At 33.4% G+C, this 251,559-nt stretch overlaps 13 protein-coding genes and 1 non-coding gene across 35 annotated transcripts in view; 5 read left to right on the top strand and 9 right to left on the bottom strand.

Moving 5' to 3' along the window:
- LOC126776474 (eukaryotic translation initiation factor 2-alpha kinase 3-like) overlaps positions 1–21,568 on the top strand; it is a 22,019-nt gene extending 451 nt beyond the window's left edge. Inside the window, exons 2-15 of one of the 3 annotated variants that reach the window (XM_050499017.1) lie at positions 342–459; positions 1,551–1,701; positions 5,466–5,643; positions 7,059–7,221; positions 7,787–7,930; positions 8,557–8,743; positions 14,628–15,093; positions 15,540–15,680; positions 16,148–16,330; positions 17,233–17,518; positions 18,756–18,923; positions 19,637–19,850; positions 20,575–20,768; positions 21,341–21,568. In XM_050499017.1, the coding sequence (XP_050354974.1) occupies positions 342–459; positions 1,551–1,701; positions 5,466–5,643; positions 7,059–7,221; positions 7,787–7,930; positions 8,557–8,743; positions 14,628–15,093; positions 15,540–15,680; positions 16,148–16,330; positions 17,233–17,518; positions 18,756–18,923; positions 19,637–19,850; positions 20,575–20,768; positions 21,341–21,478 (2,731 nt within the window). In that variant the 3' untranslated portion in view covers positions 21,479–21,568. The remainder of the gene's footprint in view (positions 1–341; positions 460–1,550; positions 1,702–5,465; positions 5,644–7,058; positions 7,222–7,786; positions 7,931–8,556; positions 8,744–14,627; positions 15,094–15,539; positions 15,681–16,147; positions 16,331–17,232; positions 17,519–18,755; positions 18,924–19,636; positions 19,851–20,574; positions 20,769–21,340) is intronic. The other 2 variants (XM_050499018.1, XM_050499019.1) reach the window with 2 other exon arrangements.
- Positions 21,569–23,487: 1,919 nt separating this feature from the next.
- LOC126776496 (nischarin) lies at positions 23,488–35,181 on the bottom strand. 2 transcript variants are annotated; one of them, XM_050499066.1, is made up of 5 exons: positions 34,616–35,181; positions 34,200–34,446; positions 33,489–33,607; positions 29,327–29,858; positions 23,488–25,970 (listed from the first exon to the last, which is right to left on the bottom strand). In XM_050499066.1, exons 1-5 carry the CDS (start codon positions 35,054–35,056, stop codon positions 25,936–25,938), a joined length of 1,374 nt encoding a protein of 457 aa, XP_050355023.1. In that variant the 5' UTR covers positions 35,057–35,181; the 3' UTR covers positions 23,488–25,935. The 2 variants fall into 2 exon arrangements, with proteins under 2 accessions (XP_050355023.1, XP_050355022.1); XM_050499065.1 differs by lacking the exon at positions 23,488–25,970 and having other exon boundaries at positions 26,968–29,858.
- A 1,244-nt stretch (positions 35,182–36,425) lies between these two features.
- On the bottom strand, positions 36,426–58,166 carry LOC126776476 (FHIP family protein GJ17503). 3 transcript variants are annotated; one of them, XM_050499023.1, is made up of 17 exons: positions 57,879–58,166; positions 56,723–56,893; positions 55,504–55,688; positions 49,595–49,664; positions 49,428–49,512; positions 48,523–48,631; positions 47,966–48,126; positions 47,516–47,646; positions 46,567–46,653; positions 44,535–44,702; positions 43,998–44,351; positions 43,876–43,902; positions 43,001–43,529; positions 42,553–42,731; positions 42,131–42,272; positions 40,446–40,565; positions 36,426–39,459 (listed from the first exon to the last, which is right to left on the bottom strand). In XM_050499023.1, the coding sequence occupies exons 2-17, from the start codon at positions 56,867–56,869 to the stop codon at positions 39,215–39,217; spliced, it is 2,739 nt and encodes a 912-aa protein (XP_050354980.1). In that variant the 5' UTR covers positions 56,870–56,893; positions 57,879–58,166; the 3' UTR covers positions 36,426–39,214. The 3 variants fall into 3 exon arrangements, with proteins under 3 accessions (XP_050354980.1, XP_050354979.1, XP_050354981.1); XM_050499022.1 differs by having other exon boundaries at positions 44,535–44,723; XM_050499024.1 differs by lacking the exon at positions 43,876–43,902 and having other exon boundaries at positions 44,535–44,723.
- Positions 58,167–62,152: 3,986 nt separating this feature from the next.
- LOC126776605 (uncharacterized) lies at positions 62,153–64,180 on the top strand. The gene is made up of 2 exons (XM_050499253.1): positions 62,153–62,240; positions 62,874–64,180. Exons 1-2 carry the CDS (start codon positions 62,153–62,155, stop codon positions 64,178–64,180), a joined length of 1,395 nt encoding a protein of 464 aa, XP_050355210.1.
- A 177-nt stretch (positions 64,181–64,357) lies between these two features.
- Positions 64,358–75,286, bottom strand: LOC126776487 (calcium-binding protein P-like). Its single transcript, XM_050499051.1, has 3 exons — positions 75,265–75,286; positions 73,183–73,241; positions 64,358–66,432 (listed from the first exon to the last, which is right to left on the bottom strand). Exons 2-3 carry the CDS (start codon positions 73,205–73,207, stop codon positions 64,739–64,741), a joined length of 1,719 nt encoding a protein of 572 aa, XP_050355008.1. The 5' UTR covers positions 73,208–73,241; positions 75,265–75,286; the 3' UTR covers positions 64,358–64,738.
- Positions 75,287–94,533: 19,247 nt separating this feature from the next.
- Positions 94,534–208,464, bottom strand: LOC126776465 (tight junction protein ZO-2-like). Of its 13 annotated transcripts, XR_007669954.1 has the most exons (29): positions 208,173–208,464; positions 179,735–179,786; positions 150,367–150,508; positions 116,261–116,436; positions 115,861–116,048; positions 115,460–115,729; positions 114,815–114,979; positions 114,380–114,446; positions 114,152–114,302; positions 113,668–113,800; positions 113,151–113,294; positions 112,648–112,820; positions 112,222–112,393; positions 111,762–111,978; positions 110,678–110,858; positions 108,583–108,807; positions 108,119–108,278; positions 107,644–107,750; positions 107,042–107,170; positions 106,556–106,671; positions 106,198–106,293; positions 102,600–102,926; positions 101,537–101,693; positions 101,023–101,139; positions 100,514–100,616; positions 100,020–100,095; positions 96,693–99,154; positions 96,151–96,231; positions 95,308–95,572 (listed from the first exon to the last, which is right to left on the bottom strand). XR_007669954.1 is itself a non-coding variant. In XM_050498986.1 (28 exons), the coding sequence occupies exons 1-28, from the start codon at positions 208,462–208,464 to the stop codon at positions 95,349–95,351; spliced, it is 6,795 nt and encodes a 2,264-aa protein (XP_050354943.1). In that variant the 3' UTR covers positions 94,534–95,348. The 13 variants fall into 13 exon arrangements, 12 of the variants coding, with proteins under 12 accessions (XP_050354943.1, XP_050354942.1, XP_050354941.1 ...); XM_050498986.1 differs by lacking the exon at positions 96,151–96,231 and having other exon boundaries at positions 94,534–95,572; positions 100,514–100,613; positions 101,023–101,115; XM_050498985.1 differs by lacking the exon at positions 96,151–96,231 and having other exon boundaries at positions 94,534–95,572; positions 101,023–101,115.
- LOC126776515 (uncharacterized) lies at positions 126,890–127,835 on the bottom strand. Its single transcript, XM_050499107.1, has one exon. It carries the CDS (start codon positions 127,830–127,832, stop codon positions 127,029–127,031), a length of 804 nt encoding a protein of 267 aa, XP_050355064.1. The 5' UTR covers positions 127,833–127,835; the 3' UTR covers positions 126,890–127,028.
- On the bottom strand, positions 127,875–129,915 carry LOC126776509 (PIN2/TERF1-interacting telomerase inhibitor 1). Its single transcript, XM_050499094.1, has 2 exons — positions 129,524–129,915; positions 127,875–129,238 (listed from the first exon to the last, which is right to left on the bottom strand). The coding sequence occupies exons 1-2, from the start codon at positions 129,801–129,803 to the stop codon at positions 128,460–128,462; spliced, it is 1,059 nt and encodes a 352-aa protein (XP_050355051.1). The 5' UTR covers positions 129,804–129,915; the 3' UTR covers positions 127,875–128,459.
- Positions 147,597–150,560, top strand: LOC126776531 (thioredoxin domain-containing protein 12-like). 2 transcript variants are annotated; one of them, XM_050499126.1, is made up of 3 exons: positions 147,597–148,039; positions 148,989–149,161; positions 150,167–150,560. In XM_050499126.1, the coding sequence occupies exons 1-2, from the start codon at positions 147,711–147,713 to the stop codon at positions 149,143–149,145; spliced, it is 486 nt and encodes a 161-aa protein (XP_050355083.1). In that variant the 5' UTR covers positions 147,597–147,710; the 3' UTR covers positions 149,146–149,161; positions 150,167–150,560. The 2 variants fall into 2 exon arrangements, with proteins under 2 accessions (XP_050355083.1, XP_050355084.1); XM_050499127.1 differs by having other exon boundaries at positions 148,989–149,139.
- Positions 191,682–191,816, top strand: LOC126776635 (U4 spliceosomal RNA). Its single transcript, XR_007669967.1, has one exon. It is a non-coding gene; the product is annotated as a U4 spliceosomal RNA (small nuclear RNA).
- Positions 208,465–209,317: 853 nt separating the features above from the next.
- On the top strand, positions 209,318–215,295 carry LOC126776483 (another transcription unit protein). Its single transcript, XM_050499047.1, has 11 exons — positions 209,318–209,509; positions 209,781–209,877; positions 210,236–210,841; positions 210,930–211,030; positions 211,382–211,546; positions 211,665–211,843; positions 212,288–212,502; positions 212,751–212,913; positions 213,166–213,381; positions 214,024–214,180; positions 215,004–215,295. The coding sequence occupies exons 1-11, from the start codon at positions 209,479–209,481 to the stop codon at positions 215,186–215,188; spliced, it is 2,115 nt and encodes a 704-aa protein (XP_050355004.1). The 5' UTR covers positions 209,318–209,478; the 3' UTR covers positions 215,189–215,295.
- A 1,233-nt stretch (positions 215,296–216,528) lies between these two features.
- On the bottom strand, positions 216,529–219,511 carry LOC126776514 (uncharacterized). 4 transcript variants are annotated; one of them, XM_050499103.1, is made up of 3 exons: positions 219,411–219,511; positions 217,116–217,580; positions 216,529–216,818 (listed from the first exon to the last, which is right to left on the bottom strand). In XM_050499103.1, exons 1-3 carry the CDS (start codon positions 219,505–219,507, stop codon positions 216,541–216,543), a joined length of 840 nt encoding a protein of 279 aa, XP_050355060.1. In that variant the 5' UTR covers positions 219,508–219,511; the 3' UTR covers positions 216,529–216,540. The 4 variants fall into 4 exon arrangements, with proteins under 4 accessions (XP_050355060.1, XP_050355063.1, XP_050355061.1 ...); XM_050499106.1 differs by lacking the exon at positions 219,411–219,511 and adding an exon at positions 218,562–218,646; XM_050499104.1 differs by lacking the exon at positions 219,411–219,511 and adding an exon at positions 218,328–218,455.
- Positions 219,512–222,915: 3,404 nt separating this feature from the next.
- On the bottom strand, positions 222,916–227,241 carry LOC126776606 (trypsin CFT-1-like). Its single transcript, XM_050499254.1, has 5 exons — positions 227,202–227,241; positions 226,918–227,089; positions 225,902–226,170; positions 223,501–223,634; positions 222,916–223,065 (listed from the first exon to the last, which is right to left on the bottom strand). Exons 1-5 carry the CDS (start codon positions 227,239–227,241, stop codon positions 222,916–222,918), a joined length of 765 nt encoding a protein of 254 aa, XP_050355211.1.
- Positions 227,242–231,308: 4,067 nt separating this feature from the next.
- Positions 231,309–242,788, bottom strand: LOC126776478 (uncharacterized). The gene is made up of 12 exons (XM_050499026.1): positions 242,650–242,788; positions 237,244–237,561; positions 236,730–237,086; positions 236,275–236,541; positions 235,746–236,003; positions 235,456–235,636; positions 235,121–235,299; positions 234,512–234,649; positions 233,148–233,318; positions 232,407–232,517; positions 231,896–232,105; positions 231,309–231,552 (listed from the first exon to the last, which is right to left on the bottom strand). The coding sequence occupies exons 1-12, from the start codon at positions 242,696–242,698 to the stop codon at positions 231,356–231,358; spliced, it is 2,436 nt and encodes an 811-aa protein (XP_050354983.1). The 5' UTR covers positions 242,699–242,788; the 3' UTR covers positions 231,309–231,355.
- Positions 242,789–251,559: the final 8,771 nt, after the last annotated feature.

The following is a 251,559-nucleotide window of genomic DNA, read 5'->3' on the forward strand; positions in this document are numbered from 1 at the left end:
ATAGACTGTAGCTCTAGATAGTTCTAGAATTAATGCGCTTAAAAACTGCTAATCCAATTAATCACGACCTTGCTAGTTTATCTCGAAAGTTAAAACCTACACAAATCTTGTGTCACAAAAAAGTCGGTTATGTAAACAAATATACCCATACTTTTAATACTTTCACCCTTTAAATTAATATATAAGTTTAATTTACAATCATTATTATAGAAGAACTGTTAAATCCAAAAATCAACAATTTATCTGATTTATTCACACGCATATTTTGTGATTATTTAAATTATGATATACTTCTGAATTCCTGTATTACAGTCATTCAATAAAGCAATTAATATTTTCAGCTTAATAATAGTCAGCACTTTGGATGGACGCCTTACAGCGTTTTCTTCAGATAATGGCATCAAAGCATGGTCTTTGGACACTCAGCCACTGTTATCTTCTAATTTACATCATGTTGAAGTGAGTAATGTTTTATTGGTTTCATGCCTGTAGCCTGGTTATAAATCAGATTTTTATGAAGGCAAGTCTGAATGTGTCATGACAATTTTATGCAAGGTTTTCTTTTTAAACACGCTAAATAAGCGATGCTCAACCTTTTCTTTATACAAAGTCATGTTAGTCATGGTGTCATGGGCCGCAAACAAAAAACTACTATTTATGGATTTATTGCATATATTTTAACATTTTTTTATCATTTTATAATGTTTAAAACACATTGCATTTTGTGTCCGTGGTCACAAGCAGTTGCATAATTCAAATGATTTAGGTGTTAAAAAAAACCTTTGAAATTTAAAATAGTTGATAATAAAGTAAAAGCAAGCGGGAAAACTAGAAAAGCCCAGCAGGCCGCAGGCTTAGTACTGCTGCTCTAAATAATTACTAGAATTCACAATATTTTCTTTTATAATTATATCTAGTGTTTTGTTATTTCCTTATTATTGTAAAGTATCAGAATATTGTACACTTTAGAAATATATAAATTCATGTTTTGAATAATTAATATTTGTTATGAACAATATCTGTTTTTGTTTTATTCCCTAAATTCATCTTTGTGCAATAATTTGAGGCTGTCAACTATTTTAGAGGAAAATAAAGTTTGAGAGAAGCATTTATGAGAAACATGTCAGATACTACTTTTTTCATCATTACATTTATTTTGACCATATGCACGGTTTTTAATTAATTAGCAGCGATAATGATACTATACTGCATTTCCCCAGATTTGAGCTGTCTCTTAATAAGCCGGAAATATAGACTTAGCTATGTTTTACAACTTAATGCCATAACTGATTATAGTTACTGTAAATCACAAACTTTTTGTTACATAACAAGCATTCATATTCAATATTTAACCCCCTTAGCAGATGACTTTTGAAAAATCTTTGGGCTGTGTGTTGTATGTTAATCAGTAATTTTAAAATGTTATTAAGCAGATTATAAAAACAGACAATAGTTCGCAGAATATTTATGTGATCTGATAATTTTTTCCGTAAAGTAAATACTTAAATTAGAGAAGTAAAAAAAACTAATAAAAAATCCATCTGTCGCAGCTCACCTCAGGCGGCAAATGGGTTCGGCTAGTTCCTTCCCTACGTGGGACTCTGTTCAGTATGAGCGGAGATGCCATAGAGCCTTTGCCATTTGATTCCGAGCAACTACTGTCATCATCATTCAAATACTCGGATGACCTGGTGATAGCTGGTAAGTTGGCTTTAGGCATTTTTGTATGAATTTAACTTTTCATCATCAAACGCTTGCCTTTATACCATTGATTTGAAGTTGGCACTATTTATTGTATGACATTCCAAGAATAATAATTTGACAGACTTTGGCTGGTTTAACCTTCGTTAGGAATGCTTTTGATACTGTATTGGTTTCCGTCACAAGTCGAGGATTGTAATGTTAAGTCACGATGCAGTTAGTTAATATAATTTTGTTAAATAAACACTATTTTAGTAAATAAGTCTATAATAAAATATTGTTACTGCTTCGAGATGAACTACCATAATAATTATTATTTTTAAATAGCTAGGCAGAGTGGCAAGTCCACCTGATGGTATGTAGAACTGGTGGTAGGGTTTTGTGCAAGCTCGTCTGGGTAGGTACCACCGTGAGATATTCTACCGCAATAAGCAATACTTGGTATTGTTGTATTTCCTATTACTGCCCATCGAAATTGGCACTGTAAGAAATATTAACCTTCTCTTACATTGCCAATGCACCAACGACCTTATGAACTAATATGTTATGTCCCTTGTGCCGGTAATTACACTGGCTCATTCATTCTTCAAACCGAAACACAATATTGGGTATTGCTGTTTGGGGGTAGAGTAAGTGTTGAATGAGTGGTTTGCACAAAGCCCTACAATTTAGTAAATTTTATTAAAATATTACGTTTTTTTAATATAATAAACTTACTATATAAATAATCTATAATTTTTATACTAAACTAGGTAATTGTTTTATATTAAAATTAACAATCAAAATAGGTAATTATTATGCGTCATATATTTACTTTGATATATCTTATCCATTAAACATACTCATAGATTAAATTATTGTACGTATATTTTAATTTACAATTGATATGCATACATTGCAATGTATTGCATTAATTGCGTTATCCATCACTTTATTTGGTATACTTATTAGGTCAGGGTATTTTCTTTTTCCGAACCATTAGCTTTGTGCAAGCCCGTCAGGGTATACCACCCACTCATCATAGTATATTCGAACGTCAAACAGCTAGCTAATACTTAGTATAGTTTGTTCCGGTTTGAAGGGTTAGTGAGCCAGTGTAACAGGCACAAGGGACATAACATTTCGGTTTCCAAGATTGCTGGCGCATTGAATTAATATTTCTAGCAGTGCCAATGTCTATGATCCAAGTCTACCTACCTATTTTATATAATAAAAATATACTGTCAATAAGTATGTGTGATGTTTGTACATTTAAAAAACGAATTTCAATTACATCTTAAGCGAAGCGTCGTGATACATAAAGATTCTGATATCGCTGGATAATATTAATTGTGATTCATTTAATTTTAATATATCTTTTATTTATACATAAGAAATGTTCTATAGCGAAAAGTTTGTGCAGTTTCTTTTATTATTTAGATATAATTATTTAATTTTTTATGAATATTTTGTTCAACACAGATAAAACATGTGTAAAACTAATTTTGGTGCAGTACAATTATATACATTATCTTATCTGTATTATAACTTATCAATTAAAAAATACAAACAAACATCGAGTGTAGTAGTTACTAATAATAAAAATAATTTTAATAGATTAATTTTATTATAAGGTTTATTGTTTTTATTTTTGTTTCGCACTCAAGTTTTTTCTCTTTAATGTTAATAATTATCTTTTAAACGACATATTACATTTTTTTATCGAAATTTCGAAATCTTTATTTCGACTGGCAATAAATAATTATGAATTTGTTATTGAAAATAATCTCATAAGTAAAGCCTGTGTTGCATAAAAATTAACATAAATTATTTTGGTTGTAGTTAGTCATACACATTTTTATATTTTTTATTTTACAAATAGTAACCATTAAGTTTGTTTGTTCTCTTATCAGTTCGCTGTATAATCTGCAACGAACCCGTGGTTATGCTTGAAGATTCAAAAAAACTTGTAAAAGTCTGTTTGAATTGAAATATTTTCGATTTTAAAAAAACAAGTTACATTTTTGACATAGTTTTTACGCACTTAAACTTAAACTCAGCGTCTCAAAAATGTCCGCATAAAATGAGCGCACAATACAAAATTGTGCGCTCATTTCAAATAGTCTCGCTTCGCCCGCGTCACTGCTCGAAGAGCGTGCCTCTTTAAAAATGTCGAAGTGTTCGTTGGTAAATTGTAACAATATTACAACAAGAACGTTAAAAAAATTATGGGATATCGTATTATCGGTAAGTAAAAGTGTTTATTGATTTGTTTTTGTTGTTTTTATGACTTAATATACAATGCAATGTGTGATTTTGATTTAATTTGTCTCAAAACTTCACTAATCGGACCAAGTATAATACGGCAAATTTCAATGACCGTATTGTAAGTGTAAGAACTATGCATAACAGCCTCCTTTAATTTAGTCGTACAATACAAATGACCCTGTTCTTAGTCAATATAGTCGATTTTTTTTATTATGCTTAATTTTTTAATTAATATAAGCTTTTTGTGTTAAAGTTTTTGACAAATATTTATACATTATATATTATAATATAGTTTTTAATTTAGAAATTTTAAAAATTAGTCGTATTATATAGTAAAAAGCTATTACTAAAGTTTATAGACGTTCGTTTACATTATATCGCAGAGAAAACAGCAGAAAACCTAAAATCGAATTCAAAAAGACGACTCTACAATAAACTAAATTTATTCCAAGTAAATTAATGTGTTTCCTGCTGTTGCCAACCAGTTTGCCATGACAGTTTAAAAAATAATTATATTTTTAAAGTTTTAACCGTGATCCGTGGTAGATACACCATGAAACTTGAAAAAATTGCAGTTTCCCGGACTAAAAATATTTACGCTGGGATAAAAGTATAATACGTGTTTAAATTTAATAAACTTAAAAACTAATTCAATATCGTATAAAAATAACCAGTAACCAGTAACATAATAATAAATAAATAACCTGTGAATGTCCCACTGCTGGGCTAAGGCCTCCTCTACCTTTTTGAGGAGAAGGTTAGGTATAAAAATAAATAGTATAAATAATATTCGTCTCCACTCCACATCTCTGTTGGTGACAGTTTCGAGTGTTACTTTTGTTAGTGACCGTGTATCTAGGGTTTTTTTATATATCAATGATTTTAAATTACATAATAATAATGTCCTCCAGACCGATTTCGGCCACGGCGGCCAACCTCAAGAGAGAGAGAGAATATTACAGTGCACAAGTGTGTGCATAAACACAGGTGCACTCTTTATTCCCTAACTCTCATAATCCGATGGGACGGAAATCCGACACGACCGGAAAGAGTTCCGGCGCAGGACCAACTGCTTTACTTGCTTTCCGAGGCACGAGAGTGTACACACTTCCAACTTCCAGACTCCGGGCTGCTACTGAGAATTTTCTGACAGAAAAACCCAGTAAATTTTTATTGGCCCGACCTGGGAATTGAACCCAGGACCTCCGGGTCTTCGGCCTTACATCGAGCCACTAGACCAACTAGGCAGTTATTATTATTTATTATTAAATTACATAAAGGGTAGTTGTTTAGGTAGCAGCGTCGTGCTGATGTTGAAAGGAATAGTTAATATTTTTGGTCCATATGCTTAAAAGTTATATGTAATGTATGTAAATTATATGTTGTTGTATTATATACTCGCAACTAACCTGAACGTTACGAAATACAATTTTAAATAATAGTCATTATGGTTAGGCTCATGGACCGGTTATTTTAAACAAAAATAAAATTATGATTTTTCTATTGCTCACTGTTAGGTGCCCGAGAGACCCTATGGGTGGGTTTGGACGCTCACACCGGCACCGTCATATACGAGTGTTCCTCCAGTGGGTGTAACAGTGAACAGCAAACGGCAACCGCTGGACGGGACATCATCGTGTTGAGGCGACACTCCAACACAGTGAGAGCGTTGGACCCGCGTTCCGGAACCGAGAAGTGAGTTATATAACTTCTTATTTCGATAACCACTATTTCGTAGCAATAGGGTTCATTTTGCATCGTTGTCTAATATTATAAATATAAATGCGTCTGATAACATGACAGATGTTTTCACAACTGAAAGGTTTTTGGTGACATTTGGTAAGTAGCAAGCTTGAACTCCAAATACGGTCAAAGACTAATTTTCCTCGCACCTGACCCTCACACGCGAAACGAGTCATCAAATAAAGAGTTAAGTAATCGAGGACTTAAGTGTACGTTACACCTTATTTAAGTCCTCGAGTGTGATTATTGAGTTTCAACAACAACAACAGAAGAAGACCGTAATGATGACATGATATATTACCTAAACTCTCCATTGCTCCAAAATTATACAGCATAAATGATGTTGAAATATTGTAACAAATATACACGGTTGTCCTATTTCATAACTCTCATAATCAATATTATTATTATCAATATTATATAATAACCGAGATGGCCCAGTGGTAAGAACGCGTAAATCTTAACCGATGATCGTAGGTTCAAACCCGGGCAAGCACCACCGAATTTTCATGTGCTTAATTTGTGATTATAATTCATCTCGTGCTTGACGGTGAAGGAAAACATCGTGAGGAAACCTGCATGTGTCTAATTTCACTGAAATTCTGCCACACGTGTATTCCACCAATCCACATTGGAGCAGCGTGGTGGAATAAGCTCCAAACCTTCTCCTCGAAAAAAAGGAGGCCCAGCAGTGGGACATTCACAGGCTGTTACTAAAAAAAAAATTAATATCATAATCTCAAGGGATGGCAATCAGACACGAATAGCTAGAAATTAGCCAAAGAACCAACGTCTCGATGTGACTCCCGAGGCACGGCACGAGATAAAAACTCAAGCTGCTTCTAAAAAATCTTGACAGGAAACCCGACAAAATCTCTCTAAATTAGGATCTTATGCAGTTCAATAAAGCTACATACCAAGCAAGCTAACTGTAAATGTGAAGATGCAATAATTTATTTTAACAACAAAATATCAATATTTATTTTTATTCTTGACACACCCATAAATCCTGTCAGATTGTTTAGGTACTGCTTATATATCGATAAACAAACATATATAAGAAAAACTCACACACACACATCAAACATAATAAAAAAAGTAAAACAAAATAATACACAGGTAAGCTCTCAATAAACAAAGAAAAACAAAGTGTATTTAATATTGTAAGTATATAATATTTAATAATAATAATTTATTATTAATATATAGATATTAAATTTATAATTTTTTTTTAAGAGCTTTCCTGTGTATTATTTTGTTTTTTTAAATATTTTCACGAGTGTTAGGCTACGATTAAGATTATACTCATACTATAAAGACTATTTATGTATACTATATCAAATAAGAGAGTGAACGGTGTTTTGTAGATGGAACTTCAGCGTGGCGGAGCACCAGCTGGCGCTGAGCCGGCGCGAGTGCGTGGGCGGCGCGGGCGCGGCGCGGCGCGCGCTGGCCGTGGGCGTGTCGCTGTCCGACGGGGAGGTGTGCGTGCGCGCCCGCGACTCGCACGCGCCGCTGTGGCAGCACAAGGTACCGCCTGGTACCGACTGGTACTGACTGATACTGACTGATACTGACAATCTATACTCATATCATAAACGCGAAAGTAACTCCTGTCTAACTCCTAAACCATAAGCACGCCCCCCCCCCCCGTCCAACACGCTGGGGAAAATTAGTTTTTATTAAAAACGACAATGACAACAAAAATTCTGATACATCGGTATTTAAAACTGATTTTTTTATATGTATTGTGCGCTATCAAATTATTCGTCCAATTTATTAGTGTGGAGGTGAAAGAAAGAAATTGCTTTAAATTTAAAATACATAACCATTTTACTGCCTCGTTGGTCTAGTGGCTAGATAAAAGGCCGCTGACCCGGAGGTCCTGGGTTCAATTCCCAGATCGGGTCAATAAAAAGTTATTGGGTTCTTCTGTCAGAAAATTCTCAGTAGCAACCCGGGGTCTGGCAGTTGGAAGTGTGGACACTCCCGTGCCTCGGAAAGCACGAAAAGCCGTTGTTCCTGCGCCTTAACTCTTTCCAGTTGTGTAGGATTACTGTCCCGGAAAAGATTAAATTCATTTTAAAATGTTTAGCTCGAAGCGCCCGTTGCCGGCATGTGGAGGCTCCAGGACGGTTCGCTTGAGAACATGGACGTTTTGTGGGAGGCCGCGCGAGCTTTGACCGACACGAATACACAAAATGCACCCTCGTTATATCTGGGAGTTCATAACACACAGGTAAAATATAACATTTTTAAAGTTACAAAGACACACGTTTACAAGTTATAAATATCACTTTTGAATAGTAGTATAGATTTTGATTTATAAATGACTGCCTTATTAGTCTAGTGAACTTTATGTACTTTCTGTGTTTTTAATCATTTACTGTATAATGGCGTATGTTACAACTCGTTGACGATAGATGGCGCTGATTTAATATGATACATTCCTGAATCGCGCTGTCTACATATTCTCTATGTATAGTATGGAAAAACAATCGAAAAGTGGTTAAAAGAATTATAGTCGTGTTCGCTTCTTTTGTAGAATGTGTCACGTAGTATAATTCATCAAATGCATCATATAACAGATAATAAAAAAATCATTAAATAATATATATTATACTATAGGTTGGCGGACGTGCATATGGGCCACCCGATGGTAAGTGGTCACCAATGCGCCACTAACCTTGGGAACTAAGATGTTATATCCCTTGTGTCTGTTATTACACTGGCTCACTCACGATTAAAACCGGAACACAACAATACCAAGTACTGTAGAAGTAGCTTTTTTGCGGTAGAATATCTGATGAGTGGGTGGTACCTACCCATAATAATAAACATTAAAAATATATATATATATTTCAGCTTTACATTCAAGAGAGTGTTTTGTACGCGCAAAAAATTGAAACATCCGTTTCAACTAAGCCGGTGCCGTGGAAGTTGAAACAGTCAATGCCTCTCATTGCTGATGGCAGCACCGCTCTGTCACAACCAGTCGAAGATCCCAGAACTCTAGCTGTGATTACTTTGCATGGAAATTCGGGCAAGACGGGTAAGTTGGGAAGTAGTTAATAGTAATAATGTCATCCAGACGGATTTCGGCCACGGCGGCCAATCTCAAGAGAGATTAGCCAACTGCGCAGGAGATATTATAGTGCACAAGTGTGTGTGCAAACACAGGTGCACTCTCTATTCCCTAACTCTCATAATCCGATGGGACGGCAATCCGACACGACCGGAAAGAGTTCAGGCGCAGGACCAACATCTTTACGTGCTTTCTGAGGCACGGGAGTGAACACACTTCCAACTTCCAGACTCCGGGCTGTTACTGAGAAATTTCTGACTGAAAAATCCAACAACTTTTTAGTGGCCCGACCTGGGAATTGAACCCAGGACCTCCGGGTCTGCGGCCTTACATCAAGCCACTAGACCAACGAGGCAGTCAAAGTAATAGTATTACGCTACTAAATGAGAAATTTAAATTTGACACCTAGCTTATGCTGAATTCGTTTTGTTGTACCTTATACTTGCTTATGCTATCACACATAGATATATAGATATCACGGTTATCATCGGACTTGAAATAATATTTTTTATTAAATACCTAAATATTTCTAAGGGATTACAGACATACATATATACATAAAATACGAGTTCTTAAATTTTTTTCTGGAGCGACCGATCGACGCGTGACGTCACATCGCCCAACGTCGCTCACTCGCCCATACAGTTTCGCCTAAATTTTCGCGTTATTCTTGATTTTATTTATATTTCGGTTTGTATAAAAAAATATAGCGTACTAATTTAACAAATAGAATAGCGCGTTGACTTCTAAAATGACACCTTTTGACCGCGATGACTTCTAAAATGACACCTTTTGACCGCGATGACTTCTAAAATGACACCTTTTGACCGCGATGACTTCTAAAATGACACCTTTTGACCGCGATGACTTCTAAAATGACACCTTTTGACCGCGATGACTTCTAAAATGACACCTTTTGACCGCGATGACTTCTAAAATGGTCATCCCCTCATTTTGAGAATACCGCCTCGCTACCAAATCCAGTATCAGGACGTTAGGTTCCGCGGTCTATTGGAAGGTGAAGCCAAATTAGCCTCTAAAAGCTTTGTATGCTCAACAAGGTAAGTCAGTACTTCACGTCAGCTTCTCGCCTAAAATTCTACAAGGCGAAAACTCAGCTCCACGTGGAGTACTGCTCTCATCTCTGGGCGGGAGAGATGTTATCACTCTGCATCTTCTATCGCATCGCATCTTTTACGGAAAATGCTCTGAGGAACTGTTTAGATTAATCCCATTCGCTGAATTTCACCACCGAACATCGTGTCTATATTCTAAATTCCATCCATACCATCTCGATGTCTGGAAATCCACTACTACAGCGCTATTTTAAAGCATTTCCTGCCATCTGCGGAACCATATTACCCGGTGACTTTTCCGAACCGTTATGACATAGAAACCTTCAAGAAAATCCCAAGCCTACTCATTCCTTTAAGGCCGACAACGCACCTGCAAGCACTCTGATGTTGCTGTTCTTGGACAGTGGTAATCACTTTCTATAAGGAAAGCCACCCGCTTGTTTGTCCCCTTTTACATAAAAAAGGTTTCTTCCAGTAACAGATTATTTCATTAAAAGGCTCCTCACATCGCTATGAGCGCTACCAATGACATAGTATGTTTACATCCTTCACATTCGAGATTGTTAATTTTATATGCACTTTCATTAGAGGAAAATTTACAATAATATGCCGTGGCTTTCTATCGTAACTATCGCACCCCGAACTGTGTACGTAAAATTAAAATGTAAGAAATGTATATTATATTCTAAATCGATATTATTTTCTATCGAAAGCGGAATTCACTAGTTAGTATCTAAATGAAGAATACGGGCTTATTGCCGATCACAGTTATGATCAACTGCATTAACAAAATATTAAAACAAACAATAATAATAAGCTCACTAATATATTTCGAGTGATTTGTGAAAGAATCCGCAATCATAAGATCGACTTTCGGTAGATTGTTTGTTAGTCTACGTGAAAATACTGCTCTTATTTTAGCATAAAATAATATATTAATAATTGTTCTATTATTATTATAAGTAAAAGAACGTATTTGAGGCGTCAAATCACAAAGAAGGGTGAAATAAATACAAAATTATCAACGCGCGTATCGCAAAACAGTCGCCCGCTATAACGAATCGGCGTTGTGACGTCACAGTCAAAACTCGGACGGAGCAAGAATTATACGAGAGCACCTAAATTGATTTGCTTATAAAAAAAAGTTTACATGAGATAATCATAATTTTTTCATATATAATCAATCAATCAATCAATCAACAGCCAATCGTTGTCCACTGCTGAACATAGGCCTCTCCCAAGGTGCGCCAAAGCTCCCTGTCCTCCGCCTTCCGCATCCAGTTGGTGCCCGCCACCTTCTTAAGGTCGTCGGTCCACCTGGCTGGAGGGCGCCCTACGCTGCGCTTGCCGATTCGCGGTCTCCACTCTAGGACTCGTCTGCTCCAACGGCCATCGGTCCTACGACATACGTGACCAGCCCACTGCCACTTCAGCCTGCTAATTTTGCAAGCTATGTCGGTGACTCCGGTTCTTTTCCGGATAATCTCATTTCTGATCTTATCCTTCAAAGATACTCCGAGCATAGCTCGCTCCATAGCACGCTGAGCGACTTTGAATTTGTGGACTAGTCCCGCAGTTAGTGTCCACGTTTCGGCACCGTATGTCATGGCAGGTAAGACGCATTGGTTGAAGACTTTCGTCTTCAAACATTGCGGTATAGACGACTTGAGGACTTGACGAAGGTTGCCAAATGCTGCCCATCCCAAGCGAATTCTTCGATCGGCTTCCTTCTCGAAGTTGTTCCTACCGATTTGTATAATCTGTCCTAGGTAGGTATATTCACTAACAACTTCGAGAGGTTTGCCCTCGACGTATATCGGTCCCGGCACGACATGCCTATTGAACATGACCTTGGTCTTGTCCAAGTTCATGCCGAGACCGACACACCGGGAAGACTCGCCTAGGCTACGCAGCATTTCGGTGAGTTGTTCCAGCGACTCTGCTATGATGACGATATCGTCGGCAAATCGAAGGTGTGAGATGTACTCGCCGTTTACATTGACTCCATACCTAGTCCAATCCAGCGTTTTGAAAACGTCTTCCAACGCGTTGGTGAACAGTTTCGGGGATATTACATCCCCCTGTCTCACCCCTCTGCGCAATTGGATCGCCTTCGTCTTACAGTCCTGGATGTGGACAGTCATTGTAGCGGCGTTGTACAGACATCTCAGTACCTCGATATATCTCCAATCGATATGACATCTCTGCAATGAGTCGAGCACTGCCCAGGTTTCGATGGAGTCGAAGGCTTTCTCGTAGTCCACAAATGCCATACACAGCGGCTGATTGTACTCTTCGGTCTTCTGCACAATCTGCCGAACAGTATGGATGTGGTCCACGGTGCTGTAGCCTGATCGAAAGCCGGCTTGCTCTGGGGGCTGGAACTCGTCAAGTCGTCTGGCGAGACGGTTCGTGACGACTCTTGAGAACAGCTTATACACGTGACTCAGGAGGGAGATTGGTCTGTAGTTTTTCAAGAGGGTTTTATCACCTTTCTTGAAAAACAGTACCACCTCACTCCCGCTCCACGTTTCCGGGGTCTTGCCATGTTGGATGACGGAATTAAAGAGGCTTGCTAGCTCTTTCAGGACCGGAGTCCCGCCTGCCTTAAGCAACTCTGTTGTGATTCCGTCATCTCCCGGAGATTTGTTGTTTTTAAGCTGTTCTAGAGCCGCCCTAATCTCTCCTTGGTCAACGACCGGGAGCTCCTCGGAGTAATGGCGCATAAGAGGGGCGCGCTGGTCATCAATACTGATTCCCATGGGTTTATCCGATCTTGAAGAGAACAACTGCCCATAAAACCTCTCTACTTCTCCGATAATCTCAGGCCTAGAGGTAACGACCCCACCATTTTCAGTTTTAAGTTTTGTCAGACGCGGCCTCCCAAACTTGCGAGCGAACACTTTCGATCCCCGATTTTGCTCAATCGCAGCCTTGATGGCACGGGTATTGGAGCGTCGGAGATCGCGTCGCGTCAGCGTTTTTATTGTTCGGTTTAAGGCCTTATCTGACAAAAACGATGGTAGTTCTCGTCGTTTTCTCATGAGCTCGAGTGTCTCAGCAGAGAGTTTTGGTGCGTTGTCTCTTCTCTGTGGCGGAAAACACTTGCGGGATGTGTTTTGCAGTATTTTGACCAGCGTGTCGGTTCTCTCATCAATGCTGCTTATGGTTTCCAACGCGGTGAATTGATTTTGAAGTTCCATTTGGAACTTTTCGGAGCCTTGAGCAGCTTGGAGCATGGTAGGTCGGAGAGTAGACCTCATCATTCTCGATCTTTCGGCTTTTAAGTTGATATTTAGAGTGCCTCGAACCAAGCGGTGATCACTTCCGGTATTAAACCTGTTGATCACTGAAACATCTCTAAATATGTGCCTTTTATTCGAGATGATAAAGTCTATCTCGTTCCTTGTCACGTTATCGGGGCTTCGCCAGGTCCACCTCCTCTGAGGCTTCTTTTGAAAGAAAGAATTCATCAAAAAAAGCCCCTGCGCTTCGAGGAAGTTTACCAACATTTGCCCCCTGTGATTTCTGCAGCCCAAGCCGTAAGGTCCGACTTTCGATTCACCGCTATCTTGTACTCCCACTTTAGCATTAAAGTCTCCCATAACAACATTGTAGTGGGCCCTCGAGGTGTCGTTGAGGGCCTTTGCGATGTCCTCGTACATCGCTTCGACCACATCATCAGAGTATGTCGAAGTTGGCGCATATACCTGTACAACCTTCAGGGAGTACCTGTCGGAAAGTTTTAGGACAAGGTACGCTACCCGGTTCGACACACTACTGATTTCCACAATGCTGCTAATGAGATCCTTTTTGACTAGAAAACCGACACCACCCTGGGAGAGGTTATCACCTTCGCGGAAGTAGAGTAAGTTACCGGACTCTAGAGTTATCGTGTCCTCCCCCTGTCTTCGGACTTCAGATAACCCCAGTATATGCCAGTTTATATGACTTAACTCTACTTCTAATTCGGCGAGGTGATGGTCCAGCCTCATCGAGCGTCCATTATACGTTGCCATTTTCAGTCGTTTTATACGGTAGCCTGCCGTGAACCGGTGATTCTTAGCACCCCCTGCCCTGCCGATACCGCGACCGCTACCTTGGTCGGGCCTAGCGGGCTTGCCGGTAACTGGGGGCCTTTTTTTGGGCGCATCTGCCATTTAGGGAGGTGGTTTGCCCATACTCGCCGCGCTGGGCAGGCGTGTTGGCGAGCGCAGTAGGGGGTAAGATGTTTATGGGAGGGGGGACGCTGCTGCCCATCCCCCGTTTTCCCCGTCCCTCAGTCGCCTCTTACGACACCCACGGGATGAGATTGGGGGAGTACTATTCTAAGCCGGTACTCCACGGCTATATATTATATATATTATATATTATATATAATATATATATATATAATATACTATATATTATATATACGGCTGTATTATATATTCATATATAATACAGTACAAATTTTATAATCGTGTAAAGATTATTATAGTACAAAAAAAAAAAAATTTACATCTACCTAATTGGTTTCGGTAGAATATGTGGATAAGAGATTATTTGTTATACACATCCTGAAATACGCGTTCGAAAACACCCGGTGGGGGTGAACCGATTCATCAATAAAAACATTACAAAGGAGGCGTCAGACAAACGGTCAGCTGTAGAAAATACTATAACAATATTATATTCATTCAGAAAACCCCTATTTAATAATGTTGTAATTTTTGATACACATTAACTGTTTGAATGTTCGTTATCAAAATATTTATAATAATATTTTTTTACAGAAAACCACGGCTTCTTCCTCTACCTCCAGGACACATGCGATCAGGCCGTCCAAGTAAACGAAGACTCCATAGAGGGACCGGAGATAGTTCTACCCAACAATAGTGATGACCAGCCCAACCACCACCACGTGCACGTTCACGTCTACTCTCTATGGTTCTGGTGGAAGGAGGTTCTATTGATAGCGATAAGTTCCGCCCTACTCATGAACCTAATGATCTGGCCGAGATTTTTCGCCCCGAAACTCAGGCCTCCGACACCGTTACCGATGAACCAGGAATATATAGTCGTGGAACGTCACTACGAGAGACCGCCATCGAATAATAATACTGAGTATTCGGGGAGATATGAAAACGATTTCACCCCTCTGCAGTGTCTCGGTAAGGGTGGCTTCGGTGTCGTTTTCGAGGCGAGGAACAACATCGATCATTGCTCGTATGCTGTGAAGAGAATCACTTTGCCGAAACGGTTTGTTGTCTTTATTGAATCATAGCTATTTAACTGCCTTTTTTATTACATGACTCATACAAAAATATCAAAGCTCATTAATATAAAACCTAATATTATTATAGTTTACCTTTTAGATTTAACTATACAGTTTGAGTACACCACTTCGTTTCACCACTGAATTTTCATGTGTTTAATTTTGATCATAATTCGTCTCGTGTTATACGGTGAAGGAAAACATCGGGAGGAAACCTGCACGTGTCTGATTTCACCGAAATTCTGCCACACGTGCATTCCACCCGCACTGGAGCAGCGTTGTGGAATAAGCTCCAATCCTTCTCAAAAAGGGAGAGGAGGCCCTCAGCCCAGCAGAGGGACATTCACAGGCCGCTACTGCTCACTACCTTAAGTTTGTTAATATATTTCGTCCAACCTGTCTATACGCTTGTGCGTGGCTGCGCGTGCAGCGAGTCGCGGCGCGAGCGCGTGCTGCGCGAGGTGCGCGCGCTGGCCAAGCTGGAGCACGAGCACATCGTGCGGTACTTCAACGCCTGGCTCGAGGAGCCGCCCGCGCGCTGGCAGGAGCAGCGCGACGCCTACTGGATGAGGCGAGTCTGCGCTGCCGACTGCGGCGCTGGCCGTCCGTCGACGAGAGCCAGGCGCACGTCGATATGCATAATATTATATAAACATAAAATTAGTGAATTCACATTCATACCTACACCTCCGGGTGAATCGAAAATCGAATTTTCGTCATTTTTTCGATCTCATGAATTATAGTAAAAAATTGATCCACTGCTATTCTATATTGTTACATACTAGTTGTACCATTACGTCTAATTTTGATTTTTAATAAATATAAAAAGTATACTGTGTGTGTGTGTGTGTGTGTGTGTGTGTGTTAACTATACTGTGTGTATCACTTCAAACATTAGAACACACCAATATACAAAGTATTATTGTTTGGTCGTATAATAAATGGGGAGGTGGTGACCCACTTAGATGGGTCTAAACAGATTTCCATCAGTAATAAAGTGGGTAACTTGCTTACTAAAACTTTTGTTTTGTGTTATAGGGAACTGGGTGGGATGTCAGTAGCGATGTCTGAAGACTACACCTCACCCACGCCCCTGTCCCCCGCGCCCGAGAAGTCCCCCGCAAAGCGAGAAAGTGTCATGTTGAACTTGCAAAAGTCCATCGATGATTGTGTTGACGCACTCGACTACGAGAAAAAGCTCTCCGAACCCAGAAGACATAGGTAAGAGCTCTTATTGAGATACTTTTTTTTATTATGTACTTTATAGTTATTTCACTGGTGGTAGGGCTTTGTGCAAGCTCGTCTGGGTAGATACCACCCACTCATCAGATATTCTACCGCAAAACAGCAGTACTTGGCGCACTGATGTATGATTTCTTACAATGCCAATGTCTATGGGCGTTGGTGACCACTTACCATCAGGTGGCCCATATACTCGTTCGCCTTCCTATTCTATATATATATAGCTACTTATTGCCTGCAGCTTCGCTCGCGTGATAGGCAGAAGGTAAAAAGAGGTGAGAAAGTATTAGATACCCTATGTTTTTTCTTAGAGTTCAACCTTGCTCCATACTAAATTTAATCAAAATCAGTCAAGTGATTCAGCCGTGTAAGACAGTACAGCGTAACAGATAAACAGAGCTATTTCGCATTAATAATATTAGTATATAAAATATATAGTTCTCGTCAAATAACTTTGTGTAATATTCCGGTGGCCTAGTGCTAAAAGGGCCAAAGTATATATTTAAGTAAAATGTAAACCATGTTTTGCCAATTTACCAATTCATTGTGGTATGTAGCGAATAATGCCTACCCAACATTAAGATCCGGTATTATCTTCAAGTTAAATTCTACTGACACAAAAAGCCATTAAATCTTAATATATGTACTAGGGATAAATATAAGTTTCCAGGCTAGCTCGCAAATATATTTATGTATGTCGTTGAAAAATGTGTAGCCAAAAATAAATAAATCTAATATTAATAATGTTACTTATTTGGCATTTGTATTTAAAATTCATATATTTACTGTTTTTATTTTTAAAATATTTGAAAGTTACTAAACTTGGTAGTGCCTGTTCTCTCATGAAATGAGAATTGACTTGCAGTAATTAATTTTTTAAGATCGTTAAGTTGCAACGATTCGTTCAGCATCATCTTCGACGAAAACGCCTCCAAGGACCCGCACTTGACCACCGAGACCCCTAAGCTCAGTGACGTCACACCCAGCACCCTCTCCAAGCACAACGGCAGTGGGGACAACGATGACTCCTTCATTGTGTTCGCGAATACAGCCGACCCCTCCACAGGACTCTCGGAGGCTAGAAAGGAAGTATCTAACAAGGTACTTGAGAAGATTAAGGAATGCGACACGTTTCAAGATAGCCAAAGTTATAATAAGAAAAAAAAGGTAAGTTCAAATGTATAAACAGTCCACATACATTAAACATATTTAAGATTCATTTTTTTTAATAAATTAAGAAATATTAATAAGAAATATATATAACTATAGTTATATATATTTTATTACATATATGTATCCCCAATTTATAACTTACACACAAGTTCATATTTAGTCAATTCGGATACGTCTGATACACATTCAAGCGAAGAAAATGATTAAAAATAAGAATATTTTTATTATTCTTCTAAAAATATGAAACTTTGTATATTGTTTATACCTATGTTATACATAGGTATATATATTATTATGTATATATAGATATATACATAAATTAATTGCCGTGGAGTACCGGCTTAGAATAGTACTCCCCAATCTCATCCCGTGGGTGTCGTAAGAGGCGACTGGGGGACGAGGAAAAGGGGGGATGGGCAGCAGCGCCCCCCCATAAACATTTTACCCCTCCACTGCGTTTGCCAACACACCTGCCCAACGTGGCGAGACCATACTCGCCCATGAAAATCCTCGTCAATGGTAGATACATAAATAAAAATTTGTCATTTGTTCATTAAACAAATATGAACTTATTTCAACTTCATTTAGTACTTTCCTTCAACGTGACATTAGGATATCATATGTATTTTATATTATATATATAGTCAGAGATTTTCACTTATGGCCTTACAGTACAGTACCAGCCTGTTAATGTCCCACTGCTGGGCTAAGACCTCCTCTCCCTTTTGAGAAGAAGGTTTGGGAGCTTATTCCACCACGCTGCTCCAATGCGGGTTGGTGGAATACACATGTGACATAATTTCCATGAAATTCGACACATGCAGGTTTCCTCACGATGTCTTTATTTTTTGAATTAAGCACTTGAAAATTCAGTGGTGCTTGCCCAGGTTTGAACCCACGATCATCGGTTAAAATTCACCACTAACCACTAGGCCATCTTGTCATCTACATGGCTTTACTTATAAATATTGTTGTGCGGATGATTGACGACGATGTCTTTATCTTTCGAATGTCAAAACAATAATGACATAAAGAGGGAAATCAATGTCTTACTAAACAGTCGCTAGGCAACGTTTATAAGTAAGGTCGTTCAATTTGTATATGAATAAAATTACTAAGTATACTATTAGTATTTGCTTACTTGCTATGGGCTTAATGCGTCATCAAGGCATAATCAGCTTGCATTGCTATAAAGTTTTAGCATTTGATAATAAACAAATGTCCATTTCAGAAGAGTCACACCCGACACTGGTCGCTGGATATGTGCGTTCGTACACCAGACGAAAGCACAGCTGGCGACTCCAAGATGTACCTCTACATACAGATGCAGCTGTGCAGGAGGGATAGCCTGCACGACTGGTTGAGGAACAACCGCACCTGGGAATCTAGGAGGGACCAGGTAAAAGACAATTTTTTTTTTAATTGCATTGTGGTTTATATAATACCAATATGTATAGGAGAGTTGAGTCTTTAAACAGTATTAGACACGTACCTTATACAATGCCATGCTGAAACCAATAACAATAAAGTGGCCTATTTACTTATATATATACTACATAATAATCGATATGATCTAAATATATGGATAATCACACAAGACGATATTCAGTACACTATGTAAATATCGTAAAAAGTATACATATATCGTAAAAAGTATTGAGCCGAATACTATTGGGCGTAAGGCTAAATGCTATTAGACTATTCATATTCAAACTTAGATAGTCAGAATATCGCCTGGTGTACCGTAACAGCCTGTGAATGTCCCACTGCTGGGCTAAAGGCCTCCTCTCCCTTTTTTTGAGGAGAAGGTTTGGAGCTTATTCCACCACGCTGCCCCAGTGCGGGTTGGTGGAATATACATGTGGCAGAATTTCAGTGAAATTAGACACATGCAGGTTTCCTCACGATGTTTTCCTTCACCGTAAAGCACGAGATGAATTATAATCACAAATTAAGCACATGAAAATTCAGTGGTGCTTGCCCGGGTTTGAACCCACAATTGTCGGTTAAAATTCACGCGTTCTTACCACTAGGCCATCCCGGCTTTTCGCCTGGTGTAATATACTTATAAATCGTAACGACGGTGCAACGTCAGACATTATATCGTCCCAGGTGAAGACGCTGTTCAGTCAGATAGTGTCAGCGGTGGAGTACGTGCACCTGGCTGGACTGATCCACCGTGACCTGAAGCCCAGTAACATTTTCTTCGCACCGGACGGGAAGGTGAAGGTTGGGGACTTCGGGCTCGTGACCGCCATGTCGGACAACTCGAGCGACGGGCCCGCCGAGCAGCTCGACGTGCACGCTCGCCACACGCACAGGGTCGGTCAGTATCTCACGACTGATTGACGCTCATGCATATATAGTACAAATAAAAGACGACGAGCCGGTTGGCGTGGTTGGTAGATACTTGCCTTTCACGCCGAAGGTTGTGGGTTCGATTCCCACCCAGGACAGACATTTGTGTGTATGAACATGTCTGTTTGTCCTGAGTCTGGGTGTAATTATCTATAAAATATAAGTATGTATTTATAAAATAAAAGTAGTATATGTAGTATATCAGTTGTCTGGTTTCCATAGCACAAGCTCTGCTTAGTTTGGGATCAGATGGCCGTGTGTGAATCATGTCCCAAGACATTATTATTATTAAAAGAATATATTTTTATTAGTGGTAGGGTTTTATGGAGCCAACCAGATATTAATATAGTCAATCACAATCGCAGAACGATTATAAGGAACAAACGAACTTTAATTATTATAATATATTTGAAATTTATATTACTAGTATTTTAAATACATATATTTATTTAAGCAATACGCAAAAAAATACGATTGTATTCATTTTTAATGTATCACAGTAACAGCCTGTGAATGTCCCACTGCTGGGCTAAGGCCTCCTCTCCCTTTTTGAGGAGAAGTTATGGAGCTTATTTTTAATGTATATCTTATTGTTATTAAAAGTCAGTCATTAAATAATATAAAATAAAAGTGAAATAAAATTAATATGTTTCAAATTTTATGGTAACAAAAAATAATATTTCTCTCCTCAGGGACACATTTATACATGTCTCCGGAACAATTACTTGGTCAACCGTACAGCTACAAGGTGGATATATACTCGCTAGGACTGGTTCTGTTCGAGTTGTTACATCCATTTGGTACGGAGTCAGAGAGGGTTGCTTGCCTCATGCGAGCCAGGAATGGACACTATCCACATAACTTCCAGCAAAATTATCCTAATGAGGTAGTTTTTTAAATAATTCACTAATTTCTAACATAATGTATATCGATAATACAAAACATATTGAGTTTAATTTTAAGCTATTCAAAGAGTTTGTAGTAAGTGGTGTGACATCATTAGTGAAAGTACTGGTAGGTGGATTTTGCACATATTTTAATATGGTTTAAATGATGAGTGAGCTAGTGTAGTAATGACTTTCCAAAAGTTGGGTACACATATCACATAAGCCTGCGTTCACAGTGTATGTCAAAAAATAATATTTAAAAATGTTAAAAAATAGAGGTAAAAAAGTTATGGTCGAATAGAAAAGAGTGGCAAATGCAAATTAAAATAAATAATAGTTATCGCGTTTCTCTCTAATTTACAAAATAATGTCTGAACTGTCCATATAATTTTCAGTTCATAATAAATCTAATGGAGATAGACTATAAACTCAACAATATATTATTAAACAACTCATATAAAGTTACTAAAAAATGTATTGTTGTGTTATTTTTATGGACTAAAAAATTTAATCAAATGTTGTAAAGCACAAGTTATAAGTGAATTAATTTATCTATGAAAACAATTTCCAGACGGAGGTGCTCAAGCTGATGCTGTCGGCCGAGCCCAAGCTGCGGCCCACGGCCAGCGGGGTGCGGGCGCGCGCGCCGCTGTACCAACACACCGACCAGCGCTGGCACTTCACGCTGCCCACCCTCGTCGCCTGTTGACTGCTGGACTCACCTCTATCTAAATCACTACACTTTTTTGTACTAAGTGTAAAAAATATATTACATATTATATTTGGGTTTTAACCGGGATCATACTTTTTTATTATTTTTCTCAATGTTTAGACAGTCGCTCCCGTTGTGGTCACGGGTTAGCTCAGTGAGTGAGGTTAAAATACCGAATATAATGTTAGTGAATTTAAAAGTGTACAATTTATAAAAGACATTAAAATAATCTCAGTTTGTATAAAATATCAATATGATAAAAGTTCTTTTACGTTTGAACTTTGATTTTTCTTTTTTTAATTGATTTATGAATTTTCATGTGCATCTATAAAAACATGCTTTAACCATAATAAAGTGAAATTTATTAATGGTTATTAAAATAAACACATTTTTTTTATGACAGACAATATGAATTACTGACGCAGTACTAATAACAATTTTTTTTATGAATATAATAATAATTAATTTTGATGCACTAATCAAAAACCGTTAACTTAAGTATCATACATTGTTTATGATGTTAATTATGTTGTTTTTACTATGAAAGAGACGTAATAACTATTGAATATTGCCGATGGCTGAGATTTTATTTTTCTCATACCAAAACAATCTACACTCATCACATCATTAGCTATTTAATGTTCAAATCATTGTTTAATATTAATTTCATTATATATAAAGTGCCTTCGCGATGCCGCTTAAATCATCTGTCAAAGATGCAGAGGCCTATATGATATATACACCCATTCCATATTAAAAGTTTTTTTCTAATGTTAGATATGCATTTATAAAATTTATGCACTGTACCTCAACCGTGTTTATTGTTTAATAATTATTATATTTTATATAAAATATTTTCCACCAACTCCCACTGAAGCAGAGTGGTGGAAGAAGCTCCTAACCTTCCCCTCAAAAAAGGGAGAGGAGGCCTTAGCCCAGCAGTGGAACATTCTCAGGCAATTACGGATATAAAATATTTAGAACCAAATAGCAACTTCATATATAAAGAAAAAAATATTTTACATATAGAGTTCAGTTTAAATCCCATACAAGAAAACAAATAAAATAGTAAACAATTAAATAAATATTTTAATTGATTTTTTAGTTTATACTATTAATACATATTGTAGGATTAAGTGTAGTTGAGTCCTACTGCTACTAGTACAAAATTAAAGAAAAATAGTTTTTAATCCGCACATATTGCAGATAAAATACATGAGGCAAGATATCTAAATTAAACAGACGTGTAAAATGTTTTGTTTACTAAATTATAGTTTGTTTTATTTCTGTTTAGACTAACAATATTGAACAATTGGTAAAGCGGGACTCGACTGTACACTATAAGCATTTTATATGCATGAGGTTTGTGGAACTCATTGACAGTCAAATATTTTTAAGTGATATTAAATAATGTAATGATAAAAGCCAGTGATATTTATAAATTTTTATTTGGAGGCTTCTCGTTGCGTTATTTGATTGTTAAAGCAATAATATTAAGTATTAATTGTGGAAAAGACTGGAATTGGTGTCGGAAGGGTTTTGTATTTTTATTAAAATATTTACTATATAAACTTAAGGAATTATTGAAAAACTATTTTCATTATAAAAACGTAAACATTTTATTTGAATAATTTATTGTCTTGAATGTGTTTCAGATCATCTGAGTATTTCATTTTCATGAGAAAATCTTAACTTAACTAGTAGTTATTAAATTATCCAAAAATTATATACAAAAATTAAGATATATTATATATCAACATTATTATTCATTGAAATTTTTTAAGTATAAGGTGAAATGATGCAAATTTATTTCTACGTAGTCCAGTAGAAACTATTTTTTCTATGTTATAATGATTTATGTGTTATAATAATAGGTTATATAATAATTCATAATAAATAGTGTTAACAAAATGTTTTATACTTTTATTTTTATATAATAGATCCCAAAATAAAGTTAAAATATTACAAATACATGTGGTATTGTTGTTGACTTATTGATAAAAAAAAAACACCATAGTTATTTCTCTTTCCCCTTGGACCGCTTAGTGCATTACATATGTGGGCATATTTATTTTTAAAATAATAAATCCGGGCCATGAATAGGAGTGCATAACCAAAAATACGCCGGCGCCTAGTACTTTACTACAGTCCGCTTCGTGGCTACGACATATCGGTGGTATACGGTCGCTTTATCGTAATACGAGGTATTATTTAACTTTTTATAACTATACTTGGGGTGACAATTTGCCAAGACATATATAAGAAAGTGTCAATTGAAACAGGAAAATAATTCCCCGTCGAAAACATCTATTGCTATGTTTTTTTTAACATCTACAGGCTCATAGGTGCCCGTGCCTTTTATAAAATTTATTATTAAGAGATATAATATATGCTTACAATATTTTAACTACTATAACGCTACCGCAGCAGCCAGTTTTCTTTACCTTCGAAGCTCTTCTGTTGGATGGTGACACGTACTGACCATAATTATTATTTTTTTCAGGTAAGTTGGTTGTAATATTTTAGTTTAATATCTTTAGTTTTATTTCTTAACCATTCATCATCACTTAAACATTAGTTAATAAATAAAGAATATTAGTTTAATTTTCCTATTATTGGGTTGCGGACCCCGCACCTTGTAGAAACAGTGAGAGCACAGCCTCAGCGTCAGTGCTGTCGCGTTTTTGAATAGCCATTTCTGTGATTCGTGGATGGTCATGAAGCGTTTGCCATATCCCTGGTCCATCAGGAGTTTCTTTTCTTCCTGCGTACGGACAGTTCTTTCTTGCGAATGCGAGAAAGGGTGCTCTTAAGTCCTCTCTCTCCATTATGGTATGGAGTGTATAGTGTAGGTTCTGAAGAGGTCCCACTCTGTGCTCAATTTGTCATCCTGAATTAATGGCGGTATGACTATGCGGTGCGAAACTCAATTTGTTTTCTATGTCCCATTCTTGTACGGCCGCTAGGGTGGATTCCACTGCAATCTCTAACCCGCTGGTTTGATGGTTTGAGAAAACGAGGATCACGTCAACCGCAAATGCCTGACAGTAGACTGCCATGGTTGGCATCTTTTGTAACAGCGAGTCCAGGATGAGGTTCCAGAAATTTGGTCCGCCGATAGAATCCTGGACAAAACCTTTCGTGGTTCTTCTCACTAGTCGCTCTGGTGTAGTTTAATAAGACCCTCCGGTCTTGTAAATATGAAGTCACCAAGGCTTATCAGTTCCGCAAGCAATTTTTTGCACCATCTGCTTTTTAAGGGCTAGCCACAATGCATTGTCGAAGGCGCCCTCTATACCGAGCGATACCAAAAGTACTTTTTTTTTATTTAAATTCCTTCCGGATATGTCCGATCAGGTCGTAGAGAGCGTCTTCCATTCCAAGCTGAATGAATCCATACTGGCTCGGGTGTAAAGACGGGAGTAGATGCCATTGGATCCTACCCACCATCAGTTTCTCTACAATCTTACCGAGGATTGACAACAGTCCTATCGGCCTGTAGGATTTTGGGTGGGTGTAGTCATCTTTGCCGGGTTTTGCGGAGGATGCACACGTGGGCGACCTTCCACTGATAGCGTAAGGCATTTATTTGTTAACGCCAGGAATACCTCCCTGTCGCAGTTTATGGCCGCAGTGCATATATCGGACGTCAAGCCATCCGGGTCTGGAGCTTTCTTCGGATTGAGGCTCGATAGCACCATCTCCAACTCCGCGGTTGTAAATGGTGGATCGTCGGCCGATAGACCTTGAATCTCCGCAGGAATTTTGTTCTCAGTGGTCGATCTTATGGAACCTGAACTTTTCTGTTTCGGTCATTCGGAGTCATCTGGGTAGAACGTCCTTGCTAAGAGTTCAGCTGACTGGTCGGGCGACAGTGTTTCCCCGGCTGTATCCCTCAGGAGCAAGTCGTTCCGCCTTTTCGACGTTTTCCTTATGACCGTATACGCCGTCCCAGACACTTTCGAGGTCCTGGGTCGAACAAAACTCCTTCCAGCTTTTTGTGACTGCTTCGATCGCACTCTCTTGGTAGTTGTCCCTTCCCTATATGTATTCTTGGACTGTGAGTTGTCTCCGACTGGGTGCAACATTGCGGATACGGCGGTTTTTCCTTAGCACGTCCTTTTTTTGGGGTCTTCAAGGACGGCGGACCACCATGGGGGTAGACCCCCATGGTGGATCGCCTTTCTACACCTTTGCTTTCGGGATCGTGCTTTCGCAGGACCCATGGATTATTGATGTATAGGTGGTAAACATCTCCTCCAGTTCTTCTGGCCTTGTGAGGTCCGAGACGAGTTCCAGGGTGATTTCACTGTCAGCGAGGTTGGTCTTGGATTTGGTGGAGAAGTCGGACCACTTTGCCTTCTTGGTGTTGTATTTACGCGTAGAGATAGGCCGCAGGGGTTCTAGGGCCTTCTCCAGGCTCAGGCCGAAATTAATGGCGTTGTGGTCTGATGTTATGAGACTTCTATCCACTCTCCAGTCTTCCATTCTGCCGAACAGAGGGCTGGTCAGCGTCACTATCTATTGCTAAGTTACAGCATCGTCAGTCATCTCCAGACATAACAGGAGATGCTAACGTAACAATGAAGTCACAGAGATTAAAGCGTAAGCAGGGAGATTACTTGGAATATATCTTGAATAAATTGGAAAATATGTTCTCCATTTAGACAGCCGTACAGGACGCGAAGTATGAATCACTTCTAAATACCTTCAACACAATCAGAGATCATGAGCAACTAATACGAAGAGCTTAAAATTAAATATGACTCACTTGTGCTAGAAAATCTAGAAAACAAAGGACAAATCAGAAATTTGGAGGAAAAGAAGAAGTCGCACTAATGTTTAGAAATATTCAGAAAACCGAAAAAATTCAGGAATTACAAGACTATTTAAAGTCACTTGGAATAGTGCTTAAAGTCGAGGTCGACCCTCATGAAATTCGATCCATCCACAAGAGATTTTTAAGAAATGAGAAATTTAAACATTAATTTTGGAATTTACAACGGTAATCATCAAGGATAAAATATTGAGCTCGGCAAAACGGCTCGCGAAGGACTTATATAAATACGAATAATGGCAACAGACTGAACTCCATTATATGTCGGACTTCCTTACACCAAGCATGAAAAAACGTTAAAATCGGTTACAAATTCTCCAGGTACTACTTTCTACATAAGAAAAGAAACGAGCCCTCAATTCTTTAAAAAACGATAAACGCTAGGGGTCTTTCGAGCGTTTGCAAACTACATAAGCGACTCGTGCTCATTATTACTGTTTGTTTTTCTTTTATTTATTAATCTATTGTTTGTATAGACATTGCACACACACACACATATACATGACGAACTCAGTACTTATTCTAATTATTTAACTTAATCACAAAACACTCTCAATCAATAATACCTAGCCTGGGCAACCTAGCTTTGGCTCCTGCCTTCCCACACACAAATGTACTTATTATTAAGGTTTATAAAAAAAATTAAACATAAATATAAATAAATTTATTGTATTAATACAATCGTTAAATAATACTTAAATACAGAATACTATTGCAAAACGATATCATCAGTTACACGGAGGTAAAAAATTTGCGCCAATATTATTTTAACTATGAGTTTAGTCAATGGTACTTATTATTATGTAAATTTTTTAATTAATTTGACACAACTCAAATACCTTCCCTTATGAATGCGCAAGAAAGCTAGCTTTAAAAGAATGACCACATCCGCTCTGTCAAGAGCGAAACCACAGATACAAAAATCAGTATATTTTTTTTCTAAATTCAAAAAGAGTGTACAAATAATCCTTTACTTTTATTTGAAATTACACTTAAATAAGGAGTAGAAACGACAACATTCAATTTTCACATTGTTATGTTGTATTTTTTCCAAAATTAAGCTATTTATAGTCTTCCAATCAGATAAATTTTTTTTTTATTTTTTTTTTTTTTATAGAATAGGAAGGCGGACGAGCATATGGGCCACCTGATGGTAAGTGGTCACCAACGCTCTTAGACATTGGCATTGTAAGAAATGTCAACCATCGCTTACATATCCAATGCGCCACCAACCTTGGGAACTAAGATTTTATGTCCCTTGTGCCTGTAATTACACTGGCTCACTCACCCTTCAAACCGGAACACAACAATATCAAGTATTGCTGTTTTGCGGTAGAATATCTGATGAGTGGGTGGTACCTACCCAGACGAGCTTGCACAAAGCCCTACCACCAGTAGAATAAACCACGATGACGTTGAATGAACGATGACGGTCGAGCACTATAATAATCTGTGGTGCCTTTATGGGTTTGTGAAAAAAGAGTTGATGTAGTAGATAATACAGCAGAGCTATTCGGAAATCATATATTTACGCCTTCGATTGGAAAAGGATAAGGAAAAAGGGATAGCAAGTATTTCAGTCTTGTCAAATTGTTTTTAAAAGAAGTAAATGATTAAATAAAAAAATAAACACAAACAATGTATTAGTTTTAGTAAGCCGTCACACAACTAAAGTGTTATTCGTCTTGAATAGATGCAGCTTTACTATAAACGTTGATTAGCGACTGTTCAGTTAAAAACGGATTGATCTCTTTCCGTTATTATTGATTTTACATTCGAAAGAACAAGACAGCATTGTTTAACTAATCAGTCAATAAGCAACGTTTCTAAGACCGTTAGTTTCAGGTATATAAGTATCACATATAAAGCTTATTATTATCACATCGAAGGGTCGAAACGACATGACATCATGACACTAAAATACATTTAATATCATAACTGATAGAACTCCCAAGAGATGTGAGGTTAAGGAAAATGTTGCATGTGAAACTTTTGTATATTATTTATTATATACCATATTACCACTTACTACTATTATATAAATCGTTTCCAAATTCAATATTACATAGCAAATATGTATAACAAGACAAAAGGTATTATAAATATTACCGTTGGTCCTTGAAACCGAATTCCGACAACGGAGGTTAAGCTTAGGGGCTAGCCAACAACGCAAGACAGTGCGCACGCGTACTACTGAGAAATCACACGCAGGGCCGGTTTTACGTGTTGTCCTAGGCACGGGAGTGTATCGCTCCCAATTTCTTTACATCGCGTTAAAAACTGACCCAGGATTTCGAACGGCCAGGCAAGCGCAACCAAAGCGCCTTAGATACACAGCGGAAATTCCCTGCCTACGTACGAAGCGCTTTAAATCTACATTCATCATTCGTACTGCGAAACTGTGGAATGCTTTGCCTGAGTCTGTATTTCCTGATAGGCACAACGTCTTCAAATCCAGAGTAAACAGGTTTCTTATAGGCAAGCGTGCTACATCTTAGACCGTGTTGATCCTTAACATCAGGCAAGTCAACGGTCAAACGCTGGCCTATTAAGAGTAAAAAAAAAAAGATTTCAACACGACGATTCGGGATTTGCAGCATAATAAGCCACAAGAACCAACAAGGCATCTGCCTTGTTATCATCTACCGGCCATATAACTAAATCATCTAATTAATAAAATTAATACGACATGCATCATTTTCCAAATATTAAAATTAAGGCAATTATAATTAACCAGAATTTCAACACTCACTGTCTCTAACCACCAAACTACAAACTATTCTAAATATTTTCACTGAGCACCCATTTATGGAATGTCCTACATTATTACAAGTTAATTTAAATCAATATTTCTTATTAATAATACGTGTTACTATGTAACATCGATGTTATATAATTTAATAAAATACCTTTCACTTGCGATTAATTTATAAAATGACTCAGATACCGTCAACTTCTATTGAAACTATGACTCGAGTTATTATTTTGCAAGAAGCTTGGAGTCTTACCTTCTTTAACTATTCTTAAAGCCTGTAAGACCCTGGCCGTGTCCAATTCTTTTTCTGAAGCTTTCTCGTTGTCTAAACATATTTCTGACATACGAGCATTAAACTGCTCTATGACTTTAACTCTATAATCTATGGATGACGCTACAGGATTAGCCGTTAACCACAGATATTCTAAGCACGGTAGATTACATATATATTGTACTTCTTCAACATCGTCTATTAGATTACAGCCAAGATCTAAACTCTCGAGTGAATAAAGCTTAGAAAAACCTTGAAGAGATTCAATTTTATTTTGCGATAGATCAATTTTCACTATATTGCCTATTTTCGCGTGCCAGTTCGAACACATTGAGAAGCGATTCATAGATAAGTTGAGGACTTGTAAATCGTGAAGACACGATATATCACAAAGCTCGGTCAGTTTGTTTGAAGACAAATTCAGACGCTGCAGCTTCGGAACTAATCTGATTGCCCAGTCGACATTGTCAATGTTGTTGCTTGCAAAGTTTATAACAGTCAATTTCTTCCAAGTCTGCAATAAAAAAAAATATATCAGAAATTATAGTTTCTAGTATAACTATAAGCAGCCGTTTACTATAGATACACAGACGTATTGACCTAACATTCTAAGAAAGTAATTAATTCAAGTTTAAAAATAGTATTTAAATAAAAAAGGGAAGATGTGATATGGACTGGCCCACAATTGGCAGTGCCTTCCGCCCGGGGTTGCGTGTTCGATTCCTACCACGAGTCTGGATGTATTTTGTATACATATTTTATTTATTATGTATATAAGTATGTATGTATTTAAAAATATATATGTAAATATGTATATCAGTCGGTTGTTATCTATTAAGTTGCCTATAGGAACAGACGAAAGTGTGTGTATTATTATTAAAAAACAACAACTGCTAGTTTGGTAGAAATAGACGACTTGCCTCGTCTTATTTCTATCATTAATTACAATAACATAATTTATGTAATCTATCTGCATTTCAAAGTGCTACAATTATTTTAAAATTAAAAGACATAATATACATTATATTATGTCTTTTAATTATTACCCTACCTCCTATCCTCACTAATATTATAAATGCGAAAATGCGTTTGTTTGACTAAACTAGGTTAGAACGCGTGAATCTTAACCGATCGTGGGTTCAAACCCGGGCAAGCACCACTGAATTTTCATGTGCTTAATTTGAGTTTATAATTCATCTCGTGCTTGACGGTGAAGGAAAACATCGTGAGGAAACCTGCATGTGTCTAATTTCATTGAAATTCTGCCACATGTGTATTCTACCAACCCGCATTGGAGCAGCGTGGTGGAATAAGCTCCAAAACCTTCTCCTCAAAAGGGAGAGGAGGCCTTGGCCCAGCAGTGGGATATTAACAGGCTGTTACTGTTACGATTATCGTTTTAACTACTCAACCAAACATCATATTCTTTTTTTTTATTATAGGTAAGCGGACGAGCAAATCGGCCACCTGATGGTAAGTGGTCACCAACGCCCATAGACATTAGCATTGTAAGAAATGTTAGCCATCGCTTACATCGGCAATGCGCCACCAACATCGGGAACTAACATGTTATGTCCCTTGTTCCTGTAATTACACTGGCTCACTAACCCTTCAATTGTATTCCAGATACAAAAATACCAAGTATTGCCGTTTTGCGATAGAATATCTGTTTAGTTAGGTAACCCAGACGCGCTTGCTCAAAGTCCTACCACCAGTAAATTTACATACTATATTTTGCATACACGTTGTTATAGGTACAGAAAAATACATAATATACCTAACAAGCCCCCCCCCCAATTCTCGCGCACGTGCGGAAACTAGTAATATAAAAGTAAGAATATAAACAAACCATATTTATTACGTACTTATTCACCTATGAGTAATGAAGACTGGTTTTTTTATACAGATCTGAACAATCATCTAAATATATTTAGAAATGTTATCTTTAATTAAATATAATTACAAAATAAATACCAAACTTATTTACATTACCATCAAAAGCTGTTTGTTGAACAATTAAAATAGCAACACACGTTAAAGCAACACATCACACAAGCATAGAATCAACTTTTTAATGGAAGTGTATTTGGTGGAATTCTGGTTATAATTTGGTGCTGATTATTACTTTGTAATATGAAATGGTAGTTCCACATTTAAGTAAATATTTGGACACAAGTAAGGCGAAAGGCTGGTTGGTTAGTCGCCCGAATACAAACAATGGATTGAAAATTAAAAACACATCTACTTCAGATTTACTTCTTCAACGTAATAATTGAACAAAATTTAATTATAAAATACGAGTAAAGTAAATATTAGTTAATATATTTAACTTGTAACCCATTAAATGGTGATATAACCTAATTAATAATGAAAACATTTGTTATCTGAGTCATTGAATTGAAATGACTAAGCAGATGTCCGATAAACTCGTTAACTGGGATATTAATGTTTATTTTATTATTTATTATTCATCTATTTAATATAATATAAGCTATATGTATAGTACTAGTTAACGCCAACGGCTTAGACCACGTGACCTTATTTTGTTCCCCCGATAGTGGATATATTAATCACTCGAGAAGCAACTATTTTCATTAATTGCACTGTCAGACATATTTTCCTTTTGTAAAATAAGCTTTTTATATGTTTTATAATGATGATACTCTTAAGATTTTGAAAAACTAAAGTATTACATTTTTGTTGCTCATGCTGGGCATAAACACTATGAAGAATGGGCGTTCCCCTTCCGTGATGATCGCTTGTGTAACAAACAAATAAATAAGCCAATTGGCACTTCCGCATTTATAATATAATGGGATATGCTAGTATATAAATATATAGTCTAGTTGCGTAGACCAGTGGTTCTAAAGATCTTGTCCGAGGAATACTACTATTCCTCCTTGAAGCCACTAATGTTACTCGACAAATACAAATAAATACACAAAAAAAAGAACTTAAGAACATTCGTTTTTCATGGTGAAACGTTAATGATACAATATATTTTATTGAAATAACAATTTGAAGCTGGATATTAATATTTTTTACTTGTCCATAATGGACATTATAATATTTTTTTTGCAGTCAATATGCTATTTTTTGCATTGCATCCTTTCCAGTCAAAAAGTTTGGCTACCCCAGTTTTATATCTCACGATCTATCGCAAGTGTTCCGCGCAACAAATTATACCAATTTAACGTTACACGATTGATAACGGTTAAGAGGCAACGGCGCGGACGTATTTTGTTGACACAACTGTTCAGCCTAGTTAGTTACACATAGGAAGATTCATTTAAAGTAGAATGAGTTTAAAAACAACGGTGACGTAGAAATTTAATACCTAATAAATTTATATTCAATTCGGGTGCAACGTTAAATCGAAACGTTTATGATGCTAAATGTTTCACTTTTGTTAGGTCACATGCTTTTTAATCTTTACCTATCAGCTATAATAGGCCGACAATATTACAAGAGTTTTATCAATATTTATTCATACAATGATATAGTTTAAATAATAATTAATCATATAAAATGTATCTATCAGTATGAATACATAGGTTTGTTATGAGGCAATATAATAATACTAATAATAATCTTGGGACATTATTCACACATGGCCATCAGATCCCAAACTAAGCAGAGCTTGTGCTATGGAAACCAGACAACTGATATACTACATATAATAATTTTCTTTTGTAAATACATACTCATATAGATAATTACACCTAGGCTCAGGACAAACAGACATGTTCATGCACACAAATGTCTGTCCTGGGTGGGAATCGAACCCATAACTTTCTTTTGTAAATACATACATACTCATATAGATAATTACACCCAGACTCAGGAGAAACAGACATGTTCATGCACACAAATGTCAGTCCTGAGTGGGAATCGAACCCACAACCTTCGGCGTGAAAGGCAAGTATCTACCAACCACACCAACCGGCAAATATGTATGTACTATCTGTAATATGCAAGTCCATCAACAACCAAATCTCTCCTAAGTATTTCTAAGTTTATTTTATCTAGGTCACAGGCTACATCTATGTCGGGTTTCATATTAATTATTTCAGTGGTTTAGTTGAAAGGTACAAGGCAGACAGAGATTACTTTTCATTTAATGTAAAGCATATTGTTTACATACCACAGTGTCAGCGAGGCTTGACTGATCCTTGTGTAGAACATCAACGAGCAGAAACTCATTCAAAGTCACAACGCTGGCTATATGTACGGATAGACTAATGAGTGATTCACGCAGGCTCCCTGAAAGAAAATACTTCATGAATAATCCATTTTAGCTGATATTACAGATTCTTTTTTATACCAACAATTCCTATTTGATATAATGAGCTTTATATCGAAAGTATGCAATGTTTAAACACATTTTAAAGTATGTTTATCATGAATGAAAGTTCCATTAAAAGCAAATTGGTACCTTTTGTATGCATCCAAGAAAAACAAACAACACTTATTATAAAATAAATACTCATTATAAATGAGATAACTTTTGTTAGTATAATAGTATGATTAATATTAACTATTATAACATACTTATTGTATTTTTTATTAATAATACTAGATAATTAGTTCAATAAATAAAAAAATACTTTTTTTTACCATAGAGAATTTTGACCTTAGACTATGATTTAAAGGTGTTTGTTAAACTATTTAGACTAGGTTATCATATTGACTTATATTAATATTAACTATTTATGTAAGTGTATAACTTTATTGAGTGAAACATAAAATTAGCCACTCAATGACATCTCTCTTTTACCTGTATCTTTCAAATTCTAATACATTCATCATGTCATACCCATATTCATAAATAAAACTGACAAAAACATTATCTTACCGACACTCTGTATACATCCCATGGGTACACCTAGGACCTTTAAATCGACCAATGATTTAAACGGTATGAGATCAAAGTATAGTTCATTAGGTATTATGTTACTCGTTCCCAATTTCTCGTAGCTCCCTTCGATGCTAAGTGATCTCACTTGAGAACAGAAGTCCAGAATGTGGCTGAAGTCAAACATTTGGTCCTCTTTCTCTGTCGGTGGGCATGCCATTTTAAATCTTTCACTCACTGCATGTAGCTGAAATAACAGACGGAATTTTAATTGATATTAAATTTGGTGCTTCCATTACTGTATGTTAACTTTTAGTATATTTATTTTTTCTGCCAATAAACATACATATGTATGATTACAATGAAACACTTTTATAGTTAATAAAATTTAAAATTGAATAAAGAAAGAAATTTACCTCAAGTACACTGAATTTATGTGATTTCTCATTTTCCAACAACTTGTCGCCTTCTAAGAAAAGTTTTTTAGCCAAATCTTGTAAAAGGAAAAATATATCATACAAATGGAAGTCTAAGAAATGCGCGAACTCTGATGGCATTGTGAGCAACAAATAATTAAAGACATTTTTAAGGTAATCGTTTAACGCTTCACGTCTTTGTTCAACAAATTTTGGTGTTTTGTTGCGTATAACTTTTTTCGGTGGCAATAAATCTTTAGCCACGCCGTGGTCATTCACTAACTTCTCGTGGAGTTCCACAAAGTCATTATACCGATGTAAAACATCCCATTTCACAGACCCCACTTTAACACCGATTTTGTAAAACGTAACATTATCCTTCGATAAAGCTTCCACGACATTCACTGTACTGTCGTTTCGATAGTTTACAAATGACGACATTTTTAAGTATACGAAAATTGGTTTAAGTTCGCATTTCAAGTGATATAACAACGGAAATCGACCGTGAAGTTTTATTTGATGCGCTTCAACAGAAATAGTACAGAAACCAGTCACTTAAATCAACACTAAAATGTAAATGAGCAAAATGACATTTGACATTTCTAACAATATGCTTTTGACGTTTATATTCAATTCAGTATCGAAACGTTTGGTATAAATATAATATTATTTTAATTGTAGTCTATATAAATAACATAATTTATTTACGTTCAAGCCTTAAGTAAATTCTTGTAATTTAATCCAAGGCTTTTAATAAAGTTTTATGAAAGCTTTTTCTAATAAATTATACGCAATACTCATTGTATCATATGTAAATTTATATTTTAGCGTAAGTTACTTTTTAATTTTTTCCTAAAACTAAAAAATTATATTAGATTTAAAAAATATATTAACCACATTTTCCGATATATTTTTTATTGCGGCGCTTTGCAAGGTTCAGCTTTCAGTGTTAAAAATATAAAAAAAAGTAAATAAGAATGAATAAAAAAAAGAAATAAATGAAACATTTTATTTCATCGGTCCCTTAAAAATAAAATAATATATAATTTGCAAATACGGTGTCAATAGTTTTCAGGAGCAACATTTTTTACTTACCACAGACGAATGGTAAGTGAAGTGACACAAACTCATGCACACAGATGTAATAATAATAATATCCTGGGACATTTTTCAGACACGGCCATCTGTATCCAAATTAGGCTTGTACAGAGCTTGTACTATAGAAAACAGACAACTGATGTACTAGTTTTCTTTTGTAAATACATACATATATAAATAATTACACCCAGACTCAGGACAAACAGACATGTTCATGCAAACAAATATCTGTCCTTGGTGGGAATCGAACCCACAACATTCGGCGTGAAAGGCAAGCATCCACCAACCAGGCCAACCGGCTCGTCTATGATGTAACTTATGCTGCTTTATTTAGTTGAACACACTTATAATTACGTTCTTTCTTTAATGGAGCGTAAAATGCATTTTTATGAGAAAATTACTTAATTTTATCCTAACTAATATTATAAATACAAAAATTTGTTTATTACGGCAAACGACGTAGGGTATCTAATACATGCTGTCCGTGCTCAGTCACACACGAAAGTGAAAATAAGAAAATTTAATGTCAAGTTCAGTTATTTATGTAAATTCTTTTTTTTATTTTTATAATGCAATGCTTACTGCATTTCGATTAAGTAGTAGAACGAAATGGATTTTTAATAAACATATTATTAGTTATTTGTCATAAGATCATACTCACATAAAGTTGTGAGAATGATGAATATAAAGGAAATAGAAATAAAAAGCCGAATATCTATTCACAACTTTATTTAAGTATATTGAAGATTTTTACAACTAAAATTGTGCAAATAAAATTTACAAAAATCTCTATATTTACAGGTGACATTGATTTATAGAGATGATCTGATACATATTGTAGATTTACCATTTTATGGTTTTACAGATTCATTCAGCTTTAACTTTTCGTTGGAATATAATTAGTTAAATAAATTAAATTCTGTTAATGAAAACATCGTAGGTAGTATTATTATTAAATAACCCATTTCATTTACAACATAATTGATGAATGATTTTGAGGATAATGGAGAATTCCATTATGATGATGATATATATTATATTCCTAAAACATTTCGAGTTATCGTCGATAAATAACATAAGACAAACCTTAAAGTTAATGATATTACGGACACTAATGGTCCACATATACTATTGTAAGTAGAATAAGCTGAACAACATATCTACAATATGACCTGAATCTATGGCAACTTCAGTTGATCTTTATACAAAATCTAGTCGTACTATTTTATGAGAATTTTGAATAAATAACTGGGTCGTATTAAAATAAATAACATCTAATATCATATTTAAAATTGCTTATAAAAACATCTCAACTCAACATGGTATTTTGCTGTCTGTACTGTTTTCGACATGGTCGAAAACAACCGTCTCACCCACGTCAACCCACGATCATCGGTCTTAACCGATGATCGTGGGTTCAAACCCGGGCAAGCACCACTGAATTTTCATGTGCTTAATTTGTGTTTATAATTCATCTCGTGCTTAACGGTGAAGGAAAACATCGTGAGGAAACCTGCATGTGTCTAATTTCATTGAAATTCTGCCACATGTGTATTCTACCAACCCGCATTGGAGCAGCGTGGTGGAATAAGCTCCAAACCTTCTCCTCAAAAGGGAGAGGAGGCCTTAGCCCAGCAGTGGGACATTAACAGGCTGTTACTGTACTGTTACTGTTTTCGAATAATTACAATGTTACTATTATCTAGTAAAAGATTTTCAGTTTTTTATTTTTTAATATTCCTTGTTTTTTAACGTTATATGTCCAAGAGGATCAGGATTGGCACCTGTGTTTTTCTTGTCTGTCCTGTCCTTATTGTCAAATACACTAGCTAAATTGATATGGTCTTCAAATTGGAAAAACGTACTATGTACTTAGTGATATAGACCAGTTTTAAATGAGATAGTACCGAAAAAAATTTAGTACGTTGATTTGTTTAATTTTTCAGCCAGTTGTCGCATTTAAATGTAATTATGAATATTGGTGAGTCTGAGTGTGTTGCCAGTTCGCCTGAAAATCTCCCCATCATATTCAAATATTTTGTACAAATTTTAGTGTTGTATGGTAATAGAGAATTATTTTAAAAAATCGCAAAATACCCAATATGGTAGACAATTTGAAGTAAAATATAAATAATTCTGTAATAACCTTTCAGTGTTTTTTTTTTAAAACAAAATTAAAGATAGTTAAAAACATTATCCTTTTTTTTGTTTTATTTATTTTTTTGTTACAAAACTGTTTGAAATATAATTGACCACGTGATTTGATTTCTACATATATTACTTATATAAAATAAGTACCTGTATAAAATTTAGTTATATTAAAAATATGTCCATTAAAAAAGCTTTGAAATTTAAATATTGTAATTGATACTGGATATGTGTAGCAAAATAATTTATATCGAATTGCTTCATCCCATGGACGGATAAGGACGTTTCCGAACTATAAAGATATTTATTCAAATATTTGCGCATTAAATTCTATTAATGAAGAACATGATATTCGTGAATTTTAAAATTCTATAAAAATGTTATGACACATTTTCTTAAATTGTTATTAAAAATACGAATTCAAAACAAAATAAAACATCATTAATCATACACATTAAAAAGTAATAATCGTTGCACGAATATAACAATATTAAATTATAAAATAATTACATATTAAGTCGAAAATTAAAAATTAAAATCCTAATAAAATTAACACAGCAATGTTATTGTTCTAGAAAAAAATAAAATTGTCCTAAATTCAGAAATAAAATCTATGAAATTATATATAATTATAATTAATGCGAGTTCAGTGTTAAAAAAAAAAACATTTTTTTTTTGTAAAGTTATAAAGCATAAAAAACAACATTATAAAACTTATTCAGATTCCAACATTTTCTGATTTGATCGCTTTTTTTTTTTTAAACGCGTATCGAGTTAATGATGTACTCTCCACAGCCTTGCGTGACACTTCAAACAACGCATCTTACTTTAAATACTAATTTAAAAAATATTTTTAATTTGTATAAAATAAATTATATTCCAATTTAATTTTTGAACATTATAAAATCACAGTTCAAAATTACGATCATGGCATTCGATGATTAAAAATACGATTGCAACTACACTTAAAACTTATATAAAGTTAGGTACTTAGAATTAAGTATGTGATATTTAGGTACATCTAAGGCATCTAGTCTAAGATTAATTTTAAAATAAGAATTCTTTTTATAAGAAAATTAAATTTGAACGTTATTTTTTAAGGCCAAGGTAGAGTATATTCTTAATTATAAAAAAGGCTTAAAGTCAGTGTTACACTGTAATCTAACAAAGAAATAGAGTAAATGACACTTACCGAACGTATAATTGTACTAAATTTCGCCTTGGCCATAGACAAAAATACTATACAAAAATATGATTGCTTATTTACATTAAAAGTTTTAAGGCATTTCATACGAATGTGTCAGTTATGACTTTATTATTTTTTAATCTGCCTTCAGAGGCGTAAGCTAACAGTCATAATGCCACGGATCGTATATAGGTGTCGTTTTCGTAGCAATCAGCTGACAATCGTAAGGCTTGTTCCTCACATAGCGCGGACAGTTCCTTGAGCCACTCGTCTAATATCACTGCGTTTACGACGGAACGGAGTGTGATGGACTGGTTCCAGTAGGCTTCTTGTGTGAAGATCGGGAGCCTTTGTGCGGGGGAAGAGTGTACTGAGTTTTGTAGGCTGTGAGGGTTGTTTTGTGTCGGTGATACTGGAATATAATAATTTTAAATAAAGTAATACGATGACTGAATCGCAACGTAAGTGTAGTACGTGCTTAGTTTGATAAGTCTTTGTTTGGATTATCAATTAATAATTAAATAAGCAAAAATATAGTCTTGTGCAAAAAGGTTGTGATATTATATTATTATTATGAGCCCCTGGCTATTAATAATAGAATCTGTACATTTTAAATATTTTGTTTTCCTTCTACTGCAGTCTATTAAATCATTACATATGGTGAATGTATCTCATTTGGAACGCAGTCACTTCTTTTAGTTTTCCCTAACCTTCAATAGTCTTAGATTAAGAAAACCTGGAATTGAATATAAGTAGCGAGTTAGTAACGCTGTGGGAACCTATTGTCTATACAATCCTAAATAAACGTGAAAGTGAGTTTGTTTGTTACGCTTTGGCGTTTTAAGTACTTAACCGATCATCATGAAATTTTTCATACACATAACCAGGGGTACAGAAAAGGTGATAGTGTATCTAACACCTCGCCCCCACCCCTCACACGCGGACGTAACCACGAGCGGATACTAGTTACACGTAAATTTACAATCAAATAAACTAACAATAACCGCTTTCCGTACGTACATTATAAATAAGCACATTATATAAAAAGCTATACGCTACACGAATTAAATATTAATATTAAATGAGTTTATTAAAAATTTTAAAAACCTAAATGAAACAAAATATATTAACGTAAATATAAATGGTTTCCTTAATTCAATATCCTAGAACCCCAATTTTTTAATTGGTGGTAGGGCTTTGTGCAAGTCCGTCTGATATTCTACCGCAAAACGGCAATTTTTTGTATTGTTTTGTTCCGGTTTGAAGAGTGAGTGAGCCAATACACAAAGGACATAACTTAATCTTAGTTTTTAAGATTGGTTAAAAGAAAAAAAACCTCACATAACTTATAAAAGACGTACAATGTCTTATATATTATTCGTTTATTTACATACTCACATGATGTTTTCCTGTTAAACATATTCGATATACTGGACGAGAAACTACGACGCTTGGCCTCCACTCGTCTGAAGGGGGAATCGTCCCCTCTCAGTGCGGGTGAGTTCGGTCGCGGTTGACCTGAAAATATAATTTTATTACGTATGAATTATATTATCACATTATTAATTATTATTTAACTGATCGCAACAAAAGCCGAGACGGCCCAGTGGTAAGAACGCGTGAATCTTAACCGATGATAGTGGGTTCAAACCCGGGCAAACACCACTGTATTTTCATGTGCTTAATTTGTGATTATAATTCATCTCGTGCTTTACGGTGAAGGAAAACATCGTGAGTAAACCTGCATGTGTTTAATTTCACTGAAATCTGCCACATGTGTATTCCACCAACCCGCATTGGAGCAGCGTGGTGGAATAAGCTCCAAAACCTTCTCCTCAAAAAGAGTAGAGGAGGCCTTTAGCCCAGCAGTGGGACATTCACAGGCGGTTACGGTGATCACAATAGATAATAATAACACTTGTAATATTGGTATTTTTCTCCTTGTTAATTGCTGATATGCTAACATGAATAGCTGTCACATTTAGAATCATGACTTCGCATAATCTGTCCTCATCCTAATAATAAGGCGTCGTTACATTAAATTTTTTTTTAGTAATTATCTTCTTATAAATTTCAATTTGCTTGAATATAATCTGTCAACCTGCTTGTACGTATCAAGCTTGGTGTTGCCAACCCAATTCTTTGATTTTCTTATTATTTAAAATATAAATATAAATCAAATTTATTTTCACGTTAAAGTGTAATATTAATTATTATTTAACTGATCACAACAAAAGCCGAGACGGCCCAGTGGTAAGAACGCGTGAATCTTAACCGATGATAGTGGGTTCAAACCCGGGCAAACACCACTGTATTTTCATGTGCTTAATTTGTGATTATAATTCATCTCGTGCTTTACGGTGAAGGAAAACATCGTGAGTAAACCTGCATGTGTTTAATTTCACTGAAATCTGCCACATGTGTATTCCACCAACCCGCATTGGAGCAGCGTGGTGGAATAAGCTCCAAAACCTTCTCCTCAAAAAGAGTAGAGGAGGCCTTTAGCCCAGCAGTGGGACATTCACAGGCGGTTACGGTGATCACAATAGATAATAATAACACTTGTAATATTGGTATTTTTCTCCTTGTTAATTGCTGATATGCTAACATGAATAGCTGTCACATTTAGAATCATGACTTCGCATAATCTGTCCTCATCCTAATAATAAGGCGTCGTTACATTAAATTTTTTTTTAGTAATTATCTTCTTATAAATTTCAATTTGCTTGAATATAATCTGTCAACCTGCTTGTACGTATCAAGCTTGGTGTTGCCAACCCAATTCTTTGATTTTCTTATTATTTAAAATATAAATATAAATCAAATTTATTTTCACGTTAAAGTGTAATTATTAATGGATTTTTTATGGTTTTTTAAGGAATTTATGAGGTTTAACTTTAACACTTTGATTATTGTCATTTCCGCATGTCTAACACTTATAAACCCTACATGTCCCCGCATTTTTATAACTTAAAACTGCTCCTGCGCAGCCGCTTATTACTCACTTCAGTCCGGCCAACCTAGTTTGCGCCTACATTAAGAGTATTGGAATAAAACGTGTTCCGATTCTTATTTGTACTCACTATCGTCGTTTGTCTGCGCCCGCGATTTGACCAAGGTCATTTCCCGTTGTATGAGGAAAACTCTTGCCTTGTCGACCAACTCGCTCGTGTTGTCCAACCCGTTCGTCAATTCGTCGATTTCTTCCTTTAACCTACTGAGAATCTGAAAAAAAATTTTACATGATTTTTTATTAAAATTGATTAAATTTATATATTAATGGTGAAATATTGTGGTGCACAATTGACTAAACAAACACACGGTATATTTTATCATTTTCATAGTAGAATTTAGTGGAAAATTAGGTACTAGGTAGTCACTGGTTTGAACTCTTGGTTGGATTGTTGCTTTCCAGCTTTATGCTCAATTAAAAGGTATAATAGGAACCTATACATACTATTTATTACATACCTTATAAAAGACAGAATGTATTCCGAATCCTTACCTGAAATAATGAAGGCACATTCGGCTGTAACATGAAGCCAGGACACAACAATAACGCCGTCAACAACGGTGTCGGCAAAGAGGCAAGTTTACTCAGTATGCTGGATACCCGACAAGTGACTGCTACTTCGGTTTCGAGGAAGTTGGCGGCTTTTTTTAGAAGACTATGCAGAAGGGGGCCTTGAACAAAAGGTAATTAATTTAATTATTTTATTATTTTTTTACCCTTTTGTGTCTGTCACATTTATACTGTATGAGTAATTTACGATAACTAAAATGTTTTATCCTTTGTGCCAGGATTTACACTGGTTCACTCACCGTTCAAACTGGAATATGGTAAGCAATACAAAATATTGCGGTTTTGCGGTGGCCACATAACGCTTTACGAGCAAGAAATTTAAAATATGAAGTACATTATTTTGTATCTAAAATCAATAAAACTGTCTTACCGATAATTGAATCAGCACTCGCACGCCAATTCCTCACAGACGACATATCGTCGTATTCCCTCGTAACTGTACTCTTAACAAAACTCTTTCTGAACGAATCCTCTGCAAAACCTTCGTCCTCGTTTTCATCAATTCTGTACATAAAACTATCATACCCACTACTTTCACCGAAGGAAGTTAAACTATCTGCATCTTTTGTTTCGCTACATTGCTGTTCTACAACTTTACTATTTTCAGCGACTTCATTCAATGAGTTCAAGCTATGCGGTTCCTTGTCGGAAGTATCGCTATTTTTGAGAGTATTGTAACCGCTCGTGCATAATGAGACGAGGCTGTCCTGATCTCGCAAGGCGGTTTGAGCATCTATCTCTTTCGTTTCTTTAGTTGAGTTGTTGTTTGTTTCACGTTTTGGTGGGATTGCGTCGTATTTGTAGCTCCAGTTCGCGCACGCTATCGAACGCGATACGATTTCGAAACGCGCGTCACAAAGATATGCATGATAGTTGTTATAGAGTGTTTCGTTTGGGTTCTGAAATTAATGTAAAAATTTAAATCGTATTTTATAAGATTTAAATATTATATCACAAAATGTTAAAAAAAGTAAATAAAAAAAATATATATGTTAAAAAAATTACTTTATTATAATATATTCAGAATACATGTCGCTACCGTTAATGAGAAAGGTCGTATGTACATGTACATTAGGAAACAACAAAAATTATTTTGAAACAACAAAAACAATTGTTTCCTTATGTTTTATTAGCATTATTTTCATTATTTCTCCCCCCTTTCCAGTTTAGTATGGTACTTAATGGAATTACTTACGACCTTTTACACTGACAGTAGCAATATTTTAGATGATAAGGTCGTGTTACCTTCGGAATAAAAGTATCACATCCGGGCTATTATTGAAAAATAAAAAACTTTAGATTAACAAATTGACATAATTATAATAATTTGTAATTTCAAGAATTTTGTCGTATCTCAGAGAACTTACCCCATAATCAAAATTAACTTCGTGGACTAGATTGTTCATGGCGATATCACCTTGGACTCCATTCATTCTTCTATTATCATCATCTCTCTTAAAATCCAACACCCTTCTTCCAGTCAGAGCCAATTCATCCACCCACTCCCTGGTCTTCTCTACGGGTCTCGTACAGCACCTAGGACGTAGTCCTATGAAGGCCACAGCTGAATCTCTGTAGGGTTCGGAGTTAGACAACTTCTGTCTGTACATCGCCATCAAATGGTTGCCATTCAGGATGTATTTGTAGACTAGTTCTATCATAACGTCTTCGCAGTTAAGGTCGATGAGGGTTTCGATAAGGGATAACGTTACTAAGGATAACTGAAAAAATTATAAGGAGATTATAGGCGACGACAATCATTTTTACTTTTCTTATGTTAAATAATTTGTCTGTACCTTCCATTCATCAAAATATTTTACCATGAAAAATGCTTCAGCGTTTGAAAAACATCATTTATTCGAATTGGTTAACCATTCACAAGATAAGTATTATTTTTTACTCACTTGATCATTTCCTTCCAATCTCCCGAGTAGCACATCAATAACTTTGACACCATCGTACTCATAAGCGAACAGGAAGTGTAGTATCACTCGCAACAGTCCACCGGAAGTGACGCAGCGCAGTAACAGCTCGAGGTAGGACATGGCCGTCGCCTGCTCGCCCACACCGCTCTGTAAGGGCCCCGCTCTCTTCTATCGTGGTTCGTGTCACGAGTAGATGGCGGTCGAGTGACAGTTATTGGGACTTGGATGAATTAATCGTTCAGGATATTACAGGAGTCTGGTAGTAAATTAACAGGTCGAAGTGTGGTGTCGGTTAAACTAAGGCTGTTGACCTTAAACTGTTTATATCGAGTTATTTTCCTTAGATGGTTAATCATTGTTACTATATTTCAAGCGTGATGTTATAATGGCTCATTCAATCAGTGCGTGTTAAAATTGTGTTAGAAGAATAATTTATTTTTTAATTTTGTTACGATCATTCTTCAAAATATTTAATCTTACAATATTTTATATAGAACATTCAACTTATTCGAGTTTAGATAACAAACGGCATGTACATATATGCAACAATACATACATATGCGTGTGTATGTATCTCGTTTAACTTTATGGATATTTTTTAACAAAAAAAGCATTATACAAGATGGTAATTCTTTAAAGACACCTTTAACCATATAAGCGGTATCATACGGCTGTTTCATGGAAGCGAAAATGACAAATGAAAAAGGACTCTAGGATGATTGGCAAAAGGTTCACAATACACTGTCACTAAACCGTGAAACGAGTAAATGTATGAATAACAAAGAACATTCTCTATACCGAGTTAAACCATTATTGGTTTAGTTTATTATTTAATTTACTTTAATTTAAAGCGCTTTGATAATCCCATTTTCACTGTATGATAACTGTAAAAGTATATTTTTACTAGCGACGGAGCAATTTCAGTTAAATTGGTACGAGTAATAGAATAAAAAATATACATTAATTACAATATAAATTTATGATTGCATTGAATCATAATTTTTTTTTTTTAATTTTAAAAATATAATGATCTACAAGAATTTAAGGCCGAGTCTAATGACACTTAAATAGTACAATCTACTGTCACTGTCAACGATTCGACCAATCAAAACAGTCTACTACGATTGATAATTTAACTACGATTGCAGTTGAAATTCATTCATTGTTTATAATTCATCTCGTGCTTGACGGTGAAGGAAAACATCGTGAGGAAACCTGCATGAATAAGCTCCAAACCTTCTCCTCAAAAGGGAGAAGAGGCCTTAGTCCAGCAGTGGGATATTAACAGGCTGTTACTGTACTGTTACTGCACTTGAAATTGAGAGGATCTTCAAAATACACTGTAATGTCGCTAGTGTGTAAAAGCGTATAGAATAATCCTGTGACATAAATAAAAAAAAAAAAAAAACTTTATAGAGAATGTTCATTGATCGTCCAGTACCACATGTCACGAAGCCCATATGAATTTAGCTTACAATAAATTAAAAAATGAAAAATATTTCTTTTCCTCATTACCGATATATTTTTTATGAATAATATTTTAAAACTCAATAAGAGATAGAATTTGCAAATCTGAAAAAAGTCAATAATATCTTTAATTATCTTTTATTATTGGGAATAGAGCAAGATTATCAGAGGCCACTGTTTGGCATTTTACCACCATTTGTACATACGGTTAATTTTATTATTTCTTGTATTTTACTTTTACTCATTTGGTGAACAATAATATCTTATTCAAATATTCTTTTATAAATAAGAGAATAAATACTCTTATTTATTTATTTTTTTAAATCTGCAAATTATATCTCCAATTATTACTACAATACAAGTTCTCTTGACTTGTTGCTGTTTTTTTTTTACATTTTAATATTATTAAGATCTTTAAATTAACCTTATACAGGTTAAAAAAACACAATATATATGTATATATAATTATTGACATGCAAATTTACAAACAACAAACAATGACGCAGGCATTCAAAACAAAACCTTGCCCAATTGCAAACTATACCTGCAACAGTGCTGGGCCCATCACCGGTACCAGAAACCCCTGGTAGAGTAGATCCAGTAGATGTTTCTTGATAGACGGGTGAGCCACCTGTCGGATCAATATGAGTATTTATATTTCAATAACATACATATTACCTTGAAGATTATTTTCGATAGAACCTACATTCCGAATGTTCTAATATTATAAATTCGAAAGTAAAGTTTAAGACTAAACCACTAAACCGATTTTGATGAAAATTTTGTATGAAGTAAGCTTGAACCCCAAGGATATATAGGCTACTTTTTGATCTAATTCTCGCCCCTCTTCTTCTACACGCACGCGGGCGATGCATCTCGTTATTTGTAAATGATAGAAATTTGCTTGTAAGTGTTTCCTTGAGTAAAGTATTAGTAACTTGAATTTTTTGAATGTATACGTAAATCTTATTTAATTTAGAAGCGTTAATATTTATCATAAAAAAATCTACCAACGGTTTGAATAGTATGTACTTAAGGCCTGAAAAGAATGGACGAATGATATTTAGTAGTTTTTTTTTTATTTACAAATGCATGCATATTATATGCCTAATAAGTATGTTATTTCATACGAAGAACATGTTTAACTCAATTATGTACAATCAGACTATATTCATACACTCGAGTACTTGTTTTGTATTAGAAATATTTAGTAAAGTTACTATTGATATAATTTTTATTTGAATCTTTTTTTTCGATTACCTTATTATGATTTTAGTAACGCCAAGAGGAGTTATTTTTAATATAAGTAAGAAGAGTATTTATTCAAATTTGCAACAGATTAAACTACTATACAATAATACTGTAATGTGGTTTGCAATATTTGGTCTACTGGTACGAGGTATTCTAGATGAAAAAAAAAAAACATTTTTACAACAATATAAATTTACTAAACTGCGGATCAGTATTGCAATATATTTTAAAGTGCAATGTACCTGAGCGACTGCATTGCAGAACTCAAGCGAGTCGATGAAGAGAGTCAGTTTGTGCACGCGGTTCACGTCGTCCGGAGTGAGGCGCGCCACGCCCAGCGAGCGCGGCAGCAGAGAGTACAGCCCGCTCAGACCTGCGGGCGCGTTCGGGGATGTTCACTTGCCAACACTCGGCTATATATTATGACCGCGTTCTTTCAACACTAAAAATACCCTTAAGGCGGTTTAGAAAACTAAGCCATTCTCTAGGCAGTGCAACAAAAACGCCAGCTGTGATAAAGTTTATCCATGAGTAAATATTTTTTGGAAGCAACAGTTTCAATATAGAACAGTCTAGAGTTTACAGTTCTCATAATAAATAAGTGTAATTCATCACCATCTATCTTTTTGGCCAAGAAACGTTTGACGGAAACATTATAAAATAAAATTATTTCTACTAGATTTATACATTACCTGTGGCCAGTATTGGACATGCGTTACCCGCAAGCAAGCAATGTGCTAGGGGTGGACATTTTGCGGACATCTTAGCACAGAGCAGAAACGCATCACGCGCCACCGACCCAGCTGAACCTTCTATATGCACAGATGACAGCAGAAGACGACCAATGATAAATCTGTAAAATAGCGCTTTTTATAATTTTTTTATTAGATATTTCATTCTTTGGCAAGAATCTACTTAAAATTTATTACTACATTAATATATGGAACAAAAATGTTCCAACAATAAGCAAATGTATTACAATGAAATAATCTAAGCTGCTCAATTTAATCTGATGAATTCAGATTTTATCACAACTTTATCCTTTATGCTCTTTTTCTTTTAGCACATTTGGACCAGGAGTGCATTTATGTTAGATTGCACTCTCAAACAATTATATAGCATCCGATGATTAACTCGCCATCGCGATTTTGAGGTTCAATAGCAAGGGACTTTTGCTCTAGTGTTGTACCAATTAAAGTTAAGAATTTTGTAAATGGAAACATACTTGTTAAATCAATAAAACACTTACTCTGCTTGAGAACCGTTTTTTGTGTGCGTCATTAGAAAGAAGAGATCTATGAATTTCATATTCTGCATTAGCACCACACATAGTTGGTTTAGTACAGCCACTAATTGACCTAAAACAACACACGTTTAAGATTTTATATACAAACTAACGGCCTTACTTATATAAACTTGCAAACACTGATTCGCTCTCTCTGTCATTGGCGACTTGACATTCGAAAGAAAAAGACAGCATGCTTTTACTAATCACTCAAAAACTTTTATAAGTTAGGCTATATAATTATATATTAAATAATAAGAAAGAGAGAGGGAGAGAGAGAAAAACAGGGTAGAAAAATAGAATTTTAGGCTTATATGTATTCTTATCAATCAAACGTAAGTGTAAATATAAATTCATGAAGGTGTAGCACAAATAATAAAATCACATTAATATATTAGAATATAAGTCTCAGTGTGTGGATTTAAATAAATTATAATGGTAGCTGTGCCCCACGGTTTTAATCGCGTTAAATTTATATAATACATACAACAATTCTAAGCATAGTTACATTAATTGACGCAAAACAACGCAATTAATCCTTACAATAAAGACAAAATGGAACTCAGGAATAATTACGTTTTTAATTTTAACCATTTAAATATTTTACTTCAGACAAACAGACAACAATAAAAATAATGGTTGCTTTGGTTTTAGTAACTTACAAACCTTTAACAAAAAGCACAACTTTAACAATAATCATAGTTATTTATTAATCATAGACACACTTTCTTTTATTTTATACGTATATCATATTCTCTATGCCTTATGTTATTTAAAAAAGATCGCCCTCATCAGACGACCGTAGTTGCCATATTTTATTAATTTAAAATTTAATTGCTATAAATGTTGATACGTCATCATTTACTTACTTTCCAGATTAGGTGGTGGCAACTGGTTTCTAAATCCACTGAGAAGTTTTAACAACGGTCGAAGAAATGGTTCAGCTGCTATTACCTTTAAGAAAATGTCACATATACTTTTATATATATTTATCTGTTAGATGTATTAATAACGTTACTATTTCTATTTTATTTACCTGCGAACCATAATGGCCGACAAGGTTACCAAATAATTTTAACTGTTCCAGTCGCACTGCATTTTCGTATCTAAAACAAACAAACAATTTAAAAAATAAATAGATAAACTACTTATGACAAATCAAATTAAAATAATCTTTATTTAAGGAATCCTTTACAAGCCTTTTTGAATCAACTAATAAGATTAAAGGATTAAATGCAAAGCTTTTACTAATTAGGAATGTAAATTATTTAGAAACAAAAAAAAAAAAACATATATTAACTAAATGTATATACTATGACAATATGAAATATGTCAGTACTTTACTTATATAATACAGATTTATCATCTATAAAAATATATACATATTAAACAATAAAAACATGCTTCTACTTTTGTTTAGTTTAAGAGTTAATAGGCTTTGTCTACAATAATATTTAGTTATAAAATTTCTATCTCTAAATAACTTATCAAAAATATTAATCTATTTCGATATTTTCCATTATAAGGAACGAATATAGTCGAATTAATTTAGACACCTTATATTAAAAATGAAAAGATTATTATTTATCACACTATTTGCATCTCCCATGCAATTACGGTTGGAAAATATAAGTCTGAAATTTTCATTTTTTTTTTTGTGAAAGTATATAAAATTATGTTATTTTATAATAATTAATTTACTTGCATATCATATATATTTAATAAAGGTACGGATTTGTTCATTCAACATAACTTTAATATGGAATTTCATTAGAAATAAAAAATATTTTGCGCCATTCATAAGCTTTATACAAATGTACTTTAACAAAAAGCTTTTACTGACCATAGCAGTCGACTTCACGCTCGTTTAATTTACCGTTCCCGTAATTCTCAATGTCCAGATTCTATTCTAAATCTCTATTACAAATTTCATAAACGCTCGACTTAGTAACGTGTGACGTTTTGAGTTGACAAACAGACATATTTACTTTCGCATTTATAGCATTAGCTTGACTTAACTGCCTCGTTGGTCTAGTGGCTTGATGTAAGGGCGCAAGCCGGGAAGTCCAGGGTTTAATTCTCAGGTCGGGCCAATAAAATTTTTTTGGGTTTTTCTGTCAGGAAATTGTCAGTAGCATCGCCTGAACTATTGTCGTGTCGGATTGCCGACCCATCGGATTATGAGAGCTAGGGAAGAGAGATTGCACCTGTGTTAGCGCACACACTTGTGCACTATAATATCTCCTGCGCAATTGGCTAATCTCTCTTGAGATTGTTGACCGAAATCGGTCTGGAGGACATTATTATTAGCTTAACACTGATAAATTTATTATTTCATTATCTGCCACTGCGCTTTTTATTTGTTATAATATTTCGAGTGATTAAATATAGCTAAGCGATTAATTGATAAAATTCCGATATGATCAAGGATACGTATAATATTGATTCGACAGTATGAAGTGGTTTATCATAAAGTAAATATTAATCGAATAAATAATATTACAAAAAGTAAATCATATTAATCTTTGCGTCAGCAAATCATCGTACTAACATTAGAAATTGGTATAATTTTTTTGTACTTTCCAGATCTACGCAAAATTTACTAATCCAACAGAACATGAAACTTTCACATAATTATAGTTTCAGGACGAACATTAGCTATATACAATGTAAAAAGTAGCGTATGTATAATCACTACGTTGTATATTTTGAGATAAAACTAGTGATGTTTAGGTGGGCGAAAATTCTGTCGATAAGGACGCTTTTTGCGTGAGCGTTACCAAAAGTATATATACCAAGAACTATGTAGATAGTAAAAATTTACATGGGAAGGGTTTAGTAGTGTCAGCAGCGTACATATTTTTGCATTACATAAGTAGTAGATAATTAATTTTATTTATCATTTTTATACTTTCTAAATTCGTAATATTGAATTGTCTTTGCTATATATGTGTCTACATATAGTAACAGCCTGTTAATGTCCCACTGCTGGGCCAAGGCCTCCTCTCCCTTTTTGAGGAGAAGTTTTGAAGCTTATTCCACCACGCTGCTCCAATGCGCATTGGTGGAAAGCACATGTGGCAGAATTTCAGTGAAATTAGACACATGCAGGTTTCCTCACGATGTTATCCTTCACCGTCAAGCACGAGATGAATTATAACCACAAATTAAGTAAATGAAAATTCAGTGGTTTTGAGCGGGTTTGAATCCACGATCATCGGTTAAGATTCACGCGTTCTTACCACTGGGCCATCACGGCTTCATAACATAGCATACAAATAACCTAAATAAATGTAGTTAGTATTCATAGTGTTTATTGTAGTTTTCCTTATCGAGTCGTGTGTGTACGACATTGTTGTCACTTCGCTATTAGTCTGCGTGTAATGTGAGACGTGAGCAAAATAACTCAATAACAAAAAACGCCTGTCATCAAGAATCAGTTCCAAGAAAATCTTTAATCAACATGGAATTACAACACAAATCGACGGTTAAAAATCTAAACGGTTCGAAAAAAGAAATAAATTACTAATTATTCAGTTTACGTTTTTAAAAAAAATATTATTGTACTTTAAATTACACACAAATTTAATAATATTATAACTGTCTCGTTGGTCTAGTGGCTAGACATTGAGCCGCAGATCCTGAATTACTGAGACTATCTGTCTTCTGGAAGTTATTGTGTAGAATCCCGTGCCACGAAAAGCTGACATGCACCTGAACTCTTTCCGGTCGAGTTAGATTTGGCGTCCCATCAGACATGAGAGTCAGAGAATAGAGATTGCACCTGTGTTTGCGCACATATTTGTGCACTATAATATGTCCTACGCATTAAGCTAAGACTAGCTTATTGCCTAGATTGGCCACCGTGGCCAAAATTTGTCAGAAGGACATTATAATCAATGTTATATAACACAAATCAAACGTTCCGAATTCAAACAATCGTTATAAATAATAAACATATATATTTTAATATTAACCCTTAATTATTTAATAGTGAATATATTATCGCACGAGTTTGCTATCAAGGGCATATCGTTAATGATGCGTGAGATGATAATTTCAGTAACGATAGCCTATTTATTTCTAGGACGCCTAACCAATTATAATTATGCAAAGTCTGCTTCGTTTGATAACAGGTTTTATTATCAGTCAGCCAACATATACTGTATTTCATTCATTGAATGATTCATACAGGAAGCCATTATATCATAAGTTGAATTAAACAAAGAAACATAAGCGATAATTAGTTTTATTAGGTATTTATTATAGAGTGTAGTAAGGGAACAACAGTTTAGTGTCCGGGGCTAGAGAGTCTCTGTACCCCGAGAAGCCCATAGGAATTGGAGACGGACTAACCGTCGAGGCGTCACGGTTGTATACGCAAGAAATCCCATGACGCTTCTTGAAAAGACGGAGTGTGTCGGCAAGTCCCACATATTCCCCCATTTCACGTGGGTCAAACGCATAAATAGATTTTTACAGCGTGAAAAAAGAAACCAACCGTTTCTGTAGAACAAAACGGAAACTAAACGCAGCATGACAGGAAGTGATATGCGACTTTCGACTATAATCATTATAACATTTATACACTACACGTATCAAGATAGCATAACATCTTCTTTTCCAACATGCGGTTTAAATAAATTTATTACTCATAGAAAAAAAAAAACATTACGTACATTTTTCTTAGAATCAGTTAAATAAGATTATAATTTTGTTACTATTATTTGCCTCTTTTACTTTTATATATATCTACGTATTTTATTACTGGCTTTCAAATAATTTTAGCATTCTATTAAACATCTGCGCTCTTCATACAGTATTTTTTCTGACCATAATTAGTCCGGGACTTAGTTAACTGTAATTCTAATTAGTGTTTATGAATGAGGATTTATACAATAGCACTGGATTTCAAATGAAGAATATGCATGATCCCTGATTGCGCAGTGGTTAGAAGATGCTAATTTTAACCGATTATTCCGTGTTTAAGCCCGGAACCTTAACCTTAAACCAAAAATTTGTCATGTGCTTAATTTGTGTTTATAATTCATCTCGTGCTCAGCGGTGAAGGAATACATAGTGAGGAAACCTCCATGTGCGGACGAAAATCTGTCACGTGTATTTTGGACCAAGGTGGTGGAGTAAACTCCTTAAAATGGAGAGAAAGCGTGAGCCAGCTGTGGGATATTTACACGTTTGCACCTTAATTATTTATTTAGCAAGGAAACGAAGAGATTGTGCGTCATACTAGCACATCTGTTTAAAGTCGATAATTGTTTCACATCACATTTTGCAAATATTATGAAATTAAGTGATTATTTTTTCTGAGTGTTTATTTCGACTTTTAGTCGCTAATAGGGAGGCGATACACTCCTCATATCGTACTTGTTTTAGATATAACTTAATACTTAAAAAAGTATCATTGGACTCGATAATTTTTAAGTATCGAATCGGTAGACCTAATCACCGCTAGACCTAAACTAGACATTAGACCTCAGTATGTTGAAAAAAAAAACGTAAGAGAAAAGCAAGTAATGCGTTATTCGTAATTTATTTAATACTAATAGTCCCGCTATTTCAAACGCGTTTCATTTGGATTATTCATGCCTGTTTCGTACCCCATATTAGCATAGTGAATAGTAGACTACGATTAATGCTCAGTTATCTCCTGTCATTGCTGTGTCATAAATGTAACTTATAGATGCGAAACTGTGTTCGTTTGTTAACGTTCGGTAACGATGAATCGACGTGTTTTTTTTTATATATCGATATCTTATGTCAGTGACGTGTGGTACTTATTTAGAAATATCACACGTAAAATAGAACGAAATAATCTATGTTTATTGCGAATATACTATAATAGCAGAAATAAAAAATACTGTAATCTTTTTGGTACTTTTAGAGACAATTGCGAAATTGATATCGTTCAATTAAAATATAATGTAATTATTATTATGAGGAAAATATTTCATGCAAACATTTTAAGAAGGAAAAGTTATGGTATTTTATATTATGTAATATATGCTTAATTCTATAAAATGGGTAAAAAAGTTACAAAGTTAAAATTATCCGTGCTGAATGCTCAATCACTAAATACAGGAAGAGACGAATTATCACACACTATAAAATATTTTGATCCAGACATAATTTCTATCACGGAAACATGGCTATCTGAGAATGTCACGCTAAAAAATTACAATATCCCAGGCTATAATTTTTTTCATGAACCACGATCAGGTTCGCAATCTAGAGGAGGAGTAGGCGCATATATACGTTCAAATTTGAGAGTAAAAGTATTGCCAGAAGATTCTTCGGCACTTGAGCAACAGTGGTTTGAAATTAAGATTAAAGGATGCATAATTGCTGTAGGAGTCATCTACCGACCTCCCAAATTTAGTTTTAGCACATTTTTATCTACGCTAGATGACAATCTATCATTTTTAACACCAAAATATGAATACGTATTTATAACTGGTGACATAAACATTGATTTAAATTCGCATGGTGTACTATATGATATGCATAAACTTTTACTGCACTGAATGTAGCGTTTGTGTTGGCAGCATATGTACAAGGCGTAGACTGAAAAGCAGCCTAGCTGAGACTACGACCTTTTCACCTAATTATGATATTGTTAACTCATTTTTTTTAAGGTTTTGTACCTTAATTTTTTTTGTCTTTGTTTCTTTTTGGTGAATAAAGTTATTTATTATTATTATTATTAAATATTAATTGTTTTTTTTTAAAGTACAGATCGAATTTGTTAGTTTATCTTTCATATTTTACAAAGATTTCAAAATATTCATATCTTTTTCATACTCTTCTATTTGTTTTATTTCAAATACAAGGTTTAAAGTAGTAATCTTTAATCTTTTATATACATATATACGAAACGCCACCTAAACACGCAGACAAAAATTAGTAATATAATAAAATGACACTCACTTGCCAGTACATATTGCCCATTCATACAGTTTGTCCAGTAAGTTTTCACTGAGCAAATATTCAAGGCATGATGCTGGACTCGACATACGGTTGATCTCCCGCGCTCTTGCTTCCAACACCAAGAGCGTGGTCAACTGTTCGAGATGATTCACAACACCAAGGACATCATCGTGTAAATGTTGAGGCTGAAAGTAATATAGAATTGTTATGTTCTAAAGCCGGCGGATGCAGAGATTTCTTATGTGTTTTCCATGGGAAAGCCCACCCAGCTAAAGATAATATAATTTTACTCTAACCTAAAATGTCAAACTGCTCAGGAGAATTGAATCTGTAATTCCAGGCCTAGTTTCAATAATTTAAGCACAAGCAACTTAGTGGAGTAAACATATAGATCGCAAAACGCAATTGCACGACCTAGTCCGGGCATAATTATCTTGTGATTCATCGTAAAAAATGGTGTTTCATGGAAATTTTACATAAAACTCTACAACATATCCCAGCAATGGGATATAGTAATGGTTATATGTGTGTTGTTTATGATATTAATAATTACGACAGAGGAACTAATTAATTTATAATTAACATTGAATATATAACACTTACAGGATAAGTCATTATCGCATAATTAAATATTTATTACTTCACTCATAAGCAATTGCTACTTTACACATTACACATTACTTTACAAATTTTAATGAACATTTTATTTGTAGATAAAAGTACTTTTGTTTTAAACCATATCATACAACATACCACAGATATGTTGTAGAGCCTTTTGTGTTAATTTCTATTGCTTCCATTGAATTTAGTACTTAAAAAAAGAAAGGTCATAAAAATTATTAATACCAAAAAATACTTTAATGTTAGTTTATTTAGAACTGCTATGATCCAGTAATTAGAATGTGTGAATTTTTATTAATGGTTACGGGTTCAAACCTAGTTTGTATTTATATTTTTACTCATGCTAGGGGGTGGAGGAAAACATTTTGAGAAAACCTGCATGATTCTAATTTCATGGCATGAGTATATGGTGCACAAACATGGTGGAATAGGCTTCAAACCTTCTCCACAAAGGGAAAAGCTTTAGCCCAGCAGTGGGACATTCACAAGCTGTTACTTTATTTTTTTTTAAGAGGAGGAACATTTGTTATTTAATGGCATAATGTTATTAAATAAGATAATTACATATTATTTAAAAAAAATGTCAAAAAAAAATTACCTGTGATTTTATGATAATATCATGCGCCTGTTGCCAGTGTTTGCAAAATGAACTATAGCACGCTTGAGGCTCATAGTCGTGACGGGGGTCTAGAGAACGTGACAACTGGCGTGCAAGTGTGAGTGATGTTGTCCGAAGCCAACTCATCTTGCTTAATTATTTCATCGTATCCTATAATTATAAGTCATGTCCAGAAATAAGTTTTAGTATAACCAGATGCTTTTACATTAAAATACGTTTTTTTTTTTGTTGATTATTGATAATTCATATTTATCATAATTTAAATGGTAGTTACATTTAAACGTAGATAAATTTGAATTATCTAGCAAAAAATATTATTTAGCAAACTAATATATTAATATAATTAAGGAAAACATTGTATTCAAAATTCATAATTATTGTAAATATAAATTATGTATTTGTTCATATATTTCACTTATAAATATAGAATGTATTTTTCGTAAAGAATTTAAAATGGTATTATATTACTTATTTTTAATTTGCATATTTGTTTTCGTTTTGAGAGATAATCGCGTCATTATTTTAACAAAAATGGAAGCCTTGCAAGATATATTTGTATATAAAATTTAACATTTTTTATTCAATTAAGATGCACAAAACATATATGAAAAAAAATGTATGAAAAATGCTTAATACTTGTTTTTTTAACTTTAAGATGTTATATTTATTTGTAAATGATTAGGTAGTCTTACAATAGCTTGACTAGATAGGAACTTTCACTATCTGTCAAAGCAAGAACTCCACAATTATGTGTACATTGTATTGTTGGTGCATCTGATAAAACCTGTGTGAAAAACATGCAGAATAATAGAACAGTGAAACCTCATTTGTTACAAATTTTATTTATTTTTTGTTTTTATTAATTGACTTAGGTACCAATATATGGTTCATAAAATAATTTAGTTTTTGATAATAACTTATATTTTTGATCGATTTATATTGTAGTTTCATTTAAAATGATGTAGAAAAAATGATTCGTCCTATGAGTAACGTGTCATCAATATCGTAAGGACATTCTTAGACCTTGACATTACAAAATTTCTCAATTTACAGTCGTTCTTCTCGTCGACACAGAAAGTATGTATTTAATAATATAATATATAAATATTAGGATTTGAAACATGAGTGCACGTACGTTATGGGAGAATGCTTGGTCGGAAATAGATGCAGCAGCCACAAAATAAACCACAAGATCAAAGAGTTACATGATACGCAGTACTCATATAAAAGATTTTTATAGAATGCACTCAACAATAACACCTTTATAACACTTTTACACTACTACAACACTATATGTTCTACTATTATTGATGTTTTGTATTGCTTTTAACTTAAAACTAGTAGATCCTCATAAAAAAACCATTACGAATTTTCGACTGAGAAAAAAAGGCAAAACAACCGTACTTGAGGTTGAGCATGACAAATGACATCACTCAGCAATGACAACTGACAACTTTTATATATAGTTGCCACTTGCAAATAATCTAAGGTTCAATGTCGCTAGTGTCAATAAGAAAAACTTTCTTTAATCTTAACTTTGAAAATGAATTTTAAATATGTAATGTCAATGATGATTATTTAATTATTTTAAAACTTAAAGTTAATTTTAATTATTAAAAATAAAATTTGTTTTTAAACATTTAGTACATAAGTTAGTTTTTAGGTTTGTTTTGTCTTTTGTATCCATTTTAATATATTACGATATTATTAGTTGGTAAATAGATTATTATGATGTGAAGTGAAATTTATTATTAAAAAAAAATGTTGTAATAATTACGTAATTTTAAATCCAAAGAATATATAAACTTTTTACGGAACAATCATAACTGTCGACAAATTTAAATAATTATATCCTTTGCAGCTTATTACTTACATCTGGGCAAAAAAAGTGACGTATTCATCATTTTTAATGTATAAATTATATCGGATAACATTTTGATGTTTGTGTTATTAATATTAATGCTATTTTGCTAAAAGAATACATAACATATAGTATATTTCGGCATACTAAAAAAAATGAAAACTTCTCAATTTAAACCCCCGTCTGTTGAACAAAATAGAAATTCAAAGAGTTTAACCGAAAAATTGACTCCACTAGATTTGGATATTTTTATGCCTTGGATTTGCTTGCAATTTCAAATTCCTATAGTAGTTATAAGACAGAGATGTAATCAAGGTTTACATTATAATTAGTTTGTTTTACTGCTGATATAATTAATTGTAGTAAAAAATATCCATATTTTTTATTATATTACAGAAGACCATTTGCCACATAGCTCGAAAAGAACAAGTTCAACGAGAACAAATTCAAAAGTGAGGTTAGAAAGTTCTGATGTGGTCCACAGCTCGAAAAATAGCTTTTTCGGCAGCGTATCAATGAATAATAATGGACCACAAATCCCTGTAACGACTTACTATAACCATAAAGGTCAATTGGTGGAGCTAGCTTTTATAAATTGTCCAATAGAAATAAACAGAAAAGTTATTAAGGTTATTAAGCTATGTTTGCCTTTTCATACATCGTTGAATAGTCTTAAAATAAAACGAGGTGGTCTCACACACGCGGTGCTTTATGAAATAAGTAAGCTTCTTCCCCATTCAAATATCACTGATGTTTGTTTAGACGACAATTATTTACCAGAAGGAAGTTATTATTTATTGTTAGAAAAACTAAATAGTATTCGAAATCTTTCATTGCGAAGGTGTCGTATTAATGACGAAGTATGTAAAGGTATCTCTAAAATGTTAAGTTTTGGATATCCAGCTTCTAAAACACTACTTACTTTAGATTTAGCCTCGAATTATATTAAAGATGTAGGTGCTAAGTATCTAGGAATGATGTTAAGACAAAACCGTACTTTATTATATTTAAACATATCTGATAATAAAATAACCGACGTCGGTGCAAACTATATACTGACTCATATGATTTTATTTCCTTTAACTAAAGATGAAAAAGTTGCAAAAAATTACAATCTCCTCAAATATTTTATTGAGAGATTAAAAGTATATAATAGATGTAAGGACGAAATCATTAAACGGTTAAAAGAAGAGGAAGATAAAGAAAACCAAAGGTATTTGAGACGGTATACAAAGTTTCAACGTGAACATGATACAGACAAAATTAAGAAACTTATCTTTCCATTTGAGGATTCTTCTATAAATCAACAAGCGGAGCAAATGACTACAGAAATAGTTGGTGAATTTAAATATGTTTTTGATGATAAATATGTTGTACGTGAAAATGAGCAGATGTACGAGATTGGTAATTTAAGAATAAATTACCTTAATATCGCTTACAATAATTTAGGTTATTTCTCAATTCGAAAACTATACGATGTATTAAAATATCAAAACAAAATAAACAAACCAGATGGGTGTAAAGGGTTACTGAAAATTGTCTTAGAAGGTAATAATATACCCGAATCTTGTGACGAACTGAATGCTATTGAATTATTTTTGAAAAAGGCAATTAAAGATAACGTACCCTTTCCTGATTTAAATAAACTTGGTTTTAAAAAAAAGAAGGAAAAAATATCAATATAAAGTTTTTTTTGTTCATTTTGACTTAAGTTTTTACTTCTTATTTAATATTAAGTACCAATAAAATTTTTTTTTTAATATTACATAAATTATTTAATTTAAATGATCATATTATCCTAAGCAGGTGTTTTTTTAGTTAGTTACAAAAACAGCCTGAGTTATGAACGTTGCTTGCTAGCTAATGTTTAGTTAATCACTAATTTCTATTTTTCGGTCATTATTGATTTGACATTCGAAAGAAGTTGATAATTTTTTGACTATTCACTCCCAAAATAATATCTATAGGAAAGCCGTAAAAGAAAAAATATGATTATTATCTCTTCAGTAGAAAAACCTTTAAAATAATTAGTTTCCTTATATAATTAAAATACTTTTAATTATAAAGATACAATCAATTAAAAGCTTAAACTTAATTTGAAATAATTTTTTTGTTGGCTGTTTTAAAATAAGTAAGTTAAATTTCGTTTATAATTTCTCATAGGTGTAATTGTTATTATTTTCTTTACGGCGCCATTACGACGTAAATTAGGCCTTTTTTATTGTTTTATTAAAATTGAAAGTCATATAACAGTAATTTATATTAAAACAATAAATATTATATAACTATATAATACTTAGTACATTATTTTGACGTATGATTTTTGTTTTTTAGAAGAAAGCCATTTTTTTATCGATATACTTTGTATGATAAGAACACTTAAATAAATAATGTTTCATATGTAAGGCCGTATTTGACCACATGAAAACTCAGTGATGCAGGCTTTAACCCGAATTTGAGTTCGGTTAAAATACACACGTTATATTTCGGATAAGATTGGGATGTTCTATCCATTCATCCATTTTGGGCTTTATTATGTTATTATACGAGTAGGCATGAATTGTTAAGTTTGTAATAGTCTAGTGACTTAAAATTTATTTAAAAAAAAACAAGTAGATGTGTTTTGACAATATCGTAGCTTAAGTAAGATTTTTATCAGATTAGCAAAAAGGAAATTCGCACCACTAATCACTACCCTTTACCTCTTTTTTATAGAATAGCGGACGAGCATATAAACCACCTGATGGTAAGTGGTCACTAACGCCCATAGACATTGGCATTGTACGAAATGTTAACCATCGCGTACATCGCCAATGCGCCACCAACCTTGGGAACTAAGACATTATGCCAGTAATTACACTGGCTCACTCACCCTTTAAACCGGAACACAACAATACCAAGTACTGCTGTTTTGCGGTAGAATATCTGATGAGTTTGTGGTACCTACTCAGACGAGCTTGCACAACGCTCTACCACCAGTAAAACCTCTAAACTTTACCTCTCAAAACGTTTGTTCCATGATGCTTCTGTTTTACAATTTTATTTTATTATACCTAGTAAGGCGAATTCCTGGCGTTTTAAGTCAGAAAAACTGATGCTATTACAATATGATATAAATTTGAAACGGGTGAAATTACGATGCGCTGTTACGTTTATAATAATATTAAAACCATAACTAAAACCAAAACACACAGTGTCTTCTGGTATAAGTTCTATGTGTATTGTATACAAAAAATGTCTCCTAATTTATTACTATAGTTTTAATTCAATATTTTTTCTTTTTCTAGGGGGTGTAAAATATTATGCTCTTTCGAACAATCCTCTTTGGCATATCATATAATTTTATGTAATTTTTACTTTGACTTTAATTACTTGTCATTACTATATTTTAATATATTTTCGACAAGGTTGATTATTTTGATAATGAAAATACATTGTTTCTAGTATTTTTATATATTGTTTGAAACAATTCTTACTATATTTTATTATTTTTACGCTTTATTTGTTTTAAATATAATTAGTTTTTTTTTTTTAAATTTGTATAAAATATGAAATCTCCGAAATCAGCGAAGAGTTTACGGTCAATTAGATCGGCTCGTTCTGGAAAATCTGAAAACTTTTTCCAGGACGATGTTGGTGATTTGGATAATATATTAATTATGGCGTGTGCAAAGTTTAATTGTCCATATGCAGTAAGTGTGAAAAAGGAAATTAGACAAGGTGCGATGTTAATAATTCTATATATGAAATTTTATTTATATGTTATGTAATAATATGTTGCAAATGGTTTAAGTACTGCTACTATTAGTTAATCGTTTCAGATTGGATTTTGTAACGGAGAAATGTACCTAAGGTACCTAAGGTTCAAAAAGTATTTAGGTATAGACCTATATACTTTGTGTTTCGTTGTTTATTATTCTAATTTTTGAATGTATAATATACGCCACAAACATTGGGAACCAAGATGTTATGTCTCTGAAGTTTCCCTGGCTCTCATACACTTCCAAATAAGAACACAATATTGAGTTTTGCTATTTTGCGGCAGAATATTTGACGAGTGGGTTTTGGCAATCAAACTCAGACGGGCTTGCACGAAACTACTATCTAGTAAATAAATATATAATAGTAAATATTTAAATTTTATCTTTCAATATATATTTCAGCGAAACAATTAGCTAGTTAATCAATATCATACATCATTGTATTAAATATAATAAGAAACTGTATAAAAATAAATTAAAAATTATTTATAATAAATTTAACTTTTAGATGATTATTACAAGGCGTTGAAACAAGCGGATATTAAAAATAAACCTAAACGAATTAGTTTAATGCCAGAACAAAAGTTACCTGAATCAACTGATGACATTCCTGCACATTCAAATCATACAGCATCGTTAACCGCTTCGTCTTCGTCCTACATAAATAAAATTACTACGACATTTGTATATGACAACTATAATACTTTAACAGAAATAAAAATAACTAAAGTGTCACAGTTACCTCAAATTCTGCTAAAGATAATAGGCTTATTAATACCATTTTACAAGAATTTAGTGCGGCTAAGTATCACCAACAGCAGGATTGATATGTACGTTGTACACGAATTGGGCAAAATACTAAACGTGTCAACAATTACAGAAATATGTCTAGATGGATCACCTTTAGCAAGTGACGATTATAGTATGCTGTTGGGAAGCCGTCTTAGAAATCTATCATTATGTAGATGTAAGGTGAATGATGTTGCTTGCGAAATAATCGCTTCAAAGCTACACCACGCGGCTGATGCTGATAATTTATTGCTTTTAAATCTATCCTCAAACCACATAACAGATGAGGGAGCGAAATATTTCGGAGGTGCGTTGAGAACTAATAGACATTTGCGGTATTTAAATTTGGCCGATAACCACATCACCGACGATGGTGCCTGTTACTTATTAGACGTGTTAATTGAATTTCCTCTAACACATGACGAAATATTAAATATGCGTCGAAGGCGTTTAGATTATTTAAAATATAGAAATACTTTGTATACAAAATACTTAGAGGAACATTGTAGGGCATCACATGATCAAATCAGTCAAAAATTCTCGATGAAAAGAAAAAAAACATCAACGACAACATTAAAAAGTAAATTTAGTACCCGAAAAGAAAAAGAAAGGCCAAGCAGCGCGAGCACAACCGAAGACTTTATTAAAACAAAGGCTGAAATGATGATTGCCGAAATTTTAGGTCCCTTTCAAGATCCGTTTCACTCACATTATACAAAAAATGTTAAAGGTTACATTCACAGTTTTGGCAATATGACGCTTGCTTCATTAAATTTGGCATATAATAATTTATCATATATAACAATCAAAAAATTATATCAAGTAATAGTTTATCAAAATTCAGTGAGAAGTTCGGTACTGAGTGGTCTCGTTAAAGTTGTTGTTGATGGTAACAATATGCCAATAAGTTGCACAGAAATTACAGATATTGAAGATATAATGACGAAAAATGTGTCGGGACAAACTGGTAAAAATTTAGAGGCAATTCGTCGGAAAAGTCGGGCTATAAAAATAGACGAAGAGTAATATGTTTATTTTAAATAAAAATATATAAATATGTTGCTTGAAATGTATTTCTTTATTTAGCTTTTTTGTTTTATTTACAAAATAAAATGCTTTATTAATACTTTACATACTAAATAGTAAATAAACGACAATGAAATATTAATCAAATAAACTTTTTGTACTTTATGAACACTTATTGTTGTAAAGTAAAATATACGTTTATGCGAATTCAAAATATACGTTACAATGTTCAATTCATAGCCATTCTTCTAAAGGTACAGTTTTAAGTAAAGTGAATAAAAATAGACATATATATACTGCCCCGGATTTTTGCCTAGGCTTACAAGGCACCAGCCCCAAAAATGTCAAAGTGCTCAGGCGCTTTGGGTCTCTAAGTCCAGGCCTTTATATATATATTATAGACTAAGCGATACAGAATTTTTACACCAACATTCACATTTGTCAACGTTTTCTCTTATAGTTTTTCAAACATGCATAATTAATTAATAATATTAGTGGCATTTTGGAAACATAAACTAATGAATAAGTCTAAGTCTTTCAGTATTTAGATCCAAGTGTTCAGTTTCTAGGTGGGAGGTATTCTCTATTAGGTTGAGGACTTGGATAATTATTATCGCTTGGTCCTTGAGGTCTTCCAGTACCAGGTGGGAAGCTAGGTCCAGAAGGTTTTCCTGACGGATAACCTTGGTTATTACCTGATCCAGGATAACCAGTTGTGCTTTGAGATCCTGGATAGTTTGTTGAGCTCGGACCTTGGGATCCCTGTGTAGGATATGTTCCTGGATATGAGCCGGAGGGACCAGAGGGTTTTCCTGTAGGGTACGATCCTGGGCTGGTAGGGAAAGATCCAGGTTGTTGTGATCCTGGACCGCTAGGATAATACGATGTTTGTTGAGATCCAGGGCCACTAGGACGAGTTCCAGGTTGTTGTGCTCCAGGTCTGTTAGGGTAAGAACCCGGTTGCTGAGCACCAGGACTGCTAGGATAAGATCCAGGTCGTTGCGCACCCGGGCTGCCAGGGTATGTACCCGATGGTTGTGTTCCAGGACCGCTAGGATAATAGCCGGGCTGTTGTGGTGCTTGACTGCTAGGATAAGATCCTGGTCGTTGAGTTCCAGGGCCGCCAGGATAAGATCCTGGATAACTTGTCTTTTGAGATCCTTGAGTTCCAGGGAAACCCGCTGATGGACGCTGTGGACCTGTGCTGCCGGGGTAACCAGATACTGGCCCTTGCGGACCTGAGCTACCTGGATAGCTTGATGACGGCCCATGTGTTCCTGTACTACCGGGATAAGAACCTTGAGGTCCTGTGCTTCCTGGATAGGTTGTTGATGGACCTTGTGGTCCAGAACTGCCAGGGTAGGAGCCTTGAGGGCCTTGAGGGATTCCACCATGATCAGGGTATTGGGATCCCATTATGGAATAATCATATAGATTTGCATTCAATCCATAAAAACTTGGGGCAGAGTTACAGTCAAATTGATTCCACCAGACGCAGACGAAATACTCTTGAGAAAATATTGTTCCATTAGGACATAGAAAGTCGTAAGTTATATTATTGGCACAAACATGAAAAACTTGGCATCGAGTTTCGACATCGGCGTAATAGCCTGGATAAGGCTGAGCGTCACACCTGAACGATGTTTCGGGGACGATTGAAAGAATAGGATAATCTCTATCGGGCTCACCGGGTATGGCTGAATAATCTCCGCCTTCAGTACCACTATTATCATCTGTGCCAAAATTGGATGTGCCTGGTCTGGAGCCGGTCGTACCTTGTCCAAATCCTGGTCGTCCAGTATTTTGTCCTTGTCCTGGATAGTTTTGTCCTGGATAATTCGAACCTTGCCCTGCGTTGTTTTGTCCAGGATAATTTGAACCCTGTCCTGGGTACTTTTGTCCAGGATAACTTGAACCCTGACCTGGAACGCCAGAAGGACCCGTTGGTCCACCTGGACTTTGTCCTGGATAAGACTGGCCAGGATAGGTAGTTGATGGCCGATTGTAGCCTTGATTATTTGAAGGATAGCTTGAAGGCCCAGATGGGAAACTTGGTGTTGTTCCCGAACCGACTCCGGAATATTCATTTTGCTGGGGCGTATTCGGGTATGATGGAGAGGCTTGTGTCCCAGGATATCCACTTGTCAGCCCTGGTTGGTAACCGGGGACACTAGATGGCGTCGAGGGACTGTATGGTTTATTTGGTTTGTTATATTCATATCCACTTTGAGCAACTGCTATTGACAGTAACACTGAAAAATAAAAGTAAATTTTTACTTTAATGTAAACATTTTAATATAAAGGGTGAAAATTAAATGAAATATGAAAATTTGTTGAAATATATTCTGAAACATGTATTCATTCTAAATGCAATAGGTATCGAAATAGCGTAGAAGAGAAGGCGCGATTTCTTCCTTTTCAGAAGGAAGATTATTTTGACGATAATCATAAATAAATGCAGTCACTTTACTGTTTAGAGAAAAACAGTGTAAACGTGATTCGTTACATCAAAACAAAGTCTATGCATCTGTTGCAACATCAGGTTATATACAATAACAAAATTTAAAAGTGCGTACGATTTCAAGGTCTGCTTAAGGTCAATTGCAATGTTGTTAGAAAATGCTTAAGCTTATTTCAACATAAGCTAAATGGACTAAGTATTTATTAACGTTTTATCTAATTTCCTCCCCCTGGCACAATGGACCGCAGATGACATCGCGTGGGACCGGCCGGCTTCGGCGCTTGCGCAAGCCACGTATAATGGGGAAATTGCCGTAATCGTAATGAACGTCTTTCGGAAACCGCCCAGTACATAGTTACCATATCAAAGTAATAAAAAAAATCATTTTACCAAAAAAAACCAGTTGACCTATTAAAATATTTTTAGTAATAAAAAACTATTAAATTCTAATTTGTTCCTTGTGAATACGGGTAACAGCTATCGAAGTTGCTATAGTTTACGTATATATAATATGTAAGTAATCAAGGAATATGTCTATCATTAAAATAAATGCATGATTCGAGCGATACTCGTTGTACTTCAAATAAATTGAGTATCACTTGACAAAAGTCATTGTAAATTATTTTCCTACATCATAGTCGTTAAGTATGCAATATGCAATGTAATTTGACAGATATTATTAAATAACCAAACCAAGAAAAGGCCTTAAACTTATCGTAATAAGAATTTTCAGTTAAACCTCCTTATTGCAGGTATAATATATTAATAGGATATTTTTTTTAAATATTTATATTGGAATAAAATTTTCTTTAGATTTTCCATAGTTTACATTTTGTTTTCGGTTTTTTTATTCACCTAGATTTTTAATTAGCATGTACCAACTAACATATTTTTCAAATGAAATTGAAATTCCTTAAGTGTATTTTTGGTTTAGTGAGGATAAAATTAAAAAAAATAAAGAAGAAAGAAAAGAAAGAAGTGGAATCTATTTGATACTTATTTCGAAGATATCATAGTTTATATATATACTCATAGATAGGAAACAACTTAGTAATAAATCTTAGAAACAATAAATAAATGGCTTTCGACATCATATTAAAAAAAAAAACATTTAATGGCTTTATAATTCCAAAATCAGAGTCTAATCCAACGATCCATTCTGCGGTACTAGTTCTTGAATACAAACGCATCTAGAATGGTTTTTAAGAATGCTATAATTTTCTTTAAATACAGGATTAAATTAAAGAATAGCAGTTACGTATAATAGGGAAAAGTAGCCTTATTAATTTATATTTTTTTTGTATAATTATCGGGTCATTAGTTAAACAATGTCGCGTCTCCTTTTTTCGAATGTCGAATCAATAATTTAAGAAAGCGAGATATAAATATTTAACGAAACAGCCGCTAAGCATCGTTTATAAGTAAGGCTTTAAATATTTAGTTAAATCATTGTGTTATTTTCATGAAAATTATATATTATTTACCAAAAGCGAGCTATATAATTTTTTATATTATGTTTAAAATCGATTATTTTGTATAAACGTTACCTAATTGATTATCATGCATAATTTTTAATCTTTCTATTAATTTTATTTAATTCATGCGTAAGATGTCAGTAAACAGTTTGAAATTGACATGATGACTATAATTGTTTTGTATATTTGCTAGCGAGTGAATAGATTTAGAATAGGGAAGTCTAAATAGTTTCTCAGGATGATACTCGTGCTGTGAGCTCACGATATCGAACAATACACTAGGAAACTTAAGAGTTGGATAAATCGGGTCCACATTTATTTCTGACTGGAAAATGATTTGATCGTATTCTTGAGAAACTGAGCGTTTGTTTGTGTAACTAATTGAAATTATTCTTTGGAGAATAATTCTATAACCCAGTTTAAGCTAAGAAGTCAGGAATTCATTAATAAACGTAATTGTATGCTTTAAATATATTTCTTAGACTAGTACAGCATACTGAAATACGCTAGTAGTAATAATAATAAGACTCTTGTTCAGTAGAACTAGTCTTAATACATACTAGAGTGAAAAATATTTACAGAAAATTTGCATTTCAATTCGCATATTTCATGGTAACACAATTTTATTTTTCTTTACGACCGGAGGAATAATTATATTAAGTCATAAAAATGTATGATATAAATTGATGTCAAGAATCCACATACATATCTATGATTAAAATGATATGATGCTCAATAATGGGGTATTCCCATCTATCTTGCTGCTATAATGTACTGTAATTTTAAGTACATTTTAACTTAGTACTTACTTAGTTTAATTACACATTTAGATTTAACGTTGATAAACAGTTAAGTTGTTCGAGGCGAAAAATATTCATGATAAATAATTTTTTTTTAATATAAATTTTAAATAAAAATCTCAAACAATTAGTTAGTCAGTGTCATGTGTTATATAGAGTTTCGGATTCTAGCAGACATTTAATAAAACAGATATGATATGAATTTGTGGGGCTGGGTTTTGAAACTTTGGGTCCATGGTCGTTCGATACAAAAAAAAAAAACAAAAAAGATGTTTCTAAGAAACTGGTCCACACTTCTGGTGACCCAAGAGCTGGCGCTTCATCATCATCATCATCATCATGATGATGATGATGAGAAAGAGCTGGCGCTTATTTAGTCCAAAGGCTGAGTTTAGCGGTGCAGACAATAGTACCAGCGTCTTGGGTACAATGCCACAGGACAATCTTTTCTACGGCGTGTTTTTTTTTAAATTTCTAATGTGTATTTTGTTCTTCTTATTTTAATTTTGTATTTTACAAAAATGTATGTACATAGTTTCAACAAATAAATAATAATACATAACACAGATAGTAAATGTAAGCAATTAAAAGCATGAGAAAGAGTAACTCACTACTGAGTTTTTTTTTTGATAGTTCTTCTCGGTATAATCTACATTCCAAACCGGTGATACATTTAATTCAACACTCTTACAGGACGATTCAAAAGTTCCCTTATAAGCCTACATGAATAAAGAATTATATGATTTGATTTGCAATTTAAATCCATTACAACTGCTTTTATTCAAAATAGCCGGTTATACACAAAAGATTGTCAGATGCTTCATTCATTTGCGTATGCATATCTTGTTTGTTAGTTCGTTTTCAAAAAGCGTGAATGCCGATGTTTCTTAAGACGGCCACCGTTTGTTTAGAACAAAGAAGACGTACTCGAAGCTAATGTTATACTCATTCTACATATTGTTTACGTTGTCTGAAAGCAATATTACACAAATTTAATTTTTTACAATGACTTTAGTATTACGAACTTATTGATGATCAAATTAGAAGTCATCACCGATTAGGAAAAGGAAACCTCAGACTTAGCAGCGAACCTTCTTATTACAAAATCGTTTACAAATTTCAATATAATATTTACTCTGGACAATTTTTACTGGTATTTTTACTTTTACTGGTGGTAGGGCTTTGTGCAAGCTCGACTGGGTAGGTACCACCCACTCATCAGATATTCTACCGCAAAACAGCAATACTTGATATTGTTGTGTTCCGGTTTGAAGGGTGAGTGAGCCAGTGTAATTACAGGCACAAGGGACATAAAATCTTAGGTCCCAAGGTTGGTGGCGCATTGGCTATAAGCGATGGTTGACATTTCTTAAAATGCCAATGTCTAAGGGCGTTTGGTGACCACTTACCATCAGGTGGCCCATATGCTCGTCCACCTTCCTATTCTATAAAAAAAAAAAAAATTCCATTAGTTCTCAATATATCCTCTATAATTTCACTATTCGTATTTAAGCGTCCCTTTAGTTTATTTTTTAATTGAGCATATGATAGGCCGTTTGGCATTTTGAACGTTTTCTGTGATCGTATTACATTGCCCGACGAAAGGGTTACCCATGTGTAGTGGAATAACAGGCGTAACACTAGACTGTAACCTTACACCGTGTTACATAGTTTACCGATTTTATATAACGAAAATACTGCTATAAATGTAATTTTTTAACAAATATATTAATTAAGTTTGTAAGCGACACTTGTACTAATAGTTTATTTATATACATCCTATATTTACTCTATATCTCCTTGATATGAGTATATCCTCTATGAGATTTATGTCTCGATGGCTGTTCTTAAAGGAGATTAGACACCTGACACTAAGGTGAACTTGTGCGTGTGTGCACAAATATAGATGTGATCTTTATTTCCTCAGTGTCATAGTTACAGAGGACCGAAATGAGTTATTGCGGACTAACGGTTTTATGTGCAGTCTAAGGCACGGGTTGGTTTGACTATCAACTTCCCAACTCCGCGATGTTATTTTGAATTTCTTGGTAGAAAAACCCAATTATTTATATTTCTTTGACTTGTTTAATCTTTAAGCTCAAGATCATATAATCTAGTCTCTAAAACGTTGTAGTTGACTGTAATTATAAAATTCCTGAATTACTTTTATAAAAAGTTTATAGGCACTAAGTACGGACTTGTCAATAATTTCAACCAAAGGCGTTAATTAATTGCTAATATGATCAAGTATAGCTATTGATATATACACATTGCTTTTATAAAAACAAAAGATATTGATTGACTAATTATAAAGATACAATTAGAAATTATGAGATCTAGGTTTAAATAATTTATTTAATACAAAACAGTTTAATCCAACATTAAGATATTATTTTTCTGCGGTGTGCACTAGACGGCAATTATTTTATTGAACTGTATATCTGTAACGCTTTCCTCATAGGGTGACACCTGGATTTCGGTTTTGTCAGTATAACATGAAACTGTTTTAGAGTAAGTCATCCTATAAATCTCATTGCTGGCCAAAAGCCTCCTTTTAGGAAGAAGGTTTAGAGCTTATACCATGACGTTGCTCCAGTGTGGGTTTGTGGATAGATGCTGGATTTGATCAGAAATACCCTAATTTGTTCACGATATTTTCGAACATTATCGAGCAAAAGATGAGTTACATATAGAAATTATGCACATAAAAACTCAGTAGCGCTTATCCAGATTTGAACCTGGAACACATGTTAGGATTTATGTACGTGTACTATCTAATAAGCTATCTTGCCAGTTTTGTAAATTAATTAATATATTTAAGCTTTAATACCTAAGTTTTAATATGTAAAATTTAAAAATTTATACAAACACTTCTCCATCGTAATCTTAACAAAACAGCTTAAAAATCATTTAGATTAAAAGATTACCACAAACAAACGAAATTCATTTAAGTTGAAACTTGAAAGCAAATGTGCAAGCATTTTTGTCTAATGAAGATTATAATCACAATGACTTAGTAAGTGAATTAAGCTCAAGGTTACGTTGCCAAAATTAAGTAACATTTAACAATACATTCAACTTGATCAGCATTTTCAAAGACTTTACTTAAATTTAAAGTAAGGGCCTTTGTTATTAGAAGAGACTTTTTTTTATTTCACCACCTTGCTCCAATGTGCGATTCACATGAGCCATCTTTTATTCACCAATTGTAGATTTCTTTACAATTAATTTACGTAATGAAAAAAAACACATATTACGCACAATTCAGAGGTGCCCGGATTCGAATTCACAATATTCAGTTGAGATTCAAGTGTTCTAACCACTAAGTCATCTCGAATCGCATTTCTTTAACAAATTGTATTTGTGAATTGTAATTGTGTTACTTCTAAGTAACTTTTGTTGAATCCTAATGGAAAGGTTAGAAATCTGCAATTATGCTCATCACACATGTTTTAATTGCCAATTATGTTATGTAAATAAATAAAGAGAACATGTCCAATAACATGCATCCTATATAATACATAATATAATGTACGACATATTTATATGCACAGAATGTTATAAAAAAATTGCTTCACACGTGAAAAAATGTCGGTTTTTTTTAAAGATTTATCTTAAAAGAATATCGTGTATATCACTGTCTTAATTATTTATTTTAATAGGTACTTTCAATGAGTAAATTAGAATTGAATATTGTAAGTTTTAAGGTTAATTGAACCGAGTTGAATAAAGAGGAATTCTTATAAGGTCTGGCTTCCAATTCAAGCAGCCTATTTTCTCAAACTCAAAATAGAATGAAATTGAAAATCGGTTTTCATACAAAGGGACTTAATGTGTAATAAACGAATTATATTGTACAGGATACTGATTTACTGATTAAAGAAGACAATTAGATTTATAAAATGAAAAGGTTTGTTATGCGTTATTATTTTTTATAATTTTAAAATACTAACTTTAAAAGATGTTAAATAAGTACAGAGCATAGAACCTCTCTTTATTGTTCCGTCTTAAGTTCCTATTCCAAAACACACGGGAATTTTCACAAGTCCGAAATTCGGGTCTAGCCCATAATTCATAATTCTATGAATCATCATAATCATAATGAATTATGTGTGACATGCCAAATTCTAAATGAAATTCAATGCCGTGTGTACTATTTTATATATTCTATCATTGCGGTATAAGGTACTTGTAGTTTCATTTAAGGAATAAAATTTGTATCGGTTGTGATGTGGCATATAATATATATAATATTTTTTAACTTACTGCAAAACGTTGACAAACGTAGCATGTTGTTGGTGTCACTCGTAGATTCTAAACTAAATCTGCAATATATAAACAAACATATTTTGATTACTGTAATTTGAATGAAGGTTTGATCATTACACTAACATTTATACTTGTTAACTGTATAATGGTGGTAGAGCTTTGTGCAAGCTCGTCTGTGTAGGTACCACCCACTCATCAGATATTCTACCGAAAAACAGCTGTACTTGGTATTGTTGTGTTCCGGTTCGAAGGGTGAGCGAGCCAGTGTAATTACAGGCACAAGGGACATAACATCTTAGTTTCCAAGGTTGGTGGCGCATTGGTGATGTAAGCGATGGTTAACATTTCTTACAATGCCAATGTCTATAGGCGTTGGTGACCACTTACCATCAGGTGGCCCATATGCTCGTCCGCCTTCCTATTCTATAAAAAAATTAAAACAAAACGTAAACGATCTACAAGAAGTTATAGAAAAACCGAAGAAGGAATATATGAAGTTTCTACTAATATTATTAGTAATTTTCGAATAAATATAAAGTATTCAATTATAATTCAAAGTGTAATTAGGAGGTAAGTGTAAGGTAGTAATTTAAATAAAGAAAAAAATAATAATGCATTTTTTAAGTTGTTATACAAAATAAATAAATGAAACCTTTATTGCTGTTCTTAATTATACAAATAATAATTATAATTTTTAGAATGTGCCCTAAACTTTTAAAGTAAAATATCGGCTCACGGTCGTTAATCTCCTACAGCTTGTTATATGTAAAATATTAATTCTTTTTATATCAATGTGTCTTAATATTTTTTAAAAGAAATAGAAAAGATTAATGCATAAATATAATCTTGTTACTTTAATAAATAAATTATTCTTATTATAAATGTCGAAATATAGTTAAGAATATGATATTCTCGGAGTGAATAGAACAAATAGGAACCATTAGCTTATATTTATTATTATTTATTTCTATAGCAATATATTCATGTTGTAAGCATTGTTTGTAACTTGTAAACATTTAAAGAACATGATCGTTCATATCTATAAAAAGCAGTGTTGAATATTGCTTCTATATACATAATATATTCAAATAATAACTTAAAAAAATTGTAATATATTGTACTGAGTCCTTACAGATATTTACTTCCTTTAAAATTTAAATATCTACGGTATAAATATTACCTAAAGTGAATTATTATCTGTGCTTAAATATAATAAATAGCCTAATGGTATTTATTCTAAATACATAAAGTGAAATGGATAGAACCTGCGGACTGCGACTGCTTGGATTTTTGATAACACAAAATTTATGTTTAATTGAAGGGTACAATAAGAATATTATTAATAATTTGAAAATAAAATAGAAAATCTGTTATTAGAAAAAAATATACATATATGGATATAATATTTAGGTAATTTTAAAGTTATCTCTATCTATAGAAGATAACATGAAAATTTTTTGTTTACTGTACAACCATTCAAAACTTTTTTCGTCGTTACTAATCTGTATTTGAAGACTGCGTTCAAATTAAGCGTAAATGTATAAAACATGCATAATGGTGGGTTTTTGTCTTATAATTGGTTCACAAAGAAGAGAAAAGTTGCGAAATCTCGTTAACTATTATTATTGAATTGATTGGAGATGTATTTGTTGGACTTTGTGTAATAGAAAATTTAACGCGGAATTGGTTAGAAAAACCTTTTAATTAAATATTGACGGAGGGTTTTTTTTACATTGATAATAGATAAAGGTTGTAAATTGTATTCTGCAAGCCATGTAAATTCAAATTTTTTTAAGGTTAAAAAAGAATGCCATTTGCGGCCTTAACTGTTTTATTTTTAAATAATTTCGTATTACGATATTCGTTTTTTAATTTGAAATATTGGTTAAAATCACACAACTTTAATTCCTATAAATATTTTTATGATAATAATAGGAAATTAACTACATAAAAATACCGAAAAAAAAATCACTTAAAATTCACAAAACACTGAAAATTCATATAACCTTATGTGTATTTCTTAACCACACAAAATTTAAACTTAACTTTTTAAATATTTGGAACACATTTTAAACTCACCGTACGTACGAAGCGCTAGCGAGTCTGCGCAAACTGTACCGTAGTATCACTACGCGAGCTTATATGTCTCTGCTATAGTCACCACCACCTCGAAGGGATGGATGGCACTTGAAATAAATGTAAGCGATTTTGCAAAATAACTAGGTCAGGTACCTTATGCTTTGTACGTGGCTTAAGCGCATAATTATTAACAGATGAAACTAAGGTACATCTTAAAGTGTGGGTATTATATATTGAGATAATAAATTAAGCTAGGACTTACATTTATCTGCTTGCTCAATATAGAGTGCGCTTTATAACGTATATTCTTACAATTAATCATTATTATATTGAATTGTCTTATTTTAATATTATAGTATGGCTTCACTTTCTTCCACAATGTAGCTTGTAGATTGATGTAGACAATGACTTACTCATTTGTAGGCGTTTCATTATATAAAATACTACAATAATAACGCGGTACAATAGTTGGTTGATATTTTACGAGCCATAGCTTTATATACATATAGATAGGAGATTCCTCCATCACTACTACGGCGTTGTTATAAAAGATTTTTTTAAAAGAGTCATCGAGTATGTAATTTTCCAATTCGAGGTTTTCATAAAATCAATTTCAATTCTGGATGCTAAATATATATATATAAATTTTGTTAAGATGATGAAAGAGAAATATATACATACTTCTTTCAAGCAATGCAACCGTATTCTTATTACAAGATTGAAACTATGGATTTGACTTACTTCACTCATAGAGACAACCATACATCAGCTTCAAGTGTCAGAAAGTATAAGTATTGAAATTGCATGCAATTTATATGCACAATGTAACAGAAGGTAGAAAGCAATTGATAAAAAAACGTTCGAAAGATAGATTACGAAACCAAATGATCTTTGTCGCAGTATCGTGTCATCTCCATTGTATGTCACATTGGCGAAATGTTAGCTTACTGGCTAGCTTACTTGTATAACTCTGCATGACCGGGCATATCGTTTTTCTTTCAAGAACATATCTATAGCAACTGCAGGTGAGAAATTAGCAGTGCTTACATTCCCTTGCTTCGGAAAGCACGTAAAGTCGGGGCTACACCTGATCTTTTCCCTTTGATTGATTTCATATTGGATTATGAAAGTACTCTCACTTTTTGAGTAAGTGAGTGAAAGAGCTAGTATAATAATAATTACAAGATACATAAGTTGGCTATGTAAGTATAATACATGGATAGGTTTGTATTTATTAAATTACAAATTAATCTTCTAAATAAGGAAAATATATTATTTATATTAAGAAGACAGCAAGTGTAATATGCTAGAAGAATTGATATAATGATGTAACCATCTTTTCGGCTTGAATTGGACCATATAATAAATATTTCATTCATACTTTAGATATTTTTTTCATAAAAAAAACATCGCAAATAAATAGAGATTGTATTATTTATACTATTTGTATTTAAATTTATAATTTATTTAAAGATTATCTTTATAAATATTTTAATCACAATTTCATAATAAATCAAAGACATCCGTACTAATATTATAAAGTGATTATTTGTTTGTTATGATTTCGTATCTTCGATCATCGTGAAATTTTGCATACACGTTGTCAGGGTGCAGAAAAGGACAGAGTACCTAACACAACACACGCAGGCGAAGCCGCGGGCGGAAACTAATATAACATAAACTGAAGCACGGTTTTTTTTTTATAGAATAGGAAGGTGGACGAGCATATGGGCCACCTGATGTTAAGTGGTCAGCAAACGCCCTTAGACATTGGCATTGTAAGAAATATCAACCATCGCTTATAGTCAATGCGCCACCAACCTTGGGAACTAAGATTTCATGTCCCTTGTGCCTTTAATTACACTGGCTCACTCACCCTTCAAACCGGAACACAACAATATCAAGTATTGCTGTTTTGCGGTAGAATATCTACTATGTTCCAAGTGACTATCATTTCTGATGTTACATTCTAGATATGTCATCGATTCAAATCGATTCAGACATCAGACGGGTTTTAAGCAACTTAAGTAAAAACACTTTTAAGCTTTATCTACGTAGAATATGATTTATAAAAAAACCGCTAAAAATATCGATCATCTGTTTAATGTTAGTATTGATTTCTTCTATATTTAAAAAGGTCTGATTAACTAAAACAGCAAAAAACAAAATACCCTATGATTATGTCTATCATGAATGATATTAAGACTACTAACTGGGATATTCAAGATTCTTATTCCATTTAAATAAATTATAACAAAACAGTTTTGCTTTGTTTCATAAACTAAAACTAAGGTTTTAGTTTAACTAAAAAGTTATATTTCCATCCAGTAAACTAAAAAAATTTTAAACTACAAAGCGACTCGATCAACTCTTTAACTCCTAGCCTCAGAGTCAGCGAGGCCATACAAACTTCGCTTTGTAAATCCAATCGATATCAAATTTCATCATGTAACGTTAGATGATATTTTAAAACAAAAAGAACGATATTAATAGACCAATAAAAACTTACTTTTTATTTAGGGCGAGATAATTTTTACTTATAAGACAACACAATATATAGTAACAAAATTGATCTACTTTTTTATTTCTTTTTTCGGGAACGACTTTGAATACTTTCTTCATTCATAACAGAGGTAACTGAATAGAAATGTTCCTATTGATTAAAAGCGCGACTAAATAAAAAAAGTATAAGTATTCAATCACAATTTTTCATTAGGAATTAGTAAATACTGATGATCCATTCTACTAACATTTTTTTTCGTAATGGAATCAAAATGTAATCGGTGCCGTTTAAACGTTTTCCTAAGTTGTTAATACAACCATCCAGTTTACGATTCGGGCGAAGTTGGAATAGAATCTTAGTAGAATAATAAATTAGTGGAATTAGTCCCCAGTTCAGTGGTGCGTCTGCACTTCAATAGATTATGGCAATCGATTGTAGATCTCGATAACTATTTACGATTACATTATAGTACCGATGACATGGTATTTATAATTTAAAAAGAATTTTTGATGAACCGATTAAAGATGTCGATAACTAAAAATTATAAAAAGGTTATAACGCTTTTTTAATAATAAATAAACTGTCGTGATATTGTAATAAAAATAACTACAATTTTTAAATAAAATAAATAATTACTTCATATTAAAATAAATAATATATATTCCAAGCCAACAACAAAAACAAAATTGATCTAGTTTTTTATTTCTTTTTTTGGGAATGACTTTGAGTACTTTCTACATTCGTAACAGAGTAAACCGAATGGAAATGTTCCTTTTGGTTAGACGCGCGACTACAGCACCACATCTGTTGAACTATTCCCTTTTCATCGATATCCGAACTGACCGGTCGATATGTTATGCGCTCTCATTAAACAATGTAATCTGTGTTTTCTGTGAGTCTGTTATTATATATATAAGTGTGGACAACACACCCTAGTTCCTCCAGCCTACCTATGGAAGACGTATAAATACCGATCGAAGACATGTGCAAGGCTGGTAAGCTACTCATTTCTTAAAGGCCGGCAACGCAACTTCAAGCCCTCGGGAAGTTGAAGGTGTCCATGGCCGGTGGTAGTCAAAAAAAAGCTAGTTGGTGCCGTTGAAGGTAGGTTGAAGGCCGTTGAAAGTTTAATATATAGGAGAGGCTTTATGCCCAGCAGTGGGACATTTATACGACCTCTACTGTTAAATGTAACTCTTAAATCTTATTTTCATTCGCAAGTTTACAGTTATTTCGAAATCATATTATTTGTTTTTCGTGATACGCTCTGAGAATTGAGACGCGACAATTTCAAAATATTTTCAGTAATCCGCGTATTGTGTAATCACGATATATTAATTCTAAATACAATTATTTATAATTGTTATACATAAAGCGTCACTCGTATGACTACTTACGCTACAAAGATATTAAGTATTTTGTAATGTTATAATATGTTTTTAAATAATAATATAATTTGATAAGATATTCATTTGAAATTATTATATTTAGATAATTGAAAAGAAAACTATCCGAGCGAATAAAATGAAGCTCCAAATAATAAAAATTATATAATTATCAAATAACTCTAAACACGGTCTAAGTCTTAACCTTACATAAGCATAGTAATTAAAACGCGTGAAACTTAACCGATGGTTGTTTTTGTACAGCCACCAATTAATATTGGGTTTAAAGAAGAAATTTATTTACTCAAAGCGAGAGAGTCATTTCCATGAGAACTTATAGTCATAATAATATAACAGTTGTTTAACAAAATATTTGGAAATCTAATTTAATACTCTATTATTTTAATACGTAATTTCACAAATACACTTTAATGTGCTTATTTTGACGAGCCGGTTGGCGTGGTTGGTGGATTCTTGCCTTTCACGCCGAAGGTTGTGGATTTGATTCGCACCCAGGACAGATATTTGTGTGCATGAACATGTCTGTTTGTCCTGAGTCTGGGTGTAATTATCTATATAAATATGTATTTACAAAAGAAAAATAGTATATGTACAGTTGTCTGGTTTCCATAGCACAAGCTTTGTATAAGCTTAATTTGGGATCAGATGGCCGTGTGTGAAAAATGTCCCAGGATATTATTATTATTATTATTGCTTATAATTCATCTCGTGCTCGGCTGCGCAGCAAATAACGCGAGGAAGCCTCCGATGTCCTATTGTCTATGAAAATTTGTTACATACACAAACCCCAATTGGAACAGCGTTGTTGAATAAGCTTCACACTCATCACATCCTCCACACTCATCTCATCACATCACCTCAAAAGTCATTTACGGGTTATAATTTTTTTTTTTACATGCCTGTTTCATAAAGTTTGCCACAATGGTTGCCACAGAACCGTTCTTTAGTGTAGGAGATATTTTCTTAGAGTATAACTGTCCTCAATATTAATTTGTTATTATTATTATTCGTTTATTTTTTCGTTAAAATGCACTGTTTTAAAATTCATAAGTATTTCTTTTTTTTTTATTTTACTTCTTTTCACTCAATTGCTCACATTTTTTTATTAAATACCTAGTTATTTATATGATTGCCATTTGTTCTTTTTTTTTTTTTTTATAGAATAGGAAGGTGGACGAGCATATGGGCCACCTGATGGTAAGTGGTCACCAAACGCCCTTAGACATTGGCATTGTAAGAAATGTCAACCATCGCTTATAGCCAATGCGCCACCAACCTTGGGAACTAAGATTTTATGTCCCTTGTGCCTGTAATTACACTGGCTCACTCACCCTTCAAACCGGAACACAACAATATCAAGTATTGCTGTTTTGCGGTAGAATATCTGATGAGTGGGTGGTACCTACCCAGACGAGCTTGCACAAAGCTCTACCACCAGTAATTCGACCGTAATTCGAAATTCGACCGTAATTAATCACTAATAAAAATGATAGTTGACATCTCAATTCATTTTGTTAAGGAAAAAATACCGCAAAAGTTTGGAGATCTCTACAAAACACTCGACAAAACTTGCCAACCTTATCCATATAAGCTTTAACTATGCCAAATCTCACACTCCTTCAGCATAATATGCTTAAAATGGGGTTACAAAATTTTCTCTTCACATATTAATAACGGATGTGTAAAGTTTAATGATCAATCTGTTTGCTTTTTTTTATGTCAATAGGGCACAGATTATTCCGACAATGCCACGTAGGATGGACAAGGCAGTAAGGAGTCAGTCAGTAAAAATATTTTTTCACAAAAATACTTAATTTTTGGTCAATGTCAAATAATAATACCTAGAGTTGACAATTGATTAACAGGCAGGTCATATTTATGAGCTCATCATGAATTGAAATTGAAGTTACCTTAAACCTCAAGATACAATTAAAAATAAACTGTACCACTCATATATAAAGTAAAAATTTGATTGGAAAATTTATGACTGTTTTTTGTTTAATCGTGTAAACTAAATGGGGTAATCGTAAATCTTAGGTAAATGAGTGATGATTGAGACGGTATGACAACGTGGAGTTCTGCACGACATTATATAATATATCTTGAACATTGATCTTGTTAACACCTTATAATATACAATTATGAGTAGGTACTATTATATACTGTGCATATAGTTGTTTTACTAATAAACGTTATACGTCTCTATCAACGTTTCTTGCATTATAGCATTCACATTCGAAAAAAGAAGACAAAGGATTATAAATATCAACCATAAAAGAATAATTCTAAGCTAAATTAATTCATTATTTCATTCAAATTTGGAATTTGATGATATTGTTTTTTTAAGCATTTCCAAAATAAGCCTATGGTATTTACTTATTGAGGTTTCACAACTCACGACAAAGACGGAAACGTTTTTTATTGTTATCATAAATATTAAACAGCATTACATCATGTTAATTAAATCTATAATAACAAATGAGAAAACTTAAATTTTTGTAATACCTAACTTAATAAAATTACTAAACCAATATACATAAAACTTATTGAAGATGCAGTTTTAGTACATATATAATATATTTTTGTGTATCTTCTTCTTCTCGGTCGTTTGCTTCATTTCTGTAGGTCGTGTCCACTCTGATCTAGCGTCTGGGTTACGATCTCTGTGAATTTTTTCCAGTCCTTCCTGTCCTCAGCTTTCCTCAGGGCTGTGGTCACTTGGAGACCAGTGAGGTTGGTAACTTGGTCCGACCACCGTGTAGCGCAGTGGCCACTTGGTCGTTTCTCCTCTACTTTACCAAGCACCATCAGCGTTTCTAGGCTGTCAGGCTGCCTTCGCGCTATATGACCAAAATAACGAAGGACACGCTGGAATTTTTATATATAACTATATGTAAATTATGAATATTGATTGATATTCTTGATCAATATATATCATATATATAACAATAATAAGAATTTCATACAATTAATAATAAGCATGTATATAGGGCCTATAGGAGATCAATATGTATATATACGTAATACAATAAGGACATTTAAAAGGGACAACACGCAAAGTTTGTCTGTGAAAGAAAGATATCATTATATTTAAAGCTGTTTTATATATAATACCCGTATATTATGTAGTTTCTTTAAAAGTCCATAAAACGTTATATTATTTGAGGTGTAAGTTTGCTCTATCTATGCTCTAACAATGAATTGAAATTATAATTGGAATTTAATTATTTAATAATAGTTGATACTTGACATATTTTTCTTTCTGCTTGTATTATACTTTAAAAGACTTTATTACTGTGAGATCTTTGCTCTTTGAATGTATTGTTATTATTTTAAATTTTATTAGTTTATGTATTTGTAATATTCATTTAATTTATTGTCTTATTATACTGTATGTTTCTAGAAATATAAATAAATAAATTATAAAATATCTTTCATTAAACTCAATCAAGTCTATTTTCTTAATGAATTTTTATTTTCTAACACATTCTTTAAATTTATGATGTGTTAAATTGTTGCGGGAAATTTATTATAGAATGCGGAAACCTTATCCCATAAAATAAACATTAACTTTACGAAATAGAAAACTTTGTGTTATTAGCTTATGCTTCGCTCTTATACATTCATTCATATTTCTTTGTGGATGAGAGTTTTTTTTTATTTATTTTTTTTGCGCTGGAATTTAATCATTTTTAATTACGCATTACGCGTTTCTCCTACGGGAACCGTTGGGGGGTAGTTGGGACTCACCGATGTTCAGGGCGCTGAGTGCGCCCCGAACATCGGAATACCCACTAATATAATTTAAAAAAAACAGCGGTACCCTTTCCTTCTTAACGAGGAGCGCCACGGGATCGCTTGCGCTTGCTACCGTGATGATGTATTTTGGTATACCTACCTATATAAGAAAACAATTGCTATTAGTTATTATTTAAATGTAAGCAAATAATATATATATATATATATATATAAATAGTCTATTGAAATTCAAAAAATATATAAATATAATAAAGAAAAAACTATTTATCAGCTTTAAAAAATTATCTTAAATTAATGAACATTATTTTTCAATATAAATTTTATGTTCGACAGGAATTCTTTGGTTTTATATTATTTTGATAGTTTTAACAAACCATTCTATATATTTTTAATAGTTTTTGCAAACATTCTATTTAGTTATTGTAATTTTTACGATATAACTAAGAAATTGAATACCTATATTTATACTCTTATTGCTTATGTAAACAAGCCCTTACAAGTTATATATGATTGCTACTTCTTCGTCGTGAATTTCAATACTTTTATTTATCGTGTTATACAAACACGAATCATGGAAGATGTTCTAATGATCATGTACCTATATATTTCTTTGTTTTTGTTCCAGCTAAGATAACCATGATTTCGATAAATTATTTACTGCTACCGATCGCTATGCGTAAAATAATATGTTATTTTATTAATTAATTTAAAACTAAAAACGCATTCTGTGATTTATTCAACCACGTAACCGAGATATTTGCAAAATATTATTGAAATCCATAAAGTAGGTACTAATTATTATTTGTAGTTATTCTTGAACATGACAGGATACTCAGTTGGCTCAATTATATCCTTTATATATGGCTATATGGCAGTATTTTTTATTATTTTTTTATATTTTTGCCGAGAAGGCTAATGACTCTACTCCACCTGATGGTAAGTAGTAGTAGAGTCCAACGACACCAGTACGACGTACGTACGACGTACGACGGCCAGTACATACGGGAAGAATGTTTTTAACTTGCCGCCCCCTCCTTTTCGGCCCTCAAGATGCCTCTTAACGCCTCGTTTGAAGGAAAAATTGGAGATGATGCGTATGGCGTCTGTGGTGGAACTCATTGGGGGCAGTGCTCTAGTCCCGGTCACATTTTGCGTGTATTACAACAAAATAATAATAAGCGTAAGGTATTCTAAAGCACCAGCATGAAGGCGGTAAAATTAATAAGTAATTAATAAACACGTCAAATATTCTATTGGCCCATATGCTCGTCCGCCTTCCTATTCTATTAAAAAAAACCCTTGCACCACCCCCTCCCCCCTCTTCCTTAACATCAGATGGCCACTATGCCTACTCATATTATATGTAAAAAAGCGTCAAGTCTATAACAGAACGTGGTCACCCTAATACAAGAACGTTTATAATGAAGCTACAAATCTGTCTGTATTCGCGAATCACGTCGCGCGTCACGTCTGAGGTAACGAGGTTCAAATAACTTATTTACTGCGACCACGGACGCTGAAATCGAGACTTTGACTTCGCAATACCATTTCAACTTTGACATTAGCTGTGGCAATGATATAGTTTAATTATTATTAAACAAGACGCTTGTTTTTGTCTTGTAACAGTAAGATGAGAATTTATTGTGTGTGATTTGATATTTGGAGCATTGTTTGTAATTTTATAAGCCCATTGGATAGAACATGTTAATTCTGAACGATCACCGCGGGTAGAAATCTGCGCAAGAATGGCCCAGTGAGAGTGCTCAGCGTTAAACACAAAATCATGGATTCAGAAAACCATGCAGTATGTCAAATGAAATTCTGCAGTCATTATATTATCCACCATACTTCAGAATAGGATTATGAAGTAAGCTTTCAAGCCTCCTCCGTTAAATTTAGAAAAAAGATCACAAAAGCACCAGGTTTTATTTCCAATTATTGTTATTATAATTATCATTCTAAAAACCAAGCACTTTTATTCATTTAATTAGCGAGAAACATATTTACTACAGGTAGTTTGTGTTTTTGAAGTCCTTAAATTAGTCTACTACAGGAGATTACGTAGTTTTAATTTACTTGAAATTATTCAAGCAGTGCTTATCATGGTAGCTAACAGACTAGACTGTATATTTACAAACCGCTGTTGTAAAGTTTCGGCTGGACCAGTAAATTATATAAGTAGTAGATAGTAGTGTTTATTTTATTTTTTGTAATTTTGTATATGAGTCTTGTTACTTAAATAAATAAATTATTATTATTATAAATTATTATTATAAATATCTCACTTCGTGACTCTCATTGTCTCCCCATTCTGTCCAATATGTTATTTGTATATGTAACAAAGAGAACACCTGTAGTGTTACGAATTTATAAGAACAAAGTTCCAAATGAACATACTACCATCTTAAACAGATTTTTCTAAGAAGCTACGCTTAGCTTACATTAAGAAACTTGTGATAATTTTATAGCATTGAAATTGCGTCGTCGTTAAATAGTTATAGCCAATAATGGCGATCACAAATATTACATCCAGACTGAACTATTGTTTTTATTCTACTATCAGAAACTTTGTGTTTTTATCTAGTTCTAAGTTTGTTAAGTAACTCTTAAGTAGCTCGCTCTTTTCATACGATTACCCAAAAAAGGAGCGTAATGTTTTCATGTATGATTGTGATTGTCTTTATTCCATCATACAATTTAAATACATGAACAGATTTGGATATATGGGGTATCGTTGGAATCTTTACATCATCTCGAGTGACACTGGTTATATATTTTTTTTACGTTTTAGTTAGTTTTTTTAGCATGGCTGTCGAGTTATTTTATTTGGACATAATCATATTTAGTTATGTTTTTCTCTTATTACCTTGTATTGTAGTGTTTTAATGTGTACAATTTTTTTTATGATTTTTGGTATACTTATTTTAAGCATTTACAAAAAAATACTTTTATATATATACGACCTGTAGAATTCGTTCAAATAATCCCTCATTCTGTGCAAATAGATGTCGACCTCGTAAAACATTTCGCCTTGTAGATGAATTTCCTAATATCGAATCAAGTGCATCATCAGACGAAACGTCTGCACGAAAATGACAGCGCAAAAATTTTATATTGATTGTCTGAAGACAAATTGCTTTGGGAATCGTAATTATTGAAATGTCTTAATTGAAACTTCGTTTTTGAACACCTGAGCATAAAAGGTCAACTAGATGAATATTCGTCTTAGTATTAGGAAATACTTTTATTTCAAAGCGAAGCAGTGTTTAGCAGTGGGACATTTACGTCCCTCTGTCTGTCTAACAGAAGCTAAGACGTTTTATCCTCTTGAGAAGTAGTTTTCTAGGTTACTCCACCACGCTACTTCTCTGCTTGTTGGTGGATTCATCGAATTCTATCCAACATTTTGACGTTATTTTCTTTAAACAACACCTTTGAATCTTATAAACACGTATTAAACTCTCAATCTTGAATGAGAGGCCTGTGGTTCAAAGTGCTTAGTCCAAGTCCGGGCCTGGGTAGAATGTGTGTTGGGTGTTACGGGTTTGCATAAAGCCCTTCTACGAAGTAAAATAAAACTGTACACAGTTATCAGTTATTTTAAAATTTGTGATGTTAACTATAAATATAAACAGATTGTACGCATATAGATTAGTGTAACACTTGCGATAAAATCTTCTGAGAAATGCACTAATTAAACGCACGCTTAGGTCCTCTTCAGACAAATATTATTAAGAGAAAATTTAAAATAAAAATTAAATTCTATGTGTAATTACTGTAGTAAATATAAAATGCGGTCGTTACAGGATTTAGAAATTGATAATTATTGAATTCATTTGTAATTAAAGATAACCAATAAATAATGTGGAGTAAAATAAATAAATACAAAGTTTTGTAAATAATATTGTTATTAAAATATATTTAAAAAAAAAATAAAGAAACATCATAATGAATAAGCGTTACTCGTTACGTGGTTATCTGATGGGTGCATTTTTACGTATGTCAAATTTTAAAGGAGCTTTTAACGTTTGCTTTGAAACGAGTTTAATTGAAAACATTTTTCGGTGTGTCATTTACAGTTTTATTGTTTTTATATATTAATGACGCATGTATTAATATCACCCTTCCAATTTATGAACGAAAATTGAGTGATAATTTAGTCTAATTGCGTGAACGTTTTTGGTACCACTCACTCATCAGATAAGGTAGGGCTTTGTGCAAGCTGGTCTGGGTAGGCACCACCCACTCATCAGATATTCTACCACAAAACAGCAGTACATGATATTGTTATGTTGAAGGGTGAGTGAGCCAGTGTAATTACAGGCACAAGGGACATAAAATCTTAGTTCCCAAGGTTGGTGACGCATTGCCTATGTAAGCAATGGTTGACATTGCTTACAATGCCAATGTCTTAGGGCGTTGGTGACCACTTATCATCAGGTGGCCCATATGCTCGTCCGCCTTCCTATTCTATAAAAAAAATCTATCGCTAAACACCCTTTCAACAACTATTTATATACACATATCTACATAAACTTATATGTTTCGTATCTACTATGTAATATATTTGAAAAATTACAAGTGTATTAACATCCTAACACAAAACAACCTAACATGTGTCGTTAAGTTACGTCACGAGGCAGCCAGAGGTCACGAAGTCGTGTAAAGCTGTTAGAGGCGGTCTTTATCGGCTCGGGGATTGTGGTGTAATGAAGTATTTAAACATTATTACGTGGGTTATTTCACATATTTACATTATTATTATTTTATATTATAATATATATTGTTTTTAAATAAATAAATAAATAACCGATTTCGAAAATGGAGAAGGTTCTCAATTCGTCTGTATTAAGATATGTTTTATGTATTTATTTATTAACATAGATGGTTAACATAAATTAGAGATTAGTGCGTCAAAAGTTTTCAGCTTTTTAAATTACTATAAATTAATTATAATAAATATAAAATTACGCAATGTTGATTGTATGTAACTTTTAATTGTATTAAGTTTAAAGCTACTCCAAAATCGACGTATTTAAATAAACAGTCGCGTTGAAAAGGGCAACCATCAACCGGCATACCTCTAAGTAGTAAACTAGTTCCAGGATGAATGATTTCATTTCGACCTATGACGTCACTGACTTAGTTAATACGGCGATGAAAGTAATTACTCAACATTCTATAAATAAATATATATAGTGTATTCAATTATAAAAATGTTTTATTGATGATGTCATTGGTATTGTAAGATTTGTTAACCATCGCTTACATCGCCAATACACCATCAACCTTGGGAACTAAGATGTTATGTTCCTTGTGCCGTTAATTAGAATGGCTCACTCACCCTTCAAACCGGAACAAAACAACACCAAGTACTGCTGTTTTGCGATAAAATATCTGATGAGTTGGTGGTACCTACACACGATCGGAAAGATTTAAGGTGCAGGTTGGTCGTTGGCTTTGCGTGCTTTCGTGAGATTTTCAACAAAACAAAATAACCTTTTACGATTTAAACCCAGGACCTCGGGATCTGCGGCCTTATATATATATCCACTAGACCAACGAGGCAGTCGCTTATGTACATATGAAACATGTTATTCTATACCAATAAATTGTTTATACTCAATACGTAATCCAGTGGCAACATAATATTCACACCTACTATTATTTTTCTGTTTTCAATGTTATCTGATTACATTCAGCTAATAAGACTGGAAATATTTCAACATATCGGCATTCGGCCGAGATTATATACACGCATTATAGAAACACAATTGAACAATAAAGATATTTGCCTCGGTATCGAGTTTTTCGTCCAGTTTCCGCTCGCACGGTGACAATCGATTGGAACCAATGCCGCCATATTGCTTACATCTTATAGAATTAAATAATACGTTATCGCTTATGAGAAAATCGATATCATTGTTGTATAATGTATTATTGTGTAACAATACGAGCAAATGTTAAAGTCATCTGTCAAAATATACACATTAAATTTACCCTTATAGTTAATAGTCATTTGTTATTCATTTCAGTATAAATATCGTGAGTCTAAACTATGTAACAATAAACGTTGACATTAGATATACCTAGGTACCTAACTAAATCAACTACTTAATTTTTAAAATCGGCTATCTCTACGACTTAAGTTGTTAAATGAAAAAATTACAATGAACAGAATTAATAACCAGGTAACAGGTAAGCTTAAGCACTAGCCAAATACATAGGCTATATATACAAGATGTTATTATGCATATAGATGTATTTGTGGACACATTTGTGCACAGTAATATCTTTCGTGTTACAAAGTTCTTACCCTTATAGTCCATCAGAAAGACAAACCAGGCGCGGGACTAATAGCTTTAACTACTTCAGAGTTATGGGAATGCAAAATTAAATCTACTTAACTCCGAATCGCCACTGATAATCCCTACATAGAACAACCTAATCACTTAAGTAAAAAATAAAAATATTTCTTTAACTTAACCCTAGGTAAAAAGGTTATTTTTACCTTTTAAGTAGCTAGAAGATAAGTTAAGTATTGACTCGGGATTTGAACTAGACCAATCAGATCTGACCAGAATTACTGGTGATAGGGCTTTGTGCTAACTAATCTGGGTCGGTACCACCCACTCATCAGATATTCTACTGCAAAACAGCAGTACTTGGTATTGTTGTGTTCCGGTTTGCAGGGTGAGTAAGTCAGTGTAATTATAGGCACAAGGCTCATAACATCTTAGTTCCCAAGGTTGGTAGCGCATGTAAGCGATAGTTAACATTTCTTATAATGCCAATTTAAAAAATCGTCATACTTCAAACCAAGTACATCAACGATTGCTTCCAAAATATAATTACGCTATAAAAAGCAATATCTCATTATATTTTGTCAACTAACATCAACATGCAACAATTGCCCAAAATACCTCTTTTGACCGAGTGACCGTTGATAACAAATCCACGTAACCAACAGAAAATATGCGATTCATATTAAGATAACGGACGAGACTGGAATGTCTAAATTAAATACATATGGTCACCGGGTATTAAAAAATTTACCAATAGCAGAGCGTTAGGCTATTTCAAAATTGCAGTCACGTCAACGCACGAAGCGAAACTCACCTATGACATGCGGAGATAGGTAGGAAATCTCGTATTAAAGTATCATTTGTGTTTGCTTATATAACAAATAATTTGTTTTATTGCGAAGTTTGTTAATGAACGCATTGCATTCGTTTTTTAACGAAAATATGAAACAAATAATGGAATGAACGATGAAAGCTATCGCAAATATGTCTACTACATACTCAGGTCTGGACTTAAGACATCCAAGGACCTTTGACATTTGAGGTCCGAAGCGGTTTGAATAAAATTATATTAATTTTGGCTGTTTGAGTCCCCTCGGCCGGTGCCTTATGGGCCTAGACATACAGCCAATAATATATAGACTACTATGTTTCTAAACTGAAGATGAATTTTATAAATATAGATAAAATTTATGATTTTTTATTTATCCCGTATACCTTTCTATACTATTCACTCGATTTAGATGACTTAAACGAAAGATAAATATGTACATGTACATGTCTGGCTTAGTAATATATCCTGAGACATTATTCACACAAGGCCATCTGATCCCAAACTAAGCAGAGCTCGTACTATGGAAACCAGACAACTGATATACTACATATACTACTTTTCTTTTGTAAATATATACTTATATAGATAATTACACTCAGACTCAGAACAAACAGACATGCTCATGCACACAAATGTCTGTCCTGGGTGGGAATTAAACCCACAACCTTCGGCGTGAAAGGCAAGCATCTACCAACCAAGCTAACCGGCTCGTCAAGTATCCCTAAAGTACAATAACAGCATCAACCGAGTATCATCTACTTTTCAGTATATAGTGGACACTAAGGTCTAAATATATACTTTGATAGCATATTACAATGTTCTTTTGACTTTGATCACAGCGATTATTGCAGCAACGCCTGCAGCGTTAATGACAATGATTGCTGAACTGAACAAAATATGTATATATGATTAATTATGAGATGTGCTGTACTCTCGTAATTCAAGACGACCGGAGAGAGTTCGAATGCAGGATAGCTGGTGTATTATTGCTACTCTTAGTGTTTAGCCTTGTTTATTTAACTATAAATTTTCACTGAGTTAACTGACATAGACCATCATCAAAGATATTGGGATGAGATGATAGACAATTTGGTACTTTTTAATGATTCATACTAGGAATATTAATATTTATACATTTACGTAGTAGGTAGTTCATTTTTTTACCTTTTATGTATAATATTTAACCTACTACGTTCTTTTGAAATTGCAAGATTTGTATTTAACACAAGTGCATAACAAAAACTTAAATGCTGACGAATTTGAGTGTAAAATACCAATAACATTAACAATTAAATAATTACTTACTAATTGGGTGTACACACACTTCGCCGGATAAGTGTTCGACTTATCGTGGGACCAGCTTTACTTTGCGTCTATCATTGTATGACGGTAACTGGACAAAATTGTGGAAAAAAACGTACTTAATCATTAAAAAGTTTTCAGCTTTGTTTAATAATAATGTAATTGTTTATGTTTTCAAAATAAAGCGTTAATGTTGAACTTGATTAATGTTTAAATTGACGGCCCGGTTGGCGTGGTTGGTAGATACTTGCTTTTCACGCCGAAGGTTGAGGGCTCGATTCCCACCTAGGACAGACATGAACATGTCTGTTTGTCCTGAGTCTGGGTGTAATTATCTATATAAGTATGTATTTACAAAAGAAAAGTAGTATATGTGGTATATAAGCTCTGCTTAGTTTGGGTTCAGATGGTCGTGTTTCGATAATGTCCCAGAATATTACTATATTATTATGTTTCAAATTTGAATATTATAAGCTAATTAATTATATTTTCAAGATAAATTTAAATTATAAAATACCTTGAAAGAATTTTCATTTTTATAATGATGTTTCAGTACGATAGGAATTAAAGTTTTATTCAATATTGTAAAAAAAAAAGTTTCAGAACATTCGCTTGTATATCTATTAAAAATATTTTATGAAGTCGACTAAAAACTTAGAACATAAAGTATACTGTTCACCAAGGTTGGCAACCAAGGTCCATATCACCAACTATCACCAATATTACAATCTCGCAAAGCCCGTACCTCTTATGTGATAAGATAAGATCTTGGACTATGTTCTATGACATCGACCGGGCACATTTGCCTCCCTAAGTAATATCTGACACTTGCACACTGTCAGAAATAATGATCCTTCGCTATCTCACGATGATCGTGATTACTAAATCGCTATTTGTAATCGAAAATGTGTTAATGTTAGACTTCAGTGTGTTTCTTATACACTAGAATGTTATTAAAATAAATATGAATGATGATTACAATTTAAAATGATAGTATGAAATTATAAAGATATGATATTGTCAAACTGTGTGTAATAATAAAATGTAATGTATAATTATACTTTAATATTACACAATATTTACACTAACAATCTTTATTATTTGTAAGTTCCCAACACTATAGCTTTTTTTTATTATATTGTAATTTAAAAGGATGGCTTGCTATCTACACGTACTGAAAATGAACTCGACAGAAGTAATTTTATTTCAATCATATTCTTACTTATTTACTTTGATCTATCACTATTTTAAGTTACATTAATGCGAGTCTGAAAATACTATGAAAACCTCTGCTTCACCCTATAATACTAACGTATAATCAAGTCTTGCTGTTATTCTAAGAGCAGCGTAATATATTACATTTATTTTAGGCAATGTTAAGGTATCTATGTATATACTATTTTTTTTTCACGCAGTGGAAACCTTCAGAAAGGTACCTAGCTCACATGGGGAGGGGGTGGGGGAAACTGGGATATGTGGGATTTTTACCCACTAATACCACTGCGATGGCCGTCCTCGGCACGGATCGGTGAGGCTGCAGGATCGTGTTGATATAACGCATCCGCGGCCTCTCCCGTGCTTTGCTTCGCTCGGGGCTCGGCGGAGCTCTCCTCAGGGGGCGAAGGTAATCTCGCCCCCCCGCACTCCTCGCTAGTGCGTACGGCAGCGCGAGGCCATCCCGGCTGCCGTCTTCCTCAATCTATGTATATACCATATACCATCTCACCTTGCCGGGGCAAAAACTTTTGAATACAATTATTTGAAGTATATAATTATTTGTAGTACACATTAATTAATACTGTTTTATATGTTTTTATTTAGTAGTTAATTTGATGTCATTAACGAGACCTTAACGAGTGGGATATTTGGAGGCTCTGTTTTAACTTTTTTTTTAAACTGCTTATTATTTACCTTATTTTATTTACATTAATCTCATAATTATAACTTGAAATATAATCAATGGCCTCATAGAGTCAAACCATTTCACACGTATTTCAATGAGTATAAAATATGTTGCAATAAGTTAGTATTGCTTAGAATATTCTAATATTTTGATTGATAGTAGATTGTTTCTGAACGATCAGACGCAATTGAAGATACATTCGGAACGTGTCTTAATGTCTCTATTTGCTAACTTAAGGTTCGAATTCTGTGGAAATTGTATTCTTGATCGTTTTCTTTACTATTTTAATCTTTTAAATTACTTTATGGATCTTTATAATATATTTTTTTATTTGGGGTCATAATATAACTAAAGAATACATCAATAAATTGCAATGTTGGTGGAATGTTCATTCGAAAAATGCTTATAAGGGCCTTATAGATAATTATGAATTTACATTTACTTTGTGATTGTACAAAAGATATCCTAAAAAATGTGCCTATCCATATAGTTTTATTTAAACAGCATATTTTAATATATATATTTATTAGAAGTAAAACTGATTTATAAACAAAACCTTAAATTGGTCTTTAAAAATCGAGCACCAAAACACAAAATGAATAACTGACTCAATTACTCTTAAAAATCCAAAGAACACATTGAAAGAACACATTCAACAAATCACAGATCGTGCCAATAATGAATTAATTTGGGACATAACATCTTTCCCAAGGATAGTGGCGCATTGGTGATGTAAGCGATGGTTAACATTTCTTACAATGCCGATGTCTATGGGCGTTGGTGATCACTTACCATCAGGTGTACCACATGCTCGTCCGCCTACCCATTCTAAAAAAAAATTTAAACAAAAAAAATATATTATCCACTTTTTTTGTCCATATTATTACTTTTTTTGTCCACTAACATAATGGCGGTTTTATATTTAAACCACGCGTCCTTTTTTTAACAATGATGTATTGATAGGGATGTAGGGAATCTCCTAACTGTGTATAAAATATATATTAATATGTGTAAAAAAAGAAAGCTAGAATAAAAATAAAATAATTAATGTGTTGCTTTTTTATGTGCATTTTTTTAATTTCTACTACAACTTCGATAATATTACCTATAATATTTAAACAACATCAAGTGAAACCTTTGTCGTTATCATGAGAAGTTTTGATTTGAAGCCTTGTGTATTTTGGTAAGTATAGAGATTCATAGGAATAAAAAAAAGGTTTTATGTCTAGTTCTAATTTTAAAAATCAAACACGTTATAATTTTTATTAGATACAAATTTAATAACCGAGTCAAGGTAAATCAGCGAATTACTAGTAACAATAAAATATACATACAGTCGATCGCTTACGCACTCTTAATATCTACGCATACATAACATAGGTATATGACTATGCCACGAAGGCCAAAGTTACAAAATTAAAAGTAACATTAAAATTATTTTTTTTATATCAAAAACAATAATGTAACTAAATCGATTTTTTATCTGCGGAAGCCAATCTCTTATTCGAATTATTAGTCTGTGCACGACGTTTCGTTTTTATTATAAAATTAATTCTAATATTTAAAATAACAATATGAACATAATAAATCTTAAATTAAAGGTATTCTAGATTACGTAAGGCATTTTAGTTAAATATTTTTCGAATAATCAATACATTTTTAATTAATTAGTAACTTATTGTTACAAATCCATTAAGGAGATTCGTATCGATATGCACATTCTTAGATATTTCTTTTAATTGTCACTGTCTAGCACCACATACTTACATTATCGTTATGAAAAAAATATTTAAAGTTACAAAGTCAGGTGGGTGAGTAATTTCAAACGAAAAAAAAAACTTGACACTATTTTGGCTTTATTTAGACTATTATCTTGGTAGCGAAATGGAACGCATGTTTTATTTGTATTAATGAATCATAAACAAAAAAACTCGCCATTCAATCGGAACTAAAATAAATCGTTCATATACAACCTTTTCAAATCACCTAAAATATAATCAAGATTTTTTTACTGCAACACAGTCACTAAAGGCGGCAATACCAAGTATTCATTTGGCATATAATTTGAAGATTCCTAAAAGTGATCAACTTTGACCGCAACTGTGTTGAGGGTGGTAGTCGCTGGCAGATGTATCTGGTCCCAGTCCGTGCTGAGGTGCGCTTCAGTATCCGTGGCCTTGATCGTGAGCCCTAGTGATGGGACGGCGTTGGCGCAGTGCGGCAGCCGCAGTGTCACTGGCTTTAGAAACACTAGACCTTGCGGACCGCACATCACTAGTGGGGACAGCATTGCTTCACCTGTCATTAAAACTCAAATTAGAATTAAGGATTCATTGATACGATTAAAGCATAGAAAAACTGTGCTTGAATGTTGAAATGAATAAAACTATCTACGTGAAAATGATAGAATTTACTAAAGACTTATTTTATGAATCGGTTCAACGAGAAAACGTGCATATTTTTGGTTACTTTTCATAAGTATAATTAATTAAGAAAATTTAAATAAAACTGTGCAATAACATTTAAAATACTGTGACACAAAGTAAACTTGGAAGGTTGAAATTAAATAAATTATAATATTATAGAAAAATGGGATTGACAAAAACGGAACACACAAACACAAATCGCAACACGTTAGTGCATAGTGTTAGGCAATCAAAGCGAAAAAACATAATGATAGTCAACACTCATGATCACACCAAGCACCGAAGAAATAACACCAAATACCTCAATAAATAGAACAAATTCTGCAAAATTCAGGACTGACAAAGAAACAAGAAATTGACCAAACACAAATCTGTCGATGCAAAAACGTTTTATCAAGTGTATCCAAATATACAGTGCACAAATGTTTGCAAATATTTGTTCAAACATACGATCACATTGTCGGTTGTACGTGGCAGTGTCTTCTCTTCCTCCCGTCAATCGTTAAGTACGTGTGTATTGAGCGGTAGTAACTGCGCAAAAATAACCAAATGTTTCACCCAGTGTTAGTTATGACGCAATTGAACGTAAAAATGTTAATGATGAAAATGAATAATATTTATTATTTATAAATTGTATGTTATAATTTGTCGCGAGCAGTGTTTCATTTTTAATGAGTAGGTTTTAAGTGTGCTTGTGCTTTAAGTTTTGATCATCTTGTATTTTAAAAAGATAAGGCGCTAATATTTGCTACGACTAATATATATCCTCATGCCATATACATTATACATGCAATAGATATTTTATAAGAAAAATATCATAACAGAAATAAAAAGTATTTTTGTTGAAAATAAAAACATTCTATCACATTTCCAATAACACCCAATGTTGCTCCCAAATTTAATGTTCATTTCATTCGCAAACGTTAATTGCCAATTAGTAAGTGCAGTCTACGATACTACATTCATCGCGTGCTTCGTTATAAAAGCATTACCGTTATCCATATCGATGGGAGGTCCCCCCACGCGTTGACTCAGTCGCGGATCAGACACGGTAAAATAGATTTTTTGTTTTATTCCTGGAGCAATAGCTTTTGGTGGAATTATCAGAGATACGCCCCAATGCCTATCTTCTAGCACGCCACCATCACTGTCAAATACCCCCCAGGTCGTGTGAGGACCATCCGGTTCCACTTCATTAGTTTTATCGCCGGAATCATTTTCCTCTGATACGTCGGCTTTGATAACTGTCGTGTCATTATTTATTATAGTCGTTTCATTTCTACTTGTTGATGCATTTTCTGAATTATCTTGACTGCTTTCTGGACTTTTTTCGATTATACGTTCGCAAAATGTGACCGTCCGATTGGTTTTTAGCGAGCGTTCGTTTAAATCTTGAGATGTGTATGGAGTACTTTGAGGTTTACTGTCAAAGTTCATACTACATTCTGAGGCATAATGCGTTTCCATTGATGTTGAAGATTCGTAAGGCACGGGCGATGACGTCACTTTTAGTGCATTGGATATGTGGTCAGCCTTACCGTGCAGCCTGGGTGAATACAAAGGTTCACCTTTTAATATTTTGCTTTCCAAACTCTTTGATTTTTCTTTTTCGGAGTCAGTTTGAGACTCAGTTAATCTTAATTTGGAAAAATCTATTTCTTGGAATGTATCAGATTCGCCAGTTAGAGCCTCTGCTGGCGTTTGGTATAGTGGTTCGCGGCGCGATAAATGATTGGCATCGCTAAGTTCATAAGGACTACTTCTTGCACTGCCTTCTTGGCTCAAAGGTAATGGTATTTCTTTAGCTTCTTGATGGGATTCGTAAATAACACTATCTTTCAGCTCCCGCTTTGATACGTACAATGGCTCTCTGCTTTTTGAAGAATCGCTCTCATTTGCTGCTTCTAGTCTTGTCTGATAAATCTTTTCTTTTTTTGCTTGATTCCTTTGTTTTATAATTTCTAACTTTTCTTCTAACTTACTGCCGTAAGTAGAATCTTTATTTGCTAACAATGCAGCTTTTTGTGATAGTATTTCCTGCCTAGAAACATACGTACATTCTGCTGATGCTGGCCTTATATTTTGTGAATAATCTAAACTATCATTTGTTGTGTTATAATTGTTATCAGAACAGCTAGATTTAACTTCAGATCTAGTAGAGTAAGGCGATTCCGTTTGATTAATTCTGGCCATCATTTCCGTTCTACTAGCATAAGGAGGTTCACTCATACATTTGGTCATAGGCGACATTCTTCCAGGATAGTTAACGGGAGTCTGAAGTCTTCTATCTGGCCGAATAGCATAAGAACTTTCAGACCAAGATGTACATGGAGGTGGTTCATATGTTCTTTTACCATAAATTGGTTCTTTAGTTAATGAACCATCCAATCTTTGTTTAAGCATATCTTCCTTAGTATTATATGGAGATTCTGAAAACCTTTGACGAAGCATGTCTTCCTTCGTTGCATAAGGGCTTTCGGAAGTCATTCTATTCCTTAACATTTGTTCTTTGCTAGTATATTGCGATTCTGCGTAAAAAGGTTCAGGTTTTCTTGGAATATCTTGTGTCATATATGAGCTCTCTGCTATTTCGCTTTTATTTGCATAAGGATCTTCCCTGACGCAATCAGCTCTTGTTGCGTAAGGTGAATCTAATAGAGGCATCGATAGTGTTTCACGATTACCATACGGATTTTCAAAACTTTGATTCGAGATCTCCGATCTGCTTGCGTAGGGATTTTCGCTAGAAGTATCATACAAAGAAGCGTATGTCCTTCTTGGCTTAGGAATCGGATCATAAACAATATGTTCTTTGCTTTGGTAAATTGGTTCTGGAGGTAGAGGTTGAGTAGGATAAAATGGTTCGTGTTTTATTTGCTGCTGTCTTTGGTAAATAGGGTCTATTTTGGTTATCATATTAAAGCTGGAAGACTGTCCATAGACACCTCTCCTATTATATTCTATAAGAGAATTCTGTCTACGCAGTAGAGGGGTAACTTTAGGTTCAGTTTCTATTTCACACATGGAGTTCTGTCTCCTTAAGTTTTTGACGACAGTTTTGGTGTCGTAATCTCTCACAGTGTAAATGGAACCGTTTCTATCATCACAGAATGAGCTTTGCCGTTTTAATATCGGTTTTAAAACAGGCTTTTCACACGAGGATGAATTGCTGCGTTGCAACATTTTGTTCCTGATCTGAGTGTTCCGGACGTGGACGTCACCGAGATCAGACTTCTCACGTCTCAGCATTGGCATTTGTTGCGCGTATCTCTGTTGCAAGTCATTCTCACACAATGACTTCTGGCGACAAACTTTCTGAGAGTTTTTCGATTTCGAACGGAATAAATCGAGTACGGCGTTTTTTATGAATGATGGCTTTTTGGACAATTTCTTTTTAGTTTTTGGCGAGAAAGTTTCGTCTGGCTCCACACTGGAGTTCATGGCATCGGATGAGCTGCGGAAACCCACAACCAAAACACCGTCTTAGTTACTCAATGATATTTATATAAGGACACCTCAGATAGTTCAATACTAAATACATATAAATTAATATATACAACGATACCAATATTCAGTTACCGAATAATATTGAAAGGTCTGAAATGTCCCTACTGACAATGATATTTTATAAATGATGAATTTCGTGTTTCTACTAAAAGCATATTGAAATAAATGTCCTAATATGATGTTAGACACAAATAATAAGAATTACATAACAAAGGTTTTAAATAATATATTGTATCCAATATATAATTATATAACTAAGCTACATAGAAAATCTAAAATATAGTTAAGGAGATAAAAATGATAGTATTCTTTATATTGTATAAGAGATCTACAAAGAAGATAGAGTATTTGACAAATTAGTTCAATATGCTTGGAAGAAATCAACAATTGCACTAAAATGCAGACACGCACTGCCAATAGTTTTGTCAAACGTACTACTTGGATTACATACGTTATTGAAACAATAAGAATCAAATACGCCCCGATAGGATATAATATGTTACAAATATATAATATTTATAATTTAATAACCACATACGATACCATTACTAATACTGTGGCCCGACAAGACATTGTTAGTCGTTGTGAAGCGATCGGTGTTTGCATGTTAGAGCAAATTGTACAGGGGCTTGGATATGAGATTTGAGAGTTCCTTAACTATGAACTGGGAACATGCATGACTATATCAACAAAATACTGATATTTTATTCATTTATTGGAGACAATAATTTGATTAAGAACAAATTTGTGCGTTACTTAGTAATTAACTATTTGGTGCAATGACGAATGCGATATGGAAAGGTATATATTACCTCAAATTGTGCATATGCTGAGGTTTTCTATACAACTCGAACGCCGATCCTCGCTGTTCTCGACTTCCAGCTAAATCTGAAAATATTCATTGATTTAAAAAAATTAGGATCTGTCTATGTGTTTATGTTGATGTGATTAACATTAAAAACAATTGTCTAGTGGGCGTGGATAAATTATTATTATACAATTAAAATTTGTAATTGTCTTAATATGTGTTTAAAACGTACTCATGTTTATTTTGTGGTATTGTAGCATTAGATTACGTCTTCCTGACCGACTTTTTATTCATATCCCAAAACCAGGATTTTTAGTAACCAATCAATGATAGTCCAAATTTTGAAAGCAATGTTTCGTTCCATAGGACTATGAAAGTGAGTTTCTCCAAAAATATGTTCTACGCAGGTAAAAATAGCGACCAAGACCAACATCGGTCCTCGGTTAAGAGACCTTAAGGTGTTGCACAGAGCACAGAATAACACAGAATATTTGTTACCTATGAGGTGCGGGTTGTGCGGCAGGTTGATGGCGCGGTGCGGCGGCGGGCCGGCGTACGGCGGAGACTGCGCGCCCAGACCGGACCCGTACATGTTTTGCTGCTATAATTTTAACGCTCGTGTTATTTTTTAACAATATCGGAGGGTGTGGAACCCCCCCTAGAGAATGGAGGCCCGCATAGACGGGCCGGCCGTCAGAGCGCCACGGTAGCATGCGAAAGCGATCCCGTGGCGCTCCTCGTTAAGACGGAAAGGGTACCGCTGGTTTATTAGTGGGTATTCCGATGTTCGGGGCGCACTCGGCGCCTTGGACACCGGCGAGCCCCTCATACCATACTGTTCCCGTGGGGGAAACGCGTAATGCGGTTTTCCAGCGTTAAAAAAAGGGGGTGGCATTGTATAATACGAACAAAATGATTTTAAGTTATACTGATATGGGGAACTAGTATACTTCCACGACACAGCCACGCTCTGTGGTGGAGCTCAACACAGACGTCGTATCGCTCACCTGGTGGTAGACGTGCGCGTGCGGCGCGCGGTGCGGCTGCGAGTGCGAGTGCGCGTGCGAGTAGTGCGGCGCCGCCACCGCCGCCTCCATGCTCTGCGGGGCAGCCAGGGATGTACTCTATCGAATGTCGGAATCGATCGATATTGCGGCATTCGTATAATTTTAAATCATACAAGAATTCTACATTATAATTTAATGTATTTTGCGAAAATTGTATACTGACATAACAGCAGTTGCTGAATTGTATAATATTTAGTCTTTTTTTCTTTCATTTTTTTTAATAATCGTCCAACACAATGAGCTCGATTTAATGGAATGAATACAAAAATAAAAACTACTTTTGACCATGTTTTTATTTAAAAAAACTACTTTCATTTAAATTCTATGTACACTTTGTTTCTAAATAAAAAGGATTTACACTATAACAACATTTTAGCATGACAACTGTGACCATTGGGAATGAAATGTTGACGGTTACTGTTATAAAATATAACATTATTGTAGTCGTACTCACCCCGTTGCGCGGATGCGGCTGATGGGTCTGGTGTGGTGGTAGCTGTTGGTGGGGCTGGTCGGGCGGACGGTAGTGCTTGGGCTTAGGTGGCGGTACCGGCTTGTAGGGCGGCGCTCGACCGCTATAGTCCGCTTGAGAAGCAGAGTTCGTGCGTGCACTGAGAAAACAAATAAACGTTTCGAAAAAACAAAAATATAATACCTATTGTACTTTTAGAGATGATTGAAAAAAAAACAATTCGGCTCTTTTTTTTCTATGCACTGGTTTTGATGATTATTATTGGATAGACTTTACGTAGAGCATATTCCCATATACAGAAAATAATTCGAAGATATTGGTAGAAAATTAAGTCGGTCAAATATTGGTATAATATTAGATCGTCACGCGGAGACTGCGACAGATACTCAAGTGAGCATTTGACATTAAGATTCGCGTCTAGGGACCTACCCATAAAAAATCTATAACAATTATTAGTAAACGTATAAAAATAAAATAATTGTAGCCAAAAAAATATTCAAAATCAAATAATTACGGTGAATAAAACTTTACAAGGATTTTATAGAATATTTATCATTGTTGTTCAAGCATGTATTGCAATACATTATTAGCTTTTGACTCTACAGTTATTACACTGCTAACCACACAAAAACATAGGACACGAGGGACGACATATTAGTTTTAGTATTGCAGGAATAGTCAAAATTTCTTACGGTGACAATGTCTTTGGGCCATTTATCACATGGCTAATAATAATATCCTGGGACATTTTCACACACGGCCATTTGATCCCAAACTAAGTAGAGCTTGTAACTATGGAAACCAGACAACTGATATTCCATATATACGACTTTCCTTTTGTAAATACATACTTATATAGATAATTACACCCAGTCTCAGGACAAACAGACATGTTTATGCACACAAATGTCTGTCCTGGGTGGGAATCGAACCCACAACCTTCGGCGTGAAAGGAAAGTATCTACCAATTACGCCAAACGGCCCGTCAAATAATAAAAAGGCAGAACCTTCTTATTGTTTCTTATTATATTTCAAACAAACTTACCTATATTTAGCATGATCGTTGGTCGGGACGTTTGGTAAAGACGGTCCTCTGGCGTGCATCGGAGTGGTGGGCACGTTGTGAGCGGTGTGAGGGTTTTGAGCGTTATGGGAATTGTGGGCGTTATGTGAGTTATGGGCGTTGTGGGAATTTTGGGCATTGTGGGAATTTTGGGCGTTGTGGGAATTTTGCGCGTTGAGAGAATTTTGCACGTTGTGAGAATTTTGGCCGTTGAGAGAATTTTGCGCGATGTGAGAATTTTGCGCATGCGGACTATTGCCGTTCATCGGCGGTGGTCGGGTCTGCGGACTGCGATAGTTATCTTGAACTCTGTGAACGATTTAAGAGCGCTATTACATTTCAGCCGTATTTTTTTCATTAAAGGGTCAACTTAGGTGTTCGTATTCTAAGAAACTAAAAGACTGAAATTTTTAACTTATTGAAAAATGAAGTACAGTTATTAGTATAGATTATAGCGACCTCAATTTTCTTAATTTGAGTTTAGTTTTGGGTCTATTTATACAAAGTCAAAATTCCAAAGCAAGTTTTGCGTAAAATGCGCGAATGCACTTTTTTGAGTTCATAGATTAAACTACAGTACTGACCAATTTAAATGGAAAAATTTAATACTATAGTTTAAATAGTGTTTTAGTCGATAGTGGCCTGAAAATTTTGATATTTGTATAAATTAACTATAAAAAAAATCACATTCAAAAGCAATAAAGTACTAAAAACGCTCCGAAATAGTTGTGAATTTCTCCAAACTAAATTATTATTATTAAAAAAAGATACAAAATTAACTTTACTTCATAGATTTTTTTTTCAATTATTTATAAAAATATGTAGATAAAAGACGTAATAAAAAATAATAACAACTTCTAAAATGCCATGCGTTGGGCGTTCGAATTCAGTACTGCGGGAGCGCTTCTAGAAGTAGGATTCATGTCGAATTTTTGAGCGCCAAACCATTCCGAATGATAGAGCGTGAACTTTCCAACCGTGAACATATAAAGACGAATAGTTTTACGAACCGCAAACAATTTCCAGGTTCGAACCTTGGGCTATTATCACAATTCCCAGCATAATATTAATAGATTCCTTAAAATGGAGGTTTAGTGGCTTTGGCGGCATGAGGCAAATTCTGAGTTCCCAGTTCAAAACTCGGCCCAGTGTGCAATGTTACAATGTTTACGTTCCAATGTCTCGGAGACTACGAAAATGCCTTTGGCATGGACTTTCCGCTCAGATAGAGTTTTGTGTGTTTTGTGTGAGTCATGAACTGTCACACTAGAAACTGTTTGTCTACATACATGTTCCTTCTGATTGAAATCGGCCACAAATACTCCTTTCATAATTGAATCATTAGATGGCGCTGATTGAATATGTCACATTCCTTGATCGCGCTGTCTAGATTCGCTACTGGGGATATATAATGGGCTAGTGATAATAATAAAGTGATTAAATAAATCATATTTGTGTGAACACAGAAAACTCTTTCTTTAATTTCATTTACCATTTGATCCCCCGATATTATTTCGGTGCATATTTAATAATGTATATTGTTATGATGTAATACAAACACCCTTAAAATCCTAATAGCGGTTTAGTATCTTAAAACTTATATAGTATTTAGAAACTTTATATCCATATGTATAATATAAGCAGTATATAACATAATAACATTGCAAAAACCGGCTATTCAAATACAAAACACAACTATCATTACCATTATCCAAGACAATGGATTAGGGACAATAGGATTAAAAACAATTATTATTATTTAAAATCGTCCATTGTTTTAGAAGTTTCGAGAACATGCAATAAAATGTTACCAAAATAGCAGATAAAGATAAGTTAAAAGGATTTTGTTATATTTTAAGTATATATATATAAATCATTTACTTATCGGGAGTTCAGAAATATTACGGCCTTACTTATTAACGCTGTTTAGCGAATATTTAGGTTACATACAGATTTCGCTCTTTCTATCATTATTGATTTGACATTCGAAAGAAGAAGACAAAGCATTGTTTCATTAAACACTCGCCAAGCAAAGTTTACAAGTAAGGCCGTTTATAGCTATTATTATCTCAGGAAACTACTAACTGGTATTATCTCAGAAATAATATAGAATAGTAATCGAATGTTTTCATTTCGAAGGAATTAAAGCCGATAAAATAACTTACGTTTTATGTATTACATATAATATAAATGAAAGCACCTAAAACTCAATATATGCATACCCTATTCGAATCAAAACAGAAGTAAAGATAAACAAGCCTTAGATTTACATATTCCATGCGATTTGCTAAGAGTTCCGTTGTTATTATTCACGACTTCTCATCCCAAATACCGCAGTGTCTCAAGTCGAAAGTCTTCGATCAGTGTGTGTTGCCAGTGATGACTTATAGATCAGAGACGTGGTCTCTCACAATGGGCCTCATAAGAAGGCTCAAGGTCACTCAAAGGGCAATGGAGAGGGCTATGCTCGGAGTTTCTCTGCGAGATCGAATCAGAAATGACGAAATCCGCAGGCGAACCAAAGTAACCGACATAGCCCGAAGAATTGCTAAATTGAAGTGGCAGTGGGCGGGACACATTGCTCGCAGAACCGACGGCCGCTGGGGCAGAAAGGTTCTCGAGTGGCGACCACGAACCGGAAGACGCAGCGTGGGCAGGCCCCCTACAAGGTGGACCGACGACTTAGAACGAGTCGCGGGAAGCCGTTGGATGCGGGCAGCGCAAGACCAGCCAACGTGGAAATCCTTGGGGGAGGCCTTTGTCCAGCAGTGGACGTCTTACGGCTGATATGATGATGATGATTATTCACTACAAACTTTTTTTAATTAATTTACCTTAATGTACAATACAACATTATTCCACTCAACTAATTATAACCACTTTAATTTTAAGTTCCAATTCCATAGTGAATATCATTGATTATTCAAGATCTCGATCAATGATATCGAGTCAATTCGACGTCGAAATTATTTATTTGTCTTTACTCCTTTTGTTATTGGAAAGAGGCTATCCAATCTGTAATCGGAACTATTTATCTTAAGATATAGATATTTTTCCAACAACTTGGTAAACGAACAAAGTAGCAGCAAGCAAATTTCATAACATTATAAATACGTATCAACAAATTAACAATTGTACCGAACACGACACAACACAGCTAGTATTTTAGAGATTAATAATAATACATTGAAAACAGCTTAGCTGCCATACTTGAACGGTTATAAGGGTTCTTTTGGAAGCCAAACACTACCAACACTATTACTGGCTACACAGAACTAATTATATAAAATTAAGACTTATTACTTGGATGATAAAACTATATATATATAGTTTATTATATATATATAGTATATTATCTATACATAGTCATTGCTAAAACAAGCTTTCATTTAGTCAATGTACAAAAACAAAAAAAAATATCCAGATCGTTTTGTCACCAGAGCCAAGGGTTTGCAAAATTTTAGACCAATCAGTAGAACCTTTTAAAATTCATTTGCAAGACTTTACTCACACATACATAGCTCTGGTAAAGTTAAATTAAATGTATTAATTATTTTAAGTATATATATTGTCCACTAACCTGTAGTTATCCGGCGGCCTCGTGTAGTCCAGCGAGTTGTGTTCCTGTGTACGTTGCGGACTGTGCGCGGGGTTGGGGGGCGGGGGGTCCAGTTTACTGGAGGGGCAGTGTTTGGTAGTGAGTGTACTTTGATACAATGTTTAATGAACAATTTTTTTTTATTTATGGAGAAATTTATTAAATATTTTCCTTTGTAACACAATTTTATTCACGCTAAACATACTTATGAGTATGATTCGTACATAGATAACATATATATATAGTCAAATTTATGTTATTTAAGGTTTTCGTTTTAATATTAATGTATATTTATTTATTATTATATTAGAAAAGAGTTATAGTTAAAGTAATCACTCACATGGTGGGGGCGACCTTGAGGTCGTCGGGCGCGTTGGGCGGCAGGCGGCACGAGCCCATGGAGTTGCTGTTGGACGCCGGCCCGCTGTAGTCGTAGGGCGGCGTGCCGTCGTAGTTCTGTGCGAGGGTTCGTGTCAGATAGTCAAGGGCATTATCAAAAGCTATTTTAAACTTTAACGTCCTGTAATATAATATCGTCCTGGTAGGTACCACCATGGAGGTCAAATAGTAATTACTTTGGAGACACAAGTTATTCTGGCGTTCCGGTTTGTAGGGTAAGTGAGCTGTGTAACTACAGGCACAAGGGATACAACATCTTAGTTTCTAAAGTTGATGACGCATTGCGGTAGGTTAATATCTACGGGCTTTGGTGACCACTCACGATTAATTGGCCCGCTTGCGACCCTTTCCAATTACTTTAAATTAAAAAAAAAACACACAATTAATAGTTAAGTAAACTAAAAATAATAATAATATGTAATTTTACCGGATTGTTTGGATATTTGTGCCTGTCTAAGGAGCCTTGCCCATGCGCTGGTCTCGCGCTGTATGTCGCTGTGTCGTCATTGTTCTCTTTCGGCGGACCGAATAACCTCTCCTGGGCACTCGGACGACCCTAAACGATGAAACGATGAAATGAACGAATGTATGAATGAAACAATGAATTGAAATGAAACAATGTTGTATTATTAATATTTGTAAATTTATCAGATACAAAGATTGATTATAATCATAAATTTTAATAGTTGAAAGCTTTGTTTAAAGTATATTAAAAATGTAAACGAATATTTAAAAAGTATAAATACTGATTTTGAATTGAGGCTTAAGTGAAAAAAAAGGTATCAAGTTAAAAAGATTGATGTTTTTAAATACTAGATTAAGTTTCAGAATTATTAATTTTAAGAAATATTGCAATTGAATAAATTGTACATGAGTATATAGGAATATATAAAGAAATAAATACTATTATAATAGCACGGTACGGCATTTGTGCTTCGAGCGTAAATAGTTTCTGTCGATACATATTTTTTATTATTTATATTACATATAAATGTGTACAATATATAATACAGAGTATGAACACGTTACCGTGGGGTTGTGTCGCAGCCCGTGCGGCCGGGCGGGCGGCGGCGCGGGCAGCAGCACGCCGCCCGCCGGCCGGCACGCCGGGCCGCTGCGCGGCGGCAGCTCGGGCACTGCGCAACACAACACTATGACTACTCGGATATACCAGCCCTGGGGCTTAACTAAGAATTAAAATACAATATGGCAACACGACTCTTTTATAGTGATGAAAGTTTATTTTTAACTAGAAAAAAATTATTACTAGTTTTACTGACGAAATTACCGAATTGGCAACACAGAACAGATGTTTTTTTGATATGATAATAATATTGAAGATTAAGCAAATATCCTTACTAATATTATAAATGCGAAAGTGTTTTTTTGCTACGCTTTCACGTCTTAACCGCTTAACTATTAAACTTGGAATTGTCTATGACTTTTGTAACGGTTAAAATCCTGCACATAAAAAATTGTGGTCTATATTGGCGATAAATCTTACCGGTTCCGTACAGAGGCGAGTGCGGCGGCGAATGGGTCATCGGAGTGCATTGGTACGGCGGTGCTTCACTCGTCTGAGGCATATTCTGGCTATGATTGCCACCGTTGCTTTGCGGGCCGTTGCCGTTCGCAAATCCGTATTTGCTATCGTAGCCACCTTGCTGTTGTAGCAAAAACAACTTTAATATCACACACTTAAATTTTGTTTTACAATGAAAAATATATGATTTTGAAGGTTTTTTTTACCGTTATTAATTTTATATATTTGATTGATAGAACATAGAAGTTATGTGTCGATGATAATTTTGAGTACAATCAGCTATTTTTTTATAAAAAACATTAAATAACTTAATTAATAATTTGAAAAATATTAAATAACAAGCCCTATTTTTAAGTAGTTACGGTTGAATTTTGTTTGAAAATGTCTGGTTGTACTCAATGATTAGTATGTAATGAGTTATTTACCGAATATGGCGGAGGCACCGCGTCGGTCATTTGATTGATATCATCGTCACGATCCATGTTATCTTGAGTGGTCGCTATGGACGGGTCCGATGATGATTTCACCAGTCTCGGTGCTGGTGGCGGACTGACTTCCAAGTCACTTTCAGGGCTAGACGCGTATGATAATCTGTTCTCTGAACTCGAAGACATCGAAAATAAAAAGTCGTCTGACAGCGGCTCTGGCCTCTGTGTCCGCCATTTTGTTAAGCATCCATTTTGTTTCAGTGTTCCATTTTTGAGCCGCAGCGTCGAGGGTGGGTATGGAATGGGGTGATAAGACAAGACAAATGAATGATTGCTCAAAAACTTCACAGATACTAATATCACGTTTAGTGTCTGTGTATGATTAATGCAAGGTTCACTCAGAAATAAACATTCAAGTAATATTTTATATAAAACATTAATTATCTTCAAGTGAAGATAAGTGAGTTTATTCACTTTATTTGAATGTTTATTCTTAATTATTTATCAAACGTGGTATATTACACTGAAATATTTGGTGGTATTTACAAAATTATTCACACAAAAAAAATATTTAAATCAATCAACAGATTGATATATGGCATTAAAATAACAAAACACAACAAAATATAATTAAACAATTTATTTATAAAGCGAAATGTTAAAAAGCACAACGCACATTACAGCGCCATCGCATTGAATGCTTGTTAAGTAGGAGAAATATGTAAGCGTTAAATAAATATACATGCAAATAAGTAAGTTATGTCTAGTGGTAACTTTAAACACTAAATATAAAGAAGCCCTTACGTGTCAGTTTGAAATTAAACATAACCTAAGTGTTGCTCTGACACGGGCTTATTTAAAGAAACGGAGTCTCGTTCGACTTCAATTTCCTCTTCCTTGCCAAATTTATCCAATTCCTCCAGTTTTAGAGTTGGGAGCGAGAGGTTTTTGACTTTATCGAGAGATCTTTCAGAGACTGAAGGAAGAGTTCGAGACTCACTGTATCTAATGAGATTGTTAGCCGGTTTTTCATTGCATTTACAGTTTGGTATTAGACAAATCTTTTTTAAAGATTTATCCAATATAGGCTTAGGCATTTCTTTTTGGAGACGCGCTTTCCATTCGGGTACATCATTGGACTTGCTAGAATCGTCTCGAAAGAACATGGACGCGGGTCTAAATTGTTCCGTAACGGGTACAACTGAAGACGGTCTTTGCATATTCGGTAGAGGTGATCTTTTAGATGTTTCTAGAACACTATAAGGTCTGAAAGATGGAACACCGTTGCTCTTGTTAAAAATTTGGGACAGTTCCGGACTGATGCTAGAGTTTTGCAACCTCGGATTCATTTTCGATCTGTGATAGAGTTGCTGTCTCTCATCATATTGGTTACTCATGGGTCTATTTCGGTTTGGGTATGGTTTAGGCGTGCTACACATATTATTCGGCATGCATGGAATCGTTTCTGAATAGTAGTAAGGGACAACACGATTTCTGTTAGCGTCATACACGTCATGGCGATTGGTGAATTTAGTGTTAGAGTTTGATGAAGACATGTTCAAGCGAGCTGGCTTTTGAGGGGATGGCGGATAATAGTTGATGGGATACGATATAGGATAGAAGGCGGGGTAGGGGGACGGGGGCTGAGGAAAGTATATGTCCGACACCATTTCAACGTGCTACACCGCCGCAAGACAGAACAGAAAGAAATTGGTTAATATGCCTTGTACACAAATATACTTGGAGAAATATGGCTGCGACATGTAGTTACATTTCATACTTTGGTTAATCAAGAAATATTCTCATATTAATTTTTTGTCGAATCCATATATCTATAGGTTATGAAGAGAGCATATAATTATAAAGTATATACCAAATGCACCCAACACCTTCACCAAGCAAATACCTTGAGCATTATTGAATATTATGTTTAATTTGAAATCCCATTTATCTTAAAGCATATGTAAAATATTTGTGGTTGGTAAATAATATTCATAAAATATTTATAATCAGACACAGATACAAAAAGAACGAATGAATGAATGAACCATGTTCCACCATATTTATTTTCGATAAACACCATCAAACTGACCTTGGTCTCCGAAACCCATAGCTGCTGCTGTTGTGTTCTTTGTATGAGGTCACAGAGCTTGTTGAACCACGTGTTCTGATTGGCCTCGCTGAGTGTGATGGTGTGCGTAAACACGTGTCCCCACACGCGCTCCATGTGTTGACATTGTTCGAGGAGCTTCTTAGATGATTTGTGGGCTGATCTTGAGTTATACAAATTATATTTATTAAATTACACCGTAACCGTAACCGTAACAGCCTGTGAATGTCCCACTGCTGGGCTAAAGGCCTCCTCTCCTCTTTTTGAGGAGAAGGTTTGGAGCTTATTCCACCACGCTGCTCCAATGCGGGTTGGTAGAATTCACATGTGGCAGAACTTCAGTGAAATTAGACACATGCAGGTTTCCTCACGATGTTTTCCTTCACAGTAAAGCACGAGATGAATTATAATCACAAATTAAGCACATGAAAATTCAGTGGTGCTTGCCCGGGTTTGAACCCACGATCATCGGTTAAGATTCACGCGTTCTTACCACTGCGCCATCTCGGCGGCACACTACACAACATACTGTAAATGCTTTAACTTAATATACAAAAATATTATAAATTTAAAAATGTATTTTATCTGTATAGCTGTTTTTTATCTGTTAATGAAATTATTAATTCTTAGTGTCTTCAGGAACAGCAAGTTAAGTCTTCCTTATTTTATTTTTTATGCTCGGAGAAAGGTAAGTATTATAATATTATTATTTATATGTGTGTATATCATCGCATATACTTACACCAAACAATAATACTTATTATTGTTGTGTTCTGGTTTGAAGGACGAGTGAGCCAGTGTAATTACAGGCACAAAGAAAATGACATCTTAGTTCTCAAGTTTTGACTTATTCCTTACATCGTACATCACACAGTGCCAATGTATATGGGCGGTGGTGACCACTTACCATCAGATGGCCCATTTTTCAGTCCGACTACTTAATTCAATTATCAATCAATCAATCAATCAACAGCCAATCGTTGTCCACTGCTGAACATAGGCCTCTCCCAAGGTGCGCCAAATTCAATTATAACTTAAGAAAATTACTTCAAAACTTGTTACTTACTTGGGCAAGCCGCTTCTAAGTTGTTTAATAATATGTTTGCTGTCCGCCTTCATAAATATAACAATAGGGTAAAACTGAGCGTAGTTAAGTCTGTCCACAGCATTCGGTGTGATATCCAGTAGGGCGTGCTTCCCCCGCTCCATGATGCTTCTGATGCTGGATAACCGAATGATACCTGAGGACTTGGTTTTGCTGTCTTCAAGGGTGCTGTCCATTTCTGGAATTTATAAACAACTGTTTACTACATAGCTGATATGCTGCCCAAAAATGGGATATAAGTTTTTAATTATTTATATTTTAAATAGTTACTGCTGAGTTTTTTTTATGTAAGGCTTCCTATATAAAGTATGGTTTGACAATTTATTTCTCTACTTTAGAGGCTTTATCTGCTGTACACTTTTATGAAATAATAAAAATACTCAATAGTAGAAGTAGAAGATAAGTTATGCAGAGCACTGACTGGGCGAGGCGAAGTTGTCGGGGCTGTCGGCCAGCAGGCGCTCGCGCGCCAGGTCGGCCACGGCGCCCAGCACGATGACGGGCCGCACGAAGCCGGGCTGCTTCAGCACCACGCGCTCGTACGCCGGGAACTTGCTGATGCTGTCCGACAGCACCACCTCGTCCCAGTGCTCCTGGAACGGCATTTATGGTTAATCATTTTAGCGGACTGAGGTTTCTAGAACTTATGGATGTAAGACATTTTTTTCAGAAAATGACCAAAAAAATCTTACTTGTAGTATCGATGCTATGATATTAATGTTTTGCACAAGTTTCCTTTTATAACAATTTTATTTTATATTTCTTTGTTATACTCGTAACATAAAAGTCTCATTATGAATAAGACTGTTAGTTTATAAGAATATAGGTAACATAGGTGATTTATTACCTTTCCTAAGCTCTTGCTTCGTCGATGCGTTGAACGTCTTCTTCTAAAGAAATTGTGTTTGACGTCATTTCCGGACATCTCCTTCTTGGTAGCATTGAACTGGGCCGTCGCTAGTTCTTCAGCGCGAGCTTTGTTTGGTATTGTGCCTTTTTGAACTTCTTGGTTGTTACGCCCTAAGCAAAGATTTTCAACATGACAGTTTACCATTAGTAATTGCAAACTATATTCTAACGTACGATACTGTAATCAGAACAAGTGTGTATTTTTCACATATTTCTTCAATATTACATCACAAGTACACGAACTATAATTATTAAGAAACTAGTTTTCAACCTTACATAATAATTGAATAGAAATGTATAATTAAACAATAATAAAAATGAATATCGAGGTTTGGACGAAATTCCGACCAATTATGTCCGAGCGATATGAGTTTTTCTCTATTTTTCTCTATTCTATATTATAATTAAAATTAATTTTGTCATAAGGTTAGTTTGGCTCACCTATCCGGTAGACATGCCAAGCACCAACAGTCCCGTTGTGGAGAGTATCGAGAACGTGGAACACGTCTCCGCAGCGGAACGACATCTCGCCCTCCGTGGGCTCCGTGTAGTGGAAGTGAGTCTTGATGTGAAACGAGTCACCGGCTGGAATATAGTGCCATATTTAGTTTTACGTTATTTAGAGTACATATCGTTTAAATTGAAGTGAGGAGTCATCACGTATTTTACCGCCAAACAGCAATTCTTAATATTTACATTGTTCCGGTTAAAAATAACACAAGGGACATAACACGTTAGTCCCCAAGGTTGGAGGCGCATTGGCGATGTAAGGAAACGTTAATATTTTTTACACCTCCTATTGGCGTCGGTACTTACCATTCGGTGGCCCATTTGAACTACCACCGACCGCTTTTATTAAAACATAAAACACCAGTCATAGTTGTGGGAGCAAATAAAGTTATTATCTTTTTATAAAACTGAATTAAAATGTAATTACAAATGTAAGAACACTACTCACGCATCTGTCCGCTGGCTACTGCGTTGTACTCGTCGGGCGAATGCTGCACAATCAGATCGATTCTTTCTTGTAAACTTAGCAGGAATAGAACTGCCTCCTCCCGGGTTACACCTTTCATCTCCATGTCGTTAACCTGAATGGAAAAAGATAAATTAATGATGTAAGTTAGTTTTATTTTTTATTAACAATATTGACAACAATTTTAAATCAAAACGATGTGTTTATTTATTTATTTTATTTATTTATTTATTAAGGATCTCCAACAAAGGATACACACTTACGAGTACGTTACATCGTGGAATAATATTTTAAAATATGTGTGCTCCTTCAATTAAAGGAGAATTGGGAATATGTGCAAATATAATTAAATATATTAAATAAACACTACATCGTTATCTAATGGTATGTAACCTTAATTTCAACATTCTAAATAGTTCTTGAATACTAAAAATAATCTTTCAATATATATTATCAAGATTTCTACCTTGAGAATCTTATCCGCCGGCTGAAGCCCCTGCAGCGCAGCGGGGCTGGTTGGCTGGACTCCGGAAACAAAGACGCCAGATCGATTTCCGCCACACAATCTGAGTCCCACTGAACCTTCTTTTTGGAAACTTATTAATCTTGGCTCGCTCCTGTTGTAAAACACGAAACAATCAGGTAGGTAGCTAAAATGTAACATAGAACAAATTTAGTTGATAACAATACTCACGGTGGCTTATTTCTTTGATTGGTCATACCATCTTCTTCATATAGTTGCCTTCGACTGCTATAGTAATCTGAAAATTAAAAAAATGACAAATGAGTATTATTACCTCAAAAAAAAAAGTTTGTCATATAATTATAAACTAAGAAATGAACACTGACAATACCAAGGGAAATGAAATATAAAGGGAGTTTAATAAATTTCGGTACACATTTTTTTATTATTGTTATGTGTCAACTTTTATTATATGTGTAAATTTCAATATATTTTGGTAATTCAGGTTTAAAACTAGTTATATATACAATATGTTGTGCAGACTGACATCGATAAGGCTCATTGACGTAATCAAACAACATTATATTTAAACGAATTATAGTATTAAAATGTCCAATAATATAAACTTTATAAGTTCATATTAAATAAATGTTTCATCGCCCATACCATCATTTCTTGGTGGAGGTGGTCGCGGCGGCTGCTCGTCGAGTGGACCGCGCCGGTTATCTGCGCCTCGCACTGGCGCCGCCACGTACAGATTCTGTCCGCTGCTGGAGTACGGGGAGGACATCGTATCCCCACTGCTTGGATAGTTCGTGTGAGGAGTCGCCTCTGATGATGCAAAGGAAATGGTAATATGAGATACGCCTCTTTCGTAGTTATTGTAAGACCGACTTTCATTTTTTTTTCATTTACATTGATAGATGGATTTGGAGTCGACCATTTTAAATTTAAAAGCTTTAGTCACCTAATATATTAAGAAAAGCATAAGCAAGAAGAGTGTGCAGCATTCATCAAGCAGGAGGATAATCGCAATAGTTTACCAAATTTATATAAAAAAACTAAATAATGGTAATAATATATAATTAATATATAAAAGTAATAATGTTATGTTACTCCTAAAGTACGATTTGTTCGAGTTAATTCGAAGGATATTATGTAATTGTTAAAATTATTAATTTTTAAAATAAATGGCTACGTTTAGTCCATTTGTAAAACTACATCCTGCGTTGTATTTTACGCAAGTAGCAAATTAGAACGTCAATCATAAAAAGATTTTAAAAAATATAAAGATATTTCTGCAATACATACCTAAGCTACTGTAATTATTCTGGTAATTTCCATTCGTGACTGTCTCCTCTCTAATAAGTTCTCTAGTAATGACCAAGTTTAGCCGATCTTTGCATGACTCCACGAGTTTCTTGGCTTCTTTCAAGGTCATTGCGTCTGTCACAGCGGTGTTATTGATACGAGATATGACGTCTCCTTCGCAAAGACCCTGTCCGGCTTGGTTTAGTTGCTCTCTCGCTCGCATCGTTAATTCTTTTACATAGATCTTACATCCTAGGACTATTCCAAAATCTAAAAACAAAAAAAGATGTATGATAAATATATTAATCTAAATATCACGACCGGGAAGTTCTAGAAAACAATATCAAAAAAATAATCAGATACGTTGTACCCTAAATGAATTTTAAATTTGTGGTACCAACCTTCTTTTTTCCCATTCCTCGTGAGTGCGAGTTTGATGGTAGTAGGTGCTGTGGGTGGTGGTGCCGGTGCTCGTCTCCTCACCACCAACGATACCGTCGCACCAGACTCTCGCAATACTTGAACTGCTCGTGCGTATTCTACGTTCTCGAGAGGAACCCCATTAACTGACACTATTCTGTCATTAACTCTGAAAAGCAAATTTTACCATAGTACTAGACGGTAATTGACATTTAACTTAATTAATGGTTTATTTGTAGAAACTTTTGGTAGAACAAACTATATATCTCTGTTAACTTTTCTATTTTACTAGCGGAAACAACTTGACTTTTTATATAGCCTTAAAACGTATTTATAAAATAAATACATAAGAATATTTATTTTTATAAACATATTACATACTGTAGCTTGTCTTCCGCTGGTCCTCCTCTCAAAACATCCGAGACAGCGATGGATGGGTCGCCGCTCGCGAAGTGCGGGTTATCTCTGCCCCCTGAGACGGCGATGCCGAACCCGTAACCAGGAACTCTGTTAAGTCGAACTCTATGCGTTTCCCAACCAGAGTTACGTTCCGCTGTCTAGAAAGATAAATATACAAATCAACCATTTTATTATTAGTTTAGTTATTAATTATTTTAAGTAACATCAAAATCAGAATTCACTTTATAAGAATGCTTTAACAAGCGTTTTGAATCGTTAAATTACTTTAAGTTTCATGTTTCACGTCAGATACCACAGTCAATTTATGTTTTTAAAATAAGATTTAACTCACTCGTGACATTTTCAACATTTCATAAGTGAAATACGAAGTCGGTTATAGCAGCGTTACAGTAAGTTGGTATTGTGATTCGTTATTTTGTTGTGTGTCCTTTAAATGTTATAATTATTATAGTGAATATATATTGAATTTTTGTTGCATATTTTTTCATTAATCTACCTTTAAAGTAACATATTTTACACAAGAAATCAAAATTCTTTTTTCAAGCTAGGAAAGCGTCCCTAGTCAGTATAATGCAGATAATGCACATTACGCTACAGTCGCCCATACGCGTCAAAGGTTTTCGAGGACATAACAGAACATTGTAATTAGAACTAGATGAGAATGACATTCACAATGAATCTAAGTGAGCTGCAGAAACAAAGAAACAAGTTACAACACAGAGGACAGTGTGCATTTTCAATTATACCATCTCGTCTTACAACTGGAATAACGGTGATACATTTAGAAATAAATCCAATAACGAATAATAAAAGTAAAGAGACATCATGTAATTGTCCCACTGCTGGGTAAGGTCATAGTAATTCAGAAGGTAGCTTTCGAATAACGGATAGTGAAGTAAATGTATAAAAATGACAAAATAGTGTTTGAATATAAAATTGTAAACGTTAATTAAACAATTTCACAAGCCGAAAAACGAATCGTTTTTTAGTGTATAATAACTTATTATCAGATCAGAACTTCAATAGGCGTCCTCGATACATTAGCGATGTGTTGCATAAAAACCCTTTGTAATAATATCTTAGCCGTTATGCTATATCATCGATTGCACAACCTCTCGTAATCTGTTTAGAAATCCAATTAGTTCTAACTATGTAATCTATTAATAAATATACTCATACAGTGTCGAACAAATAGTTCTATGTTTTTAAAAATTTATAACTATTTTAAATATTTTTACCGCTTGGTGGCTTTGTGCTAGCCCGCCTGTGGTAGGCACCACCCACTCAACACATATTCTACCGCCAAACATTAATACTTGGTGTTGTTATGATCCGGTTTGAAGGGTGATTGAGTCATTGTAGCTACAGGTACAAGGGATATTACATCTTTATTCTCAAGGTTGGCATTTACGATATATGGAAAGGTTAATATTTTGTACAGCGCCAATGTTTATATGCAATGTTGAATATTTACTATCAGGTGGCTTATTTGCCGTAAGACATGTGTAAGTCCGCCTTCTTATTTTATAAAAAAGAATGTAAGTAATGTTTTGATTATTCCAACAATAATAAGATAATAAATAAATTTATTTATTCTCTCCCACAGATAATAATGTTTACATTTTTTTTTATAATATATATAAATACAGTTATATGTGGGAGACAGGAGCCCAAACTAGGTTGCCCTGTGCTAAGGGTCTCCTGGGATGATTATGGGATGATCTCCTGGGAAGATGATTTCCATGTCTGGTTACAATACGTTCGATAATACCTACTGGTATTATAAGCCTTCATATATAAGTTATTAGCGGCCTCGTCTTCGTGAGAAAAATTTCCGGTTCATTTATATCATACAATTTAAATATTGAATAAAAAATATAGTGAAATAAATCGGTCTCTTATCAAAGACATTTATACATACCATTGATTGTGCGTGTAACCGTATGTTTCCATAACTCTTTTGGTGTACAATAAAGCATATTTTATTCTATATCTTAATTTTGATTGAATGAACGAGATCATATCAAAGTAATGCCTCAGCGAATAGCGAAGGGATAAGTCATAGTTCTAGTCACAACGATAAGAAATCCATCAAAATTCTTCACATCAACAGACCATTGTCGTCTAGTGAATGTATTACATGACTAATACTATGAAACTTTAATCAAGATTTACTTTGAATAGACACTAAAAGCAAGAGAGTACTGGCTGAGGCGTTGCTTTTGGGACAATGTGCATTTGAAGTTGTAGAATATAAAATGAAACTGAATCAATCAAAATATTTAGCTTATCGCAATATAATGATTCTTTGGTACCAGCTATCTTTGGTGGATATCTAAACAGAGCTAAGTTAGAAGGTTAAATTTGAGGCAGCGAACTTTTGGAGGCGACAAATTTCCAAATATGGATTTTTATTACCTGGTATTTAGATATAACTGAATGGTTATACTACGATGGCCGAGATGGCCCAGTGGTAAAAACGCGTGAATCTTAACCGATGATCATGGGTTCAAGCCCGGGCAAGCACCACAGAATTTTCATGTGCTTAATTTGTGATTATAATTCATCTCGTGCTTTACGGCGAAGGAAAACATCGTGAGGATAACCTGCATGTGTCTAATTCCACTGAATTTCTGCCATATGTGTATTCCACCAACCCACACTGGAGCAGCGTGGTGGAATAAGCTCCAAACCTTCTCCTCAAAAAGGGAGAGGAGGTCTTTCGCCCAGCAGCGGGACATTCACAGGCTGTTACGGTTATACTACGAGAGTTTTTTCGAAATTATGTAAATCGTATTTGTTATTATATAATATTACAACATTTTTATTTTTAGCATTTCAAAGTGTGCGTTTTGTGGGTGTATAATTTAAATTTAATTTTGCATAATAGGTAGAGCAAATGATAGTCATTCCTTATCATATCAATGCGTGTTTGATTTATTCCGTACACGTCAAATGCGTGGTTAATGGTGAGCAGTTGATTGCTATATCTGACATATATAGTTACACTGGGTCAATTGCAAAACAAACCATTGATTGTTAGCATAACCGATCAGTGGATCCCCTTGGACTCGCGTGTTAATGTGCCACTGCTGGCCTAAGGAGGAGTCCTTTTAAGAAAAAAAAAATCGATTTTATTTCACCATTCCATTTCAGAAATTCAGTGTAAGACACGTGTAGGTTTGTTCAAAATTTTCCTTCACCGCCGAGCACAAGATAAATAATAACACAAATTAAAAACATAAAAATTAATTGGTGCTTGCCTTGGTTTGAATCCGTCATCAGTTAATATTCACGGATTGAATCTTTGCTCAGATTTTGTAGATGTGAAAAATTATAAATCCAAAATACTCTATTACCAGACCTTCTGATTTTTGTTTACACCAAAACATTATAACATTAGCTTTGATCGAAATAACATAAAATTTTGTGTATTTTGCTTGCTATAGATGATAAACAATCTTTATCCTTAACTAACATAAAATCTTTAATTTAATATTTTTATAGACTGATTAAAAATGTTAATAATATTGGGACCGTATGAGACCGTCTCTGCAAAATTAAATAATAAATACTTATCAGAAAGCGGAGGTGTTTTTTTTAAGTGACGTAGAATACACACAAAGGAACTTATACATAAGTTCAGATCTGACATTTCAAATTGAGATTGTTATCTATTTTCCGGTAATAGATATTATAATATAGAAAGGTCTTTATACAACATTTCTAAGATTTCCGGTCATTAAGTTTAAAACCCACGCTCAGTATGGAATAGTAACTAGAAACTTCCTATTATTATTTTTAATACGACAAAAATATTTATGACGTTTGAAAAAAAAAATATACAAAACTCAATTATGTATAAATCAAAGATATACTTAATACCTTTATAAAATTAAACAATTGTATTCATTAGTTCTACTAAAAATAATTTGTTATTAATACTGTCATGATCTCATGAAGTTATTCTTAATTCTACAATTTCCTCTCGTTAGGCAACATTTACCTACATACTTTGCTAGACCTTCTAAAACCAGTCACCTAGCATTGATGACCTGAAATTATTCTCATGGTCAGATATTGTATGTACAGTAATGGAATATAAAATGCATTTTACACTCGATATGAAAAAAAAATGTAAACGCTATTTTTCTCTCCGGGATATAATATTTGTGTATATTATATTTCGGGATGTAAATTAATATCGTTTACCGTAGTCTTAAGAGGGATCAGGCAACTTCGATAAATTGTAGAGCAAAGTGTGTGCGCAAATACAGGCGCATTCGCTGCTCCTTAACTCTCATAATCCGATGGGACAGCAATCAGCAAACGGAGAAATTTCAAGCTTAGGATGAACGGCTTAAATGAATGATTGAAAAACCTTATATATGCTATAAATAAAATTGTTGGAAAAAAAGATAAATCCACTAAGTTTATTGACTTAAATTGCCTCGACCCGGGGTTGATACTCAGGACCTCAGAGATTATTGCGTTATAAGCTAGCCACTAGACCAATGAGGTAGGCATATAGAATGTAATTGAAATACAGTGAAAAATTAGCTTAATTGTATCACATATGGTATTATTATCACATATATTATTGGTCACATATGGTATGATGAAAATTCTCTATTACTATACAATCACAAAATGTATGGCTGGATGCTGGCTCACAGCAGCCAGCATCCAGCCTTAGGATGTCCTTTATTAACATCCTTCGAAAGCGTGAGCTTGCTATTTCCGTAAATTATATTATATCAGCGTCCTTATCAAATTCACATGAACTTTAGCTTCTGTATTCGTGTGCTAACGAATGCTAAGTTCACACTTTGTATTCATTGAATTTTTGATATTATAATGTTATATTTTATCTACAAGCACTTACAAAATTATTAAACGATAAAGTTAACTAGTTTAGAAAACGGCAAGTTATTAGGTAAATATAGTTCTAACCAGGATACCACTCGGGAATGTAAACGTCTTTAGGTTGTCTCTGTCAATAACTCTTAGGGAGAGTCCAGAGTTTGGAAGTCGACAGGGTTTGCATTGCTATACCTCGGAAAGCACGCTATGGTATTGTTCCTAATATAAAACCGCAAACCGGAGAGCACTCCGGTCGAATCAACGTCCAGACGAATTATAAGAGTAAGATAAATAGAGTGCACACGTGTTTTTGTACACATACATTGCACACACATACTTTTGCACTATCATATATTCTACGAAATTAACGTCTTTATTGTGTATATTTGTCACGACGGAGATCGGTCAGGACATAATTAGACTATATTGTGAAAACCCCGTCAAATAATTTGGCAACTAATAGCAGTTACAGTGCGAATGAAAATGCAATAATGCTAGTCACTACATTCCATCGCAATGGCCATTAAGTTAAGCCGTATACACGTAGAGTCAACTTTCCATGCGCCGTAATAGGTTAATACCTTTAAAGTAAATGCTAATCCGTAAAACGTTAATTAAATTCGGGTTTTATTTACATTTCGTAAGGTTAATTAAATTTTTATTATTTATGTACGTACGGCAAATAATAATTGTTCTCTGCAAAAGAAATATATACAAAATGATATATCGTGTAAATAAGAAATATTATATTAATTATTTGTTATATACAAACATTTATAAAATTAATATGATTTAAAAAAAACATAATACTCCCGAGTGTATCATTCTTCTCAAGCCTAAAAAAACTTCCATGATTTGGTAAGAGATTTTTGTCATTTTTGTCAAGCTTATTATGGATGATTTTGTGATAATACTCTTTACTGACTGTTCAGTATTTCTGTAAAACCCCGTCGCCATGAACATAATAAATGCAGAAGCCATAGCAGCATGGAAAGATTATATTAGTTTGAGAAAGGGCACGGAATCGGCTGGTGACGAGGAAATTCGATTAGTAGCTATTGTTTCGATTATCATATTCCGTTCCGTTATATTGTAGCAGTACTTTCTTTTAATTTATTTTAGGATGGCCGATGAACAAATAGATACATATAACATATAGAATAAACCTATATTAAGTGCATTTAATAACATTGATTGACTCACAATTCAAACGGTAACATAGCAATACAAAGAAATGTAACTCAGCAGTAGAATAACGAGGGGCTAACCACCAAGTCGGGCCTTCATAGGTAAAATAAATAGTAGACGCTCTATAAGATACTTTCAAATAAGAATCAATTGATTGGTATTTTAAGTATATCTCTTTAATCTTTTAATATCATTATCATATCATTAATAGTGTAGACAGAAAAAAATGTTGAAAATCAAAGATAAATCCACTGAGTTTATTGTCTTTGATTGGTTCGACCCGGAGTTGGTACTTAGAATCTCAGAGATTATTGCGTTATAAGCTAGCCACTAGATCAATGAGGCAGGGATATGTAATGTAATAGTACAGACCATATGATCTTCATTGAAAGAAATACATAATTAAATATTTTCCCTAAAATCATTTGCTTCTATTAATTAGAAAAATGTTTTTCTTTTTTTTTAAATTACCAAATACTATGTCATTGAATATTTTTCTAATCACTTGTAAAAGCTAAAGCTGCTAATAAAAAATAAGTTTTTTTTTTTATAATTTAAAGATCTCTCCATTATTTATTTTTGAAAGATCGAAGTGGAACGGATACATTATTAAGCTCATAAATACACCTACACAGATTTAATCATATTTACTTATGCAACAAAAATCTTGTTCAGAAACGACTTTGGATATTCACATAAAAACCAATATCATATATATACAATATATATGATAACTATATATATAGTTTGTATACTAATATACAAACTATAGTTACTATAATTTTACGAAAAAATATTCTCCAAAAATTACAGTAAAACTTCAGAGATACGACGTAATAAAATATATGTGATTGGATAGGTAATATTGGACTTTGGCTCGTGTTCTCAAATTATATTTTGTTTTTAAACTAAAGATCTACTCTATTCAATAATACCCATAAAAATATACGAGATATTTGTCTGGGTATTTGTGTAGTAAGTAGACGACTGTTTTTGTGGTTCTCTCTCACTTAAATAATTTATATATTTACGATTTATGTATACACTTAGCCAGTGGCTGATTTAGAAATATATAGCACACAGACACAACTATAAAGTAAATAAAAATTTTATGTATATGCGAAAATATTTGATTAATTAAAAATGTTTTTTAATATAATTATGTACAGTGTAGGTACGGTTAGTACTTTGTTGCCACGAGGTTATTGTGCAAATGATTGATTGAAAATACAAAGGAGTCTGGGCGGTGTAGTTGATATTGGGTGGATCGTGATCAAATTTTGCATGTTTAAAAAGGTCTTTCTCTAAAAAATAACATTACATACGTGTTCACTTACATATAAAAATATATACAATATATATAAAGAAACAAAAGTACAGCTTATTCCTACTCTGTTCGACTTGTGACATATTGTGAGATTTTATGCGACACATGCTTTTCACGACATTTTCCTTCACCACCGATGAAGTAATATTTTATGTGAGTTCTCGAATTTGAGGTTGGATTTGAACCTGCTATCATCGGTTCAAATCCACGTGTTCTATTCTTCTAACCACTGGGTCATTCCTCTTGACATAATAAGTATGTATATAGTTTTTTTAATTTCATATTTATAAGATATCTTGAGGAAATATAAAAACAAGTTTTTGTCGTAGTTTTAACTTCACAGCCTACTTTTTATCTTACTTGTTAGTACTTAGTTTGATTCATCTAGAAGCAGTTTGCCTTTTCAATCACTAATAGATTAAGTCCATAGTTATTTATGAGCGTATTTGTAAATGTGTTTATTGTTAGCTATTAAAATTGTTTAGAGGCAATTTCACAAAGAAATATAAACGTAAAAGCTATTTGTCAAATAAATATTTCATATGGTAAATAATAGTAATTCGCATCATAATTAGTACGAAGTATTTCTAACATACTAAGTTTTTTATTAATCTGATCGTACCGGCTATTTGTTTTCTTATAAATCTCTGTCTGTATCTACAAGTATTAAAATAAATTAAAAAAAAAATCGAACCTGCAATTTTTCCAATCCAAGATTATCCAACTTCATTTTAAAATAAAGTTTACTCATCGATGAACTTTCAAGTTTCACTATTCACATCACAAATTCTTGTTTTCTCCTTAAATTTTCACTAAAACGTAATTTTAAAAACAGACGCATTTACCGTTTATAAATATATTTGTATTATTTTCACAGTCTTCGTAAAAAGAAGTTTTTATATTAAATAGCAACGTTTTTTTTATATATATTGTAATCGTATGCCGAAGGTTCTATCGTAGGCGTCCAGCGATGACGCTGCGTCGCGCCATATGAGATTACACTACCTACTACCTTGTGCTTGTTTAAAGTTCGAAGGCAGTAACATTATATCACTAAGTTCAAACTACCATGAATCGTATTAATTTACCCAACAAAACATGTTTATTTAACTTGGTCGGTTGAAACATGTGCTACTATAATAAGTACCATTGATGTTAACACCGTTTTATTTGTCCCCAAATTAGCAGAAACGAAATTCCGTAGCATCCCAGTAATGAGAACGGTGCATTCTCTTTTTACGAAGTTTATACTTTTTAAGGAAACATTTAATTTCTAGTTTTTCATTCTAACTTGATTATATATTGTCTAGTAAACAAAACATTACCCTTTAGAATTAAATGAAATAATATTATTTACGAATTAAATACCGCTATTTACCCAAATTGGCACCACCTGCCACCGAATACTTAGAAAGCCTTAAACAAATTCCAACTATTTCACAAAGCTGTCGCGTACGCAGTAAACATTGTACGGCATCATTATTCAACCTGCAATCCTATATGCTACGCATAATTTGCATACACAACTCATATAACAGCTCCTATTAGCGATACATAAGGTTCTCATTACATTGTAAATACTTTCCACGCCCGCAAAGCCTTCGGTGGGTTACTTTACAGACAATGGACATTCTATACCTTGTGATATTTAGTTAACGGATAAACACGGCTTTTTAGCCTTAATACCTTATACAATAAGGGAATTATTTCCTTGCTATCGAGAGCTGATAGTCAAAATTATGATGCGACACGCAATGTCAACGAGTCGAATATTGAATAAATAGGTTTTTGCTTTAAGACTATATAATAAATTATACTAAACTATATTCATTTCGAAAGGCCGACGAGCGTATCCACCACCACCACCACCTGATGGTAAGTGGTCACCAATGCCCATAGACATTGGGATTGTAAGAAATGTGAACCATCGTTTACATCACCAGTGGCCACCAACCTTGGGAACTAAGATGTTATGTCCCTTGTGCCTGTAATAACACTGGCTCACTTACCCTTTAAACCGGAACATAACAATACCAAGTACTACATATTATATATGTATTTAAAAATTTTAAAAATGTTTTCTATATTATTTCTATTTTTCTAAATAAGCTATGCGTCTGAGTAGCAGCTACGAAATTCGATTTAACGATGTGACACGTCCATTATATGTATATCTTAAATGATGATAAATATCTTCACCATCTTTAAAAAAACGAAAAAAAATAATGGAAAATCTCATATATTTTTATTTCAAAATTTAAAAAGTAAGCAAAGGTAAATAGAAAATGAAAGGTAGATGTGAGGTCAGACTATTATAAATGGGGAAATATTAATTACGTATAGGGCGATCAAATCAATCAAACAAAAAGAAAATAATATAACACAAGAAAATATATTTAAATAATTAAAATCATCAATTATTCAGTTGAAGTTATTGATTTGTGCTGCAAGTTAACAGCTCATCTTTGGTTTCATGGTAAACTGAAAACACACTAATCTTAACCACCAAAGATCCTGAAGATTTATACAGTCATAAACTATTAAAATATAATTACTTAAGTTTTTTTAAATTATTATTCCATGTATAATAGAAATTTAATAGGGGTACCACAGATAGGTTAAAATTAATAACAAAAAGCATTAAAATATTTTCTTTTATTTTTAAAAAAATACACTCGACAGTATTTCAACTAACCTTAATTTTTAACAACGAAAAAAGTAAATTAAGTTTGTATTTCAGTAACAATACTTTAATTATTGTAACTAAATATTGCTTGCATTTGCATAAAAAATATCAAAGAATGTAATTATATACATTCAACATTTTCTTATAATTTACTTAACTATTTTAGTAGTTATAATATATATAATAAAATTGTTGTATAATCTACAGCAGACATCTTTGTTTTTAATAGCACCCATTTTATTAATACAAAAATGAGGTTTTATTTGTAAACTCATGTCATTAGCTCATATGTCAATTACTCTATTTTTTTAATTCAATCGCAAATATAAATACTATATGTAAATTTTCTTGATTAATAGAAATTCCCTTATTTAAGAAGTCCATTTCAACTTGTTATTCCATTCAATGTGAAGACAAAATTAAACGAAACTACTCAAACACAGGCCGTTTTTCATGCATATCGGGGTTTCCACATAGAATCGGTTAAACATAATAAAATACTAAGTACAGTAAAAATAACAATTACAAGTTATAATTGAATTTTTCAATGTCACATGGCTTGGTACATTTTAATATAAAACAATTAATTTGAAAACAATCAAATTCTATACAAACAAAAATCTGAAAGAGATTATTGATAGTGACAGATTAGCATGTTGTTCGTTTTATTTAGTTGGATATCCTGCTAAAGATGAAATATTAGTGCCTTTAAAATCAATAATATCTTCCGGATTTGTCTTCAATTTTTCTATAAGTGTACTTCTTTCAAATCTTATCATATTTAAATAATCTTGTCTTATATCTCTAATTTTTCCAATGATACTTTGTCTAAGATTAAACTCAATTGAAGGATTCTTTAGTAAATCTGTTAGTTCTTGTATAGTTTCTGGTAAATTATCATACGAGATTTCATTTTCTATTTGTACATTAGGATATGTTTCAGGAAATGGTCGAGTGTGATTTTTTAATTTCTTTGCACAAATGTGATTTTGTAAGTGATGCCCTTCATCATACACCTCTTGACCATTATCATCAAAAACTATCTTCCTATTTAATGTACAAGTACATTGATCATCTTCATCTCTATCATGTTTTCTTTTACCTTTATTAGTTATTTCATTGTCATCTAAACTTAACAAATGGCCGTATTTTGACTCAATATTCATCAGAACGGCTTTGCATTTTTTGTAAACTGTTTTTAACTCTTTTAGGTCACTTTTAGAGATTTCAGTTATGCTTAAATTATTGTCATCAGAAGACGATGATTGTTGCTTTTTATGCTTGTGTTTTTTAATCGGCTTCTTAAAGTTTTCAACATTTGTAGAATTATGTTCATCACTAGAACTTTCAATGTCTTTATGTTGGATTTCCCTCACGTGGTTTTTAACAACAATATACTTTTTAGATTCCATATTCTGTGTTTGTCCCGCGGACTTCGACGATCCTTCTGAATCAACTTGTATTACCATTTCGAAACTTCACTGTTTTTATTTTTAATTTTTGTGCAAATAGCAAATAGTTTATTGTGATTTCTTTATTTCATATATTTAGTTTTAAAATTAAATGATTAGATACTTTATTTCATAATGTCACTTAGATATAGAAACACGTGCTGTTGTTTTCAATGACCATTGACAGTAACAATCAAAATTGAACAATAAACAAAAATAAAATAGTGTTGGGCCAAATACAGGACTGATTCAAATATACTTAATCGTTTTCGTTAAATAAAGTAAGCGTGATGACTTTCAGGTTATATTAAAAACTCTATCTTTATTGAAAATTCATCACTTTTTACCACTTGTTTTAATGATTTTGAATTATAAAAAATACAATTTACTATTATCTATATATCTTTAGTACTTTTGTTTTACTTCGTATAACTAAACGTCACTGTGTAAAGGCGTGGTACCAACTGCGCAATACCAACACAAGATGGCCGCTAATGCGTAGCGTTCGGAAACTCGCTCGATAATTTCAACATGAAGACTATATCCGAACCGCTTAAAAACAAAATTGAAATGTATAATATTAATTATTAAAATTTATTTATATATTTAGGTTATAAAAAAAACACGTGTTTTTTTGTATATTTTTTACTCATTGTTTTGATTTTTTCTTTTCTTTTTCTTTTTGGGTATTTTATCTTCATCACATGTTGTAATGTGTTCCTGTATTTCCTCATTCTGTTTATTTTTCTTTTTCTTCTTCTTCTTTTGCTCACTTTCCACTGAATCTTCATTTATTTCTTGATATTTCTTCTTTTTTACTTTTTTCTCATTTTGTTGCAAATTATCGTATTGTTTGTTATTTATTTCTATTTCTGTCTCATTACAAGTTTCTACTATCTCACTCTGTTCTTTATTCTTAGACTTTTTCTTTTTTTTCACTAATTCTACATTATCTATCACAGTATCTGGTGAAGTAGTTTTAATAATATCTTCCTTTTTCATATTGTAAAATGAAAATCCTTGAGTCGCAAAACTATTATTTGTAGTTTCATTATCTATTTCAGTTTCATTTGAAAAACCTTTGAAACTATAATCAGATACCACCTCCTCATTATCGAGTTGATATTTAGAGTTGAGCAGTTTGCTTTTTGATTTTAAGCTGGCCAGTTTATTTTTAAAATAATCATCCATATTACCTTTTTCTGTAAATACTTGTTCACTAGTTTTAACATCATCTTGTACAAGTTGTTCTTCTTCTTTCTCTTTCAAACTTTTTTTACCGAATATATTAGCCAAATCTTTTTCACTGTACCGCGACATGTCTTTACCACGTGTAAACTTGTGATAGTGAATACGAGCCTTACTTTTCTTTGACTTATCTTCTAGTGAAACACCGCTATGCAAGGTATCGGCATTACTCTCAGCTGAAATCATATATGTAATAAAAAAATTAATTTGTAAGATTATATTGTGATAATACATTGGTAATTATGGATAGACCATTGAGCCTTGCAATCTCCATGGGCAGAGGTGTTTACATGCCTACATATTTATCATTCTCGTCTACCTTACTACCATTAACATACATCTAAAAAGAAGGTAATTTAAATAAATATGCGTTGTATATATAATTAAATTGAGATATAAGTTTTACACAAAAATATTTATTAACAAATATCAAGACTAATTCACAATAAACGGACACTTACCATTCGATAGATTTGCAAGCAACGCATTAAAGTCATCCTCATGTTTCGTCCATTGGTCATTCTTATCTTGAAACCCCAAACCTCGTTCATCGTTTTTATATTTAGCCACAACATGGTCAACTATTCCATTTTCTTTCGCACCTAACCCTTTACCCGCACTCCAACCCATTTTCTCTAACATTTTCTGACCAAACTTGTTAGTGTCATTGCTCCATGCATTATTTTTGGCACGAAGATTTATAACTTTCTGTTTCCGACGAGGTCCAGCTAACATCGACATATTTATATAATAAATAAGTTATAACTTAATTTCACTTATTTCATTTTCACGTGTTATTATACTTGTCAAAATGGACGGTGTTCGAGCGAGCAGGCGAGCACGACTCGCCACAGATAAAGCCAAAACGTTAACAACATTTCTGGATACATACGTCATCGCGACTCGAGTTAAATCTGAAGTTCGTTCGATTGATCAGCGAATACGTCGCTCCAAGCTCGACTCGATTGGCTAAACGAGGTTTCTTTAAATTACGTTCCGTTTCACTAGCGGTAAGTAATTTCATGTGTTAGAAACTGAAGTTCATTTATTGCAAGGTTTATTACGATACAAAAAATTTAATAGATAAATGGATTATTCGAATCGAATAGTTACCTCTTCTATCCTTTTATAAATGTTATGTTTTGCCTTGGGTGTTGAATATAATTTAAGAACTAAAAATTACTATAATAATTTACTAGATATATAAAAAAAATAGTACATTTAACATTTTAAGCTAATTTTAATCTGGTATCATCAAGCAAAGGCTAAGATTATGTTTTTTGGTCAAAGCATTTATAAAATGTAATATCAAAACCGCGATTATGGTTAGGATCCACGTGTTCTAATAATTGTGCTATTGTGGTTAATTGTTACACGATACTGGGATATCTGTTCGATGAGAAATGTCAAACAAGCACGACTGGTTACGCCCACCTAAAGTATTTAATAACAATGACAAAACATGAATAAATTTATTACAAGTATATTTTTTTTGTTTACCAAAATGGTAATTTATATAAAATATTATAATACGAACAAATTTAGATATTTTTTTAATTGAATTAGTATATTTAAATATAATTAGTCCCTTTTATTCTGTGATTATAATCCTGTACATGGCACGAATTTCTTACGAGTTAACATACAATATATATAATACGTTATTGTTTTTAAAGATACCATTAAAATAAAAAGGTAGGATAGAGTGGTGTAATTAAAAATATATATATAAACGAAAAACATGCAAAATTATTTTCTTGAACTTTTTATGATTTGAATTAATATCACTTTTAAAATTAGTTATTTTTATTTTATTTTATATATTATAAAAATGACTGTACATGGTTAGAATTAAAAATAAAAATAAATAAAGATTAGGTTAGTAATTCAGAAAATTAATATCGCTGTTTGATTCTTCTATCTTACGATACGATGTAATAATCATGACTCAAACATCAAATTTAATGAGTGTAAACCAGTTAATTATTGTCAATTTAAAAAAGCAGAATGTGTTATCTTGTCATGAATTCAAATATTTATATATCATATATGTAATTAGTATCGTAGTACGTTGTTATTATTTTGCGTTGGTAATTTATTCCTGTTTTATCCGAATCGACCGGTTCGCGGAAAGTAAAAGTTGAATTTAAATTTTCGGTGCAATAATATTATACAAATATCAATAATATTTAATATGCATAGCTTTCCATTCGTTAAATATATTAGCGCTATGGACATTCCATAATTTCAATAGATTAACCATAGAACATTTAGTTACGAAATTATTGTGAATATTAACATGTATTTTCATATCATCGTTAAGATTAATAAAAATAATACTTGTAAATAATAATAATAGTCTAAAGAAAGGTTCTAAAAAGTAAAAAGAGAATTATCTTGTCGCTATGAAATATTTATGGTGGCCATCTGTGGTCTTATCAGTTTTAACTTCACTAAATAACCCATTTTTCGAATGAAAATGTTTGGCGTGTTAATGAAAATACCAAAATTGCTATATATACGCCGATAATATTTAAGGAGTTAAATAATTCCCTTAATTCCTGATGAAACCTATCATCAGTAGTTTATTTTGGTAACTAAAGGACCAATCTAGAAGTATATTCGTTCAATAAAAAAAAAATCAAGGCGTTTAAAAATATGAGACAGTACAGATACAAATATTTGTATGCCTATATAGACAGTGATAGTAAATGAATTTTCATGTGCTTAATTTGTGTTTATATTTTATCTCGTGCTCAGCGGTGAAGGAAGACATCGTGAGGAAAACCTGCATGTGTCTAATTTCACTGAAATTCTGCCACATGTGTATTCTACTAACCCGCATTGGAGCTGCGTGGAGTAAGCTCCAAACCTTCTGCAGTGGAACATTCGCAGGCTGTTACTTTACTTTACTTTATATAGATAGTAATAATTATGCTTCAATATATTGGAAAGATAATTATTTTATGTAATGTTAATCGATTATAAATAACTTTCATCGACTTCATTTAACTCGGATTTCATAATGGATATAGGGATATTTCATTAACCCTTTTTTATGTATGAATACATAGAATTGAATGTTTGTATGTATGTACATTATCAGCAGAAATTAGGCGCAACATTTCATAACGAATGAGGTTATGTTAGATTTTCTTTTTATACACAATAAAAACACACAATAATACACAATATTATACGCTGTGCTGATTCTGTTTTACATAATTCAGCTTGAAGAAAATTATTATTATAACATTTATAACACCATCTCTGTTTGACAGTACGAAACGACTTGCTATTTAAGCCCATACATAAAAAAAGTACAGCAATATTAATTGTCATTTATTAGTTTAGTTTCAAGATTGCTAACAACAGAATCAAGACTACTTAGGTTTAACACTATAAAATTTTATTGATTTTCACTCGGTGATGGTGGATTTATCATAAAGCCGCGTGGTGAAATATGCTCTAAGCAAAAATATTTATGTATGGAGAACTTTACGAGTATACATATTGTACAACTAGTTAAGGAATTTGTTAACTGTTGAAATTACAATGCGAATTTCATTGTGATTTTAACTATAGATTTTACTGGTGGTAGGGCTTCGTGCAGGCTCGTCTGGGTAGGTGCCACCCACTCATCAGGTATTCTACCGCAAAACAGCAATACTTGATATTGTTGTGTTCCGGTTTGAAGGGTGAGTGAGCCAGTGTGATTGCGGGCACAAGGGACATAGAATCTTGGTTCCCAAGGTTGGTGGCGCATTGGCTGTAAGCGATGGTTGACATTTCTTACAATGCCAATGTCTAAGGGCGTTTGGTGACCACTTACCATCAGGTGGCCCATATGCTCGTCCACCTTCCTATTCTATAAAAAAAAAAAAAGAAGATAAATCGATTATCGAGAAATGTTTGGATACATTATATATATTGTTAAAATATTCGAACGTTAACAAAATATAAAGCGACGATGGCGAAAAATTTTATATCTTGCATAAAGCTATATGAAATTTGAAAAAGGGTACGAGACTTGAATTAGAGCCGAAATGGCTCAGTGGTTTGATTACGTGAATCATTAGCGATGATTTTGAGTTCAAGCCCAGACATCTGTTCAAGCCCAACATGTTTATATTTCATCTCGTGCTCGGCAGTGAAATAAAACATTAACAAGCCGGCCTGTGTGGGATTTTCCACAAATGTATCCACCAACCCGCTTTGGAGCAGCGTGGTGGAGTAAACTTCAAATCTTAAAAAGGAGAGAAGGTATTAGACAAGCAGTGGGATTATAACAGTTACTTTTACTTCACTATATGAAGTTAATGTATTATAGAATTCTAAAGAAAATTTCGTGACGTTATACAATATATACATATTTCTACTGAATACATATATTTTATAATATAACAGAAGCTAATGAATAACAGGTCGTTATATATGTATTAGACAGTTAGTTAGTTAGTTTCCATTGGCAGCTACTATAAGACCGGTCGTTAAGAAAGCTGGCCATTCCGAGAAAACCACTGCTTTTGCATCGTAAGTTTAAAAATATAAACATAACTATACTATACGATGGTTTAAAGGGTTACAAATTATTTCGTTTTTATTTATAAAATTTATGATTATAATATAGTTAAATTAAATAATTACATCTAAATTCTTCTTGTTTATTTTTTTTTAATTTAGCTCCAATATTTTTATCGAAGGTTGAAACATTTTAGGTTTTGAATCATAATAATAAAATTATTATGAATTTGTGTGTGTTTGTATATTTTTTTATTGGTTTAACATTTAGTATAAAATTGATTAAAGCGTCGTTAAATCGTCCAATGAAACAAGGTAATTTTTACTCGATTGTCCAAACAAAGAGTGTAATGTTTTCAGGGTCCATGTATGTATATAAGTTTCTTTATTTCACCATAACTTTTAAATGCTTAAATTAATTTTGATGTATAGGATATCGTTAGAATCCTATACATCAAGGTATACATCAAGGTGCACTCTCTATTCCCTAACTCTCTCTCGATGAAACGGCACGACGGTGGGACGGCACGGACCAACGGCTTTACGTGCTTTCCGAGTCATGGGAGTGAACACACTTCCAACTTCCTCCGGGCTGCTACTGATAATTTTCTGACAGAAATCCAATAACTTTTTATGGCTCGACCTGGGAATTTAACCCAGGACTTCCGGGTCTGCGGCCTTATATCAAGCCACTAGACTAACGAGGCAGTCAGTGTAATATAATTAATGTGAATGTAGCTTTGTCAGATGTTGTTACTTCATCACTGCTAAGCTATTGAAGTGATCGTAATGGAGTTAGACAGGGATAACCTGATACCAAGATAAGGACATTGGCATATAATTTACGAGTTAAAAAAAATATTTCAATTTTACTGAAATTTAATTAACGCCGAGCATATAGGAATGATTATTATTTTATAAAACGATAGACAGAATACAGAAGTTAGATATATCGATGAACTTGCCATATATAAACCAGCTTGCCATGGTATATGACAGCCCGTCAATCTTGAAAACTTTCGACTAATGAAAGCCGTTGAAACTTGTTTATAATTAACATAATCACGCTCTTTCTAGTTCATTCAATTTCTTATTATATAATGCATATATTTACGATCAGTGTCCTTAAAAAATTAAACATACTCGTTTGTTCTTTTGCTTCTTCTAAATAAGTTTTATCTAGACAGATCAATTGGACGTAAATACATATATATATATATATATATATACAAACTTTCGTACACTGGAAACGAATTTTATAAAGCTATTCTTATAACTTAACATAACGCAATAGACAAAGAAAAAAACCACATTTAATCTTTGTTAATACGTTGCTTACCGCAACAAATACTTCATATAATAACCGAAATAGAATCTGATACAGTTACTGGTTTAAAATAAAGTCTTGACTGAAGTGGCAAGTGTGCAATCGTAGTTATATTTGCCATTTGCAGCCACAGGAAGTCTAGGTAACAGAGGTGACCTATATTAGCAATTATAGAGAACTCTATTTCGAACATGTCTACGTCCTAGCGGTTAACACATCACATAGATTACCTCGTCTAGATATTCTATAATATACTGTACACGCGATTTATCTCTTGTCTAATTAAATCTTTTTACTATATAATGTGAATGTATTGTTTTTTAATTTGAGTAATATGATACGACTACGAAACTTCGATTCGTGAAGGACGAACGTACTTTTTTGGGCTAGTGCCATCCCTTTCTTTCATAGTACATACTCCTCAGTTTCGTCACTTGGGATGAAATGTTTAGGAATGTATAGTATAGTGATAACAAAGTATATTTTTAATATTTTGCTAAATAAAGCCTGCTGCCTGTTTACTGAATTTTTATTTAGCTTTTTTTTTTCAGATAAAAATAAATAGGCAGAATGTACATTGCAGACGTCGTCTGTTCATTTTTCTTTTTTATTAATAAGTAAAAGTATCAGCCTCTAGATGTGATACTAGGCAACGGACTTCTCTCCACTCGAGAAGTTTTGGAGTTTATTCAACCATGCTCTCATGAGTGTTGCAGGTCGTGTTATCGAACACGTGGCAGAATTACATCTGAGACATGCAGGTTTCCTGACAATATCCTTCACCGCGTTAAAATTCACGTGTTTTAACCACCAATGGTTTTTATTATCAATAAATTATTATTATGATTACAAAATATATTCATAATCAATTCAATTATTGACCTTTATTTGTAGCAAGCGAATCTTTATTATTAAAAGACTCTCGTGGTACTCTCGACTCGAGAAGTGCTTGCACGTTTCCGTCCAAAATTCAAGCTTCGATTCAGACATTAAATTCAATCTCGCCAACTTTTCGTTGAGTAAGAATTCATACAGTATTCATTATTTGTAAAATTAAAAAATAACCAAGCAAGTTGACCTTTACTGAATGACTTTCTGGATCTAATTTATACACGTGGGAACGCGAATGACTCATTTTGATTCGCATTTTGATCCCATAGATCCGCAGACGCGAACAAGAACCCCTACCTGGAATACCTTAGACTTAATTATTAAAATTTTGAATTTAAAATGTTTTGAAAATATTTTGAATTTCATAAATGGAATTATAAAAAATAACAGTCCATAATTAGCGTAGTTAACGGTGTATCTCAGAGGCTGAAGCCCGAGGCCGAAGAAAAGAAAAATAAAGTAAAAAGGCTAAATTATTGGCGGTTCAACCGCTTTGCCGACGACAGCTGCGAATTGGCGCGAAACTGGTTATGGCGGGAGCAGTGACGTCACCTGACGTGTGCCTTCTCCGATTTTGAACATGCTCCGTGCAAAAAATGCTACCTTTTTCACCTCGACCATCCATTTGATTTTACGGCTCTTTATTGCGTTACATCTTTGTATTGTCATTACCGACAGGTGATTTTCGAAGGTAATTGGTAGTTGGGTGATAAGAAAGGTGTAAAAAGTAGGGATTTTAAATTCGAATGTCTACGCTGCACGTTCAATTTTGTTTTTAATCTATAATTTTATCATATTTATTTTTAAGTGACTTAAGTATTTCAGCTAATTATGTGTTTAAGTGATCTTTAAGATATTTTATTTATTTATATATCGATATGATTATTACTTCTTGGCATAATATTAAAGAAATAGTCTTAGAATGTATATAATATAAATACAACCTCACACAGTAACGAACTGACACTAATTGCTAATGTTTATTTTGAACGTTTATCAAATAGATAAATAAAATTTATTTTAAATCTTATATTATATGAACACATTGGTATTTTAACCAAAGATCGTGAGTTCAAACCCGGACACGTTTTTTTGTGTTTATCGTGAAGAAACCTGCATGTATTGAACAATATTGCAGCAAGTTACACTTAACATCGTTGTGGAATAAGATTTAAAACCTTCCCCTTATAGATAAGCAACCTTTGCCCAGCAGTGGGACACAACATGTATATCAGCTATACTTTCGAATGTGTATATAATAATTTAAGAAATAGTATAAGTATACTTTTTATAGTTATAAGTATACTTTTTAAAAACATTAACAAGCCTTTGTTATTTAATTAGTAAATATCAATAACTATTGAGGTTTTTGCCGGTTCCTCTCGAACCTAAAATCCTACAAACCGATGGTAACTTTACATTTCATATGGTCTTGTAAAATTACGATCAAAAATTAAAAGCATACCTAAATTTATTTTCATTTAAATTGAATTTTAGCTTTAGTTGATTTCTCTAAGCGTTACATTATCACGTACAACAAATGACGTTAAGTCTGTCTCTTTCTTTCAATCCTGAAATGCTCATAAAATATCTTAGAGAAAATATTATTTGTCTTTATTCATACGGCGAGACTGGGACTATTGCAAAAACTATTTCCTTATCATCCCGCCAGAATCGCGTGCCTTATCAATGGAATTTAAAAGGGTGTTATTACAATAACTGCCTACTATTGCGTTATAATTACAGTCATTGTTTTTATAATGTGAGAATAATACGTAGACTAAAATCTTGATAATGTCGATATATGTATATCTTTGCTCGTTCGACATGAGGTTCTTGTTAAAAAAAATGGTGATGCAAAAATGAGCAAACGGCTTTACAGGATTTTTAAACTAAGTTCGTAAACAAATCTAGCTGTTGATTTAAACCTGCTTTATGTAACTAATATTAGTTATCGTATTGATTTTAAACTTTGAACATTTGAAAATTATAATATAACAATTATTATCGTGTTAAGCTAATGGTGGACCCAAGAAGTGGATTGCGGATATCTTCAATGGCTACTTCTGAAGTCATTGATTGTTTTTGACGAGTCCCATGAAATAAACATAATTATTGTTCTTATACTTTTCTTCCTTTTTACAATAAATTTCAATCATACTCTTTGTTTAAAAAGTCAAGAAAATGTTATTTATTTAAAGTTTAACTTCTTTAAAAATATAAAAGAATACATTTTTTTCTTATATTCATTTCATTTTGTATAACATTTTAGCTTTGAGCCTTCTAACCTTTGTTCTTGTCTTTGTAAAACCCAGTATAACAGAAATGTTCAGGTATTTATGATATCACCTGAGTTATAGTATATATCCTTTAATATTAAAAAGTACTTCTTCATTTTATAACATAATCTTTTGTTCTCGTGTATGTATTGACCAACTTATACAGCCTTTATAAAATATTTAATAACCAAAACGATATCAAAAAAAGTTGAGTTTATTCAACTTACAATATACGTATAAGTGATTGCTACAAACCCAAATAAATACGTACTTTTCCTCACAATAACATTAAAAGTGTAAACATCCCTATAATTTATGAATGTATTTGGTAGTAAAAAGTTACAAATAATTGGGGAGTCATTGCACTTATTCATAGGCAGGTATGCAACGGCAAACGTGTTTTGCCTCATCGATACCTACGGCTTACCTGAGAGTCACTCCGGACATGGTTCAAATTATTCACAACTAATCCGTTGTCTGCCATTGGATCCATTGCTTTATTAACATTATTCACTCACTGACCAATCTATATCACCGCACATTTCAGTCTTACACTTCAGAAATCTTAACGACAGACTTACAGAAAAACAAAACTTAACACAAAATAATTTAATCGCACTAACACAAACCGCTCCACACAAAGAAAAGCTTCGTTGTATCACAAACGATCTGTTCCCCGTTGCAATTTACTGTACGTTATTTGTAACATTGTTATTATTAAATAAAAGTTTTAAAGGCTGCGTTTTGCAGCAGCACGTCCGTCCGATCCTAACTAAGGACGCCAGGCGGCGAAAAGTTAACCGTGCGTGATTTCTCTGGACTTTCAAAACCAAATGGTCATATACGCTATCAATCTTTGCATACCAGAGTTGTGCGATGAGACGGGAGTTATCGAGAGAAGTGCGTCCGAGACGAGAGTGAAAGGGACGGCATTCGAGCAGGTACTCCGCCCCGAAGTAGGCGAACAGTATCTACAGGTTTTGCTCCCACTACGAGGCACGGCACGGACTCGGAGAGGCTCGAAGCTTGAAAGTTAAGTTGTAGTTGAAAAACATAATAGCTCCGCGCACTCGTTACTAGACAAGCCACTTTTTACAACGGGCCGTCTCTAAAGCTGCCTCGCTTTCCACCTTCCAATATTTATAAAACACCATTCCACTTCACGAAGATAATTACCACAAATTTTATGATTTATAAATAGTAAGCTTGTTACTTAATTAAATTATTTGGTTATGGTATTGTAGATGACCGTTTATCCACACGTTTGATCAACGAGAAACGATTGACCCAATCGATAAATCGAACCGGTCCAATGCATCTCTGGTGAAGGCCGAAAGGCGCGGTCCCTCGCGGAGACTAATGTCTCGTCATAAATGAAAAAATGTTACTTTAATTTCCAACTTTAAATCAATATGATAAGGTCTGAAATTAATTTTCTACTCAAGAGATTTGAAGGGGCTATCCTTATCCAATTTAAAAAGCTGTTCTACTAGTGAAACGCACACAGTTTTACTACCAAGCTAATGTATAATATGCTAGGGATTCTTACCTGAGATCTATGTATTTCTTTTATTATATTCAGTATACTAGGATTACTCAGGTAATTACTTAAAATATAATATTGAATTGCTTTCCCAGATCTTTTAATTAAAATTATTTGGTTAATAATGTGTTAAGATACTAAATACATAGTACCAAAAAATTTTAATGAAATATATGTGCAATTATGAATGGATTTGATTGAATAGCTATATTTCCTAAATACTATAGTTAGACCTTTGTTAATTTACAAATTATATATTTGTATTGTTTACTACTGATAAAAATATATGAACTTTAAGTTGTTATAACTTTTGATAAACTCAGCCGATTTTAATGAAATAAAAACTAAACACTACTTTGGAATACTCCTACCTCCTTTGAAATTTATAATTTTTAGCCGTTTTTAGGATTATCCCGGACAAGCAGACAGACAGACGAGAATAAAAAAATAGATACTGTTTTGGTAACTCGAAAATAGTTTAAGAAGCACTTAATTTGAAATATATTTTAAACAAAGTAGCTTTAGTGCTTAAACGCTAAGCCCGTACGTTAGTTGAAAATGCAAGTGAAAGTTCTTACACAATCCCGTCTCGTATGCGCTCACGGCGATAAGTCAATGCTGCGTTAAGATAAATTTTCCGGTTACCTTTTTTAAGTTTCATTTAAAACTAGTTTTCGTCCTCGACTCTACGCGCGTGTTAGGGGATGGGTATCCAGTGTTAGGCACAAAAAATAGACTCAAGCTTGCTTCATACCGAATTAGTAACTTAGCTTTGAAAGTAGTAACAGACAGTTAATTTCGCATTTACTATATAATAAACTCAATTATAGCAGTATCGACTCTCTAAAATACTTAAAAGAGACTTCAGTACTTGTATTGCTCAGACACGACACGAACAGCAGAGATGACCCAGTGGCAGAACGTCTTAACCGTAAACGGTTCAAATCCGTGCATGCTCGGAGGTGAAGGAAAGCATCGTGAGGATATATTGCCAAAAGTATTCGTCTATTTTTACCAGTAATCAAAATACTATTATTAATTTTTCATTCTTATCTGCAATAAATGTTTAATGTATGTATATTCTAAAGACAGACATACCAAGTCCAGACGCGTTCATTGCGAAAACACTTTACGCAATTCTCCCATCAATAGGGAGCTTCAATTTAATTTCTACATCTGCGAATTATTGAACTGAATTGAATATTATTTAGTAATATTACATAAACAAAAAAAAAAATATTTTTATAATAAACTTAGAATCATATTTACCTCTTTAAAAAGCGATACTTGTCTATATATTTTAATAAAAAAATAAAGTTTGAAAATGTCACCGATTGAAAATATCAAAACAATAAAATGACATGGGCCGCCAAGAGCTGATAATGATAGTTACAGCTTCAGCGTTTATATCTTGTATTGCTACAGTTTTTGAAAAAACCCGACGACGTGGTAGGCCGTAATGGTATATTGATTTAAATTATTATATATTTATTATTCATATGTTTGATAATGTCAGAAAACGTTTAAAAACTGCCTACTAGATGCGTAACATTCAAAGTGTTGTCAACTTAACTAGAAATATTTATTAATGTTCATATAACTTACTACCCTATTACTAATAAATCTATAATTTTCAGATTCAACAATAAAAACATGTTCGTATATATTTTAACGAATTACTGAGGAACTGTTTTTTTTTTTTAATCGTTATGCTAAAAAGATTTAACGGAATCAAACCAACTCACTTGTGGCATTTAACGCCGCGTAAGGATTTCCTAGCAGTTATAAACGATAGAAAGAATTATGAACAGCGAGATAAGAAAGGTATTCTCCAAATGACAGCTATCGTCCTTAGCTCAGTTTTAGCTGGTTTATATTCTTACGGATGCTTTAGCCCAGAGAAGACTTTGATGACAATTATAAGGAATCCTTGCGAACAAAATGCTTCTAAGCCGCCCATAGGCGCATTACCTCCTTGTCCGAAAGATTGAGCCAGTTATAATCCAAATATTACTGTCGTATTATTTATTTATGAAAATTGTACTTTTATATATTTCTAAAATTAATCTTTTTAAAAGGTTTATGTTTAAAATTTGTACATAATTTTTTTATATATAAATACATATTTTTACAAAGTACTTTATTATAATTTAAATTTGTTTATTTCAGTGAAATATCTTGTAATTATCCTATTACAGATCAAAGGGCTTTCATGTTATGGAGAAGGCTTAGAGCTAATTCTGCCTCGTGAAACACGTGACAGATTATTTTCAAGACGTACAGATTACCTCATAATGTTTCCCTCCACCACATCTTGCGTGAACTCGAGAGCTTGCCGTATTTGAATGGTTCAGCTCAGCTACAATATTTAATTGAATACTAATTTATTATCATTAAAAATATCTCTAAAATAAAAAATAAAAAATTAAATCTATTATTAAAATTTAGTAAATAAAACGCCTATAATATTTGCCTTTATTTTATAAAATAATATATTTATGTTCATGCAAATATCACACTAGAAGATATATGTGATTTTATCAAGAAAAAGTTTGAATTAATAAAATTTATTATCTGTTAAATGACACGTGACATTTTATGAAATAATTAAATTGTTGATAGAAGAACTTAATCCATAAATCGTAGGATTGCTAAGTCATTAAAGTACAGGTAAAAGAAAAAGACAAATAGAAGCATTTTCTTGATTTATTACTAACAATACGTTTGTTTCTGTTACACGTGTTCTTGTTAGCTGTACTGCAAACAATTACTATTATATATCTACTAAATGTGACAGATTGCGAATCACCTTCAATATTTAGTTATCATTGACAGAATATTTTACGAACGAGTGAGAGCAGCGCATGGAACGGTCTACAAAATCATATAATCATACATGAGGCCTTATTTATTTGAATCAAGAATTCAGTAAGCACGAAATGATGAATAAGAAGGATCAATTGAAGTTTTTCTTTATGGTGTTATCAATGTCGGCGCTCGTGCAATATTCTTTTGGAATGATATCGATACCAGTTACGTCACAAGAACGTCGAACAAAAGCATTTTATAAACCAAGTTTAAAGGACAATGCAGAAATAACAGAGTGAATGTTTGTCGTATTAGTAAGCAATTTTAGACGTTGTAAATGTGGGTTTAGGATTGTGGATTAATGTTTGTAAGACAATTAACAATGTGGGCAGTGATCCTTTTTTGCTAACAGTCGGTAATACGATCTTCACTTACAACTCATACAACTTGCAATAAAATCCATTCGCAAACGTGATTTTGTTATTATGAGTGTGGTTGTTTTTAGGGTCTAAGTCTTAAGCAACAACCTGCAATTGCATACGTAATGTTTATTTCATCTTTATATATACGGCCGCGGCTTAGCACGCGTGTGAGAGGGGGTGGTATTTTGGCAACAGTTATAGAATACGAAATAAACAGTGTAATATTTTGGATTTTGTTCATTTTCAAATATGTTTTTTTGAATGCCATTAATGTTCACGTTATGCTCTATATTAAGGACGACTCACTAGATAAAATATTTACTATAAATAAATGATATATTTTTAGAAATAGTTTAATTTACTAGGAATGTTTTATTATTCATAATATTGCGAGAGATAAACGTTTTATCATAAAGAAAGTAAACATTTAACATGCGAGATGTCTAATGGTGGCGATACACGCAACGATTACTTGGACTAATGATATGCGAAGGTAAGCCTGCATTTATGTGGTAATTCTGCATGAGCCTGGTTTTCTTACAGAGATAACATTTACAAAATAGATAGAGAACAACCTAAAAATGTCTCACGGCTAGTCCAAGGCCACCTTCTTTTGAGGAAAAATTTCGTAGCTTATTCCACTACGCTGCTCCTAGGATTGGTGGATACATACTTGGCGTATTTTCTTTCGATACCAATTCACCCCTCATGAAAATTCAGTGGTACTTTTTTGGGTATGAACCTGCAACGTTAACCACTGGGCCATCTGTGACTAACCATAAAGATGACTAAATCTTTTTGTTTCAATTTCCGGTTCAGTAGTACCCGTCCAGGTAGGTACAATTGTAAAAAAAATAACTGCACTGTTCGACATGCATAAACTTGACTGACGGGATTTGCGATAGGTCGGGCTGCATTGAATGCTCTGATTCATAACCTGGCGCCGTCTGATTCGAGCAAGTTTCCACTTGAAAAATATCGGAAATGAAATAACTACCTACTATTTTTTTTTTTATAAATTACAGATTATTAAAGTTTAAAGATCTGTTTTTGAATTTAAAATACCTTTTCCATTAATATATCCCACATACCAAAACCAAAATATGTTTTTTTTTGTCTCTTTCTTCTTTAATTTATAAATGGGTACAAATTACAAATGTAAATATTATTGAACTATAGTGGTATAAATTACCATTTACCTTTTATTTCTTCAAAATTAGATAAGTCTTGAGTTATAACATCTTAGAGTTTACATTCATATTTGTTTAAAAAATAAAAGGCTTAATAAAATAAAACACTTATTAAATTATGCTATAATATCGTTTTAATTTCAATCGGGAACGAAGACGCGGGCAAAGAGATAGTAGGTACCTAATAATGACATCTTGCTACTACGGTTATTCTCGGTACAATCTACATTCTGAATCCGAAGTGACGGTAGATGCCACTCGTTACAATTAATTTAATACTTCAAGATGGCTAGTCAAAAGTACTTATAATAGCAATACATATAATAAATAATATTTGAATAATAAATGATTTTTATATTGCTATCTCTTTTTTATGTGGGCTTAAAAGTCCAACAAAATGGGATAGCAAGTCTTTCGCCCTGTCAAATTAATTTAGAACTAGCAACATTGTATTTCTTATTATGGGGTATTTCGACATGCATAGGCAGAACAAGAATTGCGATCGTGTAGTTAATTAGTAATGTTGTGATCAACGATTAATTTGATGCCTGATTATTGTAATTATATACATCCTTTTGATATAACGAAATAGAGAAAATATCTTTAACACATGAAATCCTTTGTAGGTAATCTTTTAATTATACTTAACTAAGTAATAAATCAAAGTAATAAATTAGGTACATACCAATCTAAAATATTAATAAAAAGAGGTTTTGTTTGTATTTTTTAATACATATTATTATTAGAACGCTTTTGACAATTGGACGTTTAATATTGTAACGTCGCAATGAAATAAAATAGAAATTAAAAAAAAAAATGAAACAGTATTCAATTATTTTCAATTAATTTGCGTTTGGTAGTACTTAAATATAAATTGCAATGAACGGAAGGAAATTATTATTCGACGTGATCGTGTTTTCCACCTCGTTCTACGTGTCTTACAGCCTGATGTCGTTATTCATTGAGAGATATCGAGTGAAACGCATAGACACCACTAAATAACATGTTCAATGAATATGTAATGAGTATGTGGTATACATTTTTCGCACCGTTTTTTTTTTTACTTAAACTAACATTCTTATTTGAAGCAAAGACATTAAAATATAGTGCTTCGTGTTTTTGTGTTAAACGTGCATTTAGTGTATTATATTAATTCTATCTCACCCGTTTACGTCTCTTTCTTCCAGGGAATGTGTTTAACTGTTGAGGCGGGGGTGGTACGTGATAAAAATAAGGCGTCGCGTACATTAGGTCTTCGACGCTCGTTATGGGCGTCGTCCTAGGTACAAAAGATCGCACCGTACCATACAAACTCCTGTTATGACGGCTACTTCCATATAAATTTATCATTGCACTAAATAAACAGTCAAGGTAACATTCACTATATAAAAAGTTTCACACGAAATGCGCGCGAAAAGATATTTGCACAGATTATACGATATCACACGCGAAGTTCATTGAATTAATGTAAGTAGAACTTATTTTTAATATTAAAAAATAAGCTACTGGAAAGTGTGTTTTAATTTTGATATACTATATCGAGGTTCATAAATGATAAATATTTTATTAATATTTGAATCTTTAGCACCTCGTTAATTGTCAAAAATGTATGCGTGCGAGCGATAAGTGTTCACTATTTGAAATGCGTTAGCGTGGATGCAGATGGTCCTGTACACATTACATATAATTATCATACATTTATCTGCCTTTTCCAATAAAGCACGTCAAGCGCGACGCATCGCTTCGATCAATATTGAAAAATGTATTAAAACTGTCTGTCCTTCGGTCTTTACTAAACAATTAAAAAAAACGATTTAATAAAATTGATGCTTTAATTTTTTTTTTATCTTATAATTCAGCGAATAACGATCGGATTCAAAGATAAAGAAAACCAAACCTATGGTTAAAATAGCTTTTTGTAAAGTTAACAGTATAGGTAGATTCAGTAGTAGCTGCCTAGATCTTGAACAACAAATTTCATAAGACATATTCTACATATTAGTTAGTCTAGGTATGTATCAATAAAATTTCACTACTCATTTACTCTTAAATTTTTTTTTATATATCTGGATCAATATCATTAAAAATAAAACTACGATGATAATTTTAGAGATGTGTTCATAATGTCAATTATTATATATCCTCGGACTCTGCCTCCCTGTCAATACATACGGAGTAGGGAGAAAATATGATGTCACATGAGTAAAAAACATACACGCATTGGCACGCGCCGATACACATGAATAAGTTTGAAAAGTTTGTCATCATTGCATTTAACATTGTTATTTGTTATAATGCATCACAGTAGCCATTGTTGAAGCTATATACAAATATAATACAGGTTTATACACATGCCGGTCTTTTATTAGAAAAATATACGAAGCTAAAGCGAAAACTGATTTGACTTATATTTATTTGCCGCCAAACAATATTACATTGTTGTGTTCCGTTTTGAAGGGCGAATGAGCCAGTGTAACTCTAGCCATAAGAGGTATGACTGACATCATACCGATGTAAGGGATAGTTAATATATCTTACAGCGCCGATGTCTTTGGGCGGTGGCGACCATTTACCATCGTGGCTCATTTGCCTGTCATAATTTTATAAAAAAAGAAGTCAAGGATTTAAAAACTATTCGGTCCCGTTGATCGCCAATACATTATAATCAAACACAAAGAAGTTAATACATAAGTGGCGAGAATAGTATACGGGCTGCCTAGTGATGTAAAAAGTCGCAGGTTCGATCCTAGCCCCTTGAGCTATTTTCGTCTCACTCCTTATACGAGCTTCGCGCTTAATTGGAGGATAAGTCATGTCTTTAAAACGCTAATTTCATATATTATAATTCCCAGTGTAAAAAAAAAAAATTTCTAAATATAAAAATAACTATTGTACATATAATAATGGATTTTTAAATAGGCTGGGATATAGTAATTATTTTTGTATGCCTTATTTGTTGCGATTATTGTATTTGTTGAAGTTCTAAAAGTTCGCGATACAAATGTGCTGCTAGGCAAAATCGAAATCTGTGTACAAATCTTGATCTTGTGGAAAGCAGCAATTTTATCTACAACCTACTTATAAAATATATATTAATAAAAAAAGCTGATTTCGATGATCTCATACTAACAGACAGGGAAAATAGGGACCCTTTCTTTTTTTAGTTATTAAAAACGTGTAAAATATTTATTTATATATATATATAGATATACTGATTAGTTTTAATAGCATTTATTAAGTGCTTTTCATATGAATAATGATTTCGTATCATAATATACGCAAATATAATTGCAGCGCCATCTAGGTAATAAGTTCTGAACTGTATATTGCTTTCAATATGTGTGTTGTGTCGCTGTTGGTGGCTTCTAAGTTGTAGCACGACCAATTGCCGCATTTTAGTTACAGATGTCGTACAAAAATAGAAATTGAGAACGAACAATATGATTTGAATGTATTTTTTTTTAAGTTAAAACTGTCAACAATAATAAATTATATTTGTTTTTCAGTCTAAACTGTCATGATAATTTCATTTCAAATTGTTTGTTTGCTTGTCAATATGGCTGATTAAAGATAATAAAATAACATATTACGATGTTCGTGAAAAAACTAAATATTTTTTGTAACACCTAAATTTTACCAACAATACCTCTTCAGATAATTTAAAAATATGGTTGCCGGTACCTTAACGAAAGCTTTATTTTCATTGATCTTGAATAAAGTTCATTGTTCATACGAAGGAAAAGACAATGGTTTTGGTAAAAGCTATGTATGGGCTGGATCGTTGGAGTCTGGCCTACAAATAGCGACTCACCACCAGAAGCCAGTAATGGTCATAATTCACAAATCTTGGTGTTCAGCTTGTAAGAACTTGAAACCGAAGTTCGCGAACTCGAATGAGATCCAAACATTGAGCAAGCACTTCGTAATGGTGAATCTTTTAGATGAAGAGGAGCCAAAAAATAATAAATTTTCACCTGATGGCACTTATATACCTCGGTACGTACATTACCTATCTTATTCAAGTAGGCTAAGGGCCTATTAAATTTCACTTTCGTTATTCGTAATTAAATTAAACGTAAGTCTATCTGGTCTATCTGGTTCGTCAGTAGATTGTACTCAGAAGAAGCGGAGAGTTATTAAGCAGCTCCTTTTCTCGGCCAATCAACAACACTGGTGGTAGGGCTTTGTGCAAGCTCGTCTGGGTAGGTACCACCCACTCATCAGATATTCTACCGCAAAACAGCAATACTTGGTATTGTTGTGTTCCGGTTTGAAGGGTGAGTGAGCCAGTGTAATTACAGGCACAAGGGACATAAAATCTTAGTTCCCAAGGTTGGTGGCGCATTGGATATGTAAGCGATGGTTGACATTTCTTACAATGCTAATGTCTAAGATCGTTGGTGACCACTTACCATCAGGTGGCCCATATGCTCGTCCGCCTTCCTATACTAAAAAAAAAAAAAAAAAAAAAAAAAAAAAAAAAAAAAAAAAAAAATAATAATAATAATTTTGTTGGCAATCAATTAGTTCTATATGTTTTTATCTACTAGGCTGTGACATCTCCAAAATGTTCATTTGTATGTAATTGGAACTTTTCATCAAGACAATTCATTTACAAGATAATATATAAGCGATAAGTCATTTCAATTTAAGTAAATAATGTATACTTATATTATAAATGCGAAAGTAACTTTTTCTGTCCGTTACGCTTTCACGGCTAAGCCACTGAGCCGATTTTGATGAAATTTAGCATGAAGAAAGCTTGAACCTCAAAAAAGGACACAGGAGTACTTTCTTTATACCTAACACCAACTTAACCCAACATACGGGCGAAGTTGAGTGCGAAACGCAGTAATTTATAACGGAATGAATTTTTGACAATCAATCACTTAACATAATGTGAACGGAACATCGAGTAATCAAATGAATCGCATTGTCGTTTTAGAATACTCTTCATGTCCCCGAAGGGTTCCGTCGACCATGACATTTACAACGAGGAGGGGAGCAGCCAACACAAATACTTCTACAGTCGACCGGAACAAATCGCCAAATCAATGAGAAAAGTCCTCGACAAATATAAGCTCGAGCGATTTGATGTATGATATTTTAACAAATTTAGTAAGTCTCTCTTCATGTAAAGATGGATGAACATAGACGTAGTAACCCTACGCAAAATGCGACTGACTTACAAAAGTAAACATCGCAAGTATACATCTTCTGTAAATTGACAGTAACAATTAATTTACGACAAAATGACGAGCCGGTTGGCGTGATTAGTAGGTTGCCTTTCACGCCGAAGGTTGTGGGTTCAATTCCCACCCAGGACAGACATTTGTGTGCATGAACATATCTGTTTGTCCCGAGTCCGGGTGTAATTATCTATACAAGTATGTATTTACAAAAAGAAAAGTAATATGTGTAGTATATCAGTTGCCTGGTTTCCATAGTTATACAAGCTCTGCTTCATTTGGGATCAGATGGCTGTGTGTGAATAATGTCCCAGGATATTATTATTAAAAAAAATAATCGTAAAATACTCTGAAATCGGTGTTGGTTCTATTACGAACCGTGAACGTGTTTAACTAAACATCGACCTAATAATGTTAACAAATAAAGACGTCATTTAATATACCATTAAAGTGCTGAGTAAATGTAATTTAAAATTGGCGGACATTATTTAAATTCGATTTTTCTGATGATAAAATGTTCGATGTGTGCAACCATCGACCATCACATTTACAACGAGGAGGGGAGCAGCCAACACAAATACTTCTACAGTCGACCGGAACAAATCGCCAAATCAATGAGAAAAGTCCTCGACAAATATAAGCTCGAGCGATTTGATGTATGATATTTTAACAAATTTAGTAAGTCTCTCTTCATGTAAAGATGGATGAACATGGACGTAGTAACCCTATGCAAAATGCGACTGACTTACAAAAGTAAACATCGCAAGTAAACATCTTCTGTAAATTGACAGTTCAGTATCATTATTTATCAGTTTTTGGTCAATTTTATTGGATTCAAGTCCTGTTTGCCCCAATACTATTTGGTCACTTTAAATATTAACGTTTAAAGAAAACGTTTGTTTATGGTGTCTTAGAAGTAATGTTTTCTTTACAGAAATAAGCAATATTGATAGCAGATAATATAATATCATTTACTGATATATCTTAGGGAAAAATCTTGATATAACTATGATTAAAATTTTATATATACATTGATTGTGTATCAAACACCCTGTTCTTTTTGATATGATCAACCAAACGTCAATTGATTTTAATGCCTGAGACGAATACGAAAGTAATTAAGCGCGTACTCACATCTTCAACGACCGGCTCGACGTACATCTCCATGGTATTGTTGAGAGATGGCAGCGGCATCGGTGATGCTGCGGCGGACGATCGCCGTGAGACGCTGTTGCAGGAACATTGTGAAACAGATCGACGGGATCGGGGAGATTCTCTATAGAAGAAATAGATAAAATTAATAAAAATATATAAAACGAATCCTTTGACATTATATGAGTTTCATTTTAAATATGCCTTTTTATGTACTCCTGGTAGTATATTTGCAAAATTTCATGATCGGTTGAGTAGTTAAGACGTGAAAACGTAACAAACAAACAAGCTCACTTTCGCGTTTATAATATTGGTTTGGATTATTATATCATTATAAATTATATAATAATTGAGATGGGTCACCATATTGAAATATATTGAGTGAGAAAATTTCTTAATAGCGGACAAAGCATATAGAATAATTATTAAAAAAAAAAGATAATAATAAGAAAATGAAACCACCTATAATGAATTATAAAGCAACTTATTTTATTAATGCTTGTATTCTTACAAGCACATTCTATGTAATGGCAATAATTAATATTACACCAAACACGGTACATAAACATGTTATACTAAGTAAGATACATAATAATACTTAATATTCGTGATGTAATATTTTATTTCAAAGTAGTATCTTTACAAGCAAAAATTACCTTTTGCTTCTCCTACACACATGGCGCGTCGAACTGTCGCATCTACACCTAGATCTGAGAGGTACAAAGTATCCCAGTTGCGGTAATGGCGCGGGATCGGAGGAATCGCTGGAGTCGCTCCATTCCGGCTGGCTGAATGGATCAATGTCTAGTGCTGACGGCATCGCGAATAAAAAAATGTATTTTTAGCTTTTTAATTTTCCGGTTTTACACTTTTGTTCGTTTAAGTTTTGAGAACACAACACAAGCACATTGTTATTTTATTTTATGTTAACGTCTAAAATCGAGTTGTACATAATCATTTCTGTAAAAATATTAACCTATTTTAAAATTTGATAGTGTAAATAAACCGTAGATAAATAAGATAGCATTAGATTTCGGTTGCCTTCACCAGCAATTAGATACAAACGATAATACAGATAAGATAATATTAAGTTTTATTTGTTAGCAAAAAAAAAAAAAATCAACGGACGTTAAACGACAAAATCGAATAGGTAATGCTAATCGATATTCTAAGCATATAAATAGTGACACTTTTATTTTATAGATAAAATATGTCAATGACCCCACTTGATAACGATTAAAAAAAAAATTGAGGTGGATTTTATCTGCCGACAATATCGACTTCCCAAACTCCAGACTGTCAAAGACTAAAACAGTTCGAATTTCATGCAACTTAATGAAGACTTCATTATAGTTTCAGACCAATAGGCGTATAGTAAGCAACTGTTCTTTATGATGAACCATTTACAAAGTTGTGATTAACATTAATGTGATAAGAAGAAATGAAATAAAACGAATGTTTAATAACATCTTTCCAATTCGACTCTTTTGGGAATTACAATTTTTTAATACGAAGCTATTTAATTTTACCGTAAGTAATATTACCCAATTTCGGGGCGTATTTATGTTGATATGGTCACACAGCTGACATTACAATTTAAAAAATCAAAATCGCGCATCCTACAACCGACCGCTTCCAATAGTGTCCAAATTATGTGATGTTATTATCACATAATTTGGACATTAATATTAATATAATAATATAATGTAATACATTTTCAGTAAAGATCATGCGGATCAATTTACCACTGATATTCCGAAATACATATACCTAGATAAATTTCTTATTACGAACGGTTAAATCGTCAAAGCCGTCGTGTCCCTGGAACGTGAGGGAACGCACATTCCTTCGTGTAGGAAACGTTTTTTACCCGATTCGTGACTCACAAAGGCGGCGTAATGTGATTAGGGATGTGATTTTTTTTTGAAAACGTCACGCTATCCGATATTTTTTATTAGATTTCTTACTTAGGCTTGACGGTAAACTGATGAGTATATTTGTAAGACACTCTCTCAATAACTATTGTTTATTATTATATTAAATATTTATAGATATTTTTCTCCACCATTGAAATAGTGTCACATGTGTCCACCAAGTCGCATTAAAGCAGCGTTGTGGAAATAGCTCCAAACCTTCTCCTTAAAGGAAAAGGAAGTTATAGCCCAGCAGTGGGTCATCGCAGGCTGTTTATATTATATATATACATATGTAATATAAACAGCCTGCAACAACTGCGTGGAAATATATAGATATATATATACGGGCTTACAAAGGCAATGTGGACCCATCTGGGGGGTACTATTCACAATTTAGTCTATCGTCTTTACATCGTCTTACTGAGTTCGAATTTAAATGGGACTGAGCCAATACAGCACAAGAGATGTAACATGGTCCTATTTATATATGTATATGGTCGAAGCATTTATGATGCAAATAATGGTTTTACATTATAGTGACAAAGTACGACGGTGACCACTTAGCATCGGATGATCTCTTCTTTTCGTCTAAAACATTTTAATTAACTACAAGATATATTGTATAATATGCATAACTTCACCATAAGTAGGTAAAACATTTAAACATGACGAGAAAATAATTTGAACGCGCAAAAATGTTAGGCAAATAAAGATCTCATTTTGAATAAATAATTGAAAGAGGCCTGTTTTAAAATGGGTGCTAAAATTTAACAAAGTACGCTATTTAAAATAGAGTTAAATGAGTTCATGCTTTTACAGTATTTGTATTCAAAAGGTAAAGTTCCGTGACTTGGTTCAGTCAGACCTATTTTGAATAGCAGACACATTAAGCATCTAAAGTAGAAGGTAGATTTCTATTACTAAATGCTTATATTTCTTTTGCAGCCTTCGTATTGTATACATTCAAACTATTTGGTTAAAGTTTTTAAAATAACGCGTTTGATTTTTTTTAATTAATAATCAAAAGGAATAATTTATAGGTTCCATAATTTGAGTTCACTCTTCTTTAAAATATTTATTTATTTTATAATAATTATTATTGTAATAAAACATATTAGGTTAGTAATACATTTTGTCAAAATATGCTCGCTTAGTTTTATAATAAGTAAAAAACTTTTCATTTTAGTTCTGTGTTCCAGCGAACTTTTGTTTCGTCACGTGTGGTCAAAAAAAACAACCCTACACAAACATTTCTACTCGCTTAGTCGAGGACATGTCTCAACCTTTGTCTATTCTTGAAGGTTAAAAGAGTCGTTAAGGCAACGATACTTGGAACCTCTCTACAATTATAACATGAGACTATTCCCACACGAACATATTTTTTTTTAAAAGCACGTCTTGCCTTCGAAGCTAGGTATCATCTCCATGTTTTCCGTCATATAAAATCTTTACGAACTAATTCTCATAGTCCGATGACTTGACTTGGCTTTGCCGTCGCTGTAGGTACCACTCACTCATCGAGAATATTCTTAATAGAAATACTTTGTATTGTTGTATTATTGCCCGTTTGAAAGTTGAGTCAGCCAGTGTAACTATAGGCATAAGGGATCATCATCATATCATAGACTAAGGCTAATTAACCGTCCTGTTTTTGTTCATACTATATAACTATGTTTTATTTACACACATATTTCTAGCTACCTTACTAATAAATTGTTTAAGGATACACAGGTTCGTCTTCTTCTTTCAAACGACAATTTGCTGATGACAGAGAGAGAAATCGGTTTGTAATTATTCATCCGCTAATACAACGTTTCTTAGTAAGATCGTAAAAATCTAAAAGTTAACATTACCATAAATAATTATTTAGTATCCATCAACAACTCGTTATTTAATTTTTATATCTTCTCTTTACTTAATTAAAATTTTTAATACAGAATATACTTTCACACTGTAACATCGCATAAAAATAAATTACATTCTAGACTAGAGCACAGATAAAAAAATATAGGTTTTATGCTCGTCTTTTAATGAAGTTCTTATTTTAAATTATGACATTGAAATTATTTAAGTCATATTATTACTGGAGATCGTGATCAGATCATAATCATAATGTAAATTTTGAGTACAAGTATAACATTAGGCAATTATATGATTATATATTTAATAAGATAACTATGCAATTACAGAGTATTTATTAACGAACGGACACAACATTAGCGGAGTTGAGGGTTGTCAACCATATAATTTTAATCAATATACCTACTAAATACTTTTATAGAAAAATATACTTAAATATGCAGGCTCGATATTGTGATTAGGCGAGGGCCTAGCCAGTAATAATATAATTTTACTCTAACCACTTGAGAACGGTGGGTCTTCAAATATCAGAGTACCTTGAGCCTTGGAGCCTTGGATTTCTAAGCCCTGGCCTCTAAATATATCATATGTCATGTCGAATATCCGCATGCTTAGCAGCTCGCTAACGAATCGAAATATTGGAAACTATAAATTTTTTTTTTTTTAAATTATATTAATAGAATAAAAAAATTTAATGCCAATAAATAAATACTAAATAGAATTATAAATTAACTCAGAAGATGTTATTTTAAACAAATCCTTATAAATATATATTTATTTTAAATTGAAAAGCTTAAGAGTTTAATAGACAACCCTAACTAGACCACCTAACATTTTATGAAATAATGTCCATAATTGCCACTACGATTTGCTGTCAAAAGTTTCTGATATAAATATTAAGACGTGTACTTGTGGTAAGGTCCCAGTCCTTTCCCACGTGGGTCTGTAACACCCACTTACCAGTTATCATATCACTAAATGAAAGTGCCTTTTCCTATATTCTCTAATTAATTATAAGAAATAACAAAAATGGAAAAAAAATACCCGCTGAGTTTCGTTCACCGGTTCTTGTCAGCTCAAAGAATTTTCGTTTTCGATCATTCAGTGATAGTTTTTATTTCATTATCAATAAGTGCAATGCTTCAATATTAAATTTAAAAAAAAAATAAACTTTACTTACAATCATTGTTTAGCGGGTGTTCAATTAAATAATTGTTTATCTCTTTCTGTTATCATTAATTTCACATTTCAAAGAAGAAAACAGAGCATTGCGTAATGTTTACCACCTAAACAATTATAGGTAAAGCCGTTGAATTTTAATAAACCAGTGCAATTAAAAGATTAGGAGATGTAATATTTTACTTTGAGAAGACGACCAAATGACAGCTGATGATAAACGGTGAACTCCATCCGTAAATAATGGCGCTTTAGGAAGGCAATCATTCCTTACAGTCAAAAAACTACCACGACATCTAATATTATTAAAGAAGTTTTCACTTCAAAAATTTTATTTATATAATCATTGTTTTTTTTAATAGTATAGGTAGGTGGACGAGCATATGGGCCGCCTGATGTTAAGCGGTCACCAACGCCCATAGACATTAGCATTGTAAGAAATGTTAACCATCGCTTATACGCCAATGCGCCACCAACCTTGAGAACTAAGATGTTATATCCCTCGTGCCTGCAATTACACTCGGTCATTCACCCTTCAAACAGGAAGACAGCAATACAAAGTATTGATGTTTAGCGGCAATAGTTGAGGAGTGCCCGGTACAAAATAAAACAAAATCACTACCAATACTTTATTTCTACGCCGGTTCTTCTCAAGTATGTTTGTACGAATCGGTTGAAGATACTCGAATCAATCTATACAAAAAAGTAAAATAGGAGTCTGTCTGTGATTTCAAAATTACTTCTTGTAAATATTTGCGGGGACTTTACTAGTCAATCAATAAGCAGGTATAACGCTATACTAATGTACTAACATAAAGTTTTGACACTGTGTCAAAGCGAAATTGAAAGAATAATTAAAACTCAGTAACATTTGATAACCATTTGAAGGTAGCTCTCGTTAAATCTTCCATGCAGTGCCAGTAAACCATTAAATATGGATTAGACTAGCAGACTCTGGTCAAATACTGGGATGAAGCTTTGAAAAAGGGGATGCAACGTAGACGGTCTATTAAAATGTCAGAGCTCTTCAATCTTACAAGCAAAATACTACGGATTTTTATTCATGCGCCGATTTCGTTATTACCCGTAGACTCTTTTAAACTATGATTAATATAAAATAAAGTCTTTTCAGATATTCCGACGTTTTATTTAAAAAAAATATCTCAAACTAAATTTGTCATTTGTCATACAAATTTGTAAAGAAAAAGACACTCATGGTACAGAGATGTTAAAAATTTTATGTTACTTATTTTAAATGTATTTAATTAAAATTAAATAATGTATTTTAGAAATATTTTATATACCCAAAATATAGTCATAAACAAAATAGTCATCGATTGTAAAAAATAAAAATCGGAAATACAGTGCAACCTCGATATAACAAATCGAAAGGTAACAATTAAATATTCGTTGTATCTAGTAATTCGTTGAACTGAGGTTTCTTATGTTGGGGTAAGGTTGGTCTAAAATTCGTTACAAAGAGTTAAAAAAATAGTTTTATTCACTTCAACATTACGTAATTATTAGATTAAGAGTCATACATTGGTGGGAACTTTATATAAAGGTTTTGGGTTGTGGGTTGACAAAATTCGTTTTTTAGAGGTATATATACTTTTTCTTGATAGTTGAAAATTCGTTACAAAGAGGTTGTTCGCAAATGTCCGTAATGTAAAGGGATATTTTACATTGACTCTTATGGACAATCCAAGGGGATTACGAAGAACTTGTTAAATCGAGGAAGTCGTTATATTAAGGTACGTTATATTAGGGTTTACGGTGCTTTACGGTGAAGGAAAACATCGTGAGGAAACCTGCATGTGTCTAATTTCACTGAAATTGTGCCACATGTGAATTCTACCAACCCGCATTGGAGCAGCGTGGTGGAATAAGCTCTAAACCTTCTCCTCAAAAAGAGGAGAGGAGGCCTTTAGCCCAGCAGTGGGACATTCACAGGCTGTTACGGAATATTAGGGTTGCACTGTATATATGTATAAATATTTTCATTAATATTATGTACATTGTTAGCAATTACCTTTAGACAATAGACCTGGCAACATACGCGTAGCTGTCACGGTCTTTTTTTGTTTTTCTTTCTAATCTTTTGCGCACGGTTACCATGATAGTTGCTGACAGTGTGAGATATCGATGTGATCTGTATATTATTTTTTAACTTTAATAAATAATTTTAATACGAATTGTTCCGGTCGTGATGAAAAAAGCCGAGATGGCCCTGTGGTAAGAACGCGTGAATCTTAACCGATGATCGTGGGTTCAAACCCGGGCAAGCACCACTGAATTTTCATGTGCTTAATTTGTGATTATAATTCATCTCGTGCTTTACGGTGAAGGAAAACATCGTGAGGAAACCTGCATGTGTCTAATTTCACTGAAATTCTGCCACATGTGTATTCCATCAACCCGCATTGGAGCAGCGTGGTGGAATAAACTCATACCTTCTCCTCAAAAAGAAAAGAGGAGGCCTTTAGCCAAGCAGTGAGACATTCACAGGCTGTTACGGTACGGTGTCTTGATAAAATGTCCTTCAATTCGTAATTTTTAGATTCAATAATTATTTTTAATTCATATTTCATTTCCGTCCTAAAAATATAATTTCGTATTATTATACTTTTGTTGTTGTTAGAATTAAGCTAATAAAAGACGCTTTATAACAAAAGTTACATGGCCTGCTTTTATATCGGTGAAAAGCGTGTTTTGAAATCGAACTAGTTCTCGCTTTTTGACCTTTGAACTCTTAAAGGGCGAATCCATGACATCAGTTTGATCAATCATATCGTAATGGTTGGTACTTGCTGCACGGGCAAGCTTCGAAAAGTTTAAAAGCATTTTTTAAAACTAAGTATATTTATATATTGTCTCAATATAGGTATATTAATGAAAGTAATTAACACATTAAAAATTAATAATAATATATTGTAACGTAAATCATTTAGTTTTATTGTTGTATTATTTAAGAAAATAAATTTAATATTCACAAAATTAAATGCTTTTTTTTAATTTAGGCCAAGGTCGAACGGTTTATGTTTGGTGTTCAGCATATTCGGCTCGATTACCGAATATTCCTATTTAATAGTAAATAACAATATTCCATTAAGAAATAAGATTATTTTAGACCTAAAATGCCGAATTTATAATTTTTCCTTTAAAAAAATCACTGTTGAGCGTGTTACAAAATATCGTTTCAATTTTAAGCTGAACCGTATATTACACTCAACTCCAATTTAATAAAAAAAAAAAAACGTTCATTTTTTAATTCTTAAAACCAATCTCAATGGAATAGGGTACACTTAAGTACTTATGTTAATTCGAAAACATTTTTATTTTATATGAATATAAATAAAATCACGTTTCTTTGTTAAAAATGAATTTAAAAACAAACAGTTCATACTTTGCTTCATTATAAGCAATGGTTATTCATTTTTATACGTATTCTATTTCCACAGACGCTTTGTCACATGATCAATGTTTACAATGCTGTTTCTTTTGCCTTATATCAAATACATTAAGGTCTAAATTAGATTGTACAAGGTGTAAATAAATAGGGAACGTCAGGTGTAAATCAAAGTGTAGATGTGAATCATCGACCATTGACTCGACGAGCGCAGACGACTTGGCAATTGACACATAAATCTATTCAAATGTCTCGGCCAGGCTGTTCGAAATATCATAACTAGGTAGGTAATAGACCTTTTAAATTGTTTAAATTACAAAAAATAAATCATTTATATCTAAATCTTTTATTAATAACTTTATATAATAGGCAATATTGCCAGATGTTTTTTTTTGCTTTAACAGCAAATTTTGTTATGCCAAACGGATATATAATTTCGATTGTCATGTAGGATGGACTCTACCGAGCCAATAATAATATCATTTTACTCTAACCGCTTGGAATGGGGGCCTCAAATGCCAAAGGGCCTTCGATCTCTAAGTCCGGGCCAGGATGCTGTTGTAAGCGTACAAATTAAATATAATTGTATTCGGTACTCTTGCAATCAAAGTCTCATTAAATGAGAGTAGAGAAGAGAGCAGGCAAATTGTAAAGCATACGGGATTTGCTTTACAATTAGCCTGCAGGTTTAGGCGTTTAGACAAAGGTAACAAGGGTGCATCATTAAAACTACAAAACTGTGATATGGTTTTCGTTGTTGCCTAAATTATTTTAAAGAATTTAAAAAAAAATACAGTAGTTAAAATATACTTATGGCTACACATACAGGAACTCGTGTGACAATTATCTGTAATATATAAATACCTGCAGGTATCAGTTGTTGTTGCATATGTTTAAAAAAAAACAAAATTAAAAAAAAAAAACAATAAGAAACATTTGTGGCACAGAGATCAATAGAACAAAGTATGTTCCTTCGAATGTTCTGGAAAAACGTATAATTACAAGAAAAACAATTCTCTTAACACATTAACATATTTCAGGAAACGATTTCTCAACCGTGTCTCTGTCACCGAAATAAGTAATACATTATTAGGATTTATATTTTTAGATAATATAGTCACTTCTAAGTAGTAGTTTTCTCCCGCGGCTTCGCCCGTGTTTTCAGTTAAGGTAACTATAAAAAGTAGCATATGTCCTTTCGAGTCAAGCTAGCTTCATAATAAATTTCATCAAATTCGGTTCAGCGGTAAAACCATAAAAATCTAACATACAGACAGATTGACTTTAGCATTTATAATATTATGTAAGTATAGATGTTTGAAATAAAAGAAGTAGAAAAACACACGTTACAGCTAGTAAGTTTTCAAGTTTCACAGGTTACTGCTAATTATTTCACAGACAATTGTTAACAGTTTTGACATCAAGTTAAAGATAGGACAAACAGACAAAGTATCGATGACGCTGTACAAACTACATTATGAAAACGTGCGTAGAATAATATTAATATTTTTCATGAATTATTAATAATACATACGTACAAAAAAAAAAATTCACAGATTATACCAAGTCTTATATTATTCTGTACCTATAAATTATTACACACGATCGAGAATATTTTCAATTTATTTTTAAATTCAATAAATCCTCTGTTTACGTAGTTCAAATCGAATAAAAAACAACTATATTAAATTTAAAAATAGAACAATAGGAAATTTTAAAAAATTTAAAAGCAATTTATAAAATATTATTCACTTAATTTTCATCCGTTGTTAGAATTCGTCAACCCGCATGTGATTAAAAATCGATAAATTCAAATTTTTGACAATTGATTCTAATTTATCTGTGACAATGAAGTTTGTATTTTAAATTTAGATATTTTTTATTGCTGTTAAAAAGTAATAAGCAATTGAGTAATTAACAATTATATTAATATATTAAAATCATTTTATTATATTAATACAAGATAATTGCTGATGTTTCGGAGTTGAAACTTTACATGTTAGTTTAATTCCGATGACAATACATCTATGGGAAGTGTGGTCTGTTTCTTCACCAGATTGGCTCCAGAACAAGACGAACAGGAACATCTAAACGGTTAGCAGCATATAATCGAAATTTTGTATTTGAGAGCTTATTTTTAAAAAAAAATTTTTTTAATTTTTTTAAATTAACAAGCACAGTTACTATTGTATCAATCGATACGTCTTAAACGTTCAAGAGGGAGAGAGATAGCGAGATGATCAATTAACATTGATTAGGATAAAAATAAATGAAAGATCTCACTTTGTCTGGACGGCAATGAAATAAAACGAGTTCGTGAGTTAAATCACCCTTCGATAAACACGATCAATACAATCTAATGTCTAAAACACTACCCGTTTGACCTTTATATTATATAAATGTTTACTAACATAATATATATATATTTAAGACACATATAATATATAAATACTAATTTTCACCCGCGGCACCGTCCGCTTGTTTAAGAAATGGGGATTAGGTATTAGGTAAATAAACGTAGCCTATGTCCTTTCTTTGAATTCAAGCGTGCTTCATACCAAATTTAATATAAATCAGTTCAATGGTATAGCCGCAAAGGAATAACAAAGAAAGTTATATCGCTTTTATAATTTTAGTAGAGATATATTAAATAAAAATAAAAAAATGTCTATGCGTTCCCAGACCATTCATCCGAAACATTGGTGACTTGTCCTGCGTACGCCCGAGAAGAATTTTAGCCAAAAAAAAAGGATCTTTTTCTTTGTATTGTTTCTTTCAATAAAAAAATTCTATATAAAGGTTACCTTATTCATCAAAGACGGAATGAGTTGCTAGTTTTATTTAAAAAGTAAGGAATTGAACGATATTTCAGTTTGTTTATTAATTACGACCAAGAGTTAGTAACACAGTTTACACCATTATATTATTTTGTATATATATCTATACTAAATCATGAGGCTGAAGGGTGTGCTTGAACGAGCTCATCTTAGAGTCCGGAAGGTTCTGTTGTGGTCTGAAAAAATTGACCATGTCCATAGTCCATTTATTGAGACATGCAGAGCAGAGCAAGGGCGGAGCAGTAACGTTTAGTATTAAGAAAATAACTTTCACTATTGAAATTAAAATAGTTGCACTGTTAATTCGCTCAGTTTCAATTGTGTGCATCAGAATGACTGTACAAAGTGTTATTTTTTATGTCATAGGTAGGCGGACGGGCATATGGGCCACCTGGTGTTGAGTGTTCACCACCGCCCAAAGACATTGGCGATGTAAAAAGTATTAACCATTCCTTACATCGCCAATGCGCCACCAACCTTGGGAAAAATATGTTATGTCCCATATGCCTGTAGTCAAACTCCTGTAATAACACTGGCTCACTCATCCTTCAAGCCGGAACGCAACAATACTAAGTATTGCTGTTTGGCGGTAGAATATCTAATAAGTGGGTGGTACCTACCCAGTCAAGCTTGCACAAAGCCCTACCGCCTAGTAACCAGCGTTAAAATATGGACCAGGATTCAGTACCTATTTATTGATATTTAGTACCTTTGTTTAAATATTTGGTATATATGACATTATCAGTGATATTCTATTGTCGAGATGACCGGCCCGTTATTATTTTTGCATAAGGGCTCCGTATTGTGCATTTGTCATTAAACAATCATTTAGTACCTATTTGGTCCCTCGACATACAGCACGACTGTCATTCTGATGCACACCTTCTATTCTATGATAAAGATACTCAATATGATCAAATAATTTTAAAAATATCACAATTTCTTTTGAATTTTTCATCTCTATTATAATTTAGTATAGCCCGCATCTATGTATAATCTGAATCCGCATCTGATTATCGCGGTGTGATCTCAGGATTTAAGGACTTTAAGTAACGGCATAAATAACATCCTAATTGATTTTTTACTACACGTTGGGACGTCTACAAATTTGATACCTAGTTTTAAAATGAAATAAATGCTATTTATATTTTTTTATTACTAATTAAATTCTCGTACTTTAAGTTTAGTTAGCCTTTCTATATTTTTCGTAATAGCTATTCGGTTTCAAAATGTCAGATTGAGAAGAAATGTCAGAGTGAGAAAATGTCAGACTAAGTGTCTGCTTATCGGTTTTGTCACAACGTTCTGGACATTTTGGATTTTTTTAGGAACCATCGTCACCTAGTTTGGAACGGGACTGTCCCGCTTTAAACAGAACGTATGGACAGGTTACGTTTAAAACACATCGTTACATCGTCCCTGTGAAGCCAGGGCTGGTCGCTAAGTTATGAATAATACGTGTATATGTTCCCTGGTATATTTGAAGACACTTAACACATTGGCCCCGTGTTTACCATTGGGAACATAAGCTGACGTTCTCACGATTACAAGGTACATAATACACACGGCATACCTACTTTCAATATTAAAAAAACTTTTAATGTATGCGTATTATCTCTGTATTACCTGTTTTTTTTTTACAGTTAATATTACTTTGTTGACAGGGTCGAAATGGTTTAAATCGCGATTAAAAACAAGTGTTTTTTATTAAAAATTATAGGCACAATAATATTATTGCAAATCATACTTGTATATCTTACGATCATTTAAATTTTGCGCTTAATGCTATAAAAGAAATTATGTTGATTTAATATAAAATAAAAAAGGAACTTTCAACCTGTCAATTAATATTTAGGACAATTTACTACATATCTGAATAATATATAGTAATACGAGTATGAAAAATAATCGAGTACATTCATTTATATTTGTAATGTGACACAAATGTTGTAAATATAGTGTTGTAATACTTTTCTTTTTAAATTTAAACTGGCTTCAATGCAAACTCACTCACTCACTCCCGATGCAAAGTCAAATAAAAGATTATCCATTTTTTTTTCGAGAGGTTACACCCTCTTAAGCTTACTTGTTACTTGTATCCTCCCACAAAACTTGCAACTTAATGTTCTAATCTAAGCGTAAACTCGAACGCCAAGATGAAAGACAAGCGCATTAATCGTCTGCAGACAGACACTAATGGAGCTGAAGAAGCTGTAATCTTTGTATATTACAGGATTAAACGCGTTAGCAATATTTACATAGCTATAATGGATTATACATAGATTCGTTAAAATCGACCAATTCAAAAGGCATTTATTTATATACATCCCAAGAAAAGATTTGTTAAAACAATATGAAAATTGTATTATGTTTTTTTTTATATGTATACTTCTTATTATATTATATATTTCCATGTTATGTTAACAGTCTAGAAAAGTTGCGATTGTTATTTTTATATTTGTGTAAGCGTTTACATACAACCGTAGAAGATCCTCAATAAATAAATAAATTTCTTTCCATCATCGAAGTCGAATATTTTTTTTTTTTTAAATATTACTATACAAAATTTTACACACACACACATATATATGCATACTAATGATACAACTTGGTATAGCAAACAGTCAGACACAGACTAGTCTATAAGCGTGTTGACAAGTTACATATGTGGGCCGGATATAGCTTGTTGCGTATTTTAGTCTTTTGATCGAAATGAGACTAAAATCTTTGATGCACGGTGGTGATAGTTTGTTGAATACAACATGTATTCAACAAACTATCAATTTGCTTCCTGATTGTAGAATTGTACGGCGTAATTACGATGTCCTCCTGACCGATTTCAGCCACGGCGGTAAATCTCAAGAGAGGTTAACCAACTACGCTGGTCATGTTATAGTGCACATGTGTGCGCCCAAACACATAAGCAGTATCCTTTTATCCCTTCAGACTCATAATTCGATGGGGTGGCAATACGACATGAAAAGTTAATATTTTACAAATTAGATTGTGACGTCACAAAGTGACCTCAATGTTTACTTCATTTAAAATAATCGAAAATAGTGTTGGTATTTTATTCGAGACGATAACATCGATAAAACTGAACAGTACCGAATAAATTGACTTTCCATTATCGACTTAGCAACAAACTACAGAAAGTGCCTTCTAATTCTCGATTCGCAGCCCCAGTAGTTTAGTTTCATTGACAGATTTACTGTTATTGTTCCGCTAGACGCTGCAACTTTAACAAATTAATAACTTTGTTTTGAGACGCGAAGGGAAAAGGGGCCATAAAGTAGCGCCTCTTGACAGCTTAGACTGATTAATTTATTTTGTACAGTATTTCAATTTTAAGGAATATATTTAAATGAGAACACAAGACAAAGAGACAAAAGATTTAAATCGCTCAATATAAGTATAGAAGTAAAACCCTTTTTTGAGTTATACAATGCACACAAACGTTACATCTGCAAACGTTGCAAAATTTGATTTATCGATTGCACAAAAGTGTAATGTATGGGATAGTTTTATAATATTACTTTTAACTGTGGGTAATTGTAAACCTATGTATGGTGGTCTCTCGCAATTAAACGCTTAACCGAACGGACGTCTTTTATTGTGCTCAGTAATTATCCTCAAATAATTATCAATAATATTATATATTATTCACATACTCAACAAAAAGTTTCACAAAATTCTAAATTTCATAATGTTCGGTTGAATAGTAAAGACGTAAAAGCGGAACAAACAAACAATCAAACTGATTTTCGCATTTATAATATAACTAAAGATATTCTAATTAAAATAGTTAGGACACTAATTGGTACCATAAGCAAGACAGATCAGAATAGATATCTATGCTCGACCAATATCTTCATGAAATATTTAATACTTCGTTCGTTTAGTGGGTACTAAATTATTTGAAATAGACATTTCAGTTCAATACAGGTAATAACCGGTATAATCGAGCTATTACTCGTTCGAGTTAGTTTTCAATCCAGAAGAATATGTTACGCGATGTAAGAATGTGCTTTACAATTAAATATCAGATAATGTTAAAATGAAAACATTTGGAATAAAATTTACATAATTGAATACATTGTTTCGAAAATAAATCTATGAGATATTAAAGTCGATCATCGTTTCTCGACTTTATAAGTGCCATGACATCCTAAAATCAATTGTTTAATAAAACAACTTGTCACTTCTAAATATTGTAACCTCGAAACAATAATACCAACGATCATATTAGTAACTAGCTCGCCCCGGCTTCGTCCGGGTTAAAACTTAACAATTGTCATCTATCGCAGTTGATATTTTATAGGATTTTTTTTGATACCTTGGGTTACATTATTGTAATTTTTGTTCAGATCTCTAATCTTTTTGGTGAAAGAATTTGTAAAATCGGTTTAGTAGTTTTTGATATTATCCATTACAAACAAACACAAGAAATCAAATCTTATATTGGTGTAATACTGGTGTAATACTGGTGGTAGGGCTTTGTGCAAGCTCGTCTGGGTAGGTACCACCCACTCATCAGATATTCTACCGCAAAACAGCAATACTTGATATTGTTGTGTTCCGGTTTGAAGGGTGAGTGAGCCAGTGTAATTACAGGCACAAGGGATATAAAATCTTAGTTCCCAAGGTTGGTGGCGCATTGGCTATAAGCGATGGTTGACATTTCTTACAATGCCACTGTCTAAGGGCGTTTGGTGACCACTTACCATCAGGTGGCCCATATGCTCATCCATCTCATCTTCTTATTCTATAAAAAAAAAACTCTTTATAATATTAGGATTATTTTGCTTCGTTGATTGAATGTAATACCAAGTTAATCGTATAATTTAAGATATTTTATTCAACAAAAGGGTATTTTATGTACGGTTCTTATTTCCTTTAGACAGATTGAAGCTCCCTTTTAACCTAACGGCGACCCTTAAGGGTCACGACTCCAAGCGAAGCCGTTAAAGGGTCGATACACAAATTAATTGAAATATAATCATGATATTTAGTATCAGTAGATAAATATGTATAAGAACAAAACGAGTAACAATACAAGAAGAAAACATTTTCTTCCTAGTATTTATCATAATTTTTTACCCAAAATAAAATGTAGGCAAATTGCCCAATATATTTTTTGTAACTTAGCATTCAAGGATTTAGTTCGATATTGTCTATAGGTTCATTGGGCGTCTGCCAGAAACTGAATGACATTCGCAACATGTTCCATTCGCTCAGAGTGACATTCATTCAGTAAATTAGATTCTGACTAGTATCAGTAATGAGATTACGAAATGGGTAATGTCTGGATGAAAATTATTCTCAGTGCTTTTAAATAATTGGATACGGATTTTCGAGTTAATCACCTTTTAACATCGTTGCTGTTGTTTTTATAGTTTCCGGTGTTCTGAATTTGAAAAATACATTTTATTTAGTCTGTGTTTTTACTGTTTAAATATTTTTTTTTTATTTGACCGTTAAATATAATTTTAATGAGGCGCTGTGTGTTATTTAATTTTAGTAGTGATTTCTGACATACTATGTACAAGATGCGATGTCTCAAGTAAAGTGATTTATATTATAACTAGTTCCCGACCGCGGCTTCTTCTTTTTCTGTACACACGAAAGCGTGTATGCAAATTTTCATGATGATCAGTTGAGTAGTTAAGAAAAGCGTAACAAACATTTTTTTTTATATAGAATAGGAAGGCGGACGAGCATATGGGCCACCTGATGCTAAGTGGTCACCAAACGCCCTTAGACATTGGCATTGTAAGAAATGTTAACCATCGCTTACATCACCAATGCGCCACCAACCTTGGGAACTAAGATGTTATGTCCCTTGTGCCTGTAATTACACTGGCTCACTCACCCTTCAAACCGGAATACAACAATACCAAGTACTGCTGTTTTGCGGTAGAATATCTGATGAGTGGGTGGTACCTACCCAGACGAGCTTGCACAAAGATCTACCACCAGTAAAAAGTTGATTTTCGCAATTATGATATTACTAATCAAATTAAAACATTTTTTTAATACTTCCAAAATATATAAATAACGCAATCGTGTGACCGTTTTTTTTAAAATATATTTATGAAAGTACATGAAATTTTAAATGAGTAATTGTTTGATGCGAGTTATTCGGAGCTATGTTAAATTCCTTATTAATTAAAACAGGCGATAAACTGGTCTTGACATAATTCAGTGTATTCACAAGTACTAAGAAATGCTAAAATGAGATTCAAGCTATTAATATTAATTATGTAATATAAAGAAAAATATACACATAGGTACATTCTATATGAGGAACTAAAGCTACAAAGAAATTACGAGATTTTTCTATTTGATCATTACAATTAATAATATCGTTATCGTAAATTTTATGTAAAAAAAAAAAAAAAAGAAGCCGAGATGGCCCAGTGGTAAGAATGTGTGAATCTTAACCGATGATCGTGGGTTCAAACCCGGGCAAGCACCACTGAATTTTCATGTGCTTATAATTCATCTCGTGCTTTACGGTGAAGGAAAACATCGTGAGGAAACCTGCATGTGTCTAATTTCACTGAAATTCTGCCACATGTGAATTCTACCAACCCGCATTGGAGCAGCGTGGTGGAATAAGCTCCAAACCTTCTCCTCAAAAAGAGGAGAGGAGGCCTTTAGCCCAGCAGTGGGACATTCACAGGCTGTTACGATTACGATTACGAAATTTTATCTAGACTAAACAACTCGTTTACGCAAAAAAAAATGTGTTTAAATGACACAGACATACATATATGTATTTTAAAATTATCACAGATCTGTTCTCGTTAAGGTGAACGCATTGTTAAAAAAAATCTGTTAAATTATGAATATTTATCTATTTCAAATTTTCGAATTTCGATTTTCGGATCGCAATTTAAAATTCGATAAAAATCGATATTATTTAAATCAATAATTAGTAAAATATTTTTATAAAATCTGCTTTAATGTGTCACGTGTAAGTTGAATTAAAATATTTTTTACAGTCTGGTTTTAAAAAAAGAAAATTTATAATTCAAATTATTTTTAAAATATGTTTAAAATGAATGTTAATAGGTACGTTACATTGCGATTTCGTTTTATAAGGCCAACCAGATATTCCCTTCGAAAGCAGTATGTTTTAACCATGTATGTAATATATACAAACATGGTGTAAAATGCCCAAGTTTTATTAAACACTGTTTACAGGAACCGACAATTAAATAGTGTGCATTTCTCATTACGCCCGTCTGCTAATTTAATATTTTGCATCCTTCACTGAGTTCAATGGAATTCATCTAAATATAACTCGTAAGTATTTCCATTTTGGGCATTATTTTATACTGCACAACCATTTAAAAATTTGTGTATCAAAAATTTAAATCACGTCATTCATTTATATTGACAGATAAGAAACATTTATTAATAATAACTATTTCACATTAAAAAAATTAAACACGAAATTACACACCGGAACTTTTTACAATTTTTCACTATTAAAATTTCAACATCGATATTAATCAATCGTATAATCATATTAATACTTAATCAGACACATCACTATATTATTATTGATTTAAAAATAATTCGAAATTCGAATTTCCAATTCGAACATTAATGTTATTAATTTCGAATGCATCAGTCAGCGCGGACTGACGCGTCACGACGCTCGCGTCGACTGGGCGCCATTTCGGACGACTGCCAAAGAATCCATGACTGAAAAGTTATATTTATATAGTTATGAGTGTACTCCATGTTTCAGAAGGTTAACTCTGGAAAATGATTTATTTACATTTAGTTTGAACTGTTAACCTGATTTCATGATGGGATTGTAATTGACCCGTTTTTACAAATTTTTATTTATAAGACGAAAATTTTAATAAAAGTAATCAATTATACAGCTATTTCTTTAAAATATCGTTAAACCTTTGATATCTATCTATTAGACACAGATTTACTTAAAATATTCAATTCATACTATAAAATAAAATATACCAGATGATACCACTTCTTAATTGAACCATATTAAAATAATTATAATAATAAATTCAGTTAAAAATACAAATTTATATGAATAGTTCGGTGGCATTTTATTGTACTCAACGACACACAGAATAAACTTTTTAGTAAATTACTTTTTTTTATTTTAATCTGAATATAATATCTTCAAGACATAATTAATTTGAAATATAATTCTATTTTACAAATATATTGACTTTCGAATTTGGAAATTAGTATTCATACAAATATCAAATATCGGCGTTTGTTGGTTAAATATGTATACAAGAACTTCTTGAACCTTGTCTGTGTTGCTAGTGTTCAAATTGACAAACTGATTTTAATGGACTGATCATATTTTTCCCTTGATCTCTCATGAAGGTTATTAAGTCGCATTGCGATACAGACAGCCGCATGAGAGCTTGTTATATAATAAAACTATTCTGAATCTTGCGGAATTGAGAATGAGAATTGAGAAGCACACTAAAAAGACACTTTTTTTAAAAGCTGCAATTCTATGATTAACATATGACATTCAATATTAGTTCTTATTCCTATAGGTCTATGAGTCACGTATTTAAGTTATAAAATTGTGGTGTTCAGACTTCAATCTCGTTCACTTTGCTCAGGTGACATTCGCGAATTTAGGACGTCTGTCTGGTTGACCCAGTTTTTGCAATAGGTTGCCTATCTAGGTTCGAAAATCGAATTATGTATTCAGCGTAAAGCTCTAGGGTTTATATACATAGTAATAACTTCAATTCTATTGTTTTCTCTATCTTAACCTAAGTTTATTATTATTGATGAAATTTAAAACTGCTAAACAGTATTTTAGTTATTAGACAAAGTAAAAAAACACAATGAGATATAATTGTTTTAATTATTGTAACACTCACCCCTTACCTATATATTTGTGTCAACAAATTCATTAAGCTGCATAATACCTACTATGATCTTTAAGTTCATCATCAGTACCTTATAAACTTCTTTCATTGTCGAGCACTAAATGAATGACAAGCAAATTAAGCGCAAGAAAACTCAGTGCTGCAGTGTGCAGTGAAAACGCAGATTAAGATCCACGTATGATGACAACTCGTAAATATCCCATTGCTGGGATAAAGCCTACTTCTTCTATTTAGGAGAAGGAACACTTTTTTAGAACATGCGAACTAATATATGTAGTAATACTTTTTCAATTTTTTTTTGTTTTTGATATGAAAACATCTTAACGCTCGATACACGGTATCTGAGACTTCGAGTCAAATTACGTCCGTATAAGATTTCGAGCGTTAGATGATGTCAGAGTAAGATTTGTCACTGTAAGTGCGTTCGGTACATAAGCTCACATGCTTACAAAGAAATTCTCGTGAGTACCTAGACAGTCCCACCATTTATATTTTTATTGTAATTTAATGAATTTAACGAGAACAATGATATTAGCAGACGAGTTACCACTTATATATTATCATTCCAAAGATCATCGATCCAAGGATTTCAGTTACTGGACGTTTAGATGGTCAGTTTAAAAAAAATTGGCAACCTGGCGAAAATTGCTTAAGCAAGCAAGCTTAAAAAATTATCTAATTCCAAATGATATATTTGTGTTGTTTATAATTGAAACATTAGGAACTTGGAGTAATCACTAGTATCACCTCGTCTTATTGCCTCCACTGCGTCACTGGTTTATTTATTTATTTTTTCAGCCTTTTGCCGTCCACTGCTGGACGAAAACCTCCCCCATAGAACGCCAACAATCCCGATCTTGGGCAGTCCGCATCCATCCTGAACCTGCCACCTTTTTTTAATTGTCGGTCCATCTTGTCACAGGGCGTCCTACACTACGTTTGCCTAAGCGTGGTCTCCACTCTAACACGTGTCGGCTCCATCGGCCATCAATAAGTTATCATTATTATTCCTGGTTTATTCATCGCCCAGAAAATCTGAATTGCAATTCAGTGAAGAAAAGCTAGTAATTCTACGTTTTTGCAAAAGTTATTTTTAAATTATTTTTCTTTATATTTGATTAAGGTTTCTATACAAATAATTCTTGAGTAAATATATCGAAAATTGTTTATTATATTTTATTGTTTCAATGTATTAAGTGTGCTATTTAAAATAAATAAAGTTAATCGAAATATTAAACACGTGCCCGATTTAACCACATAGTCTGAAGGGGCTCTCCTTCCTGGAATACAGGATATGGCATTTCATCTAATATCCTGCTTAAGCACGTTTTATAGATAGCTATCATATTTTATTTTTATTACAATGATGTTTTTTTTATGTCCACTAGTTTTGTGTGTAATTGATTGTGCATGAGGAATGATCGTCTTGGTGATATCATCCTAACTAATATTATAAATGTGTAACAGTAACAGCCTGTTAATGTCCCACTGCTGGGCTAAGGCCTCTTCTCCCTTTTGAGGAGAAGGTTTGGAGCGTATTCCACCACGCTGCTCTAATGTGGATTGGTAGAATACACATGTGACAGAATTACAATGAAATTAGACACATGCAGGTTTCCTCACGATGTTTTCTTTCACCGTCAATCACTAGACGAATTATAAACACAAATTAAGCACATAAAAAATCAGCGGTTCTTGCCCGGGTTTGAACCCATGATCATCGGCTAAGACTCATGCGTCCTAACCACTAGGCCATCTCGGCTTTATATAAATGTGAGTGATTTTGTATTTGTTACGCTTAAACGTCTTTACTACATAACCCACCATCATTAATGTTTCATACACGTTACGAGTACAGAAAAGGATAATTTTCGAATAATACATATAGAATTATATAATAATAATAATAATAATATCCTGGGACATTTTTCACACACGGCCATCCGATCCCAAATTAAGCTTGTACAAAGCTTGTGCTATGGAAACCAGACAACTGATATACTACATATACTAATTTTCTTTTGTAAATACATACTCATATAGATAATTACACCTAGGCTCAGGACAAACAGACATGTTCATGCACACAAATGTTTGTCCTGGGTGGGAATCGAACCCACAACTTTCTTTTGTAAATACATACTCATATAGATAATTACACCCAGACTCAGGAGTGACATACACACATATACACAAATTGGACATTTATCGAAAATTTCGAATCACCACTTCCTCTGGCGCTGCGGGAAATGCAGGTTCTTTACTCAATCAAACGTGTTTTGACACGTTTGATTCGATAAATCCTGCCATTACAATGTACGTATGCCAAAACAATGTATTTTATTTAATTGACGTGCCGGTTGGCGTGTTTGGTAGATACTTGCCTTTCACGCCGATGGTTGTGGGCTCGATTCCCACCCAGGACAGACATTTGTGTGCATGAACATGTCTGTTTGTCCTAAGTCTGGGTGTAATTATCTATATAAGTATGTATTTACAAAAGAAAAGTAGTATATGTAGTATATCAGTTTGCCTAGTTTCCATAGCACAAGCTCTGCTTAATTTGGGATCAGATGGCCGTGTGTGAATAATGTCCCAGGACATTATTGTTATTATTATTATTCTAATTACCCATAAGTTTAATAGGACCTTGATACATGTCCGCAATCACGCCTAATGTACTGATGCCTAAATCGCCTTGTCATAAAGATATCCCGATTTGACCAGAGGAACACTTCATACTGCGGCTAGGAGAAATGAGAAAGTAAAGTGTAATAGGAAAATCGATGACGGAATCTTTAGGGACTTTGTATAAACTTAATTAAGCCACCTTGTTGTCCGATAGTAGAAAGGTAAACTAAAAATGTAATAGTCATGAGCAAATAAAGTACTATTATTCAAAACTTAAACTTAAACTTGTATATAAGTGTTAATTTTACTATAGTAAAGTTAAGGAAAATTGCCTCATAACATAACAGTAAAAATAATTATGATTTTAAACTTCATATACAGACGTAGTAAGCTTTAATGACAAAATCTATCAAACGAATTTAGTATTTTCTTCCATTGCATAAGGGCCAATATTGTTTGTACATTTGAACCTTTGCGCTATCTGATTGCATTTGTTTTATCAACATAAGCGCACGTGCGACTGCAGTGAGATCAGATAGTAATCCCTTCAAGCGCTTTAAAAGCACTGCTTATTTATTAAACAGGAGACGAGACAGACTTTCCAGCTTTGTTACTTTGTAATTATTCTTTTATTTATGTTATTTATTTGACATCTAAATATTAAAAAAACATGATTAATTTGATACTATTTACTATTTTATATTGATTACTAATTGGTTTCATTTAAAGAATCTGGTTTCTTTATTTTCTAACTTAAGTCATTTTTATTCTCCTAAAAAAAAGGGGAAACGAATTCCATTTCTTTAAACTTTGACTTAAATATTTATGGACGTTTACTTAAAGTTAATTAATGAATTAAGTTACTATACTGTACTTGGTACAACAATACCATATATATATATATATATATTTTATAAAATAGGAAGGCGGACGAGCATATGGACCACCTGGTGGTAAGTGGTCACCAACGCCCTTAGACATTGGCATTGTAAGAAATGTCAACCATCGCTTACATATCCAGTGCGCCAGCAACCTTGGGAACTAAGATTTTATGTCCCTTGTGCCTGTAATTACACTGGCTCACTCACCCTTGAAACCGGAACACAACAATACCAAGTACTGCTGTTTTGCGGTAGAATATCTGATGAGTAGGTGGTACCTACCCAGACGAGCTTGCACAAAGCCCTACCACCAGTAATATATATATATTCTATGCAAGTACTGCTGTTTTGCGGTAGAATATCTGATGAGGAAGTGGTACCAACCCAGACGGGCTTGCACAAAGCCTGACCACCAAGTAAATGTCTACAAAAATCTAAATGTAATGTCTAGTATAGACGATTTATATAGCAAATCAGGCATTCTATTTGGTTGATTAGAAAATAAAGGTTATATCTTTAAAGCACTAGATGAAAATAGGTGTTAATAACAAATAAACTTAATATGAGAGTGTAAAGGCCTTATTGCTTCAAATAATATCAAACATACATTGTTTATTATGAAGATATATGTATATAACTAAGGAATCGAAATAGTTCGAGTATTGTATGTACAGTTTCGACCATTAATAACCATTACACTAAACTAATATAAGAATTACAATAATATATTCAATAATTTCTGAATAAATAAATGACACATGTAAAAAAAAAAACCGCTGAGTTTCTTTCGCCGGTTCTTCTCAGGGCTGGGTGTTTCTTTTCCGAACCGGTGGTAGTTTCTGATATGACTATCAATAAGCGAGTGTAATGATTCAATATTGAATAAATCATTTTAATTTTGATTTAGACACATACAGTTTAATTTTAAAGTCAAAGTACATTATTAATAAGAATATAAAAAGCGATGTGACAGCGCTAAAGTTATATAGAAAAACAGCTGCTCCACGAGACAGGGTCACTTTCATAGGCCTGTATAGACTACGATCGTTAGGTAATTTAATACGATTAAATATCGCTTTTATGGGCTTTATTTGGCTATTACAATGATTGATAGATGTCACGGGCGAGTCCGTGACGTAGTGAGGGCGAGGGGGACTGTCCGTATAACTCGGTCTGAATTTATTCAGCAATTATTTAAATAATCTTTTTTTATATATATAATATGTAATAAGTAGATGGACGGGAAAATGGATGGCCCATGATGGTAAATGGCCTAATATAATCACGGACTTGATATTAAAGTGTATTTTATGAGCAAGTAGCGTAGCATCAATTTACCAATTTATTTATTTGGTTTATTTATTTATTAGAGGTTTGCTAGCGGATGTTTCATAAACTATATCTTTATAAACCATGTACTAAAACTAAAAACATTGAAAGCTAACATGCATAGTGCTGCATGTATAGTGTTCTTGCGCCGATTACAATTTCTTACAAATATTAATGTGCTTGAATATTAATAATAACGGAAATAAATATTAAAAAAAGTGACAAATATAAGCATTGCGGTATACAAAAAACATTTAGGTTTAAAATATAAAAGAAACGGATATAACAACATTTATTTATCTCGATAATTAATAAAGTAATAATTTGTATTATTTTGTCCCGATTTGAAAGTGAACCAGTATAAGTTGATTTAAATAATATAATAATAATAATGTCCTCAAGACCGATTTCGGCCACGGCGGCCAATCTCAAGAGAGATTAGCCAACTACGCAGGAGATATTATGTGCACCAGTGTTGGCGCAAACACAGGTGAACTCTCTTTTCCCTAACTCTCATAATCCGATGGGACGGCAATCCGACACGACCGGAAAGAGTTCAAGCGCAGGACCAACGGCTTTACGTGCTTTCCGAGGCACGGGAGTCTACACACTTCCAACTTCCAGACTCCGGGCTGCTACTCAGAATTTTCTGACAGAAAAACCCTATAACTTTTTATTGGCCCGACCTGGGAATTGAACTCAGAACCTCCGGGTCTGCGGCCTTACATCAAGCCACTAGACCAACGAGGCAGCCAAAGTGATATAACATCTTAGTTAATATAGCTGCCTTTGCATTGACGGTGAATGAAATCAATTGGTCTAATAGTCCGTCTTCATTTAGTTACAAAAAAAGACGTATATAATGTGTAGAGGCAAGTTCAAAGCCACTGAGAGATACTTCAAAACACGAAAGTTAAACTGTTTAAAACTTTTAATTAGATTTTAAATTGAATACAGTTTTCGGAAACACTCATTTATCTTTCTTCGGTATTTTGCTATATTGTAATTTGACTGCGTTGATCTAGTGGCTAGATAAACCCCCGAGGAGATCTCCACCGAGCCATGAGCGGAGCTCAGCACGGGGGTAAGGCCGCGAATGCGTTATATCAACACGATCCTGCAGCCTCTCCAATCCGTCTCGAGGACGGCCATCGCACTGGTGGGCAACTCTCTAAGGGAGCCGGGTTTGATGCTCGATTTGAACCCATAACCGTCGGTTAAGATTCACGCGTTCTTACTACTGGGCCAAAGTTTGGAAAGAACAATTTAATTATTAAAAATCTTTATTAATTTGTTCAGTTTACTTGGAATGAAATCTCTTAAAAGCCACGTTTTTTCCGACGTAAACGATTAATCTCTTATCATCATAATTTATTTCAATTATTTATTAATAAAACTACCTTATATATATGCCGAGAGAACCTTGTTGTGTATGATGTCATTATTTGTTGTGTTTATTATAAGCATCCATTCAGAAAATAACAAGATTCTGTTTTTTTTAATCTTATTAACAATTAGATAGAGATGAACTATTACATACATCAATAGCTTATGAAAGTAATGTAATGCTTGTAATAGTATAGCTATATAAAGTAATCGCTGAGCTAAGACCTCCTCTCCTTGAGACACATATTTTGATCACACACATGCATTACATTTTTCACAAATTTTTCCTTCCCTGTTGAACACCAGATGAATTAATTAGGCACTTGAAATTTAGTGATGTTTTAATTTCTTGGTTTTGACCAGCAATATTCCATTAAGACCCACGTCCTTCAATCACTAGACCATATATATTTTTTATAGTATAGGCGGACGAGCATATGGGCCACCTGATGGTAAGTGCTCACCAACACCCATAAATATAGCCATTGTAAGAATTGTTAACTATCACTTACATCGCCAATGCGCCACCAACCTTGGGAACTAAGATGTTATGTCCCTTGTGCCTGTAATTACACTGGCTTACTCACCCTTCAAACCGGAACACAACAATACCAAGTACTGATGTTTTGCGATAGAATATCTGATGAGTGGGTCATACCTACTTAGACGAGCTTGCACTAAGCCCTACCATCAGTAGAGCACTTTTTTTCACGCAGTGGAAACCTTCAGAAAGGTACCCAGCTCCCATGGGGGGGGGAACTGGGTTATGTGGGATTCATACCCACTAAAACCACTGCGATGGCCGTCCTCAGCACGGATCGGAGAGGCTGCGGGATCGTGTTGATATAACGCATCCGCGGCCTCTCCCGTGGTTTGCTCCGCTCGTGGCTCGGCGGAGCTCTCCTCAGGGGGCAAAGGTAATCCCACCCCCTCCACACTCCTCGCTAGTGCGTACGGCAGCGCGAGGCCATCCCGGCTGCCGTCCTCCTCAGGGCCGTCTGAAATAAGACACGCGAGGCCCCCACCTCACGTATCCACGGTCCCAGGGTTACGCCCTATCTTTTAAGCCCCGGACGTAGGGGCTGTGGGAGGGCCGAGACGAAATCGTTTCCGCCGAGCAGGATCGGCCCTTTCCGATCACTCACATCATCAGACCATGACGGTCTCACACAAGGAGGCTACGGCCCTCCACGCCGAATCAGTAGAGCCCTACCACCAGGCTCTTAATTAATTGTTTATCGGTACTAAAAGATTAAATTTTATGAGTATTATTATTATTTTATTATTTATTTATTTAATAGTAGCGTAGGTACTTCATTGCAACTATAAGTAATAATACCGAATATGTTATTGGTAATAATTGAGATACAGGTAAAAAGAAGCGGAAATGACTTTAAAATGCTTTAAGCTGCAAAGGCCAATTGTTTTAGATAGGCGAATACAATGGCAGCGTTGGGCCCAGGATACCCCACATTTACCACCATTGTTTTTAATAAAAAAAATATACCATGGGAGTAGAACTAGAGGGATATCTTGAAATTTTAAAGAGCATTGAAATTTACAAAATTATTAAATATTAAAAAAAAAATAAGATAGGAATTCATGTAAAATTGTGAGTTTCTTGCAACTTGTATGCGATACCTTATACCGTTTGGGGTCGCCACTTGTCTACATCTGTCATTGGGTGAAGATTCATCAGTAAATATATATTTTATAGTAAACAACATTATAAATGCCTCTCCTGTCATGAGAGAGTTCTCTTGGCTTATAATTTATTACCCATCCTTCACTCCTGCACACACAGATTACCTCTCGATGACTCCTTTAATCACCGAACATGAACTAAAAATAAACTTCGCAAAAGATCAACGTGATTTATCCAAGCGACGAACGCGGCTCTCATATTGAAAATCTTCTACAAATTATATACACTGTTATTTAGGTAAGGCATTTAGACTTTTAGCATTCGTCACATTGATTTGACACAGCGAATCCGTTCTCTGACCTTATACTTCTGACTCGAAGATGTTTTGTTTTCTTTAACTCAGACCCGTTTATTGTTTTTATTCGGCGCTAAGTTTAGACAAGTGGCGCTTTCCTTTGAAGTAAGAAGGAATTAAAATAACTGGAAAATGATCACGACGAAGTCGATTCAAATAAAAACCGTCTTCATTGTGAGTCGACGATAAGATTACTAAGACGTAGGTAAAAAAATAAACTTAATTAATTATACTTATATCGTATATATGTAATTATTGTATATAAATTACCTTTAAATTAAAATCAAATACGTAATTGCTAATAATGTTTTGGTTTGTTATTTCCTGATTCACCTAAATATATAAAAACAAGTTATAGTTTCAGGACGGAGACATACCCTATATAGCTTGTTATGTCAACACAGTCCGTTTGTTAAAGTAATTAAACGATATATGTATTATAGGTTTTAATATTATATATAGTGAAACAACAAATGGTAAAGATAAAATAAGATAAATGACTATATAGGATAATAAAACAATACGTTCGGAAATAACAAAGAACGCCATGACGTAACGTAACTATGTTCAATAACAAAGTGACCTTAATCCAGGTGTGACATAATTTAATTATATTTCTACTGAACTTAAACACACTTAATAATATTTACGCGTGAAACCTAATTATATTTGTTTTTAATTTCATATATTTACTATAATTAAATTTACACTTTCCTCTTTAAATACAATTTTATTGGTACACATCAAGATAATTTCCGTAACCATTTTTATTAGAAATCTTTAAATTAATTAAGTTGAATTAAATAGTATTCTTGGTAGTAACATGTTGCCGTTATTAATAATAACTTAGGCAATTTATACTTATTCTTGATTGGTTCGTTTTTCTAAATGAGTTTTATATTATTATTCTAAACGGATCTGTTCTATACATATGTGTACCGTAAGTAGAAATATCGTACTAAATTTCAAGCAATAAAAATGTTCTATGAATAAAATATATTAGAATGACTAGGAATACATACCTATTTAAATTAAGGTTTGTCATCATGTTTTCTTTGGTATTTCCGTTATAACCTGCAAAAAAAAAAAACAATTTTAAGCAAAAAAGGCATACACAATAAAAGATAATCAACCAGTAAGCATTTATTATACTTAATTTATTCATATCAACGTAATATATTCGTGTCATTTTTAAAACCTTAAAATGTTAATAGTTTTTATGTGTTTCAATTGAATGTTGCCATCTTTAAGTTTATGATTAAATATTAGTATCAGCTATAATAAAAGGAAACGTGAAATAGTATTACATTGTCAATAAATAATTATACATTTGATATTTATTGAATTATTAATAATAATAATATCCTGGGACATTTTTCACACAAGGCCATTTGATCCCAAACTAAACAGAGCTGGTACTACGGAAACCAGATAACTGATATACTAATCCTACATATACTATTTTTCTTTTTTAAATACATACTTATATAGACAATTACACCCAGACTCAGGACAAACAGACATGTTCATGCACACAAATGTCTGTCCTGGATGGGAATCGAGCCCACAACCTTCCCGTCTATTAACTATGTAACTTAATTATCGGAAAAAAGTAACAACTGATCTCTTGCCAGTTCTTCTCGATGGATTCCATATTCAAAATCGGTGGTAAGTTTATGTTTAATTTAATCTTGTAAAATAAGTTTTTGAAAGTGCACACAAGTATACAACGTATACATTGATTTTGAATCAATGAGACTTCATTTAAAATTGAGGTCGCTTGGTTCGTGTGGATTCGATTAATATAACATTATAAACGTAAATTGGAACTTTCGTTGTGCCTAATAAGGGGACCGGGGACAATGATATTATTCTCTTCTTCTCTTCTCTTCTTTTACTACTAGTCAATAGTAGGATATAAATAACGGTAACGATGCCGTAAATTAAATAAGTACCAGGCGATCATAATTAACAAAAGATTTATGCACAGTTGTAACCACTACTTCATTTGAATTAGAGTGATATTAACATTTTATTTAATATTATAATGGAGTTGTTTTTAATATTTTTTTTTTATAATAAGTACAAATAAATTTCAAAATATATAATGTAATAATTAATTAATAAATTTATTCGGTATGTATAATTATAATTTTACGAAATATCTTGTTTAACTTATTTCAAATATAAATCGACATTTTATTTATAATAATAAAATTAGAAAAATAAAAGTCTATTTTATTATTTTATTATAAGTAATTTATAGATTATATTATTTAACATATATTCTGACCGGTGCCTCTAGAAACCTCTCTAGTTCAAAAGAAAAGGCTTTTGCCTTCTACAATGATTTCTTAGTAAAGCAAATCGTAACTAATCGGTCGTAACATTGACAGTTACGCGAGTCGCGTATGAATTCTGTCGTGCATAGACACGGAAATATAGTCTGTGACCAATTACATCATTGTCAGTATTTTCTTTGTTACATAACAACCGGCAAACCAGTACAGCATATGGCAAAATAAATCGATGTATGAAAATATTATATTCAAGCTTCGAAAACAGCTCTATCATCTTAATATTTTGCAACGTATAGTATATCCGAAGTAAGTTCGTTGAACTCTGGGCTAGCTTACATAGGGTGCAAGTATATCCGCAACGTGGTCCACCTCGAGGATACCTACGAGTCTTTGTAGTGCTTGCCAGCCATGTCGAACGACTGACAAGACGGTGGTGTCATACAGATCGGTTCTGGTTGTGCAACCGTATGAGCGACCCTGTGGCGCAATCCATTCGGAAAATAGGAGAAGCCTTAGTCTCCTGCTACTGGTGACACTGTCAAAGTCTGGAAAGATACGGCAAAGTGATATTTGTTGAGATTCGAACTTGCCCTGCTGAGACGTTCACCGTTACCAAATAATGCACTACAAACACATGCCCTCGGGATGTAGGTGTGTCAGGTAGGATCTCAATCATAACTATGAAAATTATGTTTTTTTTTTATATAGTCACAGGATGAACCCATGCGTCAAAGGTATATCGAAAAAAAAAACATACTGTTAAATGAAACGAGGCTCCACGATGTAACAATTTATTAAAATTTAAGTAAAAGTGATTACGCAATATCTCCTGAGTTATAAAAGTCTAGAGATAAGCAAAGGAAGGACAATGAACCTGTTTTCGTAAGATTTAAACGGAAACTTGAAGTGTTACAAGGTTTTTTGTTTGTGATATACAGATTATACAGATTTTGAATGAATCATTTATATTAAATTATTTAATTAATTAACATTTTTAAAATATCAGAGATTATATAATATCAAATTTTGTAAATATAGCATAGAAACCAGTTAGGACATAGTTTGCTTTAAATTTACGCAATGCATATTGTTCATATTTTCGACCGCGAGTTCGCCCGCATGTTAGGTTTCAATTTTCATCAAAATCGGTTCAGTAGTTTAGCCGTGAAAAAGTAACAGATAGACAGACAGATTTATTTTCGTATTTATGATATTAGTATAGGTTTTATTTTGAAAAAGTTATAATAATTTTAACACTTTTATTAAAACGGCTTTATTTTGCATTATTAAAACAATATGACTGTGGATAGTACTGCTATACTGTATATAAATGGTTTTTTTATGCAGTTATATGTATAAACAATTTATTAATATTTGATATTGTGGCTCATCATACATGTGATCTCACGAGTTTATTTATACTGAACGCCTCATAAATCAAAAGTGTTTTGCACTTAACTTTCATATAATTTAGATAATTTAAATTTCCTATAAATTAAATTTTTTGTTCAATATTCATTCGTTTTAAAGATTTTTGTACAACAATTGTTAGTCAACTAAAATAGAAACATTTGAAATCGCTATTTCCAGTGAAATAAAAACATTCAATTTGGCATAAAAGACATTTAAGAAAAAATACATTCGGAAAGAGGTATTTTCTAGTCTACATTTTGAAAGTATTGAAAAACAACCTTATATTGGTATCAATCATTACTACCGTTTTATTACCGCGGAATTAATTTTTTAACTATAATCTTTCAATATCTGCCATATTAACGGACAAAATATTTGAACTATATGTCTAAAATATATAAATAACTAGGTAGCAGAGATAGTCTAAAAGAAAAATGTTGTTACGATTGTGGTGACTCGCATATAGCTATAATAACTTAATAAAGAGGCTTTTTTTTTAATCAGAGACATTTATTTTATTTATTTGTATAGATACGTCTAAAATAGTGGACAATAAAGATACGTACGTGAACATTAAGTTCTTATAACTTTTGATAGTTTCAACCGATTTATAAAAATACAGACTAAACGGTTCCTAGGAATACTTCGTATAATAATTCAGTTATTTTCATTTGTAATTTTAGCTCGTTTTAAGATTAATCTGAACAAACAGACATAAAGATAAAGAAACGACATTTCAATTTTATTTATTTGTATAGAGATACGTTATGTATGATTTTTTTTTTATTTATCCTGGGACATTATTCTCACATGGCAGTCTGATCCCAAATTAAGCAGAGCTTATGCTATAGAAACTGATATACTACATATACTAATTTTATTTTGTAAATACATACTTATATAGTTAATTACACCCAGGCTCAGGACAAACAGACATGTTCATGCACACAAATGTCTGTCCTGGGTGGGAATCGAATACACAACCACGCCAACCAGCTCGTCATTAAAATGTCACTTTGTTATAACATTATTGATTTCTTTTTTATAATAATAATTTCACACAGCATTAATTCCCGCTTCAAGCTGACAAGTCGAATAGCTGCAAGTATTGCACAATGGCTCGTAAAATCCGTACGAAACGAACAAAAGTCAATTACCTATTTAAGTTCATATTACAAGAACACAATAAGTGAAGTTTATTTGGTTCCGTAATATCAATAATATATGCATATATATGTTGTACTGCATGTACTTATGTGTAACTATGTTTTTTTTAAATCATATTTTTAATAATCTAAAACCAAAACAATTTGTATCAAATTTTTTTTATGTTTTTTTTTTATAGAATAGGAAGGCGGACGAGCATATGGGCCACCTGATGGTAAGTGGTCAAAGCCGATAGACATTGGCGTTGTACGAAATGTTAACCATCGCTTACATCACCAATGCGCCACCAACCTTGGTATCTAAGATGGTATGTCCCTTGTGCCTGTAATTACACTGGCTCACTTACCCTTCAAACCGTAACACAACAATACCAAGTACTGCTGTTTTGCGGAGAACATGTGATGAGTGGGTGGTACCTACCCAGACGAGCTTGCACAAAGCCCTACCACCAGTCTAATAGTTTAAATTTAGCATACGCTATTACATGAGAGTGAAGGAATAGAGAGTGCACCTGTGTTAGCGCACACACTTGTGCACTATAATATGTCCTGCGGAATTGGATAATCTCTTGAGATTGGATGACAGCGCCGAAATCTTTCAGAAGGGCATCATTGGATACGTGACATAATCGAGTTGAAAAACTTATATCCGTTCAAGCGACATTAAGTTACATATATCCATACATATATATAGATACACTCAGAAAAAATACTTTTCGCCTTAAAAGAGTATATATTATTTAACACATATATATATATTTCTAAAATCTTATACAATTAATCTCACCTAAAACTAAGATTGATTGGAAAAATTACTTTTGTGATTTTTCATATTATGTGTACAATAAAGAGAATAAGCAAACAAATATCATCATCCTATTATATTATACATACGTTAGGCATGGGTTTGAACGATTACTTAGAAACCTTATCAAAGTCATACGATTGGATGTGTCGTAATTTCTAAATTAATGTTTATTATGAAAACTAAATTGAGCAAATTGTATATTTAGCAATCTATAGTCGAAATCTAGATTACCTGATTGCAAGCGAAACTCAATCCAAGGTTACTTTACAAAAACTGCACCGATTTACATAGAAACGTTTGATTTAATCAAATCCAGACGCTCTCTCGACATTTATTATACAAAAAACATTAAGTGATTTACCTATAAATATAATTTATTGAATTATAACTTAAAAAAAGCTGTCTTCTTCTTTTGAATATCAAATCAATGATGACAGAAAGAGAGAAATCGTTGTTTATTTAACCAGTCAAATCGTATACCATTTTGTATGAGTTCACTGAACTGCTGACAGACAAGATAAAAAATGAAGTAAAATTGAGTATATAATATACAATTATCAATAAAGCACATAATGTATTTTATAAGGATTAAGCAAATATTATAAGTGCAATGAATCATAATAAGAAGCGGAATGAAAATAAATAAAGATCAAAGTTATTGTATATTTAACAAGCACAAGTAACCAAAACTACTCAAATCCCACGATAAAGGATAAATATTCTTTCAAATGTAAATAGGTAAATCCAATGTGATTCGACACCATAATAAGTGATAAGCCTATTTGCTAATTTTCTATTGATATAAAAGCAAACAATACAGACTGTCTTCATACACATTAGTGTAATTGCTGTTAAAAAAACAATTGCAATCGCGCAAAAGCTTATCGTCAGCGCAGATTCTTCATACAAGTACATTTATATTGTCATTTTGCACATCACAATCACAAGATTAAATTGAATGTCGCTAAAGCTACCATCGGTTTGGAATGAAGACAAAACGAACTATTATCATTCACATCCTTTTGAACGGTCACAAAAGTAAATATTTACCAAAATCGCAAAAGTAAACTCTCGAACCAATTAGCGTGTGTTGAGAAAATTTAGTAACACAACTATAGCCGTGTGTACATAGCTTTAATGAGCCGAACATGAAGTAAGCATGCACTTAGCATAACTTACAAGTTTTACGATTACACAGAATGTTGCTAGAAAACTAATGAAGCGTGCTTACGGCGAAGGGAATTCCATATTAGGCATACACAAATGACTGAAGAGTTAGAACTTCGTTGGTCACGGACTCCGTGCTTTTTACATTTTAGAATGGTTATTATTTCATTAAGGCAAAGGCTTAAAAGTTTATAATGTAAAAGTTCGGAGCCGCCGAGGAAAAAGCTGAAGCGATTCGTTGCTAATATTCGTCTCTAATTCCAAATTATGGGATTGTTCCGTTTGAAGTTGATGAACTTGGAGTAATAGTATTTTGCACTATTACTCCAAGGTTCAAGTTTTCAATTAAACATAACACCTCCTCTTATTACTTCTACTGGTGACAGAAGGGTTGGTTCATTTTTCACCCAGAGGATCGAAATTGCGATTCAAAAGGGAAATGCTGCTAGCATTCTTGTCACCAGTCCACGCGATCAGAACAAAAATTATTATTATGCACGCAATATTTGCTATGTAAATAAATATCAAAATAAAAAATATTTATATTTTTCTAATAAAATATAAGAAAATAATAATTGCTCTCCCCTTACACAATGAGACTTTTTTGCATTAACAGTATCGATTAGCTGTTCAATTAAATACTTAATTTTTTAACTTAGTTTAAGCGGATGTTGTGACACCTGACCTCATGACTAAAATCTGGGCATTCAATTTAATGTCTCGACATTAATAAAAAATTTAATTCAAATAACATGTAACAGCTACTGGAATCAAATAAAAAAAATTAGATTTATTCACTTTGAAAAACTTCTACTGCGTTTATTTAATAGAATATTCATAAGACATATTTTGACTTTGAATAAAGTAACAGTTACACAACAGTTTAACAGTGTAAGAGACAGCAATATTTAATTTTATTTATATGTGAACGGATACGAATCAATGGCGGAAATACATTTTATAAAAGGAGGCAGAAAATTAATATAATGTTTTTTACCTCTTAAAGAGATGCTTGTTTTTTAACAACTGTAACAAATTAACTGGCGTTCTTTTGAACAAATTAACTGGCGTTCTTTTGAAGGCCAGTTAATTTGTTACAGGAAATCATTATTATTATTTTATAGAATAGGAAGGTGGACGAGCATATGGGCCACCTGATGGTAAGTGGTCACCAAACGCCCTTAGACATTGGCATTGTAAGAAATGTCAACCATCGCTTATAGCCAATGCGCCACCAATCTTGGGAACTAAGATTTTATATCCCTTGTGCCTGTAATTACACTGGCTCACTCACCCTTCAAACCGGAACACAACAATATCAAGTATTGCTGTTTTGCGGTAGAATATTTGATGAGTGGGTGGTACCTACCCAGACGAGCTTGCACAAAGCCCTACCACCAGTAAGTTTTATTTTGGATCTCAGATATTTCAGGATATGTTAAAAGGGTTTAATAACTATTAACTATTCTACTAATATATTTTTAGAAAAAATATTTGGCAAGTGAAACACTTCAGCGATTCGTCTTTATTGATTTTAAGCTATATTTGGAATGGAATCTTTAATGTAAGCGTGTTGCATTGTGATAACAATGCTGTGAAATAATATTAAAGAAACAAACAAACATTATTTTGAAACATTAGTGATAGCTTTTTTTAGATAATGATGAAACAATAATGATTTTATCCTCCAATATATATATATATATATATATATATATATATATATATATATATATATATATATATATATTATATATATATAAAGATATATATATAAAGATTTTTATTTTAAGGGCATTATAGCGATCCCCTTTTTTATAAATGAATTATTAATATTCCTATTTACCTCTCGAATTAAGTCTACAGTTTGCGTTAGGAGTGGAGACCACAATAGCCCAAGGGTCAGGATCGAAGCTGCGACTTTTACATCGCTAGTCGGCCTGTAAACCATTGCACTACGCTTCAACACTAGGCCCTTAATGGCACAAATATTTTTTGGTGTTACATGTATTATATATACTAGCGGACCCGGCAGGCGTACCATCCAGGAACACATAAAATATACACACAAAATTTTATCCAAATCGGTCCAGCCCTTTAGTAGGAGTTAAGTGATAGATATATAGATTTAGTAATAGTTGTTACTTAGTTTTTAATACTTATTTCTATTAATTAACTCTAATCTGAATTTTAAACATTTTAATGTTTACGTATTTATGTATTTATATAAACGTTAACTTCCCATCATAAAATCGTTTTAAAACTGTTACATTTGAATATACGTAATGAAGGAATAAGTAAAACACGTGTTTAAACACAGATACTGTAGTTTGTTTTACTGTTTGTTTACAAATCGCGGTTTGTTAACTCGGGACTAAAGTTTAACGACCTTTTAGTTTATATATAACGTATCAAAGAGTTAATATATATATACTTTGATATACTTGAATATATATTTTATGAGCAACGTATCTTTTGGGATTCTAGTTTACTAATAATCATATACATACATACATTCGATATATATAATAAGTATAGTAAGTTTTCGAAAGGCAAATCTTTGGTAAATATAGTTTTAACGAAGATTTGTAGATATCAAAAAATATTTCGAATATATATATCTTGTTAATGTTAATGAAACACTACAGCTTTGCTTACAGCTTAAATGAGCATAAGCAAAGGGGTAGAAAGCTTTTAAACGTACTACGGTACTACTATCTATTAATGTTCCTTTATCAGATCAGGTCGATAGTAATCATACCATTATTATTATTCTTATTACTAACGAAGTCTTAAAAAATACAATTAAATTATAAACGCTTTAAAATCCTAAATTTATAGTGTTAGTATATACATTTTTACACAATTGAAGATAGATTTTTTGCAATTATATAATAGCTTTGTAATTAAGATAATTAATTTAGAAGATATAATGCCAACAGCCTTTCGTAAAACGTGTTACAATTGAACAAACTGGCTCGGTACGGACTACGGACGGCGAGATTTGTGTGCGCCTTACTGATATAATTATCCTATTTTTTTATTCCATTATATTAACGGTTTAGTGGATATTATACCTGATGATCCCGGATTTAAATTCGAGTTTATAAGTTTCTACTTTTCACCCGTAGATTTTCTTGCGTGTTTTTCCGATGTTAGGTATAAAAAAGTTGCAATTGGCCTTCCTTGGAATTCAAAGTTGCTTCATAACAAATTTCATGAAAATCAATTCAGTGGTTTAGCCTTAAAAGCTTAACAGACAGACTGACAGATAGATTAATATTAGTATAGATTTCGTGTCTCGCAGAAACTATCGCGACTTGCGCATGTTGGAGGAAACACTGCTAGTACTTGATATAGGAACACTTTTGACTCTCAAAATGTAATAAAAATGTTATTAAAGAGTAGAAAAATATTTCAAAAAACAACAAAGGTAAATAAAGAATAACAATGCTGATTGTGACACTGCCTGGAAAACAAAACATGAATCTAGCCTAAACTAAATCAAAATTATAGAAGGATACAACAAAACAAAACTAACGTTTACTAAATTGCTTGGGAGAAAACTGTTGAACCTAGTAGTATATTTGAATATCTCTCGCCGGTTCGTATCGGTCTGAGAACTGAACCGTTTTTACATCTTTGACAGTTTATACTCAAATGTAAAGTTTATATAGTAAATAAAGATTTTCACTTTGAATTGGAATGCTTTTGTTTATTGTTGATGTAAAAGTGAAGTTATTATTTTAATGTGAAAACAATATTACCGTTCAATAATCAGTATTTTTTACTTTGAAGTAGGAATATAATAAATATCGTCTGTTTTCATGTATTTTTTATCCATATTTTTTTTAGGAAATTTCTTCTTTTCTTTTTTTAGTAAATAAATTATGGAGATAACACTAGAAAGGTATTATTATTGATATTAAATTAAAACGATATTCGAAGCTTCATAAATAACATTATTCGCATCCGCAATTTGCCATATTTATCTAATAAGGAAAAAATATATTTTATAAACAATATCTGCGCTCAGTACAACACAGTCGATATCCCGTTTCCGGCGATAGTGATTTCCCTCAGTTAAACATACACTAAGGAACGTAACGAACGCATCAAATAAATACTTTAATTAACTCAAAAATGAGATTTATAATTCTTCTTTGTTTCACAAATTTCTTCTTGTGTACACAATGTGGCTTAATAAAAAACATACTTGGTACAGTGTCTGATGAAGTACATAAAATAAAAAATGGTAATATCGTTAAAAATGTGGTTCATATAGTTCGTAACGAAACCAAGGGAATTATAGAAGACTTGGGCGATTTACTTCATATTAGAAAAAATCAAAATAATAATAAAATAAAACCAACGGAAAACGATAAGGATAAAGAAGTCGAAGGTATTCCAAATTCGACTGTAAAACCCGTTGAGGTTTCAACAGCTAAAATAGATAAAGATAAGCATATTCAACCTGAGTCTAATGATGGAAACATGAAAATACCTGCAACTGAAGAAACTGTTAATGAAATACCTAATAACACTAATCAGGCAGTCGATTCTACACAGACCGTGTCAGAAACAAGTAATTCGAACAAATTAGTATTTAAGGACGAAGATTATGATTACGGCGAAAGGAACATAGTGCCAAGAATAGCTCGACATATTAAAGTTGACAACAAAACAAAGCAAGACACACCAGTCGACAAAATAATTGAAAGTGACGATAAAAATTCGTCAGTTGGTGAAGACATAATCTACGCCAATACGAATGTTAAAGAGTTGTTTTTTAATAATGATGACTTTAATGAAATCATTGATTTAAGTATTTTTATGCCATCTGGAAATGCAAGCATAGAAAATATAGTTATCGCAGATTGTCCTGAAGGATCAGAGATATCGCTCGATGGTACATGTGTTGAAACCACGACTGCAGCTCAGGTTCGGACTAAAGCAAGAAATAGAGCTAACTTTGTGGGTGGCTGCTTATCTGGATTTGGAAAAGCTGATGATGGAACGTGCCAGGAAATTATTTACGATTAATTTTAATAATTGAGTACATTTTTATGTCGGTAATATCTAATCTACTATGTTTAACTATGTTTATCGGCTTATTGTAAAATCTATTTAAAAAGAGAAAGTTTTATATCTTTTTCTTGTCTATTTGTCAAAATATTTTCGTAACGAAACCAAACGGAATTATATAAAAATATTTCCCTTATTTTTATTTGGTTGATATCGATGACTTTTAGTGTTTCTATCAAATTTGAACGCGAACAATAATTAATATAATCCATTCAATAGCAAAACTATAGTGTTATAACTCAGAAGATTGGTTTTTAATTAAATTAGAAATAACTTAACTTCTTATAGGCAAGCGTGCTACATCTTAGACCGTGTCGATGCTTAACATCAGGCAAGTCAACGGTCAAACGCTGGCCTATTATAATAGTAAAAAAAAACATACCCAATTCGTCCCCTACAAATAACAAAAACAATATTATGTAAGATATAAGGTGTGATCATACAAACTATAGTCCATATATTCAAAAATGTGTGAATTTAAACATTTAGGACAAAAAAATAAAAGTTACACTCTCAAGTGAATAGGTTATCAAATAACAAGACAATTTCAAGATAAGAGTTGTCAAAATTTATTACAACTTGTAAATAAATATATATACTAGCTGACCCGTGCCCACTTCGTTGGGCGGTAAACATTTTTACTTGTAATGAAATTATGATTGTGGTTCGGTTAGTACTGAGTGCTATAATTTATTTATTTACTGCTAATAATAAAAGTAAAGTGAAGTAACAGCCTGTAAATGTCCCACTGCTGGGCTAAGGCCTCCTCTCCCTATTTGAGGAGAAGGTTTGGAGCTTATTCCACCACGCTGCTCCAATGCGGGTTGGTGGAATACACATGTGGCAGAATTTCGATGAAATTAGACACATGCAGGTTTCCTCACGATGTTTTCCTTCGCCGAAAAGCACGAGATGAATTATAAACAGAAATTAAGCACATGAAAATTCAGAGGTGCTTGCTCGGGGGTTTGAACCCACGTTCATCGGTTAAGATTCACGCGTTCTTACCTCTGGGCCATCTCGACTTATTAACTTTGCGCAGAGGCAATATCGTAACCAATGAGGTTAATCCGAGGTGCGATTATTGCTAGTTGAAAACTGCTAATAATAGCTTCGGGTTAATATATAGCTTATGACACGAATAATGTGGCTTTCTATCGGTAAAAGTATTTTCAAAATCGGTTCAGTAGATCCAAAGATTACCCCCTACAACCTCACAAACTTTACCTCTTTATAATATTAGTATAAATATATGCGATGAAACATAGAAATATTTTATATTATATAATTATAACGAGCACTTTTTAATCGAACGATACAAATACAAAATATATATTTGTAGGTCTCTACTATATTTACACGAATTAGGCAACATTATTATGTAATAAGTATATTTCTCGTAGAAATAATTTACGGCAACCATTTTATTTTTGAAAGTATGAAAAAATTAACGGAACTATTATTATATTTTTTACGTATTATCTGTGCCATAATAAGAATAAATATGTATTTTTTTTAATGTTAAAATATATTATATAACATAAAAGGCGCAAAGCGTGAAGTATATAGTATACGCAGACTGATTGCTTCGATACTATCTTATCCAATGAATATCTATACCTCAGGTAGTCCAAGAGTGGACTACAATATTTAATTAAAAGTACCACATTAACTGCTTGTATTGAAAAAATGTTTAAAACTAAAGTACAGGATATTGTAAAATATGTCAATTTTATCACAAAACTAACTAATGTAGTGACCCCGGATTGGCCATATAGACAATGGAGGCAACAAAGCCGTTGCCAACGGGCCAGACGTTGCCTACGGGCCCGCAGGGAAAAAAATAAATCAAAGTAGTTTTAATTAACGAGAGAGACGCGCCGGGATTCGCACTGCCTAGGGGCCTCTACGTGGGTTAATCCGGCCATGAACGTAGACTGGTAAACATGGCACTCGAATCTTATGAAAAATATGAAGTTACTGTAATGCTCTCCTTTTAAAAACGTTCGGAGCTCATTGTGTGTCACAGTGTGGTGGACACTGCTCCAAAGCGAGTTGGTTGATATGTACGTGTGGCAGATTTTCAATCGACTCATTTTGAGACAGGTTTTCATGATAAATTATAAACTCAAATTAAGCAAATGAAAAATCAATAATCGTTGCTCACGTTTAAGCCCGTATACATCGATGACAATCACCGCGTAAAACACACACAAATATATAAGCGATAGTACATAACTTATAATAATGATAAATTTATACATTATATATTTATTAATAATTAGGCGATTTTTTTAAATATTAATACCTTTATTTGCCATAATAATTATATACATGATGGTAAATTACTAACAGTACGGTTTGTACCGGTTTATCGGTGGGCAAATATTAATATGTAGTAATATTATTATTTAGTAGAGTATTTTTGAGTAGTTAGACCGTATAACGTAATAGACAATCTCGTATGCATTGAAATAATTATACGTGCTCTAGCAGCATGTATGGTACAGTAGTCTCTTATATTGAAAGGAAGCTGTGGTACACGCTTCATAAATCTTTAGTTACCAAAGGAAATCAGATACAATTTAAACAGAAGGCTGGTTACATTGCGTGAGTTGTATCCTGGTTTTCTATATATATTTTATGATACCGTAATTATTTATTTAAAGACACCAACGGCAAAATCATATGCAATTGCTATGTGTGTAAACTATATTCAAACTTCGCCGTTACGTTTAACTTAAAAATTTTATTAATTATAATACTGTTTATTGGAATTGTCTAGAAATATTGGTTTTAACAGAAATTAATAAATATTAAAAAAATTAAGTGATGACTATAAATCCATCCAATAATATTTTATTATCTTTATTTATTTTCATTAAACTATAATAGTCCTTGTCAAATGTCGAGATGGACCAGTGGTAAGAAAGCGTGAATCTTAACCGATGATCGCGGGTTCAAGCCCGGGCTTGAATTTAATGTGCTTAATTTGTGACTATTGTTCATTTCGTGCTTGACGGTGAAGAAAAACATCGTGAGGTAACCTGTATGTGTCTAATTTCACTGAAATTCTGCTACATATGTATTCCACAAACCCCCAAGGAGCAGCGTGGTGGAATAAGCTCCAAACCATCTCTTAAAAAAGAGAAGATGTGGGACATACACAGGTTGTTACAGTACTGTCCATGTCAATAAATAAAATAAAATAAATTTTTAATATAATTTAATTAATTATCAAATTTATAGTCATGCAAAAAAAAAACATAAATAATAATCTCATTATTTTAAGTGCATTATAATATTACGATAAGTTAATAATTTCAGTATTACAGTTCGGTTCGGTAATATTTTAAAAGGACAGATTTTTGTAGAACCAAATTCTGGATCTCTTTATTTGAAAAACCACCAGCTTTGTAGATCAACGATATGATTTTAATTCTATTTATCAACAAACAACAAGGATATCTATGTGTTTGTATGTATGTATACATATATGTGTGTGTGCGCTAGCAAGTGAGTATGAACGCTTAATAGCATAATGTAAGCCTGATTGATGGCTTGTTTGTTTTCCTTTTTTCAATTCAATTTTGCGCGTCTCTTTCCAATAAAACTGCATAAAAGTAATTTCAAATATGGAATGTGTGCAAACAGAATTGCTTCCAGGCGAATTAAATTTTTATTCGTTACTCAGTTTGTAAGTTATATAATACTAACAACCACTTACAATTATCACTTACGTTGTTATAATGCGAAAATATTTGTATTACTAAAACTAGTTTTCCACACACGGCTTCGCCAGCTTGTGAGGGCAGGTGATAGTTACCATGTGTTCTTTTCTCTAGCCCGGAGTATTCTATTGTATGGAAAATTTCATGATGATCAGTTGAGTAGTAAGAAGGTAGGTGAGGACAGCGCAACAAAAAAAAACTAACTCATTTTCCCTTTTGTAATATTAGGATTGTAAATATTTAAATATTAGATTATATAATATAGTAATATATTATGCTTATTTATCCGGTAATAAGTTTATATACTGTTAAAAGTAAATAATAAACAGTGAACAATCATCGTGGGCACAAGACCTCATCCTCAATATATATTATGTAGGTGTATGTTTGTGTATGTAGTAATAACCTCTGACTGTCGTTGGTATGTCTAATTTGAAGGATAATTACAATAACTACTTCAATGTTTCGAATGAACGAAATGATGTCATTCATTTACGTTCAAATACTTATCAGTTAATAGGCTCCATCGTCTGAATGTTTTGACTTGATAAAGTTTTTAAATAATTATTATTCGTAAAATACAATAACTCTATTTTCTTTTTTGCAAATATACATGATGATAAATAAATATATATATTTTTTTACATTTATTTAAAAATAATTAGGAGTAGTTAAATTGCGAATTTCTGAAGATGAGATCGAAGAAAAAACGCTGGATATATCTTTGTTTCCGCTTATTAGTAAAATTTTACACAATTATCAATAACTTTATTATTTCGATTGCGATGCTGAGAATAATCAAAACTATAGTATAGAAAATGTTGTATCTAGTAGGCCCGGATAGAACGGATTTTATTATTTTAATAAAAAAAAATTACTATATAAAATCAAGAATAAATAAGTTCTGAAAGAACAAACTCGAGACTCATCGCAGATTGTAAAATATCAAAAAAAGTGATATGCGATATTGACCATAATAATAATAACATTTCAAAAATAAACGGCTCAAAATAGTATTTCACAGTCAGTCGATTGTCAAAATTTCACGGGTGAGTAATGAAGTGACTTTTACAAAATAGCACCGAAGACTCATACTACTAAAACTCACTTTTAAAATATAAGTAACAATTCAGAAATGTACTAAAACTAAGCATGGATCTGCTGAAGCTTGGAGCTCCTTCACATTCACCAATGTAGGTTCGGGATGCACACGTGACAGAAATGCATCCGGTCCACACAACCTGCCTAATGTTCATAACCATCGAACACGAAATGATTAACAAGCACAAATTAAGAACACTCAGATTCAGTGCAGAGATTTGATCTCGCTTCAGATAAAATCCACGTGATCTATCCAACATCATCTCGGCTCTTAAAGTGAACTTTATCCATAGTAATGTTTAATCGTTAATCTATAAAACAATGCCTTTACTTTAAAGAATCTTGATCATCTCATTTTTATCGAAGATTCTCACAGATATGACCGTGGGAATCTTTCTATGAGAATACACGTGATCACTTGAACATACATAAATACTTCTTACATCGTCTTATAATTTTAATTATTTCATACCTAGTTGATTTTTAAGATGAAGTCAAGTCAATAACAGCACCAACTTATTTGCGTATATTAATTTGAAATAAATAAAGCAATCACAAGTTAGGACAAACAGACAGATTTGTCTTTTAAAATAAATATATAAAAATTATAAAAAAACTGGCAATAAATATGTATGTACTCGTAGATAAAATATGTCCAGTGTTATCACGCGGTCTATGCTTTTGATTCTATTAATTTATTGACATATAACGTTGAACACAAAAATTTTATACATGCAACAACTGAGCATTTTCAAACTTAAATAATTCTATTTTTAATCGCAATAAACAAAAGAACTTAAGATGCAGTTCGTCTGCCGAGCCGCTAATTCGATTAGGCCAATCTTGTGGCCTAATTACGACGAATTGTGTTCTAATGAATCGTTTCAATGAATGAAATAACTTCGCTATTGTGTTAACTATGGTTTTTTTTTATAAAATAGGTAAGCTGACGATTATATGAGCTGAATCGACGATCATGATGAGATATCATAAGGTGAACAGTTAATATTTCTTATAGTAACAATTGTCTATAGTCATTGGTACTAAAAGAAATATCAACTAATCCTTATATCGCTAATGCGCCACAAACCATGGGAACTAAGATATTTTTGTACCACCCACCCATTGAATCGGAACACAATAATACTAAGTATTGCCATTTAGTGGTATATGTGATGAGCGGGTTGTACCCACCCAGACGAATTTACACGAAGCCTTACCACCGAGTGAGTTATTTATATGTTACTTTTTTAGACCACGTATGTATGTATGTCTTAGTATTTTTATCACGCTCCGGTGTCTAGTCGAATTGTTATCGCAAGTTATCAAGTTGCTAATGTTTATTAGAACCGAGTTCTAGTTCGGAGATAATTGCCGTGATTTATTATTTGTTTTTATACAATCCACACTTTCTTATTGTGGATAATATAGCTCTATAAATATATTTATTTACTACGTTTGAGTTATAAAATAATATAAGTCATCATATAAAAGAAATAAGTATTAAATTAAAATATATTTTAGTATTCAAAATGATTACTAACTAGTTTTCGCCCGTGGCTTCGAGCGCATGGGGACTTTTTTTTAAAAGAAGCCTTCCCAACCTTGTGGTTCAAGCTTTTTTCATACCAAATTTCATCAAAATCGAGTTACTTTTGCATTTAAAATTTTAGTATAAATTAATCGATGTAAGTACGACGAAGTAAAGTGACAGTATTGGTATTCGATAGTTTTTTTTTGTCTGAATATTAATTATAAATATGGTATATAGTTAGTTATCTCACGTCCATCATGGATTCTTCATGCGAAAATATTGTAGCCAAGATAAGATGTGCACGTGCCTTAAATTTTGAAACGATGTAGTCTCGTCTTTATAGCTATTTGGTAATTGACAATTAAAACTATGTTTATAATAAACTAATGTGATTTCAAAAAAGGAAAACGTTTAAAAATCTGTAAATATATTGTGCAAGTATATAATATAAATAATCTCGTCCCTGGCTGTCCATCTGTCACAGCATAATTTCTCATAACAGGTAAAAACAAAGTCGATTTAAAAGAAAACTGCACTTTACTGGTGGTAGAGCTTTGTGCAAGCTCGTCTGGGTACCACCCACTCATCAGATATTCTACTGCAAAACAGCAGTACTTGGTATTGTTGTGTTCCGGTTTGATGGGTGAGTGAGCCAGTGTACTTAGTTAGTTACAGGCACAAGGGACATAATATCTTAGTTCTCAAGAATGGTGGCGCATTGTTGATGTAAGCGATGGTTAACATTTCTTACAATGCCAATGTCTATGGGCGTTGGTGACCACTTATCATCAGGTGGCCCATTTATGCTCGTTCGCCTTCCTATTCTATAAAAAAAATACTACAGAAAAAAATATAAACTAACCCTGATTACCTATAAACATTTTTAAAACAAGTGCGGTCATCCATCTACACTCCAGTAAATTTGAACGTAAGCTACGTTCAAATTTACTGGACGAACGAACGAACGAACCAGCACGAACGAGTAATATTACCTGGTGTATTTTATTAAATACTCCTCTATATAAATAATTTATAGCTATTACATAAGTACCTTAATTGAGACGATTGCGCAGTTATGATTACACGTTTAATTAATTGTTTCAATTTAATGACGCCCTTGACGTTTATGAAATCGTTTTATTTAATACGTAAAAGGATATTTAATTGAATAAAGAGATATATTTTATTTTAAAAGCTGCTTCTAGTGATTTAGAAGGATGTAGAATAACACTACAGTAACAGCCTGTGAATGTCCCATTGCTGGGCTAAAGGCCTTCTCTCCTCTTTTTGAGGAGAAGGTTTTGGAGCTTATTCCACCACGCTGCTCCAATGCGCTTTGGTAGAATACACATGTGGCAGAATTTCAGTGAAATTAGACTCATGCAGGTTTCTTCACGATGTTTTCCTTCACTGTAAAGCACGAGATGAATTATAATCACAAATTAAGCACATGAAAATTCAGTGGTGCTTGCCCGGGTTTAAACCCACGATCATCGGTTAAGATTCACGCGTTCTTACCACTGGGTCATCTCGGCTTTTTTTTTTAAACTACAGTAAAACACTACAGTAAAGGAAGACATTTTGTTTTTATGATGGTATTTAAATAAAAGACAATTTTCCAAATAATATGTTATTACAATTTAGATCTAGCAGTTCGCCCCGACTTCGACCGAGTTTAACAATTATCTTTTTTACGCCAATAATGACTTACAGGAAGAAAATTGATTTGGGTTACATTATTGCAATTTCTGCACGGATTTCTAACTATTTTGAGAAAAAAAAATATATTGCTTATGTTACTAGCCAATTTTAAAATCAGTTACGTAGATTTTGAGTTTATCCATTACGAACAAAATTCAAATCTTAGCTCTTTATAACATTAGTATATGTAATATTAACATTTCCAATTCATCGATGATAGTCAATACACAAACATACATACAAGACACTACATATGTTAATTCTGAATTAACCCTCCTACATTCCACGTACTTACAACAAAAACGCCTTATAAATAAAACTGGTAAAGATTCCCATGGCAGATTCACACGGACCGTCACAGCCAGTGAGCAATAGCGTGATAATAGTTTCTTAAATGTACCGGGTCCTTTGACCCCGGTAGCAGTTCTATTAAAGCACGAAAGACCATAATTTTATGTAATAGACTATCCATCATTTATGATAAGTCGCTACACAAAGACCTTAATACGTACAGCCAGGTTATAACCAAAAAGTACACATACGTATATCTCATTTTTTCATTAATTTTAAAAATGAAACAGTTATGTAGATTAAAAGAAAATGAAGTCAATTATATCCAATATTACTTTTTAATAGTTGCACATTTTAATGCTTGCAGTAAATGTCAATTGACATAATTTCGTATCTTAATTTTTACCTGTTCATTTTTTAAGGTATAAAGGTATAAAGGCAGCTGCGAAAGTTAGCATCTTTCGGAACGGCAGATGTTTTAAAGCATATGCTTTCGCGTCGAATACGTTCTTAATACGAAAATAGTATTCAAATTTCTAAAAATAGCTTCGTCTGGCGAGCAACTTTAATTAGAAATTATTTCACGATCTTTGAGGTTATAAATTGGGTTATTAAAAAAAATGTCTAGACGTTGACGTATTGCGTAGTGTTTTTGTTTTTTTAAATAAATGTCAACTCTGTTATTATTTACTATCACAATTTTTTTTTATAAAATTAGGTTCAACAAAAGTTTGTAGACCATATATGAAAAGTTTAATAAAAATGATCTTTGCAATAATGTAAATAAAAGTATACTATTTATTTGCAATTATTAATTATTGTATATATTTTTTGTGTGGTATTTTTTTTGCCTGAATAGGTACCATGCATTTCATCAGTCGGTTAATTATCTGCCGTCAAGGAGCCACCATATGTATCGCTGTATTTTGGTTTGAAGGACAAGTGGACGAAACTAATTATACACATAAGAGGCATAACATAAAAACATTTGACATTACGTCGACCACATAAGAATGATTCTCGATTGGTATATGAGCAGATACGTAACAACCAAAATGTCTGCGCTCGAAAAACATATACTATACTAGTTTCTACCCGCGGCTTCGGTCGCTTGTGATGTCACGGGTTGAGATCTTCTCTGTTATGTACATGTATACAAAATTTCATAATGTCCGGTTGACTAGATAGGATTTGAACGCGTAACAAACAAATAAACACACTCACTTTCACAATAAATTCGCATAGAAAAGCTTAACTTGAAATTGTCGATCAAGATTTCCTGAGCTTTCTCCGCCATCTTCGCATCATCATTCAAAGATTTACACATAGCTTATACCCTACCGTGAAATTATAATATGTCTGTTATCTACACGTAATGTGCAAAAAGTTGTCACGTGTCTAAGACGAATGGACGGACACGATTCCAATCATATAATAATATTCTAGCAATCCTGTTCAAGTTCACATTAATGTCATTCTTACACGACTGTGACCAAGAGAACGGATTGTGTTAAAAGCAAGAGCGTTCGCGAGTAATCTAACAAATAGGGATACGATGATGGGCATACATTAGGGCCGATACACAGAAGTGGATAGAGAACCTTTGGTGGTTGGTAGAGACTTTGGTGGTTTTTGCGTTTTGAGCTGCGAGGCGATAAACGACTGTACTTTGACCATTATTCCTAAGATCGTGAACTTAGTGCGTGATTGATGTATTGTCTTGGATTGGATTTAAATAAGCTTATTTATTAAGATGGCATTGTAATATGAAGATAAACGATGACATATCCTAAATACAATAGATTAAAAAAATACGGACAAAAAAAATATTTTGAATACTGAAGAATTATATCGATATGATGCGAGTTACAACTTTTATTGATGCGACTGGCGGCGGTTTTGGCGCGGAATCTACGCAATGCGTCCACGTGTACCGGCCCTTACAATGACACGGTACAAACAGACGGACGGGAGATGCATTCCTGCTTAGAGCATTACATTACCGGCGCATGTTACTTACATTCGAAATGTTGGCGAACATTTGTATGTGTATCGCATTGATTCATTTACTCTGGCAATGATGGTTGATCTCAGTTGTTCTGAGACTGTATCGCGTGGTATCAGCTGGTACACACTTTACATTATACTGTAGTGGTCGAAATTGTAACATTACAAGTGTGCTGACAAGACATTCACGAATGTAATGCTTGTTTCCAAGCTGTAAAATAACAGTACCATTCTCACTCATGTTTAAGTTATTAGTGATACGCCATTATCATTTCCCTATATAGTGTGAAATATAAGCAATTGTATTTTACCTTTAATACTGCGTGATGTGTATCTGCAAGTCTATATATATATGTGAGCCTATTAAGTTCTCACATGCTCACATATATATAATATATATATATATATATATGTGAGCCTATTAAGTTAACCATAATTAGCACTATAATATTAATCTCATTTTAATTAATCTAGCATTCATTTAATACAATTTAGCAAGGTTACTATAATTCAGTTGTGTAATTCGTTTCGCGCCAAAGATCCTTACCAAACGTAGAATAAACCAAATCTTCAGTCACACTTTACCTTGAAGTAAACCCCGAGTGCTACGCACTAACTTCACGTTAATTTAATTAAGTAAGATAGCACTTAACGTAATTGAATTAAGATTAATTTGTTATCATAAACTTTTGAAGATTTAAACTTAATAAGCTTTTGCCATCATTAATATCATCATTTTTAATATCTTTAATGTTCAAAAATCACAGTGTATCAATGATCAATATCACCGTCCGTGTCAAAATGGATTAATTAAGATAAAGTCATTATTAATATCCTAAACGACATGCATTCATGGCATGGATTTAAAAAAATACACAACGTTTACGAATAGAATAATTTAAAAAACGAACGATTAAACCTCATATTTATTACAAAACGATATACATACTCATATTCATTTAAAAGTATATGATTATAGTGGTACATAAACTTTACTTTTCTATTGTCAGTAGTTATAAATTATTAAAGAAGAAAATACTTTATTGTATTCATTAATTTAATTTTTTTTTATAAAATATGAAGGCGGACGATCATATGGGCCACCTGATGATAAGTGGTCACCAACGCCCATAGACATTGGCATTGTAAGAAATGTTAACCATCGCTTACATCACCAATGTGCCACCAACCTCGGGAAGTAAGATGTTATGTCCCTTGTGCCTGTAATTAGACTGGCTCACACACCCTTCAAACCGGAACCCAACAATACCAAGTACTGCTACTTTGCGGTAGAATATCTGATGAGTGGGTGGTACCTATCCAGACGAGCTTGCACAAAGCTCTACCACCAGTAAAATTATTGCAAGTTGGACAAATTATACTTCACTACATTTATAAAACAAAGTCCCCCGCCGCGTCTGTCTGTCTGAACGCGATAGTTGAAAAAATACTGAACGGATTTTCATACGATTTTCACCGATGATGAGGAGTGTTTAGGTGTATAATTCATAAAGGTTTTTGATAAATGATGAAGAGGTAATTCATGCTCTGTGGGAGTTTTACCGTCGAGTGCCGCGTAAACCATTACAGTTATATACATAGGTGTGTATTACGATAGAAACTTTTTATGTTGACCCTTATTCTACCGGTGTGATGCCGGGACGGGCAGCAAGTGCTAGTGTATTCATTCAAGTAGGAATATGATCAGAGGTGCGTCACTCTGATAACACGCGATGTTTAATTTACTTAATAATTTCTAGCTAATTACGCACGTAAGACTGGTATAATGGTATGTCATATATTTGAAAATTTTATTATGATTATTACGTTATTAGATGGGCCTCGTGATTGTAACATAAAAGCTGTAATAAGATTTACGAGTTTTTTTTTAATCAAAGATATTTTATAATTAACCAGTATTCGTATGTACCTTAGATACTCTTTTTATTCTCTTTATCGTTAATGGGTTATTGTATTTACGTTTTTGATCGGCATTCGTCAATCGTCAAGCTTTCAGTTTTCAGGCAATTTACATGAAATTTAAATCAATTATACACATGCAGGTAGACAGACGCGGCGGGGAGACTTTGTTTCTTTGTTTTATAATATGTAACGATAGAAATATATCGTATTATTGACAAGACAACGTAGAACTCGTTGGAAACAAAATAAAAAAGCTCATATTAAAAAAAAAGCGAGGCATACCTAAGTACATATGTATATGTAAATAATATATCCGTGATAATTATACCTCTAACGAACCGTGTACACATTGCAAAATAAGTGGTGTGTTGCATTTGTATTACGTCATGTCTATGTTTAAAAGACATATATATTTAATTAACAAACAAACACTTACTTTAACAAATAAATACTGGTGGTAGAGCTTTGTGCAAGCTCGTCTGGGTAGGTACCACCCACTCATCAGATATTCTACCGCAAAACAGCAGTACTTGTTATTGTTGTGTTCCGGTTTGAAGGGTGAGTGAGCCAGTGTAATTACAGGCACAAGGGACATAAAATCTTAGTTCCCAAGGTTGGTGGCGCATTGGCTGTATAAGCGATGGTTGACATTTCTTACAATGCCAATGTCTAAGGGCGTTTGGTGATCAATTCCCATCAGGTGGCCCATATGCTCGTCCGCCTTCCTATTCTATAAAAAAAAAAAAAAATAATCTATTCCCTTATAATAATCGTATAGATTTCACAAACATTTCCATTGCATAAGATACTTAGAGCTTTGATCATAATTACAAAAGTATTGTTCCTCAATGTAAAAGATACGTTGTGTACACAGGAAGTCACCACTACACACAATTCTGTGAACCGACCACATCCTGGGAATACCATTGGAAAAGACTAAAACATTTTATTATCCAAAACATAAAGATATTTCTTTATTATTCTTTACTTTATCAGTAGCGTTCACTTGTTTTTTGTTAAAAAAAAAAAATATATTATTTATATAATCTGTGGCGTTATTTCCAAAAACGATCCACCTAGTGTTCTGAAGAAGATATAAAGGACGATTATTTGACAATTTTTTAAAGTTTTTTTTTTACTTCAAGACAATGAGTAATTGTTCCTAACCTTATTTCAAATTATTATAACAAACCAAATTTATACAATAGATATTACGTACAGATAACTTTACTGAAAAGTATTATCATAAGATACTAAGTAACTAAGGTACCTATGTACTTTTTTTTAATTAATTTTTTTAGGAGTTTGGTCACATTGTTTTCATGTCACTCCTGTAAAAGCTTAAATATACAAAAATATAAGCTGTATAGTCGAGTTTCTGCGCTTATCTATGTGCTTGAGTTCCCGTTATTAAGAATATTAAGTCACAGCGTACAAAATGAATGTTAGTTTTCAAGAAGACGGTCTGCCATCATGAACGAAGTTTATTTTTACATTCAACATTAAGAAGATGGCCTAAAGGTAAGAACGCGTGAATCTTATCCGATGATTGTGGGTTCAAACCCGGGCAAGCGCCACTGAATTTTCATGTGCTGAATTTGTTATTATAATTCATCTCACGCTTGACAATTCATACAAAATGTCAAACAGATTATCTATGCTAATATCATAAATGCGAAAGTTACTATGTTTGATTGTCCGTAACCAGATTGTTACGCTTTCACGGCTAAACCACTAATTAAACGACATGAACCGATTTTGATAGACATAGACTACTTCTTAATTCTAATAATTAGTGTAATTAATATAAATAATAAATATAATATAAATATATATGTCCATAAAAATTGGTCCTAGTGGTTTAGTCGTGAAATCATAACAAACAGATAATTACTTTCGCATTTATAATATTAGTATATACCGTACCGTAACAGCCTGTGAATGTCCCACTGCTGGGCTAAAGGCCTCCTCTCCTCTTTTTGAGGAGGTTTGGAGCTTATTCCACCACGCTGCTCCAATGCGGGTCGGTGGAATACACATGTGGCAGAATTTCAGTGAAATTAGACACATGCAGGTTTCCTCACGATGTTTTCCTTCACCGTAAAGCACGAGATGAATTATAATCACAAATTAAGCACATGAAAATTCAGTGGTGCTTGCCCGGGTTTGAACCCACGATCATCGGTTAAGATTCACGCGTTCTTACCACTGGGCCATCTCGGCTCGATATTAGTATATAAGTATACATTTATTATCTAATTGCGGTTATTGAATGATGATGATAGATTCGAATATTGATAGGTTATTTGAATATGTTATCATTTTAGTTTATTAGTCCGTAATATTATATTTGTTCGTTGTTGGTAAATAAAGCTATCGTAAGGTATTGCGTTATCTGTGGGAATTGAACTAAAATTGATTCTTTAGGCATATCCGTCCCAAAACAATTCGGGAAGGAGGTTCGTATCCACTCGTGCGTAAGTTCAATTGTTTCCGCGAATAATTGATTAAATAAGAAATCAGAGAAACGTGTAATGAAATGATTTCCATTATAATTTTCCAATGGAATAAATATATTTTTTTAGAACACGTTATAATTATTTTGTGGTGATAAACTACTTCTAGGAGTTTTATACAATTATTTTACCAGAGGAAAAAGTTATGATAAAAAAAAATTATAAGCCAATATTGCAAATGGATGCACATAAAAACAATTTAACAAAAAAAAATACATTGCGTAATGTGTTTAGACAATGTACGGAGTTAATTTTTACCTACTTATTAAGCATCTGCGGACAATTGAAACTGCTTGTCTAATTTTGAATGACACTCGTGTCATTTAAACGTAACCTTGAAAAATATGACTCATTATAATTTCATACATCGACTTAAACAAATCTTTACTACCTACGCAAATTAAAATTATATTTTTTTTTTGTTCCAGGTAGTCAATTCTGTATATAGATATTATCTTGTTACTATACATATAATACAACTGTACAACCCGACTTCGTACGGATAATATACTTACAAAACCCTCCCTTTTGGCCATAATGTTAAAATTTCCAAAAAAAATTCTTAGCGATAACAATGAAGGTAAATGATATAATTTGTTAAATTATTTTTAATAGATCAGCGATTCATATGTAATAGTTAAAATTTTGTATTTTACGGCCATAAGTAACTTAATGTTACTTAAATATTTTTGACTACGTAAATAGTAAAACTTAAATTAAATAAATAACTATCATTATAACATTGTATAAACTTTAAAATTATTTTCAAAAACTAACTACTCAAATATCCCATACAGCGGGACTGCCTTAAAGGTCTATACACATTTTAAAAATATAAACACATGTCAAAATAATTATATCTTGTATTCTAAGAATCGAACCGTTATGATTTAAATTCTAGGAACAACACCATAACGAGACAATCGTCGCCGCGGGTTCGTCGCACTTTTTGTGTCAAACAAAAGACGGTCAAGTAACAAACGAGTAAACACTTTTATCTGGATGATAAAGACGTTCAGAATATAATATTAGATTTTAAAGAAATTCATAAAAAATTATACACAGGCTCCCATTGAGAAATTAACATTTTAAAAAAAACTAGTAATCCTAAAGTATTTTTGTATCTGTGAATATCTTTAACATAATTAAGAATAATATGACTTAATCATATCAAATTGCAGTTTGTACTAGGCATTAGGCAAAATGTACAAAATGAGTCATATTAAAACCAAATCAGTGAATTGGTGAAATCGCTTAGAAGATTGGTTGGACAAAGGAGGGGTCAATTTCCGAATATGCCCGCATAGACTATAAATTATAATAAAGTTCTACTATTTCGCGGTCTATATACGGATTACTTCAATTTAAACCTAAAAGTTTTTTAAATAGAGTCGATTTGTCAGTGTTGAGCTGTTTGATGTTTATTTATCTCCATTCTCCCCTTCTTTCGGATAATCGACATGCAATTTTTCAATCAAAGTTATGTTAGTTATGGCTTAAGTGTTTCTCTACATTTTCAAGTTTAGAAATTTGTAATATTATTAAACTTTATAAAAAGTCAGAAGGCATTTAATAATAATTAGTGGCCAATGAGTACATGACTAATATCAAACTTAGTCTCAACTTTTAAGGACACAAAAATAATAATAACTAATAGGGACCTAACGAACAATGAATGAGGGTTTTAGCAAAAACTAAATCACTATTTACAGACTACAATTTATTATTTTTAAAGTAATTATTAGTGTATAATAGTTGGTAATAAACGTATTATTTTTATATACTTAAGTTATTTCTATAGTATGGTTAACCATAGTCAATTAACCTTCTTTCCAGACAGCGCGGTCTTAGAAGACCGCCCGTGTTACACACAACTAATTTTATTATTAGTTCAAAGCACTTTAATGCGTGCAATGTGTTATACAATAAAATGTATTAATTATAATATCAGGCCACCAACAAATCTTGTGACGATCATAAGTATGATTGGTTTTGAAATAAGTACATAGGTACTTATTAATACATACAAATACGAAATAGCAATAGTTGATAGCAACTATTGCTCTAAATAAGGAAATATTGTTCAGACTAATCAAAAATAATTTCGAAATTTTAACAAACTACGATAAAATTGTGTTGATTACGTAGACTTTATCTAAACTTATATTTTAACATTAAATTTAATGTATTTCTTAGGTTAAATCGCGATATCGAATATTAGATATATCTTGCTTTTGGTTTCATAATTTGTATCTGTCGGCACAGTACATAAAATTGGAAAAATATTTTTTTACTTTTTATATAGTATTGGAGATACCAACAAAAAATATTACCATATCAAAAAAATGTCATTACAAAATAATGCATTAAATATTACATTAAAAAATAGTGTAGATAGGCATAATACTTTTGATAACTTTACAGTTATTTGAAACCAACCCGTAACGAATATAATTTCAGCGTTACAAGCAATTATTACGTCAATCGGAGTAATATTATTTGTATTACATATTTATGCAACTGAGAGTTGATTTAATTTCAATAACAATCGTAATCCTTAGATTTATAATAACAAAATGTTGTATACATATAAAAAATAAAATTGCAATATCGTACTGCTTCACGCTATTAAAATAAATATACCTATTAATATGTATTTTTGAATTGATAAAAAGTTTACATATATGTATATTAATTATATTAATACCATTACTTACCATTTATAACGTATCTCTGTCTATCATACATCAATTCTTTTGCTAGTTTCGGACATTCGTTATAAAGTATAGCGCACAGATCCCTTAACTTTACACCACTTTGTTTACTAACAACTTCTATGAAATAATTACACTTATCACTGTCAACTGCACTTGTAATCACTTCTAGTTCATTTACGCTGAAAATACCTTTTTTTACGAGTACATCTAATACATTTGTGTCACATAGTTCTCGTAATAATACAGCCTTATGTTGCGCGAGGCCAGCACACACGTCTGCTACGGCCGCCATCGTTCGACTAACGTGCCGGAAGAAAAAATGGTTGCCATTGAATAAGCCCATTCAGTAAGAACAGATGCAAGCAATCGCCATAGCTTGCTCAAGTAGGGAAGTAATCTAAACGAAGTTATAAGCTTTAGTGCAGCGTAGAAGAGTTTGTAACAGCTTGCAGTGAGTTAAGCCACTTGATAATAAATAGACGGTTCTTAATATGCATACTATATAGTGATTTTTAATATGGTTTATATGTTTTTATTAAAATTAAAGTCAATGTTTTAAAGTCGCAAAGTTGATATTTAATAACAAATTATCGATTAACGAAAGATTTAATGTAAAAATACTTTTATAAGTGTTCAGTGTAAATGTTACACAAACACACACTCTTTATATTGCATACTTGCATAGTATATTTCAAAAAGTACCTATTTGGCAGCGTAAGTTTCATTTCAAAATCAAAATATACTATCAAAATTGATAAAAATGTTTATTTATTGTGCAAAATGCCAACAGTTTAAAAGGATATAATGTAGAAAATAAACATTTGCATAATTATTACGACTACGAACTACGACCAATAAAGTAAACTGCATATATAGCACAGTGTATACATTTACATATATATAAAGGCTCTTTATATTATAATTTTAAACCATACTTAACAATTTAGAATAAAAATAAATACTAGTATACAGATTTTTTTAGAATTGAATTTTAATATTTTTATAAAACAGTGTCAACTTATAAAAAAATGTAATGTACCTAACATATTATGATTAACTTGAATATCAATTGGATGAATTGGTACGAAGTTCGTTACTTGTAAAGACACGAGGGTTGTCAAAAAAACGAAATATTGACGTTGACATAAAATGGCGGTATATGACTAGTAGTTTGGAGTGAAGTTATCTGAAGGTGATGTTAGTTATGATTATAACCTAAACGTTGGCTATAAACATTAAACACATAATATTTTGAATTTTTATTGTAATTAATAAGTGGTGAAGCTTTTGGTTTTTATACGCCAGAATGGCGCCAACAACAAGGAAAGCGGCTGGAGGTAAAAGAAAAATATTTTTAATGTTCCATTTGATTCATGTAAAAAATACTATTTGTATTAATGTTTAGCCAAATAAAAACAATTCCCAATCAATATGGTGTAATAATGACTTATTACGCTAGATTCACAGTGATTGTGTTATGTTACTCTGAAATAGACACCTAATTATTAAAATATCCTAAAAACCGTTTACATAGATTTTGGATTTAATTTTATGCTTACTAATCTTGATTTTATATAAATAGTAATGAATAACTTACCAAAATTTCAGACACTGATTCTGGGTCAGATTCTGATAGTGGCTCTAGTGCTAGTCGCAGTAAGAGCCCTAGTCCTGCACCATCTGGGAAAGAAGGCAGTCAATCTAGGTATACCCATAAATTAACTAACAGTACTTTTCCATACAATATAAATGATGATTAATTGCTGAACACACAATTTGTAATGTTGAAAAGTAGATTTTGATTTTGACAATTGTTGATGCTTGTTCATTATTTTTTTTTAGGTAATTTAGTATTTAATTTAATACTAATATTTAAGAATGGCAATTATGTTCATTTAAAACAAAATAGTCATTTCGAATAAATGTCTTTCCGGTATTTATTAAAACAATTTGATCAATTTGTAGAAATCATGATGCTTTTAATATTTGTATAAAAAGTCTTTGCTTTAAATACTTGGAAAACTAACAGTGAAGCCTTTAATTGTATTCTTATGAATTTGCAGGTCAGTTTCTAGAAGCCCTGCAAAATCAGCTAGTGAATCTCCTAAGTCTAACAGGTCAGGCCGATCAAGGAAATCTTCAAATGCATCTAATGCTTCTCGCAGTAAATCAAACTCTCCAGTTCCTTCAAATAGATCTGGTTCTGCTCATAGTAACAAGTCTGGCTCTTCAAGTCCTAAATCTCAGGCCTCAGGAAGTCCAAGAGCTTCAAAATCCAGATCTAGGTCTAGAAGTGCATCTGGAAGTGCTAGATCACGATCTGGTAGTGCTCGTTCACGGTCAGGCAGTCCTAAATCAGGAGGTCAGAGTCCAAAATCACGATCACAGAGTCCTAAATCCAGATCACAAAGTCCTAAATCTAGATCTCAAAGTCCAAAATCCAGATCACAGTCTCATTCACCAAGTAATAAATCTCAAAGTGCTAAAAGTCGATCTCGATCAGTAAGTGGGAGTCCAAAAAGTAGAAAATCCAGGTCACGGTCAGGTAGTGCTTCTTCAAGATCGAAAAGTCCTGTAGCTAGACAGGATGTTGCTGATAGCAGATCAAACTCGCCAAACTTGATGATCGATGATGACGATGCAAAGGAAAAATCTAGAAGTAGATCAAGGTATGATACTTTTTACTTAAACAGGAATTTTGCAAAGATAAGTATTTTTGTTATATGTAACAATACTTTTTGATTTATTTTTTCACAGATCTGGTTCAAGGCACTCCAAGTCTAGATCAAGAAGTAAATCTAAGTCGAAAAGCCGATCTAGGTCTCGTTCCAAAAGCTCTAACCCTTCTGATGGTGAAGGTGAGTTCCACATTTAAATTAACTACTGTTTGCACCACTTAACATCAGGTGGCTCATTTTCCGGTACTCCTACCTATAACATAAAAAAAAAATGCCTATAGGTGGTGGTGGCCACTTACCACTTGCCATCGGGTGACTATCCATCTGCGCGACTTATTTATATTATAAGAAAAAAGATATACTCCCAAGCCTCAAAAAAACATCTGCAATAGCATCCAAACAGAAATATTTTGTTTTGTATTTTGGTTTATTTACCATATATTTGTTTGTCTGCCTTTCTAAAATAATATAAAAAGGCAAACAAAGGCGAGTGATAACACACATTCATTGATCATATAATTACGTTTTTAGGTGAGAAGAAAAAACGAGCTGTTTTATCTGACTCAGAGAGCGATGTAGGCTCAAAACGTAAAAAGGGTTCGGACAGCGGTTCAGACACCAGTAATAAGCCAACTAAGAAAAAGAGCAAGACACTGGTTGATTCAGATGATGAAAATCAAGAAAAGACTGATACCGGTAAGTGTTATTTTTAATTAATTCACCCATCCACTGCTGGGCTAAGGCCTTCCCTCCTATTGAGGAAAGTCTCGGAGCCTTCCAACATGCTTTTATTTTTTTTTCGTTTAATTCACAGTCACAGCAGATGCTTTATTTGGTGACGCCTCTGATATCAGTACGGAAGATGAGGGTGATGGTGATAAACGATCAGAACGGTCGCGATCACGATCACGTTCACGGTCTCGCAGCCGCAGCCGAGGTAGATCTGATGACGAGAGGCGGTCTGGTGATGAAGCCAGGGGAAGTGGTGATGAGGTTGAAACTGTTATATACTCATTATACTATATAGTATAGTTAGTTCATAATGCTTTTATTTGTTATTACCAGTCGTATAGTGAGTTTAATGTAATATAAAAAATACCGTGCCATATGGTTGGGGCAGAGTGGAAAACTCAGACCTCATCTCAACAGGAGTCATAAAATCTGACTGTAGGAAAGGTTTTTAGTACATGCCTTAAAAGAGTAAGTGCCTCAGTAGTAATGTAGTGTGGTAGGGAACAATAACATTCTCAAGGAAAAAGAGAATGGCAGTCACTGAATTGTTTGATACAGCTCAGAAGTATCTGCCACTAACCCCCAGAATAATGTAATTCGTTTATTTACCAACTAGTTATTAAGTACTTACTAATTAAATAGTGGTATTAAAAAACTAAGAAATAAATAAACACCAGATATTTTAAAATAAATATTTTTGTACAGGAAGTAAGGGATAAACCGGAAGAAGAAGAAGAAATTGAAATTCCAGAAACACGTATTGATGTAGACATGCCTAAAATATGGACAGAATTGGGAAAAGAGCTTCATTTTGTAAAACTACCTAACTTTCTGTCAGTCGAGACCAGGCCTTATGACCCCAGCACGTATGAAGATGAAATAGACGAAGAGGAAACATTGGACGAAGAAGGTCGAGCAAGGTGAGGATTTATTCAAAAAGTTTTAAAACTTATCAGATATTGTTACATACATACTTTTTTATATGAGAATTGTAGCTTAGTAAATTTCTGATTGAAACGAAAATATCGTTATTTTTTTTTTATAGCCCGTTACCAAATAGTCGACGTGCTTTTTTCCAAGAAATGTGGCCATAACACATCTCCTCATAAACATCATGCCATCATAACATGATTCCTTCTTATTACTAAAAATAATATTTTGTTGACAGGTTGAAGTTGAAAGTAGAGAATACAATACGTTGGCGAACAGTTTTTGATAAAGAAGGAAATGCGGTTAAGGAATCAAACGCTCGTATGGTGAAATGGTCAGACGGCAGCATGTCCTTGCATCTCGGTTCAGAAATTTTCGATGTTTACAAACAGCCTTTACATGTAAGTCTGTAATATTTAATTATTATTATTAATATTTATTGATTATTTCAAACATATTGCAATGTTTATATAATTAATATTTTTTTAAGCTTAAAAATGTGGTTATTCTTAATAATATGTTAAAACAATATATTTTAAAATATAATAATTAATATTTTTTAAAATATTTGTTAGGTTAGTGTGTTACGTACACAGTGTATAAAGATTTTTAAATAAACATTTTTACGTTTAAATATGTTTTGATCATTCCAGGGCGACCACAACCATCTGTTCGTCAGACAGGGAACAGGTTTGCAGGGGCAGGCGGTGTTCCGCACCAAGCTGTCGTTCCGACCGCACTCCACGGATTCTTTCACTCACCGAAAGATGACGCTGTCGGTCGCGGATCGCTCCACCAAGACGTCGGCCATCAAGATTCTGTCACAAGTCGGAAGCGACCCCGACGCGGATAGGAAGTATCAGCTCAAGGTAATGATGATAACCACTGTCTTTGATGGGGGTCCCTCATTGATAAGTTATTTCCAATGTTATTAATATATTTTCTTAATCTATTTACATAGAAATATTGTTTATAATTTTTAGTATTATTGTCGTTATTTAAAAAAAAATGTTTATATTATAATAATATTGATATTGTACTTACATGTGCAAGTGTAGTACTCGCTGATAGTCCTTAATAAATAATCAAATAACGAATCGATTTACTTCATATGTGTGTTACTTATATGTCGATCTGATTATTCGTGACATACATAATATTGAAAGTGTTATGACATCATGTAATATTGAAATACTGGTGGTAGTGTTGTCAGCAAGCTCGTCTGGGTAGGTACCACTCACTCATCAAATATTCTACCCCAAAACAGTACTATTTGGTACTGTTTTGTTCCGGTTTGAAGGGTGAGTGAGCCAGTGTAATAACGGGCACAAGGGACATAACATCTTTGTTCCCAAGGTCGGTGGCGCATTGCGATGCCAAAGTCTACGGGCGTCGGCGACCACTTACCATCACGAGGCCCATAAGCTCTTCCGCCTGTTATATAAATTTGGCTCGCAAGGGAGCAGTCGCCATAGGCTACGTACGTCGTAACGTTACATAACGCTGCGCAGAAAGAGGAGATGGAGCTCCGCGCGGCGATGCGCTCGCGCGCGGGCGGGCGGCCCAAGCGGCGCGCGGCGGCGCGGGCGGCGCGCCACGACGACTCGGACGACGAGGGCGGCGTGTCGCTCGCCGCCATCAAGAACAAGTACAAGCAGGGCCAGAAGGGTGGGGCGCTAACGTTACTTATTTTTTAACATTCATCTATACATTTAAGGCTGTATACAAAATAATTTTATATAGCTGAGGCTCGTAAATGCCCCGTCGTAAATATTGGACCCATGCTGATTTTTATCATCGTCCGTTTCATATTGTTGTTTACCTTTTTTACTGTCACTGATATTAATTATTTGTTGATTCAGTCATGTATAATTAATGATGTACTTGTGGAAACTATACTAGTCGATGTTTTTTTTATGTTTCTTTATATAATGTTGTTATATTGTACTGTTTGTGTCCAAAATTAAATTAAAAAAATTTATATAATTGAAATCATATCAGCCGAAAAAGAAAGCGAGATGTCCCAGTGGTATGAACGCGTGAATCTTAACCGATGATCGTGGGTTCAAACCCGGGCAAGCACCACTGAATTTTCATATGCTAAATTTGTTATTATAATTCATCTCATGTTTGACGGTGAAAGAAAACATCATGACGAAACCTGCATGTGTATTCTACCAATCCGCATTGAAGCAGCGTGGTGGATTAAGTTACTGTCACTGTACAGACAGAATGTCCTATGTGTACGTATATGTCCACTGCTTGACAAAAGCATCTCTCAAGGATTTCCACGATACTCGGTCTTGTGCTATCCACATCCAATGGCTGTGTATATAACATTACAAAGATAATATGAAACTCCATTTCCAATTCTCTCATCGATAAGCAGTAACTGAATATCGACATGTGAATAATGACTCTCAAACATTGCGCGTATGTAGTAGTTATTTATTTGTAATTACATATATTTATATATATTTTTCATTTACAGCGACAGCCGGTGCTGCGATTTATTCGTCTGAATCCGAAGGTTCAGACGTGGAAACACGTCGAGCGAGACGACTGGACAGGGCGAAGGCTCTGAAGGATTCTGACGACGAGGGGAGTGAAGCAGGGGACGTGAACACCCCCCAGAGAAGTCAGAGCGGATCGGCTTCAGGCAGTGGTAGCGAATAGATATGAAAAACAGAAACACTTCTGACGAATGTATATAGTAGGATAGGTTAATAATTCGGTATAAAATTTATTGATTACGGTTGGTAATAAATGTATTATTCACTCAATTATTTTTTAATTGTACGACCCACATTATCAAAGCATTTATAAATATTTATTAACATTAGCAAAGCTCAAACTTATACTAGCACATAAATCATTGTTTAATGGTTTAAGCGCGTGAATGAGCTAGTATAATAATATATTAAGGGTATATCTCTAGGCATTGTATTAAGTAGCATACTTGCCCACCTATATCCGTACTTTAAATAAAATATTTTAAGACCGACATTAAAGTAACTTGTGAGGGTTTTTTAATTTTTTAAATAGCGTAAACCTTAACTGTGTATTTTATTAAATGGAAACAACGCCATCTAGTGACAATAAACGCAATCGAATTAGTATAAAAACTCCCACTGCTCTGTTCCTTTGCTTAGTTGTAAATCGTTTTTGTCCAGTATTCACCAATCAGTACGAAGAAGTCGCTAGTGTATTAGTAAACAGCATGTGGTTGTCCCGAAAAGCCTATATGGCCCAGTAGTTAGAACGCCTGAATCTTAACCGATGATCGTGGGTTCCAAACCGGGCAAGCACCACGGAATTTTCATGTACTTAATTTGTGTTTATAATTCATCTCGCGCTTGACGTTAAAGGAAAACATCGCGAGGAAACCTGCATGTGTCTAATTTCATTGAAATTCTGCCACATGTGTATTCTAGCAACCCGCATTGGAGCAACGTGGTGGAATAAGCTCCAAACCTTCTCCTTAAAAGGGAGAGGAGGCCTTTGCCCTGCAGTTGGACATTAACAGGCGTTACTGTAATATGGGTGTCCCACTAGGACTAAGGTCTCTCTTGGGAGAGAAGGGACACTTATTTCACTACGTTGCTTCAATGGTTGGCGGATATACATATATGTGGCAGAATCTCAGAGCAAATAGACACATGCAAGTTTCCTCATGATGTTTTCCTTCACCGTTAGTTATTTATTCAAAAAAGTTTTGTCCATTATATGCTTGTCATGTCAGTTTTTTATAACACCTGATAGTAATTGGCTACCACCCCATTGTCACTTTAATAAACATTGTTCATGAAACGGGATATAAAGTATTATCCGGCGCCTGTAATTCCCCCTGGCTAACTCATAAACCGAAAAACAGCAATCGCCAATACAATTACCCTTTAACTTTCAAATAGTTGATGCGTGTGTAAATATCACTTGAAATTGACTTCGAAAATCTATGAGTTAATAAAATTGGTCCAAACTTCTCTCGAGATTATAAAAGGGGAATAAAACGAGGATTGAATTTTTTATCAGGAACTTTTATTTATCTTCAAATACACATTAGCTTCGTACACTATGTTTCCAACACCGATTATTCTCCATAGACCTTCGTCTTCCTTCGTCACATTCGGTATAGTGAAGCCACAGGAATCTAAATTATTTCTGTCTCTGTCGTAAAATCTGTCAAACGTCGACCTGGGCGCGGTTATTTGACAGCTTTGAAGATTTTTTACAGGATAAGCGAAACGTAGTTCAAAATCTTTACCTTCATCCAATATAGGTTTCATGGGATATGTCGGTATGGATTCTGAAATTTTAAAATATAAATAAAAGACAGAGCATTTAAGTACCTAAGTAAATTAATTTTCAGTTTTAATGTTATTTTAGTATATTTTTTACAGCAAAATATATATTTTAATGGGGAAAGTGGAAGCATAAAATTAGCCAGGTCAGATAAAGAAAAATTCGGAAGCTCCGGTTGATATAAGAATATAAGCGTAATTAGATATTTGATATATGTTGATAATCAAAATCGTATCCATGCTATATCCTCGGGATAAAAGATCAGCTTATACCTAAACTTAAATCATAATGTCGAGGTTACCTCTTATTTCCACTGTAATAACTTGGAACACTTCGATCCAGTCGCCATCATTTCCTTTATAATAGGCACTTAGTATCCAATTTCCGTTATCCTCCTCGCCGAGAGGACCCACCATAAAGTCATTCGCTAGTAAGCTTTTCTCTTTTTCTCTAAATATGTCTGTTGAATCATGGCAGTTTCTTCCATAATTAACATTGAATACTTTGTATTTATTTATAGGTGTTATTATACCCTTAATTTTTCCTTTCACGTATTGTATAACGATGTCATTATAATCGTCATTAATTGAGGACTTTTTGGAGTCGAACATGTCGCGGCTTATGTTTAAGTCGAGTTTCACAATGTCAGTATTTGGTTTGCTTAGGAAGTAAATTGCTTTATTGTTTACGATCGGAGCTGATATAATAATTATGTCACCGAGGCCGGTTGGTATGTGGAACGGTTTGAGTTCTATTTTAAATTTACCTGTAGACAATAATAACGTTATGTAATTAAAAAATGTCATGTAGTACCCATATCGATTTTTTAGTGAACAATTGTGTGTCAACACATATAACACAATACAGGTGCACAATATTAACTTCTTGACACAATTCGATGGGATGGCAATCCAACGTGACAGTTGTTATTCAATCTCAAATCCAATAGTTTTATGATTTACATGATTTTTGAGAGATTGGCGTGTAAAGCAAAACCCCGAATAAAGTAGGTAATAATAACTTAAATATACATATATATATCGGTGTGTGATACTGCGGGTTATTCACGCACGGCCGACGAACACGGACAGCCACGCACCGCACCAATGCTCTTCCAAGAATGCTACCGGTCTGTGTCGGTCTTGAGCCATTTTATCAATCCAAAATGCAAAGTTATGTTAATAATTAGTAATAATAATTCGTTTGGACATGCATTGTTTTTTTTATACGGACGACCTCGGACCGCATCGCACAAACTCGAACCGTAAATTTGAAGTTACCGACTGGCCGTGGATCCGAGGCCGGTATGGACTTGCCTGCGCGTTCACAAACGATAATCTATCATGAGAAGATTATCGTTTGTGAACGCGCAGGAAGCGTTGGTCCGCGTCCGTCAGTAATATGACGCACCGAGTGAAGCCACCTTTAGACAATTTTTGGCAAATCTACTGTCTAAAGTTGACTTAACTTTAAAATAAACCACACTAAGCTACGGCAGTGTCCAGAATTTTACCCAAATATCCTGCCCATTCCTCACTATTGCATAGTGATTTATTTTAAAGGATTTTCAAAAGTTTTCAGTAAGTAAATAAGTTATTGAAATGAAATTGTATGTGGAAAATTCTATCAATAAACAAAACTTTAAAATCATAATTCGTTGAAAATTAAACATTGTTATAAACTATAAACTAGAAATCAAAATGAAATTGGCGTGAATTGAATGAAAGAGAGAAATAATTTTAGTTACCATATCGATTAAATTATTTTTTTAACCTCGTAGGACTTGTGATTAGTTTATAATAGAGATTTAAAAGTCCTGAGTTCGAATATCGATTTTGGACTAATAACGTTAAGTTTGGGTTTTCTATCAAGAAGCAAAATACGTTTAGTAGTCGGCGTGGAATGTAAAATTCGTTAGAAAACTCGAATGCGTCAGATGCAATTCTGCCTATTTTATCTATTTTCTAGATGTGTTTTTTAACCGTATTTCCACCCGTGGTGGAATAAGATCAATGCATAAAATGTGTTTATTTTCATCGCCTTTTATATATGTAGATTTCTTACAAAAATCTAATCTTTAATTAGTGCTTAATGGTTTTATTTTATTTGTAACTTCATAATATTTAATTTAAAATAATACTTTAACTTTGAATGAAAAGTTGACATATTATTTTAAAGTGGAAAACTTTAAAGCACTCCGAACCAAACTCACTATACATATGTTACGACACGACACGATATAGCACGACACGACGGGACTTAGCAAAACACAACATGATTTGTTTCGATATGAATAAAATGACACGAAGGCATGATCGAAACGACACGACGCAAAGCGATACGACACGACACGACACGACACAAAGCGAGTTTTATTACGTAGGTATAACACGAGTACACTAGTTTTATGTAAAGGTTTATCAAAGGTTTCCGTTATCGATTACTATTCAAATATATCGAATATTTATCATTCAACATTCTTGAAATATTTTTTTGTGAAAATAGATATATTAATTATACAGCTTTAATTAAAAGTATCAAAAATAATTACTACATAGTAATAAATACATAAATGGCCGTGGTTAAGTATACCAACTTTTGATATCCGGTCCGTTATATAGTGTCATTCGTACACACGTTGATAATAAAATTTGTGTAAAAAGGGCGACGAATTTCAAAACACGCGCGTACATATCTTCAACGTTACAGCCAAACTGATAGAAATAAAGCGACAAAAAAAGATACCGGCTTGAATTATTTGTTAAAAATAAATACCCAATGCAGTTTCGGGTAAAATAAATGCAATTTATTTGTTTAATTCGTATTTATTGAAATGTCAAGAAACTAATAAATTTATCTGTATTTACTGATTAAAATGTAGATAATAAATATTTCTTTCAATTTCCTGTAGCGGCATCAAAAATATATTAAATATGCTTTTTTTTTCTAGTTATTATCTCACATAAAATGGCCATATGTATAAATAGTATAATTAAAAATATAAATAGTAGTTGAGAAATATATTACAAAGATACCTTTGTTAAATAGGTGATATAGAAATTGAAACTGTGTCATTAGATCATTCATACGAAGACATTCTCTATTGAATTAATGACAAAACAAGCAATGAGGTCATGATACTTAATTTTCTTAAAACTGATCCAAGAAGTCATTGACCCAAGTAAATAATCTTGTAGTTTAATAAACTGTAATTTTCTAAGTAATAAAAGAGTTCTTTTTATTTTTAATTAAGAAAAACAGCCGTGCAAGTGTAGGCAAATAATTTTATTCAATTGACTTGGTACTACACGACTTCGCATCCGTTTGATGCTTCTTAAAATGATATATTTGTCCTATACATTTCGAACTAACATATTATATTAGTTTTCTAGTTATACAGTTTTTAATAATAATTTAATTCTAGTCATAGAAGTAAAGATTTTATATGGACAATCTACTTGAGATTTTTTAAAGAATTTACTCGATATTTCGTTTCATGACAATATTATGCAAGAAACAAACAACAAATTAGGATCTAAACAATTATTTATAGTTATTATTTAATAAACCTACTGATTTTGTCATACTATATTAAAAAGGTAATAAAGTGTTTCAGTCAAATTAATATTTACTTAATAATGATTTCAATTGTTTTTCTTTTATAACAATAAATTAATTTGTTTTGTGGATCTCATATTAGTTACCTGTTTTTTTCCATTATAATATTATTGACGACCAACTACAATTCGTAATGCGTAACATGTGTTCCGATGCCTCTAATATATGTAGATATTATTTTTCTTCATATGTCTGCTACGATTTGCGTACAACATATTTTGTGCTGCTAGAACTGTGCCACTATGCCAGAAAACTACGTTATTGCCAACAACAACTGTACATACATACAAAGCTACAATTTAATCAGATGAACGATGCGTTAATACATACAGTTCGAAGAAAGACAAGCAATTTTATATACACTTCCTGAGATAACAAATATATTCAGACGCGTCGAAGGAGTTGTATCTTAATACAAAGTATAATTAAATTGCCATTAGTTGCGTGTATGCATATCATAAGACATACACATTTACGAGAACTTCGAGTCGGCTTTGAAGTTTTAAATATGATTTTTTACTCTAAATATAGTTGATTCCACAAACTATAATGTATATGTATAACCTTGTGTAGCATGTAGGAACGTTACGTTCGATCTACAAATTTTCAATTCTCATCGCTCCTGGAGATGTTACTATGTACCATGATAATATAGTGCCGCATAGATTTTGTAATTTGTGACCAAAATTTTTAATAAGTGTTTTCAAATTATAAACTGCGTTGCTGGTCAGCTCTTTAACAATTACGTAATACGTACATATATCTATCTGACTTGCACTTACTTAGCTGATCGCAGATAAGTACCATCAAATAATGCTTTATCGAGTAATTTTTTATCATTGTCGAATATTATCCGATAATGTTATCTTATTTAAATATATAGAATATTTTAGCCGAATATGTAAGCAATAAATATATAAAAATTAGTGCCTCCTGTTGCTGTTACTATTTAAAATATTTTATATACGGATTTTTCAAATTAAATTTCATTTATTCAATGTACAAGCACTGCATTTACTAATCTGAGGTCCCATGCTTATGAGAGAGATTAAATAGAAAGTGCAGTTGTGGTCGCGCACAAGCTTGTGCATTTTAATAGTACCTACAATCCTACATGTTTAATGCAGCTTGTGTAATCATAATTATTAGTACGATTTTATAGAGTTTAAGTGTATGATTTTATTTGCAACTCCCAACAAACTTGAAGTACCAAATTAGTGATGTTTTATTGTTGTGTTAAAATGTTTATTAATTCATGTGTTTGTGTTAAACCATCACGTCGATATAACGAATAAAAACACTTAATTGGTTTCTCTTAAAGTTAATGCTTTAATTAGTTTAGTACTTAAAGAAGGCTATTGCTCTTAGATAACACAATTAAGTGTCAATTACGTGTTTCAAATCTTGATCGATTTATTTGAAGTCGAAGTTGTTAATGATAATGGCTATACGTATTCTGAAATTTAACAATAAACACTTGAAAGATATTATCAGGTTTATATCTGTCCGTATTTTAAACATATGTTTAACTGTCTCGTTGGTCTAGCAGCTACCTTATGTAAGGCAGATTCATAAAGGTAGCCGGGGCTGGGTTCTGATCCCGGGTCGGACCCATAAAATGTAATTGGGTTTTTATTGTTAAATGATTTCGGTACAATACTAAACTTTGGAAGTTGGCAATATTCCCGAGTCCTGAATATTCTGGTATGAAGGGGAGTGAGCCAATGGGACTATAGATGTAAGGGATTGCATATGTCTATGGGTGGTGATGACCACTAACCATCAGGTGGTGCATTCTTGAAAACATTCCGCCAACATTCATGAAATATATATGTCTATCTTCTGTGAATTTATGTTATTCTTCTATGAAACTGGCCGCTGTAACTGTAATCGATCAGAAGGATAGGTATATATATTTGAAACTATGTACTGTGATTGTTATTATATCCGGTATCATGTTTAAAAACAAAATTAATATTAATTTGACAATTTTATCTTAAGTAACAAACACATACATAGGGCTTTTAAAGTGCATATTAATATTAAGAAAAGTAACCTAAAGCGTAGTGTTAAAAGCACATGGTTTACGAGCCGTCTTGCGACGTAATAGTCGCTGGTTCGATCCTGATCCCATGGGCTATTGTCGTCCCCATGTTTTTTTCACGCTGGTAAAACGCATTACGCGTTTCCCCCACGCCTAACACAAGCTTTAAAAATAGCTGAAGGGGTAAATAACTAAATATTTATAACAATTTTGGCCTTAATTATAAGAAAATTATTAACACAATTTTAATATACTTTTGAGTCTGTATTTAAACTGATGATGTTACCTGTCAATGACGTTACATGAGACAGGTAACATACAATCAATAATATTTAAACTTTCCTAAACATATCAAATACGGTTTGTGAAGTTTTTTTTTTAATAAAAGATCAGAAAGGGATTTTAATTAATTAAAAACGTAGACCATTTATTTATAATCCTATAAAACGGTGGCAGTTGCTTCAATCCACCGCGAGTAGGCGGAAACTCGAGTGTTGATGTTTGAATAACGGCTGTTGCCGCAGCTCTGTGTCCACGAGTATACGCCTACCACCACGCCGTTGTGCAGGAGAGGGCTGCCAGTGTCACCCTATAATTATGTTAATTATGTTACTTAAACATAAAAACCAGTGTCTTATGTGAGTTGGTTTAAATTTCATTTGCAATATTTGACCCTCATGCACATATGAGTATTAACGGGGATGTAAATGCTTTTAAATAACTATAATATTACATGATAGTTTACTAAGCCGATCCTATTTCTATATCATTCATTGTTTCTATGATTGGCCACGGCGGCCAATTAGAGATTAGCCATCTGCCAAGGACATATTAGTGCAGAAGTGTGTTTGAAACAAACACAGAAGCATTCTCATCGGCCTTATATCTCGCCAATATACCATTGAGACAGACTATTTATTATTAAATAATATGTAATTAAAAGTTATGTAAAGTATATACCTACGTTTGTGAAAACAATTAATTGAGTATATTTATTATATGAAAATTAACAATTTTCATATACCTGGCATTGTCCGCGAACTCCGACATCCAGCCAGCCAGCACAAAGCATATTGCTAGTTACGCTGAAGTTCACCTCAGCGTATCGGGTAGCACATGTCTGCTGGTCGTTTACCCAGATTTGAACTTGGCGAAGTTCTGGAGACAACGATGCTGATATCTGAAAACGATTTCGATAAATATTTTTATTATCAGAACAAATGTGGTTGAATCTCTCTTAATAATAACATTTTTCAGGTTCAGAGGACGCAGGTTTTAACAGTGAGCCGCGATTGCCCTCTGGCATAAAAACGCATATATTTACAGAAGATTTCAGAAGGCGCCGGAATACCCACCAAAAAACTAGCGATACCCACACCGTCTTTCACTCGGATTACAGACACCCCCTAGCCCCGGCAACATTTACGGCGGGAGGAGAAGGTTTGCATAGCGCCGACGTCTTCTCCCCGGTCTTCTTCGGCGAAGCGGGTCAGCGGAAGCACTGTTCTCACGCTCCCGCTTCGCGGCCTCCTTCTGCGACATGACGTTTTCGTAGAAAGAGACCATCTCATTCCAGCCCCTCTCGCTACCGATCATGGCGTTTATCACGCTCAGCAGCGAGAGGTGTCCGCCTACAATGGCCGCCAGGTAATGGCGCTGAGGCCCCCATGCAGCACACTCAATCAGGGTGTGATGCGCCGTGTCCGAAGGCGCGCCGCACTCGTGGCAGGAGGGAGTGACCTCCCGCCTCGCTATCCAGTGCAGATACCTACCGAAGCAACCGTGAATGGTAAGTACCTGCGTCAGCCTGAATGTGATGTGCCGTGACTCCGTTCCACCCAGCGACTCAACTGGCAACGGACCGCCTCCACTGTCGCTAGGCCTGCCGAGGGGGACCCCAGGTCCTCCTCCTACCTGCGAATCAAGGCTCGCTGGGCTAGAGCCCTGACTCGCACTACCTCCGCCAATCCTGGACGGTCGCCACTCGACCTCGCTTCCACCCGGAACCGGTACACTTCCATAAGCACCTCTGCCTGGAGTTCCCAAGGCGGATCGCTCGCGAAGACTGTCGCTGCCGTCCATGACACTGTACGGTAACCACGTATCGCTCTCACCGCTATGACTCTCTGTGGTCTCCGAAGAAGAGCCTTGTTACGAGCAGTGAGAGCGTCCACCCAGATGGGTGCACCGTACAGCGCCATGGAGTGCACCACACCAGCGTATAATCGCCGGCAATGTGTTTCCGGCCCTCCTACGTTGGGTAGAAGGTGGCCCAAGGCGGCAGCGACGTTGATGAGCTTCGGGCTGAGTTGGACAAAATGCTGCCCGAAGCTCCATCTTCCATCCAGAATCAGGCCCAGATACCTCATCTGGGCCTGATTCTGGATGATAGACGCTCCTCGAGGGGGACCTCGACGTGGACCGTGGAATAGGAGGGCCTCCGTTTTTGTTACAGAGACCCTCAAGCCCAGCATCCTGATTCGATCTATCGTGAGCGACACTCCAACCTCAGCCAGGCGGGCTGCGTCTTGAAAAGTACGTCCCGTCGCCGTGATGAGGGTGTCGTCCGCGTAGCACAGCACCCCCATCCCGGGAAAGACGGGTGCCCGCAGGAGCCAGTCAAAGCCAACGTTCCACAGGATTGGGCCGAGAACCGACCCCTGTGGAACGCCGCAGCCTACTCGACGCCGGACAAGTCACCCATCGCCCTCCTCCCAGAGGACCACCCAATCCTGGAGGTATGCCCCCAACAGCCTTCTGAGATAGGAAGGCACCCCGTGATATCGAAGCGCCTCCCTTATTGTCCCGAAAGGAAGACTATTGAAGGCGTTCGCCACGTGCAGCGATACCGCCAGGACCACGTCCCCTCGGGTCACCGCCTCCATGGTCCGGGTCTTCAGGGTGTTCAGGGCGTCGATAGTTGATCGACCCGCCCTGAACCCGAACTGAGCTTCTGAAAGACCCGGTCCCACCTCCTCGAGGTGCTGAACAAGACGGGCAGCGACAATCTTCTCGAAGAGTTTGCCCGTCGCACCGTTGGTTGCCTGGAAGAGATGGCTATGTAGCGATAAGATCGCTAAAATTGTATGCTACTTTTATTTAAGCTGTATTCATGTTTTGTATTTTTTTTTCTCTTTGTGGTGTACAATAAAGGGTAAAGTATATATGTAGATCAGTATTGAATATTTGGCTAATGTACGGCTATATATGTTTACCACTGTCTCCATTTATATCTTATATGTGTAATGTATGTGAATATTGCCAGCACTGGTAATTTATAAATAGTTTTTTTTATTCAATAGAATAGATAAGTGTCAGATTTTAGTAATAAATGGTAAGGGCGAATGTGTATTATTTCTCTAAATATAAACACTATGATATTTTAGATCCAACCTCTTCCAAAAATAATTATGCCTTTAGATAACTGATTATGCTTACCGAAGTGACACCCCATCCGATGGCCCAAACAGGTTGATTGTTGGCCAACGAATAAGATCCACCAGCTATATACGCAGCCTGAACGTTTTGTCCAAAAACGATGTTCAAAGAGGTTCTTAACACAGCGATGTCGTTTACTCTGGTTGTTGTCTGGAAGTCAGAATGGGTAGTAATTCTTCGGATGAGGTAGATAAGACCACGGCTGTTGGAGTACGTCGACCCAACTCTGGCACGCCACCAAAGCATTGAATCGACCCTGTTAGGAGTTAAGTCTAGTCATTAGTATATATTTTTTATGTACGAAATACCTGTATAGAAAAAGGATTTAACAATGATTGAATTCACTTGCAATCATATATTTCCAACCAAAAGAACTATTCGTAATTTTTTTCTCTAATCGTTCAAAAAGTATTTCCATAATTTCTTTATTTTTGCATAGAAATGAAGTTGCGCTTAAGAGGGACGTGTAAGAGACGCAAGGGTGAATTTTGAAATCTGACTTCAGGCGCGCCTAAAATTCATCATTATGTCATTCTAAATAATTTGAATCAAGGATTTGAAATAATTTGAGTAACTTCTACTTATTTTATATATTATTTATATTTTATTTTTTATTTATTAAGAGCGGAGATGGCCCAGTGGTAAGAACGCGTGAATCTTAACCGATGATCGTGGGTTCAAAACCGGGCAAGCACCACTGAATTTTTATGTGATTAATTTGTGATTATAATTCATCTCATGTTATATGGTGAAGGAAAACATCGTGAGGAAACCTGCATGTATCTAATTTCACTGAAATTCTGCCACATGTGTATTCCATCAACCCGCATTGAAGCAGCGTGGTGGAATAAACTCCATACCTTCTCCTCAAAAAGGGAGAGGAGGCTTTAGCCCAGCAGTGGGACATTCACAGGCTGTTACTGTTATATTTTATATATTTTGTCGCTATTTTATTTAAAGTGCTCATTAATTAAGGTAAAGCTAAATTATAGAGAACACTTACACATTGTTAGTTACAAAACAGGAGGCTGCTGATAATATTGCTGATGACGATATGATTGTGCCACCGCACACTTGAGTGTAAGCCCCTTCTCCCCGGTTGCTGAGAAGGGAGGTCGCAAAGGGGTATGCACTTATGTCAGCTGTGCTACCTCCAGAAATTCTCGTCGGATTTCCTATTAAAAAATGTTAAGTAAGAAAACGGGTCCTTCAATATCATTGTTCTTATGTAAATTAAATATTTAGTTGTAAAACTTTTGATTCTAGTAACATTCGATTACCAGTTACCATAGATTACGTACTGCAATAGGGAAAAGGTTGTAGGCATTATCAATGTTAAAAGGCAATTATGGGTCAAATTTCTTAAGTCGGCTCGGATGGAAGTCTGAAACTATAAGGAATAGCGTAAAATCTATTAGTAAATATTAACCCGTAAATCGAACTTATCTAAGTTTGTTTTGCCTTTTAAATAAAATTCGTACATACTACAAATATATAGTATTTCTACAAGTTACATTTTATGACCTCCAGGTACTGTTCTCTTATATAGACTATTCTGTATTTACTTATCGTAATAAGTTTGTGTAGTAAGTTACGGAACAACCTCACAAAGTCTGCAGCGGAGATACCTATTTCCTATTCCCATCATACGATTGAGCTTAGTTGAATGAAAGCAGTTATCCTAGACAAAACCAGTGGAATGGAACCATAGAATTGGACTCAATACTTCCCAACACACTCATCACTGGTCCCCGTACTCGAGTACACAATTTACTCGACACCGAAACATTTAAAAATGATAAGAGATATATCCAAAGATATACGCCTACACTAGCTTTCTTAAATAGGTCAGCACTCGAAGTGCTTCTTTCAAAGCTTCGAACGGAAGACTGTTAAAGGCATTTAGCAGAAAGATTGTTAAAATCAGCCTGCGAATAATTAAGGGTATCAAAAGACCAGTTCCACACTCTTTGCCAAAAAACCCAATTTCGAACTGTTCATCACTGCCAAGCTCTTCATTCCACTTTTTCTATCGAGAATTTTTGTACATAAAACCTTATAACAATTATGGGCTAATGAGAACTCACTGATTGAAAACAATGACTTTTTTATCCTGACCAAATCACCCAGAATCTCGAGACCTTCAGCCTTATAAGCTATTTACTAGACAAACGAGGTTGTAACCTAATTAAATAACAGATATGTTTGTATATTCCACAAATCACCAATTCGTTTATTATTTCGAGATCTACAGCAATTTGTATAACACCATCCTGTGTTTGTCATGAATTATCATTCATAGTATTGATTTCTCAAGTTTAAATAATACATTTAATTTGTACATACCATTGCTGGGTGAAAACACACAAATTACAGAAAAAATAATTAATAAATTCATTGTAATGTTAACGAAAGGAGTCTTTTAAATTGACTGAAGAATTATCAAATCTTGCAATATCGATAAAAATAATTGTAAGATATTAAGCTAATTCCGACCTCGACTTATTTATGATAATAATTGTGATATATTTGAATACAATATATTTTTAATCTTTATAACTTTTAAAAAGATAAATTATCTAACTGAAATATTTTTTTTTCGAAATCGTACATTTTTCGTATACTAAGCTATAAATGTCCGATTTGAAAACACTATTAGTACTTTCCGTTATAGGTAAGTGTTTAACTTATTCTAGAAAGAACGATCATACCTTATGGGGGTCAGTACCAAGCGGTTACTTCAGAAGGTTGTCACTTGTTGAGCTATTATAGTTAAAAATTGTTCTGAATTTATATTATTAAAACCGTTTCTTTTATTAAGGTGGTACAGATACAGAGTAAAGTAGAAAATATTAAAAACATTTGTCTAATAATAAAGAATATTAAAAAATTTGTATGCATTTATTTAAATATCATATTCGCGATTTTATAAACGAAAAACAAACCCTGTTATAAACGTTACTTTTAAACAAATTCTTAAGTTAAATCAGGAGATCGAAGTACTAATTTATTGTGCCCTACGCTTATTAGGAACATGTCAAATTAGTAAAAAGTAGTCAATTATCTATGGTCTCATTTTAAATATTCTTTGATTAGTTTATTGTAGTTAGTAGTATCGACAGTACGCCACAAGACTGTGCGTGATACGTATATATAGAAAACAAGTTCAAAAGCTTATAGTGATAATAATATAAGTCTGTAAAGGGTAAGTTAGTCATATATATGACATAAAAGATACCAAAGATCCTATGCTTTAAACAAATCGAGTAAATGTTCGATAACAACTTTTATGACTTTCTGGTATTTTAATGATAAATTTATATGCTATATAATAAATAACATATTTTATATATATAGTGTAAGAATGGCTCAGTAAAACTCTTCTTCTTGTAAGCCTTGAATACTTTGTTTTCTTTTATACGAAACTTGCATTACAATATAACACTAATTAGTATTTTTCAAATCTTTTAGGCTACAGCACCGTGGACCACATCCATACTGTTCGGCAGATTGTGCAGAAGACCGAAAAGTACAATCAGCCGCTGTGTATGGCATTTGTAGACTACGAGAAAGCCTTCGACTCCATCGAAACCTGGGCAGTGCTCGACTCATTGCAGAGATGTCATATCGATTGGAGATATATCGAGGTACTGAGATGTCTGTACAACGCCGCTACAATGACTGTCCACATCCAGGACTGTAAGACGAAGGCGATCCAACTGCGCAGAGGGGTGAGACAGGGGGATGTAATATCCCCGAAACTGTTCACCAACGCGTTGGAAGACGTTTTCAAAACGCTGGATTGGACTAGGTATGGAGTCAATGTAAACGGCGAGTACATCTCACACCTTCGATTTGCCGACGATATCGTCATCATAGCAGAGTCGCTGGAACAACTCACCGAAATGCTGCGTAGCCTAGGCGAGTCTTCCCGGCGTGTCGGTCTCGGTATGAACTTGGACAAGACCAAGGTCATGTTCAATAGGCATGTCGTGCCGGGACCGATATACGTCGAGGGGAAACCTCTCGAAGTTGTTAGTGAATATACCTACCTAGGACAGATAATACAAGTCGGTAGGAACAACTTTGAGAAGGAAGCCGATCGAAGAATTCGCTTGGGATGGGCAGCATTTGGCAACCTTCGTCAAGTCCTCAAGTCGTCTATACCGCAATGTTTGAAGACGAAAGTCTTCAACCAATGCGTCTTACCTGCCATGACATACGGTGCCGAAACGTGGACACTAACTGCGGGACTAGTCCACAAATTCAAAGTCGCTCAGCGTGCTATGGAGCGAGCTATGCTCGGAGTATCTTTGAAGGATAAGATCAGAAATGAGATTATCCGGAAAAGAACCGGAGTCACCGACATAGCTTGCAAAATTAGCAGGCTGAAGTGGCAGTGGGCTGGTCACGTATGTCGTAGGACCGATGGCCGTTGGAGCAGACGAGTCCTAGAGTGGAGACCGCGAATCGGCAAGCGCAGCGTAGGGCGCCCTCCAGCCAGGTGGACCGACGACCTTAAGAAGGTGGCGGGCACCAACTGGATGCGGAAGGCGGAGGACAGGGAGCTTTGGCGCACCTTGGGAGAGGCCTATGTTCAGCAGTGGACAACGATTGGCTGTTGATTGATTACATTCTTTTTGCAAACCATTCTCTCATCTCCATAACTACCAACCAACAAGTCAATTTTCAATTTTTCTATATCGCGTAGTTTTTTGTTCCATAATTTCCAACCGGTATTAATTTTTAATTAAAAAATATTACCACAATCTTCTAAAATTCTCAAAATAATTACTAAAAATTAGTAAAACCTTACAATAGTATGTTCTAAGATATATTTTTCTTATATTTCAAACAACGGTTAATTGCTAATCCACGGTCAGTTACTTATATTTAGTTCTCCCAAAGAAACATCAAATGTACTCCCAAAGAGGATTATGTTATCTATATACTTTTATATAAGTGTTCAAGCTTTAATGATAATTGTTTTATTAAAAAAAATCCAGTACATTTTCACATTTTTATTATGAATGGTATATAAATTTTAAATGATTAACAATACACATAGCCAACAAAAATATTTAATCAATTAGCTTAAAAAACATTTTAAAATATAGAAAAATAACTATATATTTTATTAATATTATAATTAATATTTAAAATTGTTGCCACGGGAAGTATGATGCTTAATTATAAGTATATTAACTACTAATTATAAGAATTTTCAAACAAGAAAACATGAAAGTGAGCGCGATTTTCAAAACCATTTCTGTAACATAAGCTTAAAGTATTTCTAAATTTGAAATCTGAAAAATAACGAACAAAAACGAGAAGTATACACAGTTAGGTGTTGTAGATGTCCTTTTGTTTTTTTGGTTCATGTTTTGCACGAAATTAAATGAAGTTTAAATTTTATTTAGTGAAATCATATTAATTTGATACTAAGCAGCTGTGGCGGTGATCTTAGTTGGTTGGTTGTTTTGCTGTTCAACCGACTTCCTGATGAAACTGTTTCTGATGGAACTTGCTCTTGCATATGTCCAACGTCTGTTGTTTTTTGGTCCAAGGAATGATGCCATAACTATCATGACTAAACCAACTGAAATAACTATGATCCATGCGACAGGTAAATGGTAATCTGGAAGACATAATACGTTTATCATAAAACATGCATGACGTGATATGTAGCTGTGTTATTCTTCATCTGTTCAATGGTAATGGCTTACAGGCGAAAAGGCTATGTGCTTTTCTGCGAAAGGTATACATCAATACACAGATTCCTTTATACAGACTTAAAGGATCAGTGAGCCAGTTTTATAGATATAAGGAACATAACGTCTAAGATTGAGAAGTGATTTACGATATGATGTTGCAAGAAATTGATTATACTTCTCAATGTGCCAATTATATAACCGAAAATGATAACTATTCATCTTAAGCTATATATAAGAAATATATCATAGTATAAATAAATTACTTACAGATAACACCACCTTCTGGGGGGGGATTCGGAATAGCAAGAGTAATGGTAGTTACTCTGGATAATTCAACATCCTGTCCCTGGATCCTTGCAACTACAGTCCAAGGATGGTTTTCTAGAATTGTAGGTGTCTTTACCATTATACCACATTTGCCCTCCGAAAGGTTGGATAAGTCGGTGTATCTTTCTGGGATAGTATCTGTCGTGAAACCTGAAAAATAATTAAAAAACGCTTAAAACGATTTGAAATTACCCGACAAAATTTATTCTCTGTAAAATTACAGACAATACAATCTCACTCAAAGTTAACTAGATATAGTTGAGCAATTTGTCGATAAAAAAATTATATGCATAATAAGTGCAGTCTTTTTTATAAACGCATCAATAGTCATATCGATTACTTTCATTTGCTCAACATGACTGGGCTATTTGTATCTAGCTTCTTGTTTAGAAACTAGAAAGAGTAACAATACATGTCAAAAAAACGATAATTGATATCTTATTGTAATTACCTAAGCCGTCAATACGCACAAATCGACAGTAATCAAGTGTTCTCTGGTTGTAGATTCGGGCTTCCACGATCAAATTATTTTTCTCCAAGCGCTGGTCAGCCACCATTGAGTCTGTAATAAAAAGTTAAAATTGTCAAAAGGGTATGTCAACTGCTATGTCAACTGCATAGAATATGAGAACCATTGCTTATGGATATCTGCACACTGGAGGGGTTGAAGATGCGCTACGGAGCTTTTATGATAATTATATGATAATAATGATGATATCCCAGTATCCAATTTCGCTATTTGCCCATTGATCATTCTTAATGGACATCGCAAAATATGGTGCGCAAGTTTGTGCGCAAATATAGGTTATATTCTTTATTCCCTAATTCTTCAAGGTTAATATATAATTAATGAATTTATGGATTACTTGGGAATGAGACGATCACCGCATGGCTATTTCTCTTTTTTTTGTAAACTAAACATGATAGATAAAAAAGACATGCTGAGTTTCTATCGCCGGTTCTTCTCAGGCCTGGGTGTTTCTTTTCCGAACCGGTGATAGTTTCTGGTCTGACTATCAATAAGCAAGTTTAATGCTTCAATGTTGAATAAAGCATAATGATTTTGATTTTTGATTTTTTTATCATTGGGTACTTAGAAACTTTGGGTTGTTGGTAAGGTTTTTTTGACTGAAATACGATTCGTTAAACTTTATTAGTTGATAGTATTTTTTATTTATTTCGGATAAGGTACCTTGGACATGAACGTCAATTCGGGCGCGTTGTTCTGCTTTTTGAACATCTGTGAGACCAACGTGGCAGCTCCAGCTACCGGTGTCAGAGACGGAGAGGCTCGGGAACCTGATGCCACACTCTCCAGCATCGAACCCAGCTCCAACATATGTAGCTTGGTCATGCGAGTCGGCTGGAATTATTTATACGTTTTTTTTAGTTATTACAGATGGGCTAGAGATAGTATCTTAATGTTTCGCTCTTTTTTACAGGCAGGCATAAAATCAATCACTAATTTGGAGCTTCTTGTCCTGTTGATGCGATTACACCACACTGCAGAGCTATTCTGTAAGAACAAACTCGAAATTCACCGTAGAAAACGGTCGTGAAATGTCGTAAACGTACATTTCAGAAAACGGTCGTATACTTGATATATGCGACATATACTTATAAACATTGTTTAACGGGTGATCAGTTAAACAATACTGTTTCTTCTTCTTTCAAATGTAAAATCAATAATGACAGAAAGAGCGATACTAGTGTTTATATAAATATAGAAGGATAAATGGATCAAAGCGACGATTTACGACAATTAATGAGCGATAGACATGAGTTCTAACAGAATAGCAATTCAGTTAACTATCTACCTTGAGTTTCCCATTTACAATATTAATGGGATGGATTCAAAGAATTGTAAATTTTTAAGAAATAAGAAAGAAATTTATAATAAATTTTATAAGAAAGAAAGAAATTGTAACAATCTCTATTTAAGCAGATCTTGTCAAAGAGATCTTAATCCTAAAAAAAATCACAAGTTCCTGCTTCTCATTTGCACTTTAAAGTAAATGTGATTGATAAAATGGATCACCTGTTCTTTATTTAAATTTAAACAACTTCCATGTGAAATCTATTTGCATGTTCCAGTATGAATTTAGGTCTATAAATAATAACGGGCCGGTTGGCTTGGTTGGTAGATATTTGCCTTTCATGCCGAAGGTTATGGGTTCGATTCCCACCCAGGACAGACATTTGTGTGTATGAACATGTCTCTTTACAAAAGAAAAGTATATATGTAGTCTATCAGTTGTCTGGTTTCCATAGTACAAACTCTGCTTAGTTTGGGATCAGATGGCCGTGTGTGAATAATGTCTCTTTTTGAGGAGGATTACATGCTGCTTCAATATGTATCTACATGCTATATACATAAGGAACAAGTGGAAAATTTTTGTCTGACACTAACAGCTGACCTCACGAGTTTTTCCTTTAATACCGAGCATGAGATAAAACATAATATACAAATGAATTTTTATGAAAATTTTGAGGTTTAATATTGGCTCTCTTTTTCAAGATAAATTAATTGCAGTAAAATTATGGTGTTTGTCTTACAAGGTCCGACATTAAACACGGTGCCGTTTCGAGCTCGGAAGTAACAGTAGCGAATGGCGGATTGTACTGAGCATGTCATGGTGACGCTATCACCTACCACACTGCTAACCTCACTTCTGTCTGCTGTAAGAGTTGGCTCTGAAAATTTTGTAATTTAAAAATAAATAATGATTAAAATTAAAAAATAAGAAATAAATTTGATAAAATAGAATGTCGTTATTTACATCAAATGTCTATTTATGCTGATCAATGATATATATTATAAAATTATTTAATTTTGAAAAGTTGAAGGAAATTCTTAATTTCCATAAAAAAATATACAAATAATGCTAACATTAAAATATTTATATTGTTATGTATACTTACAAAATGAAACATAAACAAGTGAAATATTAAAATACAAAGTATTAGAGATACCATAATGATTGATTTTTTGAGAAGTCGTTGTTTGGCTTGCGGGGAGTTCCCGAATGGCCAAGTAGATCGTTTTATAGAACAATTTTAAATAGATGCGATTTTACTGCGTTTTCATGACATATTAATAAAAAAGACGAGAATGTGTTTTTAACTATTTCTAATAGAAATTTTAAAACAATTTTTAATACAGACCGGTAACAATTGCAGCTACTACTTCAGGGTCTCTCATAGCCCAGGGACAAAAGACACCTAAAAATCCGTAATAGGTATCCCCTTCAGTTTCTACAGCGCACCGCCAAAGACCCAAATCTCGGATTAGGGGACCTGTGATTAGGATACCGCAATCATGTGTGTGGAGGTTAGATTCGTAGCTGAAAAGTAGAATGTAATGTAAAATTTTATTTTGGTACATTTAATAACCTACACTATTAACCTACAATTTATCTACAAAGGAAAGTATAATAATTGAGTTTATATCTATGAAATGATGGCCAATGAAAATAAATTACAAAAATATACTTTCATACCTGATACCAGATCCATGGAAGGTATATCTACTCTCCCCAACACCTTCGTTGGCTAACAGCACGCGACCAGATGGATCACGGAATTTACACGAGCGGATTGGGTATGTACTTGTTACGTTGCAAGTCAATGAGACGGTAGGCTTATTCGCTATTACTTGCGTCGTTACCAACGGCTTAGGATCTACAAATGTAAAAGTTGCTTAAAAATTATATTTAAGAAAATTCGAAACCAGAAACATCAATGATTTGTTATTTGTTATAAACGGTATCAATAGTAAATGTATTCTAACCAGTTTCGACAACTGTAATAATGAACTCTGAGTTTGTAGTGAGAACTCGACCAGGTAAACCAATGTTCATCCGCCAAACCCCACTATGCGCCATCGTTACTCTGTCTATAGCGACCCTACATCTACCGAATCCATCATAAAATATTGAGCCATCTGGGCCGGTTAATTTGCAGTAAACTGCGTCTTCAGCTCCGAGATCTACTGAAACTGGTCGGTCTTTGTTCCATACAAGATTTGTTGCTCCTCCAGTTGTAGCAACTGAAATTCAAAAAATTACGTTAAAATTATCTTTTAAATATATTATCCTAATAAAATATAGAATTTTTTACACAATAAAAGCTTGCGAATGACTCACATCTGTGATTTTTGCATAGCAAAACAAACATTGATTCGTGCAGAAACAAAGAATGAAAATAGTTTCACTTTATAAATGAAAACAATAAAATGCTTTTGATATTGAATCAATAACATTTTACCGAATAAACATATTGAATTCATCATTTAATCTTATTATGGAAAAAAATATTACCATTCACTGTCACAATAATGGGAGCCCTATAAATGATTTTATTTCCATAAACAATATTCCATTTTCCACTATCAGTTTTTTTAAGGTTTCTAACAATGTAACCACAGTTTTCAACGAATCGACTATCTTTTTCAAATTCATTATATTCATTTCCATCAGGTCCCAGAAGTCTGCAAGTATCATAAATAGCTATAGAATTCTTCAATCGAGCGTAGAAATCATTGCCTTCAACTACAATAACTTCACTTACAGAGGCATCAACGAATTCTGTAATATTAAAAATAATCTATATATCATATGGCAGATTTTTTTATTTGTTTTTAATATATATTTTTAAGAACGCTTAATTCATTTTTTATCATAATTATCAGTTCATAGACTTTATCATTCAGACGTGACTAGATAGGCGTACGCTTTCAATTATTAGGGATTAATACACTAATAACCAATAATACCTTCGACATGGATTGTAAATGGTAATCTTCTTATAATATTCTGAGAGAGTCTTGAACCTTCAGCTAACAGCGACCAATTTCCAACCATATCTTCGGAATTGACGGAAATTCTTATAGCACATGTAGCGTCTGGGTGATTGATAGCTTCAATGCCATCTATATTCAATTCTTGGAGGTTGTACTGTGTACCCGAAGGTGTTATTATGATACATCTCTCACTGGTTACAAAGGCATAGTCATTAATGAAAACTGTGTGACTGGCCCCTATTTTAGTATCAAAGTACTGGTTTTCAAAATCTTCTATATCTGCAGTATCGCTATCAACATCATCATCATCATCATCATCTGCAGTATTGTCTAGAATTGTAATTTGTTTTGTTTAATTTTATTACATTCACCTCTCTGTAATTTCTAAAAATTTAGATATCGATAGAATTTTAAAATTTATAAATTTAAATGTTAATTATCTTGAAATTTTGTTATATATAAAATTATTTCTTATTTGCAATCTAACCTGATGTTGGATTCACAGTTACATTGTACGACTGTGACCGAATAGTTTCAGAAGACAATTCTGAATAAAGAGTCCACAAGCCGTTATCATTCACGTCGATGTTGTTCACATTAACTCGACATCGAGTTGCGTCTGTGTCTTCTAATAATTGAAATTTATCATTTGATTCGTCATTTGGTTTAAATTCAACTTTTAAGCCGCTCGGAGTTTCCAGATAACATCTTTCTACCTCACTAGTAAACGTCAGTACAGCAGTACGAAAACTTGCACCTTCATCAACGGTCAACAATGTTGGCGGATTTTGTCCGTACGAATAACCTGGAATCGTTTCGTTTCGTTAAAACTAAAAATTGGCTTCAAGTATTCATTATTTATATGAACAAGGAGATTTTTTTTTAATATTCTTAATATTTTCACGCCTGAATTGTACCGGTTTAAAATAGACATTGAAGCTATTTTTAAGGAAATAATTAAGAATATAGTTTAATTCTAAATTACTAACTCAATCTTTATTTATGTTGATTTGTATTATTATTATTATTTAATTAATAGTGTTTTTATCTATCTAGTACTGTACAACTATTCACGCTGTCTGTCGCACGCATTATATATCTTACAATCTAGCTTTATTTTCGTATTATAATGTATTTTTACTGACTGTAATTAGTTATTTGTGCCAAATAAATAAATAAAAAAGAGCATTATAATTGATATGATGGATTTTGTTAAGGGAAAACCTTATACAAATATCGAAGTGAACGAAGTTCAAATGACAATTACTTGTACTTATTTAAAGAAATGCTAACTAACTAATCCGTGCAAACGAAGTCAATATAAATGTGCAAAACTTATTCATTTATTAATATTGAATTAATCATAAGGCTTATAATAACTTCTTGGATTAAGCATAATATATACTTGATCACTTTACAAAGAGTAAAACAAAAAATTTTGTAAAATTCATATCTTTTGTAGAAATAACATGAAATTATTTAAAAGCTATTACGCAAATAACAGTTGTATAATTAAAACATATTTTTGGTCAATTAAGTTAAATATATGAATATAGAAACGTGTAATTATGACAAGAATGCAATCAATATCACGACTATTTAACATTATTTGTAAAGGTAGTACTGTATGAATGTCAGTTTTGCAACATAAATACTAATGGTATGTAATATATAATAAGGTAGGTCTTGACTTTATTTAGCTTTAGCTAACTGGCGCCTGTTTAATCACCATATAGGGCATTCTATAATTATATAATAAAATTATATAGGAATTAGTTTAATCTTGCTGTCAGTATTGGACAATTTCACATAATAGTTTGTAGATAAATTATAGACGATCTAAGTACATATATGTTTTTCGAGATATAGCTTATATTTTGATGTTCGTCTGCTAATTGGTGATAAAACTATGATAGAAACTGAATGAATGACAACAACAGTGGGTTATGTAATTTGAACAAACGGTTCTTTTACTATAACTTATTTCTTTGAAAATTCATAGACCTTTGGACCATTTATTTCGGAGATAATAAGAAATTAATGAAGAGGAAAACAGTGTTTAGGGTGTTTGGTCTGATTATGTTTATCATTGAGAATGCATGAACGGGAGGGAAGAGGGCTTGCCGCTATATATTTACATTATATATTTATATATAAATAATACTGCATACATTTGAAATTTACTTATATAACTGCTTTCGTGCGAAATCGAAACGGATTGATAGCAACTATTAATACAGAAAAAACTTTTTAATGAATCATAATTTTATAATAAGGCGCGTCATTGGAAATATTTCGTAATCTTTTATTTTTATTTTGGTACATTTTTTCTGTTTGGAGGTTCATTTTCTACATGTCATCAAGATGTAGACTTTACCATAGACAATGCAGTAAGTGACACGCGATTGCGCAGAGAGATCCTATCGTCATATAGTTTACATAGTACGAATGGAAATATGATTTGAACTTTGTTTCTTCAGCATTATTGTATATATATTTAACGTAAGTTTGTAGTAGTATACCATGGGCAGATAAATAAATAACAACGTTTTTTATATTAAGGTAATTAATAATATATATTTTACACACACATGAAAATTTTGAAGGACACCAAGGCCAACTGCTGTCAAAAAATAAAATAAATAATTTTGTTATTGTCGATAAATGAAATATAATAGTAGGTATATGTATCCTGATCTGATAATAAACAATGATGTGAAGTTTTGTAATCATTATCATGTCATATATCAAGATAAAGCCGTTCATAAGGATTTACATATTGTTTTCAGAATGGATGGATGTTTTCAGAGGGATACTTTAAAAAAGTTGAACGATTGAAGCGAATATTAACGGCACTAAATGTATCTTATTAATTAGTCAGATAATATTTTCAAAATAAAGATAGCTTTATATTTTTCGTAGCTTAGCCACCATCTTAGACTATACGGATATTTTTTTATATTTGACGCGAAGGCAAATGACTACTCCACCTGATGGTAAGTGGTAGTAGAGATCAAACGAGACGACGGCCTGTACAGTCGGGAAGAATGTTCTGCACTAGCCGCACCCGCCTTGTCGGCCCGCAAGATGCCTCTTCACGCCTCGTTTGAAGTAACGCCTGTTAGCTAGCTCAATAAAACAGTCTATAAATGTCTGTCTTTCGACAAACGTCCAGCCACTGCCACTTTAGCAGACCAGGACTTATCCATGGTGCAGTAACAATTAATCGAAGTGAACTTAATACTATAAAGTAAGTATTAAGAAACTGCAGATTGATTTAAAAATACTCCACATAAGTCTATTCTTGGAACTCCCAAGAAGTTAAATTCTCTATAAATAATAATAGATAATATCACTACACATCATAAAAAGGATGACAGACTGTCAAAATATTTTTATTATTAAGTAGGGGTGAGTAATGACTTCCAGACTGATTTCGGCCACGGCGGCCAATCTCAAGAGAGATTAGCCAACTGCGCAGGAGATATTACAGTGCACAAGTGTGTGCGCAAACACAGGTTCACTCTTTATTCCCTAACTCTCATAATCCGATGGGACGGCAATCCGACACGGCCGGAAAGAGTTTAGGCGCAGGACCAACGGCTTTACGTGCTTTTCGAGGCACGGGAGTGTACACACTTCCAACATCCAGACTCCGGGCTGCTACTGAAAATTTTCTGACAGAAAAACCCAATAATTTTTTATTGGCCCGACCTGGGAATTAAACCCAGGACCTCCGAGTCTGCGGCCTTACATCAAGCCACTAGACCAACGAGGCAGTCACTAGGGATTACCCAATATTGAATTATTATGATAAATGTTTACGACTAACTACATATAAATAAGGGAGAGATAACTTACTTTTATTTCAGTACGTTTATTTTTTTAATCTATTGATTATAATAAATTGTTGTCAAATATGTAAAACGTATAAAATATCTAGTTGGAATTATATTTTATGTTAGTACTACCTTCGCTTCAGTAAACTTTTTAATTGAAAAAGAGCTGTTATATATAACAAAAAGGAATAGAATTATTACTTGGAGTGCCAATAGATGTGATAAATTGGACAAATATTTAACAGCTGTTGACAGTCGCTCCGGGTCTTACTTGGCGCAAAGGTTTGCCACTGCCGTACAGTGTGGAACCGCGGCCTGTGTTATTGGCAGCTTTGCGTCGGATAGGGATCGGGGGAGGTTTCTACTTCTTTAAATTTGATTTAAAAAATCAAATTATTAATTTTAAGTATGTGTATTTAATAAATATATTTATAATTAAAATGTACATAATATTGGTAATATCAGTACAGAGACAGAGACTCATCGAAGCACTTTTGACTCTTATAATATTTATGTAATGTTACCTATTGTTGTGTAAAAAAAATATCAAATTTCATATGTAACATTAGGTTATAACCGCGACTAAAAAATTTGACAGTTTCACTTCTATCAGTCCCTATGACTGCTTATGACTGCCTTTATTTTTAATTCTTATTAGATGCTATATATAAATAGGCAAAGACAAAACAATTAAGATCAATCGAGTTCCTTTTTTGTTTGGAAGCTATTGATGAGTTTTAGTGTAAACATGCAAATATATACACGTTTACCTCAAATTTTCAAAAATGATTGTGGTCGAATATTTTTTTTATGAGCAATAGATTATAAAAATGGTTAGTATGAAGTATATTTTTTATCATCTCAAATATATTACGCCTTGCAGTAATATACATAATAAAAAATATAAAAACAACTTCAACCATTATTGACAAGAGCTAGCTCATTTTTCGCCCTAAAAATCGGAAATTCGATTCATCGGGTAAATAGTGCTAGTATTCTCGACACCATTCAATGCGGCCAGTATTTTACAGTGGTATTCTTTATATGTACTTTTTTTTTCCTTTTCTGGCGTGCTATTTTTCTTCATAAGTTTATATTTCATTTAATATGGTTTATTTGTTTGACAGTGACATTAACTGGCACATGAAAAAACTATACAGCCAGATAGACTTTATGATTATACGTCTTTTTATTCTGTTGTCATACGAGAACCCTTTCAACATATTCATATTATTTATACTACAATTCCACTTCGAGCTTTTAATTTTACTGAATTTATTGTGGTAATAAAATTAACTGCCAATTAGTAAACTATTTATATCTTTTTAAAAATAACCTTTTTCGTTGTAATAAGGGTGACTCATATGAACTCTAAAAATAATAATATATATAAAGTTGATTTTCCGTATCTTTAGACAAAGAACAGCCGAGAATACGGTTTCTTATCTTACTACTTTTAGTGCATAGCTAAAAATATATCGATAAGTTTCCAATGATTAAGTCGTAATAGCCAAAAGGTATGCGCGTCTGTTAATGACGTAAAATCGCAGGTTCGATTCGAACCTCCTTGGTTATATAAACACTCCTGGCACAAGTAATAAACTTAATTAAAAAAAATTATTATATTAATAGGCACTGTCATTAGTAATTATATAATAAATTGTTATGATGTAAAATATATTAATTGAACTCAGGTGACGTATTAAGATTGATCACAAATCACGTGAAACTCTAATATTTATTATATTAACAATGGCGAGAATGCAATAGCTTGAGCAACACGTTCAGGATTCATTTTTAAATTATTTATTCTCATCCTCAAGGGCAACAAACAGACACGTAGATAATTATGAACACAACTGGTTTGGAATTTAATTTACACGAAATGTGCAAAAGCCTTTCTTCGATACAAAGCGTTGTTGAATATAACATAGCAGAATAACCAGTACAGACAAAATGGCTTACTATAAACGAAGCATGTAATATCCACGATACTAACGATGTCATATAGACCGTGTTTTACAAATCACATAATACAAAACATTAAAACACACCTGTAAGTGAAATGGCGAACACCGCGATTCTCAAAATATGCGACCGCATGTTGTCGCTTCACACACAGAACTGCGCACGCGCAGAACTAACGGAAAAATGACCTCGCGACGCTAATGCTATGAACCCTTATATCCTTGTAATTAATCAATAACCGATCTCCAATATCTGGTCCAAATTCTCTTATCTAATCACCTACGTGATGTATGGAACCGTTGATTGCCCGTTAAAATAATAATACCAACATTCGTATATAAAAGCCTGTGCGGGGATTGTTTTAATGAAGGCTGTGTTACATGTCAACATTGAATTAAGACATTTCGTGAAATTCACACTTTTCTTGTTTTCATAACACAGTTATATAATCTAAAAATGATGTTGCTATCAAATAAAACGCGAAAAGGTAAATATTATATTATTTATCTAAAAGTCATTCATCTCAGAGATAGCAATGATTTATCAAGACACTAGTACTGGACATACTGTTCAAATATTGGTTTGTATTCAGCACGGGGGGAGGGGGGTTGCTTGCAGGTGCTAACACCTAAGTACTCCACTAAGTGTAACACTAAGTGCAAAATTTCATAATGAGTTGATTTCTGTTCGGTTGACTAGTTTAGATGATTAAGCGTAACAAACAAACAATATCTTTTTCGTATTTATATAATATTTTAATATGTTTGGGAATAACATGTCCTTAATGTTTTTAATTTAGCTACATTTTATTTGATTGAATGAATTTAAATTTATTTCTACCTTTATACAAGAGGTTATGTAAAGAGTGATCGTTTTATGGAATGTCACATTATTATCGTTTTCCTTGTACGGGTGATTATTTCCGTCACGCAATTGTATTTATATTTAAAATCCAAACATTTTATAAATTAAGTAGGTTATTTTATATTTCACAAAATCTCATAGTTATACAAATTTTATAACTCTGCTCCAATTATTTTATAAATGAACTTTAACTTAATTATCTGAATAGGAAAACTTCTGATATAGGCATAGAATGGTTAGTACGATGTGCTTAAGCATGTAATTAATTAATTTTCGATTAGTTTGGTGAAGAAACATAACAAACCGCATTCACAGAGTCGACTATTCAATCGAAAGAAATTACAATCGCCAAAAAAAATTTTACATAAAAAATTAACGATTTTAATAAAAATTTATTAAGTCTTGATTTTTACTTTGTTGTAATATCAATTTATGAATTTGTCATTTACTCGATTTTTTTGCTGTGTCACAATTAGTTCACAATTAAAATCATGACCTCAAAATGTTAATTATAATAACAAAAATTATATAGTGGTATAAAGGATAGTGAAATAAACTGCAGGGCTCCACGGCTCCAACTACTCCTAAGGCCTCCAACTAAGGCAGGATACCTCAGTCCAGCTATGGGACATAAACAGGTTGCTATTTTACTAGTATAGTACTAGTAAAAAACAACAAATAAATACCCGTTTGCCAGTGACAAACCAAAACAAATTGGATTAAGCTGAAGGTGTATAAGCAGCCATTAAAGAGTTCAAATATCTATCTTCCTTCTCTACGATCAGATCAGCTCATATACCCCATCGTTTTATTATTAATTAATTTACATATATATTTAAGTTTCAAGCCGATACTTAAAATTAGAATGTTAAAATCAATTTCCTAGATTTGTTTACATACTGATGTTAAATTGAGCCGAGATGACCCAGCGGTAAGAACGTGTGAATCTTAACCGATGATCGTGGGTTCAAACCCGGGCAAGTACCGCTGAATTTTCATGTGCTTAATTTGCGATTATAATTCATCTCGTGCTTTATGGTGAAGAAAAACATCGTGAGGAAACCTGAATGTGTCGAATTCCACTGAAATTCTGCCACATGTGTATTCCACTAACCCGCATTGGAGCAGCGTGGTGGAATAAGCTCCAAATCTTTTCCTCAAAAGGGAGAGGCCTTTGCCCAGCAGTGGGATATTAACAGGCTGTTACTGATGTTAAATTATAGCTATATATACTATATAAGTGAAACATATATTTTACGATTCTTATTGTTATCGTGATTGTAAATTTTAAATTTAAGAAATGATTGTCAAAATAATAAAATACGTTTATTTATTATAGGGAATTCCGGCCTTATTAATATTAAGGATATTTTAAAATATATTTTAAAATATATTTACTGGTGGTAGGGCTTTGTGCAAGCTCGTCTGGGTAGGTACCACCCACTCATCAGATATTCTACCGCAAAACAGCAATACTTGATATTGTTGTGTTCCGGTTTGAAGGGTGAGTGAGCCAGTGTAATTACAGGCACAAGGGACATAAAATCTTAGTTCCCAAGGTTGGTGGCGCATTGGATATGTAAGCGATGGTTGACATTTCTTACAATGCCAATGTCTAAGAGCGTTGGTGACCACTTACCATCAGGTGGCCCATATGCTCGTCCGCCTTCCTTTTCTATAAAAAAAAAAAAAAAATACATAGTTATTCTTATCTCATAATGTGGATAGGATTCAAGTATGACGTAACGTTATTTAATTTATTTATTTTAGTTAAAAATACCTATACAAGTACACGTTTCAAACGTCGATACAAGTTAAAAAGAATTTAGTATTATTTTGTGAGCTGATTTCCTGTCAGGCGAGTCGTATCCACATACATTGTCCTATGTTATTAACCGAAAATTCTTGCTTTTAAAAACAGCTGTCTACACGCCAAAATCAATATGACCGTCTCATTGTATTTATCGTCTACAATGATACTCAGTTCTACAGCTATTCTGTATGAACTCACTTACCACTCACCTGTGAAATGTTGACAACTTATGGTGATGTACTACTTTTCGCATGTCGCTTGTCACTTTTTCGATATTTCACAACCTGCGGTCTTCTGCGGTGAGTTTCGAGTTTGTTCTTATACAATAGCGTACAGCTATTGTAATGTTCTGTCGTGTTAATGGTGCTTATGACTTTAAATTTAAACTACATAATGAAATTAATTTATGAGAACTAATATTTTGATTAATCTGTTAAATAGTTAGCTTGTAACTAGACACATTATCTAGCTTTTCACTGTATGTAGAAACTAGCTGCTTAGTACGTTTTCTCCTGAGTAAAATGCCCCTGGACCACCCATGTGGCCCATAGTGTGATCTAAGTTGGTGGTTTTAAAGATTAGCTCGTATAAACAAGCAAACTCTTGAGCTTTATTATATTAGTATAGATATGTAGACTATATAAAATCTTAAGCACCAAGTTGATATGTGGAAGTGTGAAGGAAGAACATAAATACAAGGGACATCACCGGTTGTAACCGGTTGAGGATTGACAGCGCATTGAAATGATAGGGTTTTTTTCATAACCATGACATTGATTATGAAAACAGGTTCAGCAGAACTGATGAATACTGATCGCTTGTTTTCTTGTTAGGAAAAACTAGTTTTTGCCCGCGTGTTAGAGGACAGGTATTAGGTATAAAAAAAGAATGCCATACTTTTTTTATACGTAATACCTGTACCTTGGGGTTGAAGTTTGCTTCATAACAAATTTCATCAAAGTCCGTTTTGGTGGTATACCTGTAAAGGGTAACAGATAGACAAATGTTACATTCGCGTTTATAATATTAGTATAACAAATACGTGCCTCGGAAAGCAAGTAAAGCCGTTCATCCTGCGCCTGAACTCTTTCCGGTCGTGTCGGATTGCCGTCCCATCGGATTATGAGAGTAAGAGAACAGAGTGCACCTGTGTTTGCGCACACACTTGTGCACTATATATATGTCCAGCGCAGTTGGCTAATCTCTCTTGAGATTGGCCGCCGTGGCCGAAATATTACTTATTATTATACTGGTGGTAGGGCTTTGTGCAAGCTCGTCTGGGTAGGTACCACCCACTCACCAGATATTCTACCGCAAAACAGCAATACTTGATATTGTTGTGTTCCGGTTTGAAGGGTGAGTGAGCCAGTGTAATTACAGGCACAAGGGACATAAAATCTTAGTTCCCAAGGTTGGTGGCTCATTGGCTATGTAAGCGATAGTTGACATTCCTTACAATGCCAATGTCTAAGGGCGTTTGGTGACCACTTACCATCAGGTGGCCCATATGCTCGTCCGCCTTCCTATTCTATATAAAAAAAAATCGGTCTGGAGGACATTATTATTATAAATAATATATAACAATATATTGTTAATCCACAATAAAATTCAGTGTTTTTGCCCGAGTTTGGAGCTACAACCATCGGTGATTCAGGTATTCTAAGAGGCCATCTCAGATTTTTATAGTAATTTGTAAAAACAATGTACCACCAATCTTAAGGTGATAACTCGGAGCTGGTTTTATGTATACATATACTCGTAAGCTAATACAATAAAAATATTCTATCATATCCTATACAACGTTTTTTAATTAATTTAATGCTTATTAAAAACAAAGATAAAACTGGGGTTTTGTCTACATTTCAATGTAGCGGCTATTTACAAATTTAATTTATATAACATGGTTTCTACGAATCCAAAAGTCACGTGACCGAAGCGGGAGGGACAGGCCTTTGAAGATATAACGCAGATTTACGTATAAGTCTTGCTCAATCAAAACGCCAACCCTTCCGTTGGAGATGAGATTCGATTTGCGCGCCCAAGGCTTATAGGGTATAAAAGTCAATTGGAGTATTCACGATAAAGTTAAGGGACGGCAGGAGACACAACTCTGAGCTCTTAAGGAGACTAATTTTCAAGATAAGCATCAGAATTCAACCTCGTTCGTCATTCGGTGATATCATCACGGCGACAAGGAAAAAAAACACAACCCTTTAAAAATAACATAAGTAATTCACTAACGACTTATTATTTAGTTATTTTTTATTTGTGTAAAATAATTTATTGATCAGCAAAACTGTTCAGTTGGAACAAATGGCGAATTAAAGCTTAAAGTTATTTTCTATCAGAGAACATTATGTCATAAAATTAATTTATAAAGACGCTACACCACAATATAAATCTATTAGTATTTACTCTACAATGGACAAAATATCTTATAAAATAAAGTCCAAAAAATATTTATAAAGTAACTTAATTACTCGAAGTGAAATAAAAATAACGACATCCTTAATAATATTATATTAACTGGTGGTAGGCTATGTGCATGCTCGTCCAGGTAGGTACCACTCATCAGATATTCTACCGCAAAACAGCAGTACTTGGAATTGTTGTGCTCCGGTTTGAAGGATGAGTCAGTGTAATTACTAGCACAAGGGACATAACATCTTAGTTCCCAAGGTTGGTGGCGCATTGGCAATGTAAGCGATAATTAACAATGATTTCAATGCCAATGTCTATGGTGGTGACCACTTACCATCGGGCGGCCCATTTGCTCGTCCACCTACCTATTTTATAAAAAAAATAGAACAATATTATAAATGTGAAACTGTGTTTATCTGTTTGTTACACTTTTACATCTTAACTACTTAACCAATCATTATATAATTTTAATACCCCAAGTTGGGCTAATAAAAAGTGGGCTAGTAAAAGAAGACGCAGCATTGTTTAATTATCGTGTAAGTACTATTTATAAGTAAGGTCATCGGTGTTTAACTGACCAGCCGCTAAGCAACGTTTATAGGCAAGGCATAAATTGTATCTACATTTTATAAACACAAACAGATTTGATACTAATTCTTTAAGCATAATTGTTCTAATTATGCGCGTACAAATTGTATACCTCTGGGGTCTCGTAGACCTCCCAGTATGACAATAGGGTGACCATGATGTAACTTTGTTTTAATAAAAATATGTTTTAATATAAAATTGTTACGTGTATTTAAAAAAATATTATAACTTTATGGTAAATTGATGCCCATAGATATTGGTATTAAAAGAAGTGGAAACCATTATACATTCAATGTTCATTTACTCTTCTGATTTGTTCCAATGTCTTTGCCTGGAATTACACTGACCCACGTACCATTCAAACCAGAACACTAATACAAAGTATTGCTGCTTAGCTGTAATATCTAGTAAGTTGGTGGTACTCAGCAGGTCCAGCACAGAGGTCTTCCACTGGTTAAGTAATAAGTTATTTCTGAAAAGAAAAACTTATAAAATAGTCTCGCTTTAATCAAAGTATTGTGAAGTCGAGGACGCGTTTCTTATTTTATAATGCAATATTACTTTTATCAAATTAACGTGTTCTATTTCATTAGTGTCTGGGTCGCTATTGCTACATAATATTATTTTTTTAATGATTATCATTTTATATTGCTAGATACCATATTTTATCTTAATAATTACGATAATTATGTTAATGTCACTTTGATTCTTCTTATTATTAATTATTTAATGTAAGTAATACATCTACTATTTATTTAATCAAAGAAATAATATAAACATTACCCAGAGTTTTAAGCAGGCTCGTCTGGGTGGTACTACCCACTTTTCAAATATAATGCCGCCAAAGATCAATGTACTGTATTGATTAATTTCAGTTTTAAGGGTAAGTGGGTTAGTGTTATTACTGGCACAATTGATTTAATTTCAAGCGCAGCATACCATTACAATTAGCAATGCTCTCTTATTGATTATTTCCCAATAAAGCTGCACAATTATTATTTGTCATATATGTGAAGATACACAAATGCACAGACTAGTATTGTAACCGCACAGCAATTCGTAAAAGCCATCTTTGTGTCTCACTCGTGTAATTTTGTAAAACTGTCGTTGGGATTTTATTTTCGTAACAGCCTGTGAATGTCCCACTGCTGGGCTAAAGCCTCCTCTCCCGTTCTGAGGAGAAGGTTTGGAGCTTAATCCACCACGCTGCTCGAATGCGGGTTGGTGGTAATAAGCATGTGTCAGAATTTCAGTGAAATTAGACACATGCTGGTTTTCTCACGATGTTTTCCTTCACCGCAAGGCACGAGTGAAAATGAGAGTGAATTATAATCACAAATTAAGCACATGAAAGTTCAGTGGTGCTTGCCCGGGTTTGAACCCACGATCATCGATGAAGATACACGCGTTCTTACCACTTTATTTTATTGCGTGATAAATGTTATAATTATTTATTATAATTAATGACGGGATTTCTCAAATCACCACTTACTTAACTATCAATAAGTAAATAAAATATTATTATTTCAGTAAAAAACAATTATGACTGAAATTATCAGCTTCTGATAGAATATTCTGGAAAGGTATTTAAAAGCATGACCAAGCTAAAATCGAAAATATCTCGTATAATTAAAAATCGATGTCACCGCACATCTGCGCAGCGCCCACAATGCACAGACGAATGAGCACCTCTTACATTGCGTGACGCTCATTCATATAGAAAATTTTTCGCCCCGATGGACTGTACGCTTACTTCATTATCACTATGGAAGCCTTCCTTGCTAATTATAGCGCAGTTCTAATTTCACATACAGATACTAAGTAAAACAACAGTAAACCGGTTCGATTCCCGTTCGACAGCTGACTGTCAGACAGATAGCGATTTATATCGGCTGTATTGGTAATTGTTTTAGTCTGGGCTCTCATACATACGTCCCATAGAACCTTGAACAGGTACTTCAAATCATTGGTCGGGGTTGTATTGAATATTTTATTGTATTAATGTTGTATGTTGTATTAATGTTTAAATAATTTTATTTCTATACATAAAGATATGAAAATTTAGAAGAAATTGAGACCAAAATAATTATATATAGCAGCAGTACCCGTGAATTATTTACGATATACGATAACATTAAATTCACGCTTGTCATGTCAATAGTCTGAAAAATCGTGTGAAAACGAGAAGCACAGCTATATATTATATATTAAAATTTTCTCCGAAACGGGTTGCACTTATCTTTTGGTATAAGTTTTATGTATGTATTATAGTAGTTTTTTACACATTGAAAAAAAAGTGTCTCCTCAGTTATTAGTACCGATAATACTGGATAATGCCCGGCGCACATGACTAAGCAGTTTTTTTGTAAGCATGTTAGCGACGCGACTAGCGCGCCATCTATTTTACGCTGATAATACTACGTCAAGCAAGTCACAATTGTACTGTCAAATCGGCTTGGAGAAGTTTTTGCGTTTGTAGTGGTGCACCGTCAGCAGATAAATGAATAAATAAATATTTTGTTATAATAATACTATGATATACATGTTAAATGTAATTTTGAATTATGATTTTTTTCAACTCTAGACATTTCTTAATCACTGTCGCTTTCATCCGATAAATCGTGTACGTTAAACATAATTCGTTTTGATGTAGAAACTAAAGCCTTGTCTCCACTCTGAAATTACTTTTCCTTTTTAATAGCATATAGACAAACATTTTTCCATTTCTCAACAGATATGGCATCACATTTTTCCTCAGCTAATACTTATGCAAGACTACGAGATACGTGATAGCTAGCACAAACTGGTTAATTCCGGTTTCAGTAACTATGTATCACACTGCTACAAATACAAAAAATATTTCGTCCAATCGTATGTGTGACGCACGAACACAGAATACGAACAAACCAATCATTCATTTCATTCAATCATTTTCATTGTTTATATCAAGTAAATAATGATATTATAATAACAATACAAGCCAGTTTTAGTCATACTTATTATTACCTACGATAAACGTATTCGTACAATCTATTGTGATGCGTATCACATGGTACAATTGTATAAAGTTTATTGATATACGTAAATAAAATACCAACCATACTTGTCGAATGTGCAAAAATGGAAAACGAGGGCTTGAAGTAAAATATAATTAGAAGTGTCAGTTGCATGTTTTTGTTGACGCTACATGGTGCAGTACATATGACACACTTCTTGACAACTTCAAATTAAAACACTTTCTATTTAATACCTAAAGCCAGCTTTATTTCCATCAACTTGTTATATATTATATAGATTTATTACAAAAACG

This window comes from Nymphalis io, chromosome 20 (assembly GCF_905147045.1).
Source record: "Nymphalis io chromosome 20, ilAglIoxx1.1, whole genome shotgun sequence".
Classification (NCBI taxonomy): Eukaryota; Metazoa; Arthropoda; class Insecta; order Lepidoptera; family Nymphalidae; genus Nymphalis; species Nymphalis io.

What these genes read in the sequence shown, in the direction of transcription:
- LOC126776509 (XM_050499094.1), bottom strand. Translation starts at nt 129,803, where the DNA reads ATGTCGATGTTAGCTGGACCTCGTCGGAAACAGAAAGTTATAAATCTT. An exon ending in GCTTGCAAATCTATCGAATG is followed by an intron (nt 129,239 to 129,523) that starts GTAAGTGTCCGT and finishes ATATGATTTCAG; the next exon opens with CTGAGAGTAATGCCGATACC.
- LOC126776483 (XM_050499047.1), top strand. Translation starts at nt 209,479, where the DNA reads ATGGCGCCAACAACAAGGAAAGCGGCTGGAG. An exon ending in AAATCTAGAAGTAGATCAAG is followed by an intron (nt 210,842 to 210,929) that starts GTATGATACTTT and finishes ATTTTTTCACAG; the next exon opens with ATCTGGTTCAAGGCACTCCA. An exon ending in TTTACAAACAGCCTTTACAT is followed by an intron (nt 212,914 to 213,165) that starts GTAAGTCTGTAA and finishes TGATCATTCCAG; the next exon opens with GGCGACCACAACCATCTGTT.
- LOC126776496 (XM_050499065.1), bottom strand. Translation starts at nt 35,056, where the DNA reads ATGTCGTCATTTGTAAACTATCGAAACGACAGTACAGTGAATGTCGTG. An exon ending in ATAAATTCAGTGTACTTGAG is followed by an intron (nt 34,447 to 34,615) that starts GTAAATTTCTTT and finishes CTGTTATTTCAG; the next exon opens with CTACATGCAGTGAGTGAAAG. An exon ending in CAAGCCTCGCTGACACTGTG is followed by an intron (nt 29,859 to 33,488) that starts GTATGTAAACAA and finishes TTTTTATTGCAG; the next exon opens with ACTTGGAAGAAATTGACTGT.
- LOC126776605 (XM_050499253.1), top strand. Translation starts at nt 62,153, where the DNA reads ATGAAATCTCCGAAATCAGCGAAGAGTTTACGGTCAATTAGATCGGCT. An exon ending in CTTTTTCCAGGACGATGTTG is followed by an intron (nt 62,241 to 62,873) that starts GTGATTTGGATA and finishes TTTAACTTTTAG; the next exon opens with ATGATTATTACAAGGCGTTG.
- LOC126776465 (XM_050498982.1), bottom strand. Translation starts at nt 208,464, where the DNA reads ATGGCGGCCGTAGCAGACGTGTGTGCTGGCCTCGCGCAACATAAGGCT. An exon ending in TCGAGCCGGTCGTTGAAGAT is followed by an intron (nt 116,437 to 150,366) that starts GTGAGTACGCGC and finishes TTATCTTTCTAG; the next exon opens with ACAGCGGAACGTAACTCTGG. An exon ending in CGGTGCCTCCGCCATATTCG is followed by an intron (nt 108,279 to 108,582) that starts GTAAATAACTCA and finishes TTGCTACAACAG; the next exon opens with CAAGGTGGCTACGATAGCAA.
- LOC126776515 (XM_050499107.1), bottom strand. Translation starts at nt 127,832, where the DNA reads ATGGTAATACAAGTTGATTCAGAAGGATCGTCGAAGTCCGCGGGACAA.
- LOC126776478 (XM_050499026.1), bottom strand. Translation starts at nt 242,698, where the DNA reads ATGCGGTCGCATATTTTGAGAATCGCGGTGTTCGCCATTTCACTTACA. An exon ending in AACTGTGAATCCAACATCAG is followed by an intron (nt 237,087 to 237,243) that starts GTTAGATTGCAA and finishes TTACAATTCTAG; the next exon opens with ACAATACTGCAGATGATGAT. An exon ending in TATTACAGTTGTCGAAACTG is followed by an intron (nt 235,637 to 235,745) that starts GTTAGAATACAT and finishes TTACATTTGTAG; the next exon opens with ATCCTAAGCCGTTGGTAACG.
- LOC126776531 (XM_050499126.1), top strand. Translation starts at nt 147,711, where the DNA reads ATGGTTGCCGGTACCTTAACGAAAGCTTTATTTTCATTGATCTTGAAT. An exon ending in GATGGCACTTATATACCTCG is followed by an intron (nt 148,040 to 148,988) that starts GTACGTACATTA and finishes TTGTCGTTTTAG; the next exon opens with AATACTCTTCATGTCCCCGA.
- LOC126776487 (XM_050499051.1), bottom strand. Translation starts at nt 73,207, where the DNA reads ATGCTACGTTTGTCAACGTTTTGCA. An exon ending in ACGTTTGTCAACGTTTTGCA is followed by an intron (nt 66,433 to 73,182) that starts GTAAGTTAAAAA and finishes TTTATTTTTCAG; the next exon opens with TGTTACTGTCAATAGCAGTT.
- LOC126776514 (XM_050499103.1), bottom strand. Translation starts at nt 219,507, where the DNA reads ATGTACGCGCGTGTTTTGAAATTCGTCGCCCTTTTTACACAAATTTTA. An exon ending in TAACGGACCGGATATCAAAA is followed by an intron (nt 217,581 to 219,410) that starts GTTGGTATACTT and finishes TATTGTCTACAG; the next exon opens with GTAAATTTAAAATAGAACTC. An exon ending in TATTACAGTGGAAATAAGAG is followed by an intron (nt 216,819 to 217,115) that starts GTAACCTCGACA and finishes TTAAAATTTCAG; the next exon opens with AATCCATACCGACATATCCC.
- LOC126776476 (XM_050499022.1), bottom strand. Translation starts at nt 56,869, where the DNA reads ATGAGTTGGCTTCGGACAACATCACTCACACTTGCACGCCAGTTGTCA. An exon ending in AAAAACGGTTCTCAAGCAGA is followed by an intron (nt 48,127 to 48,522) that starts GTAAGTGTTTTA and finishes GCTATTTTACAG; the next exon opens with ATTTATCATTGGTCGTCTTC. An exon ending in AAGTTAATTTTGATTATGGG is followed by an intron (nt 43,903 to 43,997) that starts GTAAGTTCTCTG and finishes TTTCAATAATAG; the next exon opens with CCCGGATGTGATACTTTTAT.
- LOC126776606 (XM_050499254.1), bottom strand. Translation starts at nt 227,241, where the DNA reads ATGCCTACAACCTTTTCCCTATTGCAGTACGTAATCTATG. An exon ending in TGTTTTGTAACTAACAATGT is followed by an intron (nt 226,171 to 226,917) that starts GTAAGTGTTCTC and finishes AACTCCTAACAG; the next exon opens with GGTCGATTCAATGCTTTGGT. An exon ending in CACTTCGGTAAGCATAATCA is followed by an intron (nt 223,635 to 225,901) that starts GTTATCTAAAGG and finishes CGTTGTCTCCAG; the next exon opens with AACTTCGCCAAGTTCAAATC.